General features: G+C 38.2%; 20 protein-coding genes, 2 long non-coding RNA genes and 2 other non-coding genes across 36 annotated transcripts in view; 13 read left to right on the plus strand and 11 right to left on the minus strand.

Moving 5' to 3' along the window:
- Positions 1–786, minus strand: part of sprt (sprite) — a 63371-nt gene extending 62585 nt beyond the window's left edge. Inside the window, exon 1 of the mRNA XM_053769766.1 lies at positions 560–786. The gene's annotated coding sequence lies outside the window, so the exon portion shown is untranslated. The remainder of the gene's footprint in view (positions 1–559) is intronic.
- Positions 787–3968: 3182 nt separating this feature from the next.
- Positions 3969–12014, minus strand: LOC128683721 (U11/U12 small nuclear ribonucleoprotein 48 kDa protein-like). 2 transcript variants are annotated; one of them, XM_064437075.1, is made up of 6 exons: positions 11961–12014; positions 11423–11588; positions 11157–11219; positions 10544–10685; positions 10277–10430; positions 3969–5146 (listed from the first exon to the last, which is right to left on the minus strand). In XM_064437075.1, exons 2-6 carry the CDS (start codon positions 11544–11546, stop codon positions 4403–4405), a joined length of 1227 nt encoding a protein of 408 aa, XP_064293145.1. In that variant the 5' UTR covers positions 11547–11588; positions 11961–12014; the 3' UTR covers positions 3969–4402. The 2 variants fall into 2 exon arrangements, with proteins under 2 accessions (XP_064293145.1, XP_053625607.1); XM_053769632.2 differs by lacking the exon at positions 11961–12014 and adding an exon at positions 11670–11897.
- Positions 12015–17862: 5848 nt separating this feature from the next.
- Positions 17863–42652, plus strand: LOC128683479 (stalled ribosome sensor GCN1). 2 transcript variants are annotated; one of them, XM_053769165.1, is made up of 41 exons: positions 17863–17947; positions 18023–18125; positions 18476–18671; positions 19053–19230; positions 19631–19780; positions 19860–20112; positions 20428–20606; positions 20875–21072; positions 21285–21446; positions 21833–21959; positions 22851–23183; positions 23434–23627; positions 24104–24282; positions 24487–24616; positions 25190–25270; positions 25501–25724; positions 26132–26337; positions 26655–26816; positions 27458–27588; positions 28337–28473; positions 28661–28877; positions 29227–29460; positions 29842–30036; positions 30300–30428; positions 30756–30879; positions 31205–31441; positions 34654–34833; positions 35265–35554; positions 35705–35900; positions 36155–36669; positions 36994–37131; positions 37430–37582; positions 37798–37986; positions 38477–38736; positions 38943–39098; positions 39468–39624; positions 39985–40215; positions 40737–40946; positions 41180–41629; positions 41748–41966; positions 42492–42652. In XM_053769165.1, exons 1-41 carry the CDS (start codon positions 17933–17935, stop codon positions 42612–42614), a joined length of 7941 nt encoding a protein of 2646 aa, XP_053625140.1. In that variant the 5' UTR covers positions 17863–17932; the 3' UTR covers positions 42615–42652. The 2 variants fall into 2 exon arrangements, with proteins under 2 accessions (XP_053625140.1, XP_053625141.1); XM_053769166.1 differs by lacking the exons at positions 17863–17947; positions 18023–18125; positions 18476–18671; ... (3 more) ...; positions 20428–20606; positions 20875–21072 and having other exon boundaries at positions 21305–21446; positions 22862–23183.
- LOC128683480 (uncharacterized) lies at positions 31546–33293 on the minus strand. The gene is made up of 2 exons (XM_053769168.2): positions 32776–33293; positions 31546–32686 (listed from the first exon to the last, which is right to left on the minus strand). The coding sequence occupies exons 1-2, from the start codon at positions 33175–33177 to the stop codon at positions 32084–32086; spliced, it is 1005 nt and encodes a 334-aa protein (XP_053625143.1). The 5' UTR covers positions 33178–33293; the 3' UTR covers positions 31546–32083.
- A 966-nt stretch (positions 42653–43618) lies between the features above and the next one.
- Positions 43619–44034, minus strand: LOC128683983 (selenoprotein M-like). The gene is made up of 2 exons (XM_053770119.1): positions 43948–44034; positions 43619–43861 (listed from the first exon to the last, which is right to left on the minus strand). The coding sequence occupies exons 1-2, from the start codon at positions 44032–44034 to the stop codon at positions 43619–43621; spliced, it is 330 nt and encodes a 109-aa protein (XP_053626094.1).
- Positions 44035–44908: 874 nt separating this feature from the next.
- Positions 44909–50374, plus strand: LOC128683715 (caspase-6-like). 2 transcript variants are annotated; one of them, XM_053769619.2, is made up of 8 exons: positions 44909–45375; positions 45655–45832; positions 45969–46055; positions 46482–46601; positions 47471–47655; positions 48014–48240; positions 48556–48839; positions 49098–50374. In XM_053769619.2, exons 1-8 carry the CDS (start codon positions 45244–45246, stop codon positions 49307–49309), a joined length of 1425 nt encoding a protein of 474 aa, XP_053625594.1. In that variant the 5' UTR covers positions 44909–45243; the 3' UTR covers positions 49310–50374. The 2 variants fall into 2 exon arrangements, with proteins under 2 accessions (XP_053625594.1, XP_053625595.1); XM_053769620.2 differs by lacking the exons at positions 44909–45375; positions 45655–45832; positions 45969–46055 and adding an exon at positions 46099–46117.
- A 75-nt stretch (positions 50375–50449) lies between these two features.
- On the minus strand, positions 50450–53752 carry LOC128683716 (protein CNPPD1). 4 transcript variants are annotated; one of them, XM_053769621.2, is made up of 5 exons: positions 53539–53752; positions 53004–53100; positions 52067–52272; positions 51698–51826; positions 50450–51303 (listed from the first exon to the last, which is right to left on the minus strand). In XM_053769621.2, the coding sequence occupies exons 1-5, from the start codon at positions 53587–53589 to the stop codon at positions 50626–50628; spliced, it is 1161 nt and encodes a 386-aa protein (XP_053625596.1). In that variant the 5' UTR covers positions 53590–53752; the 3' UTR covers positions 50450–50625. The 4 variants fall into 4 exon arrangements, with proteins under 4 accessions (XP_053625596.1, XP_053625597.1, XP_053625600.1 ...); XM_053769622.2 differs by lacking the exon at positions 53539–53752 and adding an exon at positions 53360–53469; XM_053769625.1 differs by lacking the exon at positions 53539–53752 and adding an exon at positions 53247–53268.
- Positions 53753–53903: 151 nt separating this feature from the next.
- Positions 53904–66036, plus strand: LOC128683717 (uncharacterized protein). 2 transcript variants are annotated; one of them, XM_053769627.1, is made up of 6 exons: positions 53904–54411; positions 54775–55008; positions 55303–55416; positions 58778–59099; positions 59344–59510; positions 59800–66036. In XM_053769627.1, the coding sequence occupies exons 1-6, from the start codon at positions 54271–54273 to the stop codon at positions 59872–59874; spliced, it is 1053 nt and encodes a 350-aa protein (XP_053625602.1). In that variant the 5' UTR covers positions 53904–54270; the 3' UTR covers positions 59875–66036. The 2 variants fall into 2 exon arrangements, with proteins under 2 accessions (XP_053625602.1, XP_053625601.1); XM_053769626.1 differs by having other exon boundaries at positions 53906–54411; positions 54757–55008.
- Positions 65978–70911, minus strand: LOC128683718 (ester hydrolase C11orf54 homolog). Its single transcript, XM_053769628.1, has 8 exons — positions 70777–70911; positions 70000–70079; positions 69657–69755; positions 68645–68820; positions 68156–68335; positions 67604–67700; positions 66821–66987; positions 65978–66497 (listed from the first exon to the last, which is right to left on the minus strand). Exons 2-8 carry the CDS (start codon positions 70076–70078, stop codon positions 66324–66326), a joined length of 972 nt encoding a protein of 323 aa, XP_053625603.1. The 5' UTR covers position 70079; positions 70777–70911; the 3' UTR covers positions 65978–66323.
- Positions 70912–71271: 360 nt separating this feature from the next.
- On the minus strand, positions 71272–114312 carry Vps13D (Vacuolar protein sorting 13D). 3 transcript variants are annotated; one of them, XM_053769617.1, is made up of 73 exons: positions 114205–114312; positions 113922–114062; positions 113462–113652; positions 112244–112420; positions 111683–111937; positions 111308–111475; positions 110759–110912; positions 109913–110094; positions 108931–109232; positions 108211–108370; positions 107973–108127; positions 107625–107793; positions 107155–107326; positions 106450–106582; positions 106111–106234; positions 105456–105598; positions 104861–105011; positions 104387–104571; positions 104024–104181; positions 103421–103603; positions 102730–102842; positions 101726–101867; positions 101065–101241; positions 100284–100455; positions 99760–99891; positions 99302–99464; positions 98880–99038; positions 98241–98378; positions 97922–98054; positions 97491–97618; positions 96873–97073; positions 96309–96503; positions 95810–95951; positions 95020–95218; positions 94565–94666; positions 94124–94292; positions 93644–93809; positions 93104–93268; positions 92790–92950; positions 92113–92274; positions 91717–91841; positions 91117–91254; positions 90576–90708; positions 89756–89926; positions 89464–89566; positions 88898–89055; positions 88310–88408; positions 87349–87533; positions 86783–86945; positions 86459–86586; positions 85687–85945; positions 84970–85114; positions 83815–84052; positions 83441–83636; positions 83119–83304; positions 82504–82713; positions 81893–82123; positions 81399–81610; positions 81080–81224; positions 80592–80896; positions 80179–80293; positions 79766–79946; positions 79190–79347; positions 78639–78869; positions 78172–78350; positions 77684–77846; positions 76424–76606; positions 75979–76153; positions 75409–75540; positions 74802–74973; positions 74356–74631; positions 74071–74280; positions 71272–73794 (listed from the first exon to the last, which is right to left on the minus strand). In XM_053769617.1, exons 2-73 carry the CDS (start codon positions 114016–114018, stop codon positions 73791–73793), a joined length of 12087 nt encoding a protein of 4028 aa, XP_053625592.1. In that variant the 5' UTR covers positions 114019–114062; positions 114205–114312; the 3' UTR covers positions 71272–73790. The 3 variants fall into 3 exon arrangements, with proteins under 3 accessions (XP_053625592.1, XP_053625593.1, XP_053625591.1); XM_053769618.1 differs by having other exon boundaries at positions 104861–104999; positions 107616–107793; XM_053769616.1 differs by having other exon boundaries at positions 107616–107793.
- Positions 114313–115329: 1017 nt separating this feature from the next.
- Positions 115330–119465, plus strand: LOC128683445 (uncharacterized). The gene is made up of 6 exons (XM_053769109.1): positions 115330–115781; positions 115906–116031; positions 116697–116738; positions 117182–117249; positions 117586–117789; positions 117935–119465. The coding sequence occupies exons 1-6, from the start codon at positions 115451–115453 to the stop codon at positions 118049–118051; spliced, it is 888 nt and encodes a 295-aa protein (XP_053625084.1). The 5' UTR covers positions 115330–115450; the 3' UTR covers positions 118052–119465.
- Positions 119466–119929: 464 nt separating this feature from the next.
- LOC128683444 (uncharacterized protein) lies at positions 119930–127912 on the minus strand. The gene is made up of 8 exons (XM_053769108.1): positions 127456–127912; positions 126156–126338; positions 125714–125806; positions 125326–125484; positions 124789–125028; positions 124423–124605; positions 124209–124344; positions 119930–124050 (listed from the first exon to the last, which is right to left on the minus strand). The coding sequence occupies exons 1-8, from the start codon at positions 127718–127720 to the stop codon at positions 124011–124013; spliced, it is 1299 nt and encodes a 432-aa protein (XP_053625083.1). The 5' UTR covers positions 127721–127912; the 3' UTR covers positions 119930–124010.
- Positions 127913–130232: 2320 nt separating this feature from the next.
- TRNAS-UGA (transfer RNA serine (anticodon UGA)) lies at positions 130233–130314 on the plus strand. The gene has a single exon. It is a non-coding gene; the product is annotated as a tRNA-Ser (tRNA).
- A 5362-nt stretch (positions 130315–135676) lies between these two features.
- LOC128683483 (uncharacterized) lies at positions 135677–139628 on the minus strand. Its single transcript, XR_008406298.1, has 4 exons — positions 139349–139628; positions 138911–138972; positions 137422–137571; positions 135677–136276 (listed from the first exon to the last, which is right to left on the minus strand). It is a non-coding gene; the product is annotated as an uncharacterized LOC128683483 (long non-coding RNA).
- Positions 139629–139634: 6 nt separating this feature from the next.
- Positions 139635–186883, plus strand: LOC128683482 (uncharacterized protein). Its single transcript, XM_053769170.1, has 6 exons — positions 139635–139803; positions 168431–168492; positions 181047–181103; positions 181306–181485; positions 181920–182111; positions 182724–186883. Exons 1-6 carry the CDS (start codon positions 139796–139798, stop codon positions 184940–184942), a joined length of 2718 nt encoding a protein of 905 aa, XP_053625145.1. The 5' UTR covers positions 139635–139795; the 3' UTR covers positions 184943–186883.
- Positions 158460–158541, plus strand: TRNAS-UGA (transfer RNA serine (anticodon UGA)). Its single transcript has one exon. It is a non-coding gene; the product is annotated as a tRNA-Ser (tRNA).
- A 6025-nt stretch (positions 186884–192908) lies between the features above and the next one.
- LOC128683481 (uncharacterized protein) lies at positions 192909–193862 on the plus strand. Its single transcript, XM_053769169.1, has 2 exons — positions 192909–193074; positions 193278–193862. The coding sequence occupies exons 1-2, from the start codon at positions 192931–192933 to the stop codon at positions 193419–193421; spliced, it is 288 nt and encodes a 95-aa protein (XP_053625144.1). The 5' UTR covers positions 192909–192930; the 3' UTR covers positions 193422–193862.
- Positions 193863–202879: 9017 nt separating this feature from the next.
- On the plus strand, positions 202880–215986 carry LOC128683447 (mucin-2-like). The gene is made up of 11 exons (XM_053769113.1): positions 202880–202989; positions 209042–209104; positions 209776–209991; positions 210313–210402; positions 210624–210848; positions 211333–211536; positions 211747–212551; positions 212663–213093; positions 213181–213297; positions 213791–213904; positions 214160–215986. The coding sequence occupies exons 1-11, from the start codon at positions 202953–202955 to the stop codon at positions 215170–215172; spliced, it is 3315 nt and encodes a 1104-aa protein (XP_053625088.1). The 5' UTR covers positions 202880–202952; the 3' UTR covers positions 215173–215986.
- Positions 215987–218149: 2163 nt separating this feature from the next.
- On the minus strand, positions 218150–232260 carry LOC128683455 (rhomboid-related protein 2-like). 2 transcript variants are annotated; one of them, XM_053769132.1, is made up of 6 exons: positions 232133–232260; positions 221543–221956; positions 221122–221277; positions 220615–220790; positions 220073–220269; positions 218150–219795 (listed from the first exon to the last, which is right to left on the minus strand). In XM_053769132.1, exons 2-6 carry the CDS (start codon positions 221882–221884, stop codon positions 219677–219679), a joined length of 990 nt encoding a protein of 329 aa, XP_053625107.1. In that variant the 5' UTR covers positions 221885–221956; positions 232133–232260; the 3' UTR covers positions 218150–219676. The 2 variants fall into 2 exon arrangements, with proteins under 2 accessions (XP_053625107.1, XP_053625106.1); XM_053769131.2 differs by lacking the exon at positions 232133–232260 and adding an exon at positions 228649–228867.
- A 3023-nt stretch (positions 232261–235283) lies between these two features.
- Positions 235284–236211, plus strand: LOC128683457 (3-oxoacyl-[acyl-carrier-protein] reductase FabG-like). Its single transcript, XM_053769134.2, has one exon. It carries the CDS (start codon positions 235368–235370, stop codon positions 236115–236117), a length of 750 nt encoding a protein of 249 aa, XP_053625109.1. The 5' UTR covers positions 235284–235367; the 3' UTR covers positions 236118–236211.
- Positions 236212–239005: 2794 nt separating this feature from the next.
- Positions 239006–239818, plus strand: LOC128683458 (3-oxoacyl-[acyl-carrier-protein] reductase FabG-like). The gene has a single exon (XM_053769135.2). The coding sequence runs from the start codon at positions 239064–239066 to the stop codon at positions 239811–239813; it is 750 nt and encodes a 249-aa protein (XP_053625110.1). The 5' UTR covers positions 239006–239063; the 3' UTR covers positions 239814–239818.
- Positions 239819–240425: 607 nt separating this feature from the next.
- Positions 240426–241438, plus strand: LOC128683456 (3-oxoacyl-[acyl-carrier-protein] reductase FabG-like). The gene has a single exon (XM_053769133.2). It carries the CDS (start codon positions 240426–240428, stop codon positions 241173–241175), a length of 750 nt encoding a protein of 249 aa, XP_053625108.1. The 3' UTR covers positions 241176–241438.
- A 13327-nt stretch (positions 241439–254765) lies between these two features.
- LOC128683449 (UDP-glucosyltransferase 2-like) lies at positions 254766–262065 on the minus strand. Of its 3 annotated transcripts, none has more exons than XM_053769116.1 (9): positions 261722–262065; positions 261167–261251; positions 260350–260524; positions 259593–259754; positions 258249–258471; positions 257739–257955; positions 257355–257574; positions 256866–257018; positions 254766–256515 (listed from the first exon to the last, which is right to left on the minus strand). In XM_053769116.1, the coding sequence occupies exons 1-9, from the start codon at positions 261869–261871 to the stop codon at positions 256389–256391; spliced, it is 1512 nt and encodes a 503-aa protein (XP_053625091.1). In that variant the 5' UTR covers positions 261872–262065; the 3' UTR covers positions 254766–256388. The 3 variants fall into 3 exon arrangements, with proteins under 3 accessions (XP_053625091.1, XP_053625092.1, XP_053625090.1); XM_053769115.1 differs by having other exon boundaries at positions 254769–256515; positions 259593–259793; XM_053769117.2 differs by lacking the exon at positions 261167–261251 and having other exon boundaries at positions 259593–259793; positions 261722–261806.
- Positions 262066–278003: 15938 nt separating this feature from the next.
- On the plus strand, positions 278004–282001 carry LOC128683460 (uncharacterized). The gene is made up of 3 exons (XR_008406295.2): positions 278004–278113; positions 278272–278320; positions 280730–282001. It is a non-coding gene; the product is annotated as an uncharacterized LOC128683460 (long non-coding RNA).
- The last annotated feature ends 6357 nt before the right edge of the window (positions 282002–288358 follow it).

Consider the following 288358-nt stretch of genomic DNA (forward strand, 5'->3'; position numbering starts at 1 on the left):
TAAAGCTGAGATTATATCTGTCTGTCCATCACTGGCTGGTTGGTAATTGGCTTCGTATCTGAATCTGAATTTCCCCCGTTGTCCGGCGGGCATTCAGTGCCAATAAGAATTTTCGCCGTGGGGAATCGAACCGGCTACAACCGAGCTATCGGCGATCTCGCTAAGTCACGGCGACCAAAACAACGAGCTGCTTTCCCACAAGGAGCGAGGCACGTCGTACGTTACTATGTGGTTACTATCGAACATGTTGGTTGAGAGAGCCATTTGGAACGATATTAATCAAGATAAATAAGGAAGGCCTTTTACAATTATCTTTAACACTCGTCAAATCTACGGTCAGCCTTTTGGTCAGAGCGGAATACGCGAGTACGCTGATTTTCATTTGAATCTTACAAATCTACCTCCACTTTTCATCACACATTAATTTTCCAAGCATAAGGTGATTTTGTTTGTTCACTCCGTTAAACATGAAGTTGCACCTAATATGTAGAATATTTTAAATAACTAAAATGGTGCAAAAATAGATTTACAAAAAAAAATTACAAAATGAAAAACTTACGTTAACCGAAAATTCAATCCAATTTTTCTCGTCTTCAATAAAAACATGAAACAAACACTCTTACTAAACACATGTTTTTTCACAATCACAACACAAATCAAGAATCCATAATCCAATAAAAGAAAAAAAAAAATCAAAAAAGGAATCCGCAAATTGTTTCGTTGGCGCGAACCGCGATTTAAAAAAGAAAAAGTTGCACAGGCTAGCGGCGCCCGTAGACTCCGCGAACGAACTACAAACAGAGACTTTGAGAAGAGCCCCGCGAGTCGGCAGCGGCGCCCCGCGAACGATATCTTTGTTGGGCCCTCCGCGTATAGGCCAAGAGACAGGGGACCGTGTAGAAAGTTTTGTCAATTATTTATTGCAAGTACTATATTACAGTTCACTCACATTACACCTCAACCACTAGGCCTTTATCTACAATCAATGAAATAAGTTCTTAAACCTGTTTTTAGTACAGGAGCATAAGTAGTCGGTTGTCTATAACATTTTCAAAATCAAATCTTTTCTTACAAAAAATCCCTTTAGAAGCAGAAAGTCGAATAGTCTATGGTAATGTGATTTCAGAAAATGTTGATATATTTACTTTCATAATAATTCCGCGCTGTGCCGCGCCTGTCCCCTGGACAACGAGCGTGACCCGTGACCGGAGCCGGTCTGCCTCTTTTTTTTTTTCAATCCAACCGCCTTCGGAGCTGGCGTATAGCGCCCTAAACTGTTACTTTTCACAGTTTGCACAGTTAAATGAAATATTTCTCTTTACAAGTTGATGATCTTTTTTCTCGGTTGTTAGTCTTTCTCTGTTTTATACAAATACCTAGGTACATCTTCATCCCTTACGGCAGAGATATTCTATGTATTAAACCTACCGATGAGACAAAGAAATGCTGGTCTAGTTTCTGAGTGTCCACCGTGACGCAGCAAAACACCAACACGAACTGCACACTATGAATCATTTGTACAGTAAATTGCCTGCCTATAGCTTATGTTGCAAAAAAAATATGGGAGCACAGGCCATGAAATTAGGAGTGACGAACCGCAGGCGGTGATTCACAATCACTGGTATTTTCATATACCAGTGATTGTGAATATCATTGTAAGTTAATTTCCATAAGGGTACCTAATAAATGTATGTACAAATATAGTATTATCATCTAAACCTAACTCACAATCTAATTTATTAGAGTACAGTTGGGTCATGTCTGCCTGTTTATCTGGACTGACTGTATCCGATTCCCGACTGTACCAAATGACAACTCATTGGGCACAGTCTGGAGCAATCATTATAGCACCCAAGAGAATGTACTAACTCTGGACATTCTGAAATCTATGATAACTCGAAAACGAAAATCAAGGTAGGTAACTCACAGTCGGACTTAACGCAAATAAAAAAGTAGGTACTTATGATTAATCTAACAAGATAATATTTTACATAGTTGAGGCAGAATCTATATCTAACAGTTCTAACTGCTTATAAATCAACACAGAATAAAATACTGAAATATTTCTACTCCACAAAAACGAAACGTACATTTAGCTGACCTCCTCCGTGCCAACTAGAGCCCAAACAGTTTTCGTGCGAGTATCCCCTGTATCCATGCCATCACATAATTACGACTAATTGCTACCGTTTATAATGAGCAAATCTCCATCATTAAGGAGAAACTAGCACGAACCGAGCCATGCGCTGCTACGCACCATAGAGGTGGATTACAGAGGAAAAGCTATTAATAATAAATTATTGCACAAGGTTCTGTAAATAATTACTAAACTATTGCACATTAGATTCTGTAATCATTATGGCCTTCACACTCGCCATATTGGCTAGTACCTACTTATGAGTTTGAATTTCACGCGCTGGCGACGCAAACCAGAAAATAATAATAAATAATGGGTTTTCATTGCAACATTATTTTTCAGTTTTTCAGGAGGATATAAAAAGCTTCCTGTTTCTCCCGTACGCGTATAGAGAATATAATTTCTTTTCTTTCGACCCGAAAATGTCTAAATAATAACAAAAACCTTAGACTATGTAATATTCGTCTACTCTGTAAACAGCACCGTGCCGTGCGCAAGCGCAGACCGTCACACTCTCATTGCAAGGCGAGGCTGCCTAGATTTCTACGGCAGCATCATTTTAATTACATTATATTTGTCTACCTCGTGTTTGCTTCTCGTTTTTTTAATATAATTATACATTACATGCTATTTACTTTCTAACAAATTGAAAAGTAAAAGATATCGTTGGTAGAAATTTGGCACCGCTTATCATTTTTGCATATATAAGTATATATGTACTTAAACATACTACATAGCATGTTGACTGTACCTACATTTTTAAATACTTTCTCTTAGTATTCTAATGAGCCGAGAAGTTTTTATCAGCGCATCTGTGGACGGGCCACTTGCATGTTTACTCACTCGCCTTCGCCTATCGTGACGATAATATACTCTATAAAAATTCTTTAATCTGCGACACTATAAAACAAAACGGCAAGGAATAAATCTTTTTTTTTAAGCCCGTTCAAAATGAAGTAATGTTTTTTTTCTTATCATTATACAAGAGTCGCACCAATCATCGCATCATTTACTGCCTAAATATTTAAATGAAAATTAAAATTTGCACCTATTGTTTCATGAACAGATATTCGAGAACATTAAGTACATACCTACATTTCTTTCTGTTGTTGATGTATGATTGAAAAATAAATACTTGAAACAGCAGAATGGTAATTGAAACATACTTTTCCGATACGAAGTTATCAATGTTAACTACAAAAATAGAGTTTTACTGCTAATTTGCATACGTACAAAGGTACATTATAAGGCTGGTTATAGTGATAAGCACAATTTGTGGGTATTATAATTGGAACGAATGGGACAGAGTTCGACAACCCCATGTAACGCTAATTCGAGTGGAGCCACATGCGATTTTTTCCTCCCTCGAGGGCAGACTATGAATGCCAAAAACTCTACGCTACGATCTTTCTTACAAATGGAAGCATACTTTTAGCTAATGTATGTTTTGTCACTAGCGCACATTATACTATTTGAAATGTACAGAAAGAGATAAATTATACTTTATCTTAAACTTTTTGTGTTAAAAAGTTTAACTACGAGTGTACGCACTGATTTTCAATCAACATCACTGAGCCCCAAAGACCACAAGCACGTAACGTGGTCGACATAATGTGTTGGATCTTCATGGTGCGCGCGCACCGTCGCGGCTTATGACTTTATAACGTTCAATTTGGTTGCCCGAGCATCATCTATACAAGATTATAATATTCTTTATGTACATACAGAAAAGTATATTTGAATTTTGATCTGATTATTACTTATTTACAGTTATGCTTACCGTTAGAAACTAGTTTGTTAGGTGACTTAGAAAAAAAACTAGATTAGACGTATCAACATTTTATTCATTTGGTATATTAAGTTATAGCACTCATTATGTCTTGAGTTTTTAACAACAGAATTTGAAAACATATAATTTTGGTATCTTCATAGTCGTATACCTCATGGCTGAAGGTCGTGGTCATTACGTGGAATGAAACACACACAACAACTTTCTTGGTATTATTAATGGAGTGGTTTGCCATCGCCTTCTCCATTTCACACACAAGTTAATAATAATCAACCAGTATGCAGGTTTTCTTACGATGTTTTCCTTCGTCAGAAGCAAGTGGTGGTCGATGTCTATACACAACTCAGATTGGTATGCAAACTCATGTGGCACGAGTAGGATTCGAACCTGGGACCTTACGATCCACAGGCGTAGTCTTAACCATTACACCAACACCACTTCCTGTTTAAATCTCGGTATTTTTGGTATACCGAGATTTAAATAGGTTCCTTTTTAATTTCATAATATCGTTTATATGGTGTATCATCTTTATGCCCATGTCGTCTGTGACAATCATCACGCTTTCTCTTTCGACTGCCGTATCTCTCTCTGGAACTCCTCTCGCGTTCTCTTCTATGAGAATCATTACATCTTGCTGTTCCATGGTCATCCGGCTCAAGTTTAATCTTTTCTATATCAAATTTATCTTCCTTATAAATATAAGGTTTTAATTTACTTTTACTATTTTTTTCAATGGATTCTTCATAACCACGAGTCTTTCTTCTATCTTTTACTTTATCACTAGAATACCTTAAGCCATTATTCTCTTCGACACTCCTAGTTCTATCGCTAAGTCTGTCATGGTGTCTTCTGTAACTGCTATGACCTTCATGTCTATCTGAATGTCCTCTTCCACTTTTAGATTCTTTGGTAGTCTTACCATCGTCTTTATAGCTCTCTTGTCTATGGCTTTCGTATCTCTTTCTGTCTGATCTACCACGATCTTCAAATCTTCTACTAGATACTCTTCCGATCTCTTCTCTGTATCTTCTTTCACCATATTGTCTCTTTTCATCGGGCCTTTCGTCGCTTCGATCTCTAGATTTGGCATCATTCATAGATTTGTTATTTTCAGAATTACTTCTGGATTTATTATTGTCATAATCTGAATTGTGACCTTGATTGCATTTTGTGTTTTCTTCAACTTTGGTTGAAGTTACTGCTTCAGTATATGTCTCCATCTGAAATTTTAAAAAAGGAATACATATTTTTAATAGTATCCTAAAAATTTATAAAATGAAAGAGGTGAAAAATGTCTGCCCATTTTATCCAACTCGTCCTCAGTGTAACTCTGTGGCCCACCAATATAAAGAAGCTAGCAATTTACGTAAAAGTATATGTTATAGCTCACCGAAACAATATACAACAAATAAAGTCCTGGTAACGAAAAGTCTCATACGAGAGATACGGCGCAATAGTCCCATATCATAACAGTGAGGCTGATGAGTTATTGATGGTTCGACATAAATTCTCGCGTTACTATTTTCGTGGCGCGGTTTGTTTTTTGCCAACATTTGTTTGCCCACTATTATGAGTCATATTAATTAAAGGTCAAGATGTGTGTAGCTTTCATTGATTTTGATCACTCACAGTATTTCAAACGAGTGTAGAGAACATTTACATAATATTGAAGTTACAGTATCATGTCACTAGCTTTTGCCCGCGGCTTCGCCCGCATGAATTTACCTGCGTAAGTGGAATAGACATGATTTTCATACAAACTTAGTCATTAGGGGGGTTGATTGAAAAAAAGTAGCCTATGTTTGACAGACAGATAGACTGTTATAAAACTTTTTAGTGTTGTATAGCTTTTGAATAATGAAAAAGAATACTAAGACACTTCAAAAATAAACTCTGTCATACAAACATTTTTAATTTCTTTTAATATCTTAATATTCGTTATCAGCACGAAGAGCTCTAGAATTTAAAGGAATTTAAGCAGATATATTTTTGTTGTCACTATCGCTGTGTATTTTGTAAAGATTTTGTGGTTTTCTTTCGAATAAACTCGGAGTTCGAGACTAAACAAAAAGGACTCGAAGATGTCATCTGGAGATCAGTCAAATGGATCAAGTCTACGTTCTCTCGCGGGGATCACTCCACTAAAAGGGCGAGATGGATATGCGATTTGGAAATTCCGAATGAGCATGTATTTAAAACATGAAAATCTGTGGAATTGTATAAGGGGTTATCCAGAAGGTGACAGTACTCCAATAAATGTGAAAGAAAGAGATGATGAGATCACTTTGGCCAAGATATGCTTGACTTTGGATGGCCCAGCCATCACAAACGTCAGAAAATGTAAGAGTGCTCAAGAAGCATGGAGTGCTTTAGCAGCGGCTTACGAGGATAAATCCTTGGGACGTAGGTTAGCATTGGAGCGGAAGTTGTACAGGTACAATTTAAGTGATTTTGATTGTATGGAAATGTACATAAATGCCGTGATGTCTACTTGTCAGGATTTAGCAGATATAGGCAAAGAGATTGAGGATACATCTTTAGCAGCGATACTACTAGGAGGTTTGACAGCCAGATATGACCCTCTAGTAATGGCACTCGAGAATACTACGATTCAGATTACGAGCGAATATGTCAGAGGGAAATTGTTAACAGAATTTTCAAGGACATCTGTAACTGAAATGATAGAACCTGATACTGCTATGAGTGTTCAATGTAAGAAGCGCAATAAGAAAAAGGAGATAATTTGCTTTAACTGCAAGAAGCCAGGTCATAAGAAACCAGACTGTCCAATTTTGAAAAAGAAACGGGAAGGAGAAGAAAAAGGCAGATCTTCGAATTTACTTTGTGCTTTGAATGGACATACAGTAGGGAAAATCAACAAAGATAAATGGTATGTAGATTCTGGAGCGAGTGCGCATATGTCCGGTCGGTCAGATTGGATGGAAAATATGAGAGATTTTCCAATAACTGAAATAACCATTGCAAATGGAGAGACTTTATTGAGTGCCGGAGTAGGTAATGTTCCTATTACCACTAATTCTAACTCAAGACGTGGTATTAAAGAAGTAAAGAACATTTCTAATGTAGTATTAGTTCCTAACTTAGCTACTAATTTAATTTCCGTTAAGAAAGCAGTCGAAAACGGATTTACTGTTCTTTTTAATCAAAAAGGTTGTACATTTTTTGATGCTCTTACTTTTTCTTACACAGGTGATGCTATGTTGCATGGGTCCTGTAATGGTGGATTGTACTCCTTAGATTGTACTGTAAGTCTTCCCAAACAGTTATCAGCGTTCGAAGTACAGTGTGATGTATCAAATTTTCGTTTATGGCACAAACGACTTGGTCACTTATGCCGAATAGGATTACATACATTAAAAGGTAGTAATGTTGGCGTAGAGTATAAAAACGTTGATAAAGAGCCCTGCATAGCGTGTATACAAGGTAAACAGGCTAGGAAACCTTTTAAACCCATAAAATACCGCAAAGCAACATCTAAGTTAGAATTAATTTTTTCCGACCTCATGGGACCTTTCCAGGTAGAGTCATTTCAGGGTAATAAATATACTCTAACTTTTATTGACGATTTTACACGTATGGTTTTTATTTATTTTATTTCTTCGAAAAGTGAGGTGAAAAATAAATTTTGCGCTTTTAAGGCCATGATAGAACGTGAGACAGGGATGAAAGTCAAAACTTTACGGACTGATAACGGTACTGAGTATGTTAATAAAGAGTTATCAGACTATTTAGAAAAGGAGGGAATTAGACACCAAACTACGGTTGTATTCAGCCCACAACAAAACGGTGTTTCTGAAAGAACAAATAGAAGTATAGTAGAAAAGGCACGTTGTATGCTTTCAGATAGTTCTTTGCCTAAAAGTTATTGGCAAGATGCTGTACAGGCTGCGGTTTATTTGAAAAATCGTTGTCCGCATGCAAAGCTGGACGGCAAAACGCCTTTTGAGGCTTGGTATGGTAATAGTCCTAATTTATCTCATTTGAAGATATTCGGTTGCCGAGCAATGGTGAAGGTTCCAGATTTTCATAGAAAGAAATTGGATCCTAAGGCGCAGGAATGCATTTTTGTTGGATATTCAGAAGATCCACGAAGTTATTATTTTCGGAAACCAAGTTGTCCTAGAAAGTTAATAAAAGCTAGAGACATCGTTTTCTTTGAAAATGTGTTCTCAGACTTGGAAGTTCAAGAGACAGAATCCCATCCTTCAACATCAGTTGATGTATTTTTTTTAGATACGCCGAGTAGTCACACAAGAAGTCGAATTTCATCAGAAGAAAATTCTGTGGGTGTTATACCTTCGCGACAGGAGCCTGAAGTGGATCTTCATCAAGTAAATGATCCAAATACTTCAGAATTTTTTACTGCTGATGATATTTCTGATGAAGATGATTCAGGAAATCAGACAGTAATTTCTCCTGAAGAACGATATCCACTCAGAAATCGTTTGGCTAGACGTGATGATGCTCATATTGTCAGCCATACAGGTGACATTGATGAACCCCAGAGTTTCAAGGAGGCTATAGAGTCTGGAGATAATTTTCAGTGGCGATCAGCAATGGAGACTGAGTACAACTCACTGATTAAAAACAAAACCTGGACATTAGTAGAAAGACCAAATAAAAGGGTTGTGCCTTGCAAGTGGGTGTTCAAGATCAAAAGAGATTCGGATGGAGCAATTGTCAAATATAAAGCAAGACTAGTTGCAAAAGGTTTCAGTCAAGTTTTTGGTATTGACTACAATGAAACTTTTTCGCCAGTAGTACGCAATTCATCTCTCCGTACGCTGATAGCATTGGCGGCAGAAATGGATTTGAAGATGCATCATTTAGATGTAGATACTGCATTTCTAAATGGTGATTTGGAAGAAGAAGTATACATGCAGCAGCCTGAGGGATTTTCTGAACAAGGGGCAGAAGGGAAAGTATGTCTGCTCAGAAAATCGATTTACGGATTGAAGCAGGCGGCTCGTGCTTGGAACATAAAATTGCATCAAACTTTATCTTCTGTAGGTTTTACACAAACTTCTTCGGAACCTTGTATTTATTTGAAAAAGGTTGGTAATGAAACCATAATTATTGCGGTCTACGTTGATGACATTATTATTTTTTATAAAGAAAATATATCATTAGACAAAGTCAAAAGTGACTTAATGAAGTATTTTTCATTGAAAGACTTAGGCCCTTTATCTTATTGTTTAGGTTTAAATATAAATAAATCCATTCAAGGGGAAATATATTTAAATCAGAAAACGTATATTGAAAATGTGTTGAGTCGATTTAACATGACGCAATGCAAAGCAGTTTCAACACCTTTGAATAACAACAAATTAGAGAAGAGTAAAGGTAATAGCGATTCTTCTTATCCTTACCAAAACTTAATTGGTTGTTTAATGTACCTCGCGGTTAATACTAGACCTGATATTGCGTATGCAATTAGTTATCTTAGCCAGTTCAACAACTGTTTTGATAAATCGCACTGGTTGGCAGCTAAAAGGGTTTTACAGTACTTGAGAGGTACATCGGATTTCTGTATTGTTTACAGAAAAACTGGCAAATATTTGGTAGGTTTAACGGATGCAGATTGGGCAAATTGCATAAGTGACCGGAAGTCATACACTGGATACTATTTTGTACTTGCAGGGGGTCCAATTAGTTGGGAATGCAAAAAACAACCAACGGTTGCTCTCTCTTCGACAGAGGCAGAGTACATGGCTTTATGTAGTGCTGCAAAGGAAGGCGTATTCTTACGCAGGTTAGTGTGTGACATAACTGGTAGGTTTGATACATTGACACTGTACAACGATAGTCAGAGCGCTCAAAAGATTGTGCACAATCCCGTCCATCATAGCAGGACAAAACATATCGATACAAAGTATCATTTTATCCGTGAAAAGATTTCTGAAGGAATAATAGATGTAAAATTTCTAGCTTCGGATAAAATGAGTGCCGACATTCTGACTAAGCCTTTGAGGCGAATAGCACATGTCAGGTGTATAAAGGATATGGGTTTGATAAATAGATTTTAATTTCTATTTATATTTCTTTATATTCTTTATATAGCTATATCGGTTATTTTGTATCATTTTTCAGATTTTTTCTGTACGTTTTGATTCTTTTTCATTAAAGGGGAAATATGTTATAAAACTTTTTAGTGTTGTATAGCTTTTGAATAATGAAAAAGAATACTAAGACACTTCAAAAATAAACTCTGTCATACAAACATTTTTAATTTCTTTTAATATCTTAATATAGACAGACTTCGCATTTATAATATTGGTATAGAAGTATGGATTAAACCTACAATTTACTAGATGTCAGCCCGCACTGACCTGAGTCTTGATGACATCACGCAGCACATCGGAGTAGTTCCTAGTCTTGGCCGCGACGCGATACTTGGCGCGCCGCCGCTTCATGTTCCGCAGCTCTGCCAGGATCTCCACGCGGGACTTCACTGTGCCACCTTTCTGCGCGTCAGCTGTTGAACTGTACATAAAACATAAACCATACTATATGCTAACATAGATACCAAATATATCTTTTAATATAACAAGTAAATAAGCAACTTTTCTGTTTGTAAATTTCTGAACATTAGATACCTTGCCAAAGCCAAGTCTCCAAGGTCATGGCATGAAGGCACCACAGCCACAACGGCATCATGCAGTGCTCGCCTCTCATCCGCCGTGTAGACCAATTGCAGCCGAGACAGTGACAGCGGCTGGTGGCTCACACTTCCTGCTCCTTTGGTTAAGGACATTTGAGATAACAATCAAGGTTAGTAAAAACCTCTTTTTGAAAAGATTGAAATGAAGTTTATTTACTTATACACACTGTTACACAGAGTAGTGGTGCTCTGTCACCCACTACTAAAACTTTAAAGTATACACGTAAGAGGATAATATCCCTTGCAAACTCCACACAGTGTGCTATAATATTATCTATCTACAGATATTACATGTTTGCAAATTGCTATTGCCTCCTATGCAGTTAAATTAAAATTGAGATTCAAAGTTTCCAAAATTAATATTGCATTATAAAGGATACACTCAGTCCAAGCCAATCATAAAGAATCGAGAACATTTCATTACTGCAAAACAAGAAAACAAATTAAATTTTATTACAAAATACAGAACATCTTTCACTGCTATAGAACCTTTGAGCCAGGAGATAATAAAATTAAATATACTGGGAGCTGATAATATACAAATATACCTTTTTTAAATAGAGGGTCCACTCTGGATGCATTATTTATTATTTGCTCTATTTCCACATTACCTAAAACAAATCAAAAACTATAAAGATTCTCTTAACAACAGAAATCTTAAGTGTAGTGTATGTATGCCACTAGATAGCAGTTTGCATTAAGTCTCACCAGATTCCTTCAAGGGACTTATAAAATCAGATGCCAGTGTTTAGTAATTACATACTACTGAATAAAAATAAGTGTACATTATTTGAGGCATGGCCTAGCGTCTTACCGAGTTTTACAAGAGTGTGAGCTTCATCATCTGGTGGGTCCGGGAGTAATTCCTCATTGTCTACATAGCCCAAACTTCGCAGAATACAGGAACTTTCATGTACTCTTAAATTATCTTCTGGCATTCTGTGATTGGCATCATATTGACATATTGCTGCTGACGATCCCTGAAATTCATGAATTTTTTGCATAACAGCCGTACTTTTGTAGAAGGTTAATTTGAATTTGTAGCGAAGTAGATAGGTAACCTCCAAAATTCGTTTTCGGTCCCATTGCAGGCTTTGGAGCAACATCGTTACTTCCGTCTCAATATTTTGTGTAAAAGCTCTTAAATTCACCAAGTCTTTTTTTCTCAAATCCATTACTATCTAACTATCGAAAATAAAAATAAATTCGAAATTTTTCTTCGAGATTGAACTTTATTTTCTTATCTGACAGTTTTATTTTTCACAAAAAAAAAATATAGGTGTGGACCTGTGGCTACATTATACAAATCTATCGATATAGAGTAGGGCCAACTAGTCCGGTTCTTGACGTACCTACCAAATCAACCAGCTATATATTTTACATGATTTGTAAAATATATAGCTGGTTGATTAAAATATATAGTCGTAGTACAAATTAGATTTAATTATTTTCCTATTATGTATGTACAGGTAAACCAGATTTAAACCAGATAACTTTTATTGTCTCTTGGAGCGTGGAGCGTGTAAACCATTCTACTAGACTGGACCATAAATAGAAAGTACTCTGTGACTGGACCGGACCGGACTAGTGTGAATAACCATGTGTCAATAAAATATTTATTCTAGCAACATTTGACATTGATAACTTTGACAAGTATTTTTTTGATTGGCGGGAAAACAGGGCGGATTTAAATTTTGATATCCTTTTCAAAAATTCATATCTCTATATTTCTGTGTAGATATTATAAATAATATATTGTAGTATAGTGTATATATCATTGCCGATAATTTGTAAGTAAGTTTTAAGCCTTTTTTATTACTTATGGATTTGGAGCCGGACCCGGATCCTCCGGATCCGAAAGATGATTCAGGAGATTTTGCTGATACTACCAATAGCATCTTCAGCAAACCTATGTTTTTTGTTGATGAATATGATCATTCAAATATTGCAGAGTTTGTTAACATCAAAAACAAAAAGAAAGAAAAGAAAAATAAATTATCTAATTCTTTCAAAACCAAACATACAGATAAGCAATTGTCAATGCGGCCACTGCAGCAGGCTCTGGTGTCAGAAAATTTGATTTTAAATAAGAAAACGCCAAATATCGCGGGTCCCCCCTTGCAGGTCGAATCTTCTCTCGAGCCTGCTTCAGTGACTCAAAGGGCACCTAAAGTAGCTGAATCTCCATATAGAACATTTTATATGCAAACTGACCCTGGTCCATATATGGTACAAGCAACTCTGATATCAGAACCCATGTCAGGTACCACACTGCATCCCCTGAAGTTTGGCAGCTTTTTGATGAAGAACGGATTAGGAAATATACTTCAGGACGGTATTAAACGAATAGGGAGGAACCGCATTTCAATTACTTTTAAAACATGTAGTGATGCCAACAATTTCTTAAATGTAATGTCCAAAAATTTAGATTATAAGGTTGCGATCCCAACATTCAATATTTGTAAGATGGGCTTGGTTAAGGGAATCCCAGTAGAATGGACCCATGAGGATATTAAAATGAATTTACAAATACCGGACGGGTATGGACCAATAGTTAAGTCCCGCAGATTGAGTAGGAGGACTGTAAACTCAGACTCAGTTTCATGGACTCCTACTCAGTCAGTGGTCCTAACCTTTGATGGACAGGCCTTGCCCTCCAGAGTTTATTCCTTCTTTTCGAGCATCCCCGTGGAACAATATATTTTTCCAACTATTCAGTGCTTCAATTGCTGCCGTTTTGGTCACACTAGAAATAACTGTAGGAGTAAACCGAGATGCAGCAAATGTAGTGGGGAACACAGTGGGCTCTCATGCCTGGTGACTGAATATGTCTGTGTCAATTGTTCTGAACCTCACATGGCAACAAATAAGCTGTGCCCTGAGTTCAATAGGCAAACAAATATCAAAAAACATATGTCTGAAAACTCAACTTCTTATCAGGAAGCAGCAAAGCTATTTCCCTTTAAGAATACCTATTCTCATGTAGCGACTTCCTTGCAATCCTCACATCCTCCCTCTTCAAATTCTGTTCTTGACAATAACAATATCCATTCTTATAAGAAAACTATTGTTAAGAAACCTAAACAAGCACCAAGTCATTCTCCAGGTTATGATAAGCAGGAACATAATTCCTTGATACGCTCCATCTCCTTTGAAGAAACTAGAACTACAGGTACAGCTCTCCCAGCAAATAAAGCACCTTTACCCTCATCAGAGGAACTTAATAAGTTGTTATCTACACTTGTTAACATTATTGCTAATTCTAACCTTCCAGAATCCGTTGCTGTTACAATAATAAACAATATTTCAATATCAATTTTTAATATATTTAAACATGGATCAAGTCCTCCAGTGGAACTGTAAAAGCATTACACCTAAAAAACATGATATAATCAATTTGATTAACTCATATAATTTATTTCTTTTAGCTATTTCTGAGACTTGGTTAAAACCCAAGTCCAATTTTCATATCCAAGGATTTAATATTCTTCGACATGATAGAACTGATGGATATGGTGGCACAGCTCTTTTAATTCGCAATAATCATACTTTCTTTTCACTGTCCATTCCTTCTTTTAATTCTAAAACTCTTCAAGCAGTTGCTGCTCGAGTGGGTGAAGTAACTTATCTTTCCATATATATTTCTGAAAAGGATTTATCTGCTCTTCCTATATTAGATAAAATCATTGATTCTCTGCCTAAGCCAATAGTAGTTTTAGGAGATTTTAATGCTCATCACTCCTTATGGGGTGCTCCTAATGATGATAACATGGGAAATGGCTTGATGGAAATTATACATGACAACAATTTATGTGTGTTAAATGATGGTTCTCCAACTCGTCGTCCAGTACTAGGACAAGCACCAAGCCATGTTGATATAACCCTTAGCTCTCCCGAGTTGTCCTCTTTACTAAGCTGGGAATGTTTATCACTTTCCGGTAGCAGTGATCACTACCCAATACTTATTTCTCTTCCTTCTGGTAAAACAGGTTCCTTTTCTCCATTACCTTCTCTTTTTAAGTATAGATTAAATAATTGTGATTGGGAGTCATTTAGCCGTACAGTAGACGATTATATCGAGCCACTTCCCGCATTATGTGCTACAAATTTGGAAAACATAAATAAAGCATATGATAACCTTATCACAGCATACTTGACAGCTGCAGACAAACACATCCCAAAAAAGAAAGTTGCCAGTAATAAAATACCCTCTCCCCCGTGGTGGGATAAAGAATGTACAGAGGCTATTAATAAAAGAAATGAAACAGAACAGTCAATTAAAAATAATTTAAACTTGAATAGCTATCTGTTATTTAAAAATACTGAAGCAGCCACCAAAAGACTTCTGCGTAAAAAGAAAAGAGATGGATGGAAACGCTTTTGTTTAAATCTTTCTCCCGATGTACCGTCGTCTGTAATTTGGAAGAAAATAAGAATGTTTAGAGCATCTACAGTAGCTCAGGCTAAGAATTCAAATTCTGTAGATTGGGTTGAACCGTTTTTAAATAATCTTGCTCCCAGCACTGTTCCAAATTTTAATCAATTACCCTATATGTACTGTTTATCTGAAAATGTTAGTAATATTTTATCTTCTCCCTTTTCTTTAGTTGAGTTTCAGTTGGTTTTAAACAGACTATCAGATTCAACTCCAGGTTGTGACGGCATTCCTTACTCTTTTGTAATTCATTCCAGACCTCTTACTCTTACATATTTACTAAACTTAATCAATGCGTTTGTAGACTCAGGCTCGATCCCTCCTTCGTGGAAACATCAAATTATTATACCTATATTAAAACCCCACAAAGATTCTAACGATCCTACATCGTTTAGGCCTGTTGCTCTTTCATCCGTCTTGGCGAAATTGGCAGAATATTTAATTAAACAGAGATTAGAATGGTACATAGAACATAATAATCTATTTCCCCCTTCACAGTTTGGGTTTAGAAAAGGTAAAAGTGTTGCTGATAGTCATGCTTTATTTACCACAGATATACTAACGTCCTTTACAAAATCAGAATCAGTTGTTGCTGCATTTTTAGATATTCATGCTGCGTATGATAATGTTGACTTAATTAAATTAAGCGAGAAGATGCAAAAGTTGGGAGTGCCATTGAAGTATGTCAATTTTATCTTTAATTTATATTCAGAAAGAACTATATCGGTGTACGTTCCTGGATTTGAAAATGAAAAACGAACTATTTGGAAAGGCGTTCCACAGGGGTCTGTACTTAGTCCCCTGTTATATAATATTTATACTTATGACTTACATTCGAATATAGATCTGGCATCATGTTGTGTGTTACAGTATGCAGACGATGTTTTAATTTATTCATCTCACTCTGATATTCAAAAGGCAGCAGGAAACCTAAGTAGTACATTACATAAATTGTCAATATGGCTCTCGGAGCATAATCTTTCGTTATCCAAATCCAAAAGCACAGTAGTTGTATTTACTCGTAAAAGAAAAATTCCATTGATAAATGTTTCAGTTGATAATGAAATGATTCCGGTGTCTGATAAAGCTAAATTTCTTGGACGCTTATTTGACACTGCTATGAACGGTAACGCTCATATTAACAATGTGATCACAAAATGTGAAAAGAATATAAATATAATTAGAGCTGTTAGTGGAGTTTGGTGGGGATCACATCCTAGTATACTTAAATTAATGTATAATGCTTTAATAAGAAGCCTATTAGATTTTGGCTCTATAACATTTTGTCTTGAAAATAAAACTGCAGTTCATAAATTAGATTTATTACAATATAAATGTCTTAGGATAATAACTGGTGCAATGAAGAGTACACCAACAAATGCACTACAAGTCGAATGTTCCGAGCCTCCCTTGGCGTTACGTAGACAATATCTTTCCGATAGGTTTATTTTTAAAAATCAACAATATACCAATCATCCGTTAAATTCAAAATTACGTACTCTCAGTGACACCATTAATGATCGGAATGTATTTTGGCGTAAAAATAGCATACCACATTTGATATCTAGCTACAGGAGATTTGAAGGCCTTCAGTGCTCAACTCACAAATACTATTGTCATCCTGTGTTTTCATACGATTACGATACTTTAATTTTTGAACCAAAAGTAAATTTGTCCCTAGGCATTGTTAAAGGAACAAGATTAGCAAACTCTAAATTTATCTCGTATCTTAAAGATTTGGATTCTAAACCTGAAGTATTCTATACAGATGCTTCTAAATGCTTAGACCCTAGTAATAATAGTGTAGGAGCTGCCTTTTTAAGACATTCATCAGGCTATTTTCAACTTTTTAAATATCCAAATTTATTCTCTAACTTCATAGGAGAAGGCATGGCTATTCTTGAGTGTATTAGATATATTATTTTGAACAAAATTAAAAACTCTTATGTTTGTTCAGACTCGCTTAGTTTTCTTCAAGCAATTTTATCAAATCCCTTCAAAAAACAATCTTCTTGTCCTCTAGCCCTTGAGGTCAAATGCCATTTAAAACATTGTCATAATTTAAATTTACATGTCACTCTAGCTTGGATACCTGGTCATTCGGGTATTCAAGGTAATGAATTAGTCGATGGCCTGGCAACCTTAGCAGCATCACAGGGAAATGCTGAAAATGACTTTGTCTACTGTCAAGACCTCCTGGCAGTTCCACGAGAGTATCTTTTGAAAGAATGGAACTCTACATGGGAGAGGTCTAGTCAGTCAAAGGGAGGACATTATCGACGCCTTAATGCAGAAATTTGTCTAAAACCTTGGTTTTCAAAACTGATTTTTGATAGAAGAGTTTCTTCTACCATATGTAGACTTAGATTTGGTCATTGTTGTATTGCTACTCATTTACAAAGAATCGGTGTTCTTAGTGAAGATATATGTGACTGCGCTTTAGTTGAAGAAGGTGATATTGATCATCTTCTGTTCAGATGTTCAAAATATGACTCAAAGCCTCTTTACCAGTTCCTTATAGAACTCCGTGCTCCTCTTCCTTGTGATTCCTTTACTATCCTTTCCTTTACAGATTTTAAATATATTAAAGCTCTTGCTTCTTTCCTTTCTTACCATAATATTTATGTTTAAAACTATTTATTTACCCTTACATTACATATGATAATATATGTATTTATTGCCCTCATTCTTCAACACCGCCTAAGTCCTATCCTATCGTCCAATAACAATGTAACTCGACATTGGCAAAAATAAGCTCTATTGAAGAAGTTTGATTGCCACAAAGAAGAAAAAAAAAAAAAAAAAAAAAAAAAAAGTATTTTTTTTTATCTGCTAAATCGTGCTGCGGGACGTGTGCTTTTGGAGAAATTTCTTTTGAATGTTCCGAAAATGGCAGATTCTGAGGTAAATTTGGTATTTTTTTGATTTATAATAAAAGCATTTTGTGGGCTATTTTATAACCGATCTATACACCAACAGGTTTTGAAGAAATTGAAAGATATATCATTCAAAATCCAGACCGCAAGTTTGAAGGGAAGACGTGAAGTCGTAGAAGAAATTCAGGATGTTCTATCTTCTCCAGGTTAGTTGGAATTAATTCGTAATACTATCACTCAGATGGCGAAAGGAAATTAGTTTCCTATATGTAATACATCAAAGTATTTTCAGGTGTCAATTGAGTGTGTTGACCTAGCTGTATTGATCCATTGCCCAGCCAATTTTCTGTTCATCAAGTTGCGTTTACTTATGAAATATTTGTTTTTGTATGAACTTTATTTATTTTGTTTTTCGATTTTATTTCTTGGATATTATGTGTCTACTTAAGCTACATAATACTTTTAAATAAGGCTTTAGTTAATATAAATAATTCAAAAACATGAAAGAAATAAGTTTATAATTTGTTAGTCTCTAGAATTTGTATATGTTTCACAGGTATCACAGAGCCAGCAGTGCGGTTTGTGTGCAGACTGGTGGGTATGACACTGCACCGCTATCGAGACACCACATCTCAGTCATATGTCAAAGGCTTGCTGACTTATTTGGTTGCCAACCACAGGGAGTGGACTTTAAAGAACTTGTTACCTGTCCTATTGGATTTATCAGAACAGCTGCGTAGTACTGCCACATCGTAAGTTGGAATTATAATAAGAAGATTTAAATAAGATTCTAATAGGTTCAATTGACAATTATGTAGCCTGCACCTCACTACCCTTGAAAAACTCATTTGAATTTGCCTTCTTGGTGATCTTACTGGATCTTGACTGGATACAATATTACCTCAATATTCAACAGAAATCAGAATAAAAATTCCAAATCCCAACTGATACAATAGCTCAGTAGTTAAGAACACTGTCCCAGTTAGGGAAGGGTGTGGGTTGATTTCTGCTAGTCATGAATTTTTTGAATGTACAGTTTTATTTTACTCACAACTTTGTCTTTTTATTTTGTTTTATATTATTTGGGAACATACAAGTAAAAATAACAATAATATATTTGTTTTTAATTGCAGAAAGAGTACAAGCCAGAGTGGTCTATATGCTCTGCGATGGTCCACCATATTGGTGCAAGGCTCCCTGAAGGCAGAGGAAGACAGCCTTGACAACTCATTAGTTCTGGCTCAGGCCAATCTGCTGGCTGTGGTTGTTGCCTATGGAGACAAGAGGAAAAATGACAAGGCTTTTTCTATGGTAAGTTCTGCTTTACTTGATGCTGTTAATGTTAACATCTCAACACTATTGATTACAGTATGTTAAAGGAAAAGGACAAAAAGTGAAGTGAAGCACTAGTGTAGACTTACAAATGTTAACATCTTCCTTATGAACCAGTGAAAACATGCTGGTCAAACAATGATTCTGCATGATTTTATTAATGAAGAGTTTGCTATTAGCTTAGAGATAATTTATTTGTTTATCTAGTAATTTATATTATACTACACCAAACAACAACCAAATAACAATTACATATATTGCCTGTTGATGGGTTGGCAATCAACAGACAATATACTATTAAGTTATAATATTCATGAATTGGAAAGTGATTTTGTTTATTGCGTGAAAGAGATATTTAGAATAATTTTTGAATGTTCAGCTGCACTCGATGTGGAGAGCGGTCGGTGCGGCGCGCACACTGCGCTGGCTGCAGACGCTGGTGTCGCAGCCGGACGCTGCTCCGCACGTGTGCGTCGCGCTCGTGGCGCTCTGGCCGCATCTGGACGACACGGTGCGAGACAACCACAAGGTTTGTTATCATGTTTGTTTATCACTTTTTGCTTGGAATAATAAACTTTAATAGATAAATAATAAACATATATCTACAGGATAAAATGTTAGAATGCTTCACAAAAAGCCTGATCAGTGTGAAGACGCGTCCCAACGCGAACTACATCAAAGGCTGCTCAGCGTTCCTGCAGCTGCTGAGCAAGGCCGAGGTGGACGGCAGCCTGTTGCCTGCGTTACAGAAGGCCATGCTCAGGAGCCCCGAGACCATCATAGAGGCAGTCGGGGAGGTCGTGGAGAATCTTAATGTGGATCTGGATGGTGTTGCGGTGGATATTGGCAAGAGTTTGATAGGTAAATAAGATTGTTTGTTATCAAATAATTGTCATGTAAAAAGTGCAGTTTACTTTTTGAACAAATTTCATATTACATAGTAATCAAAAAGTAACAAACTACTGGCATTTTAGAATGACCACTGCTGAGAAGAAATGCCGAAAACTCGTTTAAACAATGTAGGGTAAGTTCCTATCATACCAGAAGGGCTCACCATTATTCTTTCTTACATACATACACACTTATAGTGTTTTCGATTCCCTGACTACATGTACAAATTTTATTATATTTATTTGTTAAAAGTTGTGGTAATACAAATGAATGTCCCGTGCGCAGTGAACGTGCACAGTAAGGACGCGTGGGTGCGCGGCGAGGCGCTGCGTGCGCTGTCGCGTCTCGCGCGCCGCGTGACGTCACAGCACGCGGCGCACGCGCTGCTTGCGCACGCCTTCGCGGAGTACAACGGCGCGGGCGGGAAGCTCATCTCCAGCGAGGACAAGATCCTTGTTCTGCAGGTTTGTGATGATGACACGACATTTTACGATTCATTTTAGCTTTAAACTGATTTAAAGATATTTTTATAGTGTAATTTATTTTAGACACCCAATATTAAAATTTAATAATTATTAAATGCGAATATATAAGTTTATTTGTTCTATACTAGTGTTACTATACTAGAAATATACATTTCGTAAACTTTCTCATTTTGATCATAGTCAACTACAAAGTTGGGAAAAAGTTTATTTTAGAAAAGGCCTTTAGACATAGTTCGTAAATTTTCAGGGTGTAGGAGCTCTAAGCGAGTTGGGCGTAGACGACACATCGCGTCTGAAGCTATTCGACGAGATGGTGAAGCATATGTCCCGGGTTCTAGAAAGCGAGTCTCACGAGCGGACGCTGTGCGGAGCGCTGCAAGCGCTGCAGCGGTGGCTGTTGACGCTTAAAGCGGAGATGCCCAACAGTATCATTGATATATATAAGGTAATTTTCTTAACGATTTTGAGATCTTTAACTTTTTATATATTTGTATCCCTCTGGTTCAGCCGAGTCAAGATTAATGACTCACGGCCGCCAATACTACGAAACGCAAGTGTGCATGGTCACGCGCCCTTCCTTTGAATTTTTATCTTTACTTAAATTCTCGTTTATTTTTTTGGCGGTTTGTGGTCTTTGAATTTTAATTTGTATTTCAGAAAAATCTATCAGCCAAGAGTAGTACCCAGCCGGTCCGCATCGCGTACACGTCGCTAGTGTCGCGCACGCTGGCTGCGCGCGCGCACAGCGCCGCGCAGGCCGACGCTCTGCGGCCGCTGGCGCGCGCTGCTGTGGACAGGGCGCTGCAACAACCGCTGCAGGTCAGTGGATCACCTACCTGCCACTACGGCGCTACCCAGCCTTCACAGCTGTTAGGCAACGACAATATCCCCAAACAGGGTTAAGCAGGCAGGCAATCATAAAATCACAGTTTAATTCTAAAAATGCGCGCTCTAGACTTCGATATGTCAGATATTAATGAAACACATGACCTAGCATTGCCACCTTGAAATGCTCAAAAAGCATTAAAAAGAAATATTGTTATTTTAATGCCATTAAATATTATTATATTTTTCATATTCGTCATTTAAATACGTTTTATTTTTATAATACGATCGTTCTAAATAATTTTTTTTTATTGAAGATACGATTTTATTAAACACACTTTTTGACGTCAAAAATGAAGTTAAATCGTGTACTTGGTCAGCACCTGGTGGTGTGCGAGGGTATAGCGGCGATGGCGGCGCTGGTGGCGCTGGAGCCGGGCCATGAGCCGCCGGGCGCGCTGCCGCCGCTGCTGCACCGCCGCGTGCTGCTGGCCGCGCCCGACGACGGTATGTACTGCTGCTGCCACTCGCGCGCTCGTCGAATGGGGAGCTTCGTTTTGATACCTAGAGACTGTCTGTTTGAAATAACTATATAAAATAAAACAAAAATACTTAAGAAATAGAAAAAAAGCACTAGGAACATCGGACTATCCCATGGAGGGATTCCTTCCAGTCAACCGATAGGAAAATACATGTTTTACCACTTACTGATAATGTATCTGATAGGCCTAATGTAGCATATCGAACAAATAGCGTTAAAAATAGTTTTTCACAAGTGTTAGGGCAAATTGGCCAATACATCTGGCAGATTTATTTAGGAGTTAATTTATCAGATTACAGTATGATATTTTATCAGAGAGTGGTGAAACAACATTAAACCATTTTTAAATACAGTAAAAAAAAACAGAAACATTTTCACCCCAAATAGTAGCCGGCTCATAACTACTACACACATTCCTTACCTAGATAACTTATATGTATAATTACTATTATTTGCTTGAATTAAAAAAAATATCAAAATGAATCTCTTTTTACTGTTCCACTCGGTGCTTATATAGGTAGTAGATCTTGCACTGCTATATAATCTGCTTACACACATTTCCTTGTCGGAGATTTTAGATGTTTTCCAATTTAAAACATACTTGGTTGTGACAAAGTCTTAATTCTTTTGTTGCCAATTATTGTTTTAATGTTTAAGAAAAGTGCTCTTGTCTTAACTACATCGACAGACACCTGTTGCCGGCCACTACAGCAATCCATTAAAAATCCTCGACAACCAAATACGCTATTCTATTCTTCACAGCTTGCATTCCCCTCGCTATGACGCCCCCCCATAAATTGATGTTTTAACTTAGCTCAAAATTTCCGAGTAGCACTATAACATTTACCCCTTTATAGTCCTAATACAGGTGGTGATATTATGCAGATCAGTCTTGGAAAACTACCAAAGTGTTGCCAGTGATCAAAACTCGCCTATATACAGGGCGTTTGTGCTAGTCTTACTGTCCACTGTCAAATCTGTGAGGAGTTTCGCCATAGAGGAGGTTAAAGGGTTACTTGCCAAGGAAGACAGAGCTCTATTAGCGAGGTATTTAATGCTGAAGTTGAATGAAGTGTTGGAAGAAGGGAAGATCTTCAGTGGGAAAGAGAAGACGCCGCCTGATGAGAAAGGGAGTGATGTGACGGGGAAGATGGTACTGGATTGTGTTCAAGCCTTGTGTTCAAATAGAGGTGAGTTATTCTTAATTTAGCATTATTGTTTTATTGGACCATAACTCCTTGTACACACGTACTTAAAAGAAACTCGCGATGTTGTCTTTTAACGCTTTCGATTTAAGTGATATTGGACATTCAACCTACCGTCCAACGCATAGCGCACAAAGTCCGGTAATATGAAATAAAATTTAAAGAAAAATTGACTACATATTTTTCCAGTTTAATCAATGTGTATTGGAATGTTAAACATTTGTATTTCTGCCAGATTATCCTGTAGAAGATGCTCAGAGCCTAGCAATCGACGCGCTCCCGGCGTGCCACCACCCTCTAGCGACCGCCGTCAACAAGCGGGCGTGGATCAAAGTCGTCTGCCACCTGAGGCTAGAGCCTAAAAAACTGGTCGCCATGCATGCTAATAACCTCAAGAATACGTATATAAACGGATACAAACCGAATGAGGTAAGGATCATTTAATGCCGGCTCCTACTACACTATTACTATATTATTATCATCTATCATTGTGGCAAATAAAAGCTCTTATAAAATTACGCAATGTTCATGCTTTTATGTCGGCATCTGTCTGAGTGCTGCGATAGTGTGTAGCCGGCATAAGATACTAATTGACGGTCTAGTGCGAGTTAACTCGCGCACAGAAGTTTTTTTTTATGTACATTTTATGGCTTCCTGATTTTTTTCTTTACTATTCTCATTTTATTCAGTCACATTTCATTATTCGAAAGCTAAAATCATATTTGACGTAGTAAAACTAACTTTTCGCACAATCTGGTGTCTTTTTGTAGTTCATAATTTCTCCTATAAGAGTTCGTAACAATTTTTATTTTATTAATTAACTAGAGGCGCGCCCCGGCCTCGCTCGGGTAAAACCATAACTGAAGGTTTGATCTATCCATGTGGCAATTTCGTTTCTATGCCAGACGTGGTCCAACGTAGTGTCGACGCTGGTGGGTGTGAACGCGGACGCAGTCGCGGGCGACGCGATCCAGAGCGTGCTGGCGGCGCTGCTGGACCCGGAGCTGCTGCGGGTCTCCCGGGACGAGTACTTCACCTACCTCGTCCGGGAGGGCGAGCTCTATGACAAGTCCGCCGTGCCGGGGTAAATCATATATATTTGACTAAATTTTGTAACGACCCGTATTGGGAGGAAATATGAAAATCACACCATTTATGGTGTTAAGAGACGTTTTTAAATTACCTTACTTAAGTATTCAAGTAGGGAGGAATCGACCCGAATCTCACTTACTTAATCTTTTTTTTGGGGTCTTATTTCTCAAGTCAATATAAAATCCTTATTACACAGCAATGAAGACAGCAAGGAGATGAACCTGAAACGAGAAAGCAAGGCGTACAGTTACAAGGACCAGCTGGAGGAGTTGCAGCTGCGACGCGAACTAGAGGAGAAACGGAAGAGGGAAGGGAAAGTCAAGGAGGTGAGAAATATATTGTAATTGATGATGTTTCTTGTCTCTAAGGGGCGAGAAACAGTTATCTGTAGTGAGAAATCTATGACGACTGATGGGTATTTCTGACAACCAGGTCCTAGTTTCAATACCCAACCCGGGCAAATATTTGTGTACATTGATATTTGTTTGCGGTTCGATTATGCTGTGTTTGTGTCTATCGGACCCACGATGCTTAATATGGGCCTTAAGTTATAAATTTATCTATATAAATGAGAACTCGTTCAGGTGAGAAACTGATGAAATATATGAGAAATTTTGATTATGAATATGTGTGAAGAGGATTATCGAGTTTCATAAAAGACAGTCAGTACAGACATACGTGCACTGGATATGTGTAGTACACATTGTGTACAAATGCATTAAATATCATGTCGCTTTGGAATAAGGACCGTACAAATCTTAATGCACGTTATTGTACAATGTTGACTGCGATTTGGATTATGTAGTGATTTTTTGTTGTCAGTAACATATGTCGATAGCAGCCAATGTATTAACTGAATTCGCCCAATGGACCAGCCGTGAAAACTATAACATTTCCAGGTCCCGCTGTCAGCAAAACAAAAGGAAGCCATAAAGGCACAACTGGCAAAAGAAAGCGCCATCAGACAGAGGCTAACTGCTGTAAGTATAAGTTATTTATTTACTAATATTTTATTCACTTTGCATACTCTATAAAGACAAAGCCAAATTATTTCACGTGAAATTCTTTGTTTGTTTGGAAGGTTGAATTTGAAAAAAAAATAGCCTATGTTTCAATATCAGTCCAGAGGTTTTGCCGTGAAAGCAGAACAGACAGATTTTCGCATATATGTGTGTGGACCACTGTTGACAGGCTGTATTTGTATATTCAGCTGAACAGCCGCGTGGAAGTGGCGGTGCGGCTGCTGGAGGCGGTGCAGCGGGGGTCGGCGCAGACACTGCGGCTGCGCGCGCGCGCGGTGACCGCCGGAGCGCTGGCGGCGCTGCGCAGCCCGCTGGCGGCGCCGCAGCTCGTGCACGCGCACGGAGCCCTGCGCGCGGCCTTGTTGCCGCACCACGCCGCGCTCGGGGACACCGTCGCCAGGGTCACGCTCAGGTATTACGCCCGTGCTGTGCTATTCATATATCGATGCTATTTGTTGCGTTACGAATTTTAAATGAATTTTGTGCGATAATTTTTAAAATAAACGTTATTATATTATTATAGGCTTAAATCGTAGACCAATGTCAGTTTCTAAAATGGTACATATTGTTATGTATTTCAGTATTATTCGCATAATAACTAAATTCACAAAGTAGAAAATTTTAATAATAAATGAAAAAAAAAATCTTAATTTATTTTCAGCTCCACAAAGTTTGCATAAAATTATTATAGTTCAGTTTTTTTGTATGAAAAATAAATGTATTTACGAATCAGTAATAATGCAATTAAACTATCTAGAAATCTAAAGGCATGAGTTATATCAAAATAAGCTACAACTCACACCGACGTTCCACCCCCAGACTCCACAAACCCCAATGCGACCTGGACCCCGCATGGGAAGAAGAAGACCTGGACAAGGCGACCATCCGCACCATCAACCTGGTGCACGCGGCCACGGCTGAACCAAAGAACCCTTCGGAAGACGAACTAGACCCGACCACACAGCAGAAGACAAACCATTTCAACGCGCCTGGATTCTGTTATGTGTTCCCCTTGCTCAAGCAAGGTTTGTGATTTGCTTATCTCATCGTGTTTTCATCATATGTTCATCGTGTGTTCTTGCAGTATGTTTATGAAAAATTATGACAAAATCTTGCAAATTTACAGCCCTATTTCGTGTAATGAATAAATTATATTGCAAAAGATTAAGGCCCCCTTAAATGTAAAATCGGGTAAAATCTAACCAAAGGGTTGTCAATGGCAAAAAATATCCTTTTACGCGACACAATCGGGATTGGAATGTTTGTTAATGTGCTCAAGTCTTGGTCCTGTATTTCAGAAAAGTTCCTATTGGAAAGTAAATCAATACATTAATTTGACCAGGTCTGACGGCCCCGGCAACCCGGGCGGACGAGACGACAATGCTCAACGGTCTGTCGGTGATCGCACGACACGCGTCCGTCGCCGCGCTCAGCTCCCGGGAGCTGCTCAACCCCAAGCTGTTCCCCATCGAGCACATGTTCCAGCTGCTCATCGAACTCATCAGTCAGTATACCCCCGCCCGCACACCTATATTATATGAAGATAAATAGAGGAAAATCTAAAAAATGCTGATTTATCGTTGTGTATAAGCAATGTCAATGGTTTGTTTTAAAGATGGCGATGTGAAGAAAAGTAGGAAACTTGGACCTTGGGCTCCAACGCATAATAGCTGAGGAACATAAAAGGGAAATACGCTCAGATGAGAAAGAGTTTGTCCAATAACTTTAATGTTTTTAACAGTTATCTGCTTGAAATTACAACGTACTGCTACTCGTGCCTCATGAGTTCGTATACCAATCTAACTCATGTAATGATTGTCGTTGAAGCAAGTGGTGGTCGATGAAAACTACTAGTATACTAGTAGTTTTCATCGACCGCCACTTGCTTCCGGTGAAGGAAAACATCGTGAGGAAACCTGCACACTGATTGATTCTTATTAACTTGTGAGTGAAATGGAGAAGGCAATGGCAAACCACTCCATTAATAATGCCAAGAAAGTTGTTGTGTTTCATTCCATGTAATGACCACGACCCTCAGCCATGAGGAATACGACTGTGAAGAAAATAAAGAATTGTATATCACTCGAATGAAAATACATAGTAGTCGACACGCGTGTATAATACACACACACACACACAATATAGGCAGTACGTCGGGGCGCGTGCAGACGGCCAGCACGGCGGCGTTGCTGGAGACGGCGCAGTGCGGCGCGCGCGGCGGCGTCAGCGCCGGCGACGTCGGCTGTCTGCTGGCCGGCCTGCAGAGCCCCTTGGAGGTCACTATCGGGAATTTTTTATCTAAGTATTTCTGTAATACCAGCGAGAACCTATTCTTTTAACCCATTGATATTTATCTAGTTTTAAGAATGCAAGCTATTCTCTCATATGCTAAAATAGTAAAATAAAAGTATATATAGTACTAGTACTAGCTGCGCCTCGGGACTTAGCTCCCGTGTGAATTTCGGGATAAACAATACCCTATGTGTTATTCCAGTTTATATTCTACCCGTGTACCAGATTTCATTAAAATCCGTCCAGTATATTTTGCGTGAAAGAGTAACAAATATACACACGTACATCCTCACAAATTTTTAGTAGGATTGAAACTTTTTATGCTGTGTTTATACACAAACTTTTTATGCTGTGTTTAGCTAAATAGTCTTGCTATTTCCATGTTTTACTCTATTTTATGCAATTATAGAATTTAATTGAAAAAGTAAGTAATGTAGTAGTATCTAGTACAACGATTTTGGAAGGAGCACATTCGCATTGTGCTCCTTCCAAAATTTTCCATGAAAATAGAAAAATTATAGTTGCAGTCTGAATTCCCCCAGTAACAAATTGTCTATTACACACAACATCTACTTTATATGACAAAAGCCGATAATCTTAAGTCTTCACTTCCCCATAGGTGTTGGCATTTGACTGGGGGATATTCATCCTTAAACCTTAATATCGATAAATCCATTTAATTTGATTGTTTTATTCCACCAGTCTCTATGTTTACTCTGACGGACCTTCCAGGTGGTCCGTGACGCAGCGCTCCGCGCGTTGCTCTGTATATCAGATCGTCTTCCGCCGCTCTTGGAGAATCCTGATCACGCGCTCGACCTTACCAAAAGATTACTCATTGCCACCTTCGATGTCTCAGAGGATAACAAGTAAGTTTGTGAGTCATTCGAGGAATTTCCATATATATTTTTTATTTAATTTCATAAGCTTATTTAAGTATTATAAATACGCAGATTCCTAGCATCGATCGTGCATACGCCGCACAAAAATTAATAATGTTTATAACTCAAACGTGATATATGTATCCCCGCGGTACGTGTCGTGTCGTGTCTGCAGGAAGCTGGCCGAAGAGCTGTGGTCGCGGCTGCCGACGGCGCAGCAGCGCGCGCAGTGGACGACGCTGCAGCCGCAGATGCTGGCGGAGGTGCGGCACCCCAGCGAGCCCGTGCAGCGCGCGAGCGCGCGCGCGCTGGCGAGCCTCGTGCGCGACGCGCGCGCGCCGCGTGCGGACGTGCACCGCCACCTGCAGCTGGAGTACCGCCGGACGCTGCCGGTACATCGCTCTATTTATATTACTAGCTGCGCCCCGGCCTTCGCTCCCGTGGGAATTTTGGGATTAAAGTACCCTGTCTGTTATTTCACGTTATGTTCTACCCGTGTACCGAATTGTATAAAAATCCGTCCAGTATATTTTCTAATCTAATCTGACAGATGTGATTGGCCAATAAAATACATTTTTTAACGATATGTTACATAATAGGCTGTCAGATACTACCACAGCAAGCCGTGAAACAGTCCCTTATTCTATTTTTCTCATCTTCACGTGTTGCCGGCCTTAACAGTCTAAACGAATTACTCAAAAATCTATGGAACACTATGTAACAGTACACATTACTTCACAGCTAATCCCCGCGAAGCTTGACCAGTTCGGTCACGTGGTGGAGGGCGCCGTAGACGAGTGGGGCTCGCGCCGGGGCGTAGCTCTCGCTCTCAAGGCGCTAGCTCCTCTACTAAGCGCAGACGAAGTCGCAGACGCCATGAGATTCTTCGTGGAGGAGGCTCTGGCTGACCGGCACGAAGTGGTCAGAGGAGACATGTTGGATGCTGCAATGGCCATCGTCGATCTGCATGGGAAGGTATGAATGCCCAATCCTATGCTTTCATGACCCTAGCTCCTCTGCTAACTTTTAAACTCTTCCTGCTAACTGTTTCCTCTGTTAACGTCGAGAAGAAGTTAAAAGTGGCACGTGATATGCGTTTATTTATAATTATTAGACTTAGATATTACTAGGTGTATTTTTTTTTTAATGAAAAAGACCACGGACGTGTGGTGTGACGAACTGAGGTCATTCGAAGAGACCTGGCCACAGATTGCTCTTTAAAATGGGACGATTGGGGAGAACTTTGTCCAGCACAACAGTGATTTACATTTACAACGGTGCTGCTATCAAATCTGTATTCGAAACTGAAATAAATAATGTTCTTATCCGAGTTTTCAATATAATTTTTGTCCACAGGAAACAATAAGCAGCCTCCTCCCCGTATTCGAGAATTTTCTGGACAGGGCTCCGAAATCCGGCGGCTACGATGCGGTGAGACAGAGCGTGGTGCTGCTGGTGGGGTCGCTGGCGCGCCACCTCGCGCCCGGCGACGCCCGCGTGAGGCCCATCACTCTGCGGCTGGTGGCCGCCTTGTCTACTCCCAGCCAACAGGTAATATCCACTAGTTCTTGTTCCCAGTTAGATTAGGGCCGGTGACGTCGCGAACACGTAGTGTACGACGTGTGTGTAAAAGAAATCTTAAAATGTTGAATATTCCTTTACAATACTAGAAGAGATAAGAGGTATATAACTAGCAATGGATAAATGGAGGCTGAAAATGATGATGATGAAGTAAATGTAATAACTATCACATTTATAACAGAAATCATTCCCCGAAGGGAATAAATACGTGATGTGTATCGTATTTCCCACAGGTCCAAGAGGCGGTGAGCAACTGTCTGCCTCACCTGGTGACGTCGCCCGCCTTGGAGGAAGAGATACCGGTGATCATGAACAAGCTAATGAAACAGCTGCTTACCGCTGAGAAATACGGCGACCGGAAGGTAAAAAACCAGTTAAAATTCAGCAATGTTACTATAAAAATCGCATCAAAATTCACTGAGTACCTAATTATTAGACACGAATTAAATTATCAAATATCGAAATGCGTTATTGCGTGAAATAGTATGTAAATAATTCCAACTTTCACTTTTACAACATTACTAGCTGCGCCCTGTGCTTTCGTTCCAGTCGGAATTTTGATATGAAAGTATCATATGAGTAAACCCTTTTTTGGATGCTCTTGTTGATCATCAGCGGCCAAGGTTCGCTTCCCACATCCATGGGCAGTTCTATACCGCACGATATTTACTATCATTGTAATATTGTAGGGCGCCGCATACGGTATCGCGGGCATCATCAAGGGCCTCGGCATCCTCTCCCTGAAGCAGCTGGACGTGATGGGCAAACTCACCGAGGCTATACAGGAGAAGAAAAACTACAAGTATCGTGAAGGTATGCTGTTATATCTATAGAAACTATGTATAATATATAAAACTTTGTATAGTGATAATTTCAATAAAAAATCTGCCAATCGTGTGGCATTTCTCAACGAAATCATAAAATACTTGATGTTGCTCGAGACTTCGCTCCCGTGGTAATTTTGAGATTAAATATAGCCTATAGCAATCTTGGATAAATGGTGAAAGAATTTTTGGAATCGGTTCAGTAGTTTCGAAGATTACCCGCCTCAAACATACAAGGTCACAAACGCTTACCTCTTTATAATAATAGTATAGATATGAAATGAATAAATAAATGATGAATCCTTTCTCCACAGGCGCACTGTTCGGCTTCGAGATGCTCTGCCACAAGCTCGGGCGCTTGTTCGAGCCCTACATCGTGCACGTGCTGCCGCACCTGCTGCTGTGCTTCGGCGACAGCTCGCAGTATGTGCGCGCCGCCGCCGACGACACCGCCAAGCTCATCATGAGCAAGCTCAGCGCGCACGGCGTCAAGCTGGTGCTGCCGTCGCTGCTGCAGGCGCTGCAGGACGACAACTGGCGCACTAAGGCTGGTCAGTGCTATTTCATAAGCTCTCATTTAGTTTGCACCATAGGCCCGGCCCGGCTTCGCTCTTTATGTTGTAAATGTATATAGTAGCTATGTTCTATTTTTATAGTTTCATTTATGTCTGTATGGACCTCCGTTCTCAAAAACTATTAGTATTAGAATAATTTGTAATTTGGTATGGATATACCCATTAATCACGCCGACTAAATGGTCAAATAATATATTGAAAAATCCAAAATTTTGAAGGTACCTCCCCTGCTGAAGTGGGAATGATTTTTTGTCATCTTTCATATAGCGTGGAGTGTAGTTGGATTGTTCGAAAATATTAGAGGTGTGGGAAGGGAAGACCGTTTTTGGATTTAGTAAACCATTTTAAAGTGGCAAGTTTGGTTAGAGTCAAACCAGCAATGTATACTGAATCCGCCAAAGTTTGGCAAACTGTTCAACAACAGAGGATATTGAAATTTGAACAATAAGCTAAAAGTTAATGTTTATATTTGATACATCTTTGCAATTCTTAAATATTATTCTCACATTTTCACTTGGAATAGATAATGTTTTGGTTTCATTAATATTCTCAGTGATTGTGAACTCAATATCTTCTTTTTGAAGATGAGGCGTTTCTGTGGATTTCCCTGGAGAGGGATCACGTTTTTCCCCTGCTTTCCATGTGTCTGACACGAATGACTGAGGCGATGAATAATTCCAAATCAATAGTAAATTCTTCTTTGATACTATCAATGTTCAAAATATCAACATTTTCATTAGAAGCCTCAGGTTCCGTCGGCGTATCTATATACACTTCCCTTAATTCAGCTCTTTCTGGCCTTGGGCCTCCTTCACAACGCATTAGGTTGAAACTACGTCTTAGGTCTGATGGCATCATGAATGCGGTCCTCCGAAAACAATGACCAGTGTATAATTTAGGATCCGGCAGATGCAAATATTCGGCAATCTGCGCCGGCATTACAGCAATTGTATTTTTACCAATGACTTGTCTGACACATCTGCCATTATGATACCGTAATAGCAAGCGTTTCATTGGTGTATTAGCAGGTCTAAGCGCCAAGTATTTTTCTAAAATCTCTTTGTCCACTCCCCGGAGAACAAAGGACCTGTTCATGTTGGTTTTGGAAGCTACCAATTTGACTAGCAGCAACGCATCGGAGGGCCTCTCTATATGCTCCACGGTTATGTTCATAAGTTCCGACGCACGACAAGCTCCATTTACACCTAAGATAAGAACTACCTATAACAAAAATATAATGGTTTTGAGCAACCCATTAAAAACTATAAAAATGTCTTTGTGTTTTTGTGTTTACATAACTAAATACCAACCTTTAGGCATAGATAGATTTTATCCGGTGCTTCTCTCAAAAAATTATCCACATCATCTATGGTAAAAACTTTGGTCTTTTTCGATTGAAATCCTTTAGAAGTTTGCCTTAGATACATGGTCAATTTCTTGTAATTCTCGATATTTATATCATTGTTGATATTCACTGTTGCTTTGAGCATGGAGTATATGTTATAAAGAGTTGACGGTTGCTTCGTTTTAGCCAAATTTTGAAAATAAGTAAGAAAAACATATTCGTCAAAATTATTAATTCTTTGTTCATTTTTCCAAGAAATAAAAGTATCATAGGCCCTATTATACAATTCCCGGGATAACGCGGGTAATGTTACTCGCGGCACGGAGGTCGCATCAGATTTAAAACTTTCGCTACTCGATGAACTCATAATACTTAATTTGCGGAACAAAATAACGTTCAATAATATTACAACTTTGCATTCTTCACTGCCCTCTCTCTATGTCGTGGTAAAGGCATATCTGTTTGTTTTAATAAACTGGTTTGTTTAGCGCCCGAAATTTAAATTCTTTAGGAGCATAGACATTGAATTACTCTATAATAATACTTACAATACATACAATATTGTTTTAAAAAATAGATCAACAAAAAGAACAAAATACGTGACACTACATTGTGTGTTCTCGGAAATAGTACAGTCAACACCACATTGAGTTACCCTGCATGAACCTATATGGCGCGGTAATAGCGACTAGTTTGCAATTATTACACTGTACTTAATTCATGGTGCTCGAAATTTTATCCCTTAGAAGCTTCTTGAACATTTCTGAGAATTCTCACAGCGAATGTTCTCCCCGGAGATAGAAACTATATCTTTATTTTCGCTCACACAAGAAAGAGAAAGGCGTATTAGAAAAACACGAGATGAAAGAGCGTTATATTTTGTCCTACATCGTGTTCCCGCCAGCTGGTTGGCTCATCACGGGTACATTATGGCTCATTTTTAAATAAATAAAACAAAAACGTGCTAACAAGTTTTCATTTCGAAATAAAAAAAATCATAAATATAATGTACTAATCATAAATAGGTACGAAGCAAAACTATAATCATAATTGTTTACTGTTGTTTTGACATACATTCTGACGTCAGACCGGTCACTGAGCTGCGCGCGCAGCCGGCCATATGTATTTAGCAACGCGCAAAGTACAAACTCTGTGGATGTGACTAATTTACATCTACATGGATTACCGAAAAAGAGATGTTACCGGAGAGCTAGACGAAACGGTGTCCCGCAGTTCAGGGGGCCCTCGAACTATTGATTTACAAACTATAAATTTAACTAGTGAAAATTTCCTAGTGTTTAAATATTGCTATTTACATTTTGAGTAAAAGGTTGCTACATTTATCAAAAAAAATATTTTCCAGTATTGTTGTAAATTGTTTGAAATATTTATTTATTAAATAATATTTGTGGTTCAGCCATGTATGCATTTGTATTTTTATATAAATTGTAATAATATACATAATATATTAAAGTCTGTCTGTCAAATTTGGAATATATATATAGTTTGGAATATATACCCGAGGTCAAAAATAAACATACTGTGGACAGAGCTACGGACAACCGCTAGCCGGCCGAAGTAATGATATATGTTAACCTGACACCCTCCTGCCAATGTGCCTCTATCACATGCCAAATATTGTCCTGATCTGCATGCCCAGCGGGGCATTATCTGTGTTATATATACAGCATAGTCTGTGTTATCTTACACCTGAATCTGATATTATTTTGTAATAAAGTTATGTGGAACAAGCAAGGAAGAAGACAAAAAAAGTATATTTAGCCGAAACCGTAATAAAAAAAGGAGTTCAGTAGAGAAATTTGAATGTGTCGCATGTTATCAGGTTCAATCGAGCTGCTGGGCGCCATGGCGTATTGCGCTCCGAAGCAGCTGTCGTCGTGCCTGCCGTCCATCGTGCCCAAGCTGATCGAGGTGCTGAGCGACTCCCACATGCGGGTGCAGGAGGCGGGCGCAGAGGCTCTCAAAGTCATCGGCTCCGTCATCCGCAACCCTGAGATTCAAGGTACACCGCCAGCAGACTTAGCTATTAATAGTTTTTTGACGGCATTAATAAAGAGTTTCGTTTCATACTTCGATTTTCAGACAGGAAGAAATAGGTTTTCACATGCGAAATGTTATAGTATTGTTATTACTGTTCAAATACTATTCTATTATTACAGATTCGCATCCAATGCAAATATAATAGGCACCTTAAATGCAATATAAACGATTCAGATCTCCAGTGAAACCTTTATGAATTTACTCAGAGAACTCTCAAACATGTTCTCTACTACATACCTCTATCCTAGTATCTCAGAAATTTAGTACATTCAAGTTGATTGATGTACACTCAAGTTGATCGATAGTTAAGTTTCTTAAGCCAGTGTCCTACTGTCTGCCACAAGTTTGACTAACATTGATTATCACCAACAATCCATCGTGACAATCTTCCAGCAATCGTGCCTGTGCTGCTTCAAGCGCTGCAAGACCCGTCGAACAAGACGTCGGCGTGTCTGCAGACGCTGTTGGACACGAAGTTCGTGCACTTCATCGACGCCCCGTCGCTGGCCCTCATCATGCCCGTGGTGCAGAGGGCCTTCCTCGACCGCAGCACGGAGACGCGCAAGATGGCCGCCCAGATCATAGGCAATATGTACTCGTTGACCGACCAGAAGGATCTGCAGCCGTACCTTCCCAATATTATACCGGGGTTGAAGAGTTCGCTACTAGATCCTGTGCCAGATGTAAGTTAATGAATTAATAGTTGAATGCTGTTAACATGGTACAGAGACATCACAATGAGGAAATTGTTATGGAAATACATGTTTAGTCCATTTGTATTGAAATGAGTAATTTCGATGTTCGCCATGTTGACCATAATAAATTTCATCCAGGTGCGGTCAGTGTCGGCGCGAGCGCTGGGCGCGATGGTGAAGGGCATGGGCGAGAGCAGCTTCGAGGAGCTGCTGCCGTGGCTGATGCAGACGCTGACGTCGGAGACCAGCAGCGTGGACCGCTCGGGCGCCGCGCAGGGGCTGAGCGAGGTGGTCGCCGGCCTCGGCGTGCACAAGCTGCACAAGATCATGCCTGGTCTGTATTGGCTGCCGAAATTCTTGCAGATAGTGATCTGACCACGATGACATTTAGCGAAAGTGACATATAGCGTTTTAAATGTTACCGATTAGCGATTACCGAGCTAGTAAAGTTTTATTTTTTTGAAGATCTTACTCCTTCTGATACTTATCCCTGTCTACGCCTATCTATCTAACCCAATCTACCTTCTTCTACCTTCATACCGACGCAAGGCACCACACTCCACACTAATAAAGAATGATTGCCCCCAGACATCATAGCAACAGCAGAGCGCACGGACATCGCTCCCCACGTAAAGGACGGCTACATAATGATGTTCATCTACATGCCCGGCGCCTTCACCGACGAGTTCACCCCCTACATCGGACAGATCATCAACCCCATCCTCAAAGCACTCGCCGACGAAAACGAATACGTCAGGGAAACCGCCCTCAAAGCTGGCCAGAGGATTGTGACGCTATACGCGGAATCAGCCATAACTTTGCTGCTACCGGAGCTAGAAAAGGGACTATTCGACGATAATTGGCGTATAAGATACAGCTCCGTGCAATTATTGGGAGATTTATTGTACAGAATTTCAGGAGTGTCGGGCAAGATGAGCACGGAAACGGCGTCGGAAGACGATAACTTCGGCACGGAACACTCGCACAAGGCGATCATGACCGCGCTGGGCACTGAGAGGAGGAATCGCGTGTTGGCTGGTCTGTACATGGGGAGGAGTGACGTGGCGCTCATGGTGAGGCAGGCTGCGTTGCACGTATGGAAGGTCAGTCGTTTGTTACTTTTCAAAATTCTAAAACAAAATAACGTTTCCTGCAGGGGTGGCTACAGGCTGCTGTCGACAGAGATTTGTGAAAAAAGGAAGGAGGGAGGCCTTTGCCCAGCAGTGGGAAACTAATATATTTTTTTGCGTATTCTGAAAATTACAATAGTTTAAAAATTTGTAATATTTGATTTTTTTCATACAAATTTAGTTTTTCGTTATCGTATGTCATTACAATACAAAGAACAAAAACACTAGGTATGTCATTCCGTTACCTAATAGAAAAATAATAAATAATCACATTTCCAATTAAATTGTGTTTGTCAGGTGGTGGTGACGAACACCCCGAAGACGCTGCGCGAGATCCTGCCCACGCTGTTCAGCCTGCTGCTGGGCTGCCTGGCCTCCACCAGCTACGACAAGCGGCAGGTGGCCGCCAGGACGCTCGGGGACTTAGTGCGGAAGGTGGAGCTTTGTGTCTTTTTTACCCCAGTTTTATTTCAAAGAATGGTCATTTTGATCCTTTTTATTATTTTATGAGTCCTTCATTAATGCGTACTCGAGTGTCGATATAGTATGTGTTGTGTACGGAATTAAGATGTCGCTAATACTATTCGTATCTATGAATGTGGGGCCTTCATTAAATATTGAATGAACAATTCTCCTTTCAAATTTCGAGATAGTTCTTATTATGCGTCTGTCTTAAATTGAATAGTATTCAAACAAAAGTGACTGGTATTTTCATGTTTTATTCGTATATCAGCTGGGAGAGCGGGTGCTCCCGGAGATAGTGCCGATCCTGGAGCGGGGGCTGCGGTCGGAGCGCCCGGACCAGCGTCAGGGCGTCTGCATCGGCCTCGGGGAGATCCTCGCCTCCACCTCCCGGGACGCCGTGCTCAGCTTCGCGGATGGCCTGGTGAGTCCTGTCACAACCACGCAACGTCTGTATGACCACTATAATCTACTGTGTATAATAAACTAGAATACTTTGTACTGAATTTCATTATGTAAAATATTTTATTAATTTTCGCTAAGAAATAAAATCAATTAATAAAAATGCAACGTGGCGCTAGTGTTGCAGTTAAAATAAATAAAAAGTGTGAAGTTGGCATAAAAGTATTGGTTGGTCAGGTGCCGACGGTCCGCACGGCACTGTGCGACCCGCTGGCGGAGGTCCGAGTGGCGGCCGCGCGGACCTTCGACTCGCTGCACGCCACCATCGGCAACAAGGCGCTGGACGACATCCTGCCGCACATGCTCAACACGCTCAACGACCCCGACCGCGACCTGGCCGACGCCACGCTGGATGGACTCAAACAGGTACACCTAACTGTTACTACTATGTTATTTTTCATCGAATATATATTTTTTTGGGAGAAAAAGTTTCAAATTACAATATTTGTCTTCGGAATTTGTTATATTTTATTTATGGAAAAATAACTGGTGTTCAATTTTAATATAATGCAATTATGCTAATTCATGTTTCGATTACCTACTATTTGATTATTTCTGTGGTGCTCATTTAAAATAGTTGTAGCCAAAAAAGAAATGCTTATGGTTGAATTTTTTTTTTGTTTAAAGGTTCTGATTAACGTTGACTTCCATTGAAAAGTGAGCTTTAAAGCGTCTTCTGTAGACATATTTTACATTGACATTACGAGCTGATAGCAAATAGTCCGCCAATTTCTTGTCAATGTCTCTAAAGTTTATAGTGGACGTTTTATATTATACCTTTCAAATTATACTTTTCAATGAACGTCATGTCAAGATAAAAGTGTACTTGTTTTCTAAAGTGGTATCCGTCCCACAGATAATGGCAATAAAGTCCCGCGCAGTGTTGCCATACCTCGTGCCCGTGCTGACAGCCAGCGGAGGCGGCGCCGTCGACACCCGCGCGCTGTCGGCGCTGGCGGCGGCCGCGGGCGGAGCCCTGGGGCGCCATCTGCCGCGGGTGCTGCCGGCGTTGCTGGCGGCGCTCGCGGCCGCCAAGGGCACGCCCGGGGAAGCTAAGGAACTGGACCACTGTCGAGACGCGTTGCTGCCTGTGACGGACCCTCCCGCTGTCAGAGTGTAAGTTACAAATAAGCTAATCGATATGTGGCGGCAGTGCCCTTGCCAAGTCGAGTAATTGTAAATTACCTATTGTGTGCCGTTACATAAAGTTCCTTTCCATGCAGAGCAAGATTGCGGCATTTATATATGTCGCGTTCTTGACATACGGTTGTCTGTACATGAATTTTGTCATATTTATAGTATCGTGAACGATGATGTTTCAGTATAATCGACACCCTGCTGGAAGCGATCCGCAGCTCGGGGTCGGCGGAGGCGGCGGCGCTGCTGTGCGCGTTCGTGACGCACACGCGCGCCGACCTCGCGCCGCACGTGCCGCAGCTGCTGCGCGGGCTGCTGCTGCTGTTCGCCGACACCGACCGGTAACTATACTGGACTCCAACTCGGTGTTGCAGCTCTCAAACTCTCAACTACAACGCGCCGACGTACGTCATATGTAAAGGACCACGTGACGACGCCGCGTCGGCGACGTAACGGACCGCGGTGGGGTCGAGGCCTTATTTGAATCCCTTGTTTAAACTTATTTCGCCGTCATGAAGAAATTTAATATTGAAGTAAACTTTCAGAATGTCTGAAGCTGTAGAACATAAAAAGCTAAGTAAATAAGTTTTATTTACAATGACTACTTAATGACGACTTAAATTTAACGAAGAGCCCAGAACACTGCCTTGAAACACGCCACACATTATTCCGACCGAATTCCAATTTAGATCTTCACTTTTGTCCGCCAGCGACGTCCTGCAGATGGCGTGGGAAGCGCTGACGGCGTTGACGAAGACGCTGGACGCCGAGCAGCAGATCGCTCACGTGTCCGACGTCCGCCAAGCTGTGCGATACGCTGCCGCCGATCTCAAGCAGGAGTTATTGCCTGGATTCTGTCTGCCTAAAGTATGTATACTGATTAACTAATCCGTTTATTCGTGAACAGCTTAACTTTGGACGTACGAGACTTAAATATAATGTTAATAGTCTCCCTATAAACAAATTTAAACCGTTTCTAAACATATTATTCTTCCGCAGCGCCGTTTGTCGGTACCGCCTTTTTGCTGCGGACCGCCGTAGTAGTCGTCAAGCCAATCTCATATTATGATATTGTTATTAGTTTTATTTGTTTCGCATTATGGCATTTTTGTAGTAAGACGAAAGTTTTAGTCAACGTTCAGCTAAATTCAGCGTGTATATTGTTGTCATTGAATCTATAATTTTAGAAAATAATATTCCAGGTATAAATAAAATAAATGTTTCCAGGGAATAGCACCAATCCTGCCGCTCTTCCGCGAGTCGATCCTCAACGGTCTGCCCGAGGACAAGGAGAACGCGGCGCTCATGCTGGGAGAGGTCATCAAGCTGACTTCAGCGGCCGCCATACAGCCCTCCGTTGTGCACATCACTGGGCCCCTGATCAGGATCCTGGGAGACAGGTTCAACTCCAGTGTGAAGGCGGCCGTGCTCGAGACTCTGGCTGAACTCTTGTCCAAGGTGAATTAGTAAGGACGTGATGATAGAAGGGAGATCAAGTTAACATCAGCAGTCACCGCACAGCCTTACATGGTGCACATAATAATATCGAATTCAGAATAGTAATTTCATAAGCTTTTTGATGCATTTGTTTCTACAATTGTGTTGTATAAAGCTACAAACTGTAATATTAGTATATTTAATTATTCTTTATTAACATATAACATGACGACGGTGGTAAAGTGCTTGCCTCTGAACCGAGAGGTCCCGGGTTCGATCCCCGGTCGGGTCATGATGGAAATGATCTTTTTCTGATTGGCCCCCGGGCCATCTTGGATGTTTATCTATGTATTTATTTGTTATAAAATATAGTATCGTTGAGTTAGTATCCCATAACACAAGTCTCGAACTTACTTTGGGGCTTGCTCAATCTGTGTGATGTGTCATAATATATTTATTTATTTATAGGATAAGTGTATTAACATACCTATATAAGTCTTGATTACTTGAATAAATAATTTAGAATGGATGATTATCTGTAGGTGGGCGTGATGCTGAAGCAGTTCCTGCCGCAGCTGCAGACCACGTTCCTGAAGGCGCTGCACGACGCGGCGCGGCCGGTGCGCGTGCGCGCGGGGCTGGCGCTGGCGCAGCTGGTGCTCATCCACACGCGCGCCGACCCGCTCTTCGTGGAGATGCACTCCAGCATCAAGAGCACTGACGACCCCGCCATCAGGGAGACTATGCTGCAGGTACGTTTGTTCTTATAGTGCGGGGCTGAGACAGACGCGGTTCTATTTTTGAATAAAAAACGAAATAAGTCCCGCCTCTTTGCGTCTTTGTACCTGTTTTGCCTTCGCAAGTTAATATGCCGGGTCCTTTGTGTGTTTTAATGTAGACACGTGTAACTAAAATTAAACAATTTCACGCCTTCCCATTTATCGGTATGACTATTTAAATTGGGCACTAATAACGATAATTTCAGGCGCTGCGCAGCGTGATCACAGTGGGCGGCGACAAGATGTCGGAGCAGCTGGCGCTGAGCGTGCTGGGCACGCTGAGCGGGCCGGCGCTGCTGGCGCACGCGGACGACCCACCGCGCGCTGCGGCCGGCGGCTGCCTGGGCGCGCTGCTGCACAGTCTGCCGCCGCCGCACCGCGACGCCGCGCTGCTGCACCACGTGCTGGCGCCCGCCGACGACTGGCTGCTCGTGCACGGCCGCTCCGCCGCGCTCTTCGTCGCCCTCAAGGAGACCCCCGACTGCGTCTACCGCGACCACTTCGAGGAGAAGATAGACAAGGCTCTGTTGAATTATCTGGCTAGCGACAAAGTCCCGATCGCGTGCAATGGAATCCGAGGTATCGGATACCTCATGAAGTACCTCCTACAAAATAATAGGCCGATCCCGCCTAATATTCTATCACAGTTTGTCAGGGTGAGTGTATATTTCTTTTATCATTTAATTGAAAACTAGATTTTGTCTATATTTACATACATATTTCGCAAGATTCAATATTATCTTTCTTTTATCGTAACACGTATGTAACTTTCAGAGCATGAACCACCCCAGTAACGAGGTGAAGCAGCTGATGGCGTCCGCGTCCGCGCTGGTGGGTCGGGTGACCACAGTGGAAGGCGGCGCGGAGCTGCTGCGCGCTCTGCTGCCGGCGCTGGTCAACGGCACCAAGGAAAAGAACACCTGCGTGCGCGCCGGCTCAGAGATCGCACTGCGTGCCGTGCTGAGGCTCACCACTGATGATAACTACCACCAGGTCCGTCTACTTTGAAAGTTTAAAGGAATTTGTAAAGTATGGCATTTCAGTTATTTTTCCATGGAAAACGGTCAGATGGGGGTTTATTTTTTCACTCTGGATTTTATTTCCAATACTTGAATGACTCTTTAGTGTTGGTGTTTTATTTTTGTTATAATATATAAAAACTAATATACCCAGATATGGGACCAAGCTTGATTTTATACTCCCAGAACATATATTTCAAATGTTTATGAAATCGATAAAACAAGTACAATTATATACATTTCCCATCCCAACTAATATTATACAAGTAAATTTGTTTGTTACCTCTTCACACATTACGTACTGGACTGATTTCTATAAAATTTGGTACACGGGTAGAACATAACCTGGAATGGCGGGTACTTTTTGTCCCGAAATTCTCACGGGAGCGAACACCGGGGCGCAGCTTGTAGGTATATAAATACACACACGCACGCACATTTAATTAATAGCATAGGATAGATTTGTAAGCATTGTTCTTTATAAATAATGTCTCCCCAGCAATGCCTGTCGCTGCTGGAGGCGGGCGCGCGCGAGGCGCTGAGCGACGTGGTGGCGCGCGTGCTGCGGCGCGCGCACTCTGAGCCTCGGCACGACGACCTCGACTGCACGCTGCTGCTCTGACTGACCATCTCTATACAATATATATCGCATTACACTTACCACGACTTTTATTTCCGACCACCACAACAAAAATCTAGATTGCAGTATTGAAGTAAAACCATTCTATTATTGAATTAGGAGGACGACCCCCTAATTCAATTTAAATTTGACTCTTCTCTATGACAAAAACAACTTACATTTTCAAGGTTATTAAAAGTAGGTAGGTATACACAGGCATACTAATTAACTATAACTGGATAATTAAGGATAGTGTGACACAGTTATAAGTCATGAAGAAACTTGTAAACACAATTGTTTTACAGCCTGTTTAGAGTAACCTGATAAGATAACCAGACAATATAGCTGGCTATTATCAAAGTGGATTGACACTCAATTTGATGATAGGTTTCAGATCTTGGTTTATAATCTTTATAGCTAAATTAAAAAAATACTGTATAATAAAAAAAATACACCATGTGAGACACAGCTTTATTTCATTTATGAGATTTTTTTTACATATCAAGATAAATGCTTCAGTTGTTCATAGAATGTACATTTAGTCTTATACTAGATAGATATGAGAAATAATAATTGGATAGATTAAGAAATGAGCATAGGTATAATCAGTAACCACTTCTAGGAATAACAGGCCAGTAGAGTCTCATTTACAGTTATACCAGTAAAATAAATAAATAAATAAATATATTAGGACAAATCACACAGATTGAGCTAGCCCCAAAGTAAGTTCGAGACTTGTGTTATGGGATACTAACTCAACGATACTATATTTTATAACAAATACATATTATAGATAAACATCCAAGATCCGGGCCAATCAGAAAAAGATCATTTTCCATCATGACCCGACCGGGGATCGAACCCGGGACCTCTCGGTTCAGTGGCAAGAACCTTACCACTGCACCACCGAGGTCGTCAAAAATAAAAATAATAGAATACAATACAAACTACCTACATCAATATGTACTTTTTAATTGGGAGAATGCTAAAATAATAAAAAATTGCACTTATAACTCAGATTGCTTCGGTTTCTGAATGAAGCCCCTGTCTTTCAGTAGGTCATTGCACTCTTCCCTCTTTAGGTGAGACAGCGGGATACGATCCAGCTCCTGATCTGCTTCTCCCAGCATCACTAGTTCTGGATTAGCGCCCGTTATGAATTTTACTTCAACTCGGTCGTATTTAGGGGCGTCATTCATCACAAAATCCTTGACTTCCGGAAGACGGTTTAGTGAACATCCTCTGCACGTCTGTAATTATAATGATTAGATTAATTTATGATTATTATTGATGTAGGTATCAATGAGACCAATTGTATTAATAATGAATATCTCACCTCGATTCGTGCAGATTTTATATCTGAATTTTCATATGAATATGCTGTGGACAAAACTACACAAAATACAATCGCTATCAACTTCATTTTAGGAATATTTCCCACTGTACTTGTACCTATAGTGTTTAATAAACTGATAAAAAGAGTGCCAGCAATGCAATTAAAAAGCGAAATACAAGTAGTATTTCGATAACACAGTAAAACAAAGAATAAAATAAAATCGCTAGCAGAACAGTATCGGCATTCGAATAAATCCAACAAATCAATCAAAAACATTCTGAATTTCTGACATCTGTCATTATTCTTTTTTTTTTTGGTTATTTCTGATCAACGTAGCACGGCCGTATAGATTTGGTTTCCGTTGGGACTTGGTTTCGGAATCAGTCCTGTCTGATGTTTTCATATCCGGAATTCATGATAAGCTTACTGACGCACAAAGCCGGTTTTTTGGATTCGGAATCCCAACCGATTAGTGGCCACTTTAGCGACAAATCTAATTATAATCTGAAACTACAAAAAAATCATTAGCTGACGGTGCGGCGGCGGAGTGTTCATCGGATTAGGTTTAAGTTAGGGAAAGCCGTTATATTGTAATCATTGTTGTTCGTAAAAAGATAAAGCGTAGTTTTTGCTAAAGTATGTTTTGTCACTATCATAGAATTAGTAGGTACTACGTAGTACTTACTACAAGTTATTGACAGAACGTGACAAAGTATATTTAACTACTTTTATAAATAACAATATGTTATGGTCATTGATGATTTATGCATGGAATTAGCAGGTACTCCGTACTAAGTACCTACTAATTCCGTGGATTAATGTTATGTATTGGTGATTAATGTCATGTCATGTCCATTTGCCTTACTAATTCCATGGCCTTTCCATTAGTTTCCATAAGCATACCTCAGGACTAAACAAAAAAAAAAATACTCATGTCATGTTCATGTCACGCTCAAATTAAATTATCCAATCAAATCACAGCAACTAGAAAAATAGGTCTTTGGTTGTGATTTTATTGGATGGTTTTGATTTGTAACACAACCATTTTTCTCCGTAGGTTAGGTTCCTCAATGGTTGTTGTTCAATCACCTTTAGACTTGCTTTATACCTACCTAGTGTGTACCTACTTGCTTTGTCTGTGGAGTGAATGAACACAATACAAAAAACTGAAGTTGTTGTCATTTGGTTGGTTGTTATTTGTTATACCTATATGGGGATATCAATCTGTTTTTTAAAGCGAATTATAGTGCATAATTATATATTGGAACAAACACTACATAAACCAACTCAAATAAAATGGATCCTAGACATAAAGCCGCTATTCAGAACCATTATCCATCTCTAGTAGCGCAGACCGATCTAAATGTGATGCTTTCATCTCTTTACGAAAAAGGCGTGTTTGCTGAGCACATGATAGAACAATACAAGGTAAGTACGATACGATAGAGTAGTAGTTATCAAACGCCTAGTGCAGACTATGTCGTACATTTCCTATACCTGGACTGCTCTTCAAGCATACCAAATGAAGGTACCTTCAATAATTGACGTGTATGTATAGTAGTTTAAATAGACCACTACTTGCTTCCAGTGAAGGAAGACAGTGAGGAAACATAAATAGATTTAGAAGTCGTTGTGTTACATTCCACTTTTGTTTGTTTACCAAGATCCATGAGGAATGAAACTCTATATCATCATGTTTGATTTCAGAATCCACATACTAGTGATACAAACCACAAGCGAAATTTATATTTGCATTTGATGCGCAGAGGGCCTAATGCTTTTAGACATCTAATTGACACACTTTGGGAGAATGGTTTATGGGGCTTAGCCAGAGAGTTGGACCCTGAAGGGGAGTTCCATGGACGTCCCCGAACCACAGTTGAAAGTAAGTTATTGAAGATGTAGTGTTTTTTAAGTTTAAGTATGAACTTTTTCTTCCTGGAAGATCACATTCATCATAAAAATAAAATTCTATCTGTTTGTGTATGCTTTTCAGAATAACTGTAATATCATTGTTCTAGGATCATCTAATAATGACGAGAGCAGTTTCATCAGTATAAGCTCTAAAAAAAAGGAGAAGGCGAAATCTGAAGCTAAGACAAAAAACGGTACATAAGTCTATCAGTTGTGACACGCGAACACTCCTTTTTAGTTACAAGTTTTTCTATAAGTATGTATGTGTGTTCAAAATTTTAACTGCAGATAATAATTTTAAGATATGTTAATACATTATTTGGTAAATGATAATTAGCCTAGACTTGCATGGTTAAGTCTATTTGTACTTATTTTTAACATTTACATTAACCTTTTTGTGCAATCGTTGTTATACATATTATGTGTGCTCCAGCTCCAGCTCAAGACAACTTTCACCTGTTAGCCCAGAATTTGATTCCCAATGCACATGATTTTTTCATTGACAATACACATAACTGAGTAGTATCCACAGAATCGAGACAGAATAGATAAACAATTGTTTGACTGGCACATTTGCACTGTAACATAGATATTAATGTTAAATTGTTTTCAAATTCCAGTGACAGCATCCCCCCCTCCCCCGCCGCCAGTGCCGCCGCCCCCGCCTGCGATGCCTGAATCGAGTGAACCACCCTTTGTTGTGAAGAAATGTACAGAGCCAATTGTAGACGAAGGAAATGGTAAAGTATAAAAAAACCAGGCTTACTCTCCTTTTTGGGATAAAAGGTACTATAATATGTGCTATTCCTGCAAATATATATATATTAGATGTGTACCAAATTTTATCAAAATCTGTCCAGTAAATGTGATCGGGTAACAAACTAGATGTCTGTATATTACAATAAGTTTAAATATTTGTTTTAAGTAATCACCATAAAGCTATGTGCCCGCTGGCTTCCGGTACATTTGGTTAAATTGGATAGTTTAAAGTAGCTGGTGTTTTTCTTGACTTGAGCTCTGCTACACTATAATTTATTATTATGTTGTATGGTATTAAAAGCTCAATTTCTATGGGATAAAAGATACTGCAAACTATATAATAAACTAATTAAGTCATATCTTCCTACATATTATGTGCCATCATGTTTTTCGCAATGTGTCCCGTCCCGTTTCCCACTACGTGTCTTCTTCCCATTTCCCGCTCCAACTCCCACTTCCGCTTTCTGTAACACGTGCCGTCCCATTTTTTTATTAACCACAAACATAAATTATAATTTTTTTTTGTATTTACAATTACTGTTATTTACTACTTATTTTTATTTATTATAATTAATTTTCATTATGTGCCTAATAATTATTTGCAATTTTAATTCCGTATTTGACATATTTTTTTTACTGACTATGACTTCGTTAACAATTCTATTTTTATTAAGTACATTTTTCATTTTTGATTATGGGTATAGGTTATATTTTATTTACTTTTGAAAGTCGAATTGTAAATTAATTTTATGTGATTTTTAGTTTTAATGATATGTACCCAATTCAATAGAAATGTATTTGTTATGAATAAATGAAATGAAATGGAAAAAATAGCCACGAATGATGGCAGACATCAAGATATACCCGGTGGGCCGCGCGCGCCGGCAGCGCGTGATGCTGCTGTACACGTACATGCACTTCGAGCACGACATCGAGCACACGCGGCGCGGCGCTGACCGCGACTCCGACAACCTCAAGCTGCTCTTCCACGAGCTCGGCTTCACCTGCGCGTCCTTCTTCGATCATAAAAAAGAGGTGTGTATTTGTTATCATTATTTTCTTGTTGGGGTCGCCAGCGCAGGCACCAGACGGTCTATCTCACTCATCTATATAGACAAGTTTTGTTTGTTTTCAATCGCGGTTCATGCGTCGCACATTTATTTTTGTATGTTTGTATATTTTATGATTGTATGTATTAAAGATGTACATATTATTATATTACAATTATTAAAAATACGTATAACTAGCTTGGACAACGGATAGACAACAATAGCATTCCCAAGGAGGATTGTCTTCAAGTTGAAATTTTACATTTTTACGCTGACCTCGGGTTTCACGGCCTACGGAATACACGAAGATTAGAGAGAGGAGATAAATTAAAATCAATACCCAGGAGACGATGGCGAGCCTGCGCGAGCTGAGGAGCACGCTGGCGGGCGCCACATGCGTGTTCGTGGTGGTGTCGTCGCACGGCTACGACCGCCTCGGCTCCTCCGACAACTACTTCCGCTGCCGCGACGGCCAGCTCATCTCGCTCTATGAGTTCATCGAGCACTTCAGCAACAAGGCGCTGCCCAAGCTCCGCGGCGTGCCCAAGGTCTTCATCTTCCAGACTTGCAGGTACCTGACTACCATCCCATCGGCACTACTTCCAGACTACCATCACATCGGCACTAATGTGCGACCAGATATCACTGTTTTCGAGAGTATTTCTTTTGAGCAATATTATTTAGAAAAACAAAGCACAGTGCTAGGGCTCGAGGCCGTTCCGAAGCGGTTGCAGGCATCAGTATTTGGAATGTATATCCTCAATGCCGTGTCCCTTTGAACGTTTATTGTAGCTGTTTGAAAAAAAAAATGTCTCTGTTTGATAGCGACATTTTCCATTATTATAAATTTTATTGTTGTTTATGCCACTGTGAAACGTTATTCCAGAGGCAACAAGGACCAAGACGACCCGTTCGCGCCGGCGCTGGTGCGCGACGGCCGCGCGCTCGACAACCGCCGCGGCGGACAAGACCTCAACAGCAACAGCCGCGGAGGCAGCACGCTCGACGACCACGCGAGCGCCAAACTTGACAACGACTGTAGCCAAGGAGATGCCGTCAGCTATGATGGCCACAGACGTGTCCAAGCCCAGCCTGACGGCTCCTCGGACGGGTCGCAACAAAGTTCTAGGATATTCTCGGATATACTCATCGCGCATTCCACTGTGCCAGGTGAGTTTGGTTGCTAAACTTTAATTGTTTTATTGAAACGTAATTTTTTTTTAATATGTAATAAATAAACAATTTAGCACAAGGTTTTACTTGAATTAAGGTATAGAAGTATTAAAAATATATGTATATGTAAAACAAGAATTTCATTACACAATGGAAGTATAATACAAGCTCTTTCTAGTAGCCTATTTCACTCTCCATCTTTTTAACGTAAATTTAGAAAAGTCTGATAAATTATTCAATTTGTTTAAATTCCAGGTTACGTATCGAACCGCAACCCGGAGGAGGGCTCGTGGTACATCCAGACGCTGTGCCGCGTGTTCGCTGCGCACGCGCACCACCGCCACGTGGAGGAGCTGCTGACGCTGGTGGACCAGCAGATGGAGACCCGCTACCACCGCCAGACCTCCTCCGTCGACAAGTGGGGCTTCAACTGCCGGCTCTACCTCATGCCCGGGCTCCAGGAATGAAGCTACCACTAGTATATACAATACTGACGTAAGTTGACAGACTGTAAGGGCGGTGTTCACTTATCTAATTGCTTGTGTCACAAAAACAAAGTTTGATTGTTGTCCTTTATATCTGTGTTCTTAGAGTTGTCGATAGCGATGCAATTCATATTCCCTATATGATTTTCGAGATCATACTATCGATACAGTCGAATTTCGAACGCCTTCTCGCACTGTGATAAAACTATCTATTTTTCCAAAAAACACTAGACAGATACAAAAAAGATTTCTATTTATTCAGAAAGAGATACTTTGTGGAAAATCGCCCTTGTTATGTTGTTGTGACGACCGAACAAAATGAGGATGTTTGATCGACAACTGTGGAAGGAATAAAACTGTGATGGTAGCCAACTTTATAATATATTTATTTAGTTACATATTTTTTTTGTTATCAAGCTGGCAGTTCTGGACTGTTGCCAACCAAACTGATTTTGTCACTTTTTTGTGCATATCCCAATGTAAAATGTAGTATATTTATATTCTAAGGATCTCTTTTACCGACATCTCTACAGGTTATACTAAGTTGATGTTATTTAGAAAAATACTTTTGACTGCTTGTGACTAAGCTTTTTAGCAATTATTAGTTTAAAATTAATATTACAACGACGTTAAGATGTCGTCATGTAGAGTATTTACTGCCAATCGCATTTTACTTTGTTTACAATAAAATCATGTTTGTCTTTATATGCAAATTGATATCAATTTTTCTCATGCATTTTAAGTACATACTTGAATAAAAATGTTTAGTGATAAACTGGTTAACACTTAGGTGTAAGTGTAGTGACTAAGTATAACTTTTATATAAATAGATCAATATTTTTAAATATACAAAAATCCTAGGAAGCAATAAGGTTGTCAAGAATGTACTAGTTGCTCAAATGTGCTATATTAGATACTCTAGTAATAGTATTTTATTTTTATTATAATTGTATGTTTTTTTTTGTTTGTTAGATTATGTTTTTTGAAGCATGAGGCTTTGAGGAGCATTGAGGATTTATTTTTATTAAATTTATATTTTTTAGAGCAGCAGATTCTTTCATTTTGATATTATGGAGCAGATGCATTTATCTTTGAATACTTTTTGGGAAATAATAAAATCAATGTTAGCTGTTTTTTTATTATTATTTTTTTAGTTGAGCTTGTTGCAGCAGTTTCATAAAAACATAAATATTTGTGGGCTTTAAATAAGGAAACATTTTATTGCTTACAATGAGCTTTCAACATTGGTTTGTTAAAATTTAGAAAATAGTTAAATACATAGAACCCTGTGGTTCTCATCACCGATCTGACACAGAAGAGACCAACACACTCAGTTTGCTGAGATTCAGCCACTGTCGCACGCAACGCTGAGGCACACGCTTCACATACTCGTCACAACACTCTATATTCGAGGACTCCACGGACACAAGTTCACGCTTCACCATATCAGCATAGTCGGTCATCTTTACCAACCAGCGCTGCATCGGATCGATGAGCGAGCTCTGGTACAGCCACTCGAGCACGGAAGTCGACCACCACGGCTCCGAAGTCTTCCAGTCGTCGGCGATAACGCCGTCGTACCAATTCCGTTTCGTCACTATAGTTTCTTCCTGGTATCGCGTCCACTTCGAGCAGCACTTCGGCCCGGTCTGCGACTCCATTTCGAGAAGGACGTCGACGGTGGCGGAGTCCAGGGTCGCGTTGTTGTAGGTCAGCGGGGCGAGGACGTCGGTGTGAGAGAAGGCGGTGGCGAGCGAGTGCCGCAGCAGCAGCGAGGAGGCGAGACAGGCGGCCAACGCGGCCACGCAGCCCGCCAGCAGCAGCCCCGCGCGCCGCAGCCCCGCGCCGCCGGCCGCCGCTAGCAGCTCGCCGTATGTGAAGAAGCCCCGAGCGCGGCCCTGCCGCAGCGCCACCTGTTTCTCTAGCCACTGTAGTCCCGACTCGAATGATTTTTCATTCACAAAAACATTCCAATCCTGAAAACAAGCATTTATTGAACATAAACATTTGGATTAAAAATATAAAATAATCTAGAAGATTCCAACAGAGAGGGCGACTCATCAAAACCTATAAAATATTAACAGGATATTAAGATGTATGTACCTATTCTACAATATCCTTTAAACTCGAGGAAACTGAAGAAAAAAATTATATCAAATTGTATAGTATGAGACTGAACAAACTCAATGAGAATGTCGTTACTGCACCTTTAGTCATTAGATGAAATTTCCGAACTTGCACAAGATGCACGCGTGCAGCAACGTATTGGCTGTTAGTGTATATTATATCCATATATAAATAGAAGGAAAAGAAGAGAAATTTAAATACTACTAAGATGTTTAAATGTAATAGTTAATCTATTTTACTCACTATAGCATTCAGGAATTCCACTTCCAACTTTTTGAGCTGGTTGAGTTCCAGGCCTCCTGAAGCCGCCCATTCTGAACATATCACTTCTTCATCTTCACCGTCGTCTTGCAAGAATTTATTGCCTACCATCTGAAATTTTTTTTATTAATTACATAATTTTCTTCATGGTAATTTTATAACCGGTCTCTGATACCTTTAGCATACATTTGAACATATTTTCAGGATATTCTAATTATGGCTCATCACATAGAAATCAGACATTCACATATTAGAGAGAAGATAGAGTAACACTTATACACATACAATGTTTAGTTTAATTGTATATTCAAGTCTATTTTATAAACATTGGCCGAGCTATGCTGCACTGACCAAGGAAACAAGGAAGAGATCGGCAGGCGCGGTGGAGGCGAGGTAGTCGGGGTTGCAGGAGTTGAGGCGCTCGAGGTAGAGGATGGCCAGCACCAGCGCGCACGGCGACACGCAGGCCTGGCGCGCGATTGCGGCCGCCGCGTCCACGTGCAGTCGCCGCAGCGACCGCCCACGCTGCGACACCGACCACAGCTCGCATGACACCTCTGCAACAATTTATGGACGTATATAGTAAAGAGACGTAAAGACATATTGGATGTAAAGAGTTGAATTAAACCCTCACAGGTTTAATTCCTGTTTGGTAATTTTTTTTTAATAATGCCAATCAATCCAGTTTCAATCTATGTTTAGCTCTAATGTCACCTTTATTGACCAATTTTATTTATAGTAAAATTGTAGTATTTTTTGTCATGAAGTATAATTTTTGAAACACTTTTTGACTCCAATATTGATGGCGTCATATCATTCAATATCATTGTGCCCACTGTCATACTTTCATTATAAGCCCCAGATATTTTTGTTATTGATAAAGAAAAAAGTTTTTGTTTGACTTGTTGCAACTACCCTATTCTTTAAAGAAAGTTTTTTGTGGAAGAAATTTAACTTTGCTTAAAATGATAATATTCAATTCAATAACTGTAAATGGTAAATAATAGTGAAAGTTAAGAGTGAATGTGAAAGTAGTCTTCATTATTATGGACTTAATGGTGGCTGAGTTTGTAATTCCACATAAATCATTAAATAAGTTAAAACTGATGTAGGTTTGCTATATGCCTGGGATCTGAGGGACTAAATACTTATTTTTTTGTCCTTTGATTACTAGCTACTAAACATGGTATTATATAAAGTCATGCTTGCCTTTAGGCAACTTAAATAAAATCTGACACCAGTGCTAGAAATTAACATACACAAAAAGAAGAAAAATAAACTGATGTACCAGTAACAGGCAAGCTCAGACAGGGCAATGTGGGAAGCTGTCCGTAATAAAGAGTTTTAGTGATGCGCTTCAAGAACTCTTTGTGGTCCCCCATACTCTGCAAAGAAACCATATTGTAATTCATTGTATTTAACCAAGTAGACAAGTGGACTATTTTGAGAGGAAAAGATATAACTAAAGAAGTTAGAAAACGAAAAAATAGATTAAAGTATACCCACACTAGAGAGTAGAGTAGGTACCTACACAATAGACAAATCATAAAATGAATTCTGAAAACCTAAGTACATATCAGTTTTTCCACATTACACTACAAAGATAACCTCATGCCATGGGCAGATAGAGCAAAATTCACATACTGTTAGCTACTAAATTATTTTATTGTATTCTGTTTTCTACCAGACTATGTATTTGTCGTTATTAACTAATTATCATACCAGCATTAAGCCAAATGATGGTACGATTTATCAACGTAGGTAGCGGGTATGTTGGCATCATCACATCACTCACATATAAATGTGACCTCAATGTTATTTACCTTAATCTTCGACCTGGAACCTTCCCGTCTTCTCTTCGATACATTTGACATTTTTACGTATTAATGCGTAATCCCCAAAATCTATAAACACATAAAAATGTGAATAAATGTTGTGGAAAGTTATAAAACACTGCTTTCGATTTTAGTTTTGGAGAAAAGCAAAAGAGATAAAAAAGAAGCGATGACAATTTGTCATTGTCATTCGGAACTTAACAGTGTGTTTTTGAGTTTGCGTGCGGGCTGCGGTGGTGTGATGTGCGGTACCACGGACGACGGTGCGTACGGCCAACAAAGCAGACTACCATGAATGGGGCCCTTTATTTGGCTCTCTGGCCAGTTCAAAAAATAGAAGAAAATGTCAAAATGAAATGTCAGTAATGACAACTGTCATACGAACGAAAGAAAATTTTGAAGAAAATTAAAATCGATGTTTTTTCGATGGGAACGATATCCTCTGATATTTTATTTAAATATTTGCAAATATTAACTCCAGATTTTATATTCAATTAAAAAGTATTAATTTCTTTTAAAGACACCTTTTAAGTATATGTTTGTTTGTACAATGTGAAGATAATAGTGCTCAAAGAGGGAGTGCTGTCAACTATATTGATTTCCTTTATTTCTGGAAGAACTCCTTGAAATGATGTCCAGAGAGCCGGCGGCCCGTCTGTAAAGACCACCACATTTGCACAAAAAGCATAGTTTGTCCAGCGTGTGTTATAATGCTCCTTCATGATGAAAACTAAAAGTTTTCTTCTGTTTTCGACGTCTGTGTTTGCTATCAGTATATTTCTGATAGTATTCCACTCCCAGCCACCGCAGTCCATACAGACAATAGTTATACAGACCCATCAGCATTTCAAGGATTTCCAGGTAATTTCAGTGTTTTATTAGATCTATTTGCTATTCTCTCTAACCAGTAGCAATGTCTGAGGCGCCTGGTAAAAGTCAATCACATCTATTATATTATTATTTGTTTATATTTTATTATATGAAGCTTCTATTTCATTGCATATTGCATGTGTCAAATGAAGTTATAGTTTTGAGTTTACTGAATTGCGTAAAAGTTTTCCTTCTCTTTTTATTTATTTATTACACAGGTAAATTGGTTAATTAAAATTTAATAATTAATTTAATTGAATGAGAAATTGTTTTGTTATGTTTTTTCATTTTATTTCTGTGCTTTTTAACTTGAACAAATGTGTCACACCAAAACAGGTATCTATATCACCACAGGAGAACCTCCGGGATGTGGAGGAGAACCACCTGGTGCAGGAGAAGCGCTACTTCAAGCTGCTGGGCTTGGATGGGCAGGTGGAGCTGTGGCACAACACCACTGTGCCCGTGCTAGTCTCGTACGCCCGTGGCGACGACCATGCTCTTGCGGTTAGCTTTGTGCGGGCTGCACAACAGCTACCTTTCACTGTACTGCTGTACAATTTAGGATTAAAACCTTATTCCTTGGGTGTGGTAAGTGAAAGTCTAATAGGATATTATTCATCTCAGTTCTTGTATATTTAAAAATATAGGTGTAAGGGAATTGGCCTATCCTTTGCCCTATGTTTTAGAGACTTTTGTGTTTGTAAATATGTATTATGAATATAAAAAAATAATTGAAATGTAGTTAAGAAACTAATACTGAGAGAGATGAGCTGACTTATTTTGTTAAAAATATATATATATATATGTTTTGTTCTGAAATTCCAAAGGAGGCAAAGCTTTGGTTGGCTGTATTGGCTATTGGAAAGTGTGTCTGGGTTTCAGGTATCAAACTACTGCAACTCGTCAAAGTGTGCCATCATTGACTTCGATCTGGGGGCTTTTCCTTCTCATGTCAGCGACGAGAGCATCCACGCCTTCAGACCACTCATCATACAGGTGAGACAGGTTTTACTAATTTTTTAGGGTTCCGTAGTCCTACAGACAAGGAACCCTTATACTTTCGCCATGTCTGTCTGTCCGTTCGTGGTTTAGCTCAAAAATTATTAGTACTAGAATGATGTAATTTGATATGTGTGCATATTAATCACGCAGACAGAGTCAAATGAAATCTTGAAAAAAAAAAACAAATTCTTAGAGTACACACGTGACAGAAATGATTTTTTTTTTCATCTTATCCTGTTGTTGCGGAATTTTGGTAAATCTTGTACTAGTTCTCCCATACACTCGCCATGAAACCGCTAAATACCATATTTCAACTTTATAAACTCAGTAATTACGGCTGTGCGTTTTCTGTCAGCCCTCTAATTTAAACACAGATTCTGTTGTCAACCTTCATTGCCGCTCAGAAGAAGCATATTTTTTTAACATATAGATATATGACACAGTTGTTAAATACTGTTAATTAGGCGTAGGGAACTTAGTTACTAAGTTACAGCTTCCGTGACCTTAATAGAGCTTGAGCAGAGACAAGATTGTGTAATAACGACATAGCAGGTTGTTGTTTAATTGGCATGTTTCACGGTGGACATGTCTGTCTGATTCGATGAATTAAGTTTGAATCTCATAGAAAATTAAGTAAAATACATTTATTGAAAGTAGATTATATTGATTGCACAAACCACGCCAGAGGTCATGCGGTTTAGAAACAAATATTGATTATGTCGATTGTATATATAAGTAAATGCTTTGACTCTGACATCATTGAGATACGATTATGATGAGACGATGACTTGTCGTTAGCAGAATCTACACCTGTTTTGTCAGTTCACTACGAAACATTTGCTTGTCCTCACGGCCGTGGAATACGGCCAGGCTCACCGACAGTGCGATGTTTGCCTAGTATCTTATCTCAAGCACACAGCGCCGCGGTATACGATATTTACTCCCGATTACAGCTTTACATACATAATTACATGCATTACCAAGGCCTCACAGACAATTTCTCGTTTATTTTGCGATTATTTTCTATACTTGAGCGAAATTTCATCGAAATTTATCTAGTAGATTTTAAGTGAAGCTCCGCCCGCTTGCAAACATTAGCGTAGATGTCACTTTTCAGCTCTCCATCTATTTCTACATTTTTTTTATTGTGCTAATTGTTTATTGTTCTGGCTTAAGGGATTTGATTGATCTTTTTATTATATTAGTTACTTATACTAGTTGTTCGCCGCGAACTTAAACCGCGCGAACAATATTTTTTTTACAAAATTGTGAATATTTCAATAACGACTAAACCACACGCCACACGAACTTAAAAATTCTATTGACAGACCCTACATATTTTTTAAATTGCATCAAAATCAGACCAACGGTTCGAAAGTTGTCGCGTTACAATACATATATACAAAAATATATTTTTGTCCCCAAGTTCATTTGTGGACCTCGCTCGCTTCGCTCGCTCAGTCAGTCAATTAGGTACGTCGAAGACTGATGACAAAAATATAAACAAACTTAATTATTTAAAACTGAAAGAGAAGGCGGCGTCGTGTTGTATCGAGACCTTAAATTTAAAGCCGAGGACAGAGAAGTGCGGCAAATACTCCACCGACAAGAGCATAGCTCTTAAGTAAGAAGAAGAGGCTAGTTCCGGAGCTTGGTTTCCGTAAGAATTTCGATATAAATTGTATTCTGCGTTCTAATCTAGTGTTTATACTATCCGTATGCCAAATATCGTCTAATTCCGCGCAGTAGTTTGCTTGAAAGTTACATTCTACCTATGAAGATACATAAGATGGCACTCCGTAGGTATTTCATTCTAACGAAATTAAAACGGATCGTGACGTGCAAATGACGTATGCACTTCGCTTTATGAACATCTGTCGAAAAAGTTATTAGTGAACTAGGTATATGTACTAGACAATCTAGCTGGTCTAGAAAAGTCGGCGGAGCGCGCCCGCACGTGCCAAGACTCCGGCCTTGCATGCCCGACGCCTGGCGACCACACTGGCCGCATTGTGATTGCCCATTGATTAGTTTTAGTTTCAGCCCGATAGATTTTAATAATCCCCATTCATCGTGGTTTTATACGGCCCTGGCCTTTTTGTAAAACCAAATCCTTTCGTTGTTTGATTATTACATACGCCAGGAGCCCCCGCTCTTTCGTAGCTCTAAACGTACATTATATCTATTTATTTATATTATTTATATTATTATATGCAACCATATATAACTTGTAAGGTCGTATTTGCATCAAATTGTTGTCGGTTTCCCTAAAGTAAAAATATTGATATGCCGTTGTTCTTCTCTGGAGGACTAAATAGATAGACAGTTCACATAATGCGTTTTTCCATATACATTTCTCACTCCACTTACAAATCATCCTCTACAGGTCGTTTGTTGTTGCCCTTTACCTGATAAGTGACCCATAATTTATACGAGAAATCACTTAGAGCGAAATGATTAGGTACTTTGATCTAAAGTACTGATATACCAGATAACTATCATTGCGGTTTCTTCTATTGATAGCTCGTCTAGTTCGGACACCACAATTACGCACACGACTATTGATTTGAACTTATTTTATCAGCGTTAACTTTAAGTAGCCTGTTCGTTGGCCCGCCGCAACCTAAATAGAATGAAACGTTTTTACGAATAAAAATCGAATATATTTATATACATCATACAGACGCACCTGTGCTTTCGCCTGTTTTGTATGGAATTGTAACGCATGCGTGCATATACGTGTGTACACGCTCGTTAAAACGTCAGACAGACGGTCGGGACTTCGCGGCGCTACAGCCGTATATGCAACCGGAACACGCGATGAAAGAGGAACAACTAGATTCGCAGTGTTGTTTGAGGCCCTATAGTGTTGGAGATCGTATCTCATTGTTATTGTTAATCATCTATTGTATGTTTGCATAACACATGCAAATAAGGAAACGATATTCGTGACCGTATCCCCGCTTGCGCTTTGAAACTTGTCATTTTAGATACTCATGCGTTTTATATACTAATGAGTCAGAGAGAGGATAACATACTTATATGACTGGGTGAAGGAGTTGCTGTTATTGAATAAATTGATGATTGCAAAATTTAATACCTTATCATTCTAAAGTCAGAATTCCGATATCCCTATTTAAAACCGCTTCGAGCTCTCTTTAGTAATAGTAGAATTTGTAATCTTGCGGTCCATCTCGGCTTCGCTCGGGTAAAACCATATTAAATTATACACATAAACCTTCCTCGGGAATCACACCATCATTTGATGAAAACCGCATGAAAATCCGTGCAGTAGTTTTTGAGTTTATCGTGAACAAAGAGACGCAATCTGTTTCATTATAACAATGTATTCCAGCATGCTCTAAGCCGTGTGGGCGGCGTGGTGTTCTGCGAGAGCACGCAGCGCTGGCGCAGCAGCGGCCGCGAGCTGGCGGCGCTGTGGTCTCGCGTGACCGCGCGCGGCGCACTCGGCGTGCTGGCCTGGCCGCTGCGGCCCGCCGTCACCTCGCTCACGCACCCGCGCATGTTCCACTACTTCCACGCCAACATCGACGACTTCCTCTTCATGCAGATGGTGGACGTGACGCGGCTCATCATCGCCAACAAGCCCGCCACGGCCGACATCATGCGGCCCTGGATACAGTGCGCGCTCACGCTCGACTGCATCATGCCCATAGGTCAGTTAGGCTCCCTATTTCATATCTGTGTATTTGAATTGTGGTTCCGAAGGCATATACCAGTTATAACAGTTACCATCTCTTTGCATCGTATTGTTGACGGTCGTGATCCCTGTGACATGTTATTAAAAATTCTGGAAAAATAAATTCTAAACCTTAGCCATCAGGAATATAACTTTAAATATTTCTGTGGGAAGAAAGCAAGAAAGAGAAAATATTGTTGAATTTGATAATGTATCTGCAGGCGCGCAGTCGGGCGGCTGCCGGTTCGACAAGAAGCCGCAGTACCGGTACTCGGGCTGCCACGAACAGGACGCCAGCGCGCTGAGCGTGGCGCTCGGGCTCCGCTCCGGCTTCGAGGAGGCGCGCTACGTCGCCCGCGGCCGCGACTGGCGCCGTCTCAGCCAACAGGTCTACATATGTCTGCATGAGATAACTAACATTCGGAGAGTTGGAAAAGTTATTTAAAATCAGAGTTCGATAAATTAGCGATTAGTATAAAATCTGACACCAACACTTACTAAAATAGAACGACTCAATCAACGCAAAAGGTAAAATATGTAAGGATAATTACACTTACACATTTTACCTCACGTTTACAGGTGACGACTAGACAGCGCCATCACATTTTTATCAATAATTCGTTGACGCTAGTGTTATATACAAATATATTGATGGAGTGAATGTGTCACCTTGGCAGGAGGCGCTGGTGGAGCTGGCGGGGCTGCGGCGCAACAGCTCGGAGGCGGACGAGCCCAGCGCTGGCGGACGATAACTTATTTCGCCCTCATGAGACCCACTAACATTGGAAGTGAGTGATCAGAGAGTACTCCCGATTTGGAGTACTATTTTCAGCATCCTTTCCACGTCCGATGACGGTACGCATGAAGACAGTGGAGTAAACTACGAGCTTCACGTTTATGGGTTTGTGACGTTGTCACCGTAATAGATATGTCACTTTCGTAGAATGTGTGTGGAAAGATTTGGCTGAGCATATTTTGTTTCAGTATGTATTCGATCTCATTTAATTTATAGTAATAAATAATCTGTGATTGTGATTCAAAGGAGACGACATTTTGCGAAAGTGACCAAATAGTACCACGAACGTGGCGTTATATGCGTCACAGTAATTCGTGTCACGTTATTAGTGATAGAGTACCCGTTACGTAGTCGCGTCGCGTTGCAGGTATCATCATTGTAGTGACACGAATGTTATGATATGCGGTAGTGTACTACAGTGTAGTCGTTTCTGAATCTAAAACACTATTGTGAAATATATTTGAGACGCGTTGCGGAGTTCCGGAAGGGATATGAAGAGCATCCGAGATAAAACAATCTTAAGCGAATCTATATTGGTTGATGAAATGGATTAACCTGTCAACCACCGCCATCGGTGCAGTTGTATATTTATGACAAAATCTGTTAATTGCATTCAAGCAGCCAATTATTATTATTAATTCAGTAATATATATATGACACAGCATGCGGCAAATATTAGGTTCATGTATAAATAGGGGAGACGGTACACTTTCTCCTGTTTGTGGTTGAACTTAGTATGTGGCCAGTCGTTGCCGGTTGAAAGGTTAATCTTCATAGTCACTCAAATAACTATTGTCGGTGATCGTTCCAGAGTTGGGAAGGAGAGCCTCCTCATTATTTATTAACTGTAGTTAATATAAAGTTATATAATATAGTTGTACTCGAGCACGGCTATGTGTGGCGCCACTAGTGTGCTGAATTTATTGAATTTATTAAAGATGTTTCAACTTATATGAATCTCAGTCAAGCTTTCAGTGAACTGTTGCTAATTGTGTAGCATTCAAATGTATGAGCAGAAAAGCAATATTTGTACTTTAATTTTATTGTAGAACAATTAAATTAAAGATTACGTAATTTCATACAAAATTAAAGTCATTTTACAAAGTGCATTTTGATGTTGAAGCATATGTTAGAATATTTTTTTTTTCATTTTTAAAACTTTATTGCACAATTAGTACAAAGTGATGGTTCTAGTCAACCATTCGACGAAACAATCTAGATTTTTTATGATTGATTGATTATTATCTTATGAAATATTTAATCAATCTAGATTTTTAGTATATATTATCTTATGAAATATTTAATACGTATAATATCTGCTCATATGTTGTAATGCTGACGACTGATGTGACTTCTCATGTACATTACGCAGAAAGTTGAAACGTCCATAGGAGTTTGAATGTAACTTGTTAGTTCCTTAGTCGAACGTACCTGGACTATGTCAATTCTCGCGAATTTTGTTGACGGTGCTCTGTGCCCGGTGATTATTATTATTAATTGTATTATTCGTAACTGCTTTTTATTTGTATATTTCGATTTTAGCCCAGTGCTTAGTCCGAGTGAAGATTTTATTTTTTTATCGTTTTATTGTTGTTTTAACGTACTCGCTGCGGAACGCTCAGGCGCTATCGTTTGTACAGATATATTTCTACACCTTATACACGTTTTGTAGTTTCCGTTTTGAAAAAATGTTGCCACAAAATGCTTTTTGATATTTCTTATTGCGGAAAAAATAAACCGCTGGATCGCTGCGTCTATTTTAAACCTTTTTAAGGCCATACACAAAAAATAAGTTGAACTGTATCACCGAGATCAAGGTCAATTTGTTCCATTATATTCGACACCGCCACAGTCACTTAACAATCTTCTCTAAAAAGGATCTCATACATATGATAAACGTACAATATTACCTCACGCACACTCAGCAGCGATGAGCGGCTCCGGTTGTGAAGCTAGTTGGGCGTCTACTTTCAGTTGGAGTACAATGTGATAAACTTAGTATTTACGCTGTATTTAGAATAAAAAACGCGCGCAATTACCTCTTTAATTTTGCCGGGTGTTATTATATCACAATAATGGGGGTTTTCATGGCTCCCCCACCAGATCGCGTTAGTGGAATGTGAGGTCCAGTCGTCAGGTATGACAACAACTCATTTGAGTTTGACAACTGTCATCTACATAGCGTGTCTTTTGAAAACCCTCATTATCATGTCTGTATGTGTGTCCACTACATGTTTATGTTTGTCTATAAAATAGTACCTAGTGATGAGGGAGGGAGGTACACAGAGAGTCCGTAAGGATCCTAGGATTCCATCACCCGCGTGTAACTGTTATCATAAATTTTGCCTACTTATATAGATCACAACCTCAAAGACAGTATTTCCCAGCTTTCGCGAAGCATCGCTGTTTAAATGTTTGCGCTTATTACGAGGGAATAGAAGACATTATAAATAATTACATTGAAATTAACAATTATGTATCCATACATTCTTGGCTGTTGCGTTGCCAGCTATACTATCATCGTGTCCAAGAATTTATTTTTCGCGACCTAATTAGTAATTTATTGCCAACATTATATAATCTTTATATGTATTTTTCTAATTGCTTACATAAAAACACAAAACACTTTAATTTTGTTATTTTTTGTTAAAGTATTTTATTTTTTATTTTTGTATACGCTTATTCTAAACACCCCGTAGGACTTTTTTATGCCTGTATGCATAAATTAAAAATAAAATGACCATATGTCAATATCAAATGACGGGTGTCATAGAATGCGGTGTTGCCTTTACAAAAGACCAAATACCTTCTAATTCTTTATTCCTTCTACTAATGTACAGTGAATATATACTAACTACAACAGTTAAATAGTCTGTTTATCTATAATATTTAGGTACTGTGTATTCCAATATCGATGTTGAAACATGTAGTGGCGACAAGTGCGGACATTGCCGTAATGTCTTGTATATAATATGTTCGGCTGTAATCCTGTTTTAATTGCGAATAATTTATATACTTGATCGTTTGGTTCTGATGACTACAAACTAGCAATAATTTAATATTAAATAATTTATGTAAACATGCTTATCAATACATTTAGTCGATAGAAAATTTAATAGTTTTGAAGGGTTTGTTATATGGGAATGTTGGGTCTCCGAAGGTCTCCAAATTTTGAGCGCAAAATACATTTTTACATGTATTTACAAGATTATACATATTAATCTCGTCCGCTGCGTAACGCATGTTCAGTCTGTCTCATTCTGTCATTGTGAATGGCTTGGTTCTGTCACACTGACATAACGCAGGGGACACTGTTATGCGTTGTGACAAGCAACGTGATACGTGACAAATGATCTGGTTTATGATTAACTACTAGCATCAATATGCAGTCTAGATGAAATGGCATTCGGTCGCGTGCTGTGACATGAGAGCAAGTTCGCGCCGATTTGCATTATTGCATATTTGAAGACCAAAGGGGTACGAAAGTGATGTTGAAAACACTGTATTGAAATGTAAGGATCTCATTTAACGCTATTGTAAATAAACCTAGCTATCACAGTAACTGAATGTTTCTAAGACGTTGCAAGAAGGGTAAATTATGTATCTAGTATAGCAAATTGTTATGTTCACAGTACAAGATCCTCGCGACAGAGTGGGGAGGTTACGATAATCATATGTACAAATTAGGTCAATATTTATTTCATCGTATATTATGTGGTAAACGAATTTACGTATATCATTGGGTCGCTTCATTCAGAGTGATGAATCTGGGTTGATATAGCGAAGTTGAAATGACGCGCCTTGCTAATGTATTCAACATACGTAAATGTCGGTACTGGGATGCGGTATCTCAACGAGTTATATGTGAGAGACATGCTCCTCTATGCTGCTACGCCCACTTGGCCGACATCGTTGCAAATCGATGTACTTTGCTGATTTTTATGCGAGTTTTTTTATCAACGCGACGAAAACCCAGCAGTGTACTCGGAATCGTCACGACCATGGCATACGTGCGATAGAGGCTCTAAACAATGAAGCGATTTAATATAGTGTATGGATCACATACTCGTTCAAAAGTAACTTGCCATATTAAAGAAAAAATAGATTTAATTTTTGGTACTTTATGTATTGAGTTGTGATAAATATACAAAGTTGATTTTCTCCGTCGGGCATTTGTATTAAGTGCGGACCAATCGTAGTGGTTTGATTTATAAAGATTTTTAAAATATTATACATATAAATACTAGTGCCGCGGTGGTCCCGTGGGAATTTCGGGAATTAAAGTGTGTCATTCCGGATTTATTAATTTTTGCTTGAAAGGGTAACAAGCCATCTTCAAAAAATTTCGCACTTGTAATATTTATTAGTGTTATCTATTGTTCACATCTATATGCAGGGCTGTTCCAGTGGTACGGGATTCTGTGTTACAAACACACAATTTGGAATAATATGAAAGTGTCACTGTTATCTTTTCTTCAAACTTACTGGTGCTCACTAAAAATATGTTCACAGTGCCACGATTGAATGTCTGCTAGGCCTGTGCTTATGACAGACGCCGACATCTTATTCCAAATTCTGTGAATGGACTGAATATGCTAGTGTACTCGCGGCCGCGACCGATCAATTTAGATGTAACGACTTTAGGCTAAATTGGATAATTGTAGTTCTGCTTCTACTGAAGGCTCGATGGCTTCTACATACGGGTACCTGCCGTTGTGTATACCAACGGCATGCATGGCCAACCGCACGTGTCGACAGCACACAACTGCAGGACGGCAACAGGTATATAATACTATCTGCTGTCACTGACATTTATGTATAACGGCAGGAAATCGAATGGTGCAAATCACTTTGCCGTTTCACCGACTGTACGATATTGTCAAACTGCCCATCAGAAATATAAGAGTGTTTTTGTGTGTTTTGGCCAAAGAGTTCGGGCTGCAGCGTTTGTTTCTAAAATAAAGCTTCGAAATTGAAAAAAAATACGAAGGAGAACACTACGATGGGGTTTGCATGAGATTTTGCGATGTAATCGTATTGACAGCGTCATGTTAGAAACATTCGTTCTTTTCACGTACAGTAGAGGCGCTGTTCATTTTACTCATATTATTTGACGATGGCGATACGAGCAAAAACTCATGCTTTGTACTTACTGCTACCCTTATTAAAAAAAAAGTTAAAGCATATTTGAACCTAAAGTTTGTTTACACCATTAGACTACAATATTTGATATTGTCAACACGAGACAAAACAGGAAAGTATGCTTTAGCTTTATAATGAATAACCGTCTCTAAATTTGTTCTTACTTTTTTCGAATCCCGTGTCTTTTGCCACATTTCTCTATAGTATTAATGTTACAGTCTGTCTATAATGAGTAGAAAACTTATTTTTAACGAAGTACCTACATTTTTTGCCATTGCAATACCAAATAGAAGAATGGTTAAGATTGGTCGATAAGTTCCCAGCCAAGAGGAGACAGCGCCCTCAGTTGTTTTTTATTTTTTATAGACATATTGTATGTCCGCTCTTCACGTCATGATATACAAATATGGATAATCCGACTAACGTGAAGAGGGTATCACGATGTGACGTCACTCCACCGCTACGTGAGATTAGTTCTGCGCCTTAGACGGGCTACTCACCATTTCTGCCGCAGGGCAATCTAGGATCTAAAGTAGATGCATGTATTTAATAGAAAAGGAAGGTCACCTTGTTTTCTTTTGTATACCTGCACCTCTTTCCTTAAATCGGAGCGTGTGTAGCCGGTCCCGGGAAGCGACAGTGAGTGCCGCACATCGCGACTGTATATAGCCAAAGTACGCTCAAAGAACAACTTTGTTTGCCACACCAAATTGGACGTTATGTTTTATTGTTACCGTTCAATTTAGATTGGTATACATTTTATTATGTTGTTACGCTTTATGTATTACGTAAGGTGCATTTTGGATTGATGTCTTTGCCATAATATGATGTTCTTTTGAGAGTACGGTCTAGGTGCAGGATACAGGACCTAGAATGTATGAAATCCGTTTTAATATATAATTTTGAAACAAGGCAGCTTTTACATACGCATATCTTTAATGCAAATAAATTATTAATAAACGATTATAATGAAGAATATTGTCTTTTCTTTCCATCCTATTTGAGCGAGAAGTACGATATCCCATGCCGAATGAAACATTTATGCCAGTCACTCGTATATGGAAATTCCTTTACGAAAGTTACCTATTACAATTCCAATCCGCAAGGAATAAATTAACAAAAGTCTATGAAACATATTAATTAAATACATATTTACACAATTATTTCATATAAATAAAATAGTAAGAAGTTTATTCCGAACTAGTATCCATATAGATACGAGTTTAAAATCATTTTACCCCGTGAAAATAAAATGTGTCTAGCTTAGTCCCTGCCGAGGGTGTGAGTGACGGGGGGCGGGTCTATCCTGTAGACGCTGTCGGCGAGGGTGAAGTACCCCTCGTAGTGCGCGGCGAGGGGGGAGGTGTCGTAGTGGTAGTGGCCGCCGTCGCCGTGCGCGCTGCGCCCGTGGAAGTGCTGCACGCGCAGGTCCAGCTCCTGGGGATAATCACATCTTTTTGGACCGCAAAATGAACAAACGTGTGAATTTTGTTGTGCTTTCACACATAGCATCGGTAGGTGATAGGCAACAATAACATTGTCTAAGAGGGTTGACATCAGGCCGGTCGTAAAAATTAGTGGAATTATCAAAATTGTAAGGTTGAGCTAGATACTTTGTCCCTTCACCTCCGTCGTCCTTACGCTACTTGATCTTTTATTTTCTACCATGACCTTCAACCTCAAATGAAACATGACCGATGAGAGAGAACTAATAAAGTCAGGCAGTCAAAAGGATAACACAAATGGAGGAGGAATCTCACGAGGTCGCCGGTGACCAGCGTGCCGAGGTGCACGATGGGCGCGCGCATGTCGAAGTAGTGCAGCCAGCCGTCCACGTCCGCGTCGCTGCACAGCGCCGAGCTGGAGAAGTCCGGCATCACGTGGTGCTTCACCGTGCCCGTCCGCAGCAGGAACGCGCCGCCCAGACCTGCGCCGCAAACATTACAAACTAGGGTATTTTACTGGTTTTCGGAAAGTACTTCGAATTATTTATTAACTTATCTTTTCGAACTTATCTATTTTTTGTAAAAATTTCATCAGTCTACATTGATTGCCCCTAAAATGCTAAGATTACGTCGCCAAGAAGTGACGATATATACCTTAGACGATACTACTACTACTGCTAGATACCGCTATTATTGACTGATCCGCTATTATTGACCCATTTTAATCTATATATATATATCCATGGGTAGAAGATGGTCAGATGACACGAAGATTGCAAGATAACACCAAGAATAGGAATGCGTGGAGGGAGTGAGGGGAGGTTTTTGCGTAGCAGTCGGACTTAAAGCGCGAAAATGTTTGTATTTTTATTTTATCAACTATATTTTATAATTTTTCTTCCATTTAGCAAACATTTTCATATAATACTCTATACTATATTCCAAACTCAATGCATTTTGTTATATGTAGTGAAAACTTTTAAAATTATCTGCACCGATTAGCTATACTAGATTTAAAAATATCAGAAAGTATTATTCTTTATTCGACACAGTTGTCACATTTTACCGAACCGAAAACTAGTTTGAAACAAAACTCACCAACAACTTTGTCGCCGTAGTGGTTTTTGAGAGTCTCCCGGATGGCGGTGATGAAGTTGGCCGAGCCGATGCGCTTCTTGGCGACCACCTTTATGACCTGAGATGAAGGTTGATCAGGGTGTAAGTAAATAAGTCGGGTTCTGTGACTAAAAATAAACGGTGGAATCTTGCAACTCAATTTTGAAGCAGATATCTATCTATATCTATATTTGGTTTTAGTGTCGATGGCAATTCATTATATTGTGATAAGCAAAAGTTGATGGTGGGCCAAAATCGGCACGTGGATCTCTTCAATGGTTAACTGCACAGACAATAATTATCTTATGCACATACACAGCGGATATTTAAATTTGAAAGCTGTAAGCAGCAACTTATTCGTCCATAAATGGCTTTGTTTGGTGAAACGCCTCCACCACTGTGCTGTGATGATAAAATAAAAGATTAAAATATAGGCGAAATGCAGTTTTCCTTTAAAGTAAGTAACTTACTAAGTGTACTTCGCCGAGTAGACGTGCTAAGAAGTGTGAATATTAATAAACATCTTTGTGTTACCTTCCCTGGGCTGCCGTCGCTGAGCAAGTAGTTCCCGAGCAGCGCAGTCCTCGTCTCCGAGGCCGGCAGCCGCCGCTGCAGGTACCCGCTGGCACCCTTCTTGGCACCCACGGGCTCCACAGACACGATGTGCGTGCCCTGGGTCACGCTGCCGTTGCGGACCGTCAGGTCGATGATGCCCTGAAAATAGCCATGATGTTGTGTACATACTGAAAGGTAATAGATTTGAGCTAGTTTTAGTTTTCACAGACATTAAATTAAAACAGAAACCTAGTCTGCATGCTTGGTTCCTATAGTCGTATTTCGAACGCCCCCGACAAGCTGATATGCGAAGTTAGGACGGGCCGTTTCCAATGCTCCTTGAGAGCTTTTGGAAAATAAAACTAATTAATACAGATAAATAGATGCATGGTCAATGCTGGCGGCGGATTCGCCTTTAGCTAAGACGTCGAACCACTGTAAGTCGCATGAACTGTGATAGAAGTGCACCTCGCAGTTGACGCCGATGTGCGGCCAGGGCCCGGCGCCGGCGCCCAGCAGGCTGGCAGGGTCGCGCTGCAGGTGCCTCGCGAGCGCAGCCAGGTCGTAAATCTTGTCTCGCTGCACCAGAGGCACCAGGTACGGCGGTCCGCCTAACTCTATCAGCTTGGCATTACCGCTCAGGCCTTTAAAACAAGAAATATATGTTATTCACTCATGAAAAGGATATTAAAATTGAGAAGTAGCTGTCTGACTGCTCATATATATATTCTCTTTAATATATTCACTTTATAACGTAAACTATAGGTAAAATAGACTTTACGGCCTTGGATTGTGTGGTTAATACGTCTAGTTTCTCTATAAACTCAATCAATCCAATGTCAACTTTGACGTTCAGCGTCAAATTTGATGGTGCAACTCACCCTATTTCACTACAAGTCATAGTACTTTCTACATGTCAACAATTACTACTAATTATATTTATATAGAACTTGTGTGAGTGACGTCAGTATTGTAATGTCGTGAAACACTCTTTGTTATAAACGACTGGCTTGACATAAAATTTAGTAAAATAAAAGTAATAATTTTTAATGTTAAAATTAATTATTATTTTCATTTAGAACGTGACCAGTTATCAATATAATGGTACATGCTACCATATGAAATAGTTGTGAAATCAAAGTCTCAGAGTTAAATAATTATATATAAATAATTAAATGTAAAAACTTATCTAATCATTATTGTTTAGTTTACACTTGTGTAATCGCTTACATAAACAAGTCCAAGTGTGAACGATAAAAGTATTCCATGAACTATATTGATTCATAGATTACAGCCACCATTAAAACATCTTCATATTATTTTTTACTCCTTCCTGCTTATTTTGATTGTGGTTTTACATCATCATTCGCGTCATGTCTCTCAGTCGTCTCTTACGACGTCCCCTTACGATACTATTACAGGGCGGAACCACACGCCGACTCTCTTATAACCCCCACAGAGCTCAGCCATGATCCGTTACCTGGAGTGGTGAGGTTGAAGGGCTCCTGCGTGAGGTCGGGGCAGTCCACCGCCGCCACGCTCACCGACTCGAAATTCGCCTTCAGGCCTCGGGACAACACTGCGCACGGATGAGAACATCGTAATTTATCTAACTTTGTTTACATAATACTTTTGTAAAATTTCATCTACACACGAATCCTAGGAATGTATTTTAATGCAAATTATTTTGATATGAATCTAAATGTCACTTTGGTATAAATGAGAAAAATTTAAAACTACCCACATTTCTCATTATTTTTGCTTGTCTACTTACGTCACTATTTTTTTTTTAAATAAAAGATACCATAGGTAAAGATACTCACCATCGACCACTTCGCTAAGTTCCGGTTTGTAAAAAGCCTTTTCCTTGATCGGCACTTGCGAATAATCCACGCTCGCCATGCTGGAAAAATATATATTCGGCTAAATATTGGCCTAAATACTCTCGTTACTGAAATCTTTATTGGTTTCAATTGGCCATAAATGAGAATTAAGCGTAATAAAATATCATTTGGAAACCAAAATTTAGCAGTCAATGAATCTTCTAAAATCGCTTCTGTAATTGTAAATTTAACAAAAATATGCTAAAGCTTTGCAGATAAACTTCAGCAGACGTGCCACATCATCGGCTACCGTATCGAACCCAATAAGTAGGTTACATTGACCTCACCTGGCGGCTGTTAAAATCAAGGTCGCGGCCACAATGCCATAACACAAACACTTCACGCTCATTTTCATTGCTTGGATCAGCTGTTTACTAACAATAACAAGCATCGGCGGAGGTTATGGTTTCAAAAAACTAGTTTTCGAAACGGGTTTATTTAAGAATGGACGTATTATTGGAGAGTATGCGTATTGTTTGTATGCATGCTAAATAATAATCCCTAATCCTTGAAACTATATCACTATTCCCTAAAGATACGTCAAAATAAACTATTATTTATAACACCTGTATGAATAGTAGATTCCACTTCTTAGTTATTTGACCAATTTTGCTAAAATCTACAACTGGAATTGACTACAATTTCGCAATAAATTTACACCTACAATTCTTACAGTTAACCAAAATAACTTTTATAAAATAAATGAAAGTTACTTACGTTCAATAACAAAGGTCGGAGAGGACCGCAACGACCCACAAACCTCTGTGGAGTGGCGAGGTGTCGCATGCGCACTCTCCGTGTTATCTAGCGCAGATTGCGCGGTTATCACTCTAGCGGCATTGTTCACACGAGATGTTATTGTTATTACAATCACTGCAACTTATAACATTTTAGATGGCGGGATTATGACTTATGTTTTTACTTGAATTTAACAATTTGAATTTAAAGCGAATCACTTTTATATAACCAAATAAAATTTATTTTGTCTTATTAATCTATGATTATAATTGTCCATCCTATTGATTTAAAATTGTCCATTAATCCAACCTTTCTACCTTCGCCGTGAAGTGACGGAAGAAGAAGGTGGTACAAATAATAGTGGGATTCTGTACAGATGTATCTGATGACGACAGATATCGTTACAAACAGACAGATACCGAGGTCAAAAAACTAAAGATATCCGAAGACGTTACTATAAAATGAAACATGTAGAACATTGTATTATGTTTATTGTTTTGTTAATGTAGTTAACATAAATAAGAAATGAAAAACTTAACGATTATGCTTAGAATAAATAAATAAATAAGCTCCTAGTTTCGCATGGACTGCTCAGTATAAAACAATTAAAACTTTGGCAATGACAAGGTGAAGCCTTCGACCCTCACGGCCCACGTCACGATAAAAAAACTGTTGTTTGTAAGAAGCGTGACCGTGCTAATGTTACGTATGTATAAACAAATAAAATAACCTAAATACTATTTCAGCTCTGCTCAACCCCTTATTGGCACTGGAGATGTTAGCGCGTTGTCTTTACGTTTTCGACATACGGTGACATTCGACATTCAACGACCTACCGTCCAATGCACAGCGTATAAAATGCGATAAAAGCGTCGCCGTGTGAACATGGACATTCCAAACGTTTATTAACGCGCTTTGAAAGGGCCATCGTGCGAGCGAGGTTTAATAATAATATTACAAAAATTCTTAGTAAACAATAATCATAAACATTGTGAGGATAAATAAAACGCGATCGAGCTTATTCAAGCTCACCACAACCATACAACACACCACAACCGGTTGTTACAAGCTGTCAAACTTATTATGTAAGTATAATAAATGAAAAGTTACCATTAAATACGAGAACACATTTTTATGTCCGTAACTAATAGCGAGGTACAGCATCGACATTGAAATGACGTGCGCCACAGCATCAGTACCTATGTATACTTAAAAGAGTTTGTGGGTAACTTATGATAGCGCCATTTCAAACTAAAAATGAAAAAAAAAGCAACAATAAAAAATCAAAGTAAATAAATAAATTGATAAGACAACAATATTTCCGCCTAATCTTGACTCACAGCCTCGGCTCCGCCATTCGGCTTCATATACAAAATATATTTTACTCGTATGTCTCACACACTACAATCAAAATACATAATCTGTGGTATATACACGACATAGTCTACATACAGTCAACATTATAAAGAACTCGAGCCTAGAAAGAAGTCGCAGACTACAGCAACTAACACCAACAACGTGGCCGATTTGTTATTGATAGTTCTACATATTGCTGCAGAACTTCTCTCGTGGCATGGTTAGAGTCGTTTCATTAAATGACATCTTAAACCTTAACAGATTAACTGGCGTAGTACCACGTGTCGTCGCGTGATATACGAGTGCCTAATTATCGTTTTTAATGTGTTTTTATCTAAACAACTTGCGAAATAAACGTAATGTGATATAAAATAAATTGTTTACATTTTTTCATACTCCTACATATACATCCTAGATACCAGATAATTGAACACGACAAAACGAAACGAATGGCTTTTAACATATAAAAATCAAGATCTGTAAAACATAACAGTTTTTATAAGCATAATATATAAACAAGTTTGAAGAAAATAATATTTGGAACTGTAAAATCTGTTAACATTTACTCCGACAAGTCTTATACAAGTGAGTGTTTGCAAATTCACCACCACCTCTACCCACGCACCATAATATAAAATTCAACCAACAAACAAACAAACCATAAACTACGAATTATCACTACATTATTACAGGATATCACAACAATCCCAGGCCAACCCGGGTAGATTAACAATTGTAATTTTAAGAGTATAATCACGTCGAAATCGCACACTATCATCAAATATATAAATACATTTGCAATATTAACTCATGTACAATTTGTAAATTACTAAGTCAAGATTGAACAGACATCAAATACTTTAGTTAAGTAGTCTGTTGCATCGAGCGTGCGCACGCGGCGGATACTACCCTTTCAGTAAAAAATCTTACGAAAGAGATGTAACGAGACTTTAGCCGCTAAAGACTAGTTTCATCTCTTTCATCGTTAAAATTTAACGGGACGACTGTTTCTATTACACGCAAGATGTTTGAACGAGATGGGTAGAACCCACTCGACGAACCCCCGCTCGACGCATCGGACGCCATGTAATAACTGTTAAATATAGGCTGTATATTATTTCGTGTGAGAGATATGAAAACACATTTTATCTCTTGAGAAAAATAAAGCTAAAGTTTGTTCACACCTAATTATAAATAGACTTTATATCGGAAATAGTTTACATATCGAAATGTCTTTAAATTGTTCAGTCTTCTAATACTTTAGGTACTACTTGGAATACTAATCTATAAACGAGATAAATATACACGTCGATATGGAAGCGTTAACAGTGACTCAATAGTGATGTAGTAAGAACTTATATATAATACAACATTTGGGATAAGCCATTGAATATACGGTTTTGAACAGTTTTATGGCTTAATTATGATGGTATGATTGATCAAAAAAAATGACATCATTTTATGATTGCAGACATATTAAAATAAAAGCAAGCAAGTAAGCTACGAAAGTAATGTCTAACAAACGGTGGCACCTCGGATAGTCCGCAATCATTCTGATCAAGTTTGTCGTCTTTTTGGGAAATCGTTAATACTTATTGAAGGTTTCCACGTGGTGTTCGGACTCTGAGCTAGTGCGATTACCTGAAAATGAATTAAAATTTATTTTACGAAAATAGTTTAAAATTCATTTGAATCTTTAGAACATTCTCGAAATTGCAACTTTCGAGAATTTCAATTGTAATCTCTATATAAGTTGGAAGTCGTTATTATTAAGTAGGACACTTTCATTTTACACGCAAGGCGTGTCCCACTACCTAGATACCTACTTTTCATACGAAGGTAGTTTCTAATGAAGCTATTGAAGTGGCCCTATACTGGCAAGAATAGACACGCAAAGAAGATAGTGTGAGTACTGACAGACAGTCGGGCAGATGGTCGTGCAGCGTGTGCGCAGCCTCGTGGTAGAGCTGGCGCGCGCAGGCGGCGGTGGCGGCCAGCCAGCACGCCAGCGCCGCAGTGTCCGCCTGCACTCGCGGCCGCCGCACGCCCTCGCCCGCGCCTCCGCGCACGCCCAGCTCCACGAAGTGCGCGTCTTCCGCGCTCACCGCCCGGCACCACACCAGGTTGCTGACAATGTTCACGTTTACAAGATCAATCGTACGGGACGTGGATTAAAACAGTAACATTAATATATATTAATACCTAAGATGTGTTTCCATGACGATCTGCGGATGCGAGGTGTGTGCGTGTTTGCATGTGATGATCCTGAGATGGTCGGCGGAGATCAGGGCGCGGATGTCGTGCGGCGTGTCGCGGATGGTGCGGTAGGCCAGGAAGCGCTCGGAGTAGTCGCTGTTGTTGAGCGCGTACAGCAGCGCCGCGCCCTCGGCCGCGCCGGCGTCGTAGCGCTGCAGCAGCCCGCCCGCGCCCAGCGCGCAGCGGGGGCCTCGGCTGCGCGACGGGACCCATTTGTCTGACCTAGTTTTAAACAATTTTTTCACGTCAATAAGTTTATATCCTAAGTTGAATATATAATTTAATTTTTATATTTTCTAAAGATTTTGAACAAATATAAACCCAACATACAACCCGATGTTAAATCAATATGTGAGAGTGTGAAAAAGAGGACAGCGTTTAAAAAATTAAACCTCCTGCTGGTGTCCCGGAGCGCGGAGGCCGTCTCGGTTGCGAGGTCGAGCACCCCGATGACGGGCTTGGTGACCGTGCCCACCAGCCCCTTGCCCACCCCCGCCAGGAACCCCGGCAGCCCCTCCTGCGTCGCGCCCTCGTAGCTGTGCTTCACCAGAGACGTCATGCCACCTGAATATAATACACACACATGGCTATATAAATTGCTATGGCAGTATAAATTCATACTCATTTTTTTTACTGAATAAATCCAACAGCCGTTCACACGGGGGTAAATGATTTAATTTGAAATTGAGTTGGTAATTAAAAGAATAAAACCGATGAAGAATATGAGAATGCAATTTAACTGTACGAAAAGAACTGTTCATTTAAAAGTTTGTAGGACAACTCTTTGTTAGATTAAAATAAAATCCTAATCCCGAATATGTTTTTATATAAGTAAGTTTGCTCACTGCCTTTTAACGATTTATCTTCTTTAATTTTAGTACGGAAAAGGACACAGGGTACTTTTCGTCCTGGAAAAAAAGCTGCGCACCTGGAAAATTCACACAGGCAGAGCCACGGGCAAAAGGTAATAAAAATAAAATCGTGTGCAGCACGCCATACCGAGTATCCCGAGCCCGAGCCCCCGCAGCCCCGCGGCGAGGTGCGCCCCGCGCGCGGCGCTGCGGATCCGCCGCCGCGTCTCCTCGTGCGCCTCGTCGCTCACCACGCGCTCCAGCCCGTCGCCCAGCGACTCTGAACAATCAAGCGATATACGTTATTGGCTATTGCTTGAGTTATACAGTGACTTAACAATAAAATCACTTTTGTTTTTAAACTTTTTCAATATGTTAGGTGCATTAAAGTTATTTCAAACAAAATAAAATAAGTGTGCACATTGCTATTAGTGTCAGTGTGCTTTTTCAGGATATGTGAATGTTGGAAAGGACGGAGCAGCGTACCCCACCTGTCTGCCCTTCACCTCGCGTACCGACACAACACCTGTTACAGAAAAGGCAATATGGCGTTCCTCTTCATTTTTGCTTCGTAGATAAAAAACAGAAATTCACTTAGTCCAGGGACCGTGGATCCCACCTAGTCGTACCTTCTTCTTTACGTCGCGATGGCATTCGTTTGAAGACAAGAATAGTTCAAAGAAAGTCTTCCAAAAAATGAGAACAATGGTATTGGTACCTGTGACCTTGGCTGCGGAGTTGGAGATACCGTGCGTGACGTTCTGCAGCAGCGCGCCCACGTTACCCTCCAGCAGCAGCCCGGACACGCCCTCCGACACGTCCGCCACGAACCCCAGCGGGTTGCCCAGGAAGTCCACCGACCCCAGGATCTTGGCCGCTTGCCATTTCAGCTCCTACCAGTTGTATAAGTATTTAGAATATGAAAGAAAGGGGCATGTGGTTCTGATCTAGATTAGGACCACTCCATATCTTCCGAAGGATTGTCGTACGTGGCGATTAAAGGACTCATAGCCTAGGCAGCTCATAGACAATATTCCCTCTCCCGAGGAGGGTTGACGTCAGACAGGCGGCCGGTTACAAAATCACAGCCGAATCTACAAATCGTATAAACACTAGCAAAGTAAAAAAAATTAGAGCGAGAATATGAAAGACGCGGTACTGACATCCTTGAAGTGTATGAGCAGCTGCCGCGCGAGGTAGCCGGCGGTGTCGAACACGTGCGCGCGCACGAACGGCTCGAGCTCCACGGCCGCGTCCTCGAACTTGATGAGCGTCAGTCCCAGGCGGCGCTTCAGCGCGCTCAGCGACCCCTCCAGCTTGTTGGCCGTGCACATCGACAGCCGGATCTGTCGACGGTCGACAGTTATGTTAATTTGACGTGAGAAAGTGCTCGTTAAACGCCCGGTTCGCATTTTGATTAGTGTTAAGTGTGAGTATTAAGTTTTGGAGTATACAATTTGGACAGGCACTGATTAGTTGGAGTCCCTGCATTTCTATTTAATACTTAACACATGTATTTTAACACTAACGCATACACTAATTTGTAAAAACAAACACTTTAGCTAACGGTTGTGTAGAAAAATGGATGTTTACCTACTAATATGTTACTGACATTGATAAAAGTCCGAAGTATGACGACGTACTACATATACATACGTAAAATGATAGATGTGTGCTATAACAATAGAATGTTTCACAACGTTTTTGACATTTATCAGATCGGACTCATAGTGAAATAGCCTTTTCGTTTCTTTTCAAATATAATTATGTCAGAACAGAAGACAATGACGTCACACAACATTCTGTAGCCGTAGATAGACACAGAACACTACTGATCTGAGGACACTAGCACAGAGCAAGCAAATGAGCCAGGGGAGTCTAACATGTTGTACCTTCTTACGCTTCAGACTCTGGTTGCAGTAAAAAAGTAAATAACAGAGTGAGATCATATTACACGGGTTTATCAGTAATATTGATTGTATTCTTCATATGCACCTACTCGGCAGACTATCTGAACTGGACGTATCTAGTAAAAGAGGGCGCTGAATAATTGAAATAGCCAGAACAGAGCTAGATTCATGTCGCAATTCGGGTAGAATTCTAACTCTATTCTAATTTGCGAAATGAATCTTAATCTGTTCTAAAAAGCGAAGCCCTAACTAGTTGAAAGTAGTCTAAAGTTTAGTGTTAATATGTCTTGTCGTTTATCTATAATACGTTTGAGACAAATCATCCATATAGTTCCTATTTTTTGTAAATTTTATGCAATACTTAGATATTTTTCTTCTTCGTCGAGTCGACCTTCTTAATTGAAACACAAAGTTAATTTATTTGGAAAAGTTATTCACTGCCAGCACATCACTACGAGTCCTTCATAAGGTATCCCAAGGTGCAGGGATCTGGGCAATAAATGAGACAGTTACTTGGCTGGGCACGATCTGTATGAGCTGGAAGTAGTATCTGGTGGCGTGCAGCGCAGTGAGGTCGTCCAGCATGCGCCGCGTCTCGTAGTCCGCCTCGTCCGGCTGTTCGCGCGCGCTCTCCTCCTCCGGGTCCCACGCCCACGCCCACAGCTTCAGGATCAGTCTGCGGGACAGACATCATTGTCGTACCACAGTTTAAGGCAATTAGTATTGTGTGTTTTATTATATTTGTTGTCGACGGCTTCGCTAAAGGCGAAACAATCGTTATCGTTGACAATGCAGTCAGGGTCGTCACGTATGTATTTGTATTAATTAGTTTTATTTTCTTGACTTAGCTCTCGTCGCGACATATAGAGAACAGTACAAGTCTTTAACTATATACATATATCAAATTTTAACGCTTTCGATAGATATTCGCGTTTTGTATTAATAAAATATACATGAGTACTAAACGAATAATATGAGAACAGGTGGAAAAGAAGCCTCACCTCTCCTCCAAGCGCACGGCGAGCGGACGCAGCGCCAGCACCAGCCTCCGGAAGTAGAAGGCGTTGTACCTGCGCACGGGCGCGCGCTGCACCTCCAGCGCCGCGTGCAGCGCCGGCGCGCTGCCGCCCGCGCGCTCCGGCAGGCAGTACAGCAGCACGGGGCTGGGCGTGCCCAGTAGCTGCCAGTTACAAACTTATATATAGCTCCGCTCGTGATAAACAATTGTCTGTTATGTTCCAGCTTTTTAGTAATTATCTCTAGATCTAAAATTACCGAAATTCTATGGTTTTAAAGATCCACTTTCACACTTTTTCGTCTCCACTTCGCGCGGTCGTCGGCATCGCTACTCAGTTGTCTAACATGCATCCCTTACGACATCGAGCCAGCATTTTTTCGGTTTGTCCCTTCTGGCAGTGGCAGACGGGAACGACGTGGCCGGACTAGTGGCCTACATAATGTGTCTCACCTGGTTGTCCCACTGCATATGCTTGACGGCCAGCGACAGCGCCAGCTGGTCGGACAACGCGCACTCGAGCAGCACGCCCGCGAACACCGCGTGCACCAGCTCGCCGGCCGGCGCGCGCGCCACCAGCGACACGCCCAGCGCGCCCAGCGACACGCGCCACGCCCACTCCCGCCCGCCTCCGCCGCCCGCCGGCTGCTGCGGCTCCTCGCCGCCTTCGATCCAACCGGACTCCTGTTCGACCAACATTTCTTAACTGTTTACCGCCAGCACCACAACAAGCTAACCTAATTAATTGAAAACTCGGGATGTAAGCGGCGTAACATAACATGTACTCGATCGTTATTAACTATGTACATTATAAAAAGCAATTTACAACGTGACATTTGAAAATGGAAAAAAAAAATTTTGACATCCTTCAATCTATTTCTTGTAAGACGGATAGATCGGGCATGATGGCATATAGGTAGATTGTCAAACAAATGAAATTTAATTATACAAAGAATGAAACCAAAAAATATGATATAAATCATAAATATTTTGATAAAACCAACCGGCGCCTTGTGATCCTGTATGGTGATGAGCCTGGTGGGTCCGTCTGCGCTGAGCGTGACGTGCAGCCGGCCCGAGCCCGGCCGCAGCGTGTGCCACGACACGCACTGCTCGCGCGGGGCCACGCCGCCGCCGCACAGGCCCAGCACCACGCGGCTGCCTGGGGGAACAATATATCATAGATCTGTTTGCACTTAACGATCGATGAGTACTATGATGTCATCAAGATATAATAAAAACAATTTTATTAAAAGGCTAATAATAAGAATGGTGAAGATTGATAATGTTTGAATCCATAATAACAAAATACTCCTGATTGACAATTTGGAACATACTGAGAAGTTTATCTTATGTAATTGAATTCAAATATATTTGCCAAAATGCACATACAAAATCGAGAGTAGTATTTTTCTACCTGAAAAGGTTTTAAACAGAACGATTGAGACAACCGTTCTAGGGATGCAGAGACCGTGCGAAGTGGAGACAAACACTGGGTGGTTTGTCTTCCTACATTTTCGTCTCCACTTCTCGATGCTCTATGGCTGAGGAAAGAACAGACGCTCAGTTCAGATCATTACCTGGGGTGAGCCCCATGAGGCCGGCGGCGGGCTGCAGACACAGGTTGGCGTGCACGCAGGCCATGCGGCCGTCGGCCGTCAGCCGCCATCTCTGCGTGCAGCCGCGCCGGGCGTCCGCTCGCCGCAGCACCAGAGCGCTGGCCTGGAGAGGCCGCGGCGCCGGTTCTTCTATATCTAGCACCTACGATTGACAAGTCATCGCCATTTTCAGCACACATTAACCGAGTACAGAAAGTCTACCGCGAAACATACGAACACGTAGCAAGTTACTAACACATGCTGTGTCTTTTTCCCATATAAAAAGAGAGAACACATGGAAGCAAAGACACAAGGTCACAAGACTTTACTTACAATTGACAACATACGAAAATATTTTTGAGTGATCATCAAAATTGTCCGTGACGCAGTCTTACCATAGCGTGTGGAGATAAAGCCTGGTCGTCACTGAGTAGAGCGTCTGTGGGTTGCGGGGGCGAGCTGCCCTCGTGGATCAGCTGGTCGTTAGGTCCTCGCCGCCAGAGTTGGGACCTAGACAAACATACTACGTGTAGATGATGATGGTCTGAACTATGTTTATCCAAAAGCGTGTCCAGCACACAGCGATACTCGATTATGAAGTTTGTATAAGTAAAGCAGAATTTACCTAGACGAAACATAATTCAAATCCAGGTCGATTCTAACAAAAGCAGAGTCCTGAGGCGAATTCAGCTTGTAATATTACAAACAAGAGCTATAAGAACCCTAAAATACCACTGAATAAAGATTTCGTAGTAAACTAGTAAAAACAGTAACTGGTAAAACTAAGTGTCGTAGTTTTCATCCTTACCTATCTCCATATCGCTTCCTGCCGAGTACAACTCTAGTAGAACCTAGAGGCACTTCCAATACCAGCACATTTTCGTCCGGCGCCGACCCGGGGGGCGGCGGGGGCGGGGGCGGAGCGCTCGAAAACACCACGTATATGAAGTTCTGATAGAGTAAATGATGAGTAGCTCCTAAGACATCTAATTGCAGGGTAGTGCGGGGACCGCCGGGGGCGCGGAGGGATATCGCGCATGCGCCGTCGGGCTCTGGCAGCGCCCAACGCGCCGAGGCGTGCGCGCCGACCACGCTCTCCTCTGTGCACCCAACCTGAGGGTAATATGACAGATATTAAAAAAATCATCATGATCATAGTTTAGACGATAGTTTCAATGTTCCCACTGAGGGAGGGCCTTTCTTGGATGGGTGGACCATAACAGAAAAAAAATGTAGTTAATCTGACTAGTTTAAAGTATTGAGCAACGCAAACAGCTGTCATGAGTAAGAACGGACCTGGTGGAACATGATGGAGACGGGGCAGTAGTTGTCGATGCGCAGCGGCGGCGGCGCGCTGTCCGCGTCCGTCAGCACCACGAACATGCTGGCGGCCTGGCACACCACCTCCACGCGCACCAACTGGTAGCCGCCGCCGCTCTCCCTGGTTAGAATGGCGGTTGGATATTATTTGTAACAGATTCGAGACATATTTATTTATATTATTTATTTAATGGAAGTTTGGTCAAATAAATAATTCAAACTGGTATTGTAATGACGAAATATGTAATTTGTTTACAATCTTTCTTTTTATTACGTAGTCAGCAGTAGCATATACCTGCAGGCGAGATGCAGAGAGCGGGCCGCGTCCAGCCGGAAGCCCGCGGACCAGCCGGTGAGCGGGGGCGGCACACTGCCACTGCTGCCCGGCGCGGGCGCCGCCAGTATCCGCACGCACAGCAAGCGCTCCCGGTCTGCCCGCGCCCAATGCCAGGGCAGGTAGCAGCCGGCGACTGCGCACACGTGCGTCGCCATCGCGCCCGGGTCCGACTGCAAATGCATCGTCATCATCATTGTTTGAGCCGTAAGATGTCTGCTGAACGTAGGCTTCTTCAAGTTTTCCAAATTGACAAAATTGGAAGCGGTCGACGTTGACCAAATTCAATCACAATTCTTCATTAAACTAAGGAAGATATACATCACTTATGACGTCAATTTACTTAAAACTATGTCTACTGCCGACTTCCAAAGCGCAGATGAAGCAGAAGCGGCAAACTTCACCGCAGCAATTTCTCGAAAAAAAAAAGGGTCTTATAAATGAAAAGAACTGACCAGCGTGGTGGCGGTACACTTCTGCGCGAACTGCAAATGGTGCGAAGTGTTATTGTGCAGCTGGTATCTGGGCGTGAAGGTGACGATGTTGGTGTGCCGGTAGCGGCCGCGGCCCGCGCGCACGCTCACGCCCAGCGCGAACTCGCGCTCCTCCGCGCCGCCGCCCGCCTCGCAGCGCCCCACCAGGCGCTTCACGAAGGTCCCGGGGCCCAGTCCGAACGGGGAACACCACTGGAATAGATACGACTATTGAATACTTTCTATGGCGAAGTAATTTAAACCACGGAGACCGGTAAACAAAGAAGGAATACTTTATTTTAATTACACTAACTTATATACTAAAAACACGTCACGATTTTGAAGTTAAAACGCATTCTAACAAAAATATAGTAAATCATATGACTGATAAAACTGATCAATTAATTGTCGATTTACATACCTGCTATTTTGTTTTGCACCAGTCGAGTAGCGAAATTAAAACCTTAGACAGATAAATTTCGCTACAGTAAGAAAATAGTATAGCACAAAAGTCAAAACAGTCATTTTCACATCTCGTCAAGGACAAAGTCTATAAAATAGCCAGACAAAGGGTTGCAGGGCCCTGGACGTACCTGCGGCGTGGGGGCCCGGGCGCGGCCCAGACGGGCGGCGATGGTGGGCCCGCCGTCGGCGGAGGCGAAGGAGAACATGAGCGGCGCCACCATGCGCGCCACCTCGTGCTCCTCGAACTGCCCCGCCGCGTCGCTGGCGGCGCCCTCCGCGCGGAACACCAGCGGCAGCCCCGTGCGGTTCACCAGCCAGTACGCCGCCGACACCGACACCTGCAACCCACACATCACCACTATACTTCCAGGGAAAGTAGAATAACCTAAAGATGTGTGAAGTATAATGTCCATGATATGACAAAAAAGTAATTTTAAAGGTAATCGCATAAAATCTTGTAAAATTGAGTAGCACACCATAAAACTAGAAATCAAAAGGCGATGCAGAGAGCTCATAGAGCACCATAAGGAAATAATATGGCGAGTCCGATGGACAGACATGTAGAAACACCCAACACAGCAGACAAATATCTAATTATAAGTACAAATATTCACCCGCGTTAGGAATTGAACTCCCTAGATGAGAGACGGGCATGGTGACCACTACGCTATCAAATATATACATATCACCAACGCAACGGCGAAGGCCAATCACAATGGTAAATATTTGCATGAGTGTGTAACCTTGATTCCATCAGTCTTCTTATGCGTCACCCTCGCGTTGAGGTACAGTCGTCTGCCGCGGGTGTCCCGCAGCTTGAGCCTGGCGCTGAAGGAGCCGGCGCCGGAGCTGGCCGACACCACCAGCGGGGAGGACCAGCCGAAACCTTCCAGCTTCACGCTCAGCTCCACGCCTTCCTCCACGTTCACCTGGGGATGGAATACAAGAATAACTTTTAAAGACTGATGAAACACAATATCGATAATATTCTTGTGTCCTTCAAAAATAAAATTGATTTAACGATAGAGTGATAAAAGACACAGTTTAGTTGAATGATTCAAGTACCTCGTGGAATGGCCTAGTGTCCCCAGGCCCCAATTGCTGCGCCTGCGTAATATTATCTGGCTGGCAACACCGGTATTGTAGCTCTAGGGGCAGTAAGTTTTCCAACTGCAGGGCTGGTAGAAGGGTCAGGGTGTGGCCAGCTACTGGAGAACCCTTTTCAGGGGGGAATCGCTCGCGGACTATGGAGCAACAAAACCTGAAGGAAAATTGATAAGATAAATGTATTGCATAGATAAATTGAGTGCACCGAGTTTTTTGGTAGCTTTTAGCTTTGATAGCTTCATCTATTCCGACAGCTCACTGTAATTACCGGTACCTTCTTCAGCCGTAAGCTTCGAATGCCAGATATGATTGGTCCCAGCTTATCACGTTACCTGTAGACCGGGCCGCACTGCATGCGGCACTCGTAGTGCAGCAGCTGCTGGCCGGTGTTGGCGGAGCGCCAGTCGATGGCGGCGGGGGCGGGGGGCTCGGGTCGCAGGTCGCGGCTCATCAGGCTGAGCGCGGGCCGCGTCCACAGCGCGCCGGGGGTCGCGGACAGGGGCGCCGGCCACGTCGCGCCCGCCGCCACCTGCGCGGACCGCCATGTGCTGCTCACGCTGCTCCATTCACCTGAGATCAATGCGTATTTAAATGGGATCACAGTGATCGTACACTTGACTCACAAAAATGGATTTACAAAATCGATATATCTGTAAAAAGTTGAATGAGTCTATTATTACGATGATGGTGATGACAAATAGCTAATTTATACCTATATTTTAACTATCTCGTATCTTTTTACAATCAAGTTAAAGGTAAAGGAACGTGCAGTGGATAGGATAGGATAGGATAGGAGTTACCGCAGTAGAGCTGGAGAGGTCGGAAGGAGTGTAACAGCGCGACGCGACGCGACGCAGACAGCAGCGGCAGCGTCAGGCTGCGCGCGCGCACGAGCGCGCTCGAGCACCACGCGCCGCCCCACGACGAGCTCTCTGCATCGCCATTGCGTCTCAGTACGGAATGGTGGAAAGGTATACGATCAAACTAAGGAGTGATGAATTAGGACAGGTCACTATTCAAGTTGTGGACTATCGGCCCGTAAGTAAAGTTTACTTTTCATGGTTCACCTTACATGTGAAGAAGGAAAATATCGTGAAGAAACTCTGTATCTGATCTAAGTTCTCGTCTGGTTAACACGCGGAACCATTATTTAAATACTATTATAGAAATAAAAATTTAAATGCGGTAACTCCTAAACAATAAAGCAGGATCTTGATCACATTTATGAATTACCCTTTTCAAATTCCGTTCAGCTATGGCAAAATAAACGTAAAACGTGGATATGTAAACCGAATTTGGATAAATTAACAAGATGAAGAAATATAACTTTTCTCAGCTAAATGAAAGGCTGTAACTTTTGGTAAAATCAATATAGATACAGTATGACATCTTTCATATTTTGTGACAACCCTGACTGCATTGTCAACGCTAGTGCTTTAGCAAGGTCGTCGAAGTGAATGAGCCTCCTGGAGCAATGTCCGACTGACCCTTGTTCTCCAGCAGCGCGACGCGCACGTCGACGGCGTGCGGCAGCCGGTTGACGAGCTGCAGCGCCGAGCGCACGGACACCAGCTTGCGCGCCGAGCCCTCCAGCGACACCTCCAACACTATGCGCGCGGTTGCTCCTGTTTTCTGGAGCACCATTCACCATTTCAACATAAAAATAACATATTTTAATTTCATATAGTTAGGTGAAGATGTGGTAAGATTGGACTAAACTAGGTTTTGTCACTTTAGCGAAAGTAAAATTACATATCTATCCCAGATGTGGACCTCGTATTCATACATTTAATTTAACTTTAACTAATCAGTGTTATATATTTACGCACGTGTAGCGTTGCCATAAATCTTAGACGACCTCGGTGGCGCAGTGGTAAAGTTCTTGCCACTGAACCGAGAGGTCCCGGGTTCGATCCCCGGTCGGGTCATGATGGAAAATGATCTTTTTCTGATTGACCCGGGTCTTGGATGTTTATCTATTTATGTATTTGTTATAAAATATAGTATCGTTGAGTTAGTATCCCATAACACAAGTCTCAAACTTACTTTGGGGCTAGCTCAATCTGTGTGATTTGTCCTAATATATTTATTTATATATTTATTATTTATCTTCTTAAGAATAAAACATGAGAAACACCTCATCAACACCAATATGATAAGACATGCAACCCCCACCCCCGGTTCAGTGTTGTGAAATCACTCACCAGATGCGAGAGGTTCCTGAAGAACACGCCCACTCTGTCGACGCAGACGGGGTCGGGCGGCGCCCAGCCGTCGAGACGCAGCGCCAGCTGATGCAGCGCCGCACACGGCGCAGGCGGGGCCGGGCTGGCGGGGACCCGGGCCCGCGCGCGGCCCCGCCGGGCCCCGAACGAGAACGGCTCCGTGTCCCCGGCCCGCACCGACACCCACGAGTCGTCCGGACCGGCTTCCGTTATTGCTGGGCTGCCGGGCTCTGATAGTCTGGGAAGTCAACTGTATTTATAAAACAGTCGCATTACGTTGCCACAAGACATCTGTCACTTGTGCGTGTCGTGAAGATCTTAATGAAGCCAATGTCAAGCAATTGCTGCGGCTTCTTACAGTTCTAAATTACTATTTGCGTGCAATTTCCACTCGAAAAATAAAAGAAGATAATTAAAAGCAATGAATTAGGCATAATGTACTAGGATCTATTGGACGACCTCGGTGGCGCAGTGGTAAAGTGCTTGCCTCTGAACCGAGAGGTCCCGGGTTCGATCCCCGGTCGGGTCATGATGGAAAATGATATTTTTCTGATTGGCCCGGGTCTTGGATGTTTATCTATATGTATATGTATTTGTTATAAAATATAGTATCGTTGAGTTAGTATTCCATAACACAAGTCTCGAACTCACTTTGGGACTAGCTCAATCTGTGTGATTTGTCCTAATATATTTATATTTATCTAGGTTAGACAACTATATACTAGTATGACTATCGTGTGGCAGCACTGACTGTGAACTGGTGAGGGTGGTGAACCAGAGCCGCTGGCCGGTGAGGTTCCGCAGGGCGTAGGGCACGAAGGGCGAGCGACGGCGGTGGCCCGCGGGGCTGCCCTTCGGAGACGCTTCCACAGATGACGACTGGGAAATAAACACCCAAGTCAATAATTAATTTGCGTACGATCCAGTCTACAATGTTCAAAATGAATCCTTCCGTCGCCGCATACATAAGTGGACAAATATGATAAAAAGAGACTTGAAAACAATTTCGCAAACTTCAAACCCCAAAAAATGTTCTCTTCGGAAGTCAACATCAGTATATATTAGACGCCATTACCCTCTGCGCGTAGTAATCCGCGCTCCAGTTTTCGCGCACGTGCGTGCTGAGCTCGATGAGCGATGACGTCACGTTGGTGTTCAGCGTCTCGCTCGAGCTCACCGAGATCTCCACGCGCGGCGCCAGAGTGCTCGTCACGCGCCACTCCCACATCGTCTCGAATCTGTACCGATATAACTGGCCGTTATTTTTTTTTTACTTTTATTCCAACATAGAATGAAGGCGTTGAAATTTGCGTGATATCCGTGGTTCCAATTTCAAATGTTTTCTTTATACTTCAACCGATATAGAACACTAGTTTTCCGCCGTGGTTCAGATTTTACGACAATCCTGCATTTAATTACGTACTGTATAACGCCATGTCGAGAATTTGACTGCATGATATCGAAAAAGATTTCCATAGAGCTGGACTACTAAGACTTTGACCGTACTCCCAAAAACTTTTTTACACAAAGTACATGTTTTGCTAAACCTTTTATCTATGGCTTAAACAACTCTCAAACATAATTTTCTGTCCTTTCGCTCTTACGTAATGTAATTCTTAAGCAATCCGCCACTGATCCTACCTCCAAGGCTCGACGAATGGCTCCCATCCAGAAAGGGGTCTGTTGTAGTAATCCGCGCTCAGCACGGCGGAGAGGCGGCCCAGCCCCGCGCCGGGGGGCGGAGGCGCGGGCCCCGGCGGGTGGGGGCCGACGGGCGTGCACACCAGCAGCGGGTCTTCTAGACCTTCTTCCACTTTGCGGAGGTCCTGGTGGTTGCAGTCGACAATGTTACCAAATCTAAAATATGTTTATTTATATCATAGGCAAACACTTTGATAGGATCGTATAAGCCCATCAATGGATATTAAATTACTTTTATATTTTCAAGGACACCCAACAGCATACCATTCCAAAACTAGACAAAAACTAGAAATTACAAAAACCCAATCATAGGTTCCCTTCTTTATAATTGGCATAAGGCATAATTGACCTTTCTTTTTCGACTTCACAAGATTTTAAATATGTACTATCAGTATTGTGTTCAATATAAAAAAGGAAGATTTTTTTTCTAAACTACGAAGGACTACATGTGTGACGTCAAGGCTATTTTTGAAAATAATAATATGATGAAAAAATTCAGAAGTTAAAAAGCATGTGTGACATGTATAACAAATCAATTTAAATAGATGAGCGAATATTTTCCAAAAATATAATTTCTTGCTTGTAACAGTGGGGTATGTTGATTAGTTAAGGGTACCTACTACACTAATGAAAATACTGTACGTCGGCGTAAGACGAAAGAGATGAATTAATTCAGCCGAACTGGCATGGTCTCGATAGCTCAGTGGTCAAGAGCACTGTCTCGGATAGACAGGGGCGCGGGTTCAAATTCCCGCACCCCTGTTTATCCCGGACAGTGCTCTTGTACCTGTTGCACCCGCTTGATTCCAGATTTATTTAATCTCATTATTATTTTCAAAAATAAGTTAAAATGCATGTGTGACACGTATAACAAATGGTATAACAAGGCCATTTTACTTACCTGTTCAACTTTGAGTTCGCTGAGCGACACCTCCAGTAGCGGCACGTCGGAGTCCAAGCAGTCGTCTATCACGCACAGCGTGATACAATCAGCTGTCACCTGAACACAACACAACACAACACTGCATAACATAACAAGCATTATCTAAATGTGCTCTTGTCAATATGATATTCTTTTAAATCCTGCCACGCGTGTTTTACAACATTCACCGTATGGCATTACACTAGTTACATATGTACCTAATTTCTAAATAACTTCTTGTTGAGATTTCGATTAAATACAGATTTACACCTAATATTACTAATGTAACTAATTCGAATAAAAATTTCCAATTACTTATACATCAATGTAAGGACCGATAAAATCATCGACGTATACAAGTGTGTATACAAGTGTATATACAACGCTCATATAATCTGTTGTTTTCATAGACCACCACTTGCTTTCGATAAAGGGAAACATCATGAGGAAAAATACACACAGATTAAGTTCACCAATGTGCATTCGTAAAAAAGGTTACGTCATTTAACTAAATGAAACCAAAACAACGAGAGGAATCGAGAACCTTCTCTCTATTGAAGTGTATACCTGTACAGCTTTGAGCGGCCAGATAGCGCTGGGCGCGGGCTCGGAGACGGCGGGCGGCGGCGCCGGCGGCCAGCGCCGGCCGCCGGCCGCCGCGCGCCGCTGCATGTGCACGCTGTTCGCGGGCGCGTCTTCTGTGCGCTCGTCTGAGAGGAGTTTGCCTGCATCGTGTAGAAACTTTATGTTTATTTGAGGCCCGTCCGAGTTTCGCAAGGGTAAAAATAAATTATACACCCTAAACCTTCACGACTGAAATTATCTATTGATTGAAACCGTACAAAATTTGCTCGGTGGTTTTTAAATTTACGCCTTCATAGACGGATAGACGAAAATTTTATAAGGATAGCAAAATACAAATGAAAGATGAGGTGACGAATGCAGATAGAGACAAACTTCTTCCGAACATAGCCAGCTGAACTCTGCTCCAATGAGGCTTCTCCAGAGCTGCTGAGTCGTTATAAGTATTTCTTATTATCTTTTCACGTAATTTTTGACGCTCAGGCGAAGTATATAGTATATCAGTTCACGACTTCACGAGATAGAGAAAAATAAATAAAACCCATTCTCACCAGCTAACGCAGCGCGCGCTTGCGCAGGCAGAGACTGTAACATAGATGTAAACATTCGCATGTCGTGGTATGACAGGCGGAGGTTCAGGTTCCCCATCGCGACCTGCAAACCGGAAAAGACAATAAGTACTAGTAACAATTGGGATATGGCGTGTTTATGATTCGCCTGCGCAGTAGATTTATATACCATTTACCAACGTCAAGTTGTCATCTTACAAAATAAATATATCATTGGAGGCAATCAGGCAATCAGGAGCTGTGGATCCCACAGCAGTGTATAGAGTGTACGTACGTGCAGCTGCGTATGCGGCCCCAGCGTGACGTGCACGGCCGCGGGCTCCACGATGGACAGCGCAGTCTCCTCCTCCAGCCCCAGCACGCACGAGAACAGCTCCAGCTCCGTCAGTGAGCACGACACCGGCTTGCCGGCGTCGGCGGGCCGGTACGTCAGCACGCAGGTGCTCTGGAGAAACCAAATCTCATTTTAAGGCAACAAAACACTAAGGTAAAAAATATAACATTTGTATTTCACTTTGAGATGATAAAATTACTTATTGACGTCAATTGCTTACAAGTACAGTAACGGTTTTAGTGCCACTAACATTTTGAATATGAACATTTTTGACCTTATTTTTTGACGCATTTACCTCTAAATTCTTGTGGATGCTACGTTCCGAGGAATTCCCCGTGTACATATCGGCGATTGATGTTATCAATTAATTGATGAACAGTGAATGGATTCAACGTCCTTACTCTGTATACTCGATCACAAAACAAATTATCTCATTACATATAGAAGTTTAAAATAAATCTCCTCGACGACCTCGGTGGCGCAGTGGTAAAGTTCTTGCCATTGAACCAAGAGGTCCCGTGTTCGATTCCCAGCCGGGTCATGATGGAAAATGATCTTTTTCTGATTGGCCCGGGTCTTGGGTGTTTATCTATACATATATGTATTTGTTATAAAATATGGTATCCTTGAGTCATCCAATAACACAAGTCTCGAACTTACTTTGGGGCTAGCTCAATCTGTGTGATTTGTCCCAATATATTTATTTATTATTTATATAATATTAAAAGAAAATGTGAAAGTGTCAGTGACCCATACTGACCCTCAGTATGACAGCGTTGGTGTCCCACACGGAGGCGTCCTCCACCAGCACGAGCTGTGAGTCCGTGACGTTGAGCTTGAGCTCAGCGCGCGGCGCCGCGTGGCCGCCGCGCGGCGTCGCCAGCGCCTCCTCTCTGCGCAACCGGAATTACTGACATTTCATTTTATATATCTACGTCAGTATTTGTTTTTTTCTATTGAAAGTGGAAATGGTATCGTCCAATAAGAATAGATTAATTACTATAGAAATTAAAATGCTAATTGTATTGATTAATTTATATTTGGTATATAGCTATAGGAGTTTAGGGGCATTTCTCCCGGATACGGTAGAAATCTCTGGAAAAATCTGGGATACTTTTACATGCGTACGAAGTCGTGAGATTATATTTACTGCGAGTTTTCTATTACATATTAAGCGAGCTATTAGAGACACACACATTTTGAGTAGTTTTACTCATTGCAATAAGTGTTATGTTTATCTGTTTTACTATAAATGCTTATTCTATCATATTCAAAAGTTAGTCAAAGACAATAAAAGTTACAAATGCATCTGGTCGAGGTCGGCGGGCGGCGGGGGCGGCTGCATGATGAACTGGTTGGCCGCCTCCCACCAGTCCAGGATGGCCATCAACCGCATGTTGTTCACCAGGATCGTATATGCCGACGTGTCCAGACGTTTCCTGTACATATAGATGTATTGTGTCTAATTAATCGATTAACTTCCTTACTGCTGAGGCATTAACTTTCTTTTTGGATGGATAAGCGACATGGGTTTATGACTCATTACGTAGGATTGATGTACACTGGTGACTGCAAAATACAGACGGGACCAACTGTCGAAAGTGCTTCCCAAAACACGAACGAAGCTTTAAAGATAATATACTTTTGGTTACCCACCAAATCTCTCTCTCATCAATGGTTGTGTCAAGGAAGCCCAAAAGTCAGCGTAAAAAATAAGACTAAACATTTTGAAAATTAGGCTGTGATTATACAACCGACTGCCTGCATGACGTCAACCCTCTTTGGGAATGCTATCTTGTCTTTCAGGTGCCAAGCCTCTGCCTGTTAGTCGCTTCGTACGACACCCACGGGATAGAGTGATCTGGTTCCATGACAGACAGGCACGGTGACCCATCCGTTACCTGGCGTGGACTTCGAGCTGCACGCTGTGCCTGTGCTCGGCCATGGGCTGCACGATGTGGCTGAACACGTTCCCGCGCCGGTTGGCCGGCTCCGACGTGAACCGAGTGTCCGACACCAGGATTTCCTGTACAAAAAAAAATTACATTTATTTCATTCATTACACACTTTTTTATTATTATTATTAAATATGGAAAAAAATAGATAGCATCGTGATTGTAACTTCTGTCATTCTCGATTCGTCCTTTCTGTCATATTTTGAATAGCTCAGGGAAGGTTATTTATACATTCTAAGTTGTTTATGTTATCGCTAACAATACATGGACCCATTCTGTCAGAAATAAAAACGCTTTTATTTATAGGATTTTCGATTTAAGAGCACGTTGAGTCCCGAGTACCTGCGAGACGAGGTCGATGTCCTGCGAGAGGTCGCAGTAGGTCTCGACAAGCAGCCGCGACTTGATGAAGTTGATGCACGCCAGCGACGACGCCCCGTGCTCCGACTGCAGCTGCACGCGCACGTCCTGCAGCTCCAGCTTCAGGGACGTTGTGGTCCACACCTGTAAATATATGCGGGGCATCAGCCCTGATGCGAGGGTGGTTCTCACCCTAAATCAGGACCATTCACGTGGATGTTAGAAAAGGCTACGGAACAAGCTAAAAGGCAACAATAGGATTTTGCAAAGACATTTGACGTCAGGTGGCAGTGTAATCACAAATTGAATCTTATGCTTCGGGACGTAACGGCCGACATGGAAACACGTGAGTTTGATCATGAATCGTTTAATATATCATCACTTCTGGAGCACTTTCCTGCATAGGTAAGGAAGATTGGACATGCTATTTAACTACGTTTATATTAGCTGTTAAAATAAGAACCATAGCGGTGAACAGAAGACTATGTCGTTTCCGAGGCCAAGATCCACTTTGGGACCACTGAGCCAGAGGAGTGCACACAGCATAAGTTTTTCTACATGTGTATATTTGCGTGTGTGTGTCCACAATAAAGATAATTCCATTCTAAGGAGAATCTTAATAGATGTAACCCAAAAAGAGACAGCTAGCAGGGAGTCACCTGTGTGTTGTTGTGGTCGGGCAGCGGCGGCGCGGCCGGCAGCACGTCGTCCACGTCCTCGCCCAGGTTGTGCGCCAGCACGCCGCGCAGCAGCCGGTACTGCGCCGGGTCCAGCGCCACCTGCAGCGTCGTCAACGTGCCCTGGATCGTCAAGTCTGCCACTGGGGGGAGGGAGGAGACCATTATTAGTCCATATCCTTTTCGCATATTTCCAACAATAAAAGTCGAGCAATAAAAATAGTAAGACACAAAAAGTGTTTAATTTGAATGAATGGTGAACATGTACACACACAATAATCATCAGCTAGACTGACCATCGTGCGTGTCGGACATGTTGGATTCGCAGCGCAGCGTGAGGTGCGCGGGCGCGTGCAGCAGCGGCGGCCCGTGCCTGCGCACGGCGCCGCGCGCGTAGCGCGCGCACCACAGCGACACGCCCTCCAGCCGCGCGCAACGCACGTCCAGCAGCGGCCGCATCGCTGGAATCATACAAATTATACTATGACAATGTGTTGCGTGTTGTGTTAATGAGACCAAGTTTTCGGTTTCACACACTAGGTGTCCTCCGTTATAATTTAAGCGCGTCTAAATGTCAAAACACTGTAGTTCATATATCAATGCGGATGATGTCTGATACTTTTGTCAAAATTAATCGATTTATCATGAAATAGTTTCATAAGCCGATAATAACAACAGCAGGTTTCAAAAACAATATGAAAGAATGGGAATATCCACAGTAATCGCTCCACTAAAATGATCTTGACACTGACGACTAAAAATAATGAACGCAAAATTATAGTGGTAACACGTATGTTCATCAGTTTTTTCAAATGAATTAAAAATTGAAGACAAACCCGGGTCCCGGTCGGGCTGCGGCTCGGAGCGCAGCGTGAGCCGCGCCAGCTCCGCGGCGAGCGCGTGCTGCGCGCGCGCGCTCACCGGCAGCACGATCACCGGCGTCGTCGCCGACAGCTGCAGCCGCGTGCGCCGCAGCCGCCCGTGCAGCGACGACACTGACACCTGCATTGGGCGATAGCAACACTCGTATTCATCGCGATGCTAGTGCAGCTCTTCACGTAGAATCTACGTCAAGCGCCGCTTATAAGATCATTTCAGATGCTTAATAATAATGTAATTTGTTGGACATATTTATTATAGCTTGAAATTTTTTTGCAATGACTAAAGGGCTATAAAGCTTCGAGACTTTTTCAAAAAAGCTAAACCATAAAAATTTTATTGGACAAGGGCAATTTTATCATTCTTCCTTCAAACATGACTACATATAATCATATTTTTGGCTAAAAGGCCCGGGCCTTTCACGTACGGCTACCGACCTTCTTCCTGGCCTGCAGTATGACGCGGCGCAGCAAGCTGAACTCCCTGGCGAAGGCCTGCAGCTCCAGCACGAAGCGCTTGGTGTGCACGTACGTGGCCGGCCCGATCTCTATGCTCAGACTCGTGTCGTAGCCCGCCGCCGCCGCCGCCGCCTCCGCGCTACACAGTCTGCGTAACGGAAAAAGTAAAATTAAATTAACTTTGGTAACTTTTGGATGGCAACCTGCTACCCGCATACTATACCCGCACACTAGCGCCATCGTCACATTGAAATACGCAATTTCGCATCTTGTGTCCCGCGCGGGATTCGCGTCAGTTTGAACAGTTGTTAATTGTTTGGGGATCAAAAATAAAATGGCGTAAAGATTACCATCATCAACAATTTTAATGTCTCCACCGCAAGCACACTGATATACACGAGATAGAGTTAGTGAGCTCACCTAGTGTAGTGGAAGGTGAGCGCGTGGTGCGCGTGCGTGCGGAAGCGGTCGCGCCACAGCAGCGCGTGCGGCGACAGGTCCGTCAGCTGCAGCGCGCCCAGTCTGAGTACAGAGACACATGTTTATTATATTCAACATTGTTACATCGTAAGATGATGTCACATGTATAGAGTAAAAGACAGTTTTTTAAAATAGATTTGAGGGCGTCAGACTTTTAGCCTGATGGGAAGACAATAACAAAGTCCGCAAAGAGAAGGTTAGATAGGATGTCATGAGAGGGACTAGTGATAAAAATCCTTGACAAGTATTAGGCAACAACATAATTTCTAAACAGGGTCTACGTCAGGCAGCAGGCGATCGGTTGTCATCACAGCCGAACCTTCCTATTTTAAAGTATGCAAATAGATTTAGCACAGTTGAGAATGCGAGGATAGCAGAGTGACACGAGGTCGTACCTGCCCTGTATGTGTCGCGCATGCGCGGTTAAGTCGTCGTTGACGGTGAGGCGCACGCGCGACACGAGCGCGCGGCACGCCTCGCCCGCCGCGCCGCGCACCAGCACCACCGACAGCGAGCGGATCGACATCTCCGTGCGTCGCGTGCCCGCGTCCGCAGCTGCAGCAGCGCCGGCAGCGCCCGGGCTGCCGGACTCGTCTGGAACAACATCCCGTCTCGATCTCCGACTAATTTCGTATGTGATGTATGTATTGTTACTCTTTCACACAAAATCTACTACACGAATTGTTATGAAAATGGGTAGAATATAACCTGGAATAACACATAAGGTACTTTTTGTCACGAAATTCCCATGAAAACGAAGCCCCGAAGCACAGCTAGTACATTATACATAATATCAAATGGAAATAACGTACATTTTCCGATTTAAAGCCGTTTCACGGCATGTCACGTAGCTTTACAGTCTAATAACACAGGTCGGATACTTCGATACGGATCTTCGGTACGCGATTTTTGATCTGTGCAATCGGTGATCACAAATACAAATTGTACGGGTAAACATCTATCATTTCTTAACATCATCTTAACTAATTTCAAGGTGTACAGTCCCGGCTGTACACAAATCTTTGGCGGGTGAAAATTGAATCCAGATTTTGCGTATACAATAATATTTGCATGAAATCATTATAACGCGAAGAGAAATATCTTATTGCATTGTACTTGTGCATACACTGTGAGCAACAAATAATACAGGACAGACATAGTGACAATCACACTAAATGCACCGACCTGTGGGCGCCCGGTGCGGCTGTTGGCGGTCGTCGGGCGCGTCGTCGCCGGCGATGCCGAAGAAGTCCAGCACCGTGACCCAGCTGTCGATGCTCACCACCAGCTTCAGGCAGTTGAACTCCACCTTTGTGACTTTCACTATCTGCAGTGAACGAATACTAGCGTTTCATAACCCCCGGTTGCTTCCTCAACGACGGGGGAAGCAACCAAGAATATGAGAGAGATACTTCCTGTCGCTAGTAGAGTCGTGGGCAACAGTTAGTGAACAAATAAGGCTTATAATAATACTAGCTTTTGTCCGCATATTCGCCCGCGTGATTTCCCATGGGAGCAGTTATTTTTCCGGGATGAAAAGTGTCCTTCTCCATACTTCAAACAGATCGGTTGAGTAGATAGAGCGTGAAGAGGTAACAAACAATGTTGTTTTCGCTTTATAATATCAGTTATTAGGATATCATTATATAAATTGGGCTTTGATACATAAATCCTTTGCACGCACATTGTCTCCTCCCTCCTCCAAGGCGTCAGGGCGCCACTGCACGGAGACCCAGACCAGGTTGTCGTCGGCCCTCAGCATGTCGCCGTCCGCGTCGTCCTCGCTGTCGGGAGCCGCCGCCTGCGGCTCCGCGGGCGAGCACGGAGGCGTGACGCCACACTTGCTGTCTCTGTCTCGCTTGCTGCGCCGGCCCGCCCACTGGTAACAAGGTAGCTGTAGCGTACTTGTCTGCTCAATATTCTCTCTCTCCTCAATATTATCCTTACATATTATAAAAAGAAGACCCCCAGTCGCGGCTATGCATACATAATGCATGCACGACCACGGTGGCGCAGTGGTGAAATGCTTGCTTCTGAACCGAGAGGTCCCGGGTTCGATCTTCAGTCGGGTCATGATGTAAAATGATCTTTTTCTGATTGGCCCGGGTCTTGGATGTTTATCTATATATGTATTTGTTATAAAATATAGTATCGTTGAGTTAGTATTCCATAACACAAGTCTCGAACTTACTTTGGGGCTGGCTCAATCTGTGTGATTTGTCCTAATATAATATATATAAATACAGACCTCCCTGTCCAGCACGTGGAGCTTGTCCGGCAGCGAGGCGGCGCGCGCGCACGCGGCGCTGCGCACGCGCAGCTCCGGGCACGACGCAGACACGAACACGGCCTTGGCCGGCTTCTGCGCCGTGTGCGACACCATCATCATGCGGTGCTTCGACTCCGGCTCTTTGCTCAGGTCCTCCATCGTTATGGAGTGCAGTGACACCTGACGATAAACATATATTTTAATAGGGTTATTAAGAGTGACTACTTGAAAATACTATGCCTCGTCAAAAATACTGTTTAAACTGAAGTAATTAATGCATTTGTTTGCGCGCGATAATGGCATTTGTTTGAACAGTCCTTAAGACAAAATAGAGTGGACTGGTCTTCGGAAACAGATTGTGAATCTTGGTGCGGTGTAAGTTATTATGTCTATTCATACGAAATCTCTTATATTTTTACACCCGTATCGAGGACAATTTGAGGGTTATGCTTAATATAAAAATAATACAATCATAAATCACACAATAAAAAGAATCGCAATACAAACTACACGTATAGCGCGCAGCTCCGCGCGCGATGGCCTATGTTTGACCTCAGGTTTATTCCTTATTTCAAATACCATCAAAAAACATGTGACCTGCAAGGAGTGCGGCCGCGCGCGGTGCAGCAACGAGAAGTCGCGGAAGGCGAGCTGCACGAGGCTGCGCTCGCGGCCGCCGCGCTCCGCGCGCAGCTCCACCTTCAGCGACGACACCTCCAGCCGGACTGCGGCACACGACATCGGTTCATCCACATTATTTATAAGAAAAAGACTCACTTTAAGGCTAATTTGATAAGGAATGAAGAAAAAAAGCTAAAGACATTAATGCATGGAAGAATTAATCTGCAGCTCTCCGTGACCCACTGCTAGGTAAAGGCCTCCTTCTGTCTATGCCGACTGACTCCTCTGCACTGGGCTAGTTGCTACAAATTTATATCTCCTTTAAATCTGACACCAGTGTTATATGTAGCAATATAACACACACTCGATAAAAAAGAATTTGAAATTATGAATAATGAATGACAGACCTGTAGTGTCAGTGTTGGAGTTGCGCTGCGTGGTGTCGGCGGCGGGCGGCGGCGGCGCCAGCAGCAGCTGCTGCGCGCGCAGCGCCGGGTCCAGCCGCAGCGTCGGCACTGCGGGCTCCGACAGCGCCGCGCTCTAGAACGGTGGGGAGTAGAATAACATTTTGGCTATTGCTTACAGTCATAATGGAAATAAAGTAGAAAAATTGTTGAAACTTACAGTCAAGATGAAAAATTGACCAGATGGTAGCTTGTTTTTCAACCTCATTAACACATTTTAAAGTATAAATATGGAATTAAATAAAGCTCATTGTTAGTATACCTCGTCAGTATGATCCCTGTCGGGCTGTCTCTCGTCGGGCGCCACGCTGATCCAGCGGATGGTTTCCAGCATTTGCTCATACTGCTCGCGGCGCGCGGAGATCTGCAAGGAACCCACTATCTTGCCGCGAATCTCACACTAAAACAAAACGATAAAATTTTTTAATGTGTTCAATCGAATAATCATAAATGTATCTTTTTCCGTATTGAGAGTGTTGTTTCGTTCTTTATTGCTAATTAGTGTAATAATTTATTCAAGTCGCTTAAAGGGATCCGACATGACATGTATACCGCCACTACATCAATATGAAATTCAATATGAAATGACTGGAGATTGAATCCGTATCATTTTTCTTTTAACATTTAAGAACTTCGTTCTAGTCGGTGAATTTCTTTCTATCTCTCTCTATCTTCAGCCATCGTTTTGGTCCATATAAGCCCTTCTTGGCTTGCCTTTTCCTCCGTCTTCTTTTAGAAGGTGGCGAACATTGTTCCACGCCTCAACTCTCTTATCTTATAATAACAGTGTTTTTTAAACTTTCGCGCTTTGAACACAAATATAAAAATATATTAACGGGACTTAGCACGAACCTTTTTTATTAAAACAATGAGATTTAATAATAAAGAAATAAATGAGTACCTGATTGATAACAGCGCCATCTAGCTCAGTGTCGGCGTAGCTGATGGACAGCTGCAAGGCAGTGTTGTGCAGCACGGGCTTGCCGCGCGACACGTCGTAGATCTGAGACATGTTCTCGCCGCTCAGTTGATGAGTCTTTAGTTGTTCGGCCACGTCCAACTGTAAGTTATAATATTTTAAAAAATCCTCTCAGCTTAGTTCTTTATTTTATGTACATGTGACAACACATTATGAACAATGAATAAATTAACTATGCCGTTGGGCAGACATAAGAGCACTTCAGAATACACCGCTTTAAGAAACTGAGAAAAATATCTATGTACACATTTAATAATATAAATGTAAAAGTCTATTTGTATGCGTCAAAATGATTTTAGTGTGGAATAGTTGGAAGGGTAGATGTGACATAGGCTACGTCGCACCGAGGCCAGTGAGATGTCGCGCACGCGGATGCGGTAGAGGCAGCGGTGCGGCGGGCCGGGCTTGTTGCCCAGGCTCATGCGGCCCAGGTGTGCCACGAACACCTCGCTGCTGTGCGCCGCGCGCGGCAGCACCACCACCGGCGACTCCAGCTCGATGCTCACGCTGGAATCACAAAAACTAAGTCATACTCGACAATCCGATCACTCGTCTCTATCCTTACATGGCGCGCATACCAGTCGGCGCTGAGATGCGATGATTTTATCACAGCCGAGCGGTTTATTTATTTACTGTCGAATTTCGAACGCAACTACGCAAGGCAGTCATGAGTGAAAATGAGGACCGCTTGTTATGATCGGCCACCTTAATGTCAACCCTGTCTGGGAATGCAGTTTCGTCTATCGCATATATAGTCGCCTTGCACGTCATCCAAATCGGAATCACACGAGTTAGAGCGTACCTGAGCACAATGTTGTCTGCGCTGAGATCGGGCGGGTCGTCGACTGAGCAGCCCATGCTGGCGGTGCGGCGCCGCGGCGACACGCCGTCCGTCGACATCGACAGCTTCGAGTTCGAGTACAGGGACTCGCTCCTGCGGACACACGACAATCACTCCAATGGACTCAAATTTGGACAAAACTTAATAATAATATTAGGACAAATCATACAGATTAAGCTAGCCCCAAAGTAAGTTCGAGACTTGTGTTATGGGATGACTCAAGGATAGCATATTTTATAACAAATACATATATGTATAGATAAACACCCAAGACTCCGGCCAATCAGAAAAAGATCATTTTCCATCATGACCCGACCGGGGATCGAACCTGGGACCTCTCGGTTCAGTGGCAAGCACTTTACCACTGCGCCATCGAGGTCATCATAACAGGGCAAAGTGAGTAAATAATAAGTGCTCAAGAGTTATATGGCGTTTCTATCCCAATGAAGAATCCGTAGTTCGCAACAATAGGAGAGACCACTGACCTGGGGTGCACGAGGCCGCGGGCCATGTCGTGGGCGGCGGCGCGGATGGAGCGCGCGAGGTTGGCGAGGTACTGCTTGAACTCGGTGAGGCACGAGCGCAGCTCGCGCAGCAGCGGCCGCGAGTGCGTGTACCACACCGACGCCACGTGCACGGACACGCTCGCCTGCACCACTGCAACAGGTGCACACTGTTACAACACATATTCGTCGCGAATCGGAATCTTTTTCGGAAATTCATCGGATTTTTTTTTTTCACGAAATTCACTCCTTAAGGTACACGTTCACGAGTGAATTTCGTGAAAAAAATTCCCGTGCAAACTTCAAACATCCTCATGAAATCAATGCTTGACATGAAACTTGACGTCTTGATGTAATTACTGCGTTAGTACTGCGTGAAATTTTTGACGAATTTAATTATTTTCACACCAACATTATCGTAATGAAACTTTTCATTTAAATATGCTTTAAATATGTAATTTTTCTCGGAACGAATCCCTGCTCTGTATATTGTTTTCTTTTTCATAAAACTGGCAGTTTAAAACAAACCCACACAAACAAACAAACATACAAACAAACAAACAAACAAACAAACAAACAAACAAACAAACAAACAAACAAACAAACAAACAAACAAACAAACAGTCACGTTGTAATCTTGTAAATAAGAACACAAAAATATACACTTCCATTAAAAGTTGAATTATAACAACTCAATTTGGAATTTATTTCTAGTTAGTCTCTAGCAGTCAGCGCTGTGCCCCGCTCTGTGTCTAGCGCTCACCCGGGGCATCATCGCTGGTCTCCAGCTTCCTGGTGACGGTGAACAGCAGCGCCCGGGAGTCAGGCTGGTGCCGGTCGGTGCCCGCAGCCAGCACTCGAGTGTGGACCCCGGCCCCCTCGCACAGGGACACCACTTGCACTCCCCCCAGAGACCCGTCCACTGAGATGTGGCAGGAGTCTGGAAACAACAGTACACTAATGTGGAACAAGTATAAGTCTTTATAAATTAATCAAGAATAAAAAAACATTCTGGGCTACGGTGTCCACTTGTATTAAGAAGTCAAACTATGAAAGAGTGGGTAAATTAAATGATTCTATTTCACTTTCTAAGACTACCCTTCGTCGCCGTCTACAAAATTTAATTAAACTTAGGTTGTTTATTATTAATTTACATCACTTATTGACGTCAAAAATTTACTTAAAACAAAGTCTACCGCTTCGTTTTAAGTGAATTTGCGAAGCACAGGTGAAGAAGAAGCGGCGCAACGCCGGCTTCACCGCAGCATTTTTGTATTTTAATATCATGGAGAGAGAAAGGCTATCATCATCTTCTTCATCCTCCTTGTCATTCCCAACATTAGGAATCAGCGCAATATGAAATGGCTTTAGAAGAAAATAAACAAGAGAAACATGTGTTGTGTATGGTGAGCGCGGCGCCTCACCCAGCGTGGCCTGTATCCTGGCCTCGCTGACGGTGGCGGTGGCTATCTTGCGGGCCACCACGTTGCCCTCGTGCACGGCCGCGCGCAGCAGCAGCACTCCCAGCCGGTGGAAGTCGAATGTTATCTCCGTGCGGACCTCTTTCTGTTCACCAATTAATATTAAATGTTACTAACGTTGACATACTTTAATTCCAGGCTTGTTGTAAATTTACGAATTGAAAAAAAAAATTTTTGCTTTTTATGCTGATTCTGGACTTCGCGACGTCATAGCTCCGAATATAATAACAAATCCTAGATGTAGTTCTTTCAAAGGAAAACCTGTCACTTTTTGACACAATATAATATAGATAGATAGATAAAACATTTCTTTCTTTAGAAATATGTTATATAGCGATGTTTTAACATCAACATAATACACAACCAGATTAAAAACACAAAATAAAACACAGTATTCACAAAGCACAATTGAAGAGCAAGTGTTGCAGCAGCAATACAAAAAGGCCCATCTCAGAAAGTACACATATCACCCAGAGGGGCGATACACTGATTCTCAGATGAGACCTGAGTCAGTGTGCGAAAGGTGTGTGTGTATATTAACAGTGAGGAAGGAGAGATATAACTACACGTACCCAACATAATAAATAAAGAAAATAAAATGCTACATAGGTGAATTAGGAGCAGTGAAGGATGCAACACAAACACGGTGGTAGTGTAAATATAAACCATAAAACCATAAAAAGTTCCTGTCGTTTAACCACTGATAACTCTTATTCTCAGTAGTTCACTCAGAATAACTTGGCTACGATTATTCGCAATTTTTTTTATTATCTTCAAAAATCCTTTATTTAGTGTGTCATAATTTGTGGTATTGTTTAGTATTCATACAATAATTAACAAATATAAATAGTATCGATAAGTCTTAACAACTGCCTCATCCCGCACCGAAACGACTATTTTTCATTCTCCAATTTAGTTTTCAGTGAAAGAAATAGAAACATAAAGACCTTGAAGTCGTCGGGCGGCGGCGCGGCGGCGCGGCGCATGCGCGGCGCAGCGTCCGCCGGCCGCCACACGCGCTGCGCGAACCCGATCAGCTCCACTATCGTCTCCTGGTTGGCTGCGGGACAACAGTGCTACATTGACCACGGGACCACTTCGCGTCAATACAGTTCTCAGGGAGGGTGATGTCAAGCAGGCGACCGGTTGGAAAATCAAAGGTGAATTTCAACATTTTAAGGTTTCTCATTTACGTTAACGCTGGCTTTGCGGCGTCACAACCCTGATGCAATGGGAGCCCCCATGCGAAGATGAGATACATTAATAAATTTGATGTAAATAAATGACTCCGCTCTCTTTCGTCTTTAATTGCAACCCTCTACACACATTTTAATAAGAACACTGATAATAATTTTGATAAATGTTTTTACACAATCAAAGACTTTTTTGCATTGCAATGACATTAATTAACATACATGTAGATTGTAAGTGACATTTTATCTTAATCTGATGTCATTTTATAGTTTTTTTTAATATGCCGTTATTAACATTTGCATGGTGTTGACAGGCTAAATAGGCTTGTTCTAAACCATTATGTGGATATTGTATCACCTACCCTATTTAAGCAAATAAAAATGATTTGATTTGATATTTCATTTGTATGTAGAAATTTCAGTGCAACAAATAACGCTATCTCACCTATGATGTCCAAATTGTTGAACAGTATGTTAGCGATCCTCAAGTCCTCCGAGTCCCCCTCGCCCTTGACGATACACAGCTCCACAGCTATGAGCGCCTCGGAGTCCACGAGCCCAGGGGGCGCCCAGCCCGCCTGCCCGGGGCACTGCTCCCACCTGCTACGCCCACCCTCTGCTCGCAGACCTGGGAAATAGCAGTTTGTTAAATCATTTGCACTGAAACTTATGATGATCTTAGAGGTGCCTTTTATAAGATGATCGTTTCCAACAAGCCCCATGATTCGCTGTTGTGTGAATGAATTAATGAATAATTCCCATTAAAAAAGCTGACGTCAAGCAGGCGGTCGGCCAAACCGGTAGAACATTATTGGTGGGACTACGAGTAAAATATACATGAATCAGAGCCAAACGTCTTAATTTTTAGGCACAAAAATGAAAGAAGTTTTTTCACTTACAGTGGTGTTGCTCTTTTTAATTTAGATTTCGATGTATATAATTAGAATGAAGCCGGAAATAATATACAGTGTAGTTTTTATTATCGAATTCCCGCCAAAGAGACTTCTAAATTTAAAAGGATTTTAATTGGTCCAAAAGTAATAGTTACCGGCGCCGGCGGAGTACCGCAGAGAGTGCAGCGCGTGATGCAGCGCCTGCGGGTGCGCGAGGGCGGGGGCGCCGCGGGGCGCGGGGCACTCCGGCGACGTCGGCGATGTGGGGGACGTCGGCTCCGAGCCGCGGATGCTGCCTGAAGCTGTGTCCATGCTGTTCACACGATCAGATTATATTTTTTTAAGAAAGAGATAAGATAAAGAAATCAAAATACTATTATCATAGTATCAGTATCACGTCGATCAAAATGTAATAGTAATAATATATTTTTCTCAATAAATGATAATAATTATTTATCGCATCAGTTATTTCCAAGACGTTTCTCACTGTAAAAATGATAGAAGTCAGTCAAACTCACCCTACATGTTTGTGACTGGCGACCAGTAGCTCGAAGTCAGTGCCGTACGTCTGCAGAGCGTCCACCAGCAACAAGGAGTGAACAGAGAGAGACAGCGACAGTTCTGAAGGTCTGGCGCTGAGCGCCGCCGCCGCTCGGACGCCGCACACTTGGACTTCGGCGATGCTTCGTCCGCGGGATTGCACCTGAATTTATTTTATTGCATTAGGAATAAGCATTAGATAAGGGGTGCATGCATGAATGTGGGGCTTAATTTCCTCTTAATATAAAGGTTTATTGAGAAGAAACCCCGAGACGACTTAATATGAGTATAATTCTTACTCAACTTCGCCTCAGTCATGACTAAATTTAGTATATAAGGTACATTTCCCCGTCATTCCAGTCTTCATACAGTTGAACGCGGCCTTCGAGTATCGAAACATAAGCTTGGCCGCACCTACCCCATATAAACGTGACTCAGTATCTGTACCCCACCTCGAGCGACAGCTGGTCGATGGAGAACTGCAGCACGAACAGCTTGGCGCTGTGCGACGCCGCGTGCTCCGAGCTGGCCTCCTCCGCCCGCGCGCTGCTGTCCTCCTCCTCCTCCTCCGCCCCCGCGCCCGTCGGGGAGCTGCTCAAGTTCCTGACAACATTCTTATTAAGTTTGCGACAATCACACAGACAACATATAAAATTAATTACATTCGCTAAAACTTAAATGAGAACCATTTTTTAAAATAACTCTCCGTTTAGTCTATCATTTTTTTATATTCGCCTCTGATTTTATGACTACCTGACGTTAAACCACTTCGGGAACGTTGTTGTTTCCTATCAGCTGTTAAGACTTTTTATGACTTAATCGCATAGGTGTTTTCCTCTTAAATGACCGATCCGCCGAATAAGATTCAGAGTATTGATTGATTGATTGATTGATTGATTGATTGATTGATTGATTGATTGATTGATTGATTGATTGATTGATTGATTGATTGATTGATTGATTGATTGATTGATTGATTGATTGATTGATTGATTGATTGATTGATTGATTGATTGATTGATTGATTGCGCAGATTGATAGTCAGACCTGAGCAGCGGCGAGTGGAGGAGCACAGCGCGCGCGGCAGCCAGCTTGTGTTCGCTGAGGTGCACCACCAGCGCCGGCAGCGACCCGCGCAGCGTCGCCGTCGGGAACTGCGGGTCCGCCGTCGCCACCACGCGCCGCTCCGCCTGCCGACCGACATTACATTGCGGTCATTGTCAGCGGTGCTTCAAAACACAAAACCTCTATTCCACTAGTCACGTTGACTTGTCGCACAATGGGAAACAGACACGGTTCCCTGCATACAGTTTTAGACATATTTTTATCATCAATATTTGAACAAATCAAATAGATTGAGTTAATTTTGTGTCGGTTAGAAGCATTAAGTACTGCTGAAATGTAGAGCTCTGAACGGATAATAAATCGTGCGTACTTGGATTGTTAGCTAGACTAAGTCGACTGCGCGAGTGAATGAGTCACGTGTTTCAGTTTTCTGCCGTAAAAAGATCGGACCTTAAATTTTCAAAAATATGGTGTTACATTACATCACATTTGAGTGAATTCTTATTATATTGTTAATATTTTACAACATTTACCAAACTTGCTTTGAACGCTTTCACTTTCTTAATCACACAACTACGCGATTATGTTATACATTTAGTCGGGAGTGACCGACCTTTAGTGTACATGTACATCTGACCTGCAAGGAAATGCTGAACCGGTCCAGCAGATGCAGCGACGAGCTGGAGCGAGTGTGCGCATATTTCCAGTTGTCCCGCGCGCGCCCCACTAGGATCTGCAGGTCGCTCAGTTCTATATTGTATCTGGAAGCCAAAATTTTGCCAACTTTTACAAGAAAATTACAAAAATATAGACAAGAAATGTGATGCAAAAGGCGACCTTATCGCAATGAGCAAACAACTTTAAACACAGGAATCCTAAACACTAGAACCTCAGACCATTGGTCAGCGTTTGTATTATTGGATACGATAAGTTTGAATGTTCAATTGCACTTTGTTGTGGATGGAGGTGTGCACACCTGTCATAGAGGCGCATGTGCAGCGTCGCGGCGTCGAGGTCGGGCGGAGGCGCGGCGAGGGGCGCGGGCTCCGGCGGGGAGGAGGGGGACAGCAGGCTGCCCGGCGGCGTCGAGCACGGGGTCATGAACATCTCTGAGAACGTTGGAGAGGGGATCATGAGAATTGACTTTAATTTATGAAAAAACTAAAACATTTAAAGAAAACACTTTTTAAACCACCTGTATTTATTTGGGTGCGGCCAACATTTAGATTGAAACACTAGTTAAGGAAAATGTGTGTGTCTTTCTTTACATATGTATTTTTCTGCCGTCTGCAGCGTAATGATCTAACGAAAGACGACCTCGGTGGCGCAGTGGCAAAGTGCTTGCCTCTGAACCGATAGGTCCCGGGTTCGATCCCCGGTCGGATCATGATGAAAAATGATCTTTTTTTGATTGGCCGGAGTCTGGATATTTATCTATGTATGTATTTGTTATAAAAACTAGTATCGTTGAGTTAGTATCCCATAACACAAGTCTCGAACTTATTTTGGGGCTAGCTTAATCTGTGTGATTTGTCCGAAAACCGTGCGAAATGGCAATAAAAAGTAGAAAAGCGATCCCTGAGCTCCGACGATTTATATTTATAACTAAGAAAACGACCGGCAAAATACTCAAATGAGAGACGAGAAGAAATCGCATAAAAATTCCAGTTGAAACATTCACCTTCGTCGTCGGTGGGCGTGGCCGGGGCGTCGTCGTTCGGGACGGCGTTCGCGAGCCGAAGCCTGCCGAAGTCGACGACCAATACCGAAGCGTCGCGGTTGCAGAGGTCCTCCACGAACAGGATCTGCGGCGCTGAGATGTCCAGCTCCACTTGCCACGAGCGACGGTCGCCCTGTTATTGCAATATGCAGTCATAAGACGAGTGAAGTTAAAACTAAACACGTCATTCACTCAGAATTAAAAGAAATTGTCATTGAAGTACGAGACGGTAGAAAATTGTAGGTTAATGTTTAATATAAATAGTTATTATGTAGTAAGATTATTAATTTAGCAATAAGCAATACCTAGGTTACATAATAAATTATCATATTCTACGAAAAGTGTAGAAATCGGTTGAAGTAACAAGATGAAACCCTGATATGAGAGAGAGAGAGAGAGAGAGAGAGAGAGAGAAGACAAACCGGACGCGCCTGCATCATGTGCTCCCAGTGCTCCACGAGGCGGGCGCGCGTGTGGTCGCGCACGCTGGCGTACTGCTGGGACGCGCGTGCGCCCCACGGCGCCCACAGCAGCGCGCGCGCCCAGCGTGCCGCCGCCCAGCAGTACACCACCTCCAGCGACGCCGACTTCACCCACAGTCTGCACAACAAATGTTAACATAAATAAACTAAATTGTCAAGTTTTGCGATGAAATAGAATCATTTATTCAGAAATTAACTTTTTCACGTCATATTCTAAGAGAAATAGAAGGCATAAAATCAAACACGGTGGAGGAGACCGATATGCTATAGTGTGTGAAGGTAGATTAAAATTCTCACTTGTAATCACAGTTGAGTCCGAAGGGCTTCTTCTCGTAGCTGAGCTGGAAGAGCGGCTCCTGGTTCACCTCGCGCTGCTGCGTCACCTGCGCGCGGCACCACGACGTGGTGGTAGCTCGGGTGTTCATCGCTGACAGACCTTCGCGGATCATGCCCTGGTCACAATACCACAACATATACATTGACATATCGATAAAAAAGCGAGATACACAAGAGACAGAAAGCGAGTAGGACGCACCTGCGGCGCGATGAGCACGGGGAAGAGGGAGCCGGGCGTGATGCGCGACAGCAGACACACGGCGCCCAGCGACACGTGCAGCGCGTGTGCGCCTGCGCGCGGCCGCGACTCCACGCGCACGCGCACGCGCGAGAACTGCAGCTCCACGCCCGTCGCCGCGCTGCAGGTCATACACGGACCTTACATTATCTCAATCATTTGTGGTTTTTTTAAACTTTCGCGCTTCGAGCAGCGCATTGTCATGAAAATACTAAATATAAAATGGTAAAGCGAAGCATTTTAGACGAAGCGTAACTATGACGTGGATAGTTACGTCGAGGGTGAAATGTCGCTTTACTGTCGAAGTCGGATTTTCACTTCGATTGCGAGAAACTTAATAACAATATTACAAATATGTATTTTAGTATTCGTTGATATAGGTACGCGCATATTTCTTATTATCCTAAGATTTTACTTTATTAGAACTTAAAAGGCGAGTTCAGGCGGCCTGCTTCCGTCATAAATTCAGATTTTACGAGCATGAGAAATGAAAATACAAATTATACGTGCAAAAAGCTTGTAGTGAAAAGAATATACAACTCAATTTCTAAATTTCAAGTTACAGCTGAAATATGAAATGCAGCAATGAACCATGAAAATAAGACAATGTACGAAAGATTCCGTCCCCGCCACAGAGTCTATCTTATCTATAAAAACCATTGTAAAAAGCACAGAACTCACTTGTCATCTCCATCCTCCGCGCTTTCCACCAGATTCAAGCTGCCTTTGTTCAAAATAAACTCGAACTTCCCAAAAACCGTGTCTCTCTTCAATAGCGTGTTATTCTCAATGGAATCCGCAATGACATCCAAGATCTCCTCCTCCAGGTCGGGCACGGGGGCTGCGGCGGTGTCGGGGGGCGGGGAGGAGCCGTACCAGCCCCACCACTGCGGGAACCAGTGCACCAGCATGCTGCGGCCGGAGCTGCTGGCCGTGTCCGGTGTGGACACTGGACTGGCTTTTGGCACTTTCCGCATTGCAATCTGTAAGTAACATGTATTAGAATGATTATTTTTTTAACAAAGTAGCGGGTTGTTGTCAGTTCTCTATAATATACCAATGGTTATGCCAGTAATGTAATTTACAGAATATATTGAATAACAAATTATTTTTACGGCTTACTACAGGGGTCATTTATGAATTTTGTTTTGTGAATGCTCACATTCATTCATAATATAATAATATACGTCGGCGCAAGACGTAAAGAGATGAATTAATTCAGCCGAACCGGCATGGTCTCAGTGGTCCCGGATAGACAGGGGCGCGGGTTCAGTTCCCGCTCGATTCCAGAATTTTTTCATCTCATTATTATTTTCAAAAATAAGTTCAAAAGCATGCGACATGTATAACAAATCCATTTAAACATTCATGATTTTAGATATTTTCGAAGACCCCCGGTGCCCCGGGAAAAATTCTTCACCATTTGTAGCTCCCAACTTGATAACTTGAAGTAGCGCTTTAATTCTTCCTAACATGATGAATGAGTCTGTGTCAAAATCAAAAGTGTTTACGACAATTAGTAACGTGATTATCACTGTCATAGTTGCAAACTACTAGCATTTCGGAACGACCACTGATGAGAAGAAATGCCGCGAGATTATTGGCTGTTTAACTGTGTTTATTCCTAACATGCTATAGAAGTATTTATTTTTGTATAGTGTACCTCCCGCAGAGGCTTGAGGATGTGCAGCGGCGTGCGCCACTCGAACTCGTCCTTGAAGAGCTTCCGCTCGGGCGGCAGCGCCGCGGCTGGGTTGCTCAGGATCCCCAAGCAGATCTCCACGTATTGTCTCGTCTTCCGCGCTTGATCCAAACACGATTCCCATGTAGGCTTCGGCTCTGTCCCTGTAAGTTTTTGGGAAATAAGGGATGGAAAAAATAAGTTGCGCCTTATTCCCATTACAAAACTAGTGGCACGTAATATTTTCATGGCTATTGAGCTCTACTACTACTGTATTACTACCGCCATTTAGTGCACAAGTACGCACTAGTGTGTAGGATTTTCCACTATGATTTCGTTTACCTGCAAGTGAAGAATGAGTAAGATTGGTATAAAGACTTTACATTGATAAGAGTTGACAGTAAGCTGTCCGCTATTCGTGACGTTCCCTCTATTATGGTTGAGCTACGCGATGGCTGACCCATGCGTCAACTCGTGAACGGGTTCTTCCAGAGGGAACTGTTCATCTCGTTTCTCATATATTTTTATGTATGTTATGTTTCATATATAGTTAATTGTGTTAACATATATATTATAATCAGCACTCGGATTGTGTTTCTTCTCAGCAGTGGTCGTTCCGAAATGCCAGTAGTTTGTAGCTTGTGAGAAATAACTATAAATATAAAAATTAGACTAGAAAAAGTGCCTGTGAAGATCTAATTTCTAAATAAATTATTTGAATTTGATTTGAACTTGTATTTCTTCTTATGCATTCGAAAATTGTGACGATATCTAAGGGTTTTCTCTGTGTACGACTTCACAATGAAGCACTAGTAATAGTAGACTCACAGTGATGACTGCGCACGTGCGTGTCGAGCGCGTAGAGCCACCAGAGGCGCGCGTGGCCGAGTACAGGGGCCGCGGGGCGCCGCAGCCGCAGCTCCCGCAGTCGTCCGATGCGCTCCAGGCCCAGCGAACACCCCACCGCTTCGTTATATTGTCTCTGTACGAAAAAGGAATAACTTTTAAAAGGTTATTATATTAAGTCACAAGGTGTTTGTAGATGGCGCTAGTGTTTTTATTGATTTATTTTAAAATTGATTGCATGGAATTACAATAAATGATGTACAAATGGTGTAATTGGATAGTATGATGGGCTTTTATTATACTAGCGCCATCTAGCTGCGTTAAGCCTTTCAGATTGTCTGCCAATGAAAAAAACTTAGCCCATTTATTTACAACGACCGTCTTATGTGCAAAAATCAAACCGATAAAAGAGCTAGAATATTATACAGACAATATAAAGATCACATTATTAACTTCACATTCAAAAAGCACAATATGAAAAGCCATACCCCGATTATACTATAATATCAATTGAAATCTCGCATTAGTTACCGAGGTCAGGTTGAGAAGCACGGAGTCGAGCGTGAGATGCGCGGAGATGCGCGGACGCGTGCGCGAGCGCAGCGGCTGCTCCGAGCGCTCGCGGCGCACGCGCGCGGCCGCCGACGCCGGCGACACCAGGTACTGGTGCTGGCACTTCCACGTCTGCGACATGCGGACCTGGGACGTCACCACGTGCCATTATATGTCTGGTATACACTTGCTCGATCAATTAGCCCGTAAAAAAACATTTGACATGAAAATCTATAATAAAGTAATGCCTCGAATTATGAAATAATTTTCAATTTTTATCCGGTCAAAATGATGTATAATAATTCTCTACAAACAACTGACACTAACAATTCTGTATGAGACTGTGACACTTACGGTGAGCTCCTGCAACGTGCAGTTAGCGAAGATCCCCTGCGGCACGGGCATGGGATCCCAGTAGACGGCCAGCTGCTGCAGCTCCAGCAGCTTGAAGGAGCAGCCGTCGGCGTCCGCCAGCAGCGTGAAGCCGCGCCGCCAGTCGCTGTCGCAGGACTCCGCCGCCAGCGACTCCACCGTGAGCCCGCACGCGAACGCGCTCGGGTGGCATGTGATCGTGTCCTCGTAGCGGATGTGCACGTCGTTCAGCTTGAGCTACGAACCAGACCATCAAATATAATGTCCAAGATAGAACCACAATCAAGCAAGCAGTTAAGAATTATGCCATTGTTATGGCTGGAGCAGCATGTTTCTCGCCTGCTTTTAAAGTCTACATACATGTTAAAAGATGGAATTATAAGAAAAATTGCATTATTTTTATATAGTGCACACGTTTCTCACTGCAGTGGATTTTCAGTAACAAATCTTACGTGCGACAGAGATGGAACCTACAACCTATATCTGTCACACGATTAGAGAGTAGAGAAGAATGTAGAACGTGCTCATCAACATGGTAGTGACCTGTAGATTCTCCACAATGTTGGCGAGCAGGCCCGTGCCGTAGCTGAGCCAGGAGGAGTAGGAGGTGGCGTAGTAGCCGTCGCTGGCCTCGTGCGACGCGCGCCACTGCGCCTCCAGCGCGTCCAGCAGCGCCATCTTGCGGTCGTGCGCGATGTTGGCCTCCACTGTGCTGTCCCACTGCAATACATATTTGAACTCATGTTACAGTCATCATTTTTAGTCACCCTTTTTACACCTGGCTATGGTCCTGTGCCAGTGTCATCCATCATCAGTCTAATTTGTTTGAACTTATATAAATTTTGTGTAATTTAAGTTACTTTTAAAAAACAAATAGCTCATATATTGGAGAAATAGTAAAAACATTATTATGTCATTTAATCTCTCATCCATACTTCTATACTAATTATTACAAAGAGAATGAAATCTATACAATAGTTATTATTTGTATTGATTTATGAGGTTCCTTTTGTTATTTTGTATATGTAGCCTTCTGTTGGAGTTTCATTATGCAAATCAGGCACCTAGTTAGGTGTTTTACACAGAACACATCAAAGTTTAAACAGTAGTGTTTACATTCAAGGTCAAACAAATTTCATGACTAACATTTAGTATCTATCATAAAGATATAAGCGTAATCTAGCTATCTGTCAAAGTCTGCGTTATCTTATCCTGACCACGACAAAGGTCTAATCAACATACACTTATTTGGCCTATTTTTGTACACATTCCATTACGATTCAGAGGTCAAGGTACAGTGATAAAGACATTCAATTGAATGTGTCATCATGAGAATCAAAGACTTGCAATTATTCAAAGTCACTGTTTGATATTATGTTGTATAAACTTCTAGATTACCTCATCTATCTTATTGAGAAATAAATAAGATAGAGTAGGTCATTGAGTCAAATACAATCCAATCCACATTCAGAGGGTCAATTTTCTATCCTTCCCAGAGACCAGAAATGGTACCGCGCTTGATACAATTTTCCATGGGTCAAGCTGGGGGCAACAGCTAATCATACTGATAAATAAAAAATGTGAAAAATTATAATTATGTGTGAGGATGTTTATTATATTCAATCACACACAATCAGTTTTAGACGACAATTGGTACACATATTGAAACTGGAATAGCATATAGTATCCTTTATCCTGTAATTGGCACAGGAGCTCTGGGCCCTAGGGCACAAGTAGTAATATATTAACATCTAAACTTACTTCATCCAGATTGACAGGAGCAGCTACAAGGTACAGCTTCTCTATGGCTATGAGCCAGGGAGCCGAGCGGATCTGCCGCACTGGCACCTGCAACTGCACTTTTCCAATAAATCCGGCTCTGACCTCCACGGGCAGGCCCAGGTGGCGCAGTGCATCTTTTTTTAGGGGCAAGTTCTCCAACTCTACCTTGCCTATAAATCAACAAATGGGTTAATATATTATATTGCTATGTTTGTCACATACTGGTTTAGAGAGTACTTAAGAAAAAAATATTGCATTTTAAATAGTTGGATTTTACATAGGAACAGAATATTCATTAAGTTTGTTTAATACCAAAAATAAATGGAGCTTTCAGACTTCTTGTGTATTATGAGTGACATTATTAGAAAATATTATTATTATTTTAGAATAGCAAGATCTGAAATAAATTGTATGTTTGAAATGTCATTCATGTACTAACCAGAGAGAAGAGCTACGCTCAGCTGATCTGTGTTCAAGTTTTCTACATATTTTCCGAGGTAGTTGTTCAAAACCCAAGCCACCAGGCCCTCCAACATCGTGCATTGTGTTCTAGCTTTCACTTATCCTGTCGGCAATACACCTGTATGTAATAGAAAGGATCTCGTTAGGTCGTAATGTAACTAATGTTATTATACGCATTACTTCATCTGTGCCAATCACAGGTGAGTATGATAAGTTAAACAGTTCTTAATTTTTTTAGTTTTATGTGGATTTTTACTTACTCATTTATTACAAATTACTTCCCAAAATTATTTAAATATTATGAGAAAAATAAATTTGCAAAGGAAATAAAAATGATCCACAATTTCTTATGAGACAGTGACAGCTACAATTTGACAATGACAAATTTAACTTTTTTATGCCAGTGGTGTCTATCTTAGCGATGACCCTTCTCTAAATTTTCGAGAATGCATGAAAACGGTTAAGATATATTTTCGGAAATACGTGAGAATTTTCTTCAGATTACTGCACATTTATCCCACCAGAGTACAGCACTAACATACAGGTACACAAAAGTTTTGCCGCCTTTTGCTATGTCGATTAAAACGTTTATTTTGGAGTACTTTATTGATCCTTTCATTATGTAAGCATTCGTTTGTAAAAATATACAACAATGTAGCATATTCGGGTAAAAATCGTTTTCCATAAGATAAAAAAAAGCAAAAAATTTTCGAGCCAGTAAACGGTCCAAAAGAAGCTCGGAACACTTTACACGTGAAGATTTATTAAAATATGGACTTCATACCGGTAAGATCTTCAGTCAAAATCAAGTTTATATCAGTTTATGACCACAGTTGACCAAATAATTACATAACATAAATACTTCCATTTTCCTTTAAACTCGCACCACGATTGCGTAGAAGATATTTTTGGTCGTAAATCTGCAACAATATTGAACATTGGTGCTTTTTGCCTACATTAGCAATGTTTGTGTACCTTAGTTGTACCAGTAGCGCCATCTGCGCTGAGCTTTACGTAATATGCCCTTTTGTCTTGGAAATGTGCAGAAATTTTCAAGGGAGGAAATTCTCTGTACAGAGACAGAACTTCTCATTTCGAAGGCCCAAAAAAGGCCCCAAAATGATGTAGGCTACATCATTTTGGGGCCTTTTTTGGACAAAATTTGGACTTTTTGGGTCACAATGTCGAATTTTGGGACCGAATCTTGGACTATTTGGTCGAATTCTGAATTATAAGGAGACATTAATTTTTATATAAGGGAATTTTTTCGAAAAAAATCCGAGGAAGAATTTTTCGGCACCGGAGAATTTTCGGGTGGCATATCACTAGTGATAACAGTTCCTTAGATACCTACATGCGTAACATATGCAACAACTCATTGACAATGTCTGACGTATTATGATTACTAAACGTAAAACGTAACGTAATTCGTGGATGAGTAATGTCGAATGTTGCACATATTTAAAGTTTTTGTGTTATTAAATCGTGTTTGTAACACTACCAAATATGAAATCAGTGCATATATTGAAAAGAGTGTACACTAAACCTATAATCAATGTAAATATGTGCTGTCGACCTACTGGGGCGAAGTTACAAGTGCGACAAAGTACTTCTTTGGAATTGTACAAATCAAAGTTATACAAACCAGTTGAGAATGTGCGGCACTTGGGATTAGGGCCTACTACAAAAGATTTCGATGAGCCGACACAACTAACAGGGCCTCTTACAAAAGCACACGCTACTGAACTAGTGCTGCATCTTACTAACGATGAAAGAAAAATGTTACTCAATGCTCTGCAAGAATACGAATCGAACAGGATTAAAGAAGAGTTCGAAGGTATGGAGATGATCAAAGAAACAACATGCTGATATGTTCCTTAATACTTGGTTTTGCTTGTTTGTTCGTAATATTGAATGAAAATAAAATATTTGTTTTTATGTGATGATTCTTAACTTTTCAGACAAATTGGCAGGACAGCGTTGGAGAAGTAAGCTAGGACGACCCAGCAAAGTGCCCACGCTAGGTGATGTTGACCCTACGGGCACCTACTGTCCTGTACCTGAGGATTGGCTTAAGAAGAAGTATGGTGTGTAACAAAGTGAAGTAATTTGTTGAGATAATTCTTACAAACTCATCCTTGTTTTAACTAGTGATGCTTATGTTACTCTAGAATATTTAGGCTATCTTTGTCCCAAAATTTATCTTAGTCATTCTCGAGTTGTGTCATTTTGGAATTGTATCCGATCCTCCATTAATTAAATTCTGCACACACTGGCCCAGTGTCTGGATTATCCCATTCAGAAATACTGGCTCTCTGTACACCGTGACAGCAACAGGAAATAACCCTGTCATAACTTTTGTTTGTAGGTAATAATGTATTAGGCCATATTTTTAATTTTATATATATGTTGTTATGTATATACCTATGGGTTATTGACCTGAAATAAATACCTTATTATTATTAGTAATTCTGATGAGAATTACTAATAACAATAAGGTATTTATTTTGAGTTATAGGTATTACCTGGTCTGGCTTTTCTAGATTCTTTGTTACATGCATAACTATAGTACGAAAATAGAATGATTACCTTCTTATTATATAAGTATAAAGTAGTAATAGTGTAGATATATAATATTTCACTATACTGTACATTCACACAGTACATACAAACATACAACTACAACATTCACACAGTGAGTTAATGTTGGTAGTTTGGACCCTAAAATTTAATGAATTATATACTTTTCCAGCTGCTACAGTCCCGAAACCCACAACCAAAGAACTGTTCCACTGTAAGTATTGTCTTTAAAATCATAAAAAAATATAAAGTTTATTTTTATATTGTCAATAGTCAGACATTTCATATTATCTAGGCTAGTATCATAAAACATGATGATGATTTATAGAGCAAACATATTTTATCTTTGAGACATCAGGTTTTACAATATAAAATCTCCATTCTGATAAGCAATTTCTCCATTTTCTATACCCAGATCACGTTGTATTATACATATTGTTCAATGTAAAAGATATGGGTTGATAAAATTAATCTTTACAACATCCAAACTTTATATAAGTTGATAATAAAAATATTTTGTAATTGTAATGAAAGAAATTCAATCATTTTTGAGTAAACAGATAGTCATCATGATATGAGTAAGTGTTAGGGCAAGATTAGCAGGTCATTGTTGTAAATGTTATGTTATAAATCATGTCTTCAATCTTTTTTTTTTAGTATCTTTTACAAATGCAGTGCCGTTTATTGGATTTGGATTTCTGGACAACTTCATTATGATTGTTGCTGTAAGTATAACTATTAAAACAGAGGCTTTATAATTACATTGTAATATTTTATAATTAGTTATAGGGACAGACGGTCAGCGGGAAGCAAATTTGTTTTATACTATGTAATGATAACAATCTTCGTGTGATGTTAGGACTTGCTAAATGTCTCTTATTATGAATGCTACATTCTTGTTCTTCATTAATCACATATCATCAAAATGAACTTTCCTATAAAGTTTTATCGCTAAGCAACCCATAAGTATAAATTCATGCTAAAGCATGATGTAGTATTCTACCTCTATTATATAATTGCATGTTATTAACAATGCTCATACCTTTGGGTGTCTATTGCAGGGTGACAGCATCGAGAGCTCGATGAGCGTGTACATCACGATATCGACGATGGCGGCGGCGGCGCTGGGCAACACGTTCAGCGACGTGATCGGCATCGGGTCCTCGTACTACGTGGAGCGCGGCGCGGCGCTGCTGGGGCTGGCGCCGCCGCGACTCGCGCCCGTGCAGCTGGACATGCCCGTCAGCAGGCGCTTCGCTAACATGGTACTCTAACATGGGCTCTAACTCCCCAGACAGAAAACTATATTATTTAGTATAATAGACTTGAATGTACATTTAAATTTTTAAAGATACGGTATAGACTTTATCAAACTTTGGGAATGCTATTGTTCAGTGACTTAACTTCCAGGGCCGAGTGCTGGGCATCACGCTGGGTTGTTTCCTCGGCATGACGCCACTGCTGTTTAAGGACGACAAGGACGAGAAAAAGGACGACACCACCGACTCCGGAGCTAAGCCTGCGTAGACCTGAAATAACAAGTACCGTCCGCACGGGTAAAAATACTCCCACGCATTTTTATCGCTTTCGACATATGTGACATTCGATATTCAACCTACAGTCCAACACACAGCGTTTAAATTACGTTGCCGTGTGAACGGATATACGGATAGGTACTCATATTCTATTCCAAAACATTTATATTGCGCGTCGAAATCACGCCCATGCGAACGATGGGGGCTAACCTAAGCTGAGAAACTTTATCGAATCGATTTTTTGTAAATAGTTTACGAATTTGATGTGTACATGGCCTATTGTACGTAGTTAAAGCGATCGACTATACTGTGGTACTTAGACTCATTAATTAATGTCTATTTATACTAATTAAGTATAAATCAATCATAGGATATAAGCAAAATGCACCTCTAAGACTTTCTATTTATAAACTGTATACAATACAGATATTTTTACAAATGATTTTAGAGAATAGAAACTGTAGCTTCAGCCAATGCCTACAAAAATGAGGTAAAAATTAAAAATAATGCATTGAGTTCAGTGAAAGTAAAAACCAAAAGAGCAAAGTTACTTCTTTTTATCTGTTTGTTGTAAAATAATACAATTTTAATAATTATGGTTCTTTTAAATTATTATTCAGATTAGTATTTAAAATTGTGAGCACAAGAAAAATTTATTATATTATAAATATGCATTTCATAATTGTCTATATTTTTCAATGTATCGAATCACATTTTTACTAGTTTCAGTTTCAAATATTTAATCATAAAGTTTACTCAGACACAAGTTATTAAAAGTTAAATATTAGTGATTGGAATCTCTTCGCACGGCAGCTAGAAGTGCCAATCAATTAGAATAATAGAACAATTTATTGAATTCGGGTAAATGATAACGATCTCGAATGCGAGTTAGGTAATGTAATATTTAGATAAGCACAAAACGTAACGTCTAGTCATTGCACAGTGGTGCGAGCCTCGCATGTAATGGTTAGTACAAACTAGTGCTCTAACACGTACACTGTGTATCTTGCAACTTTTTCGCCTTAATTTAGTTATACTTTTTATATACTTTATATTTTACATCTCAACTTATGAATTACTCCGTCGGACGTATACACATATACAGGGGGACCATGGGTTCCGACGCATTACAGCTGAGGAAAAATCGAGAAAATGCTAACATGTTGTTATAAAAAAGTGATTGTCGTATTCATAAAAAGTTGTGGCAGAAAAAGACATCATGCGTCGACCCCATTTGAAATGTAGTTGTATACTAAAGTTTTGTGATGATTAAATATAGTAAAATCAGCTCTTCCTAGTTGGAGACGTCATGTCTGTATCAAGATGTCTATTTATAATTGTTGCATGAGTTTTTTTTTATAATTGACTTTGTGATTATAATATAGTTAATAAATTAATTCTGTTAAGGCATTTTATTTATTTATACCTAAATGAATCCATCTGTGCAGGCTGTGTGTGCAGGACTTATCAGCTAGCGCGACAGCGCTAAGAACACGAACAAATATTATTATCGTTGGCAAACACGGTTTGCTAAAATTCATTAAAAGTTATACAACAAGAACATTATACATTTTAACGAATTACTCGATGAAGCATCTTGGAAACAAATCGCAAATGTTTATTGTAAAGAGATTACTTTTCCATTCAAAATTCCGTGGGCAAATAGAAAGCCTGGCGTCAGATGTCAATTTCTAACTTGTACCTATTTCCCGCCGGAATTGTTTCATTTGATAATCAATCTTATTTTGGAAACCTGAAGTGCTCAGTCCAGTAAATCCTCAGAATATATTTAACTATAAGCAAAAAGACGGATACCGTAACAATAGTAACGTTCTTTCTGCTCGGGGTAGAACGGGACACAAATCCAGTATCGCTCGTGATATTTCCGATTTATTCATAAATCGTGTTACAATTTCAATGGAATAAATACATTTATTCGTAATTTTAAAAATACGGCTTCTATGTACATGTGTTCTAGTATAAAAGTTACAATAAGTCGTCGCGACAAATATTATTGTTTAATTTTTTTATCGAAATTACAACTTTTTAAAAGCTTTAAAAATATCTCTATAAAATGATAAGGTTTAATGATAAAATAGTATAATTGGACCTTAAAATAAACAGTCATACAAACGAATACTGGAACGAGGCATACAAAGCGCACATACTAATTTGACTATAATGTATGTACATAAATTACAAATTAAAATTACATTATAAAATAATAATGGAAGGCGTACAAACGATAATTATACAGCCAAGGCGGTCTGAATGCAGCTAAAGATTTACTAAATAAATAATTAAGAAGAAATACGGTGTCAGTGGGGATATGTGAAATAGGAGAGTACATTGAATGTATTGCACGCGAGTAAGCGCCCAATCCTATCTTCCATACCCCGGAGAATCCTGCTAATGTCTTTAGCTTATTTTAAAAAAATATGTTTGTTTATAAAGACTAGAAACGGATATGGAACAAATTACATTTGATTTTGCCTAGCATAGCAATGTCTAATAGAATGGTCAAGATTGGTTGACAACACCCGGAGTTGCCAGCCCAGAGGAGATAAGCCTCAAACTCTTTATAGACATACAAACTATATATGAAATATGTTACCATCGTATGAGATTGAGAGAATGCCCTTCAGACTGCCTTTTAACAGACAACACAGAATTTGTAATAACAGTCAAATAGAAGTGGCATAGACGTGTTCGTCGCATGAAACTGAAGTTTTATTTATACTGTTTTGTGAGTGTCAAAAGGTACAGACTTTTTATATATATTAAGAGTACATAGCACCTCGTTTTGTCCGATTTTTCCAAATTCTGTGCAGTTCACCTTATAGGCTAAGCAATGTATACTAATTCTATCGTTCTACAAAAATATGTTGAAGAGAGTCCCGTTTGGCGACGCTCCAATTAACACAGCCGCAATGTCGCTAGCATTCTACTAAGTAACAAAATTTGTTCCAAAATGTTATATATTTACACCAACTTCTTATTGTACCCCAATTGTGATTGAACAGAAGAGAGACTAAATGTAAAACTGTTGCAGACTTGTATGAAAGGTCCATTTCATATACCTAAATTGATTTTCATAAAATATTAACATAGAAAAATAATTCCCCTTCTGAAAAAAGAATGTGTGTGATAAAATGAATATTGAAATGTTATACAGAGTGGCGTTGCCATCTACAACTACAACTAATTAAAGATTGCGTTTTTCATTTTTTGTGGCTTACGTAATTTTTGCAATTTTTATAACAATTTAACAATGATAGCTTCTCGAATCAGACTTCAGTTATCCGTCTAATCATCAACACAAGCCCAGCATCCAAGGCAAGTCCACTGTCGTTTGTATGCTATGGAAACTTAAAAATGTAGTCTAATTTCCATTACGTTATTGGTGGTATCGAAACAAAATCCGAGACGTTGATTTATTCGAAATTTTCACGTGTAAACGTGAAATGCACTGACAATAAACACGTGAAATTATTGACTAAATTAATGTCGCGAAACTATTGTCATGCCACTGGTTTCCTAATGAAAATTATAGGGTTATAGTTCAATTGACAACACGACGATATTTGCTCGAACATACTTCCATCGCTATGCAATTAATTTAATATGACAAATGATTAATTTCCTTTACGACAAAGATGCTGTTTATTATTTTATTTACTTTGTCGATAGCAATACGATTACGATCTTGCAAACAATATAGCTCTGTTCCGAACTGAAGAAAGGAAAACCATCCTATTGATTTATCTTCTATATCTTCGAATCCCATCCATGAACCGCTACAAAATAAAATTACCCGTGCATTTTTTTCCCTTCTAAAATCATTATACCTCTACAACACATTATGATTGAACAGCACAGCGATTATGCACCAGGCATCGCTTGCGTTACGCCTAGTTGCAAAAAGCATATAAAATTAAATGTCGTGTTGGGGTGTTTGCCCGCGATGCTTATACCCGGATCCGGCAACCGCGAGAAAAAAGGACAGGACAAGTGGTATAAAGTGGGGTCCACGCAGTCCGTTAAAAGTTGGTTGCGTGGACACACGTTCACAGTAACCACTTCTTCGGTCCGATTTTTTCGCGGACGACGGATCCAACATGCAATCTATTTGAAGTGCGCGCAGTGCACCTTGTTCTGTCATATTAAATAAGATCGTGGTGTAACCTCAAAAATTCGCGGCTCGACTCGACTAGTTTAATTTTACATTACGACCGCGGTCCAGCGCGCACAAAGTGTTCTAGCGATCCTTGAGATATCAAAAACAATTAAACAACAAAAGATCGCATTCGATCGGGCCGCGCGGGAACTGAAAGCAAAAGCTACAAAACAATGAAACTAATACCTAAACTAAGTTTGCTAAGGCAAAATTTAATTCCAAAATATTATAATTTTATGCTGCAATTAGGATGGTTGATGCGAAGAAGAAAATTTAGCAAAATGTTATGCTTTTGTGCAACTAGGCAAAATTAAATTACACTGTGACCGAAACTAATGATGTTAACCTACCATTTTTATATCTCCTTTATCTACGACTATATATAGGAATATGAGATCCTCTGTGGGTTAAAATCGTTATATTATTTGAGCCTAGTGACGTCCTCATCAGAAATATGACGTTTTGTCGCAAAAACAAGAGGACATAATTTAGTTCATAATAATGTTTACAGAATATTTTTCCTATAAGAATTGACAACTGCAAAATTGATTAAATAATGTATTACAAATGGGGGCGCCACTGGACTTGTATTTCGATAACAATTTGATCTCGTACAAAAATAGTAAAAATATATAACGATATTTACATAATATTTATGTACTCAGCATGTAGTTCGGCTTCAAACAAATACACACAAACATCGTGGCGAGTGTTTCTAACATTAGCATATAAAGTTCCGTCAAGTCGAATTTTTGTCGTACAGATTCACACAGCAAAATGTCATTGCTTGTGTGCCATATAACGATCTTTAAGTATTTGTAGTGCTTTCTGAATTTAATGATAAAATTGCGGGTTCGTAAAATGTGCAAATATTTTAAAATGAATTAAAATTCAACTTTTCGATCTACATAAACTATGCTTTGACACAAACGCTGTGGAGAGGGATTTCGGCTGTGATACTGCTGTCTCTAGCGTTGCGTCGATTAGACGTCGACTGTCCAATTATTTTTTCTCATGGCATAATTTTGTATATAATTAAAATGAACCGTCTACCGATTATGGCTCTAACTTAGATATAGCTGGTTCAATAGCTCAAAAAAACAAATCTGTTTTATAATAAATAAATAAATTAATTAGGACAAATCACACAGATTGAGCTAGCCCCAAAGTAAGTTCGAGACTTGTGTTATGGGATACTAACTCAACGATACTATATTTTATAACAAATACATATATAGATAAACAACCAAGAACCGGGCCAATCAGAAAAAGATCATTTTCCATCATGACCCGACCGGGGATACCCAGGACCTCTCGGTTCAGTGGCAAGAACTTTACTACTGCGCCACCGAGGTCGTCAAATAGTGGAAACCTATAATTGGCTTTCCGATTTATATTTTAAGTGACAGTTTTGTAAACACAGTTTTTGGTTCTCATAAAAATAAATTAATTACATCATATAAAGATAAAACACAGTTTTCGAAATACTAAACAAAATTTGCGAAAATACGCGAAGCGAACGATCGAGTATGCTGAATTCAGTGAATAATTTAGAAATAATTCAAATGTAACTCATAGTATACGCTAGAATCCAAATACATTTGTAATGATCTTTTCGTGTGACCTTTTACAAATGGTGAAATAGAATTGATTCATCAAAATATTTGCACATCAGAACGAGAACATGCGTGGAGCATTAAACATCAGATGTAAGCAGCTAGTACACACGAGTGATGGAGCGACATGTCTGTGTGGTTCCCGCCCCCGGCGCGTCTCACGAGCGGAACACTCGCACCGCGCGCACCACGTACTGTCTGGAAAGTTAAGTCATTACTTTAAGATGGCGGAGGTAGCAACACGCAAATCGCTTTTGTAACTTAAATCTAGGACATTTTTTTATCTTACTATCTGCTGGCTGGCGAACGTCACCCCTTCATGGGATACATTGTATCGCCTACAGCAAGTTAGTTACCTGCAGATGGGGCACTCGGCCAACTGCTTGGAGCAGGCGGTGCACGCGGCCATGTGACCACACTCCAGCAGCACGCATTCCAGCGGCGCCGCCATGCAGATCTTACAGCACTCCTCCAGCGGCAGGCTGTCCAGATCTGGGAAAAAAATATGGCGTATATGATCCAGATACAGAACACAATGCTACAAAATGAAGCTGTCTCGGACGCACTGACCGTCCCTGTAGCGCCGGTGGTGGCTGTACAGCGTGCGCGCGCGCGACAGCAGCTCCGCGCGCTCCACGCAGCCGCGGAACTCCACTCGGTTGCGGGTCAGCAGCTCCTTCAGCTGCTTCACGCTCAGCTGCTCCAACTGCTCCGTGGAAGTCAGCGAGTCCAGAGTTATCACTTTTGGAAGACCTGGGAATTATTTTGTTGAAATTTACATATCTTAAATATAAAATAATATTTCATTTCGGATTTCAGATAATATTATGTCTCGATCGTTGTATTATCGTTTTTTTTTCGTATCTTCGTTCATTGTGAATAATTCTTATGATCATATTGTTATTTCTAATAATAATAAATATTTTATGATTTTACTAATGCTATGTCCCATGATAGGCTCGTCCTGCAGACTGCTGGTGTCGGCGGCGTCTTCCACAGCATCGCCCCTGTGCAGCTCCAGCTCGCTGGCGGCCCTCTGCGGCGTCCCGTGTGCCGCCGGCGTGCGCGGGGCAGAGGGAGGGGGAGGGGACGCGGGAGGGGGGGACGCCCGCCCTAGCGCGCCCGACACTGAGATCGTGATGTCCACGTCGTTCTCCGCTATTAGGATGTCTGAGTCTGGATTTGAAATTTAAATTGTATCAACAGCAATTCGATAATTGTTTGATAATTGTGGCCAGTAGTTTCAAAATCTGTATTTTAATGCCAAAAGTGAGGAAAAATGTGCAACCGGCATGCATATAGTTATGAGTCAAAACAAGGACATTTATGTCGGGAAAAAGTATATTTCCTATGGAAAATTCACGCAGGCAAAGCCGCGGGTCTTTATGGTATATTTCCATGCAGTTTCATAAAAATAATTTAATTAATTTAAAAACTGCGCCAAGTTATACTCGGTAACAATATAGTAGTGACCATTGGGCAGCGGGTCGGCGGGCCTGGTGACGAACTCCCAGCCGGCGTCGTCGAGGTCCTCCACCTCGAAGCAGTCGTCCGTGTCGCGCAGCTGCGAGCGCCCGCTGTCGCCCGCCGGCGCGCTCGGCGGCACCGGCACTGATATGTCGGCCTCGCCTCCTGTATTACCGTCACCCATCATATGTTACGGTCCACGCGAAGGTTAATTGTGGACAATGTTTCACTTGTGGTTACGTGGCTACTCAAAAACGATTCTGATCAAAAATAAAAACAGATACAACACTGTGGATAAGGTACCTTTACACGTCAATGAATACCTATGGAGGATTAAGTTTACCACATTGTATGTTTTGCAAATAACTTATCTCTATCATAGATTCGGCAGTACCTGGCCTGGTGGTGAAGCGCTCCCTGGCGGCCGGCGGCGGACTGTGGACATTGTTGGGCGGCGGGTGCGAGTGCGACGAGTTGTAGCAGTTGCCTGTGACATGTAACATCATCTTACTAGCTGCAACCCAAGGCATTGCTGCTGTGACAATTTAGGGATGTACCTTATTGTTTATTGTCCAGTTTCTATCTATGTAGTAAAGAAAGAAAGAAAAATCAACAAGTAACTGCAACCCAAGGCTTTGTGTAGCTTTTCGATCTCTCTCTTATCTGCATATTCTTGGTTGTATTTGTGGCTGTCTGTGTAGCCCGGATTATCAACTGCCTAGCCTATGTACCCCTCAGCTTAACCTACGTAAGGATATGGAGTGGTACTATTCTAGGTAAAATCCACACGCCATGCATGCAAACTTGTTGATGTCTAGCAGCTGCAGCAAGCACACCTGAGGGGGGAGGCGGGGCGGGCGTGCTGGTGCGCAGGTCGAAGGCGTTATTGATGAGCACGTTGATGTTGTTGGTGAAGCCCTTGAGCGAGCTGAACGGCGACGCGCCGGAGCGGGACCCGCGTCGCCGGTACGCAGCGCTGTTCACGTGCGCCACACACAGGCTTACCAGCTCCTCTTTCTCTGTACAATTGCAAATTAATATTATTCATTATATATTGCACCAAAGAATATTAAAAAAAGAAATTTCAAACACAATAAAAATAAAAGGCACAAAAGTGAAGTTATTTTTATTATCTATTACTATCTATATACACTATAGGAATAAGGAATTGTTCCAGAGTCATTTATAATTGAAATATAACTTTCCTTTATGATTATTAAATAGTTGACCAAATATGTATAACATTTAAAAGTTTCAATATGTATAATGTAATGTAATTTTAATACTTGACATTCCTATGCCAACTGTGGCTAAATATGTTGTACTTTTGATTGTTGTCATCTATTTATATCACCATATTCTTTGGAATAAATGATTTCTATTCTATTCTATCACATACTATCTATATATTTTTATAATTAGTTGACTAAAAAACTATGGGATTCTGATTTGCCTTCATCCTATTCCGAATAGAAAATGAAACAAGCCCATCTTAATGTCTGCGCACATTTCATAGTAGTTGTGCACAAGTAGAAACACCCAGTCATTCTCCATATTTGGTTATCATGATTTAATAAACAAGTGTTGAAATATCTCTCTTTGTATCAAATTTTCATTAATAATGAAGATAAGGATTCAAAATTTACTGGGCTATGAGTTGGTATATGAGTTTATTATAATAGAATATGACTTGCTAAATATAAATTTATTTAAAACAAAGGGAGAATTACCCCTACAAGATTAAAATTTAAACTCGTAGGGGTTGCCAACTTTATTTAATAGCAACAAATGTCTGGCAACTGATGTTACCTGTTTATTTGTGGTTTGGTTAGCTGTCTATGAAATGTTTTATTCTTGAAAAATATTGATTTTTTCTCATTTAAAATATGCGACAATAACATTTACCATTGACCTCTGACATTGTATTTTTTTCTGAAAACATTGTTCAGTTTTCATGGTGGTGGGGGATTTGTATATTTCACATGTAATACTATCAAATATATAAAAATATGCAATGTAATGCAATTAGATTACATCGAAACTACTTAAGTGAGGTGTCTAGTTGATATAAAGTGTTCTAGAAGATTACATCTTATCAGGTGTATGGCAGGATGTACGATGAAATGTAATACATACCGACGCAGCCCCGTGTGGAGACGTTCTGGCGATGTAGGAAGCACTGCAAGTCGCGGACTTTGAGATGGGCTATAGTCTGGCGCGACAGGGGCCGAGTGGACAGCACCCGGCACGGCGCGCACATGGCGCCGCCGCCGCGCCGCAGGCAGCCGCTGCAGTAGTACCTCTCACACTCGCAACAAGCCCGCTTCCGTCGAAACACACTAAACTGGACGGCACAGCTCTCACAAGGCATTTTACTGAGGTCGCCTCTTCGTATTACCATCTAACATATTCGACACGGCACCTCGCGCCAAAATCGCGCGTCACGATTGCATAGTCAGTCTACAATGTGTTTATCACGAGATTTGCTATCATTACTTTTACTTCTATTGCGACATTAATATTTTTATACTAAAATTATTTACGCAAAAAAATCAAAACACCTATTTTATTTGACACTCCGACTGACATTTACATTGAAATGAATGAATGAATGAAAGTCAACCATAGATGGCTGTCAAATTTAACGTCAACAAATCATAGACAAGCCGTTTCTTTTTAGAGTAGCCGAATGGCAAAAACAGAACTCTCAAAAAAGAAAAAGCCCCTTAGATTCTAACACCATCTTTTACTATAATAAAGTTAACCCATGGAATTAGTAGAATTAAAGAACGTCAAAGAGGAGCCAAAACTGCGGCTTTGTTGACCTCAACAAAGCCGCAGTTTTGGCTCCTCGGACATAATCCGCACTGAACGATGACGTAATGTTAGCTTATTTTAAATAAGGGAAAAAATAATATTTGAATACTTACTGGTTCGCTTCAGTTGTCGATCAAAATGATGAGCCACGAGCGATGCTATCGGCTATTGCGCGTCTGTCTTTGAACGTTCGTTACGTCGATGTATCGCCGGCATATAAATGTTTTCGTCATATCTGTCTGTGCGTATAGAGATTATTGAGATACCTCCAAACCGTTAAATTTAAATTAAAAATATGTGTACATTTATTTAACATTTAAAGCAATAAAAAAAAAATTGCTGCAGATCTCAACAAAAACTTTCAACTAAAATTGCCTACGAAATACAATACAATCACTAGTTTTTGAGATATATACTAGCTATTTATCCGCGGCTTCGCCCCAATAAATGCCCTCAGGAAACCTTATTTCTTCGTATTATAATAGGTTTGGAATCATCATTATCATCATTTAAGAACGTCGTTCTTGTCGATGGAGTTCCTTCCATCTCTTTCTATCCTCGAATTTGGGATAGTTGGAATAAAATGACCATTGTGCAAATACACACAGCGCAAAGTTTGAAGTGCGTCGCTAAATGTGCATTTAGCGCCACCTATAAAACAATAGTTTTTTCCGGGATTAAAAGGTGCTCAATGTCTTTCTCCATTCTATCAATTAATAGAAATTTTAAGATGATTATTTGAGTAGATTTGGAGGTAACAAACTTACTACCTATCGCATTTATAATCTTAGTTGGGATTGGGATTTTCCAAAGTTGCGAGGCATGACTGTCTTGTATAAAAACACTGTCAAATCAAAATATTTTTTCAGAAAAAGTAATTTTCTTGTAAAAAATGCATTGGTATTGAGATCTTCAAAATCTCCAGTGTCGTGCATTAGCGAGGGGAGGAGTCCCTTTGTTCGTGTTGCACTTACACGGTCGCCAACTGCAAATGTTTTGCTTGAGTGCCAGCACATGCATGCCATATTTATCTATTCTTAACGTAGCGGCGCTAGTATCGATATGAAATGTACAAAAATGTTTGCAGAATTATTAGTTCTAATTTATACCACATGAATTGGTAGGTTTGTAGCACTGTACAGCCTCCCTTTACTAGGTTTCAGCTCGCGACCTGGTTTTCCGTCATTATGCTAAGCTTTTGACTAGGAACTACATTACTGTGTCACTTTATATTTCCATTGTTTACATTTAGTTCGGTGACCTACTATTGAATGTGGTAGGTACTTAGGTATATGTTTTTAAGAAAATTATATATCTACCTAAGTGGGTACTCTATAATAGTCCCATAACTAAAGCAGGTCTCACCTTTCGTTTCGCTTTATGTTTTCTACGCCCTGAAAGAATACGAGATAAACTAGACAGGTGGTGAGACACAGGTCGCGTATTTATAACAGTAATCAAATCTAAAGTCGTGTGAGTTACTATGATAATGACGTGAGAAAAATGTGGTATATAAAGTTTTCCCTAAAGCAAAAGGAACCTCCTCTAACGCCATTCCAAGAGCAGTACAAAGGGAGGTTGACATGTGGAGAAACTGTCACTTGGGGTCTCTTCCAGTTAACTATGTAGTGCACTCCATAGTAGGTATGGGTATGTATAATAGTTAAGAAAGTTCCATAGTAAATACATATTATTATATAGGGTGACTTAATTTAATTGGTATCCTTTTGTCTGCATGCTCAGTCCATGATACTGAACAACTTTTCGTATGGTCACATATACACATTTCGTATAATTGTCACAAGTTGATGTATGGGTCAGCCATCGTGCGAAAACTAAGTGTAGGTACCTACCAATGAACTATGAATATACCTAACAAGTTGTATTATTAACTCAATTTCACATTATTAACTACATATAAGTGAGGTTTGTGCAGTTGTTTAAACAACAACAATAAATTACTTAATGTATTTGTTGCGCGTGCGCATGACGTGCTGTATTGTTCGTACATATATTCAAAAATTGTTTTACGTCACAGTGACGTGCGTGGATGACGCGAGGAGATAGCAAACCGTTATTTCGCCGTCTCCTTCATCGCTGAGGTGTCCGAGTGGTTAAGGAGTTGGACTTGAAATCCAATGGGTTCTACCCGCGCAGGTTCGAATCCTGTCCTCAGCGGCATATACTTTATATTATTTTATTTTTATGCTATTGTGTATATTAATATTTTTTCAACGTTAAGGTTTAGCATATATTTTTTAAGTAAGTAGATAAGTAGCTTGTAACCCCGACTGACATGGATGCCTGTCGTGAAAAAAATGAAGAAATGAAAGGGGCGAGATTATTAATCAATAAAATATTACCTACTTACGATGACCCAACACCGATCGCTCTGGACCAGCCGTGGGTTTACGCCTAGTATTTTCCCAAAAAGTTCAACTCAAACCGAACTAGATCGACACCCCAATCGATGGGTTTGCGATGGACTTTTTGGAGCAAACCCTGTTGCTGCTCGGTCTGGAGACGCACATATTATTTTAGTATAGCAATCTAATTATGTACACATTGTTTTAATTTCACCTTTATTTCATCATAAAATTTGACAAAATCGAGGATGTTTTATAGCCTACCTACATAACGGATTTACATCATTATCATCATTGATTACTACATAAAATGATTTACTATTAGAAAAGCCAAATATTTCTGCGCATATCTGACAACGCACTTCTCAGAAAAACGGCGGCAGCCGGGTGGTGACACCCCAAGTGTCAATTGGCCTCTAAATTAATTTGGACTTCTTTGTAACTGAGAAATCAGAGACCTAATGTTTCGTCCAAGTGTCAATTGGCCTAAATTAGTTTGGATTTCCTTGTAACTGAGAAGTCAGAGACTTAATGTTTTCTGAACAAAAAAATCGAAATTTTGGACGCATGTAGATAAACTTTCAAAGAAAGCAGTGCACGATTCATAGCGGTACATTATCTAATAAAATCTGAAACACCACAGAAGAAAAGGCATACCTACTATGTAGAAAGAAAATAGGCCGGTCCTATACTCGGGAGTATAGGACCCTACGAAATGGGACTGAAAATAATTATATTATTTTGGAACACTGGATCCAAGTGGGTTAACGCTGAAGATGAACCAATAAATCTTGTCATGAGGACGTGACGAGGGAGACGCGGGTGCGATGCTCCGGACGGGGCCGGGCGGCGTGTCACTTCTGACAAATTGTCCTGGCCTTGTTCCGGAATGAGTCCGGTCGATGACCTGGTATTACTAGCAGTTATCGGCTTTCTATCGGGTTCTTCAATTTCATAAACGTTAACTGCTAAAAATCAAGCATAGATTTTTACAAAAAATTCGTAAAGAGCGCGGCATGAGACTGCCAAAAGTGTCCTGAAACTGGCGATGGCGTTTCACCGTTGATCAGGCGCGCGTGCCGCAGTCCGCCCAGTGGCTGGAGACTCGAGATTACATTTATTAGTCGGATTAATTCGCAGTCATCAGCATACTCTGCTTGAAAAACTCCAAGCATTTTGTTTCAGGATATTTCAGTTTGAAATGAGCTTTGTTTGAGGTCGCGCAAGGTCGAAGGTCGATGTACAAGGTGTAGGCCAAGCCAACGGGTGAAAACTTCCCGAGAGTAGGGTCACCAAGTTTTATCACAACAGTAGATATTTTATGTTGTTTTTTTAAAATTCTAGAAAAATATGCGCAGTTATTTATGCTCTATACTCACAGCGATATAGGTATTTCAATTCATTTCATACACTAAATATTTGTATGAAATTTTATCAAACGCTCAGAGGTGATTGTTACGCGTGCACGCACAATTGACTAACAATGATTGTCACTTAGTTACTTGATTATCCGAAAATACGAACGAAGCACCTTATCCAACAGTTTGAGAATCTATAGTTCTCTCTATTTATATTACAGTGTGGTGACCCTACTGAGGGGGGAGGAGGCGCGACAGCCGGAAGGAACTTTACTTTCTGCAAGCTGATAAATTAGGAATCCGCTGGCTTTGATTTGAAAATCATTGCCGTGTTTTACGTCGCTAAGTTTCCGACAATCGGAAAGGTTTTCTGGGAAGAAAGGGAGAGAAAATGGCGGATATTTCATATTTTATGTACTATCTATGTATAACTGATTACAAGAAGTGTAGTTATTTTTGAAAATAATTGGATTTGTGCCGGACTATCGCACATATGATCTTATTCATATTCATATTCTTCTTACGCGCATGATTGTAAATTATAAACAATTAATTAAAGGTTTTATATAAGAGATCACATCGATTACAAATATTATTACACCTAACAAAAAAGTAATGAAACGGGACTAGCACGAACCATTTTTAATGTTGCTGACGTTAATATATATTATGTACGTAAACACAAAGCATGAAAGTTTAAAAAATACTAAAGAAATGAATTAAAATGTAAAAATAAGTGATTGTTGCAGGTATCTACGGAACCTGTACAGGATAGGACGCACCATAGGCACACATTATTTTACAAAGATACTAAACGATGACATAATATTTTTATTTATTTTATTTGTATAATAATTCTTCTTCTTCTTATCATTATTTAAGTGCTATGCTCTTGTCGGAAGAAATACGCCACACCTCTATCCTCGGCGTGGTGTCCACAGTTCACAGAATCACTTCGACGGTAGTCCGTTACGTCGAAATTTTATTTGGTTTCTCAAAATCCAGATAAGCTTGAATTAAAATAATCAATAAATTCAGTTCTGTTTAGCATAATTAGGTTAGGTAAGAACATGATAATATAGTTTAAGTAACTTTCGTTGAAGATTGATTCTGTGAACTGTGGACGGCTCCTCCGGCTCCGGCTCCCCATCCGCGGCTTAGCTTTTACCTAAGGTCTATAAAATAAGGACATAATAATAAACAGCGAAATTACTTTACTTTAGTAAAGATATTGAAAACATTTTAAATATAATTCATATCAGTAAAAGTAAAAATATACAAAAGTATATTTTTACTTTTACTGATATGAAAAAAGTACATATTTATCAAAATTCATGAGAGAGTCCGTGATGAAAAAATATGAATTAAAATACAAGAACAATTTCTAAATACATTTCACCGCAGATCTCTAGTGACAGCCCTAATTCCATGAAGCCATAACTGAAATATTAGATCACTCAGCTGAGAGTCTCATACTTTGGCTACTCTTGTATTGAATTACTTCTGTCTGCGAGGCCTCACTCATGTACAGTCGACTATACATTAACCTACTACTCATTGCAAATTCAATGCTGTTACCGCAACATAAGCTGGTATGGAATAAATGTCGTGGTGATGACTGTACGAGTACTATCATAAATGCGATTTGATCCAAGAGTCAATTCGATTTTAGTCACTTCGCAATAAGCCGCCGGGTGAAGGCTTTCACTATCCTAACGTAAAGGTCTGATGTTTTTATGCTGGGATTTGTTTAACGTTAATTTAGTGTATAGCAAGATTACCTACATTTCCATAACAGATTGTAGACAGTACTTCAGTAGTTCGGATACATCGACGATTAAATAACTTCCGAGAATATTTCGATCAGAATTTTGAATATTTTAAATAAAATTTTATAAAAAGGAAATCCTTACTCCCATACTAATATCATAAAGAGTAAAGATTTGTATTTTAGATTTTTGTATTAATGTACTCAAAAACTACTAGACTGAAATTTTGCACAGAGATATAATACGAAACCTTCAGGTAACATTTACTTTTTTATTATGGAGATTTATCGAGTACAAAATCGAGCGAAGTCAGGGCGGGCTGCTAGTTTGAGATAAAGACGTGATATTCATAAGAAATCGATAAAGCAGACATGGTAGCAAGTTATGTGATTAGTCACAAACATTACATAATACCGAACATTCCTACCCATTCGGACCAGTCAGCGTTGCCTAGTTTTGGAGATACCTACCTATAAACAAGTTGTTTCGATATAACTTGATTGTTAGGTGAATAACAGTTTGCAGGAGCAGCGTTATCAAATATATTGAATTCATAAGTAGATAACTATAAAAGTAGCTTAGTTTGTATCTTGCATTTTTGCAAGAACTGGAGTACTTACTCGTATACGTACATATATATAAAGTATTTACATAATTAACATTTATCTACCTATTTAAACAGTTAGTGTGTATTGAAATGAATTTATCAATATTAAAATCATTAAAATTTAATTGTTCTGTAAATTATAAATTACTTAGATACTTAATTAATGCGCAATGTGCAAAGAGATGATGAGAGATGTTGATCTTTAAATTCCAATAAATTATATCAAGACTGCTTACAAGGCTATATACTTAATAGATATAACAAGTGTACCTACCATACTTATATATAATAGTATGGTTATTGCAAGCATTGTATAATCTGTAGTATGGTGTTAATTTTGGTTCAAGTACCTAGGGAGATTACTTACGCCAGATCATCAGAATTATAAAACTTGGTAGTTAGATCATTATGTGGTTGTGGTTGTTGTGGTTAGATCATGGGACCTTTTTATTCCAAAAATCCAAGCGGAAGCGAAACCTCGAGGCGCAGCGAGTAAAAGTTTTTAGTAAAACTATCGAAGAAAATATAGTGTGCTTCGTCAATTTAATTCATGCTTATTCAACAAACAATTTGACACACGCCATGCCTCACCTGACCGTATGAAATTTGAGAACTAGAATAGTTGGCGACAGCGTCAATTAAATACCGAAGCATTTAATTTATGTCCTAGATTCGAAAGACCTAGAAAAAATGGTTTATTCTGAGTTAAGTAACACGCCTCCGATCGAAAGTCCCAGGTTCGAATCCTACTCTTAACATATGAAGTGTATACCATAATCCTAGAAAAAAAACACCAGGTCAATCTGTGGCTTTAAGTCAATCTGTTGTCATGTGCGAACCGTCCCTCCTCCTACGTCATAGAAGACCTTATGAAGCTAATATGACAGGAGATTGCTGTGCTATTTATTGCTCTAGATTAATATAATTTGTCTGCTGATTCGAAAAGTAGAAGAATAGACCACCACTTGCTTCCAGTGAAGTAGGTAGAAGTTTCAAATATGCTCTTCTTTCTCATGTTAATAAGCTTACATCAAGTCCTCGGGATTCATTTACCAGCTCCAAAGGCAAACTCTTCTGCCGCGTCTGTCTGTTCGATATAAACTCAAAAAACTACTGCACGGATTTGCATGAAGTTTTCAACAATATATAGTGTGAATTCTGAACAAGGTTTAGGTAAATAATAATTTATACCTAACATTTTAACCGCTAATCTTCTACTAAATCATCAGCAGAGATAATAATGTCTTTTATGATTGTATAAACACAAACACAAATTAATTGCTATTGTAGTTGCGTAAAATTCTACAATAAACTTCCTGAAGATATAAAAAAACTAGAACTAAAACCGTTTAAAACTAGACTCTATACTTTGTTAAATGATAAATGTTTCTACAGTGTTCAGGAATTTTTGAATTGGAAATTGACATAGGTAGATAATATTTTACAATGGAATGAAATTATTTAAATAATAAGTTTTAAAAATATAATTGCGATATGATTACTTAATATACTTTTATATTTGTATGCCAAATAGGTTGAATGTATGGAAAACACAAAACAACAATTTTGTACTCATTCAATGCAAATAAATACTTTCATTCCTTTCTTTCTAAAAAAATGTACTGAAAGTCACAAAGTAGACCAAATCAACATTCAAAATAGACCAAACGGGAAAGCAGACTAATCGTTCTGGAGGGGTAGGTATATCTATGTATACAAAGATCGTAGCTACTTAGACGGTATTAAATAATTACAAGCATGGTAGGAGGTAAAGAAATGTGGATAACAAAGGTCAGTGTAATGTTTGCCGCATCAGTGGTGATGCGTGAGAGAGCAGCGGAGCGTCGCTCGCCGCGCCGCCGCACGCCACGCTCCGCCGGAGCCGGCGGCGAAAATAACCCTCCTTTTTTATTGATCGGGTTTGCGTAGGCAATATCTCGCGTATTTTATCTTTCTTTCTTCTCGACTGGTTATTGGTGTCAGATTTTATTCAAGTCGATCAGAGTACCATCTTTCATGATAAAAACTAGTTATTCTATTCTGTAAAAAAAATAAAAATTGATTATACCTTATAGAACTACTTTTACTTTGAATTGAACGAAGAAGAGAAGATCTGCGACCGTTGGATCTGCAGCAAGTGAAGTTAACAAACCATTTGTTGGTAGATAGAATCCAAAAATATAAAGTTCCAGGTAACTGTGTTTCCTTACCGAAGGAAGTGCACACTGGCCTTAAGATGTACAAAAACAGGTTGAATAGAAACAATAGTCTAATCGGAGAATTGACATTGAATGCAAAACAAATGCACGGATAGGCGTGAAAGCGGTTTTGGCGTGAAGGATGCGCTTGCGCATTGGTATGGCGCTATCTATAGTATAGTATAGTACTAACTAGCTGCGCCCCGGATCTTCGCTCCCGTGGGAATTTCGGAAAAAGTACCGAATGTTATTCGTTGTTCCAGGTTATATTCTATTCGTGAACCAAATTTCATAACAATCCGTCCAGTAAATATTGCGTGAAAGAGTAACAAATATACACATATACATTAATCCTCAAAAACATTGCATTTATAATATATAGGATATACTAGTAGCATCCCGGGCTCCGCTGGCAATGAAAAAGGGAAGAAAATTCTCGTATTTTGTACTGGACGTCTGCTGACAGTGACGGGCAAACCTGTCAGTCGTCCTAGCCGAGCGACTGCACGCTGTACGATGCGACGTTGTGCGTGTGTGTGGAGTCATTGTAGCGATAACATACATAGGCCACACGTAATACTCTAATTCTTGCCCGCGGCTACGCGCGCGTATTTCTTCACACTGTGTCTATGTAGGCACTATAGTGCGAGCGACGCGCGACGACGCCGACGCCTTGTCGTGTTTGTCGCTCATCTAAGACAACGAAGCGTGACGTTGGTCACGCGATGTGACTCGTGTATTTATGATGGAGTTATCAATTATCATTATTGTATCTAAACGGTTGGTATTGTGTGGATTTGAGCGATATATCGTGTGTAAATATGTTGCTACCATATTCAATGCAAATGAACACTAATTATTATTATGCCTTTATCATCTTGTAAATAAAACGCCTCTCAAATGAGAGTGTATATGGTTTACACCTTCGCGTGGGTAGTTTTAGAGTAGTAGTAGTAGTAATTCCAGAGTCTGTCAAAGAAACATTACCTTGACGGCCTACTGCTCACCATTCACTACGATAGCCATAAGTTTCGATTTCTTCCACCTCAAAACTTGTACTTGTTTTCACAAATATTATGTCTGCGGTTCTGGGTGTGCTACGCACGTTACTCCCTGACCTGTTTTCATCCATCGGACCTTCTACACAACACAAGGTTACTATAAGCCATTTGGTGACGGCGATCAAAGCCTCATTTCATCCTGATGGTACACCAATGTGAATACACCTTAAGACAAAAGATATTGTTAATATTGTTATATTAACTAGTGTAGACCGAACCATCCCGTAGCTCAGTATTCGCCTTTCTACTATTCTCCTCTCCTCTCTCTCTTCATCATCATGGCATGTTTAATTGTCAGACCATTGGCACGCACACTCTCCTTGATGGACCCGAAAGGGATAACTCACAAAGTGCTGGCTTGTGTTACACATTTGTTCCCTAAGGAATATGCAGATACAGTTTCAGTACAGATTATATCAGTTTCCTCATTTTTCTTGCGGTTATCACGATCTTATTGTACCAGTAGAAGAATGACTGCAGTGCATGTGCAGTGCGCCTCGTAAGCTATTGTTGTTTGCGGACATAGATCATCCGAGAATGTCACGATGAAGACACCGGTGTTTTAATTCTTCCAAAGTGTAAACATCTGGCGGATTGTGTCATGTGAGATCATAGAAACAACTGGGAAATTGTAGACAGATCGTTATTGCACCACCGAAGTGAAGAGTGATCCGAATAAATTACGTACAGTCGACCGCATGTCATGCTACCATTGATAGACATTTATGCCGCGGTAATAGGTGTGATTTTGCAATGAATTTGTTTAGGTTGACATTTTGCCGAGTGTAGTACGAATTATTGTTTTTTAAACATCTATAAAAGTAAACTGTTGGTTTTAATGGGATTTTTTCTGGTATTAGACTTAATTGAAATATTTTGAAATTACTCTTCCTGCATAATAGCCATTGATGAGGAAGGCTTTAGGCTGAGTCTTCGATTTCCTCATATCATCGCAATCCCAACTTCCTCTGTGTAAGTACTTAGACAAATTCTCATGAGGAAGGCTATAATGGCCGATTAGTTATCGTATTTAACTGTTGCTATTTCCTTATCAAACATTTGTTTGTTTGCCTACCTGTTGGGACAGAACGAACCATTCTCAGCAATACAATTAACCAAAATTATTCTTCGAATTAGCCTTTGTGGTCTGAATCTATGGATATCGAAAAAGGATGACATAGGTTGATGATATGCGGTGCCATGATATGCGGTGCCAATGGTCTGACAGTCAGGGATGAAGACGACCATGCAAAGTGGAGACGAAAATGTTGGAAAGCGGACCCTGGGCTCCGACGCTCAACGGTTGAGGAAGAAATAGGGAAAACGCTCACATGAGAGAGAGGTCGTAAAATTTCTAGGTTTGTTCTAATTTAGCCGGAATATTTTAAAATAAAGGAACGAAACTCTCTACTTACCATTTACTAAGATTATTTTGCTAAATTTCCTTTGGTTATGCTGTAAATACCCGCTACACAAACTGTTGAATTAAAATAGTATTTTCAATATTGTTATTCATTTCTATTTTCACGCTAATTAAAATTATTTTTAGTCTAAATTGTAATAACAATCAAAACTTTATGTTGAAATATATTCCAGTATCCTTTCTAAATAGGATAGAATTTAGAGGCAAGAAAATACTCAACTTAAAGCTAAAACGCGAGACAAGAAGGAATTCATGACCGACATGACTCTTTTTCGTATAAAAAGAGAAAGCAGCAAAAAATATAAGAACTGATAAGAATAAAATTACAAGAACGGCGATGGTGATGGTGATCCTTATTCTCTTGTAGGTCTATGTAGTGATTGAACTGATTTTCATACACTATCACACTTGTAAAGTATTAGAAACTTACACCAGCCGATGCCTTATCCCAGGCGAAACCAAAGAGGCACGGAGTATATGTGTATTTTATGAAAACATTCACAGAGAAACTGCCAGCTCTGGTAGAGTTGTTCCATAGAATTTGTCTTGGATCCAAAATGCAGCTACATTTAAATATTGTTTTTTGTTTCAAAATAACATCCACCAACAAAAGGTCCAGCAATAGGCAAATGAAGAGCCATAAAAAAACCTAATGTAGCCTACATTCGATCTCCACCATGATCAGGCTGCACCTACTGCAGTGCGCAGGCCGCCAGCGGAGCCCCGCCGGCCGGCACTCCCGTGCCGACAGCCGACGCGCGCGGACATGGCGTTCCCTCGCTGACGAGTCAGCCCGCGAACGTGCCAGTGCGATTTGAGTGATAATAACACACGGTTCATTACACCCTTTGCTGCCAACGCGGATCAAAACTGCAACATGTATCGGTAAGTCGTATTTATTGTTGTATGTGCTGTGTTTTATGCCAGGATCTCCTTGAGTTGGGTGGTAGCCATGGCTACAGTTGAGGGCTGAAGTCCTCCGGTGTCCGTTGTTCGTATTATTATTTTGTGCGATTTCCTTTTGTTTTGGTTACTTCAATTTAAACGGCAATAATTATCAATAACAATAACATAATAATTAACGATGAACGTTGTCACATCGCAGACGATAGTGATCAATTTATCAAAATACACTTGGAGGTACTTCTCCAAGTGTTTACAATAATATAACATTATTTTGAAATGTGCATAATATTCGTATATCGGCATGAGGTCGATTTGACGTACAGTGATTCATACAGGGTTTTTTTTCAAAACTGTGTTCTCAATGATACTGAATAGGAAAAAAACTCAATGAGTTTGGTTTGCGGTCTTCCATCAAATATATTTTATAGATGAACTAAAGTGTATATATATTCTTTGGAGCATAATGTTCAAATATGTGCGATGTTTCCGTTAAATGTAATAACCAAATGCCACAACATTAAAATTTGTGAGGTGTAATTGAAGATATGAAACCAATGATGCAAATGGTCGAACACTTGGGAATTACCGTTCGAATATGAGTAGACTTAGTAAGACTTGCGAAGTAAGAGCCATGACGAGTTATCTTAATTTAACGGTCGATTTGCATCGACCAGATCTATCTGTTATAGCAATCTCAGAGACAGACTCTGTGTCGTATTCAGATTTGAGTACAAGAAAATTTCAATTAGTAATGAAACTGTTATATTTTTAATTTGTACTATTAAAGTTAATATAATCTAGAATATGCCGTTATGTGTTCGTAACATATTAAAGTTTGTCTATCTGAGTTAGAACATTATTTTAAAAAGATTTTTTTTGCAATGTTTGGCACACATTATTAAGTAAAAAATCTAAAATAATTTATTTCTGAATTTCAAGAGTGCTTGCATTTGTATGTAAACTCTTATTTAACTTACATTTATAATAATGTAAGGTTCAATTTTGAAACAGATTTCTTTGGAGATAGAGAATAATATTTGCCTATGATGAATGTAATTGATATAGACTGGTGTTATACGACTGGAGCAGTCGGTGAAGCCGCGGCGGTCAGCCGAAGGCTGTGCTTCACTCGCGCAAAGAATTTTAATTGCTGCCGCAGTGACCTCAACTCGATCAATGCAAAAGCCTGTTGTATCATCTTTGCAGCGAAGACTACTACATTGATCCGTATGTCTCGTCTCCAGATACTGACTTCCAATATTTTGCTGAAAAAACGAAGTAAAACTCCTTTGTTTAACAGCCTGGGACAGTTCACGGGTAGAACATGAAAAATAGTGATAAAACAGTCTTTAGTTTTATTATTGTATTGTATTCTGGCCAATGGAGCTGGTATCTTTTGTGCTCATAATATTCGATGATTCGCCTTCAGCCGTGTGCTTTTCCCACGGGAACTGTTTTATACTAAATTCGATAAAATTGATTGAGTAAGATAATACAAGGTGTACAAACTCATATGCGCATTAATAATTTAGATAGGATTATACTTGTTGGTGTGTAAGTGTACGCATTATATTTTTATTTGCGTTGCTGAGGTGGTAAGATGGAGAATTATGATTACTAATGAACAGAAAGTATTAGCGAAAGTAAATATTTCTAAACACGTGAAAATACTATGAGTCATATGAATGGAAAATTATTTAGTCGACTTCGAATCTACTTCTCATAGAGCGCAATTTTACATGAAGCATCAAGTCAGAGTTAATATTCAATCAAAATCTTGTCTTCAATTATGATCTTTATTAAGAGATTTCATATGAACCAAAACGTGTCTAACAATTATAGTTTGGTATGCTAAATCTAGTAAGACTAGCAAAAACAGCAAAACTCATGCGTAAGGTTGTATGTAATAACAATTAAATATCTCAGTGATATAGGAAATCTGAAACGTAAAGCTTTCTTTTACGTTTTAAAATGATTTGAATTATGCACGTGCGAATATAGATCTGAAGTCAATCTGTCAGCGAGTGCGTAGGCGCAGAGTGATTGCCGTTGCTTAACTGACTCAGGGCCGCGCCGGCGCATACGATGCGCTAGCATTGTATGCAGATCTGCAACGACACATTGGAAATAATTACCTTTTAATGCATACATATAAGTAACTTGAAAACGTATTAACCTTTAAGAGCAAATATAATCGTGCAAAAATCGTTTAAGGAAATGTAATATTTTTTGGTTATAAACTTCAATTTACACAACATTGATAATATTCAGCTGTGTGAAACTATTATGACACTGTTTTTAAAAGAAATGGAGAAGGGATCTAAAGGAAATTCAAAGGAAGATAATGTTGGCGATGAAACATGAGGCAATTATAGGAAAAGTGGTCATCATGGTATCTCAAATACTACTCCAGTCCTTAAATTGAATAATAACATTTTTGCTTCTATTTTCTTAGAGTACAATTTGCCACGTAGCGAAACTGCGTTATACAATTAAAACATCGAAATAAACGGCGCGCGCCGAATACCGAGTCAGAAACGCGGATACTTGCGCAATTCACAGTAATTACGCGTGTGCCGGCCGAATCGCGATTAGTGCTCGTATGTTATCCTAAACGGGAAGTAAAAGAGTGAGTAAAGAAGGACAGATGAAAAGGTTAAAGGACAGACCAATTTTGTATAAGTTATAGAGTAAGAAGATATAAAATATATATGTATCGACAGTGTAGGACCCTAGCCTCTTCCAGAAACATGCGTTAATGTAGATCACTAGATGAAGCATTTGAAGGAGAAACTATAAGTAATTCTACCGATTCTGGCGGCGAGATACTATCTGTAGAAAACTCTTCTTAGTCTAATGCAAAAGCGCATATAGGCCAGCCATTTACTCTGTGACAATTCTGCACTCTTCTGTGTAAATTGCGTATTCTTTTTCTTGTATTCACGCTTATGTATGTTGATGGAACGATCCGCGGTGTCGTAAGCGTGTGGCGGCTCCGTGGCCTGCATGACGATGTCTCGGTGTCGATACTGCTAAAATCTAGTCTTGATAGTAATTCTTATTACGGGTAAATAAGAACTACTATTGAAAACCATTGACATATGATTTTGACTTGACGTTAGCAGAATGGCCACTAGCAACAATGCACCGGACAAACGCGAGCTTAGCTCAGTGCGTCATAATGTAATGTGATTCTTCGTGGCATCGATAAAGGCGCGATTATTGTGCGTAATCATGTGTGGAAGCGAAAGGTCAGTAACTTCTTTTTCTTCATTCACTCGTTTATATTAAGAACGCCGATGCCTTCAAAACGGTTTTGAATTTTCTCTACTTATATTCTGATCTTATAGATATTGAGTCTCTATCTATTATATATCGTCTGCTGTGTGATTACTAGAACCTATCACAAACATGCATCATGATAACTACAGCAAAGACCTCAGGCAGCCTTGCTGAAGGCTAGCTAACAACTGGATTCGGTTAGGTAATACTCGGAGCCAGCCGTCCGAATTGAGGACATCGTTCCACTCGGATGTCACGGTGTGTTGCCGAGTAATTACACACTGACAGACAACGACGCTGCAGATAAAGAATTACTACTCGAGGCTGTGCTCGAGAAACAAGAGTTTTAGCGAAAGGACACGTTTCTGCACCAAGGATTCACAACATAGCTAATGCAATGTTGTGTATCTTTGGTGCAGACCCGTGACAACGTTGTCAAAAATCGAAATAACCGATAATTCAAACTGAGGCAAAGCAGTTGAAAGTAGTATACGATGTCGTTGTTTGCGTTAAAAAATCCGTCGATACTATTGATTTTTTTTTAAATTTCGCTTAGGCATTAACAACCACAAGGTTCTACAAACAAACAATTATTCTCCACTCGATGCCACCTACTAGTGATTTCGATAGGGGCTAGAACCAACGTAAACAAAGTAGATGTTTTAAGTATTATTGTATTGATAAATATACCATGCCCAGGAATGCACCCTGCGTATAATTGAATGGTCCTGTCCCGAGCCACGCCACAGTATAGTCTGTTTGCAGTACAGCGGGCTGTGGATTTACCTGTCCGAGCCGTGTCAACTATGGAATGCGCTTGCAATTATGTTATCAATCGCCCGTTAGCTCAAGCGTAGAATATTGAGAGACTAGAAGTGCATTTTTCAATTTCAGCATGAAAAATAATATTCTTCTGGAAAATAACAAAATATATGGCAATCGTTTCGTCTTCATTTGTGCGCTTTCTCGGGTGCGTCCGTTTTCCTAATTGTTCTCCGCTTCGACGGTTTTCGAAATAAAGTAAATCAAGTTATCCTTAATAGACTTCTATATCCACATATTGACAATTAATAATATTGTAAGCTATTGGCCGATATAGATCTACAAATTGTATGCATAAATTCCATGCTTTCTTCATTTTGTGTATTCACGATTTCGGTTAGAGACGGTTCGCAAGAGTTCGTCTTTGTCTTCCGTCTATTGTTCGGTTTTTGGATTGAAAATATTAGTAACTATTACAAAATCGGGTTAAGTTTGAGCTATCGAGATTGATTGCGTTATTGAAATTTAGGCTAGCTGGAATAGACCACATTTTGTATGATATATTTCATCGATATTGATAGAACTGATTACCCCTTCTACTTTTCAATATTCAATTAAAACCAATCGATCAAAAATTTGTTATTTCTCCACAAATGAGATTAAATAATTAGACTTACATTCACTTTAATATGCGCGCGTCCCGTGAGGTTCGCCGCGTAAGCAAATATATGAACATAAGATTATAAAGTTCGCATTTATATACAAAACGAATGTGAGAGATTGGTACCGGAACTGAAAAGCTGTATCTCAGTGCACCAGCCTCTCCCCGCTTCGGCTAATAATTAAAAAAATGTAGAAAATTAAGTTCACTTGATGGAATACATTTTAGTTTTTAAATTTAGTGCGAATGTTTGTGAATTTTGTGTGAAAATTGAATTGAAATTTCTAACTTGTTTCTACAGACAAGTTTCCCGGTCGTTTGTTTTGTTTTCTCATCTTTGACTATAAATGTAAAGAGAAATAGATCAGTGTTTCCATCTACTACATCACTACTACAGCATTCGGAACCATACTACGTACGTGTATGTACTATAAACTATATTGTACTATCCAATCTAACTAAAATTATTTTCATATATTTCTTACATTATGAATGAATTAACTCTTCAATGTATAGTACACCATAATAATTAAGAAACAGAAAATACAACTACCTAAGAACAAACCTATTGTTTTGTAAAACTTTCTTATTACCCTGTACACATTTGATAATTCATAACTAGGTCTGTGTGATATACACGTGATCTTCAAGAGACGAAACTATTGTTTTTTGTAAGTCAACATTTCAGAAACAAAGTCTTTGCACAAAAACGGTGGCAAATACTCGGAATGAGGTCAAGTTCTTTCCGCAAACGTCTCGTGGCGTGAGTCGCAGAGGTACAGGCGGCCTGCAATGATATTTATCATTTCAAGAAAACTGTCTGTCGCTTTATTGTGAAGCCCGCAACGCATTAGTGATTGTGGTATTGGTTTCTGCGTTTTAGCATCTGGTAAAACTGCAACCCACTTCTCTTTCTTTTGTATACCTTCATTACTTTCTGTTGTGAGACAGATTGCAACGTGAGGAGACTATTTTTCAGGTAACCGCCAATTGACCCTCGTCATATTGAGCCTTCCGCCTGGGTTAATGTGGGTAAATAAATTAGTTTGCTTTTTCTTCATTATTCAATTTTGAATGTAAAGGTATAGATCATGCCATAATAAGAGATGTAAACATAATTATTTCTAAGAAAATTAATGCCGTGGTTTTTCCGTTGCCTTCTCCATTTCACACGCGTGAAACGATTGAAAATACGAGTACAGTGCAGGTTTACTTTAAATATTGTTTTACAAGCGAATGCTCTACGGTATGTACCGTATGAGTCCGATTATGAGTCAGATCTTGTAAGACACGTGTATAACCTGGAATGCTAGATAAATAATGCGACTGCCTCTTCTTTGGACGACATACAAAATAGTAGTTATAAATCGGAACTTTCAAAGTATGTTTATATGAGTTTCATTAAAGTTTAATTTTCTTTCACGGTTATTAAGGTTTATGGAGTGAGCTCTCGGATATTCCCTAAATACTCCGCATGATGTTCTAAGGGTCAGTTCTCTTAGAAATATTGAGTTTTCACAGAAGAATACAAGATTTATGGTAACAATGGGCCTCATAGTAAGAAGGTAAAAATATAATATATTTTGGTAGTTGTACAGTTGCTTTTGCTGCCGACCGTACAAGCGAATAATTTGTGCTTTATCTTGAGCACTGCCCGCGGCTCGGAGTAGAGGATGTTTGACCTGCATTTGCGTGTTCGACTCCAACAAATATCTTAGTTATTATATTTGTTTTTGTTAGAAAATGCTAAAAGCGACAATAACAAGCATTTACAATATGTAACAATTTGATTGATTACATACAGTAAATGCATTTGCTTGAAAATAATTTGACAAAAGAATAAAAATCAGTACAATTACTTTTCTTGAATGAATAAAACATTCAATTGCTCCATATTAAAATAAATATTATATACTAGCTTTTGCCCGCGGCTTCGCCCGCGTGAATTTCATAGCAAAATCTCAGTAATTTTTTATCGCGTATTTACCGGGATATAATGTATCTAATTTTCCTACAGGACCCAGTATGCGCGTTCAGACAGACAGACAAAAATTTCCAAAACTATATTTTCATCACCTATATCAGTAACTAAGTATATTCCATGAAGAATTAAAATCCATTGTACAAATTTGGCCTTTCTTCAATTTTATTATATGTATTGATTGATATATATTATAACAATTATTATAATGGGAAATAATCATTTCCATCCGACCGGAATGAAACTCAAGTGAAAAATGTATTATGTGCTATCGAGGACTGTGAAATATTGGATTTTCCATGCAATGCAATGTAACACGCGCTGCCGGAGCTGGGGAGAAACAAAAATATGAACAACCAATAGAAAAAAAACAACAGTAAGTGTATACGAGCATGTCAATGTCGGCTTGGGTTTTATCTTTGTTTTGCTCTCATCTGATCCCGTTCCCAGTTTCATTCTGGACTAAGGCGTCGGTGAGTCCGGGGCCCGCATAAAATAAAGTTAAAATTATGAAAATTCGGTTTTCTAATTCAAGTTCCATTGTATATGGCGGTAATTTGCATTGTATAGACAGACTAATATGCTGGCTGTACGTAAATGTTCATTCTATTGCGCGTGCAGAGGCCGCATTGAGATTTAATTCTCGTTCCGTTAATTTATCAGCATTAGATTGATGAGTGAGTAACTTTGGCAATCCGGAATGATCCGGAATCTCCGGCAGTGTGACGAGGTCGTTAGGTTACCGCTAACCGTTGCACGTGACTCAGCGGCCGGGGCCCGAGTCTGATACGACCAACCATTGTTTAAGTGTGGGTGTAAATATACATATACTATGCATATGTAGAGAAACAGTCTTATTTCAACCCTGATTTGGAAATAATCAAAAATTTATATACATTCTAATAGTGATTCAATATTTATTATCTTTCTGACATGCTTTATATTTCTTTCTCAATTTCAGAATATTTCTACAATTTACCTATAATATACAATGAAGGACAACAAAGTAAGGGATTTCTGTTTAAATTCTGAATTACTGCGCATAGGTTTATTCATATATATATAATACGCAATTCCAATTTCCAAGTATTATACTCGAGTTTTTTTTTATTTGTATGCGGCAATTGCTAAGCAGACCTGGTCCGCAGACGCCGGCGCCGGTCACCGTTCGTGAATCACCGACACACTTTTACCTGTCACACTAACCGTGTATAGTGTACAATTTGTTTTGTACTTTTTCTCCTCGGCTCATTGTGCCCAGCTTCCGTTGGCTTCTGATTTTTATTTTATTTTTATACATCGGTATTTATTTCTGTGCCTACAAGATGTCACTAATTATATTATCGATGACGCCGGATAACGAATGAACAAACCAAGGACATTTAGATGAATTGCTTTTTTACACACAGATATCATGTAGGGATAGAGGTTCGAACAGGTAAATCTCCAATAGGCAATTTCATATAGGAACTTGCCCGTGTGAGGCAACAGAGGCAGGCCCCCAGTGGATATTGTAGTCCTCCAGAGATTATAAGGGATAAGAGGCCTTGAGAGCTGAAAGGCAATAATAACAACTCCGTGGTTTTGAAATTTCCGAGCTCTTGATTTTCATTTGTTCCACTATTCATAAAATAGACGAATTTTATTATTGTATTATTGCTTAGTGCCACTTCTTTAATATTAAAATGGTCTAAGTAATTATCAAGTTTGGTAGGAGACCGAGCACCGCTCATAAACCTTCAAATTTCCGCCACTTTACAGCCAATTTGATAAATTTCCTCCGCAGCAGGGGAAGGTTTAATCTCGGTATTACTTGTCGAACTACCTGGCTGACACAGTTTGCATAATAAATATGGTTTTACGACCAAGGCCTGGAAAATCAGTACAGGACAAACAGTATAGGACATTACGAGAATATGAAAAAATAAAGTGGTAAAGTGCTTGCCTCTGAACCGAGAGGTTCCGGGTTCGATCCCCGGTCGGGTCATGATGGAAAATGATATTTTTCTAATTGGCCCGGGTCTTGGATGTTTATCTCTATATGTATATGTTATAAAATATAGTATCGTTGAGTTAGTACCATAACACAAGTCTTGAACTTACTTTGGGGCTAGCTCAATCTGTATGATTTGTCCTAATATATTTATTTCTTTATCTCCCATGCCTCTCTCTGGTCTTGTAGTAAGTTGTATATTAATGGTATAAAAGTCTGATTGAAGAATGTGGAGCGCTCAGTGAGAGCACCTGTGACCCGACCCAGTTGCCGGCTTCTGCCGCACGAGTTGTTTCCTCTGATGATTTGATCAGTGCACGTATTGTATTCAGTTTCAACCATATAAATCTTCATATTAAATAATATTAAAATTAATATATTCTGTTGAAGAGTATAATACGATATAATGTTTACATGATTTACAAAATCACTTGACCAAATCCTATGAATTTTGACAGAATTTTGTAGAATAAATACACGGGGTTTATCTTAAAATTCCTATTCCTTTGCATTCCTAGTTGCTATTTCAGTATCATCATCAGCTGTGTACAAAAACACACTCTTTCCTAAATTATACTTTTACCTTTCTTATGTCCGTGTTCATGATTTTTTCTTTCACCGTTTGTGAAAATACATTTTTTGATAAATGTTTTATTTATTTATTTCGCGCGTGCGCTGGCCCTACTGTTGATTAATTATATCGGCGTATGTACTACAAAAATATAGGTTTTAATTAAATCCATAAAAAAGTCCGCGACACTATACATCTATCTTTTATAATTAAGTAACTACAAGGCATTTTATATGTAAAAAGATAATGTGAATTAAAAGATGAATTTTGACAATTATTACTACACAAGCATATCCTTATGTTATTACAAGTTATTTCATCATCAAGATAATTTAATGAAGATAAACTTTGTCCTTTACAGCACAACACATAAATTGGATTAATAGATTCGGAAATATCGTGGAATTAAAAAATACGCACGCCAAATTATTTTATGTAGGTAGGTAGGTACCTATTATTGTTGAACACGGCGCGCGCTGCCGCGTGAAGCCAAAAGACTGTAACTTTGAAAAAGGTGTTTTGAGATATTTCACATTATATCTTATAATGTAAAAAAAAAAATGTAAAAAAATTGTATTCGCGAGGTCTACGTTCGCGGCGAACGACTAGTTAAATCTTTATAGAATTTGATTTCATCGTCTATAGAATACTTATTTTTAAACATGAAGTAAACAAGAAATCACATGAATTTAAATAAAGGGCATACCCTTTATTTAAATGAGAAAGAAATTCATTTACTGTGTTCTTTTTAAATATTAATAAAAATACTGATAACAGAAAACAGATATAAAAAAATGCTAATCACAAATGACATACTTATAATATTATTATGAAACTAACATCAAAAAATATGTATTTATCAGTTATTTGCTATTCGCGGATGACGTCGTGTGCACTTGTCGAAGTTGGTGAACATGTGATTGTGTATGCAATATGCATTTGGCACAAGGTATCTTCTTCATAAATCTCAAATTTTGTGTATTTGTCAATCACGTTAAGACTGCTGAACTGCGAACAGTCAAGTAGGTGTTACCCTGCATTAATATTATATGGGAAGCTTTATGTCCTAATCTTATGATATTTATGATTTAGGTAATGCTTATTATTAGCTATTTTTGGGCGAACATATAAAATACCAAGTATAGAAAACCTTAAAATACGAGGATATCGAATATCATTATAAATTATATTAACTGTAAATATAGATTTTATACCTGTGAATCATGTGTCCCACAGCAAGCCTCGTGTTGCAATGCTGTTCATGAAAACAAGAGATAAATACCGAGCCTTGGTCTAGATTGCGGAGGATATTAAGAAATTGTATCATTTATAAAAATATTTTAAAATAAAGAATGTTGTCTTAGATTTTGATATCTCATTAACTTTTAATTTGCGTAACCGAGGTATCCGGTATTCCGCTTTTGCTCGTTTTCACAAAAGAGCGTGCGTGTTTGCGAGACTGAACTCGAGTTGAGTAAAGATTTAAACAAGTAAAGATTTTAATCTTGATAAGAAATTAGAATCATTAATATTTTTATGTACCTAATGTGGAGTCTCACTAGGTACAACTACTCGTATTGTTAAAATTTGCAGATATTACTTATTTCGGGGTTAATTAATAGGAAAGTAATTTTGTGTTAAATAGCATTTCAGAATCGAAATAGTTTATCGTTTTTTATCCATTATGTTAATGAATACGCGTTCAATTATTGTCGAAAAAAGCAATAAAATTAATTAATTTATTGCTAAATAAATTATTCATAAAGAAACTTTCGCATTTACAAATAGATTTATGTGCTGTAAAATAGACAAATCTCATTAAACTATAATAATTATTCCTTGGAATAATGTGTTCTAAACATAGTATACTCATAAAGTAATAGTAAAGCCAATCACAGGTGACATTACCCTGTCTATGGTTGACGGACGCGGGCGGTGAAAGTGGGGACTTTCCCGACTCTCGTCCGAGCGACCGCAGACAGCTTTACGTTATACCAGTCATCTCATCACGTTGTTTACTATTGCATATTGCATGTGTTTAAAAATACTAATTTACGTTTCATTCGAAATTTCCCATAAATTTGAAATTATAGATTAAAAACAAAGAAAACTAAAGTTAACAAGGGAATAAAAACTGACAAAGTATAGTAGACTATAGTGTCAGGTTACTTTGTGGGATCTTTATGCCGCAGAAATAGGGACGATAATGCCATGAATTGTAGGTTAGTGTGCTGTTTACTGTATATATATTTTTATGCTATGGAAATAAATTCATAATGAAACACATTGATGTGTTCCCGGCGACGGGGTGCTACGGGCGCGCTACGAGAGTGCTACGAACATTACGCTGTGCTATGTTATGAAGTAGTAAAAGTCCTACTCATTATGTTTTTCAAAAAATGTAAATATTATTATTTTATTATTTTAAATAACGTACATGGGATAATTGTACACAATACTTTATTATATAAAAAAGTAGAATGCATTATTATTTAAGATAAAAGACCGGTTTATGACTTTATTCACCTCATATATTTTGTGCTGGAAGGTACCATGGATTTTAATTTTCACTTCCTTCTAGAATATTACGTAAACGTCAATAGCTAGCATTAATTCGATACAAAGCAAGCGATGTGTGATCCTTATTTATAATCGCGGGTGACAGTTGGAAAGTAAAATTGGAGTAGCCTTCACTTTCTTACGTTTGCGCACGCGCACGTCCGTGCACTGACAGCTCAAAGGCTTCATTATTTGCATACTTACATTTTGCTCTGTTACAGAAATTATAATAAAACTATTATCTAATTTTAACTCGGTATATGAAGGACAAAAATTGCGTCTACATATTTAGGTGTTTTGTGCTCAAAATGTTAAAATTGTATAGTGAACCTAAACCCGTCATTACGCATGTGTAGGTGTTGGCTTGTATTAGTAATTAGGATTCATAATGACAATCTTATTAACGTTCCCAATTATTCATATGGAGGAATGGGTATTCTGTGCTAATTATAGATTCGTAGATTAGCACGCTTGTAGTGGCGTAAGGAACGATAGAAATTCAGGGATGACGCTGATCACATCTGGACGTGGCAAGTGTAAAATGCTCTTGAGCAAATAGTAAAAACTTCGTCTAGTCAGCTTATAAGTGGTCAGTAACTTGGTCGGCCAAGATAAACAGGCGCTTACATCTTGCTTATTTATTATATTATTGTTAATTTCCTCGCAATCGAATTACAAAGATCATAACTCGATATTTCACATTAGTATGGATTTGGTATTGTTTCTATTCGCGGAGGTTTCATTTTTTCTGCATAAATCTATTCTATGCCGCGTAATAACCTCATTCGTTTCAACATGTACCTGCAACATCTCCTTACTCACCTCCGCAGCCTCAAGACATGATGTGTGTCACGTCTGCGGAAGCTCTAGCGCTCCGCCAGGGTTTTCCTGTCTCTAGTATGTCCTCTCCACAGCTGTGATGGGAATACATCATTACCTAATTCAATTGTGTAAACGGTTTTCCATGTTTTCCTGTTTGTTTAAATTAGGTGATTCAAAACTAAATTATTGTAATAAGTATTGTGAATGTTTCAATTCAGGCCATGTCCCTTTTGAAAAAGACCAGAGTTTCGAACAATCAATCAATATATTTTTTATTATTCTACCAAGTAGGAAAACAGGCACCCGTAAGTGGTCACCGCAGCCTATCAATGCCTGCAACACAGGGGACACACGGGCGTTGCCTGCTATGCATAAAACGTGGCTACAGAAAGGTGTTCATCACATTATTTCCGTAAAATTTTACGTTCTGCATTTGGTTGCTTTTGCAAAATATGAAATAGGCATATAAAAGTTTGAAAAGAAGCTAATAAGAAGATATATTAAATGTATATATTGAAGATATATCGAATTAACTAATGAATAAAACACCCTCCCACGTAGTTATCTGATAACATTAATCGTATTAAATTCAATTTCAGAGCAGTTGCCTCAGAAAAGAAAATTGAATGGAAATTTTTGTTACTAATACTTAAATTAGGCAATAGAAATTAATGTAAGAAAGTGAAGGTCCCAATTACATAGAGTTTTGTATAATCTGATGGAATCACGGCTCCGCGTCGCCATTACATCATACGAGTTGTAATAGCGTGTTTGATGTTATTTAATTTATTTATGTTCTGGAGAGGGTATATACCTTCTCCATTAAGCAAAGTCATTTTCTTCATAAGAAATCAAAACTTGACCCAATAATGAAAAGAGCTACATTCTGTTTTTCTCTATTCTTACATCGCTTTCCGGTATTTTTCTTCACATACATTTTAGTCAAATAAATTGTTCTGACAATATATTTTGAGTCTCATTTTGGCCACAACTGTCCTCAAGCATAAATAAATAGCCTTATACAAAAATCATCTTCGATTGCCAGGCCGAGGTTGGGCTGCGAAAGGAAAACGGACGGTTGTTTAAAATTCTACGCGCGCGCAGCTGAGGTCGCCCAATGGTCGCCCTCGTTGGGTATTCCCTTAAGTTTACCTTTACACTAATTAGGAAAAAACTTGTAAAAATATCATCGTTTCGATTTTTGTACGGCTTTCACCAAACGATAGTGTGATTCCTGAAGAAGGTTTAGGTGTATCATTTCTGATGGTTTTACCCCAGCAAAGCCGGGTCGGGCTGCTTGTATATTATTATATTTACATGTTCCTCTCGCTCCGCTCTCCGCTACCCGCCATCAACGGTTTTAACCAAATACAATGCAATTTTTATTGCTATGATAGCCGCTTACAGGACCATGAGGGATGACATGACTTACAGGTGACTGTCCGTGTGATATTTATTATCATTGTCCGCCTGTAACATAACTTCTCATCGCGAGCTTCCTCTTCCGCGCAGCACCAAAACGATAATGATGCAATATTTATTGTGCGCTCTCTGAGACTGAATCCGTGCGTCATTCTCATAAGAAATGTTACATGATGTCTTTTTTGTTCGCTGAGAGACATTGTACAGTCAGTAGCACACAAATCTGTGAAAACAGATTGCAAACTGCCTACCCACGGCATCACGGTCCTCTATAGGTATCGGCGGTTGACGGTACATAAAAAATTGGGGCTCCGGAAATTTTGAATTGGTTCAAGAAAAAACTGTTTTGGAAAATAGACTAAGTTTTGAGTTTTTGTATTGATCTTTGACATCAGTGTAGTTAAAGTGAAAATATTTTAAACTTAACATAAAATTAGCCAAACTTTGGCGCGCCTTCCAACTTTATAACCTGCGCCATCATCATGCCACATCCATCGAGATACTATTTAATAATTTAGATAATGTCAGTGAATAACTTTTAATGGCTCAAGTAGGACAAGTTTATTGAATGAGTAAGTTTTAGTAATTTTATTTAATAACGAAAATTATTGTTACTATATATTATATAATTTAAAATGATTGACGTAAGATATATTTAAAATATATTTGGAGATATAACATTTCAGAATAATTGCAATAATACGTATTATCAACGTTGGAGCTTCTTCTAGGTGTGCCCTTTACTTACAGTTAGGTCTCGTATGACATAATGCGGTATCAATTACAGTACAATATAATTGCGCAGTCTGTGGTCAATGGGCGAGTTACGAGCGTGTAGGGTTACTAGCTCGCGACCGCGGCATCGCTTGTGGTGGGATGCAACCTTCTTCCGCGAGCGAGAGAAATAACATGTTTATGTCATACGAGTACACTCCAAGGATCTTATCGCACTTGGATTATATAAACGCAGCGTTTATGTTAAGTTATAGTTGAATAAAACCCGGAAAAAAAAACTGAAAAGCAAGCAACGTATTCGCTATCATCGTGGCTGATAATGAGTCAGTAGATTAGAAGCATGTCATTAAACAAATGTAGTTGATCTTTCTCTAAATGCGAATGCGAAGTCAATTCTAAGTCAACTAAATGTTTTTCCAGCTACTTCCACCATCTCCCCACATTTTCTCCACCCGCATGGAAATCCTCTATAGATAGGTTCATACCTAAGAAGAACAACATTCAGTACTTTCGTATTTGTAAAATTTGGTACCACAAATTTTTTACAATATGTATGATAAATCACGTCTTTTTATTACGAACAGAAAAAGGAGACATCTCTCCGCCACAGCCAAATCTTAATTTCCGTTCCTTTGCAAACACAGACAGTACAGTCAACATTTCATCAGAATAACGTAATTCATTGCAAATCCGACGCTATTACCACCGAGTGAGGGTCATTATGTAAATATACTTGAAGTGCAGTGGACAGCGATTTTGAAGGAGGCATACTGCATAATATAATAAAATCCTTTCGATTTAGCTCTGAGCACAGAAATTGAATAATGAGGAAAACAGAAGTGCTACCGCTGCTGAGCTGCTTTTATATGAAAATGTCTATCTCTCCATGTGTACTACACATATATATATATATATATATATATATATGTGTGTACTACACATATGTATAACAGCTCAGCAGCGGTATGTTACTATATAACGCACCAACGTACTTAAAGAGCAAACATGTTTATTCGATCCCTACCTCCATGGGAAACAGGAGTGATAATATGTGTATGTATGTTAAATTCAAATTCGAACACAATTTCGATTCAATTGATCGTATAAGTATTATGCAGCTAATGACCTTCAGAGATTGCGCGTCTTTTATGAGACGACGACAGGAAGCCAAAAAGGTACTTCTATACGATATATTGTTCCCAATTCCGTGTTTCCGAGATAGGGAGCTGTTACGTATACACAAGCGATATCATCTCGCCGCAATCCAGCCTGCAGTGTTTGCAATCCGAGTGAAGCCGTTCGCATTATCTTCTAAATCTCATTCCGCTAAAACATCTGAGACTTTGACTAACAAGTTCGATGATCGAGCATTCGATGATCTTTCTATGTTTGCAAGTAAATGCACAATTTTGAAATGGTCTTAAATCTAGAGATTGTGGAATGGTATTCAATCTTTTTTGTATACGAATAGAAATGAATGCTTAACCTGTTAATAAAAATCAAGATAAAAAATGTTTGACCAATAATTGTTGTAATATTTGTTGAAGTTGGAAGAAGATTATACTGGATTGACGACTAGTGAAGTTAAGCAGGCGCATTACCTACATGAATTTTGTTATTTGCGGAATCAATTTTGATATTTTATTTATTTAATTTACTAAAATGGTATTAATGTGTATAAGAATTTTTGGCAGTTTCAATCGTCGTCAGCTGGTGGTTGCGATTAGTGTATCATCCACATAATTTACTAATTATATTTAAAAAGTTAGACGTTCGAAACACACCCAGACCGTTCTAAAATCTTCAATATTCTCGCCATCCTACTAAAGCGATACTTACATAAAACTTGACCATAAACCCGAATACCTCCATGTTTTACTGGCTACGTGACTTCATTACCAACACTGCAAAGACTAGGCGAGCTCAGTCCGGCCCTGGCCATTATCTCCCGTGTAATTTGTTCCAGTACTTCCTAACTTATGTTATATATCAAGACTATTCCAGATGTACCGAGTCCGGCCCTGAGTGAGCCAGGAGGAATTACTTGTGAAAATATTCATGATATTTCGAGCATAGAGCATTGACTGTACAGAGAGAATAGTATAATACTTTATTTCTAGAGTGTATATGTATAGCTTCAATAAAATCTAAAATAAATTCATAATTAATTCTTTTTCAATGATAATGAAAAACACTTTTTTGTATTTGTTTCAAAATTAAATAAATGGGGCAGTTGAAACTTATCAAATTACAAATTTCCTCTTTATATATAATTATATTATTATATATTATTATATATAATTATATTATTATATATAATTATATTATTATATATAATTATATTATTATATATAATTATATTATTATATATAATTATATTATATATAATATAAAGAGGAAATTATATATTATAATATAACTACTAATCACTTCTTCTGTTTGTTTGATAAAATTAACTGATTATTTTATAGCATATAGATTTAACCTCTTAACTATTTCCATGTGTCCACTAATGGAGCAATATTCTTCCTTATGGATGAACGTGATAGATCATGGTTTTCTACGAGGGCCCAATGTGGATTGATGGGTGAACTCAATGTCACGTCCTCATAGTCACACCAGGCATCAATTTGAAACTAGTAGTAGTGAAGTGTATTAGCCGATGAGATAACAATCTTATAAATTCAAATACAAAATTCTTTATTCAATTTAGGATGATATACATCACTTATTGACGTCAAAAAATTACTTAAACTAAGTCTATCCAAAGCGCAGGTAAAGAACAAGCGGCGCACCAAACTTCACCGCAGCCTTTTCTCCAAAGACGTCAATTAACAAAAATATAGATCTTATACATATATTAAAAATAAGGAGGACGAATTTACATCATTATTAAAAAAAAAATAGGGCCAGGAACCCTAGCATCAAAGACGTTATGTATAATAATGTGTATTAACCGATGTTTATATCCACTCATAACAAAGGGTTGCCACACGTGACACTTTGTTAATGATAAACATCCATAATAGTAATCTTTTGTACGAGTATAATATATAATATAGTCATCTAATTATATTAAATCAATTAAATATTTCCCCAGATTTCTGCCCCAAACTGTATCTCTACAAATTCATGTGTGCCGAACTTCTTGCTGGTTGAATCGATAAACGGAATTTGCATTAGTTACCAAGTGACCTGTTGGGGAAATCATTAATCAAAAAGTAAATTATCGGAACAATTCAACTCGTGGGTTCAGGGCCAGCCCTGAGAAGAACTAGTTCGACTTGAAATGAAGAAAAAAGTGGCAAAAGAAGCGCATGCGATCATCCGGCGTGCCTCGGTGCTGACTCAACATTGTTTGGTTTGCCAGCCTTGGAGCCGCCATTATGGGACGATAGAGCACGTGTAGTATAGATAGACTAGGCTGTATGTTACAGTTCGTAGACTTTATTCAAACCATTTTTATGTCCTGGGGCGTCTGGCTTCTTTATGTTACTGAAGGGAAGAGATGTTGCAAAACTGAAGGGATATTTCAAAGAATAGCCAGCTAACAATGATGCTGGGCATCGAGTCGTATTCCATGGTGTACTGGAATGACGAATACTTACTTTATTTACGATTAATTTAAGGGTGATTTTTTAATTCAAACTGGCGGAGATTAAACCGCTCAAGCGTCTTCGGCTATATTTACATACATATATTAAAATTATATAGGTAGGTAGTTATTTTATTCAAATTGAATTGTATTTGGTTATTCAGAAAAAACTGTAGCGCGACGAAACAACTGTGTAAATGGAAATAAGTACAAATTTACGACTTGGCCGTTTTATTCACCGACACTCGCACAGCTGAGGTGTCCGAGTGGTTAAGGAGTTGGACTTGAAATCCAATGGGTTCTGCCCGCGCAGGTTCGAATCCTGTCCTCAGCGGTGGCTGTTAATTTATTTTTATTTACGCATAACACCAATTATTTTACTGGATGCCGAAGACCGTTATTTAGAAAAGAAACAGTAGAAAAGTGGACCCTGAACTCTGACGCTTTGTGCGTTCACATCAGAAATAGACTAATTCTTATTAGGATATAATTAGGACAATGATTTGGTAGTATTGATTGTACTTATCTTTATTATTTCCGTGTGCTCATGAAACTACAAAAGTAACACCCGCGTAATCCTATGTATTGTCATTGTTTTGAACCGCATTTGAATATTTTATGTGTAACATATTTTTGACTTTAAATCCTTTATAACCACAATAATAGGTGTAATTTTTAAAAATAGGAAAAAATTGTGAATATGTCTTTAACAATCTAAGTTAAATGTATCTGGATCTTTACTCCCTCTGACAAATGCAAAGAAATTGCAGTTAAATATTTCATACATTATGTATGTACGTACATGCACGCTTATATTAGTAGTATCTCGAAGTAAAAAGCCAGCCATACGATCTCATAATCCTCGCATCATTATTTTGCCTTTTTGCTCGTCTCCATTACGTGTCATTACAGGATAATGAGAATGCCTCGACAGACAAGCTCGTTACGGCCCGCATCATTACCATACACCGCTAAAAAACAGAGTAGTTTGTCTTATCAAGCGGTTACATTTAACTTTTTTTTAATAGTCTTACTCCAGACTTTGATGCCTTCTATGAAGGGAGCTGGCAAGAAGTGGCACAAAATAGAAATTTTCTTTGGATCGTTGAGCCAGTGAAGTAAGAACTAGCCTCACTCCTCAATGTGCCATAGAGAACCGGGCATATGGGTCGACGATGATAAGAAAAGCTATGACAGCAAACTAGATTTCGTTGAGCTGCGGTGGAAATTCGGTTAAATTAAAATCATTAATGACTTAAAAATCTATTAACAGATCCTACATACCTTTTAAATTTCATCTAAATCAGATCAACGGTTCAAAAGTAATCAATCGCATTACAAATACAAACATTACAAATACATACAAAAAAAAATATTTTTGTCCCAAGTTGATTTGTAGACCGCGCTGGCTTCGCTCGCTTGGTCAGTTATTTAGATTTCAGCAGTATTACATGATGTATATTAGACGTATCATCGCAAATTCTTGTCACTACAGTATTCGGCACGCAAGTGATGTGACGTCGAGAATGTTGTGAATACTTGAGTGAGTCACACAGGGCTTAGCGTAACTTGCTATAACGTGATACGGGGCGCATCATTCGAATTCTCTCCGGACATGCTTTCCGACAAGACAGGAATTGTTGTGGAGATTAGGATGCCTAAAATTGTAGCAAGTATAATACATGTGTAATAGTTTTGTACATAACATACATAAGATATTTTCTTAGTCAGGCCTCTTTCTCTGTTCTAACGCAATCGCAATCGACCTAAACTCTGTGCAAGTCTTCACCTCTGCTTTAAAAATACTTCGCTCTTATATCTTTCATCTAACTCCTCAATTTGTTTAAATTTGATAGTTATATCCTCTTTCATTCATTTCCTTACAGGCAGCAGCTATATTTAATTAAATAAAAGTTGGGCCAGTTAACTTCGTCTTTAACCTGCCCACTGTCGTTTAGACAAAATACTTTGTGTTTTTCTGCATCGTCAAAATTGAGTGGTGCAAAGATTGATGAACAAACTAGTTCTGTATTGAGAGTATATATGTTTGGTAGATCCCAGTCCTGATCCTTTAGTGTTTCGTTGAGTCTAATTTGGATAACATTGAAGGCTCATATGATTGTCTGCAAGAATGATAATTGGCTTTGTTCTATTCACGTGTTTTGAAGTCAAGTTTGCCATCTAGTTGTTGTATAAACTGTGTCAGTATGCGTAGTTTGGTATCAAACTCGTAGATAAGGGACAAGTACCACCTAATACATAAAACTAGTTTTTACTTGCTTCGACCGCGTGAATTTCCAACGGGAAAAATTCCTTGTATTCTTGAGACATTTCAAGTTGAGTAGATATAGCGCGAAAGCCAATAAATAAACTTACTTTCGCATATAATATAAAGTTGGGATGTGTCAAATAATGTCTGGCACACAGACATTATATTGTATGGTACATTACATGGTTTATAAAGTTTATATATCACAGGAATATTAGTGAAATTGCTTTGAACTTGGTAAGTACGTTCTTGTTAGTATTCAGCTCTGTGGAGTTCCCAGGGGGGAAATAAGATACGTTGCCGAATACATAGCTGTTGAAATTCGCTGGGAATATATTATTATGTACTAACTCCTAATTTTCGGATAGAAATATATAGTTATTGATTGCAGTTTGTCGTAACAGATAATAGCTCACATAGTTAAAAAATCTTGTGTCATTTAACATTATCAAAAAGCTCACGTTTTTTGTAAATAAAAACTTTCAGTTTTTTCCCCTACCCTCTTTTGTATGTTATGTATGTGTATTATTTTGAATAAACATATTTATTTTCTGTTCCCGCGCTATTTTTAACTCAGTCTCTTTACGCGACATCCTCCCTTAGAATACAAGGAAAAAATATATTGCTAATTAATTCAACTAGACTTGACATATCGACAACAAAACGAATAAACAGGTATACTCACGTTCGACGCACCTGTTTTTTGTCCACCGCGACTGAACAATGAGTGACGTCATGTTATTATATATTCGATTTATTTTCGTTTCAATTAAACCCTGTTTTGACAAGATAATGCAGGCTCACGTGTGACAGTGTGACGTCATGCTGATAATCTATTAATATCTGTTGTTATTGCTGCTGTAATGTATTTACTATTGGCCCCGACGCGCGTGGGAATTTAGAATAAAAAGTACCTTATCACTTTGACAAATCTGAACAAAAATATCAAAATCTGTTTATTCGTTTCTCCTTCACGTGGAATCAATAATAATCAGTTTTTAATTATTTTATAACTTGTAGTTGGTTGGAGTTTTACGTGGAACTCAGTCCATCGCTAAATCAATTTGTCGGAAACTCAATGATAAATGTCGAAGATAGGAGTCTTTTCCCTCTACGTCGAAAGATGGATTGGTTTGCTCCGAACAATTTATTGCTTCATCTGTTTGTCTATATACAACAAAAAGGCCGATAAGATATATATATATACATATATATATATAAAATTTTAACAAAACAGTTATGTATCTGATTATTGATATTCTATCAGATGAAACGCATAAATAACTCTTTATTGTATTCGCCGCAGTCGGCTAAAACAGACTGCTTTATAATTTATAGTTTGCGTACTCGATCCAATTACTATGTCCTGAAAGTGTTAATTTATAACCCTATCATTATCATTTCAATCTTGTAGTGTCTACGAACAACTGTGTAACGCAATTAATTATTATTTGTACGCAGAGGCGCCCGGCGTTTCTGATTTACTCGTATGTAAATATAATTAAGTAAATTCATAAGCAGCTCGGGGCTACATTTTGTATTGGCTTACGTCTTAATTGGGTGATTGTTCCGCCAACTATTATAATGAAGGGTTTTGATTTTGAAAGGTGACAACAAAAATATTATTTATTTCATGAACAGAAGATGGCAGTCGTGTTTATTTTTGTAAAAAATATGTTGATCTATTGATGAAAACCGTACAAAAGTCCGTCCGGTAGATGAGTTTGCGATAAACTCACATACAGACAGATAGAAGCAACAAGCGGACTTTATTTTATAATATGTATATAAGGAAAGGATAAGGATAAGCAATGTCTAGCTATGACGGTTGCAAATTTTACAATTTTAGGTCACGTGTCTTTGTGTTTGATCGACACATTCATTCCGGCGGGCTTCAAAAGCCGTGAGACTCGCAAATCAATATTTGTACCACTGTGTGTTTTCATACATAGAATGTCATAGTATAGTTTCCGATGTTTGAACATTTGCTGCAAACATGGGATGTTTGCAGGTCTAGATATTTTGTGTTTTCCGTAACCTCTTGTGATCTGGGAATATCGGATGTTAATCGTTCCATATGAGTATTCCTTTCAATCTGACTCATGATAGTAGTTTTCAGAAACCTTGTGTATGCGTCTATTGACAATAGATTACGGTATTCGTAAGTCATGTCAGATGCCTTCGTGCGACGAATAAGATCTGATAACAGTGTTAGTTGTTAACACTCGATGTCAAATAAATATGGGATACAATATATTGTATTATAATTGTAGATTATAATCTATCTGATGAGACGAGTTATGACCAAACGGGGAAGTGCTGAATGAAAGCCGCTTTCAACCGGTCCTTTTAGATCTTGGGCTCTCGGGAGCCGAAATAATATTGTTGACAATTACCTTAGGTGTTTCTTCAGTTATATTATTTTGAAGATCTACTAATATTCATAATAGATTCCCCACAGCCATACGTTGAGTGTAAGAAGTAATATATGACGCAGAAAATACAATCGAAATAATTGCATATACCAGTATGAATGTTTATGCGACGCAATGGGAAGGCAGATGCGTATACGGACAACAGTACCATCGATCGTTACAATTATTTTCCAGGTCCTTGCCCCGGGCGGATTACTTAGCGATTGATATTTGTTTTCGCCTTGGGTGAACAAACTGGTAGTTCTTGCGTCGTCGGCTCGAGCAAAAACCAGCAATTCTAATGCGATCGTGGAATCGTAAAAAAGTGATTGGGTCCGCATTCCTGCCCCGTCCCGGCTGGCGCTCCGCTGACGGCTCGGAGACGCCACCGCTGCGTAAGGTTGCCAGTCTCATGGAATTTTATGATTATGCTCGGAATGTGACGAAGAATTCGAACAAAATGTTTAAATTGCTTTTTAAAGCAAATTGAGAATTGTGGGACACGTTGGTGAAATGTTCAACTGAATGTCTTGAACTAAAATTAGTAGATTATCTTCGTCATTTTGATTAAATAAAGAATAAATAAATTAAGAATATTTTTAATTGAGTTTATTTATTACCGTATTTAAGCAAAAACAATTAACAATCATATAAATGTAGCGTATTAATCTGTGGCTTTTTCATCCGTTTAGTCAGAATAAAGTATAATCTGAATTATTTTCACATATTTGGCAACCCTGAACTGATAATAAACAATTAAGTGCACGGTCAACGCCGCGCTCTCAGACTGGCAACCCGGTGATTTGGCCAACTGCACCGTTGTCACTGGTCTTTCACGGCTCACAGCCAATGATGGGGAAGCCCTGTATTTTCCCAGTTAATTCTCAAAAAGTTCGACGCAAGACGCACAGCCTAGGCAGCTGATTGGCAAAAATAGCATTCCCAAAAAAGGTGGGCGGCCGGTTGTTACCAAACATTAGCAGGTCAATTGTAAAATCTAAATCGAATCTTCAAACTTTTGAGGGGTTTTTTTAACCCGAGCTTCACAGCCCCGAATACAACCGGGATATGCAGAGATGAGATTCTCAAAATTCTTTTAAGTACGGTTTAGGCCGGATTATTTGGGGAGATTGTGACTCACATTGAGGTTTCCTCATTTTGGGACCCATATAATTATGACAAGGTGTTGTAAACCCGAAAATTAACTGTAAATCTTTGAATAGACGTTTAGGAGGCGGGGGTTTCTTAAAAATTTAATGTAATATGTCTATAAGATACTAATTCTAAAAAAATAAATTATACGATAAAGTCGGGTCAGATCGCCAGTCTGGCTAGTCGACGGCAGACAATAGGTAAGCTGAACTGAATGTGAGTGAAAGGCAATATTTCTCGGAAGCCGGCCAGAGTCACATGTCTATGTTTGCACATGCCATCCATCATACAGGTACCGTACAGCCGACATTGGCACAAGGTCTGGCCAGTCGATTTTTCATATTGTATTTTAGTATGTTCCAGGGCTGGCATATCTGTTTAGATAAAAGCCGTTAAAAAAAATAGATTTAAAAAATATACATTCTATTTTAATTTAATTTCTTTAAATGTATTCCATCAGTGGTCTTTACAATATTCAAGTTTGTAGTCCTACTGCAAAATATATGTATACATTCAGAAAATCAGGTCACTTTTTACCACCACGTGGTGGTAAAAAGTGGCCTAACTTTCTGAATATGTTCAAGTTAACTTAACTTAACTAAAGTTTGATAATTAAGAACGATTCCATTGTTGGATTTATTCAGTGGGTTAGAGTGAATGATAAGAACAGTTACACAGGCTTTTATTGACGGTGAAAGTTTGTGTAAAGCTTGAGTCAAGATGAGCTCATCTTTCTAGGCTCCATTATCAACAAAATGATTAGGTACGTTGTTATACAACTCGCAGCCAATTTAGAAGTGGACCTGCAAAATTCAATTAAAAGCAGGTTACAACGGTATATTTGAAACTAAAATAAAGACAAATTGTTTTCGCTAACAAATATCGGCAACACTGACAGGTGAAAATTGTTTTAGTTATCCGCCGACGGCGCCACTGTCGTCAGCAACACAAACATCCCCCCATTGTTTGAGGCTTTGTTTTCATAAACTAGTAAACAGGCGCTCTATCAAATCAGGCAGACGGTAGGTTGTAAAATTATTGCCCAATGTTCAACATTTTAAAGTTTATTTTTAAAATAGAGAAATAAATTACTCCCACGAAATGTCAATTTATGCCATTAATAGTTTCTCGAGCGAGCTGAATATAGAGTTGTTCATCAAACCCCACAAATGCGGGGTTAGTTTTAGGAAACTAGGTTAGTTAGCAAGTTGATTAACAAATTTTGATATATCGTTATAATTTGATATAAAGTTTCCATGTTTTGTATAAGATTTGCATGTTTTGTTTTAATAAAATGGATTGTTAATTTGGGAAAACATATACATGTTTATTACGTACCTACCTAATTGATTGGAAATAAACATGTATTAATTTATTGAGGCTAAATTATTGAGGCGTGCTGTTCCTGACAATAGAATCATTACATATAAATATAAATAAATAAATATATTAGGACAATTCACACAGATTGAGCTAGCCCCAAAGTAAATTCAAGGCTTGTGTTATGGGATACTAACTCAACGATACTATATTTTATAACAAATACATCAGAAAAAGATCATGTTTCCATTATGACCCGACCGGGGATCGAACCCGGGACCTCTCGGCTCAGAGGCAAACACTTTACCACTGCGCCACCGAGGTCGTCTATAATATCTTTTTATGAATCTCATATAAATAATAAGAAGCTTTGAGAGCTGAAAATCAGCAATTACATTCCGAAAGAAGGTTGACGGTACCTAGGCAAGCGGCGGGTTGTTAAGCCACAGCCGAATTTAAATTTAAGGTATATTTTTTAAGAGGAAACCTGGTTCAAATTTACCATAAAATAAAAATAAAGCCATGAAGCTTTAATTTCAAATGAAAATTCATTAATTATCAAAGGAACGAGGTAACTTGCCACTTGTCCATCACAACTAGGGTTGCCACCTTTTTTCAGATTTCGTGAAAACAATCACTTTAGTGGCGTTGTTGGCTGACAACCTGTCTATTCGGCAACACATTTTGTATTATAAAAAAAATGCTTATGACCAACCTTACTTGATACCGGAAAATGAAAAGTATTTTTGCATCATTAATTTTCCTCATAAAGTGTAGAGTACTTACCCAAGTTGACGTACAATACTTTGACTTCCAAGTACAGGTGGCAACCCTAATCATAACTTGTAACTAGTTAGTCACTGGGGACAAGTAGTGTAAATAGCTCAAACTAATTTGTAACGATCAAACTGACCGGTGTAATTCTCTTGGGAACGTTTACTTATGTCATGGAATGCAGATAGTATGGAAGACAAGCGTTTGCTCCTTGTACAATTAGGTTGTGGCTTTACGACCGGCCACCTGCTTTACGTTAACCCTTTTGGGACTGTTTTTGCTGCCTTTCAGATTTTAAGGTATAACAGCCTTAGATACTTTTTTGATACGATATTTTGCATAGAGGAAAAAAATTGTATAATGATTGAGTTATTTGTGGCTATAAAATTGTTATTATTGTACATAACATAAAAAACAAATGAAAATCGCTTCTTTCACTTATATTTCAGTCATACATTTCAAAAATGGAACTTTGGAAATTGAATTTCTGTCCCCTCGCGCCGTGTCAACGTTCACTGGACGGATGTCTCACCATCACTCACGATGCCGATTGGCGAAGCGAAGAGTGTGTATTATTACTATCAGCTTTCACACGGAACCCACGATGGCCGATGGGCGCCGATTATTCTATTCGGGTCGATTGGAAAATGAGCGGTCGCGCGCGTATTGGGCAAACACCCGCCTGTGACTGGACGGGGTTACAAAATGCCCAATTTTAGTCCAATGGATACCATGGAACTGAAGAAAGATTTACCGTTCAAACGAGATTTTTGACGCCATCTTGATGTTCCTGTTATTAAACAAAATGCAAAAATTTAGAATACAAAAATATATTTTATTTATAAAACTTTATTGTTCCAAGTAAAAACATACTTATAAACAAATGGCGAACTTAATGCTATAAGCATTCTCTCCCAGCTAACCATTAGGAGAAACAGAGAAAAGTTGTGCGGCGCAAAAAATAACTTAAATACAAATAAGTACTACCACATACTAAAATACAATAATAACTACATATATAAAATATAAATAGCAAAGCATATATACATAACACTACATATATATAAATATATACACATAAAAGCTAAACAGAAAAGAGAAAATCAGGAGGAAAAGGAGTTCAAAAGATGAGCATGAACATCATCAACAATCTGCTGTTTAAGACGGTAATGTCAGCGGCCAAAGCATTCCAGAGTCGTGAAGATTGGAGAGCGAAGGAATTGGCCATGAAACAGGTCCGGAAAAGGGGGATATAAAGGAGGCGCGAGTTGGAAGAACGAAGCTGCCGTTCATGGGAGTCAGAAATATATTTGAACCAGCATTTAAGACAATTAGGAGCTTGAGGGTTCAAAAGAACTGAGAATAGAGTGCAGAGCAGCCGAAGCTGTCTACGTTGTGGGATAGGAAGCCATTTAAGCTTCGATAGATACGCAGAAATATGATCATATTTACGAAGACAAAAAATAAAACCAATATAATTATTCATGAGACGATCTAATTTGTTGAGAAAGTCCTGATTGAGATCCGGATAACACACATCAGCATAATCAAGTATCGGAAACACTAAAGTTTGAATTAACATTATTTTGGTTTTTTAAGCGAGGAAGTTTCTTATGTGGCTGAGTTGTTGATGAGTGATATTAAGTAAAAATTAGTGATTTGCCGATACACGAGTCTGCGCAAAAATATATATTTCATCTGGTCTTCTAGATTACGATCGTAAGGCATTTCTTTTGCCTCGTCATGTCATTCATGCATGTAGTAAATGTCCAGTTATTGCCCTTACTGGCCACTTGGTCCACCACTGGCAGCCCTGCGAATCATGATGAATTGCTGACACGGTCCTTATTGAAAAGGATGGGTTTCCGACGGGCACGGACTCCGATCCGATATGTGGAAATGACAGAAAATTATTTGCGCGATTTACTTGTCGATCGAGATAATGGAACACGTATCAAACTCAAATGTATTGACGCGATTATAAATAACAATTATTACAAATAGCGTGGCTAGTTGAAGATTTAAATGTTGTTTTTCATCACCGTTGATCTATAATATAGGTATTTAACCAAACTATACAGGAGTAAGGTATAGGTACAAATGTACAAACACAAGAGCTATGGCTTTTTCTTCTTTTTCTTCATCTTCCTAAATTCCATTATATTAATGCTCTCTTAAATAATAATATTCCTTTAATAAAATGAGAATAGCGAGTAGGATTTTAATGTGGGACCTTTCAGTCCACTCGACCACCGCTCCTCAATAGTTACTTTAAGTGTGTTTGTTTGTTGCAGGCGAAGTGGCGTGGCGGCCTGTTTCCTCGCACTGAGCGGACTCTTTGCTGCCGCAATAGCTGGTAAGTTTATATATAGTGGTAAGGATATATATATATATATATATATTTACGACGTTAATATATATATAATATATAGTGACGCATATTTTTCTTTAAATGTATATTTCTCTAGAAATCGACAAATCTATAGAGATAAAAATATCTTAAATGAATCGACCTCTTTAGAAGATCATTCAGATCAAGAGCCTCATCGACATCGACACGCGCCGTTGTAAAATATCTAGTCAATCAAATGAAATGTTTTCTTGACAGAATTCCAGCCACGTTAAAACTTGACCATCATAGCATGAATTTATTCTTTCTATACATTAATCCAACATCAGTATGACAGTATAATATTCAGTAAACAATGATTCACCAAATCTAACCTATTAAATTCGAAAGGTGGGCAATGACGTCACGGTCGGCTGCTCAGCGGGTTTTCCGGAGCTGAATCAGGCATCATTTATACTATAATATGGACTTTGGATGTTATAATCATTGGCGCTAACGGAAAGCCCGGTAGAAACTGTTTAGAAGCGTTGTGGTCAGCCAATATTTATAATATTATGATGACTGTATCAATAGTCACGATAAATTATGCCATTTTCGGCATACTAAGAGAGTAGTAGCGTACCAAATTTAAGGTGAGTTGTACCCACAGACCATGACGTCGATTGAACCCACTCTCAGTCATGTAATTTGATTGTAAGAACAATTTTAGCATTGTTTCTATTTCGAAAATAAATTAAAAAAACTTTTAATAATAATCACCGCTAGACGGAATACTTTTATGTCCCAATTTCAGCTTGGCTATGTGTACGGCAGTGACACGTGACGTGACGTGACTAAATAGAGGAGGCTCCCGCAGCCGTAAACTGAAGGAGAGGACTGTGCACACAAGAGCTAGTCAAACAAATGATATTTTTACGATCTTTTGGAATATTTTCCATATTCTATTGCTATATTTTGCAATTTGCGCAGGAATGACTCATGTGGAATTATTCTCAAAAACGTGTCTTTAATTTTAAACTCGTCTGATGCGTTTTTTACTGCGTCGTTTCGTTGTTGATTGCAATAATATTATTCTTATTCGCAGATATTACGATTCTATTCCTTTTAGGTACACAAATATGTATTCCAAACATGTAAATATGTTTCAGAGACATCAAACTATACGTAGTTTGTATATTTTTTGGGATTATGATGTAAATTTCGGAGCAGAGCACTAACATTTGGCATTAGTCAAGTAGTACAAAGGAAAATAAAATATTCACGAAGACAAACGACCAATTTAAAAATAATTAAATCATAAACGAAAGCAAAATGCCGAATTTTACTTTCATCAACAGCGTCCCAAATTCGCAAATTGCTTGGCATAGTTTAAAAGTAGCTTAGTGGGCTTCACTAGATGTAATGAATAGATTGGCAGCGGATCACGCATTCCGTAGACTAGACGAGCTCGCGAACTGCTTTAGGTGGCCGGTTGATAAGGCATTCCTCGGGAGATAGCGAGATTCCTCATGGTCACCATCGAACGCACATGGTAGGTTACTGGCACGTGCCTTTAATATATTTTTTATTACATTTATTATATTACCCCACAGTTGGGAAAATATCTATTAACATCCACTTATCCCATTCGAAATCAACAATCGACAATCTCAAAACTATTATACTAATTTGGAATACCTAATATTTGTGAACTTATTCTTATTCAATCAAGCATTATCGAGAATGAGTGGGATAAGTGAGATTGCACCTGTATATTTATTAAATTCTGTCATGTCTCGAAACTTTTTATAATATTTCCTGTGAAATGAGAGCACAGAGTTAAAGCCGATGTGTTTACACCCTGAGAACAACTTAATTGCAAGGTTCTAATTAATGCCTCGCCCTCCGGCTGTTGCCTGTAATTGGCAGACCGTGCCAAATTGGTAACGCGAGTCTTGGTCCTTTGATTTTAAACATTTACTTACGGTTTCTAATTATATTTCTGAAGATAATGATTACCTTTCATACCGAGAACATTTGCATTTTTTTTTTCAAAAATGTCATTTATGAATTAAGCTTGCCATAGTCGTTAGAAAGATCTTTTTGTATTAAATGTGTGAAAAAAATCATGACCGCGCATCATAGATAAAAATTAAATACGGCATAATAAACCTTAGGAGTTTCCTCCTTGGTGGCCGATCCTGGGAGTATACTACGTCATGCTTATCATAATAATACCTTATAATGGAAACTGAAGCGACATGGAAAAAATAAACACTCTATGATAAGCCAAAGGAGATGAAAACTAACTTACAAGATTTGATTACAGAAAGACGAGACAGAAAAATAAAAGCTAAATAAAAGCTTGTAAAAGTCAAATTCTTCTGCCGAGTACGCAATGGCTTGATTTTTGCTAAGCTTTCCTGCAAATATTTTAGAACAGATGTGTGTGTTTGCAATGTGTGTATAAATGTATATTATATGATATGGACTAGATTAACATGATAAAAATAATCCTTTCATCAATTTTATCTCGAGTCTGAAAGCTTCAAGTTGCTGCCGATAAGTATTATGAATAGTTTAAGTTTATTATGAACAGTTTTCTAACTACAGACATCGTCGAATCGTTAGCCTATCTTTTTTATATATTCTTTTTCTATTTGGTTCATAATAATAGTTTATATTCTTTCCCCTGGTCATCTGATGTCCACTGACAGCTAGCTACCACACGACTGCCGCTGACTCACGCGCGGAATGCCGTCCGACAAGCGATCCCCCCGCCCCTCCTCCCCGGCATACCTCACCCCCGGGCCCGCCTCGCTGTACACATGGGAATTGCATGGACGTGTCTATCCGAACTATGTGCCATTTCTGAGAGAGCCTCTTCAATTTATCTATATTAGGCTGATCACTAAGTGGAGAATGGGATGGCAAATTATTCACTGTCGAAAATGATGTACGTAGTTCTTTATGGTTAGTAAATGATTGGTAAGATTAAGTATTTAGTGGTTCACATTACCGTTGTTCTAATAGTACCAACCTACATATCTTTTGCCCACGTATAGATCTACCTGGAAATTTAGTTTCCTATGATTTAGTACAGTAAGTTTGGGCATTAGGATTCGATCCATAAAAATGGGTAATCAAGTGACGCAGACTAATTTTCAAAATGCTAATTCTCAAACTGAGTCTGCGTCACTTGAAATATTTGTACATTAGGTACATAGTATTCTAAATTCTGTGTTCAAGGCAAATTACGTCGGACTTTTGACACTTTATGAGGCGAAGCGAACTTTACGATTTATTGATCTTACAAATACCTACTTATCTGATAGATAAGGCTATGTATCCCAAACATTTTATTGTTCCTTTTAATCTAAGTCAGACTTATGTCACGCGAGTATGTCGGGTCGGACTCTTGAAATAACGTCCGGTGTGATGGCCATCTTGGATTTTTGCACAAATAACAGATTTTACGGCCATTTGTTTTATCCCAAAGTTAAGATTCTTTTACGACTGTTGTCTCAGTTTATGACTGTGTTAGAATTGATGACTGTGATTAAGTATTGTTTATAACGTGCTCTTAAAAGCACGAGTATAAAATGTACAGTAAGTCAGTTTTATATATGTGTTATTTTCCCTTGAATATGAAATACATTATAAGCAATTAAATAACTTTCAACAAAATGCATTTTACTTGTATCGATAATATTTAGTTGCCCAGGGACTGCATTTTGTGCAATAAATACCCTCAACGATTTAGACTTGAGGTATTATCATCAAATAGTATGTATGGAAAGGTTCAGTAATCTAGATTATGAATGTGGTAAAATTAATAATTTAATTTAGAAGTAGTTCTAGTTACCGCGATTTACCAATAATTCTTGCACTACAGTTTCCAAGAAATGAGATATCCATTACATGGATGGATTACATGGAGCGAGATTACCTGTAATTACGAGTGATTACCGTTTAGGCAAGTGTCGCGTGCGCAGCCGGCAAGCACTGCCGCGGCCGCTGTGGACAATCAACGACCCATGTCTTAGACATATACTTTAAAATATAAAGCGTCTTGAATTATCATTATCATTATTCATTATTATCATTCATAACAATCATCATTTAGAATAATCATTGTTGGCATGAGCTAGGAAAAGTAGGACGTCATAACCTGTAACCGTTTGGTTTTGATAGGAATGAAGCACGGAGAAAATCTTGGAGATTCATCCACTAGTGACAGAGCGATGACTTAACTTCTAGTGCACATTATTGGATGCGAATTATGTACAGATATTTGACTGGAACTTGTCTTAAACCTGAAATCACGCTAGCACGATGATCAATACTCTTATCTGTGGGGTTTTTAAAATTATTTTTTTCGATTGCAGTTTCACATCTTGATACGACACAAAAACGCGACGCATATTTTATCTATATTATTGAATTTGTCCTCATGTCCTCGTTACACACGCAATTTATTTCTTTACCTTATCTTATTAATATTTTTTTAAAATATCGCGACGATGCGTCGTATCGAATCAAGAGGTACTGTGAACGCCAACATCCTGGAAAACTAATGAACATTCGAGGAAAAGGGCAGAGGCTATGTATAAAGGTTTCCGCCGACCGGTTAAGATCATTTGTGAGGAAAACACGCTCGTTCTTGTGTAATGAGATTTTCACCAGTTGCGATGCTAGGAAGCTGTTAGTAGTCTGTACTGGGAGTAATTAAAGAAGTAAGAAACTATGTGTAATTAAAACATGTGTAGACATTTATGCTACGTGGGAATAACATTTTTTAAATACGTTTCTATGTTAAAGTTTATACGTGTTAATTTTATAACGCAATGACATCATAAGCACTTGTATTTTCAATTACTTTTACTCGTGTCGTTATTAGCGTAAAATAACTTTTCTTAAAGTATGTTAAATGTCGATTAAAAATAAGATCCAACTTACAAGAAAATCTTTTTTCTTGTAAGTTGGATCTTATTTTTTAGATTTTTTGTAGTGTTATTTCTTTGTTTTAATTAGTTTATAATTGAATTAATATTATTGTGATCAATTATTTTAAAAATGTAAAGTATTACATACAGGTATTGCTATTACTGCTTAATAAAACAAAACGTCTGTGCTCATTATAGAATTCTCAGAATAGTGCCAGCTCCTGACTCACCATTTAAATAGTCAATGGTTTACGAGAACTGCACTTCTGACAGTAGACACAACTGATGACTGCATGTTAATTTTCCTTATTGGTTTTTAATCTCACCTAATGAAGGGATGCGCCAGCGTACATACCTCACCACAACCTCCCCGACCTCTAAGACGTTCTACCTTGAGCCATGGCCCAACCTGAGCGTTTTCCTATCGATGGTTTTCTCGGTTTTTCCTCAGCCAGCGCCGGAACCTAGGTACGCTTTCCTCCTTTTTCTTCTCCATTTCACACGATATTCAGAATCTTTTGTTGTGAGACCATGACACCATCCATTCCCTAGGTAGGAATTTGTTGGTTTAGCACACAGCAGGCACGTAGGTGACACTCTTCTAGTTTATCTGCTATGGCACGAATATCTTGACTTGAGGAGACGGTTGACTGGAAGAGAGCCCTTAGTGAGGTGAGGCCGCCATTGCTAGGGATTTGGCTGATTCATATGTCTTTGTTTTTTCTTATACAACAAAAATATTTCAAACACACAAATTTTATCTAATAGTGGAAGAGTACATTAAGAATTCAGGTTTATACGCTATAGTCTTTTAAAAATGTTCTTAGACCATCCCAAAATTGGATATTGTAACTAACTAGACTTAGGTAGTTTCACTTGCTTTTAGATTTATTTATTTCTAACATTGAACATCCTTCTAGTTCCGACAAAATTGGCAAACGCGAAGGTATACCTACTGGCGCAGTGGAAAAGTGTTTTCTTCCAAACTAAGTCAACAGCAGTTCCATTCGTCTGGCTTACCAGATAAGACATGGGCACACAGTATCGCGTCGTACCCGGCTGAAGTAGGGCTTCCAGATTCAAGGATTATGTGGAGACTGTGGTGGAGACAGATTGCCTCAAAACTTAACTGATTATTGATTTTATTGAATAGGTTTTCAATAGAATAATAAATAATTGGAACTTGGAAACTTAGAATTGGAATAGGACTTTTGGAATTAATCAATACTTATTATTTAATAAATATTGGTTAATACCAAATTTGATTTACTCCCTCTGCTTAACCTCAATCCTAGCAACAAGCCGACAAGTGGCCTTCGAGTTCGCAACTTATTTGTTCAACTTATCTGTATTTACTAAATTGGCATAAAGGGTGGTTAATGTCAAAGTTAATGTTAAATCCAGAATGACGGGAAACTGCATTGAATCGCGAGTTGTAGCAGCAGAAAAGGGAGGCCTTTGTCCAGCAGTGTGACACAAAATAGGCTTACATAATAAATGCCAAAGCAATTCAATCAATCTTGGGGATAAGCTCAAAGATAATGAACCAATAATGAACTAGAAAATCTAGTTCACATGGACACCCTAACGGGTCACGCGACCGTACTCATATATAAGCACGCCCGAGTCCCAGAAAGAAGATAAACATTGTTACTTTTACCCAATTCAATTTCGCCGGCTCGAAGTGTCTACCGCTGTTCAAGTGTTATGTCTTGTGATAAACAAACCTTTTACACTCTTTATTAGGCACTGAAACTAAAAACTTTTTCTTAAGTTACCTTCTGCGAGCATGCGGTCTATTCTTTATTTTTGATTTCTCTAGCTACAAATATTGTTGAAACTGGTGTTTGTTTACATAGTAAGTTCATAACTGTATGTTTGTCAGTTGTATCGGTACGTGTGTTTCTCAGTTCCTTAGCTATCGGCGCAACAGAACAATACCTCTATTTTCTGGCGTGAGTCATTCGATAGAATTACCGTTGTTTAGATAAACACGACTACTTCGCAGCATTAGCGCGAAGATGTCACTGTTTACATGGCGTTAAATTATGTATAGGCATGTGAAATGGTCGGCTAGTACTACGTAAGACGATACGATATTCTGAAGATACATGATACATTCATATTATATATGACGTTAGTTGAAATCAAATTGACATCGAAAATAGAGCTCTTAAATGGAAAGATGTAGGTAGTAGATGGGTAGGCGGAAGGAATACAAAAACGATTGAAAGCGAAATAAAAAAAACATTGTCTAGATTGTTTACAACGTTCATGATCTTTGTACCTCATCTCCCATGTTACGACGAGAGGAAAGGCAAAGCTTCGCAGATAAAGTCGTAACAAGGGCGTGGGCATATCGATCGGCCGTGACAGCCTGTGCCTAGCCCGACCACAGCGCCGCGCCGTCTGCAGACACTCGCTCCATCGCCGCTTCCGCACCCAGCGAGGATTGTGTATAGTCAAGGTCGCTGCACGATGGACCGGGTTCATGGCTAACCAGTCGCCACTTTCAGACAGACTGCACGTATCATGGTACGGAAAAGGGTTAATAGAATTCGGCATCGAATTGTCTTTGTTTAATCCGAATCCCTAAAATTTGAATATAATTGAACAGCTTAGGATTTTTAGGTTCGCGATTATTTGGAGAGATCGGATATCTCAATTATCGATATCACGAGATTTGCGGTTAGACTTGATTTATACACTTGATTTTCTTAGTTAGTACTCAGTTAAAAGACTTAATTATTAGACATTTTTACTATAAATGCAAAAATGGATTAAATGGCGGGTGAAAACGTCTTTCACAAGAAACGAAACGTTGTCTTTTACAAGAATGGTCATCCCTGTGCTCTCTTATTCTGAAGGGAAAGAATGTCGACATATATATAAATTGAAAAGCGAAGAGCAAAGGCAGTTTTTTAAGTCAAAGATTCTTTTCATAGTATTTTAAAACTTGAAAGAAATATGTACACGGGTTATTAAGATAAAAAAGAAATATACCAACATAATAAACATCTGTTTAAAAACCACTAAAATTATTGTTTTCTTATTGTTAATCTATGACTCAAAATGTTAAGACGCCAGGACGGGAAGTGAGGTCGAGCTAGCGGTAGATGACATGACTCATCCGTCACTATCGTGTGTTTTCATTAAGGCTTAGTGACACGATTGCAGAAGTCGTGGACAAAGCACAGGAGATAGCGGCGAATGGGCACTTATCAGCATTAAGATACATTTACTCTGTGCATCTACTCTAGTAGGTGATTGACGAGATATTAGTCCAGTATATAAGACGCTCTTCTACCGGGTTTAGCGAAAACCAGCAAATTACATAAGAAATAAATGTCTGGTTGTGTCACTTCCACCTCTCCTGTTCCTTCTGGTAAAAGAGGTAAACTCAAGAAGTGTTAGTTTTATGTCATGGATGATTTTGCATGACTTTATGTCACCTAAGGATGCCGATGACCGTGCGAAGTTCAACCTTGAGTTTGTATTTGTATTTTTTTAAAGTTTGAATGAACTTATTAATGACAATATATCTAAACTTTCTTAGAAGAAGCGGCGCAACAAACTTCACCGCGGCCTTTTCCCCATCGTATATGGCTATGATCAGATAGCATCCGGGAAAACCTTAGACTAGAAAGAGAGACGTAAATATTAATTGTAATTTATTTATTTGCAGTCACAGTTATATTATTATTGGCGGACCTTGAGTTTTAACGCTTTATAGCTGCGGCAAGCAACCGGGAACGCGTATCTAGTATCGATAGATGCTATCGGTGAAGGAAACCCCCATAATATTTACCTGCACTATTATGCATTTCAAGATGCATGACTACTAAAACTGAGCTTATTGATTTCTTCATTTATCACATTGTTTAGATTGTTTATTTCCACTGTTAACAGTATCTCCAGCTATGTTTCATCAAAATATGCGTCAGAATTTTGTTATGACTTGGCTATTAAGTCATTGGCCCTGAAGTTTTGTTCAATTGCCAACTATTAACTTACTTATAGGGAACTAATTTTGCGTCGAATCTATTATAATAAATCTATACGGATTGTGTTTAATAGACTTGTAACTTATGCTAAAGGACCTACATCAAATGAAGGACGTGTCAGTGAGTAGAGATGTGTCAGTTATGTAAACTATAACAACTACTTATATTTACAATGATATTACTAGAGATATACCACGGTCAGAGTCAAGAAAAAACACAGAATTTTGTTTTACAGAGCCAAAAACTATCAAAATTAAATTTAAAACAAATAAACCAATAAAAATGATTTGATGGTCAATATCAAAGTCACCAATCCGACCCCGAATATTAACTTAGGACCTTTTTGCTAATGTTTTAGAGAAGTATTCTCCAAGGTCCTAGTGTCCTTTTGTAACACTTCACTTACATCATACAACGCAACGCTAGGACAATGACATTTTGTTTAAATACATTTAAATTACTTTATATTTAACACTTAAGGCAAGCCATTGTCATACTAATGGCTAAAAACATATTTACTTTTGTAATAAATTTGATCGTCGTATGTTTGCTGCCCTTGTTCTTATATGAAATAAAAACTTGACAGTTTATGTATTCGTTTATGACCGCCAAAGATGAACAAATTAAATAATTTTAATATTCACAGTAAATATCGGGATTTATACTCGCGATTTAAGTTTTTCCCGTACCCACAGGGATTTTAGGAAAATCTTTTCTTACACTCGACGACTCGACGACTCTTAGACGACCTCGGTGGCGCAGTGGTAAGATTCTTGCCACTGAACCGAGAGGTCTCGGGTTCGATCCCCAGTCGGGTCATGATGGAAAATGATCTTTTTCTGATTGGCCCGGGTCTTGGATGTTTATCTATATATGTATTATATTATATAAAATATAATATCGTTGAGTTTAGTATCCCATAATACAAGTCTCGAACTTACTTTGGGGCTAGCTCAATTTGTGTAATTTGTCCTAGTATATTTTATTTATTTATTTACTCTCCAAGAAACCTATGTACATAACAAATTTCAACGTTCTGTTTACTCTCAGAAGTTTAGACTGTGCATTGTCCGCTAGTCAGCCACGGAAGAATTTTATATATTGATTGATGATTGATTAACGCCTGACACTTCAATAACTTAAAGCAAAATCTATTTGACTAATTCAAAATTAATAAGTTTTTTTTTGTGCACGGCCGGAACCCCTTGTCGATACAGGTTAGACAGTTGCCTGTTCTGGGTAGTCAGGGTTAGTTAATGGATCACGAAGCAAAAACAAAGATACGCCATATTGTAATTTTTTTAGCAAAATCTGTGTGATACGCGGGGCTGAGGTAGTCGAATAGGAAAGTTCCACCATGGCTTCGTAATGATGAACGGAAAACGAAATAAGCCCCACCCACTTACATGCAGTTAACGATAATTTGAAAACTAGTACTAGTGCTATCCGTACCAGTACGTCCATTACGTTTATTTTTCGTGGAAAATCATTTATCCATCAGAAAATATTAGTGAGTCAGCGGCTAGTAGTGGTAGCTTCGCGTGACTGCATATACATTTGCACCTGTTCGTGTGGTTGTGATTTATATTCCAACAAAACCTGACCTCACACGTCAATGCGTCTATTGAGTCGTCGTTTATCACTGTTAGGTCTAGTTCTTTTTCAATTTAGAGTAATTTCTCGTCGAAATTCTAGACGTCTAAAATTAGAAAGTCTTATTTGTCGTTTCTATTTCATTTACATTTCCTTACATTGTGTAAAACAAAGTCCTCTGCCGCGTCTGCTTGTTTGTTCGCGATGAACTCGAAAACTAAAACTTGTAGAATATTTAACGGATTTTCATGCGGAACATCACCAATAGATAGTGTGATTCCTGAGGTAGGTTTAGGTGTATAATTTATTATATTTGTACTAGAGACGAGCCGCTACTCAGAATATACAGTATTACGTATAATAATGTATAACTAGTTAAATGCAAAATACTATTTTATAAAATTTTTGTTTAAAATAATCCATATCGTTGGATTTATACGTTTAATTAACTTAGTTATTAATCACCTTGGAATTAGAAATCAGAGTTTTACACTATTTTAGCATGCTCTACGCAGTATTTATAACGCAAACGCATAGTGAGTAATCGTACAGTCAGCACAATATCAAGTTACATTGCATGGACCTCTACTCTGCGGCCATAGACGCGAATTCCCAACGAATTTGGGTAAGCCGATGTTCTGTTGGCTGCGGTCATAGCTACCTTGGCAGTAATAGTTACACAAGGTTGTTATGTCACTGTATCGGCGCCTGCGCCATTTGCTATGCGACATCGCACGTCTGCGCATCGTGTGTGACACGCATGCGTCGGCGCACTTGATATGCGGCGCGCATGCGACGTTGCACGAGTCATTCGCTTGTTAATCGTTCGAGTACCTCGTTTATACCATTAGAAGCTATGCATTTACTGTATATATTTATACATTGAGTTGATAGCAAAAGTTCCTACGCAGCAGTTTGTAATTTGTTTGCATGACGATGTTGCAATATTTCTTTGAATTTTATGTTTCCGTGAATATTTCGCGTGACACGCTCCATTTCTTTGCTCAGTTGACATCTGTTTGATATTAATAGAAATTGATTCATGCTGTTCTAGCTGAATCGATTGAACTACCTTTGAATCTCGCGACTCATGCATAATCTACCGGAAATGAAAACGTAATAATGTATCTGTGATCACTATGTGAATCGTAAACAATAACACCCTACAGATTTTGAAAATTCAATTGAAAAATGACGATAACATCCCTTATCTCATCCCTCATCGGGAAAAATGATAGAAAACGGGAACATAAAACACAAATTTGCGAGCGCTTGAGTGTTCAGCGAGGTTCAGACTATAAATCACAGCGAGGAGGACCGGAGAGCATAATGGCGGGTGGACGAGACGAAACAGCCTGTCGTTATTTATTCCTGTACCGTGTGAGGGGAGTCTGATTGTTTAGGGCTTGCAAATGTTTAAAATATCGTGAAAACCCCGATCATTTTTCTTGTTTGGTAAAATATTAATGAGCTCCCAAATGGTGATTGATAAATCTAAATTTCTATAGTTACAATTACAAAAAGAAGATACATATTTGCAGTACTTTTAATAGGTTTATATAAACTAATATCACTAGTCTTTGCCTGCGGCTTCGACCACGTTTATTACGCTGTTACTTGCACGCTCAACTTATAAGTAATTGTTGAAAAAAATGAAATAAAAATGTTTTACCTTGTATTAGTCCCATATATATTTTTCATTAATATCTCTTATGTATACACTTAACCCACTTACACTTTTATTACATGTATAGATAATACAGTAAGTGATCCAGAAGATCCTTTTTAGGGTGGTTTTGCACCAGTATAGCTGGTCGCTTGGTAAGGTCATTGATTTCTTCTTATTGCTACCTATTATTTTTTTTTTTGTACGAGCGATCAACCCGTCGTGGCCGTAGGAACTGCATCTGTCAACGAGTTTTATTGACCATGCACAACCGCGCAATAACGATCCAATCTGATGTAACTGCTGAGCTACGTTTTGAGCGAATTGCATGATATGATGATATGAAATTATAATTTTTTTTTTAATTTTCAGGTCCTCTGGGCCCTCTACCCACTAATGTGACGAGTACAGAGCTGGGAATCAAAGAAGGTAAGTCAATTTAAATTTGCTCATTATCGATGCTTAGCCAAATTAAAAAATAAAAGAAATGTATTTTCTTCTCTAATCTTATTTATTTGTATCACGAAAACGCTTAATTTTAGCACCATATTCTAACAGAACAAGAATTGAGATGTCTTTCAGTATAGTCAAGTAAACCTATTTTATTGTAATTTCAATTTCCTGATTCCAGGTAGCTGCGCAGTAGGCGACGTGGTCTACATGCCTGGCGATGAGTTCCCGGGGTCGTCGCCCTGTGAGAAGTGCGCGTGTGAGAGTGGCGGCGTGCAGTGCACGAAGCAGCGGTGCGAGCCCAGGCCTGGCTGCAAGGCGCTGCACAGGCCAGACCACTGCTGTCCTACGTATCAATGCGGTGAGTGCTATATTTCTATCCATATCTTACTGAAACCCTAGAAAGGTCCATAGAATCAGGTCATGATTGATGCCTGTTATGGAAGCATTCATCGTACAGCATCTTCCATTCATGAAACCATTGCCTTGGTAAAGATTACTTGTAAGTGAGATAATGATATTGAGACTGAAAAAGAAGAGAAATCAGGGAAAATCACAGATATAGACACACTAGGCCTCCATTAGTCTTATACAATTTATCACGAGCTTCGCCTCGTTACGAAAGGTTCGCTGAAATGGTGAACCGTTGATACCAATGATCATTACAATGATAATAGCTATTTAAACTTTATTATACAAGATTTGCTGTGTAACCATTTCAGAAAGAAGATACAAGATATCGGAAAACTAGGGATGGGACTAAAATATACTAATAACATATTCCAAATGTTTCAGAGTGCGAGCAAGAAGGCCGAGTGTACGGCAACGGAGAGAAGCTGGTGGACCCTGCAGACCCGTGTCGCGTGTGCTACTGCCAAGGAGGAGAGGTGGTATGTCGCAGGATCGCCTGCTTCGTGAGGGACGACTGCAGGCCACGATTGGTGCCCGGAAGGTGCTGCCCAGAGTATGACAACTGTCCTCTCAGAGGTAAATAAATAAATCAGACGTATTTGCCTCCTTTTTATAAAGATTCTTGGGGCATAAATTAGGGTTACGTTCGTGAGAAGCTGGCACAGTCGACCCGTATCACGTGTGCCTATTATGGCGAAAAGATGGTCTTGGCTCGTTAAACAACTGCATTTTCGTAAGAAACGATTATACATCAAGGCTAGTGCCTGCTCATTGCCGCCTGGAGAATAACCGTGCTCTATTTTTCTTTTCTCCTTAAAAGCAAAATGTCTATGAATGTCGAATTTTTCAATTTACGAGCTCAACTAAGAAACCAAATAATAAAAAATGTTAGACTGAGTCATGATTACCGTGACTGATATGCTTTTACGACGGTGAAATATAATTTCACAGGTGACTACGATTTAGATAAAGAGATCTGAAAGAATCTGAGATTATGAGGCGCGACTTAATGATTAGTGATGTATCTATTTTTTATTTATTGGGTGAATAATACTCATGTTTTGGCAGTTTATTTTTTAAACAGAACATCTAAATACCTAACCCAATTTCATGTGAAATTAATCTAAGTTGAATTAATGTAATTTTAGTAAACAATTCCTCTTATTAAATCCTTAAAACTCATTTCAGGTGTAACATCTATCCCCGGGATGGTTCCAGCAATATCAAGCACGCCTGAAATAAGTGAGGTACCTATTGCGCCGAAAGAAAATATTGAACAAAAAATAACGATCAAAGAAATTACGCCTGTCTCAGAAATACCTGTAATAACAGAAGTAAAAATTAAAGAAATCTTACCTTCACCAAGCATAGAAGTGGCTGAGTATTCCTCATCTAAATCTCCTTTGATACCGAGAGAAGCAACAACGGAAAAAATTGTGACCATTAAATTAGAATCGACAGAAACTCCTGCATTAATTGAAATTGTTAAACCATCGGCCCCTGTTGTGATTTCGTCTCTCGCACCTGAAACTACTTCAGCGAGCGAAAGCTCATCTATCAGCAAAACGGATGATTCAACTCCTTCCAAAATAAGCTTCTCTACTCAAGATTCTATAAATAGTGAGATTTATCCATCGAACTTACCAAGTGTAGCGACGATAATATCTTCTTCATCTTCTGTAGCATCAGAGACGCAGGCTCCTACGTTTACAAAATCACCCATCATACTAGAAGAGGAAGAAGCTCCCATTGATCATAATCCAGCATTCCCTCCATTACCAGACGATTTATCTGTTCCCGCTAATCATGAAGATGAAATCGTATCGGAACAGAATATATATAATGATCATGTATCCAGCATCCAAGAAGTGGTAAACGTTGCTATCACGTCAACGTCTAGTCCAGCTCCAACTGTTAAGGAAATACAAACAACTAGCCAACGTCAAGAAATGTATACTTCGACAGAAAAAACATCTGTAGTTACTCACCTCACCTCTATTCGACCTAACTTGAACTTAACAAGTACTGAACCGCCGATCGTCAAGGAAAATTCTATGCTTAATCTTAGATCTGCTATTCCAACAGAAATATTGAATACCGCGTCATTTGTGCCTGAAGACATAACAGGTGAATTAGACGAAATAGAAACAACAACCGCTTCTCCAATGAAATCCGTTGCTACCACAATAGAGAACAGTGACATTGAACTTATAAAAACGACAGAAAAGTCTGAAGGATCGCAAGAAATAAAAAAATCTACTGATTCTACTACATCTATTGGCACAACAACTGTTACAACTACGATATCTACAATACCTCCAACTACTTCTGCTCCTACGAAATTAGTAGATACAACATTTTTAACAGAAAGTCCCAGGATTATGGAGGAACAAACGACGAGTTCGATTGCTAGATCCAATATCGCTACTGAAGTAACATCTAACACTGAAATAAGTTCTTTGCCAGTTGAAACAAGTGATCAAAATCCTCATGAAGCACCAGATAGTAGTATCAAGGATAAAACTGATACTTCGACAATTGGGACATCAATTGACGATATAGCGCCTACCAAAATTTTCAATGTGGAGCCGGAAGGAGTTACCGATTCTAAGGCTGTCCCTTCAACTACAGACAATTTGTCAACCGAAATTATAGAGACTACAGAGTTTGTTTTAATCCCTTTAGGTTCATCTGAGAGTGCTACTGATACTGTGGAATTGATTAAAATATCACCGGATACAGAAAAAAATGCAGCTATTATTGAATCTGTAGTAGAAACAAAGAAAAATAACATATTAGCAGATCTTATTAATTTGGTAGGTGATGTTGCTTCCATCAGTGACCATACTGATGGCCCTGTTGAAGATGTAGTAGCTACAACTGCTCCCACAGCTAAAATTTCTGATTCAGAAGAACTTATTCCTGTTAATGCTGGTTACAAAAGCAAAAACAGTAACTGGAACCTGAATTCAATTACTGAAATTCCACTGAAAAGTAAAAACCAACCTGGGATTGTCAAACAAAAAGTAATTGAGATCGAGGATGACGAGGAATCAGAAGGTATTACAGATCACGCTCCTCCAAATGATAGAGTTGAGCCCACGACGCGAAGACCGATCATCGACAATGTCTCAGATGATATGGCAGCGAATAAGACCAACAAAACTGACATTGAAATTATTAAGCAAACATATGTGCCAACAGCTGGAAGCCGCCCAACTAAAGTGATCCTTGAAGACGACAAGACCTCACAGGAAATATCAAAGCTACAGAATCCTGTAACGACATCTGAGACTGAGACTGCAACTGGTCAGAATATTTCTGTATCAAATGCTGTGACGTCAATCTCTTCTTCCGAAGCCGGCGAGAGAGTAGTGTCATTCACGAGTACTGCAAGTACGCAGTGAAAGCCTGAAATACTTCAATGTCGATGGAACCTCAGCTAATTAGCATTTGTAGTGAATAAGTTTCGTTCTTGAAACTGTAAGTTAACGTAGAGACTATTAGTTTTATGAGTTCTTATACGCTAACCTTATCGTGAGACGGTTAAATGTATTCCTCGTCAATTCCTGCCCTGATATGGAAACTATTTCCTGGGGTTTAATTATTACTCGTAAGTAGACGGCTGGTAATAACCGGTCTTATCCAATGTATTAGCTGGACAAATTTGTTTGTAATATGTTAAGGGCGCGAGATTATAGGTCGGGCGCGACACGCGTCGATCGCATGTGTCAAAGTGTAGATTAGTCGATAGTTCTGTGTTTAGGACGTAAGTTATTTATTTGTTTAGTGAGAGAATCGTGAATGATCGATATGTAAGCAACTAAGCTAGTCACACGGGGCGCCGGCGCCGCTGGCGTCCCTCGCCGTGTTGCCATTAAACTAGCTACGTATAAGACACAACATGACAGACGTTGCCCTCGGCATCCCATAGTTTTAATTCATGAGGTGGACAGAACAAACCGCCCGGTTCGCTTCGCGGACCCTAACAAAATTTGGTACAAATCGAATTTGATATATCAACCTTATGAATATACATTTAGGGGTAGTTTTAGAGTAATGAATGTGATCGCACATATGTCTATTTATTGCACTTGATGGCGGTGTATTGACCGTGGTCCCATTTGGACTTGTGGCAGGGTACGTGTATTTAAGGAGAGTATCAGGTACAGATAAATTTATTGTTAATCACGTAGCATTACGCAGATATTAATCAATGGTAAATACCTGATTGAAAAGTTTAACCTTTTCCAGGTTACATTCATACATTACATTGTCTATTCAATTCATGTACCTCGGCTCAAGCGTGACCTGATCGGGCCGCGATCCTATTGCTGTTCAATTGTATTTCTTGTATTCGCAAACGACGGATTTACATTAGCTTCTTAGCTATCCAATTTATATGTACCGGATACCAAGGACGATATGCACACGTACATGAAGGCTCAATGTAGTGTAAGGTTTATTATTGTAGTGTGCCGTACTGTAGCTTTACATGTTTATAAATGGGTACACATTCAGTATAATGTATTTAATTGATAGTTCTCTCTCTCGGAACATTGACAAGACTACACATAAAATCAGCCTGAACCACAATCATTGTCATCATTTTTAACTCTCCGCAACTAATTTTTTCGGCCCAATTCATTTATCTTCCATCGTAACAATGTCATCATCATTAACAAGCACATTTGTAAACAGATTACTAATTGTCCCTTCATCAAATCTTTTATATATATCATTTCTATATACTCTTCGCACATTATTTTCATTTATCTCATGTACTAGAGTACATTTATTTATTTAAAGTACATTTATGTATTTTTAAAATTATTTTTTTTATCAGGAGCGTGTTATTCCACTGCTAGTCAAGCTTGCTGGCTGCTCCGCTGCTACCAGTTTGATTTATACTGAAAATAAAACTACAGATACCCATATATAAACATCTACAGCTACATTATAACAGCTTGTCTAGATTGAAATGACACGCGCTACTATCGCAATTAACATACAAAATATAATATGAGTTATGGCGCCATTCATTTCAACTTACCAGGCATCCTAGCTGGGTGGTGAGTTGCTGCATGCGTAGCGTCGAGTGACGCTTATGACTGATTATAGCGACAACTTAAGCCTCTAGTAAACACATACCTGCATCGTCGCGCTACTTCACCGTATATGTCGCTCAGCTAGGACGCCAAACTAGACGAGCCGCACTGCGTACGCTTGGTCCGACTCGCTGCGGCTTCTTGCTCCGGAAGACTGATCTTTTCCCGAGCAATAAGCGCATGTGCTCACTGTCTTATTTAACTTTGTTTTTTTTTTACAAATTAAAAAACTAGACTGAATTTTGTAACTTTTTTTTATCCCAACTGTCGAACCTCAACCACTGAACTCTTTTATCTATCCTCTAATATTTTAGACGTGGAGTTCTTAAGCACGGATGTATTTCCATGAAATTCACGTAGGACGAAACAAAGGATCCTCGGATAGCAATAAATAAAATAATGTACCTAAACCTTCCTCGGGAATCACACACTAAATATTGGCGAAAACCGTATAAAAATCCGAGTTCATCCCGTTCATACACACAGACAGACGCGGCAGCGGGAGTTCTTGCTATAATGTAAGGATAGAGCAGAAATAGTAGACCCACGAAACAAAACAAGTAAAGTAAAAACACTATATCGCAGGTAAGTTTTAATTTTTTTTTGGTGCCATTAAGAGCATTATATTGTATGTTGTTTGGAAAAAAATTTCAAAATAAGTCTGTGATTTCTTTTATTATAGTCTGCTATTTCTAGAAATAATCTGGAGAAAATACTTTGCATATCTCAGCTATTTCGGAACCAGAAATCGGTTATCACTCTCTATGAGGTTTTTTGGCTCTACAGCAAGTAACAGGGTATTCTTTAAATATTAGTTCTGAATATGGCGTGGGTAATATAGAGTGGATTTGAATACATCCATCTATTGGGTATAGGCATTGAATTTCCTTATAAATGGATACGTTTTACAAAAGTAAATGACGAAGAAGTTCAGCGAATTGGTTAGTCAGCCTGCTGAGAGATGCGCCGGCGCAGCGTGTCGCAAACGTCCATGGTGCGTTGCGACAGTGCAAGGCGTGTGCTGCGACCCCTGACCCGACACATCTCTCTTGTCTAGTGGATCGCAAGGCCTGTGTATAATACGGTAGTAGCAGTTTCCTGAGATCCCTTGCGCCGTGCATACTTGCACAGTGGATAAGACGTTTCTTCCCAGTTATTTCTATTAACTAAAGTAAAAATGTGAATGTGCTTAAGGTACATTTTGTGTGACTTGGCTATTGACTTATATCTATCAACACTTAAATGTTCAACCGTCGCTCACATCAAATAGAACTATAGTAATAAATAAATTACAATAAGGAACTTAGGCTTTGTATCTTGATATTTTTATTACTTTTTATAGAAAAAACCGAACAGCTTCACCGAGACTAGGCTATATTTTCTACAGAATATTTTTAGTGGGATGCAAAATTTCATCTAAATTCAAAGTAACAGGGTGGGCTGACGCTGTTAACTACTGTTATTTTTTATGGTTTTACTAATAACCATAAAAATTACGAACTATTTATGTATTATGTTTATTTAGTTTTAATAGCAATATACTTTGCTCATACTATCAAATTAAATTTTGAAACGAGTTGAACAGTTTGAGTTAAATGGACCATAATTTTCCGACTATTTCAACCAACGGACAATCATTACTAGGTCTGTAACAAATAGCCATACAGACGGCTGTTTCTCTCACGATTTGTATAATGCCGGTCATTTTCACGCAATTTTGTTTAATCTCATAATGTTATTGCAACGGACAGGATGTGTTACAAAGGAAGCTGACATGTTATGACTTCCAATCTTGGATCATAGTCACAGAATTTGAAAGTTTGTTTGTTTTACGTCAAAACCGAGGATTTAATTAAGCAGTTTTTTTGGAGATAGTCGGAAAGACGAAGAGCGCGCGCGAAGCGAAAAAGAGAAATGCTGAAAACGCTGGAATTCATCCCAATCCCAAACAATATTACAAATATGAAAATAAGTTTGTTTGTTACCTCTTAACGCTTTATCTACTTAGCCAATCTTCTTGAAATTTTGCATACGTGTAGTTTGAAGTACGGAGAAGGACATAGGGTACATTTTCATCTCGAAAAAATACCACTCCTGTGGGAAATACACGCGGGCGGAGCCGCGGGCGAAAACTAGTCTGTTGATATTTAACAATCGTATCTACTTATAGCGGGATATCAACATGCATTTTGACATACCTACTTATACATTTTCCACAATCAAGGCGGTTGACCAATCTCGTCGAGATTTATAGCAATTCGGCCTCTGACCAAATGTGAGATTTAAAGAATGTGAAAGCAAATAAAACCAATTATCATGTTTGAAGCCTTTTGCTTGTATTTTTTTAGATTCAACTCACGCGTGAATATGCATCCGTAACATTCGGACTTACATGTTGAGATAACATCAAAGGAAATAGAAAGTGGTATCTGTCTGTCTGTGCCGTCACAATCAAAAAGTCGATGCTAATTATTGTTTCAGTGCTTACATTAGAAACTGGATGATTGATTGACGGAATTACGGCACAAAAATGCTTGGTACTTACTACAAGTTTTAATAAATCATGGCTGTATAAAAATGAGACTAACTACGCGTGTTTTCAATAAGTATGTACCTCTACCCATTTGTAGTAATCCAAGCGATACCTATTATCATAGGTAATGAAAGAATAAAAATGTTTTCAAAAATAAAATTAACCGAAATGTCTTATAATATATATCTATACTATCGTAATTATGTAAACATGATATTATTTTAATCATTATTTCAGACAAAAAAGTCATAATCACTCTATTATGTAGGATAAATAAACGACGAAATTTTTAGACCCCACATGTTTAGGAGCGTTGTGTTCCTAAAATTGAGTTTCATATAAATTATTCTATAAATTTCCTTCCTGTCACGTCACGGTGTGTTATGGTGTGTACGGAAGCGGAATCATATTGCGGTGTTTCCAGACTGATGACATCGCTAATTATGTCATTCATTACGCAATTAAGTGCACTTCCAGCGTGGTATCATGTGCACCACACGTAGGATGCACAGTTTGATTGGTCATGTGATTGGAAGATAAACATCGGATTTGTACGATTCTTTTAAATATGTACGAAGATTTTTTTTACGTTTTTTTCATATTTCCCACGGATTGTAGCACTGTGAACCAATTTTCATTATTATATCATATGACGAGATGGTCGAATAATTTGAATAAATATATAAATATATTAGGACAAATCACACTAGGCTAGCCCCAAAGTAAGTTCGAGACTTGTGTTATGGGATACTAACTCAACGATACTATATTTTATAACAAAATACATATAGATAAACATCCAAGACCCGGGCCAATCAGAAAAAGATCATTTTCCATCATGACCCGACCGGGGGTCGAACCCGGGACCTCTCGGTTTAGAGGCAAGCACTTTACCACTGCGCCACCGACGTCGTCAAAATGCGACAGATAAAACAGATGAGATTTGTAGCAGGGACGCCGAACTAAACAAAAGAGAAGGCCTTTGTCCAGTAATAGGAAACTGATAAAAACATGCATTAGTGGTACTCCTGGATGGGCCTAGTGGTCCTTTAACATTAGAGCAGACGGCTTTTATACTAATGCAGTGATAGATGAGGAGCGCAGACCCCTCAGCCAGAGTGGTCTGTGACGGGGAGCCACGAGGATTGTAGCCTAAAGAATTACAGGTCGTAGTATTTTTCCAAGGAAAGGAATTGATACTTCTTTTAGTGTTAGCTCAATTCGTATGTTTTATTTGTGACTATAAATTTATTTATTTATACGTAGTGTAGCTCTAAAGATAGGTATCTACGACCCGCAGCACCGAAAGTGACGCGCCCTCGACCGCGTTGCCAGCGCCTTATAGGGGCGAACTGGTTGGACCATGCCGACTGTATTGTAATGTCAGTTATAATTAGGCAACTATCCGACTAATTTAGCGTTCGATGTCACGACCAACTATTTTTGTTAGGGGCACACATGTCTACGTAAATCGAAGCTCGAAGATTGCTCGCGTTAATATATTTTTTTCCCAATATGAATTAAGTACAAGGAAGTTAATAATCGACGGTTTCTCATTTTCTATTATTTATACATATGAACCTAGAAAAAGGCATAAAGATATCTATTTTTTACTAGAATAGATCTAGTTGAGATAATTTTCAGGATGGAACACTTTCTTTGCCATTAATATAAGAAATTATTGGTACATTACAAATTTAATGCAAAAATTGACGAAACGACTTGTGATTGCCGAGTGTGAGTGATGTGACTTTCGAATTTTACAGAATCGCAAAGCAGTACCTAGCTTAGATGCAGATTTTCTTTAGCAATATGCTAAAATGACCTTTGCCCGAGCAGGGGTCAAGGCCGCTCATCTTGTTTTTATTTACATTTTACATACACTTTGCAACAATCTCCTCGGTGGTCTTGACAACATTGCAAAATAATACAGTCAAATGACTGTATTATTTTGCTGTATTATTTATTAACTTTGTTGCATGTGGTTCCGCCCTAGAATAGGACCACTCCATGTATGTAATTATATAATATGTATTACGAAATTAAAAGTAATCTTTTAGATATTTCTGAGCTTAAAATGAATGTTATTTTATTCGACAGAGCTTATCGTGCTAGCTAATTCGAACCATTTCCAGGTTCCGCTAACATGTTGACGGGATAAATATAGCCTTAGAGTTGTTAATGTCAAACAATATGAATTTTGAGTGCCGCCAGCGCTATTCGATGGATGAGCAGTCTACGATTTCCAATATTCGATGATCAAAATTGGTGAAAAAACTCACAAAAGTCATAATAGTAATTTTATTTAACAGTAGCGACGCTCACACAGTACCTGATAAGTTTGTACTTGTAACTCATGTAGGCATTAGGGGTAAGGAGTTAAAATTACTACCTACGTCAAAGGAGACAACAATAATGGTTATATGACTAATGGTCAAATTATATTTTTTCATTGGTAGTCCAAATACAACGGTCTAGTGTACAAATGGATTTTGACTTCGGCCATTTAGGAAATTTGTTTGATGGCTCCCATCAGTGAGGGGCCACGAAATCGGCGGCCCGACGAAAATTATAACTGTGAGAAGGAAATAATTTAATCATTTTGTTGCAGTTTTTTATCATTATCCTAAGTCTTTCTTCCTTAGCTATATATGTATGTATAGAATTAATTTTTGTTTTGACCCTATACATGTGAAATTACAAAATCCCATATTTTTATTTCATTTGAAATATTTTAAGACGTTGTGTTAAATTCTTAAACCTTCAAATCAGTCGGTTACATAGTGCCAGAAATTAAGCTGTTTGCCTTATCGACTTAAAAATATAAGCTAGGTACCAGTGATAGGATAGGTAGGATAATAAGTTGTACTGCTGTATTTACGAGGTACCTGTACTACTGTAAAACTTGCCTAAGCCAGGAAGCACATAAAACGTTACGTACCACAAGACGAATATGTTTTATTCCAACAGCAATCACTCAGGTCACCCTTACATAACCGGGTCGCACGAAGACAATTTAAAATTTGAATTGTTACAAAGCGTTTCTCATAGCCCCATAAAGATCATCAGGATTGCGCAGGCTGCGGTGAAAGTGGTGCGGAGGGGAGCCGCTATATGAGGCGGGTCATGCGCGCGCGCCGCACTCCACGTCCTAACAGGTGAGGTATTTTGTCCATCACACCCTAACTCCTAAATTTGAGTGAAATGTGATATAGTGCTCTGTGTTTTACGGTAGTGAGTGAGATAGAGTTACGTAATATTTTTGTTTAGATCCGTGTTTCGAGAAAGCTCTTGTCGTTGGCTTGTTATCATTCAGTTCATAAACAAACAGTGTGTACAGTTTAGTAAATAAAAATTGTAGATTTGATGTTATAACACCTTTTAAATATTTTAACAGTTGTAATATCAAAAACCCTGGTCGTATTATAACATTTTGTAACTTGTGATCTTGAGACACGTTTTGACTCTGGCTAAAGACAACGAAGAAACGAAATATTTTTACATTTTATCCTACAATCCATATCATCAAAACGATTCTTAAGATAGGCTTAATATACCTAAAAATATAGTATCAATAACAATCATAATTAGGTATTATTTTCATGTGAGTTAATATCAGATTTCATATACTTTAAACGTGAAAAAATATATTTCCCTGCATAATCTCACAGACTTAACCCCTATACTCTTTTATTTTCTTCTTTGACGAAACTGACACCATGTTTCCCCTAGAGTAGTGACTTGAAGCCCAGCCATGCAGTCGTCCGTGCTATGCCTGTTGGTGGTGGTGGCGGCGGTGGCGGCGGCACCACAGCGGGAAGGAGCCGCCTTCACGAAGGAAGCCATCAAGCAGGCACAAAACACCTTCCTCATCCCTAAGGATGCTGAGATCCAGAAAGTAAGTTAACTTTAAGATCCCAAGTCGCCATTTTTATTTTTCGTTTCAGTTCGCTAGTGGTTTACTACCTACCTATGTATAAATAGAATTTCCAATAGTAGCATTTATTCTACACGTCAATTCCATTTTCTATGATTCAATCTTAAATTTATCAAATACTAGTAATAAATGAGATGAACATTTAGTAAATTTTTCTTTATCAGGTTCAAGAAGGCATCGAGCTGGCCGCTTACGAGTCCATCCCCGGTAACCAGAGGATCAACCTCTTCGAGATCCTGGGCGATCAGCTGCCGTCCGAAGTCATCAACAACCTTCAAGGCCAGATCGACCAGGTTGGCAAACAATAGACCAAGTTAACAACCAGTAACGGAATCTGAGACCTACTGTGTAGGTTAAGGTTTAAATATAAGAAAGATATATAACAACATAGAAAAGGCGAGTCTTTAGAAAAGTGTCATTTCGAAAGAAGAAAGTGAAACATTTGGCTTCTCAGCTAAAATTAATAATACAAACGATGTTACCTAAGGTGTCAACAAAATACAATTGAGAAATGATATTTCTGAAGATGTTTAAGACTTGGAGTCAAATCAAGCTAATTTAAATAATGCAAATGATATTTGTGGTATCATCGTAGACCCGTTACTGGCCGGCGATGGTGCAGAGGCCTTCGCTGTTAGTATTAATTTATTGGTTGTGCAATGTGCAGTACAAGGCAGTGAATGTGATATTGTGTAACATCTTTTACTTTTATATGTTTGTACATTAATTTAATAAAATGTCTAACAGTATTAACGTTTTTTTGTGGTTTTCCTTTTGTGATATTATTACTGGGTAATATCAAAATTTCACAGAAATCCAATAAACTTATGACTAGATTTCAACGTTGAAGTCTAGAAAAGTTAAAGTCGTATTTATGGTCTGTCGAAAGCAATAAGTACAGAAAATATTTACAAGAATGTTCCTCACGTCGATAATTTTTAGTTCAGTCCTTAGAATAGACTTGTATTTTACAATATACGAAAAGAATCTCACGAACAGTAGTTTTGAGTTCATGAATGACTCAGCCTATTGTTCGTGAAATAGTTTTACCAGATTAACCGTAACAGTTTCACACAATACTTTTTTAGGTTTTACTATGTCTGGTGATAACAAATATACAATTTTATTTATTCATCAAAAGCAGTTGGATAGTCCCAAACTGGTCTAAAAAAGATCAGTGAAAAAAACAGTCGGAGATGGGTGATATAACTGGCTTATCGGGATACATATTCATGATATGTCGAAAGCCATAATGTAAGTTGATCCGAGCAAATCCGGGTGTTATGGTAGTTACGTCACCGCTTGCCTCAGAGCAAACAATGAGGCATCCCGCTGTCCAACTTGAAAAACTAGATTTCACGCCTCGGAAAGCGCAAGATAATTTAAAATGTTTTAAATGTTAATGTGGCTGTTTTAAATTAGACGCGACGAAGTGTAAAATATGAGCGACTAAGTATGACATTAATTTCTATTAATGTCATAGGTACTTGTCATTAAATTTATGAAATGATATAACACGCAAAATGATTTTGCATTTTGCCTAAGTAAAGTTTTCATTTTAAAATTATGAAATATATGTCAAACAGATAAATGTATTTATTATACTAAAGAACGAATGAACTTTTGTTTGTTCTACAAAAAGTGGTGGGGATCCGGTGGTTGAGACGCCACGTCTATAAACAAAAAGGTCCCAGGTTCGATTCCTACTCATGTCACATGTTTCATCGATACATCCATGAACAACGGTAGTTGATTATGAAATTAATTATGATATGGACCAGGTGATTAATTATAACATTATTATTAATACACGGGCACGTACTTTATTACTTATATTGTTATATTGTTACCGATAAAAAATTATACATAAATTTATATTTATGTTTAATATTTATGTTTTATATTTATGCCCTTCTGGCATAATAGGGACAAACACTGTTTGAATGAGTTTCTTTCGGCATTTCTTCTCAGCAGTGTCGTTCCGAAATGCTAGTAGTTTGTAGCTTTGGTAAACATCATTTAATATAGAATATGACGTGAAAAAGACGTGCCTGTGAAGGCCTAATTTCTGAATAAATGATTTGATTTTGATTTTTAATTAGGCACTTTGATATGGACTAGCCATTTCAGGCGAAATAACTAGAACCATCGATTATCACATTGCCTCGACATTATGAATATTGTCATGTGGCTGTTGGGCATTCACTTGAGATATTTGTTACAATAAAAATTACTTACGTTAATTAGACTTTTAGGGGTTTGTTTTGATAACGAAAACATTTAATAGTGCTAAAACCTGTTTTATAATTGTTCTGTTCCATAGTCTGCCCAATAGACGACGAGCATAATAATAATATGCCTATGCCTAGTCAATTTGATCATATTAGCACAATGCCCTCTCATTTTGGGAATTATTCAAGTTGCAAGGGCATTTTTGATAACGTCTAATTCATCACTGGATCCATAACATATCCGCTCGGTGTGAAATGACGAAGATAATGACAAACCATTTCATAAATATTGCTAAGAAAGTAATCGTGTACATGTATTGCAGAACTTAATAACCACGATCCTAAATCAAGAGGATATTGATAAAGATTACTCCAATAAATGAAACTGGAACGGTTCTACCATAGTCATCATCAGTCATTAAGTCACTTACAATACAAGTGATGCACAAGAGTCATATAAACGTTACGTGACCATTACGACATTGCCACCATCGCGAATCTAAATCGTTTGGTACATTTTGGAGAAAGCACACATTCTGTATGTACATAAGCACCTGTTCTTTAGTCCGTATTATTTCATTTATCATACGACTTTGAGCTATGTATCGAGTGTAGGAAAATTTTTATTTTGATGACTATTCGCATGTCATTATATTATTAGACAACTCCAGTGAAAAAAATACAATGTTTTCAAAGATATGACACAAATAAAATCACACATTTTAGGATACGTCCAAACGCTAAATTATACTCTAACTTGACGTCACGGTTGAGTAAGATATTAGCGAAAAAGCTATGTTTGTTCGACAGCCAACTTAATTGTTGCTTTTATGGTGATGACTTCTTAATAAAAGTCGATTTGTTGTGACGACGACGCGCAGTGGCTGGCAAGTGCCTTGATTTAAATAACTAAAAGGTACCTATTTGTAAATTCTGGGATAGCAAGTGATATTATTGGACATTGGATTTCCCGCCCTGACAACCCTAACTGACAGAAGTTAGTATGTCGAAGTTTCGCCAGGAAACAATTAGACAACAAGACCTGTGTCTTGTGTCTCAACAGGTTGTGTAATATACAAGAAAACGGTAGACGTGAACGTGACTATGTTTCATAAGGGCTTGGAGACTATTTTTGAAAATGACTCGGAACATTGAGCGATTTTCATAAGACATAACATAGGTAACCCGTAGGGGTAGGACAAATAAGAATTTACGTCATAACGAATCACACATTAAATACCGTACTTGGATGTAAGTACCTAATACGTATGTCCTATTTACTGTCTCTCTTTCTTGAATCTCTGTGTACATAATGTGTTAAATAAGTAAAAAAAAAAAGATAAATATTAATAATGTGAAAGTTAGTGAGGAATAAGTTTTTACAAAAATTACTTTTTTGGAACAAGCGAGCAAAAAGTGAAGCAGAATGACGTGCTGAATCCTCATCCATGGGTTCAGGGTAAGGGTAGGCCAATGATGATTAAAACTTGAACTACTAAACGCCTTCAACTTTTGTGTGATCAAAAACGCTGGATTGAATGATTGTGGAAAAATAAACATAACATGTTTGTAATTTTTTGGACATCAATTCAAATTATGAATAACGAGATTACCGACTCAGATTTATCATCCGTAGATATGCTCACAAAATTTGTGCAGTGTATAAATAATACTGGAATACAAAATACCTACAACCAATTAGTTCAATCAACACAAAGACTATAGAAAAATAAATAATGTAACTTTACGTTACTTTACCTGGTAAATCATCTTCCTTGCTTTCACGCCCCTGAGGCGCCTTCGGGGTCCCACCATGGGAGAATCCACAGGCACTACTTAGTTTGTGTTTTTTACCGGTTGGCCAGAAACGACACCCAAGGATTTTTGTGAGCGCAATTACAGTTTTCAACAATTTTGAGGGGCGCGTTATATTACGCGCCCAAAGATCGCGTGCCGCTTTGACAATTGGCTATTTTCCAACTAGTCAAATCAGATACTTTTTACTAATGTCAAAAACAATAGCTTGTATGACAGTGGTATTGTGACGTCACAGATTATGGAGTCAAAAAGCATTTCTATTATACTTTTATGAGACCGAAAAAAATAATAAATTTCGTAATCTTAATAAAACTGATCAATTAACGTGACATTTAATTATCGATTTGATTATTTAAATACTTTCATACATTTTATTGTTTACCCAGTCGAATAGCCGCTCGTACAGAATTTAACAACAGGTTTAGGTACGAAGAAGCCGGAGAACAAATCACTGTTTATTTATATATTTACCTCAATTTGTGTTGAGTGAATAATATGTAAATATTCTTATGGAAAATTAAATAGTTACGCTTTTCTACTTTTTCTTCTCCACTTCGCACGGTCGTCGTCGGCATGCTTCAGTCAGACCATTGGCACGCATATCCTACGTGACAAAGTCAATCTAGCACCTTTTTTGTTTCAAAAATGGAAATTCAATATCAGGAATCATAACTATTTTTTATCTGTGCCAAGACGTGATCACTTTGAGATTGAGACCGCACTTTAACTTTTCTCGGACAACTATCTAATTAGATTAGTGAATGTGGGACAGACAGCCATACACACCGGCGGAAACAGTTAATTAATTAAGTGAAACTAATCAAAGTACAGAGCTTAGGAGGCGACAGTTTGTGTGAGCGACGATGAGTGAGTAACCTGGCAGAGTGCAACTTGTGATTTGCCTCAACTTGCCAATCAAAGCGACGACTTCCTTGCTACAGAAATAGGCTCGCGTGTGATTTATGGGTCTCTCATATTATAAGTAATTTAAAACATAAACTTTTTTTGAGTAAATACTACACTCTTTCTATTTTCGTAACGTGATGCGTGTCAAAGCAGTAGTTGATATTTTTGATTAATAGAATGATACGAATACTCAGTGCCATGAATGAATTCCCGCAGACAGTAGGGACAGCACCACAGGGGCTGACAGCAGCAACGAGGCCAATCTATTTAATGATAGATCTACATATTGTCGCGGGACTTCTTTCGTACTTCTAGAAATAGACGACAGAGTGACAAGAACGAACCCAATTTCCTATGAGATACTGATGATTAATGATTCTGTTAGCTTCCTATCCCTTACACCCAATAGAAAACATGATATTTTATTCCATCCGAGCATCACATCATCGAGTCATTACTGACTGCATGTCAATGGTCTCAAAGACCTTGTGAAGTCGAGAAGAAAAAGTAGGATAGCGTACTCGGGGTGTTATAATATTTCTCTCAAAGCTACAAACTACTAACATTACCATACCACTGATGAGAAGAAAACCCAAAAGCAACTCATTGAAGTAGTATTGTATATATCAAGCTAGGCTACCTTACTTATACTCAGTGTGTATATTAGCTCAGTAAAGTCATACCGGGAACTAACGGCGGCGCGTCTGTGCCTTGTGTAATTACTTTTTAATTAAAACAAAAAGTATTGTTGTAACAGAGCCGCCGGGAACAGGGCTAAGTGTCGCCGCTGCATTTCTACGGCTCGGATTGTCACTCTATTGCAAATAGTGTGCTTTCACGGCGGGATTGTGGCCATTCTGTTAGGCTGTTGCGGTCAGTTAGGTGACTTTTTCTACATGAGCAAGTGTGAAACCCGGTGGCGTGGGCTTGGACAGGGAGGTCTGTGGACTCCTTAACAGCTGAAACTCTTCGTGGTTAAAAAGCTTGCGATCAATAGGCTAGTTGCCAAATGTTTGTTTTGATGACTATTCGAAGGCTCTTATATCATTAGAAACACCAGTGAAACAAATACTGTGATAATGACAATACTTTCAAATTTTTACATATAGTCAAAAATTAAATCACACATTTTTGGATTCGCTCCATACTAAATGTCACAATGTGCGAAAATGTTCGCGAAGAAAGATATGTTTATTCGACAGCTACATTACATATTACGTTTATGGTGATGATTTCTTAATAAAAGTTGTTACAAAATGTTTATGATGGTTAAATTTATTTTTATAATTTCATACTTTTCGAAAATAAACAAATAAATAAATATTAGGGCAAATCACACAGATTGAGCTAAAATGGACTTTCCAACCAAGTTGAAATCTTCGTATTTAGATCCTTCGTATTTAGAGCTGCATTGTTACAGTCTGTGAATTATCATAATGATCCTAAATATATCTATTTTATCTAGATTATACATATTTTTTACAATTCTCCGTCCTTGGCAACTACCCTATTTTGACATAGTGACGAAGGATGACGCTTTGTAGATTGTTCGTAAAAATTTGTTGGAACAAAATCTTTTATCGAGTTTCATTCGGCATAACCGGTGGTCGAATACTCCATTCCAACTCGCTAAGGGTTGGAATGGAGTACCTGAGTTCAAAAATAATAAAATGAACTATCTTATAAATTATTATACTATATTCTTAATTAACAAAAAACTTATATACATGCAGGCAGATGCATGTCAGATCAATTCGCTTATTTCCCATGAAGATAGAACAATTCTCTTGTTTACTGCGTATTTTAACATAAAAACATCATACACGTTAAAACACAATTTTTAAATAGCTCGCAGTAAATAGTTTGAACCCGCATTGAACATCGTCGAGCGCGATGTGAAAATATGATTTAATGACGACCACACTCATTACAACTGTTGAAGAACTATAGGAAGTGATGGCTGTGGGCTTCATTACTTCTTTGCTCATTGTGTAATCTTGTAGTTATTCTTAATTGAGTATTACTTATTAATAACTTTTTTACTATGTAACTCACATCATACAAACTGCTGCTGCTACTTATTTTGTGTAAAAAAATTACAGATACATACAATTTAATCAAAAAATCAAATGAATGAATCCAACGATGAATCCTATTCTTAAAACATAACACTCCCTTATCGGGCAATCATAAAGAATATCCATTATCGCAAGCAATGCCGGGCGACAGCACTAGTCCAGCGCAAGGTAAACAGTAACCGCAGGCTGCAGGCTCGCAGTTTTTGCTGCAGCTTCTCTGGAAATAAGATAATTATCATCACATACTTAATTATAGCGATGCCGCTGTGTTGCCGACAGCCTCCGGGGCTGCCGCACGGGAGATAATGGGAGTTCTGTAGAGTATGTTACGTGTGGTCACGCCCTAGAATAGTACCACTCCATATTATTCCCTAAGTCGTACAAAGTGACTAAGGGACACATCCCTTGGCCCGCATTACAGCTGATAGGCATCTTTAGCATTCACAAGGAGGGTTGACGAAGCTGTAGCTTTCCTTTCTTGGTCTCGACTCTTGGTTGTGCTACTCCGTAAGAGATGAAGCCATGACATCTGTGGAAGCAGTAGACCATGCAGGTCAAGAGGCAGCCCTACGGAAGGGAATTACCGTCCGGGCGGCGGCGGCGTGAGTCCGCACATAGCGCGACTGCCGAACGGTTTTTGTCATTCAGTTTAGAGTACCTCCTGAACTGTTATCAACGACGTCTGCTATACCTTGTGTTTATTTGTAAGGACTGTAGTAGGTACATTATATATATATTATTATTCTGTACTAGCTTTGAACGGGGTTATTAATTTTTAACGTATAATCATTAGCAAATAAATTTTCTAAATAAAAGTGAAACTGACGGAACGGATTTTAATGGTGTGTGGTTTAAAAGAAGAAAGCTTAGAAAGAGACAGACGTGAGGAGCTTCGTTTTGTAGGTACCTACCTACTGTGTAGCGATTCTGAGAGTATGTCTTTTCAATGTAAATTATTTTATTTACCTATACTTTATATATTTCTCAAATCTAGCACTTCAGAACGACCGGTACTGAAAAGAAATACTTACGTGAGAAATACCGAGTAGTATAAATATACTTTTAATAATCAAACGGTAAACTTAATGCCAAAATAATACCTAATAACTTCATTACCTTTTATTCATTTATCTAAACTTTAAAATTAGCAATAGTAACATGAAGTGTCACCATCACCGTCCTTGACGATATCAAATTAATGCTTCGTGGTTGTCTCCCTTCTGTCAGGAGAGGACAAGTCCTAAGGGGCAGCGAGACATTTGATGCAGGGGATTTAGTTTTTACCACCATTTTTTAAATATAAATTTAAATTTATATAAAAATGGTGAGCCCTTCTGGCATAATAGGGACCAACACTGTTTGAATGAGTTTCTTTCGGCATTTCTTTTCAGCAGTGGTCGTTCCGAAATGCTAGTAGTTTGTAGCTTTGGTAAACATCATTTAATTTAGAATATGACGTGAAAAACTAATTTCTGAATAAATGATTTGATTTTGATTTTTGATTTTGCGTGATTTGCCGGTTAATTAACGTTAATCTTCTTAATCTTAGTAATTATGTATTTGTCAGCAAGGTGGTATCTCCCGAACAGCTGAAGAGATTAATGACCGCTCCACCTTGGAGATCGTGCCCACATTTGCAATAATTATTACATCACGTTAATTACTTATTTAAAGTTACATTTTGAACCTAACAAAATTAGCGTCATTTTTCTTTAATTTGGTTTGATTCTTTGTTTTTAATATGTGAATAAATATGCTGATATGTACAGTCAATAGCACATCAAGTTACCCAGCATGAACTTCTATGGCGCAGTAAAAGCGGCGAGTTTGCAATGAATATGGGTAGGTTGATGTGCTGTTGACTGTACGGCAAATATGTTGTAATAAAAGCCCATTTGGCATAATTTGTATAAATTATGTTGCTCTTTTGAATATTGAAAACATATAATGGGGGTGGGAAATTTTTGCTTTCGAGGCATTTTCTTGGAAAAATTTGTTGCAGTTTCAAATTGACCTTTATTCGCATTTAATGTCAGATTCTCAAAATATCAGATTCTTGCAATATAGCCAAAGTACAATGAAGAAAAAAAATACAAGAAATTATTTTTTTTTATCAAAATTGTTTATATCGACGTTTAATTGTGTGATACTCCGACGCGGTACCACAGAATGCAGATAAGTGTTAAGGCTATGTGTCCCTTGGTCGCCATGTAAACATTCATGGGAGGATATGGAGTGGACCTATTCTAGGGCGGGACCACACGTCATGACGTCACACCGACTTCCAGTTATATTATAATCTGACAAGTATTATTTCTACTATTATCAGACTATTTATTGGGGATTTAAAATTAATGTTGAGCACAAGGTAACTTTCCCATCTTGTGCTCAAGTTTAATTTAAAATTGCCTTATATAATAATGTTTTATTATCGTTATCCAGCTTTTACTATCGAATGAGGTTTATAAACATTAAAAGTATTGTTTAATCTAAATTCATTAAGGTCGTAAGTGTTACAGCTGAAGACTACACGATTGTCATTTGTTTTACGAGCGAGCGAACAAATTAAAGACTAGAAAAACGCTGAAAAAGGAAGTGTTCATAGAGTTTAATGAACAGAGTTTACAATATAGTTGAAAATCGTCACTCAATATAGAAATTTAAAGGCAATGTCAGCTTTAAGCTTGGTTGTTCACTGTAGCCCCATATCACATGGCATCAAGGCTCCATCAGTTCAGTACAGCGCGGAACGCCACCGGCGTCGCCCGCTTCGCCCGTCGTCCGCCGCCGCTTGTGGTCCGCAGCCATGCTGCTCGTCCTGGCGCTCGCCGCCGCCTGCGCAGGTCCGTGCGATGCAAATCCCGGTCACCGACCCCAGTGATATATGCGAAGGATACGCGCTATATGACCAGTCCACTTTATTGCCTCCAACTCATTTTTGAGTCCAATTTATGGGTTTGTCTGCGTCGTTTTGGGATCGCAGGTACTGTATTTTGTAGTCATTGGTCCGCAGTCGCATCTTTGGAGGACGATCGTTTTCGTTTTGTTACGAACTTTATGTTACATTTTTAAAAGTTAACATTAAAAGTCTTAACCATTCGGACTTTTTCCTATTATCATTAGTTTTACTTTATAATAATTAGTTACGAAACCCAAGTATGGGCTTGAATAGTAGAAGACGTCAAAGATAAAACAGTGAAGTTTACTCCCACTTCTGTATTTTCAGAAAAAATATTAGAAACATGTCACCTTTTTGACTAAACTGAATCTGCGGTGAATTAAATTTTAATTTAGGAGCACTTAGGGGAGATGGGGGTAGTTGCCAAAGTGAGCAGTCTCCGAAGAAATTGATATTTTCTAAATCAAAATGCATTTAAATTGCAACCCTATAAATTACCATACGGTTTGCAATTTAATTCGTTCTATTACTACTTTTTGTTTTTTGCGTAAGTTTTTTTTTATTTGTCAAATATTATATTATATTCAGTGGTATTTTTACTTATCTATAGACATTCAGTTTCGGTTAATTAAAAAAAGATTTATCATTAATTTGATATTACCGACTGTCGTAGAGCCGTGCGGAGCTACCAAAACTGTTCAACGTGCGACAGGGAGCGAGTTTTTGCTAAACCATTCGTAAAGATAAACTACAAAAGTACGTAAACCTTAATTGAATAAATTTATATGGTAAATTACTTTGAACATGAACAATTGAACATGTGGCATTGGCTACACGTGCTGAAGAAAAATAAGTAAGATATCTTAATTTCCACCGATATTCCTATTTAAACTTTATTACACGATATCGATAAATAAAGGCTGTCTTTACAACCTTATGTATATTCAGAGTTGGAAAAAACAGTAAATTACAAAAACGTTGATGCGATAAAAAATATTATTACTTACTGCAAAACCAATAGACAATATGCTAGAAACAATACTAACGTATCAACTAAAGATAAACTTGCTTATCAAGGAATATTTTTACTCACTAATTATTGAATCGGAAATGAAATATGTCATCGTGTGATCTTTCTCCTGTTTCTAGTCAGGAATAGCAGCTGAACCGTATGACATAAAGACCGCCAGCGTTCAGCAAATGCCGAGCAAAGGACACTTTCCGCGACAAACAAAAGATTGACCTACTCCCATAAATCTTGCTGCATCACATTCGCAACTATGTGAGTCACAGTGCCTAAGAAATGGATGCTACAAATTCTAACTTCTTGCCTCCAAAATGGGGGAGATTGTTAGGACTAACACTTTTATATATCACATTTAATTTTGAAGGAAAATCTCAGCATTGATTAATTGTATTTGTAACATGAAGATTACAAAATTATAGATTAATCAACATTATTCGGCCTAAATTCCCCTATTTATATACCTTTCCTGTCATTTTTAAAGTAAGAAAATTCTCTTCTCCCTTCTCTCACTCTCGCTTGAAAAATATATCTTCGTCATGGATTTAGTAAGTACTTCGTTGTACGGAGTACGGACTAATACCATGATGTTCGTATAATACTAGAACTATTGTCTAATCTGTGGTACAACCCACAACTAGGGCCAAGACGAACAGTTATCCGCAGCCAATGAGCGAATTTGTTATCCGCAGCCAATGAGCGAATTTGTTATCCGCAGCCAATGAGCGAATTTGTTATCCGCAGCCAATGAGCGAATTTAAAATAAGTTTTTTTTTATTTATTTCGTTTGTTTATTTGCTTTTAAATATTACTTATGTGGTCAATAAATATAAAATTAGGTCATATTAAGGTTATATGTTGTTATAATATTTCAAATTAATTAAAAATAAAAGCTTGTAAAAATCGATTTCGCATAATCTGTATCGATTTTTTTACATACTTTTTAATGCGTTCATATTAAAAAAATACTTAAAATTGCGGCGGGAAATTCTTACCTTTTCTTGGTTTAATAATGCAATTACGTAAAATAAAACTACAATACTAGTATATAGTGGTTAAAATAGGAGAAAAAATTATACAACAAAAATATTCAGAAATTGTAAAAAGCAAGTACATATTTTAGTTTAATTTCAAAGCAGAGAGAGAAAAGCAGAGTATACACCTCGATCGTAAATTATCTCACCCTCAGCGTAACTATCCACCCTTGCTTGGGCGCAAAATGGTCATCAAAAAGCAGTTGTTTTTAGGCTTCGTTTATCAGCATTTCTTCTTGACCGATATAGATTACAAACAAAAACTTCGTACCTACTTACCTCATTTTAATTTGTGCCTGTAATTCCATCCAACCATTTCTTTTTGCAAACCAGTAATATAAGCACTTATATAGAATTTTGACTTTGAATATGTAACATCGGTTTGAATTTTACTTTTTGCTTATTCATGATAGTTTATATTCTACCCAATAGACAACACTAAGAGGAATTAATTAAATGAGTTTACGATTGCAGTAATAAAACGTTAATTGCAGAGCAAGCAATATTTATTTATGTGGGAACCACGCGCCCTCCGGAACATTACATTACAATAGTGTGATGGGAGGTTGACCACCTTTTAAAACTAAAGCAAATAGCACTTAACACGTCTTCTGTCCGCAACGCATCAGTGACTTTTGTCGGGTTGCTGGTGTCCATGAACTGCTGTGTTTGCTTACCATCAGGCAGGCAAACCGCATCGCATGCTCGTCAGCCTACTATTACTGATGGCTAAAGTAAAAACGCAGGATACAAAGAAATTACCTACCTACATGCAACTATTGTTATAATTAGTCTACTGTATTTTATGTAGACTTGTTGATTAACTTTAGTATTGAAATAAAATTATTTTTAAAAGTATAAATGTTTGTCTAGCGTTCGAAGTAAGTAAATTAGAATTTGAAATTTTCTCAGAAAGGTTGTCAGACACAAATGAGGCTCACAAAACGAGAAATGGCACGAAGACCAAATTCATTCATAAAGCGGAATTCCGTACGTTTGTGTGTACGTCGATAATGTATGTTAATGCCAGGGCCCGCTATCCGCCACCTGCCCTGTGTGACATATGTTTTGCCAAGCTAATTCGAACTCTGTCCAATCATGATAAAGCAGGTTTTGAGGCTGGATGAGATGTAGATTTGCTTAACTAAAGCTAGAGACAAGTGCCGTTTGTTGTCAAGTTAAGTTTGATTCAAATTCTTGCTAAAATTGTGTTCGCTTTGTCGTGTATTTCATTGCAAGATTCTATTAGCCCTCGGTCTGCCTGTAACTCGTCTTGCAAGTCATGTTCAGCATAGTTCTCCATTTTAATGAAACTGCATATATTAAAGTAATCTAATTGTATTGTGACGTGACATTTTTTGTGCGATTGTATCAAAGACAGAAATCAATGTTGTTATCAATCGACGAAGTTTCTTCAGATTTGGGTTCCAAATCAATAGGTTATCCAAATTACATACTTTAGTAAAAAAATTCACCGAAATCGAAGAATTTACGTAAACTGCTTTCCGTTTAAACATATGGTTTAACTATCAGATAACTCCAACAATCAATCATTGTCTTATGAATTTCAATATCGGTATAAGACAGCCGATACCTTAACTTTTCCTACCTTATTTGTTCTATCTGAGGTTACCTGTTTGCCGACTTTTCTAGCGATCACATCTCGATGTCAGCAGTTATTGCTTATTGCGCAATTCGTATTCGCTTTATGGGAATCGATACTAGTTCCTAATGTTTGTAGTAGTCGGTGACCGCCCAGTCGCGGCTTTATTTACTTCTGCGTATTTTCAGTATTCATAGCTGTTTTATTTCGTGGAAATCGGGATGAATACAGTGATTGGTTTATAACGCTTTGGTCTTTATTAAACGTAATAAAAATCTTTTTATTTCGAACGACTGAAAAGGTCAGCTGTTATTTCATTGTGAAAACTTTCTTTTTGATTTTTCATGAACTACTTTTTTTGCCATGGCAATACCAAACAGAATGGTCATGATTGGTTGATAAATACCCAATGATGCAGCCAACAGGAGAGAGCGCCTCATTTATTTTCTTCACTTTATTGACAGACTGTACCTGAGGTTGGTACCTACTTATTAAAATATTATTTTTTGAAATACAAACATAAATATTAAACCATATGTGAAAATGTCGCATATTTATCCGACATATGCAAAAAGATACTTACCTTATTACTACTATTAATTGAATCATATTTACTTAAAAATAGATTTTTGTAATTTTCGATCTATTAAATTCACACATTGTAATATATTTCCCAAAAGCCACCGTTATTGGGTGAGAACGTTGTAATATGACAATGGAGAGGTCACTGCTTGGACTCCAAGTGGAGCGGAAGTCTCCTGGCCCTGGGAACCATTGTGCGGGTACTGTTAGCCTGGACAGCGCGGGGCGGGGCGGGGCCGTCGGGAAGGGGGCGCGTGGGACTGCTGCTTTTTGTTGCTATTTCTGTATTGAGGAAAATGCTGTTGAATACCTATATATACATATTTTATAGCTAACCACAAATGTTATCCAGATTAGCATATTAACTACTTAGTCGCATTTTTCTTTTCGTCGCACTCATTCAACAAAGTTATACCTAATTAGAAAACGGAAAAAATCTCTGGCAAAAACAATAATTTCGACAAATAGGAAGTAATAGGAAGCTACACCTCACGCATCTCTACCCCTGTGCCTCACGGTACAACAAGCAAAAATATAGGTACCTAATTATTTCATAGAGCTAAACAAAAATGGTATCGGTATTATGATTTAATGGTTGCTATCAGGCAATTTCAAGGAAGATATTGTAAACCAAATCTACCTTGAAATTGCCTTATAGCACATACCATTTAGCCTTCTTATAGCTTAGAAATCCTTTGCAATAGAACTTATTCCTTGTCTTTTCTACCGACCACCCACGGTCGTCGCCCCCTCTCTCCACCCGCACATAAGTTTACGATCAATCCCATAAAACGCTGACATAAGCTTAGTACTTAGGTAATTATCATTTGATACGGCAAAATATGGCCTAGCCCTTGACTGCTGTTAAATATAATGAAACGCATTTAATTTATTATCCTCGCCGACTAATATTTATAACCGTGAAAGTTTGTGAGACTGAGAATTTTTTAAAGTATTTTGTCGAAAACAAAATTTGATACAAATAAATATAAAATTTTTATTTCATAATTCATTCAGTTCGATTTAAGTTGAAGCCAAAAATACGTAATAAAAAAATATAAAATAACGTCTAAGTAATAACATTCATACGAGCAACATCAAAATATGACTTCGTCTACAGTAGGTAAAGTACTTTGCGGATAACACTGAATGTGGGCCCTCTATGCGAAGATAATTGCGGCGAACTTGCAATAAAATCGAAATAGGTAGATGTGCTGCAGACGATACTAAGTGGTCGTTTGTCCTTGTCGTCATTCGGGACCGGAGCCACAACTGGTCCTGGTTGTTGCGGTGTGCACGTCACGTGACCACAGGGGTAACCAGATTACGGTTCTCACGCCATCCTTGTACCTACTCCTGCACAAATGGCTGAGATTTAGTTCAAGATGGTTCGCAGCAAGGTTGAACCTGATTGAACCCGCGACGCAGGGTTTTATAAGTTTGACGTGTCTCGGTGTCACGACGTAGTCAATGCGTCTGTCTGAATGTGGGTTATTTTCGTGTTTTTAGTGGCTATAATCAACTTCTTTGATTGGAAATAGGTAACCGAAATTATGTGTATATGAGATATCTAATGCATAACCGCCTCTACCCAATGACTACAAAATTAAAAATGGTACTGCAACTGGAAACCTAATCTCTTATCCTACATCAATGTGCGTAAATCCTAAGCATTTTCCTGGCATTTCGACCGATAATTTGTTTCATTTATACAAGTACAGTCAATGTACTAATTTTGTAAATATTGTTATAGAAGTGTATGGAGACAGTTCCGCGAGGCCTCATAGTCAGAAAGACAGAAGTATTCGTGCAATAGGTAAGTAAAATATTTCTCCATTTACGTAATTTCCAACGTCAATGGTTTCAGAATTCAGGTGAAATTATTGAAATTGCTCACTTTGATTGACACCTTGATTATTTGCAATGATAGGAATGTGTGTGAACTCATTTCAAAGTATGACTTCGCCTGACTTTCTATTGAGAAACAAACTTATGAATACCGGTGAGGGCGTCGCTGCTGTTCAAATTTGATAAGAAAATTACTTTTCAAAATTGTTACAATTTGCCCTAACAATGGTATATACCTAGTTAATGGAATCGAGAGTCTTTTAACTTTTGTGCTCTCTGTCAAATTGAAGTGAGTAGTCATGTTGAGTGGAATTCATAAGTAGACATAATCCCAATTTGATACATCAAAAAATTGTTTTATGATTTTGGCCAATTGATTATTAACACGTCATTAGATGTAAGCATTCCTTCTTCTTCGTTATATTTCTTGGAGCCAAAACGATAATTGTTATAATTTTCATCTGTCGCTTACCATTTTCCATCTTTGATACACGTCATCTACTTTTCGTTTTTACTTGCATTTATAGAGTGCAGATGCTGGGTAAATTTTATACGTTTTTTGGGGTTCCTATCTCTCTGTGAAGATAAGAAATTAACTTGATTAAAAATAAGTATATTTAATTAATCATATGCTTCCAGCCACGCCTTCGCTTCCCCACGGCTGCCTGTACGAGGGCCGGTGGTTCACGGAGTCGGCGGAGGTCACGACGCAAGAGGCGTGCCTCCGCTGCGTGTGCGCTAGAGGCGCGCTGGCGTGTCGCAGACGCGCATGCGCGGTGCTGCCTGACCCGCCGCCGAAGAGGTGCCATGTGCTGCACAGAAAGGGCGCTTGTTGTCCCGAATTGCATTGTCCTAGTAAGTTTTCGTTAAAAACTTAATGTGCTTGAACGTTAATAAAATTGTCATTTGTGGTAACTGAAACTATGCCATTGGGTCTTCGTAACTTAAACAAAACAACTGTCACGCTCTACTGTTCATGATAATATAATGTGAATACTTTATTGTGTAATGGAGATTATACGTATAAAATACAAATTGATTATGATAACTTGCTGAATACGGCTTTTTCACAGACGAGTATTATGTGAGGATAGTGGAGTAGTAGTGGAAGTGGCCATTTTTGTCCTATAAGCCTTTACTCTTCTTGTGTTTAAATTTGAAATGTGTTATTTATAGATAGTGTGACGCTAATGGAACATGGCGCTTCAGCGAGATTTGAAAACGACGATTTCTCCGACATTGTCACTCCAGCTTCCATAGTCCATGGTAGGTTATCCCTGTATTAAAAGGTGCATTTATAATGACAACAGCGGGGCATACCCGGTGCTATATCCTACTCGTGTTCCAAATTTCATAACAATCCATCCAATATATTTTGCGCGAAAGAGTAGTACAAACATATTACACACATACATCCATACATAGTTATTAGTAGGATAATAAAAATGAATAATAATCGTAACCGATAACCACTCGAGTGTTTCCAGCGTGCGTGGAAGGAGGGACGGTGTACTCGGGCGGGTCGGCCATGGCGTCGAGCACGGCCTGCGAGCAGTGCTTCTGCCTGCGCGGCGCGCGGCGCTGCGTGCGCCCGCGCTGCCTGCGCGCGCCGCCCGCCTGCCGCGCGCGCCCCGCGCCCGGCGCCTGCTGCCCGCTGCGCTACTACTGCGACCACGTCACCACCACGCCGCCCGACCTGCACCGTTTGCATGGTAAACATGTTTATTTGTCAGTCTCGGAAAGCAGTGTACCTGTGTTAGAGTCTGTGTCGAGTTTCACATTTTACGAAAAAGATAACACAATTTAAAAAAAGAAAATGCCTGCGGTTTTGTAAATTTCTAAACAATCTGTGTGAATTTGGAAAAAGAATAAATGTCCTGCACAGTCTGCACCATAGAAATTAGCTACTCACTTACTCCACACATACTGGCAACTACGTATAGGTAATAAAATTCCTTTTTCGCTTTCATTTTTTCCTCTACTCTAATGCAATTAGGAAAATTTTTTCCTTCTTCTCATGTTCTTATTTTTATCATCTTTAGCTTTAGTATTCCAGGAGTACATTCATATGCTATTCATTTTATTGACTGAATTGACTAAATTACTACCTAATATATCTTTCACGATAAGATAGATGAAACTTCTATAGATTTTCCGCAGCTGATGTAGGATTAAATTGTTAAAAACCAATTTTAGACTGTGAGGTAAAAGGCACCTGGGTGCCTGAAGGCGAACGTGTAGTGGCTAAGGAGAGCAGCAACTGCACCCGCTGTTTCTGCTTACGAGGCTCTGTGCTGTGTCAGCCGCTGGCGTGCGCACCGCCTCTGCTGGGCTGCAAGCCTCTTCTGAGACCTGGGCAGTGTTGTCCGCATCAGTACCACTGCGATCACAATCAGCAAGGTTAGATTTTCGTGTGGTTTCTATTCACATCTACCTACGCAAATTCATGTGTGTGTCAGCCATTATAGCTGTTATGTTTGACTTGATTTAAAACCGCTGCAGGGCCGTTTGATGTTTAGTTAATGACCCGACGTCGAACATAGGCAGCCGCGTGTAGAGCTGCCGGTGTTAGCTATATATTTATATTAATTATTCTAATTAATTTTTCAGGTGTAGATACACCTCATTTGCACATTGTATCTGACAACGTTTTGATATCCACTAGAAGTAATGACCGCTCGTTCCATCCCTCCAAACTGAACGAAGTTGAAACTTCTACGAAAGCTGTCACCATAAGTGCTAATACTACGAAAAGCTCCCCAACTACTCTACAACATGTTACAAAAACAAGTACCATATCGACAACAAAGGTAAAGAGAAAAACGAATGATCCGCCACCGGCCACTTCTAATAATAAGCCAGTGAAAAATAGTACTACAACCACCAAAGTCTTAAAATTGACAACGCAAAAGCCCAAATCTACCATAGCAATTACCACTCGTGTGGAAGAAGTTACAACAGAAGAACCAGCAGAAAGAACTTCAACGGAGCAACCAGAAGGAACAATGAAAATAATGATAAATGGGACAATTAATTGCACAGCTGAGCTGTCATCGACATCTATACCTATGAATATTTCAGCTAATGACACAGAAAAAATTATGATGGAGTCCATGCCCCGGATACCAGATGTTGACAGAATGGACGTTGAAACTCAGACTTCATACCCCAACGATATAATAACGGATAGAAATGTTAACGGTGGATTTGACGAAAATGAATCATTTGTTATAAACGTCACCAGTTCACTGCGAACGAACACAAGTTTGACCACTTCGCCACCAGCTTTATCTACATTTTCCAAAGTCTCTATTTCCGAAGTATTATCGGAGACTAATAATTCAAAGAAAACGAAAGGCGACTATGATTACGATTACACCGAGCCAACGTTACCGCCATCTCTCCCAAATCTCAAGTAAGTATATGAAAATTATTTCTTTCTATTACAATATTGATACAAGTTACGAGACACTACGATTTATAAAATCAGACACGATTTGTAAAATCTTTATTTTTCAAATTACAGAATTATTCCATTTGTAGCAGCGGACGCAGTTGTTGATGATGACGTATCATCCAAGGAGTCAATGTCATATCCAATTTTGGAAAGAGAAGACAAGTTTCCAGTGTATTATCCTGCAGTCGAGTCTAAAGAGTCACCTTACGCGACACGAAGAGAAGACAAATATCCACCTACACAGTATCCCGTGTTTGTATCTGAGAAGATGGATTTATATCCGACCGCATCTTTGGATATAGATTTACCAAATTCTGCTTACCCTACTGGTCAGAATGATTTATTGACTTCGCTTCAAGAGTACGCAGTTGCGGCTTCTTTAGGAAACCACAATTTGGAATTGAAAAATCGTAAAGTGACGACCAAACCAAGCACAAGTTCAACATTTGCGATCAAAACCCCTGCTGTGAATCTGTTCTCGCCACCGGTGGAGACTGAAGGTGATTGATGAGGAAATTCCTACCTAGACATAATATTGATATTTGTAGCCAGTAAACAAATTACTACATATTATTTTTATTTTTCAGGTGGGTTTGTACCAAAAGGTCCAGGAATAATTGATGAGTACTATGCTGTATATCCCAGTACAAAGACTCCTTCTGTACCTCATCTTACTACATCCATGCAGCTGGACATATCAAAAGGTAAAAATTGACTTATTTAGCTCGATTAATACAGCAGTCTCCTTTTTACTGCTTTCTTGGTATTCTTTGCCCAATAAAGAGTTTACACCCAATTAGCTGACACTGCTGGCCATATGTCGCTCATAATTCATTAACGACACAGATTAATGATTTGGAAATTTAGCCTCTTCTAGCTCAGTGACCCCAAATTTTATATTGGCCTCTGAAACGAAAAGTCACGAGTCTTTTGTTCTGTGTTTTCTTTTGTTCGCCAATTGACAGCTTTCAATTCACGGAGATCAGCCTCCACAAAGACGCTCTAGAATTATCTCAGGACTGTTTCACTACTTTCTGAAAAAATATCATATTGTAATTCGACAGATAAATCTGTTGTTTGATTGGCCAGTTTGTCCAATCCAATACTCGTACAATATATGGTATCGGATACATAACACCAAGCGGTGAAACCTATATTCATGCAATAATATCCATCTCAATTTGTATTTGTTTTCAGAACCGGAGTGCGCGGCGAACGACGCGCGCTCGCGCGCGGCGTGCGCGCGGTGCGCGTGCACGTGGGCCGCGCACTGCGACCTCCTCTGCTGCGAGGAACTCATTTGTGACATGGGTACGACTACAAACTTTTATATTTACATTTTTTTTTTTATTACAATCGAGACACAATAAATAAACAGTTGTTTGACTGCACCGGTTTTGTAAGGTAGACGTCAGAAGAATTAAACCATCGGTATTTTGAGATTGACAAATATTTTCTTCATTAGTGAATTAGTAATTGTTAGTATATGCACCAGTCAATCATCAATGTTTTGACATCTTATAGATTAAAATCATTTTACTAATGTGGTTTTTATTCTCATTTCAGATAAAAATACGAATCTTCTAAATTTATCATCTACAGAGGAAGCATTTAATACCACTAAAAAGCCTGAAGATAAAACTAATATCAAAACAACTACTGCATCAATAAATAAAACAGAAATTATCAACAAAACTACAATAAATACTGGCCTTAAGATAGTGGTCAATGAAACTGAAAATAATATAACTTTTGCAAACAACAACGATACAAAAGTCGAACACTCTTCAATGATTCCAAACGTTACTGAAAACATATTCATTGTCTCCACAACAGCAAACACAATAGTAACTACGACAAAACACTCGTCGACAGAAGCGTATGAAACAAAACACGGTTCTCAAGAATATGAAGAAGAGGATGAAGACGACGATGGATACTTTTTCGGAAATGTCTTAAAATACATACTGAGTGACAATTATGACACAACAGTAACACCATTTAAGAAAAAGACCTCCCCACCAGTTACCAAAGCATCTGATATCATAAAGCCATCGATGAAACCTCAGACAACAACGACGACAACAATAAAACCAACGCCTCAGCCAACAATAGCTCCATTTGTGCCCATGCCTCATCATCATCACGTCCCCTACGCTCCGCCAAAGAAAACGTTCCAACAGAATACTGTCAATAGAATTGACCACTTGGTTCTCGGAGAACCAACAGCAATCAAGAGTAGTACCCCCCGACCCGTAACAACATCTTTCAAACCGAAGATTAGCTCTTATAAACCTCACTCTACGAGCAGAATAACAACACAGCGACCTGTCGCCACTACTAGATTTACAGAAATTCCGAAGAAAACAGAGCCTACAGTTCAGTATACACCGGCCGAAATATTCAGACAGCCTCCTAGCGGGGTGCCTGGTTTAGGACCAGGACTATTAAAGCTAGCAGGATGCAATATATACGGAAGAATGTATAGAGTAGGCAGGATTATAGCCGAGCTGTCAACTCCGTGCCAGGAGTGCTGGTGCACCGAGATTGGTGTGCAATGTAAGCAGCTTGCGTGTTGAGAATAAAGACTTGAACATAGTGCTCACTACAATATCACGCTGAAACTAACCTGATTTTTATGTCAACAGAGTCCATTACCATTAATTACATTGTTACATAATTTTGTATATTATAATTCTTAAAGATTTCGAAGCTCTTGAATACGAAAGTTAATTTCTAACAATATGAAACGATCATCGTGTCATCTGCACTATTTCTTGATAAACGAATACTGGTCATTTGCATTTATTGTACAGGGCGTGATGTGTGTGTGATGTGGGCGTGATGTATGTGTGATGTGGGTGCAAGTGACAAAACTGTTTATAAAGACAAACACAGCGTTGATCTCATTTTCACTCAATCATTTGAATCCAGAATTTTCACTTGTAGCTGGAAATAGGCATTAACATTTGTCCAGCGATCAAACCAAACTTCTATATCCGTACTTAATATTATTTATACGCGAAAGGCTGGACCACTGCGCTGGGTCGATTTTGAATTTGGGATAGATATAGGTAATGAACAGAGGTCAAACATAGGCTACCGCAGGCGGAGCTGTGGGTAACAGCTAGTAATGCAATGTTATTACCTACTTGCCTCAGTAATTAATACAATAATTAGATTTTAATGCATATGCTTTGAATATTCTACTCGATTTGTAATTTAGGTAACTAGTTGACGACATAGTTTACCATTTCAGAAGTGTCCTTATAGATGGTTGTAAAAATTCTTCTTTCGGGTAGTCTGTTTAAGCTATACTGCTAATTTGATGAGAAATAAGTATTGTAGTTTTTATAGTTCTTGTGTAGGAAATAAATTATTTTTACATATATATTTGTTTTGTTGTTTTTTTATTATTTAGTTTTACAGTAAGTAGGTGGATCACGAATTCAACAAAATCGTCAATACAAATTATTATTTTTGGTTAATAAAAGTTATATAAGTAACCTTTTTGTAGACTATAACTATTTTTCGAATTCATCCTGCACATAGTTCATGGATGATCCTCAGGTAGATTTAGCCAAGCCTCTGCAACCTACCCTCTTTTTAGCTGAATATTGTCGACGTGAGTGATTCCAGTCAGCCCGTGACTCGCGACATGAGCGCATGCGTTGAGAGTTTGTTCGTGATCGCCGACGACGCGCGCGCTATGCTTCTTCCGTGAAAAGTTCCCGCGTGTCTCCAGGGACGTTCCTTGGCTTCTTACGCCAGATCCGTGATCTGTCCAACTTCTCAGTCCGTGTTCGTGGCAGCTGCAGCTCATTCAACACCACGATAAGGTAAGATTCTTACAACTCCCGTACCTGTAGGGTTTAGAACTCGAAAACCCAACCTGAAAAAAAAAATGATCAAAAAGAGAAGACGTGTCGTCGTCGTTAGGATAGTTTTGCAGTGACCTTATGCAATAAAAAATCTTTTCTGCGTTACAAATTCTATGCAATTACTTTTTTCAGTCCGGGTTTCCGTGTTCATGAGCCCCACATAGATTTTATTAGACGATCCGTGGTCGCATGATCCGTGCCTATTCAAAATTTCGTAAATATATTGTACTAGAGACTAAGTAGGTAGGTTTCATTTTACTAGGCACATAAAAAATCTAGATTTAACCTAAAAATAAAACTAAAATATTTGAATGTCGTTAATTCGTTCCACATTCCATATTCAAAATAGCTACCGAGTTGTGCTAAACTTACATGCAATTTTCAAATCAATTGACCCTCTATTTATCAATAAGTTAGGTAAGGCATACGAAAATATTCTGTCACTATCCCACTTAACAATATGTGACAAGACGACGACACGAGACAAAACATATCGGAAATAAGACCGTGAGTATTTTGTCATGTTGCATTATGAACACGATTCCAATACAAGAAAATTTAAAAAATAATTATTGTTCTTATTAGAAATGCTTTTGACTCCAAAATACTGACGTCAGATGTGGCGTGATCCGCCTTAATTAGGTCCTCAGATTGGGTCTGACCCACCGACTGAAAGGGATGGAGTTATACAAAAGAAAGCGGAGCGGATTACCTTTTTTGAAAATAATAATCAGAAAAAAATTCTGAAATCGAGCGATTTCCTTTTCTGTTAAATAGTTACGTGCCTCTCTGTTAGTGGATAGGTTACGGATATGGGTTGGATCCATTGCACCCAACCAAGTCGGAGCGTATGTTAGAAAGAACATTTTAATTCCATATTCAAATTTTCAGAACAAATTTGCTGCGAATGTTACAAATAGAACATTGATTTGACCAGACTGAGCCTTATTGATACAAATCAAATCCTTATTGATTCTGGTGTTATGTCAATAAAACTTTAATATTTAATTTTTTTAATAAGTATATTTTTTATAATTTTTAGAAATGTTTAATTAAGTACTATTTATTTTTTGTTGATCTATAAATACGGAACCCACGCAATATCGCCTTGCGTAGGTTTATTACAGTCAGAGCGACGCGACGTCTCGCGCGCATTCCTGATTTACATATTATAATCATGTGATTATGAACAGCTCGGTTGTGTTAAACCTAGTAAATATATAATTCCACGCTCCCTCAATCATATCTATGGTTATATAGATGTGCCTGGTGAAATAATGAAAGATATGATGGTGCTCTCTCGTTTCGGAGGCCAAGATCCACTTTGGGCTCACTGGCTACGGTGAAGTTTGTTGCGCCGCTTCTTCTTCACTTGCGCTTTGGAAGCCGGCAGTAGACTTAGTTTAAGTAATTTTTTTGACATCAATAAGTGATGTATATCATCCTAAATTGAATAAAGAATTTTGAATTTGAATTTGAATTTAGCAGAGGTAAAGTCCCTCAAACAGGACACCGACTCGTATTGCGTTTGCGGTTATGGGTTTGCGGTCACATAACGGGATAACAATGATCATTATCGGGATATCATTAATTCTAGTATAAAATTTCATCACGACTTTTTTTTTTAATATTTTTATTTTCATGTTTATGAAAAATGCTTCTCAGCGGATCTAAGCAAGTTTTATATACAGGTTTCGATTGATTCCATCTAAATTTGATATGTCCATTCAAACTATTAATTAAATATAGCTTTAAAAGTTACAGTAACTTACAGAAGGAAAGTGATGGATAATGTACCTACAATCTCACATTAACTTTAGGTAAGATAATGCTTCAAAATACAATGTTCCAATGTAATGAATGTAAGCTCATCGTCTTTGTAAAATTGGAGAGTGGAATATTTTTTCAAATGTTGTGATTCTCATCACTATATTAATTATATTAACGTAGCTTATAACTAAGTACTTTAAAACAACGCTTTCAGTAGGGTCTTACTCCTGTAGGTATTAGCACCCAAATTGTTGTGGTTTACAATTTTAACATGTTTTCATGGTAATTTTAAATTGTTACGAAACTAGTGGGAAAAAGGATGAGAGGCCCCCGAGAACATTACCAAGAACACTCAAAACATTATTCTATATAGGTAGTTGTTCACAACACAAACTTAATCTATTATGACACAAACGTTACATATCCTTACAAATCACTAGCCATAATATAACATTGTTTTGATACAAAACAACTTGATGATTTCATAGAAATCATGATTATTGAGACTATAATGTGATCTTCTTCTTGAGACTTATTACTAACACTGTACGTTGCCGCAGTAAACCAAGAACATCTTTATATTTTAATGACACAAGTAAAGGTGTAATTTTAGTTAATTATCATGAACATAATAAGTATATATATTTACTCTATATTACATCCAAAGCGAACAGGCAAAACAAGATGTGATTTTAAAGCACCCATCACAATATAAAACCAATTCCTAAAGTTTTAAAATTGATACAATATATAATATTATCATTGTAGACTTATTAATTAATAAAATAATGCTCTACACTACACTTTTCAGTTACGCGATAATAGTCGTAACATTTTGACAAGATTCGCGCAAAAACTACTGCAGAATATTGCCACATCTTGGTATTATCAAACGTGATGATAACGACAGGAGAGTTAGCTCTTAAATCATCTTCAACAGCATTTAAGTAGATAGCAAGAATCTAGTCCGAACAGCTGTGAACTGTATCTGCTGTATATGTGAAATTCCGTATCCAATGGAAGACATGGTATCTCTAGATAAAATTCGTCCGTTTTCCATTTAAGCTCTTTTTCATATTTTGAAGTTGAGAAACATTGTCGTCTCGTTGACGAGGAAATAGTAAAACTCCTCAAATACTCAGAAAGCCTAGTGGACGGTATTTCGAAGAACACTTCGTTGAACACATCATCATTGTCAGCAATTAATGTTCACTTGGGATACTGACCTTCCTCGTGGATGGATAAGGATGGGCCATGAACACAGTTAGCACGACTTTCAAAAACTTATTTTTTGGACTTGTCGCTGGTAAATGTTCCTGAACAATGTTAGCGTGGCCAGCAATCAGCTTCTTTATACATTCTTAGGCCATTTATCGTTTCTTGTTTCCTATGTTTTAAATTTTTTAAGCTTTTTGTCTCTAAACTTTGTAACCTATATGGAATATAAAGTCGCGTAGTAAAGACCCACAAAAACAACGCCCGCTGTCAATATGGTTGCTGAGAACGCCCGACATAAACGAATGTACGTCTTATCGTCGTTTTCTTTATCAGCTGCAACAAAGAGAACACTTGCATTATGAGAATTATAATTAACCAGCCCGCTGCTTCGCCCACGTGAATTTCTCTGCGAAAGCGGAGCAGACACGATCTTCGTTTCATTCCCCGCTATAGTCATTTCTAAAGAACTAAACGTTGCGTAGCATGTGCGCGGGATTTTTTAAATGTCAGCCACTAGGATCTCATTCTAACTGTGGCGCCTAGTAGTGAACAAAAAAATGGTTATCTTTCGCGTACTCATAGTCGTCGATACAAATACAGTAATTCTTACCTTTGAAAATGATAAAGGCTAGTGGGATCCCAACAGCAGCTCCCAGGGCGTGGGCAGACCACGCAACATTGTCCTGTTGCGAGTGTGGTGATCCCGGGGTCATCATGGGGCCTCGCACCAGTGCCCAGCAGGTCTCAGAGGCCCCTAGCACTATCACGCTCAACGGCCGAAACCACCAAAGCGGTACGTAGCCGAACCTGTTAGAAGAATTACAAATTAAGTCATTTATATCCTATCAATTGAAGGGCTAAAAACTATTACTTTTCATATAGAATAGATACAATATTTTTTTATTCAGGTGAAGTTTTAAGAGTATGGGTATGAAATTTTACCTAAAGTAATGATGATTTGTACCATGATATACTAGAATACTAGATATTACAGTTTTTTTTTGGTAGATGCCTCTGAAGACAAGGATTTTGAACGGGCATTACAAAATCCATCTTCGATCGCTGCGCTGTCATAGCATAGCTACTTCTAGTAGTCATAGTAAAATTCGATATCACTGAACTAACCACTCTACCAAAGAGTAAAACACTTACTTAAGGCAAACATTAGGTAAATGCGCAGTGAGGAGCGCATACACAGCTCCTGAAGCCCCGACGACCCTGACTTCCGGCTGCAGTAGCCCAGCGCCGAGTCCGCCGGCGACCACACCTCCCACCCACACGCCCATGACTCGCCACCACGACTGCTCGAACTCCAGCCGCCAGCCAACCTTGTGATGAAGAAACATATTATAGTGGTAGTTTATCTAGAGTTTCTGCGGTCTTCAGAAGGACCGTTAAATCTTCATCGCTTCTTCACGCTGGTAAATACAATGGTATTTGCCAGCAGCGTATCCTACCATGAATATTGTAAGAGACAATCAAGGGAAAAGTGCCATAAACTGGAGATATTATATATAATATTCTCATAGGCGATAGGCTATGCCAGCCAGTCAGCCATACAGCAAAACATGCCCTTCAAATTCTGCAACCAATAGCTGTGTCGACCACCCCGTAAGGGATAAAGGCGTGATAATGAAAATGACTAAGAAAATAACTTACAGCGAGAGCGACAACTGCATTCAGAGCCAGGTGGACAGCATTAGCGTGGACAATGCCATAGGAGACCAGACGCCAGGGTTGGTGCCACCACTCGGGCAGCGGCGTCCATTCTAGCCAATCGCGCCATTCTTCAGGGACGAATACGTGGACACTCACCTGGAATAATGAAATATTGAAACATAAATGGAAAGGAACTTGGATCGTACAGGAGCACTCTTAGATCGTAGCGCGCCGTATAACATGCATTTTCACACATTTGCTATTCAAAACGAAAAGGCGTAGAATTTAAAACAACTTTTGAGACTAAGCATTTACAAGAGACATTGCCAATATTTAATATCCAATGTAAATTCTTAGTAGTTTTTTACACTAGTAACTCGTTATTTTAAAATAATAATTAAAAGGCAAATTCATATCTTACCATAAGTATAATCATGGAGATAGTAAAACACGGCGGCTTGACAGCGTTTATTATTCTATCCTTCGTCCTTTCAAACTTGGACTTTGTCTTTGGTACATATTTCACTTGTTTCTCGTTACTAATGGTCAAAGCCACTTCATAAGGCTTCGTTTTAAGAGGCGTGAAGTTCGCAGGGTTCAGAAGCTTTTCTTCTGCCTGGCTTGTGTGTGTGGTAGGGTTGTACTCCTGATCTAGCCAAGCCGGGGCCGGTGAGGGCTCGTGTGGTAAGACCCTCCGGCACTGATGGACGGGCACTGCCTCTGCGCTCAGCCGCTGGGACTCGCACTCCACATTCGGAGTCATGGCGCGCGATTCTCCTCCTCATCATATTCCGAACTCACAGAAGAGACACGCGCAACATCCCGAGTACTACTCCTGTAGTGAACAAATTTACCTGGTCATGCTCAACTATATAGTGTGTTAGCAGGAAAATTTAAGTAATATTCTGAATTTATAATGGTATTCCCGAAGCTAAACAGGAAATAATACTTATGTTTATGTGATTTGAGACACTTTTAAATGGAAATCACTAATTTTAGTGTTTTATTGGTGGATAGATTTAGTAGATATAATAAATAAATTAAGAGTATGAGTATTTGAAATAATAAGTAATAAATTTAAAATTAATAATTTAAGTACAAAATGCAAAATTATGTGAAATTAATTATAGGAATTTTTGGTTGACACTAAAAAATTGAAAGCATTTCTCTCTAAGTACCTTAGTAGGCATATCATGTTATTTTAATTCGTATTTACAATATGTTCTAGTAGGTTCCAAGTAAGAGTCATTTCTTGTTATCTACATTATCGTATTATTAGCAAGAAATATATGATTCATTGAAGTACATAGGTACCTATAGGAGCTACCATCATTACGTTATCTTGAGAAAGTTCCCCAGTAGGTATTTCTGTGCTCTAAAGTATAATTTATTTATTTTGATGCGATAATTACGATTAAATTAAAAGGACCATAAAATACTTGAGCGATAAATACAATTTTCAAATACAAAATCTTGTTAAATATTTTAGTATTTTTGCAGTGGATTTCCATTATTTTCGCGGAGTAGGTACCTACGCAATTGCGTAACATAGGTATTTGTAATTTATTTTAGTTATTATAATTATAATAACTAAAATAAATTACAAATATGTTACATAATATATCTCTATGTAATATATTATCATGAAGGAAAACATAGTATGGGCGTGGAAATAAAGCCTGTGTGCCCGGAAACTGGCATTATATAATATTGTCTATTTTAAATCGCATAAATACTATTTATAAATAACTAGCGGCCCGTCCCGGCTTCGCTCGGGTATTAACAAATAATTTATACACCTAAACCTTCCTCAGGAATCACACTATCTATTGGTGAAAACCGCATGAAAATCCGTGCAGTGGTTTTTTGTTTTTATCGCGAACAGACAGACAGACGCGGCAGAGGACTTTGTTTTATATATGCATATTGTAGGTAACATAACAATTGCATATTTTTGTAGATAGTGATAGGCCTTACACTACTGATGATCGAGCTACACCCGCACCTTATTATAAATTAAATAAATTTATTTAATCTACCTCTTAAATAAATTTATTTAATTTATAATATTTTTTAAGTTTTACCATTTAGTAAAGCATTTGAATTTCAGTTCGGTAGGTGCATACGCGACACTTATAAAACAAATTTTATTGAAAATGTAATGTACCCCCATTGTACATTGATGAGTACATAAGCTTTGTGATAACTTATTGGTCAATAAAGATTTAAATTACTAAATCACTGATAATACTAGTAATAGTGAATATTCATAAGTGAAGCGTAAGGCTAATGTGATGCTTCGCACGAGCACCAATTTACCTGCAATCTGTTCGGATTAGGTAGATGGAGAAAACTTATAGAAATCAACATCGGCTCCACTTGCGTGGTTTAAACAATCCTTTACTTGAACTTTGGTTATAATAATTGTAAATAAATAATATAAATGTGAAAGTTTGGAGCTGGACTGTGGTCTGGGTGTGAGGATGAGATTGAAGACGTTTGGGTCATAATCTAGTTGTTAGTTTGGACTTCGATGAAAGATACCCTACCCACCCGTGTCTAGAACATTCCAAAATTTAACTAGTGTATAAATATGAATGACAAAGAAACGTACAAATGGGAATGCCATGCCATTGCCGCTCAGTGCACACTCATAGAAGTTTTACCATAATAACAAGTAATTTATTGAGTATTATAAGACAAAAGGAAGGTTAAAAAAGGTTCTACTTATCATTATCATGTGATGTTAGTATCTTATTGACAAGTTAGTAGATGCCTACTACGAATTCGTTGCGACGAATGAACCAAAAACTTGCAACATAAATCGTTGACCGGCATTGTTATCATTTCGCAGTCAATATTATTTATTACGCACATTGTTACTCACAACTTGTACAACCGATACGTTATTTATACATTTTCTAAGTAGTAATTGCTTTTACGAGAATAAATCGACGAGAACTAGAGCTCTTCTCCATTCTCCTTCTTCCTTCTAAAAATAAAGCCATAATTCGTTCGTCAGTACCTAGTCCGCACACGGAGATAATTATCCTTTCATTTTTGACAACATAGTGATTGATGTTCTCTTTGTTATTAACATATTTGTCATCTAAATAAAGAATTTTCTCTATAGAGTCTTTATTAAATAAAAGGTAGCAAGATATGCGAAGTTTAAGTCAATAAATACTTCTGCAATGGGAGCTCATCAGAATGTCATCAGGTTTTAAGAACTCTTTAATATTAGCATTTTTACAGAAGAATATAAAATAATTGCCATTGCAAATTACACAGAAGATGAAGAATGATGAAGCCTAGGTACTCATCCGTGTAAAGTAGGTACATAGGTATGCCAGCAGAGTGTTAGTATGCAGAACGAGACACCACGTGTCGCTAGATTGTCTGGCAAGTGACAGCTGATATGATATGATGATGGTCAGGGACTACTGATGCTATCTGACCGAAGGTCGCCGTCTCTGGCAGGTAGTCAATTCATTGTTTTACGTTAGGATATGTGAGTCAACCTCAATAGCTAACTAAACTGTTGTTGTATGGAACGCGCGCGTGCCCGGGCTATATGGCACAGAACTTAAATCAGGCTCATAGTAATTGTTTTATTAAAATATTTACATTATATGAATACTTACTGATTAAGAAATTAATAAATCGAGAGATTCAAGATTGATCATAGTTAAAGTAATTTTTTAAATTGATTACTTAGGTCATAGATTTTTAATAGCACATCCAAATAGGATTGGCTCGAGCATGACAAGGAGAATATCCGAGCTTATTAGTAGAAATATTAATGTATTAATAGATACCTTTTACTTATTTGTTAATTATGTCTACGTGAGTACATTGACTCACCTTAAATGTCTTAATAGTAATCACTGAATAAACTCAGACGACGAGGCTATCAGGAAAACGGTCCAGTTCTATATTATGATGTAAGTTATTTTAGTAACTATATAGTAATCACAACACAATACTATAAATAAACTAACCAGTAATGTCTACTTTCACTAATCTGATATAACGATTTTAGCACAACCAAATTCCAAATTACGAGTATACTATGCGTGTGCGCAGAGATAAATAAACAAACAATGACTACATACTTGACTGCCATAAACATTTTTTTATTCCACCAAGAGTTTAGCTACCTGCTGGTTTATTAGACCCTAACAAGTTGGTACTGCATTTCACAATCTGGGATACCATAAGTCCAGTTTCTATCAATGAGAGATAGTAATGAGCGAATAAATAACACGTGCCCATAGAAAAACTGATAAGGGATAACTACTATGGATGATTGTCAGAAATATGACTTTAGACACGCCCAAGTATTAAACTTTATCGAATCCTATCATTTCATAGTTTATATACATTACTTTGTTGATATACTTTTTTGCACTGCATTTTTGTGGGTGTAATGGTTGGCTGGGAGGGAATGCTTTCAGCATTAAGTTCGCCATTTGTTTTAGAAGTAAGTAGGGAGATCTATAACATCTGATGTGGAGTTTTAAGAGTCCAGATAAGTAATATATGGGTTGAGGTTTGAAATAAATATTTTCCTGCTTCGAATAAAAATAAATAAGATTGGAAACATTAACCTCTTCGTGTCCGTAAACATCTGGCGTTACAGACAAACAAACAGTGTGTAATAAACTTTTAAGAGATTGATTTTTTGTACATGTGTACTTTCATCAATATACCTGTACTTCGTGTGGAATTTATATTTCTTTATACAATTACCTATATCGTTATTATGAATGCTGCTTGTTAAACCTTCACAATCATCTATTCTGGTATTGTTAGTATAATAAAATATTATGGTAAATTAATCCTAATCCTATCTAATATTATACATGCGAAAGTAAGTTTGTTTGTTACCTCGTCACGCTCTATCCACTCAACCAATCTTCTCGAAATTTTACACACATGTAGTTTGAAGTATGAAGAAGGACATAGGGTAACCGTTAGTCCCGCTTGTATTTACAGTCGTTAAAACCCGCCAATCCGCAATGGGCCCGCGTGATGGGTTATGGCCCAAACTCCTTATCCATCCATCAGTGAGGTCTGTGCTCCAGTAGTGGGGACGTTGAAATGCATGCAAAATTTCTAGAAGATTCGGTTGAGAGATAGATCTTGAATAGGTAACAAGCAAACAAATTTTTGCATTTACAATACTAGCATTTGCTGCGTTTTGTAGATTCCAACGATTGATACAATGTTTCTTCCAATGTTTTAATAAAGTGCGATGCTAATTGTTCAAACCCTGGCAAATAATGCGCTATAGTTTTGTTTATTTTGACATGAAAAGAAGAAGATCCACGCGGAAAGTGTGTGCACCGGTGGTTTGATGGAACGCTGTAAACGTTATTAGTCATCATGAAAAAATGATGTCCAGTTTATCGGACCGTGCAAGTGCATTCAGACTGAATTCCCAAAGATTTTTCCTCCTATACTGCACACATGTGTCGGATCATAAAGTCCCAATTAATTACAAAACTGATAACAGGATATAGGTAATTAGACTATAAATGTATAATTGTTGTCCGCTAAATGCAAATACAATTTATTTATATTTGTTTATTTACTGGCTAATTACTTATAGTTGGGATTCCTAATTTTACAATTGCTTGCGGAAAATACGGTTTATCAATTCTGAGTAAATATGAACAAAAACCAAAACAATTCGGAAAACTATATTTTACTAGCTGCGCCTTTCGGGATAAAAAGTACCCTATGCGTTATTCCATGTTATTTTCTACCCGTCTACCAAATTTTATAATAATCTGTCCAGTAGATAATTCGTGAAGAGGTAACAAACAAACTTACTTTCGTATTTATAATATTAGTTGGGATTCGTTATTTCTTTGATAGCGACATTCATTTACATACATGAGCTGCGCGGTCTGCTACATTAAGAAATATTGTTACCATTCAACACTCTTCTACTCTACTCAGATAAGGTTTATAACAAAAAGTTTCATGATTTTGTATACGGGTTTGTTTTGTACCCATATTTAGGAAAAGTGTTTGACGTCACTCTTCAAAACCCGACCGTGGTGGTCGGTGGTGCGAGTCGTTGAACTATCGATTGTAGTTGAGCTGCGGAAGCGGGTTCGACTACCGGTCGGTGACAAAACTTAAAAAAAGGGAATGTAACATGCTTACTTTTACTAGGGGTTGTTAACATTTTTTTGCTTTCAAGCAATATATCAATAATCAAATTTTGCAAAAGATATTCCATGTTGCTTCAGTTTCCATGACGCGTACATTCAACGCGTGACAAAAAACAACATTCCCTGACGACATTACAAGTTTGTGTCAAAAATTAAACTATTTTTTAATACGAGTATACATACTTATCTACCTTCATATAATAATATAGGCGAAGAGATTGTTAAATTATTGACAAATTACAAATTGATTGTTATTGATAGGTGTGAAATGTGTGCTAGCATTTAGATAAAATATTACTAATTTAAGGTATGTTTTGTGTTGGTCATCAAGTCCGATATAATCTCATATACTTTTATCTACCCAATATAATATCCTTAAATCTTAGGTTTCTATTAGTTCACGATATACACTAATATATATTAAAAAATTAATACTTATTAGTAAATGGATTAGAGTTACAAATATCAGACGTATAATAATCCCTACAAATCAATTAACAAAAGTACCTAAGTCGTAAAAGTGCCAAGTCAGAATCAACAGGTTCTTCCCCACCAATGTTTGTCTATATCTTTAATCGCATTTCCTCGGCCCGAATTTAATATGTTTGTAGGATGATAATAGTTTTACTACGCCAGTTTATATTCACGTCATCCATCATTTAAATTAATCAAGATTTTCGGACAATTAAGTTCTTTTTTTAACTGCCTGTGTTCGATTTCTATCAAGCAGATCCTTATTTTCCGTTTGATTTACCACATTATGTATCTCATAATTTGTAAATAACTGTATACTTATGTTACGTAAAACAGTCTCTAATCGAAAGGTCAAAATAATACCCTTGCCGATAAACTTTCCTAGACCAGTTACACAGTTCATTTGCATATTTACATACCTACCTACTGAAATCACTGTCACAGCGGTGAGCGCAAAGTGCTAACAATGCATTTACCATTGCGTCTACGATTTGCCTGTTATGGAGAGTGTACCTACTCGTAACACTAGTGTAGAATTATATTCTGGACGTCCAAGGCATCTATATCACTTTTAATAAGACTACTTGCGTCATCTAGTGGGAAAAGTTGGAGAACAATGTGCATGTTTCCTCGCCTTGTGTTCCTTCACCGGAAGCGAGAAAATAACAATGTCATAGAACTTATGAGCCATGGAAATTTCGGGATGAGAAGTTCTTTCTGTCCTGTTTCAGGTAATATTCTACCCGTGAAACATATTCCATCGAAATCCGCCATATAGATTTTGCGAGATTGTAACAAATATTGTTCTGATTATGGTGGATGCTTCAGTGTTGCTAAAAATGTAATGTTAATTAATAAAGCTACTCACCGATGAAATTCAAACTATAGAATGCCACGTTAGCCACATCACTGCGCAAAATATTTACAAAACAACGCACGTCCACTCCTTTCCGAAGACGTAATTAAAAGCAATCACACAATGGAGTGCTAGTGATAATTATCGGATATTATCAGAGTCATATCGGATAATATCCGGCGGTTTAGGAGATGCGACGCGCGCGATAACAAACAGCTGACTGACTGACAGAGGCGGCGGATGAGCCCGGGTTATCATCTACGTAAGTTGTGTTATCTCGCTTTTTAGTTCCATTTAGCTGGACAAAGAATAACGTACACATATCTACTTTTTTAATTAGTTTTAACTAGATAATTATATATAATTTTATATCAATAATTTTTTTTGGTTTTTTGTTTGGGCCTTTCGGGTTAATTGAGAACCTGCCGTATTGGGTGGTCTGTCAACGTTTTGTTTTCGTCAATATAAAAACATGTTTTTATTATTTCGGCTTCGGTTTTATTCACGTGATTGTAATAATACTTTTTTCGTATACTTTTTTTAAGTCAATTTCTTTTTATGAAAATACAATAGGTTTTCAGTCCAATAAAAGAAAAATATTATTTTTTCTTTTTTTTTCGAGCAAATAACTATATTCATTTTTAACAATCCTTCACTCGTATTTTCTTTTGTATATTTTCTTTGTTTATGCGGGCAATGAAGTGGAAACAATTAGAGTTAACAGCGGGCGACGATAACCCTGCGGCAGATATATATTTGTTGCGGGTTTCGAGACATTTAAAGATCAATAAATTTAATTAGAATTTTATCTTTATTGACTTTTGACATATAAATATTTTATGTTATAAATATCTTGTGTCATAAATCATCTGTGTTTTTACTAGCAATGCAGCACGGCTCCATTCTTGTGAGGATTTGTACATTGAATAAATTTTCTACGTAATTTAAAATTAATGTTGAAAAAGAAAAATAATATTTATGTACTAAGACTGTTAAAATCTCGTTTAGTTTTAAAAACAACTCTCCATTTTGGCTTTCTTCTCAGCAGTGGTCGTTCTTTAGGCTAGAAGCGTGGATAGAAGTCAAAGCTTTGAGAATTGCATAAAATGTTTTATTATACCTATTTATAACGACAGGTTTAAAGAGTTCAAAAATCTCTCTCATAAAAATCTTGTCTATTTAGTTATTCTATTTCTATCCACAATTAATAAAGCTATTCCTAGTGCTCAAAGCAAGAATTTTGTGCTCTACACGTAAATGGTCGGTTTCATATGTACCTAGTTCAGGTACATATGAAACCGACCATTTCCTATCGATACAGCGATATAACACCACTCTAACTAGCATAGAATTTGCATTAAAAAAGCAAATGGAAGTAACGTCTACGATTTTGGAAATATCTTTCACATTGACTTTTAACACCAAAAATTTTTTACTAAATTCCTTTTGTTGTCTCTGATACTTCCGATCTACCCTAATCGAATCCTAGTCTTCATTTTTGTGTGATATGACTCGTATCTTAAGTGAGACTTATCACATCTATAAAGCATAAATAAAGGGACAAATATTTCCTTTCGTTTCCCTCTCTCATATAAGGCGTTCCGTCCCCAATGTTAGAGCGCAGGTACTTCCACTTCGCTAGGTCTTCAGCATCAGTTTTCGTCAGATCATTCACATCTTCCTTCACGACATGATCACTTCTATCTCATTATTTAAAATTCAGCAACAAGCAAAGTAATGGATTTGGCTATTAACCCGAGTGGCGCATCGTTTACGCAGCGCGCGATGACGCACGAAGTCGCACGAACCGTCGAGATTGACCAGATCGTAATAAATCCTCTGATACTAAAACTAACCGGAAACCATTTTACAGTTGATTTATAAATACTTGCGATATCTTACTTTGGGATCATCTTACGTTAGTCTGGACTGCGCTTTTTATTTTACAGGATTTTCATCTTTATTCACTTTATAGGAGATAATCATAGATTTAAGATGGCTTCAGAGATAGAGTGAGGATTGAGTAGAGTAGGCAAATATTTATTTCGAGCACACCTCTTTATTCAAACAATTGCCGACTTGATAAAATGAGTAGAGTCGCAAAAGACAGCGTCTGTTCAGCAGTGTATAATTTCTTTCTTAAGTAGCGACTTGGCCCGGTTTCGCACGGGGTCATTTATGTGTATATAAATATTCGGAAATAAATTTTGACTAAGAAATATACTCGTAAATAAGGGGAGAATATTCCAACAGAAAAGTTTTCTATTGTGTAAGAAACAAAGGAGTCACTGTAAACAAGTGTAACTAATTGGCAGTCGTCGAACCCTGCTGCAGTCACGATGTACCAGAACCAAATCATATAATTCAGCTGGAGTGCAATATCCAGCGTACTCAGCGCTTTGTCTTGTGAGTGACCTCGTTCTAATTGGATAAAGGTACAGACGAAGTAATAAAGTTTTTTACATAATAGTCTTATACATCATATTATATTGTTTGAATACAGTCAGTCATGTGCTCACCACAACATGCAACACGTTTCACTAGACATGGAAGGGTGACTTCACAAAATTTAATTAAGAGTTTTCTTCTGATGCTTATAGTAACATTACGAGAAAATCATTAATTTAACAGATTTTTTTATTGCAAAGAAAAGTGATAGGAGCAACCTATGAACGTCTAGAAAACAGGAATTAACGTGATTAAATGTCGACGCATCGTAAATTTGCTGTCATCAAGCCACTTATAGTCAGCCAATCTTCTTGTTATTTACTTTCAGGGTAAATAATGAAATAAGTAAATGAGTATAATTTTCCTGAGCTAAGGATCTGTACGTTATCACTTATATAACATTCGGTAGGAAAAGCTTTCTAAAGAATAGGTTTTATGAAGTTAATTTATTAGGTGGAACACGGTGTACCTTGTGAAATCTGGTGCCAGTTTTAACAATAAAAAAAGACAGCTATGTTGGCAGTCTGTTCTTTAGTAATTCAGCATTTGTATCACGTGACTAATGCTGGTTCCGTGGTTCATGGCCTTGCCTTTTTCATTTACATAATTTATACTAACTGATCACGAAACGCAGGATATTCAAAGTTTTAATGTAGGTTAGGAATAAATTTCTGATAATTTTTAATAGGATCACTAAGGGTTTGCGATGGATATAGAAGCTTGAAGGGACTCTGAAGTGGAGAAGAAGTAGGAAAGTGGACCCTGGGCTCAGACGCTTAACAGCCGAATATTTAGTCTTTTGTCTTAATGTCTGATAAATCCTTAAGTTAATAATATGTGCAGCTTTATGCAGCCTTTTTATTTCAGTGTCATGATTTTTTAAGATCAAAAATAATGTTCTTGAAAACTGCTAACAGGACTCTCACAATCGTAAAAAATGAAAATCAAAATACGAGCAGACGAAACCTCATTACAGTCTGCCTAGTACCTGCATAGTTTGCATAATGAATGCAACGCACCGTATGCGACAAAACCTCATTGAATTTACCTTATCTCCCTTCCACTTCTCACTTCCATATCACTTTCACAGCACTTCACTCCTACCCCATGGTCGTCACACTTGTCACTAGTTTCAGTATTCACTGCTATAACTGTTTACAAATAGTGTAGGGAGGCTAGGGCGGGCGGCAGCGCAGGGCGGCGACTGCGGGGTCGACGAACGACTGCGCGTTGCTAGGCGACGCTGCACCTGTCATAGATTAATATTATACAGAAGACATGTTTAAGATAAATACTATTTTATTTAAAAGAGTGACAATTCGGGAAGTTGTAAACTATTTTGAGTAGGCGAGGTACAGTTACTTAGTTTTAGAATAGACGATGAGAATCTCAGCTAGTCAATTACGGACTCTATACACAAACTTATATTATGTGAAATTGTGTTTTTTTTGTCCTTCTGTCACGTCAAAATAGAGCAATTACATTAATACGATTTTTAGGAAGTAGTTGGAAGGGTGGAAATTCAAATAAGCTACTTTTGGACAACAGCTAGTGAAAACTGAGAATTGTTTGTTATAACAGAAATATATTATACCCTGAAATTCAAGATTTTTTTTTGATAGTTTATTCGCTAAATTTTTGATATTATTCAGACTTCAAAAAAGATGAGTAATATTCGACACAACTATAGAGCCTCCAAGAAGCCAGCATCTTACGGGTACTCCCCTCGCGCTACAGCGAGCTGAGCAACACTCTCGCTGTCGCAGTCGGTCAAGGCTGTGACCGCGCCTTCGCGATCACACGTCGTTCACACCTTGACTCGCTGACTCATTTCTATGAGGAAAGGGCTGTTGCAAAAGCAATTAAGAATGCATTGATATTACAAGCTTTTATTAAGTTTCTCCTGTCCCGATGTTTGTCTGTCTGTCTGCAAGTAAAATTTCACTTGTACTAAAGAGTTGAAATTTTTACAATGCATACAATTACTTATTATTTTTGACTATGTATTATTATGATAGGCGTAACCTGATGATGCACCCAGGATCGATTCCCAGCGAAGGAACTTTTCAATGATTTTTTCATTACGCGTTGATTAGGTACACCAAGATCTCTTTGACGACAATAAAAACTTATGGCAAAATTGAATTCAAATATTTGATCAAAACAAACCAAAGAGAAAAATTAAATGAAAGGAACGACTTCCTGCAGGCCTACCATCAAGTTTTACAGAACGATTCCAATGCAACTCAGTTCAATTTAGGAACCTAAAATGAATCGCATTCATACTAAAGAGTAAGTTGATGGTGAATTTTCGATGCAGTTCAGTTTAGGTCGTAAAGTGATGGTAGCCCCCCTGGGGGCTTACCATCATCTCTTAATACGATTCAGTTCAGGACCTAAACTGATCTGCATCGCTAATTCGTACCATCAAGATGATATAACGATCCATTATAGGTAGTGACCAAAACAATACGCAAATTCGATTTTATTCACTCATTTTGCATACAATTCCGTATCATGATGCGATTCAAAAAAAATTACTATTTCATATAGGTTTCCACGAAAGAAGTCCCGCAGACGTGGCGCTACTGTCGCTGAAAACAACGATGTAGTCTATCTGTTATTTATAGTTCCTAATTTTGCCACGGAAACTCTTTCGTGGTACGGTTTTTATGTTCCGAACTTTGTGTTTAGATGTTATGACCGACAATTTTTTTATCTGCATAATATTGCATTTATTTTAATTTAAATATTTTATTTTATTGTGTTTTGTATTTACTATGGTCATGTAACAGCAAGATAATAATATACATTTTAATTTTAAGTAACAAAAAAGTGCGTATTGTTGGCCCAAATGGTAAGAATTTGATATCGGAACGCAACTCTTGAAACGAGATAAAATATATCGATATCGTATAGCCTTATCTCTTTCTTACATTTGTCTATTGTCACTAGGGTTTACGATTCAGAGACAATTTTTATTTTTTTAATTGATTTCATTCACTCCTTACGATTCGAATGCGACTTTGTTAAGATTAGTTGGTGGTACCAAATAACGCGATTCATTTTAATTTCCTAAACTGAACTGCCCTACAATTGAATCGTTTTGTAATAGTTGATGGTAGGCCCCTGGTTGCTTCCACAGAAAGAAGACTGACCCAGAATATACATGTACGTCCATGTCGCTCAGTATTCAGCAGTATTTTTAATGCAACGAATAGCGCCATCTATTTTTATAAAAAAATAAAGCTCACAAGATAGTTGTAGTTCTTGAAATTTCCGTAGAGGGCGCCATTTTGATAAAGAGACGAATATTTAGCCGGCTACACACTGTCTTGTTGGATGACGGCTCCACACTGACGCCAAAGAGTTCGCCGTGACTTCGCCGAACTTTGGCGGATTCGGTATGCATTGCTGATCTTTCATTAATAAAAATACTCATACATAATACGCAACGAAGGCGCATTCGCGTCGGCATCTGTCCTTGCTCAGTTGCGCTTTTGTAGAAAATCGAAGGTGGAAATTCAAAGTTATGTGAAATATTCCAGATTATATCCAACTAATATTGTATTAAAAATGTTGACGAACGGAGATACAAAAGAAATAATTTTTATATGGAAGTCTTTGCTTGTTGTTCAAATTAATAAGAATCGCGTAATACCCTGAAGTACTTATAGAATAATTGCTAACTTGGCATTGAACAGAAGTGGCACTCATCTCTATTTACCTATGCACTTAGATAAGTATAATTAGACAGCATAATTCTGCAGGTCATTACGTACAGTCAGTACAAATAAATGTTAACAAAATTATTTCTCACGATTTAAGAATCGTGAGAAATAATATAATAGTCCCCATATAAGATGGGGATATTCTTTGCTTACTAGTTTCTTGTTATCTAATGAATAGCTAATACTGGTGCCTTTCTTTCTGGTGTGTACGGGAATCGGTACTTATACTCTTTATTAAAATGTGTTTTCGGTAACTATTAACTGTTAACTAGTTAACGATACTAAATAAAAAAATACCTTTTTTTATACGTTATTTGGTTTAATATGTTGTCTCATGTTTTATATAATGAAATATTTTTTCGTGTTTTAACAACTTATATAATGTCAATCTGTTAATGGCAGTTAGTGTTTACAACACAACACAAATACGCATGCTGTAGTGTACCCATCAAGTATAAATACTGACATAACACATGATGCCATGAGAGTTATTATAGTTGGTCAAAACACATACTCGCATTGTGCTCAAACTGTCCTGTCGATCGCAGTAAAATGAGCTTCAAGAACAAAGTAGTGTTAGTAACTGGTGCGAGCTCAGGAATTGGTGCCGCCACTGCCGTCCTCTTTGCCAAGGAAGGGGCTGACGTGGTCATTGTGGCCCGAAATGAAACCAAATTGAAGAATGTTGCACAGGAATGCGCAAAAGTTGGAAAATATCCACTTGTTATCAAGGCTGACGTGTCAGATGATGACGATGATCGAAGAATAATTAATGATACAATTGCAAAATTCAACAAATTAGACGTCTTAGTTAACAATGCAGGCATCTTAAGATTTGGACCGATTCTAGATGGGCAAATAACAGAACAGTACGACGAAATCATGAAGACTAATGTACGCTCTGTAGTGCGACTTACAAGCTTAGCTGCGCCATATTTGGTTAAAACTAAGGGCAATATTGTTAATGTCTCCAGCGTTGCTGGATATTCAATCTCTGATAAAGCTGCAGCATATTGTACATCGAAAGCGGCTTTGTCTCACTTCTCTCGGGCTTCAGCGTTGGAACTGGCGTGTCATGGAGTACGAGTGAATGCTGTCAGCCCAGGTCCCGTCAATACAGATATATTTGCTAATTCTGATACAATAAAAACATTTGAGGACTTTGGTGTTAAAACAGCCTTAAATAGAGTATCTGGCCCTGAGGAGATAGCAGATCTAATTTTGTTTTTAGCCAGTGACAAGGCTAAAGGTATAACTGGATCTGATTATGTGAGCGATAATGGATATTTGCTATTAAAGTGAAGACCGCGTCTTGAGGAAGTTCCATAATGTTTTTGATTAATTTGTTAATCGCACTTAGCTTATTTGATTAAATGTAATTTTATGAACATTAAAATATTTTTTTTTCCGCCAAATCCGCAAAATCTCGGTGAAAATGTTTCGCTATATGGGTCGCCATCTGGCTGAATTCGGCGATAGTGTGCAGCCAGCATGAAGTACAAACAGCGCCATCTGTTAAAAGAATAATAAATAAGAATAATCATTATTTTGTTACACCATTAACCGTTGTGGTTTTTCCATTGTAGTTCTTGCATTTTCCGCAGAGGGCACCACTTAGAAATATCGGCAAAACATCAAGTCATAATGTGGTCAAGTACTATTTTTTATTAAAAATACTTTGAAATAAAATAAAAGAACTATGCGAGACAAAAGGGAAGGTCTTTGTTGAAATCGAAAGTACTCTACATTATGTAGGTACCTGCAGTAAGATTTTGATGGTAGACAAAGAGGAGAGACAGATGATATATATATATTCTGATTTAAATATTATTTTTTTATTTTTTTTAATATATTAGGACAAATCACACAGATTGAGCTAGCCCCAAAGTAAATTCGAGACTTGTGTTATGGGATGCTGACTCAACGATACTATATTTTATAATAAATACATATATAGATAAACATCCAAGACCCGGGCCAATCAGAAAAAGATCATTTTCCATCATGACCCGACCGGGGATCGAACCCGGGACCTTCTCGGTTCAGTGGCAAGAACCTTACCACTGCGCCACCGAGGTCGTCGAAATATTAGCACTCTTATATATTATATTAACATGTTTATGGTGCAAAACAGAGTTATTGTTATTATTTACTGAATGAGTACATGTGGCGTGTGATTCCGCCCTCCCGCCGCCCGCCGGAATCACACGCCACATGTACTCATTCAGTAAATAATAACAATAACTCTGTTTTGCACCATAAACACGTTAATATAATATATAACAGTGCTGAGGGTAGGATATGGAGTGGTCCTATTGGACCACTCCATATCCTACTGTGGATGTCGTACGAGGCGACAAACGGACACACAGCCTAGGCAGCTGATAGGCAACAATAGCATTCCCCAGCTGGCAGGCGGCCGGTTGTAAAATCACAGCCGAATTTTCAAAATTTTAAGGATTTTTTTACGCTGGCCCCGGGCTTCACGAATTCACTACCGCGAACGCAACTGGGGGGAACATGCAGAGATGAGAGACATGACGTGTGATGTACATAACGTCCCGTCAGGGCTCACAAATGTACTTTTATTTGAAGCCTGGTTGACGCAATAGTCAAAATGCAAATGCTGACTTCGCGATTACGCCGTACAGGACCGAGATTGTTTTTGTTATCGACTAAAATTGTATTATCAACAAACAATCAGTTGAAGGCCATATTATCTTGCTCATCATTCTTATAGTCATTATGAACAGTCATTTTTTACGTACAGTCGTCAGAATATAAAACAAACGACATTATTTTGTTCTAACTTTTTCCCAAAGCTCAACATTTTTTCATTTTTCATTAGCCTAGTATTTCATTATTTGGAGCATAATATACAACTAAAAACAATTCAGCTTCATATTTTCTTCTCATGTAGATGTCAATAGTCGAGACTATTCTGAACTTTAGCCCTGATAGGCCAAAATCTCTTATGTTGGCGCAAGCCAATCTCGACCACTTCGCTATTCATAAACCATAGATATTAGAATATATATCTCTGTGTCTGAAACCCTTCAGTCTCGCTGTACCTGCACCCCGCACCCCGCACCCCGCACCTGTTTCATTGTTTCACGTCCAACTGCTTTCAATGTCAAACCTTTCGTCTATGGCCATACGCCTATGCTCTTCCTGAAACGATAAACAGGGCGCTCAACAGATTCTCCTTCAAGTTACACAAACAGTTGAACGATAAGTGTACTTAATATAGTCATACATTATTATATAATTAAATACGCAGGCACTTAATTATGTCTGACACATGATCACGACGCTGGTTTTCAGGGAGACCTAATTTGGTTTAATGTAGGTAGTACTGATTGATAGTACTTATAACACTATGGACTTTTGTAAGAATCATAAAATAATACTGGCCGTGGCGCGACATCTGAGAACATCGCCATAAATGGTGAAACAAAGTCGCCTCCCGCTGTCTGTCTGTCCCTATGTATGTTTAGATCATTAAAACTACCCAACGATTTTGATGCGGGTTTTTTAAGTAGATAGAGTGATATATTTAAGGAAGGTTTAGGAGTATAAATTGTTATGGATTTACTCGAATAAAGTCGGGGCGGACCGCTAGTATACAATATAATCATTGAAGAAGGCAATTTAAATTTTAATCAGTCCGGTTGTAAAATTTAAACAGTGGCAAAAACAATAACTATTTAGCTTCGGCCCTACAAGGTACATTTAATGAATTATGTCTTAATGTTGTTGGTTGTTTAATGTTTCTGAGTGTACGTACATACCGGCCATTACCTCAAATACTATAGATAAGTGCTTTATCTACCTATATTCTCACATACAGGATGTGTTAAACGGTTACATTAAATTTTACGTAATTTAGAAAATGAGTATCATGTTTTAGTAACTAAAGTACCATTGTTTTAATGGTACTTAATTTCACTATAAAAATCAAAATTTATTATTTTGGATCTTTACCTGTTTACGTCCCTTTCTTGAGATTTTATTAGTAAGAACTAACAATCCTCCTCCTCTTTACAATATTAGTGCAGATATATAAAATATGTATAAAAGTATGTAGAATTCTCAAAGTAATTTTTAATATTAACAATTAAAAAACACATACTGTATAGTACAAGTGTATAAATACTAGTAGGTACAATGGTCAGGACTCATCATTGTTATTGTAGTTATCATAAACGTGTATCGTGTTCCGGCTGGACCTCAGTTATTTGTCACAACATGAGCTTCAAGGACAAAGTAGTGTTGGTGACTGGTGCGAGCTCAGGAATCGGCGCCGCCACTGCCATTCTGTTTGCCAAGGAAGGGGCTGATGTCGTCCTTGTAGGCAGAAACGAGACCAAACTGAAAAAAGTTACCCAGGACTGCGCAACATTTGGAAAGCATCCATTAGTTATCAAGGCTGACGTATCTGATGACGACGATAATCGAAGAATAATAAACGATACAATTGCTAAATTCAATAAACTGGACGTGTTAGTCAACAACGCGGGCATTTCAAGAATGGGACCGATCCTTGGTGGTCAAATAACAGAACAGTACGATGAAATTATGAAGACTAATGTACGCTCTGTTGTGCGACTCACAAGCTTAGCTGCGCCATATTTGATTAAAACTAAGGGGAACATTGTCAATGTCTCAAGCGTTGCTGGACGCGCAATCTTTGATCAATCGGCAGCATACTGTACCTCTAAAGCGGCATTAACTCATTTCTCACGAGCTTCGGCTTTAGAACTAGCGCGACATGGAGTACGAGTGAACGTGGTCAGCCCTGGACCTGTCTATACAGATATTCTTATTAATGCTGGTATTCCTATGACTTTTGACGACGTCAATATTAAAACAGCTTTAAACAGAATATCTAACCCTGAGGAGATAGGAGATATCATTTTGTTTTTAGCCAGTGATAAAGCTAAAGGTATAACTGGATCTGATTATGTGAGCGATAATGGATATTTAACATCAAAGTAAAAATTTACTTTTTATTAAAGTATAAATGTTCAAATTATTTAAATAAGAATTCAAAAATTAAAGTATAACAACATTAGAAGTTGGTTATCTTTGTACATGAAAACAAACTGAAAAATTGCAAAGGCAGATTTCAGATTGATCTAGCGTAGCGGAACCACGTATATATGAATAATTTTACTTTATTATTTGCCGGTTACCTTATGAGCCTGATTATGGTTGCCTATATCAAAAATGCATCAAGTATGTAAATCACACAAAAAACACGTGTAAGAGAATTATTAAAAAAAATTGTCTAAATTACTATCACCCTACAGTACTAACAAGGTAGACTCACATACAATGTGATAGTATTATATTGAACACAACGTTGCAAGACATATTTTAATTTATCATAAATAAAATAATACTCAGGGTCGCAGTTTCCATCTATGTAATAAATTATATAATATACATAGTAAATTTTAAATTAATAAGTATAATATGTGTAATGCTAGATACATTTTACATATTACTGCGTATAAATACCAGTACCACGAGTATCACGAGTGGTAGTGTAGTCAGAAAGACACCCACATACTGTGATCCGGTTGAACCTCAGTTCTTCTTGGCAAAATGAGCTTCAAGAACAAAGTAGTATTAGTAACTGGTGCGAGCTCAGGAATTGGTGCCGTCACTGCCATCCTGTTTGCTAAGGAAGGTGCTGATGTGGTTATTGTGGCCCGAAACGAAAATAAACTTAAAAAGGTTGCACAGGATTGCGCAAAATTTGGAAAATATCCACTTGTTATCAAGGCTGACGTATCAGATGATGACGATGATCGAAGAATAATTAATGATACAATTGAAAAATTCAATAAATTGGACGTTTTGATCAACAATGCCGGCATCGTAAGATTTGGTCCGATCCTTGATGGACAAATAACAGATCAGTACGATGAAATCATGAAGATTAATGTGCGCCCTGTCCTACGACTTACAAGCTTAGCTGCCCCGTATTTGATTAAAACAAAAGGAAACATTGTTAATGTTTCAAGTATTGCTGGACATACAGTAACTGATCAAATGGCAGCATACAGTGTATCAAAAGCGGCCGTGATTAATTTTTCGCGGTCTTCAGCGTTAGAGCTGGCACGTCATGGAATACGAGTCAACGTGGTTAGCCCTGGGCCTGTCAACACAAATATTTTTGTCAATGCCGGCCTCCCTCTTAAGGTTGAGGATTTTGGCATTGGGACAGCCTTTAATAGAGCATCTGCTCCAGAGGAGATAGCAGATGTGATTATGTATTTAGCCAGTGACAAGGCTACAAGTGTGACTGGAACCGATATAGTAGCTGATAATGGCTATTTACTGGTAAAGTAAAGGCTAATATGTTGTTTGCTTATCTAAGTCGCATCGAGCTCTCTTTGTAGATACGTTTGTGTTGTTTGATAAAAACTTTTATTTGTCCTTATTATATCGTTCCATTTTTACTAAAAAATGTATACGCTATATTTTTTTCAGTCATTTTTATCATGTTCATTGTTTATCATAATATTTTGTTTTTCTTATGGTTTTGTATAATAGGTACTTTACGGTGTTCATATTTAATTTGTACCATATACAATTACAATTCTCGATCTTAACTGCTTTTCTAATTCTGATATCATCCCATCCATAATAGATCGTATTGCTGTCTAAAGTAAATTGGTCAATCACTGGACTTCCATTCCTTATTCTAGATTGCCGTTTTCATTTGTGAATATTTTTTTAAAGTGCAAACTATAATACCTACTATCTACAAAATCCTTCATCTAGTCATGGATTATATAGTAGTACCAGTAATCTAGTCTTACATAACCACCTGTGTTTTTATATATAGTAGTCTTAAAGCGTTAAAGTAAGAAAATATATCTTTAAAACTATTATAAATTTGGTTGGAACTAAAACGCCTGTCAGATTCCACAAGCAATGCAGAAGTTCACACATTGCTATGTTGTTTGGTCAGGCTGCCTTCGCGCTACAAATAATTGCCTGCCTGCTAATTTTTACAAGATTGAATCCTTTTGTTAAATTCATCCCTGATCTTCCTCTCTTGTTTATTGGGTATTATTTATACGATTGTTTCAAATGTGATTTTCATACATTTTTATTGTAGGTACTTAACAGACATATAATTTTAAATTTGCGTGCCTTACTATAACGTTGAATATATTAATACGTTCCTCAATTAAAATTGTACGTACCATTCCATCTGTAGGTGTACACGATAGTGTGTCTTTGCAACAGGTTGCAAATAAAATATTAATTTGTAATTAATATTCATTACTTGGATATTGTAACAGGCTTCTCTGTTTATTCTAGGATTAATTAATAACAACAAAGGAAATTATAAAGACGGTAACATTTGATTCCCAGATCACGTTATGGGTTAGATAGAGTAGTTCTCCTTATTTGCGTGTCGACGCTCTCCAACGATATCTGAATTCGATTCTCGTGGACGAGTGTTGTGCCACGGCCACAGCCTTGTCGGTGGCCAACGTTAAGTTATCACAAGAACAGCAGCTAGGGCACAGGGGTCAAGATAGCAGATATATTAGAGCACTGGGAATAGCCGATGCTAATGCAGTTTTTAAGGTAATTTCTTGTCGAATGTATGTACCTACTCTAGTGTCAGATTTTATTCAAGTTGCCTAAAGGCATCTGACTGTCTACAACGAATACCGACATTTAGTGCACATGCATAAAATTTTACTACCAATTTTTGTCATTCATGCGTTGTAACCCAGGGATTCCCTATCATCGATACGTCAGATACGGCGGTACCTACGCCCCTGGTCTGTGGAATTATAATAATCACTCTGACCCGTACGGGTAGTTGACATAGAAATGTTTCAGTAGTCGGAGAGAAGGTATAATTGCATGAAATATTCCATTTCAACAAATGTCTGTCTATTTACCACTGTTTATGAAGCACATGTTAATTTATTTGTTTATTTAGTTGTCTTACAAGCAAATGTAATGGTAGCCAAATATTATGACAATGTTGTTGAAAATAGTAATTGAAGATCAATAAACATATTTACTAGAAAACTAGAATGTTTAGTAGGACCCATAACCTGTAATATACAGAATGGTGGTAGTGAGGTTTGTTAGGATCGTGGCCAGTGGAAATCCCTATTTTCTGTCTGCTCCCATGGAAAACAGGAATGATAACTTTATGAATTTAATACCTATGTACAAACCTCTCACGTACCCAAGTGTTTTTAAATTCGGCTGTTTGATTCCTAATTCTCATCTTTTGGTCACATTTTTCATCTGAACCTTTCTGGACTCTCGGCTGCGATGCTACGGAGCTCGGGTCCGTTTATAAAGTTCGACATTACTTCTTCAACAGTGATCGTTCCGAAATTTCAGTAGCTTGTAGCTTCTTGAGAAATACAGTGTATTTGAAAATTTACTGGGAAAAAGGCCCGGAATGGTTTATTTTCTGAGTCTGAGTCTGCCGGCTGGCTACACAAAATTTTTTCAAGATAAATAATTTTAACTTATCTAGCATATCTGATGCTAATAAATATTAAAATTTATCGATAACTTTGACCTTACTAATAAACTAACAAAAACAAGGATTGTTACAACAAAATTATGTATTAATTTATTCGTATCGGTGATCCACGCCATTGCACCCCGACGGACAATATTCTGGAAGGGTATACAATCATTTTCACGAAAATAACCGGTTCATTAATTCAGAAAATAATTGGTATGGAGTTATTGAATTCGAAAATGATATTTGATATTCCTAGCTCATTAGAAATACCAAGGTGGCGTGGAACATAAAAAATAAAGTGTGAGTTGGATTAGTGACGGAGGGTTCCGTAAAAATAGCTTTTAACATACTTATCAAATTTATTTGTATACATGTGCTTCTTGCTAAATTTGATGATTCTTTGTCAACGGGAACTAGATCGATACATGTACAGTACACTGTGCCATTGTTTAGGAATGTTTGTGACACAGGTACACACCTCCAACCTAGCAGCCCCATCGACTGTCGTCGTTTGAAATGGTTTTTATGAGGAAGATTAGCAAATAGACTAGGGAAGAAATATTATTAAATATGAATTCATAATTTTGCGAGCTTTATTGAATTATACAGTATATTTTGTAATAGGTATGTTCAATGTTTCGATTCTGTAAGAGACTTTACGCAAAGCAATTCCCGCTCGAATTCAGAATTTTTCATATGATTAAAAAAAAATAGTTGTATCAATAAGTTCTTGGTTTTCGGGAGATGCTAGGTAAAGTGATAAAATAAAGGTGACAACCTATGACACAAGCGTGTTATGGTGATCATGTACACACGTGACCCGCCCCGCACCGCCATTGATTTTCCATTGAAAAGTTTTGTGCACTTTTCTTTTCTTATACGAACTGCAGCTTCAATTGAAGCTATAGAATCTAATTCAACTGAAAAAGGGCTACTAGATACTAACTTTAAAAGGAAAATTCACTCTACTTACTTGATTTCCTTATTTAACTTTGGATCCCTTTGAAGCAGAATAATTACCTTATTAAAATACAGGCGTATCCCCCTGTATTTAATAAATTAATTTAATAATAAAATGTAATTTTTGTATTTGAACGAACCTGACCTTTTCCCTTTTTTTATCTAACCCATATTATTATTCTCGATTGAGCTGTAAACTATTTTCATACATTTATTTAACTGTGTAGTAACAAAATATTAGGGAACTAAGGGTCCATCCCGGCATCGCTCGGGTAAAACCACTATAATTCTGCATCGAAAAGTTCTGCTTTTGAACATTTTTAATATCACATGGAATATAGATCAACAAAAGATAAGGAGCCCGAATACTTGTGGATTTCCAGCGAAGGGACAGACAAGTGGAAACACCAACAAAAATCGTAAACTCAAACCAAAGAACCCTTTTTATTGAGAACCAGTACCATTTTTTTCAATTTTGTTTTACTTACCGTCCATGATTATTGGAGGTTTTCTAACCAGAATGAAACCTAAGAATTCACTGCAAGAGATATGCACTGTAATATTATAAATTCAAACAAATATAGAAATGGTTTATTTGTTACTTCTTCTTGATTTATATATTCTTCTTGATGCTGCATAATATTAGAAAAGAAATACACATCCCGTGGGAATTTTCATTGGTGGTCTATGCCCAGAAAGACCGAAAATCATGTGCATTACTTGGAAACCTCTTTTTTCAAATGCTAAGTAACTATAAGTTATTTTATATTACAACCTTCTTCTAGTGGTTCACTCTTAGCAGATATTTTTTGGTCTTGGTATTTGCTGCCTTGGCTGGTGTTCTTGCGATGGCTCACCATTTGTTCCTGATGGCTTTTCTTTAATATCCTTTTGCCGGACATTATGTAGCAGTTTTATAAGATCGAGCCATCTGGTCGGTGATCGACCATCGTCTTTACGGGTGACGTGTTAGAAGAATTTTCGTAATTGTACAATTAAATTGAAGCAGTGGTGGTGTAACGGTTAAGAAGCCCGCCTATGAATATGTGCAGCCCTCTCGAATTCTACTATATTCCATAGCGTCGATTTTTCTCCTCTCGTGTAGTCTCAGCGTCCACATTTCAGTGCCCCCATACTGGAAAATTGGAAAAACTGAGTAGTGTTTTTTGTTATTCTGCGAATGATGTGCATACCCATCATATACCTATTTAGTTTTATAAACAACCGTCTAAAATATAACGGATCGATTGAAGGCAATCAAATGTAAACAGTGATTTCTGCAAAAATGTTAATGGTAAAACTAAATCGGATATTTATTTAACCTACCCACGATATCTAAACTGGATTCCAATACGAAAATATTTATGTTAAATTGAAACATTAAAAAATATACCAATGTTTACTGCGTGAGCGAGGCCACGCAACTCCGTTGCGCTCCTTCTGCCTGCGTCAACGTACGCCAATGTACGTAAACCTATCTAAAACGACGGTGCGGCAACAATCTGCGTCGACGCAACGGAAAAATGAGGCTGCTTGCTTTGATTAACCTACAGTTTGTTTTAATCGACATCCATATTATATTATTCGGTCAAGAAAAGTGCCGTGAGCATACTGCACACATTAGTGTGTAATATTACGACTGCAGGCAGAATTGGGTTGTCAAGCATTATTGAAATAATGCTCACTAGATGGCGGTATGTAGTCGTAAAAGACATGTTAGATGCCTTTAGGCGACTCGAATTAATTCTGACACCAGTGTTAGCGATATAACACATTCGATATGATGATGATTTCGATGGTTGGACTATTTAGGAAGAATCTGGGCATAAGATTCTTCTTAAATAGTCCGGCGCAAACCCATCTGGTTGCTGTTCAATATTTTGTCATCATCTGCAGCCCTCCACTGCTGGGTATAGGCCTCCTTCTGTCTCCGCCAACCATATCTGTCCTGGGCCATCCCCATCCAGTTGTTGCCAGCAATTTCCTTTACATCGTCGACCTATCTAGCTGCCGGATGTCCTACGCTCCGTATTCCAGTTCTGGGGTACTCAGTTACAGCTTTACTCCATCTTCCATCATTCCTTCTAGCCAGGTGCCCAGCCCAATTCCATTTTAATGCCGCGACTCTGGAGACCATGTCTTGAACTTTCCATGGCTCTTTGCACAACTGTACATGGTTCCTTTTGTAAGAGTCCATGTCTCGGCACCAGAGGTGACAGTAGGGAGGACACACTGGCTGAAGAGGTGGGTTTTTAAGCTTTGTGGTACTTTTCTATTTTTTAAAACGTCTATCGTCTAAACGTCAATATAGTATATATTCTTAAATTTGTTTTTCTTCGACAGAATTTAAAATAAATATTTCTAAAATGTTCACACCTAACATACCAAACAAATGTCTAATTGATCCGATCTTTTAACAGTTAAATACAAATTCTCTACCTGGTTAGAGCCATGTGCAGTGTTTCTGCCAAAAATACCGGAATGTTTAAAAATATGTTTTGGTTAGAATCCGCGGAATCGGAAAAAACAAGTTGTGTTTTCAACGCGCCCATTTATTACACTTCCTGCCTTACAAATATAACGAGAGATATTAATAAAACTAAGAGCTTGAGATTTCATATGAAACAAAGGTTTTTGATAAACAAAAATGCGTCTTTTTTCACTACAGCAGGCTGGTGTTTTTTTGCCCGACTCACTACCAGAGTGACATATGTCGTATGTCGTGGTGTGTAGCGTGCAGCGCAACCACACGGAACCCTAAAATAGAACTAGCTTGGCAGCTGACAGATAACAATAGCATTCCCAAGTAGGGTTCACGTCGGGCCAGTAAAATCGCCGAACCTAAAAAATTGAAGGGAGAATGTCGATCATGAATAGTGTAATCAATCATTAAAACATTAAACGAATGAGACCTTCATGAAATACCCTCTACAAGCTTGTTTCCCGAACCCTTGCTGTGAGCTGCTGATTTCCCCTGTCTAGATATTCAATATTTGACGCGAGCACTCTCCAAGTCACTGAATTATTAACTGACGAGAACGTTACCATTAATTTCCTTCCTCTAGTCACGTACCTATTGGGCAAATACATATATCTCATTGAGGTGAACTATGAAGCCAAAGTGTTACAGTGAAATTACAAGTTAATTAAAGTGAAGAAGTAAAAGCCGAACCCCAGGGCTCACTCGTGGCTGGGCTGCGAATGTTGCATTGAATAAAAGAAAATGATTTGTTACTTGTTTCTAAACTAGTTAGTTGTTCGCCATGAACTTAGACCTCGTGAACACAACTTTGATGAGTTTTTACAAAATTGTGAATATTTCAAATCGACTTAACCGATTTTGATTCCCCACGAAATTAAAATTTCTATTGACATAACATACCGTCTAAATTTCATTAAAATCAGACTAACGGTTCAAAAGTTATCGGTTACAAACATAACATACAAACACACATTGATTTGTAGACTTCACTCGCTCTGTTAATAAGGTATAAAAGACACGAGAACAATTATAATTTAATACTTGAGTAGTATCAGAATAATGTCTCGGATTCCCATGAGAAATAATCTAATTTTGCTTCAAAAGTCTATCAAACTTGTGACTCCGAAATAATGGCACGTGCATGAGATAACGTACCTCTATTTCAGGCCGTGGTTTGTGACCGAGAGCCGGTGACTTGTTTAGTGTCACACGCACGCGGTAAAATAACAGAGACCAAGCTCTGTATGTATAGCACAAACTTTTTGTTCCATGTCCTTCCTTATAGTTGTCAATAAAGCTAATTCTAACGTTAACTGGAGAGATTTCTGTTTCTCAGTTAGTAATGCAATCCGATACCGCAGTGTTAGCAATAACACACTATCTGCAAAAGAAGTTCAGAATACCTGGGGTCTGTCCTGTCTGGAATGGTAGGCCACCATTATGGCAATCGTCAGAAGTAAAAGTAATTTCATTCATTTTTTCCTATTTTTCCTCATTTATCAGTAACTAATGATTAAATAATGTATATTAAATATGAGCTGATTTAGGTAAATAAAAACCACACATATTTTAGGTGTCATGGATACTTATCTTGATTTATGCACTTGAAACACATTTGAAACCTCTGAGGGATGACCTGGTGGCATCATTTTCAACATCATAATTGATGCTATAATGGCTCCCTGTTCACCTTCTCTGAGCTAAATCTATATAGGGACGGATGGAGTGCCGCTAACGGAATTAGCCTGCGATAACTGCCCACGATATCGACCTCGTCATTAGGTTTGCAGATAGCTTTTTGATTTTTGTTCGTGACCCTAAAACTAACTTTATGTGATAAAAAATACTGATCGAAAATATTAGTAAAAAAAATGTTGTTGCAATGAGAGCAAATAATGTAATAATGTTAGAATTGCAGAATGTCAGCGCTGCTGTGCGTCGACAGCCCATACATTTGCCCATACAGATTGGCAACAACTGCGACATACATTTATTGTGTATTTGTAATTTTTAAGTTATCTATGTGTTTATAGTATTGTATCGCAGTTTGTGTTAAAATTACCATCCATTTTAAATATGTAATTAAACTATATCAACCGGATAGTGTCCATAGTTTTCTAAGTCTCTCTAAACCTTATCATACAATTTTCGGATTACAAATACTTACATACGTAATATTTAAAATTTTTAAACAAAACATTGTGTAACCGCGCATGCCCCGATAATTGCCGCGAAATTGCCTTTGATATGCCATAGATATTGTAGTATTTGTAAGAACATATACTTCAATGTCTTGGCTTGGAATGGCTCGATAACTCTTTACGTAAATGTAACTAGTTCATAAACAATTCCTGGAATGTTTAGTGTGACGCCCGTGAGCGATATATTGAGAGTACAAATATAATAAGAGCACGAGATTTATAGCAATTTTCATATGTGATTTATTCACGTTTTGAACTGGATTTGTATTAGTAGCGAAAATAATTGGCTGCCTCTAGTTCCTCCGTTGCAAAATATATGTGGTTTAGGTAGATTTATATTATGTCAAAGTTGAAAATGACCTGTAAACTGTTATATTAAAAAAGATTTGAATATAAAATAACTTTTCATATTTACGATAGACATTATTATATTTTTTTGTATTATGGATTTGATGGAGTGAATCAAATTCCCTAAAAAGCTCGTTAAATTTTAGAAACATACACATAACATGGTGCAGGAGACCAGCTGCGGATCGAAACCTGTGTCTTCAGAACGCGAAATTGTAATTCAAAACCTTTGCGTGGTTTCAATTTCGTATTTATAATACATATATTTTGTGCAGAATTTGTTGACTGTATCCATCAAGCATCCCACAAGAGAACCGTTTAATTACCATAGTAACAACATTGCAATAAATACCCGAACCACTGCTAAACTCTTCCGCAAATAGCTTCGTAGAGACAATAAAAAGTCCGTAAGTGTAGTCTGTCTGTCTATCCCTAATTGCTTTAGTACAATTTCTTAACTGCTGTAATGAAGATCGATTGATCTGAATTAGTTTTTTAGTTGTTTACGCTAAAGGTCCGAATATACTTACACAAGAACTTTTATTAACTGTTGTTTTATCTTTTTCTGTTTCCGTGCCTAGTCTGTAAAAAACTACCAGCTCTCTCTCCTCCCGCACAGATTGTAAAAGTTGTTCAAAGACGAGCGTAATAAACTGTAGAATCTTATTTAATATAACTATTTCTCAATTCCACCGATAGAAATACATAACGGCTTAATTGAGTCCATATATTTTTACACATGGGCGGCAAACGCTACTTTTTATTTTTATGTCTCTGTACTTGTTTTTTTTTTTCATTTTGCCAATGTCAAAGTTGAGTAAAACCCTGTAATTTACCTCCGCATCATGCATCTATGTAATTTCAAATAGGATTTAAAAAGTAATTCCGTCCAAATAACAAATATCGTCTACCAAGACCAAAACCCGGAAGAAAGCGTTAATATATCTTTAATTAACATGTTTGATTGGCGCCGCCCGGATGCCGTAATACAATTTCCTTTACGAATCCGAGAAAAACGGAGTGCCAAGTCTTGTACAACTTGTTGAGTCGAAATGGGGTATTTAAACTAATTTGGGCTCGGAGGCGAATAATATTTAGCTCCCTCCAACCTAACGGCGGCGGGCGGTCAAGTAGGTGCAGTATGTGTATATAGTATTATAGTAAGTATAAATTGTATATATTTTGCTGTTCCAGATTTTATTACTTTTATCTACGTTTCATATTCATCTCACAAGCTTTGAAGGAACAGCAAGTTTGCATTTATTAATTGTGAACTAGACTTGAGCCCCAACTTGAAATTATCATATTTGGTGTGCCGCCATCCTATACATACTTACGTAATTATGTGTTTTTATTTTATTTTTATCTCCAAATTTATATTTTTGACTCTTCATTTTTATTATCCCTGTATTTCTTCGCTATACCTAATGTCTTAAAATGTTACAAGATAATATCATAAACATAAAGGTACTTATATATAGATTTAACCGTATTTTCGTATAAACTATAAATTAAAATGTGGGTCAAAGTCAATGGCAGCGAGCGGCATATTTATTTAAAATAATGCTGCATTCCTGAAGGGACCGCTTCGGAATGCAGTGCCGGGAGATACTACCACATTCCGTGCCAGTTGCTGGCGACAGCGCCAGCGACCGCGAGCAGTGAGGCGAGACGATCGTCGATCAAGAGGTCATTGATTGAAATCGTCTACAAAAGCAATCCGGTAGCTTTATATAAAATGAAATATAAGAAAATGTGATGGTAGTAGTGGTGGTCTATAAAATCACATTACTTACAGAAGAACATATGAGTCAAATTGGTATATCTATGAATTCGTCTGGCACGAGCACAAAAAGGATTCAAACCTGGGACAATTCTATCACAGGTTTAGCCGCCGGACCTCCACCGTATTTAAAAAAATACAAAGCCGTGATATTTGCTGTAATTTCTTTTACTATTGATTATATATTTCTCGCGTTTATATCATTGACGAAGCACCTACAGAGATTCAGCAAGTGTAGTCATTCATGACCAGTCTATAAATGTTTACTGACACTGAATGGTCCGGTTCCCACGGCGACAATGAGCGAGAGTGTAGCGCTAGCAACACTAACCGACTTCGCAGAGGAAGGGTTTCCTGTGTCCTCGACATGCTATCGAAAGCGGTTTGGTTTCCTAAAATTGCAAAGCGAGAATCCGGTCCGAGTCCAAATGATTTATTTGGCGCCCATTTATATAGCAAATCTGTAAACTTAGCACGGCTAATCCAAAGTCAAGTAATATAGATTTTACTCCTACTCGTGCCACATGAGTTTGTATACCAACTTTTGGTAATGTATCAATAGTAGTTACCATTGGCATCTCTTACTTTCGGTGAAGGAAAACATCGTGAGGAAACCGAGTAGATATTGGATGACAATTTAAATTCACTAGTGTGAATGCGACAATGCAACTACTATATATTAGATGCCTTTAGACGACTTGAATAAGATCTGCCACCGGTTTTAGCAATAACACCTTCGAAAAGAAAAAAGTTATTGAACTGAATACAATTCAGTGGATGTTAAGAATGTACGTGAATTTTAATGATCAGGTTAACTCCTAGACAGCCTTGAAGTTATTGATTCCCTTCACCGGTGGCCTTTCCATTTACACGCATACCTGTTTCGGTACACATCCAGGTTATAATTCTAGTACAGTCAACATCACATCAAGTCATTCCGCATAAACCTCTATATGTCGGTTACAGCGGCCAATCTGCAATGATTTTCTATAAGTTGGTCAAAGTCATGAGGCTGCAGCTCTGCAAGTTTCTATGAAATAAAATATTATTTTATTAGCCTATTTTAATGGTTTTACTTGACTATTTCCATCCATATAAATAAATATTTCACATACCTAACCAAAGAGCATGCACGGTCTCCACGCATACCACGTCTCGGATGCTATGCAATATTGCAATCGTTAATGCATGACATGGAATTGATCTGACATTAGATCCGGCGAATAAGAACTTTGTAATATAACCACACATGATATAAGAGTAAATTGTTCACTTAAACAATATTGGTCCCCATCAAGCTATAATTTTATGAAATCTGTTTAATTGAATAAAACCATCCAACACATTATTGCTTCGCTCAGTTTGAGTGTACAAACAAACAAAGCGATTGGGTTTACAGGATTCGCATTTACAGTAGTAGTTTGATTGAATCATTCTAAGAACTATTTGAAATATTGAGATCTCATAAGTTTGCAAAGACGGGCATTGACGTCAGGAATCAAGGGAAGGATCAAAGCTTTTTACCGAATACTATAAACGCATCAGATCAAGACATGTGTTTATCCCAAGATTAGCAATTCTTGGATCTCACTTCGATCTAGTAGCTAATTCAGAATCCGACTTATTGGATAGACCTAGAAATAGCAACTGAAAATTGCTTTTAGAATGCCGTAATCGGAATGCGTATTTCGTGTACCTCACATTAAACTTTACGGGGAGGTAATAGGAGCTAAAATATTTATTTGATGTTTACGTGAGTCGTCTCAAAGTATACGATGGGTTTTCAATACATTTTGCTCGGAATTTAAATTAAATATCTACGTAGACGGCCGTCAATTCAGACGAATATACGAGCAACAGAAATTTAATCCCATTTTGAAAAATAAAACAAAAAATACTAACATTTCTGTTGTATTAAATCGATATTAATTCCGAAAAAGTGTGCAACAATAAGGGAAAAAAAAATTTGTTTCGTCTTGAAATGACAAGAAAATGTTATACCTATTTCCTATATTACATTTTCGTAATTAGATAGATACTATTTTTATTTCTGGAAAAAGACGAGATGCCTCGCTTCCATGTCTCCTTGTGACTGGACTTGACAAGTAAATTGTAGCGCTGTTGCTTTTGTTTCGATGTCTCCAGCATGATAAGTTTGTTTCATTTCATTAGATTAAAAACATCGTCACTGATTGAATATAATAAGAAGAAAAATACTACGGCTATTTTGACCCATATTCAAACTTTTGACTTGGACGACTTACCCTAGATGTAGTTGGATAGATTGGAAACAACCCAAATATTCATAATAAGCAGTGTGAAACACAAAGCTGTTTACTATGAGCTATGTCGTAATGCATCCCGTACAGTAACGCAAAAGAGGCCATAAACAGAATCTATGTAATGTAGCTCAATTAAATCAATAAGTGCCCGTCCGAGGCTGAATAAAGAATTTAGAAATTTTGAATTACGAAACATAATAAGTTTTTTACAAAAATTAAATTTGGGACACTAGATATTATGTGTGATGGCGGGATTCGATTAACAACGCAAACTCGATTAATGTTAGTCAATTAATGCCTTCCTTTTTCTGTAGCTACTGCCCCCTACTGTGTCATTGATGGTTCTGCATATAAAAATAATGATATTGACTTATACAAATATAATGGTAATTACTTATGCCGATAACACAAGTTACAAATGATAGTTCATTTGTACTGTTTATTATTTACGAGAGAACTTCCGTACATTGATAAAATATAGGATGGATATTTATCTCTTCGTCATTTCTTTTGTTGTTGAGTCGAGCTATCAATGTATTTATTGTGACATGTATTTTATTCTACCTAAATTACAAATGTACTTGCAGCTTAACTTTTAAAATAATTATACGGTCGTCCCAATTTGGAGTCTCTCGCAAAAATATAATAATCTATCCATCTATTTCAATTTCAGTATTATTAAAAATAGGATCATCGTAAAAATAAGTCATTCAGCTCTCCAGTTGTTGGCCGCAAGCCGATACATCATCGATAAAAAGTTTACTTTGAGATCTCGAGATCGAAAAGTTACGACCGTCTCGCAATGTAGCTGGAATTGGAAAGGCAAGCTTTACGCAGATATAGAATCGAAAACGTAAATGGATTTATCGATGAACAATTTTGTTTTATCTATCATCAACATTAATACAAATTTTCAACACACTTGCTCGTAACAATACAGCACAGCGACATTTTACATGTAATGTCTAACACGTTAATATGCCAAACAGTAATAATATTTAGAGTATTTTATTGCATTATATTTGAGAAGAAGAAAAAATCCCATAATATTGATTCAAAAATAATTTTAAAAGTCCCGATTTCATTTACTTCAATTAAACGTACCAAAATAGTATTATGGTTTGAAATTTTCCTCTGAACTCATAAAGGGGTGGTTTATGTTTGTTTGTGTTGTGGTCAGAAAAAGTTCGTAACCCACTAAAACTAATACCTACTTATTTAATGGTAACTGCGTGTTTACATGCTAAAATTTATCGTGTATGGTGGATAATGTTAAATTGGAGCAGAGTGTAGTGTGGATGGCGAGAGGCAAACACGGAGTAGTTTGTATCAGCATTTATTTGCTAAAATAAAGCTACACAAATCCGAAGGAACTATAATAAACACTAATTAATATAAAAGGTCTTATAGCACGTCCGGCCATGACAGATTCAAAAGAAGAAGGAAGTGAACCGGATACGTCAAAAATACAAGTGTTGTCATACGTTTAAATGTTTAAAGGGATACCATATACTAAATGGGATTACCATATAAAACTTAACACGGCACGGAGATAAAATTTAATTTATCATATTTATCGTTCAGTCTGGAAGAGGTGTTGGTTAAAGACAGCGCTAATGAAGGGCAACCGTCCACTTTGTCTCCAGCGTGAACTCTTCGACATGTGTATTCTGCCCATTACCTACGGTGCACAAACCCTGTCGCTGACTGATGATCAAATGCTCAGAGTCAATGTTTGCCAATGCGCAATGGAGCGCAGCATACTAAGTGTTCGCAGATTTCATAGGCTCAGAAACACAAACAGACATACGTGCCAAAACCAGGATCATTGACGTGGGCGCCAAGAGTGCAAGGCTCAAGTGTAACTGGGCGCCAGAGGAATGGGCACAGATCACCAACAACTTTGGTTCCCGATGGGCGCAGGCGTCGAGGTAGACCACGTAAAAATGGCGGAACGATCTAGACAAGTTTCAGCGCGGTTGTAACAAACGGTTCAAGACAAAAAAGGAGTCCTTTGCCTAGCAGTGCGATACATAAAACAGGCCACAAAATATAGTCAAGCGAATTGATTTACCAAGGTAGTATTAGCTTTTTAAACTACAGCCGACCGAGTTTAAACGTCCCATAAATGTCGGCCTTCATTTAATTGAGGCAAGTTCAAGTTCGGTCTGGTTCGGCGGCAATGCTGACTCTATTTCTGTTTCTCTCACGATCTCATCGCCATTAAAGTATACAGATACTCATAGAGACCAAGCTTTTTCAAATAGATCTACTAGTTTGAGACGTGATCGTGTATATATACTAAAAACATATGTAGTTACATTTTATAATTAGGGAAAACTTGCTGTTCTTTTTACATAAGTCAGTAATCAATCACCTTGGATTTCAAAGTGTCGCTTACTGGCCGCTTCAAAAGAAACTTCCTTCTGTGTACTCTAAGGTTGTAAATGACAACATTGGAAAAGGTGTACTAAAGAACGGGTATTAAATGCGCACATAAAAGGTATGTGCGTGTTTAATACCTATTCTTTAGTATATAATTATGCAACGCGAAAGTTTAAAAGTAATTAAAAAAGGTAGGAATATCTATTCACGGTCGGCAACACACATGTATTGCAGGTACAGCATACCAGTTTGCCTGCTTAGTTGTATTTAAAATAATAAAAAATAGGCGCATTAATATGTTATAAGCCCAGACTCTGTATTGTATCTACTGTAGCGATCGAGGGCCGGATAACCCGCGGAAGACGGTCATATCGTTAATCAATCTATTGACCCGTGATAAACATCAAATTTGATCAATTTGGCTCTAATCCAATGGGAGGTGGACTTTTCAAAGGACTAAATAAGTCAAGGATAAGGTGTTAAGTCGTATGTAGTCGTTATGTAGAACTATTACTTAATTTATAGTGCATAATAAATATTTCTCACAAATAAAAGGACGGCACCCACTCCTTTTCGAAGATAAAATTAACACAAGCTAAATACTTTTATTGGTATTTCTTTCCATATCTGTCTGTGTGCTCATCCTCCCGGAGGTGTACCCGCACCACCTTGACGACTTTCGAGAGGAACCACAGCAGCATGGCGCAAGCAGCCAGGATATCCAGGTTATATCTGACAGACACAATATTACTTTACCATCTAATATTTAATCCATAACGAAACTAGATTTTTGGCCTAATTATTAATTAACCCGTCGATCGCGCAGAATCGAGACACCGTAGATAAACAATTGTTTGTTCAATGCAAAAAAGCATTGAATGGTAGGCCATTTACTACTTTAATCCAATAGCGTACTTTTTCAGAAGAATATTAAATAATAATATGAATGCCAAACCATTCTACAGGTAGTACAAGACGAATATGTAACTCTAATATATATATATATAAAGTAGGTAATAAAGAGTTCTCTTGAGTCTGAAGATTGATTACTAAATGTAACTAAACTCAGTCAGGCGCAGTACCTCTCAAAAAAAGAAAGTCCCAGCGCTGGAGAGCGAAGGTGTGTAGCACCTCGTGTGGAGACCACCAGCTGCACCCAGTGCTGCAGATCCATGTGGGCTGGAGGCATTCGGCGCCGGAAGATGGAAGACGATGTCTTCGCATTGCTTCGATAGCTAAGCAAATAAGTTGTTTATTGGTTAATAAATCAATTTTTATAGGCTTTATACCACCACAGCAAAGAACCTTCAGTTAATGCTAAAACATGAAAGATATTGCCTTAGACTGATTTCAAAGTCAAAGCACTTACTCAGAAATACCTTTGAGAAGGCACTTCTTCAAGTAGAATTTTATATCATATAGTGATATCAAAAAAGCTACAAATTAGATACTAACATTTTGGAACGACCACTGCTGAGAAGAAATGCACACGATGATACAACGATACGATAACAAAGCATACGACAGATTGACCAAAAAAAATGAATTTGAATCTGATTTTCTGTTCTTACCTGTAATTACCAACAATCTCATTGATAGCATCCTTCAGCTCCCTGACCAGGTATCTTGTGACATCCACTCTGATCGCGCAGGCTCTCTCCACTGCCAGATCTATGTTGGAGAACTGATCTCCATGGAGAGGTATTCCTATGACAGGTACACCCGTGTAGGTAGCTTCTATCATGGACACTATGTCGCCAACCGTGACAAGCACCAAAGTATTGGGATGATCTGCAAGTATAATTAACTTATTAGATACACTACTGCTATCTCTCTCTCTCATCCTCGCATATTCTATGTTAGTTACATTGTCTGTGTAAAATTCAATTGCTGAGGAATGAAAACTGCTATCTTTATCAAATAATATTTTGGTACATTGAAAAATGAAGACTTACTCAAAATGCTAATTTGTGACGAGTTCGTCAAATACAAATTCTTCGGTGTGAAGTCAAGCTTCTCTTCCATCTGCCAGACCACTGTCTGCTCGAGGTGCTCAAACGTCCTCACCAGGTCGCGCTTCAAGTCCTGTGGCAGCACCTTGCCGAGGAAATCTGGACCTAGGCTGAATAAGATCACTCCGGCTTTTGCTTTATCCATGACTGATTTTAATTCCTGAAAATCCATACTAATATTATAAGAGTGGAAGTGTGGACCTAGTACTGCCTTCATTGGTGCAGATATTTTCATCAAAGATGAAAAAAAAAACTATTTCTATATTTTCTTTTCTTTTCTTTCTTTTTATTATTATTATATTTTCTTTTCTTTTTGTCCAAGTAAAGGGTGTGGGTCCAACAACATCAGTGATGCGTTGTCTTGTATAACAGTCACTCAAGTGGTGTTTTGAGTATGAAGTATAACATGTCTTCAGTCAACTGCTGCGTACAGTCATTTTACATATAAGTTACCTGTTGTAATGACGGTAGAGGCAGCTCGATGTGGTGACCACCGACCAGCCTGACATTCCCTGGTACTGGTATCGTCTGCCCAAGCGGAGGGTGTGAGTTCACGAACATCAGTGACGCGTTATAGACTAAAGTATCATAGTCGGGGAGCATCCGGCCATTGATGGCTAAAGGCAGCTGGTAGATATCTTGATAGGCTGGGAGTTCCACACTGTTAGTGATGTAGCTGTAACATACGTATAATGTAACTTATCTACGCACCGCAACATCGATCTTGTAGAAATTAACTCATACTATACTAGAACTTATTTTGGAAAAAGACTTATTTTTAAGTGAAGCCAAAGTGATTCAATATACTTTTTTTGTAGAAGTCTGAAGTAAAAATTTTTTATACATAAAATATTGATGAGGTATTGTCTCCTTCCGTTGTTTGTCCTCCCTCCATTTTGATTGATCATCGATTACTTTCTCCGAAGTGCTACTGCTGATTAAGTTAGGACAACACCTAGGTAACTTACTTCTGTACATGTTATAATTTCCAATTAAGTACATAAACTAAGTAAAAATATCTTTAGAGAACGTCTACAAAATAATAACGATAGAATGATAATATTAAAGCCAAGGAAATAATAACTAAATTATAATAATTTGTGATCGACAATTAATCTTTTTGCAAACACAGTTATTGTATTTTATAAATAAAAAATAATAGTATAAACCCTTATAGGCGATCACAAATTGTACTTCGATAAAGGTTGGATCAATTCGTTTCATACTTTTTTCCAATATTCCAGAAAATCTGGATTGGCAAATCTTTGAATCTCTCTCTATAAGAACCAATCATATAAATACCTAAGAAATAGATCAATCGTAATTCTCAGAAAGTGTTCTTCCAGACTATTGTTATCATCACAGACAAAGCCTTTTACTTGGATACTATTGCGAATGGATTTCAGCTTATAATATAGGGACGAATTTCTCCGTTTTCAATAAGGCAAAGTGATAAACATGAAGAATTGTGCTTGTGTGCGTCTACATATCGTGGTCAAATTGAATACAGGTACTAAATTCGTATATTTTTAAACATAATGAAAGGTGACTACAATTAGGGTAAGATGCATCGTCTACTTCTTTCTAGACTAGACTACTTACTAGAATATCTGCAATATTTATGTAAAATTTCAAGCGTTTATAATGAGAGTCAAGCTTGTTGTAACTATATTCCAAGATGTTTTAATGGATCGCAATTAATAGCGCTCCTATTCCAGTTCACAAAAATACTGGCGATTGGCGACACTAAAAAGAAAAAGTAAATAAAAATGAAGTATGTAATTAATAATAACGCACTATCCCCATGCGCTCAAGTAGACTTGAAGCCACATCTGCTGCACGCGCTGCCAGAAGCTGTAGGGTCTCAATGACACATGATGAGAGGTCAGGTCTGCTGAATAGGCCGGGCTGCTGGGTTCGTGCATCAGCCGCAGCTGGTGCCAGGACAGCTCGGGAGCGCTGTACCAGATTAGTGGACAGGAGTACACGAACGCTAGGCTGAGAATGATGGAATGGTTCAAAAGCCTTAGTAGGATAACAATCTTTTCTTGGAATTTTTAGCTCTTCTTAGAAATAATCGTGCTAACGTAACTTGGGTTATACGACATAATGAATTATTGAATTTTGAGTTTGAGGTACTTTCATAAAACAATCGTTTGTCGACATATAATATTTACATAATAATAAATATTTATAGAATATTTACTCACCAAGATTATGTGAGAAAATCACCAAAAATGTTAAAAAAGAATTCTACTTCCAAAAAAACCACACTATCTTTCTCATGAATTTGCCCTCATTATTTATTCTAACCTAAATAAGGTTTATACAAAGGGCAGACGTAATTTTCTGCCATCCAATCTTCAAGGATACAGCAAATATTTTGAGTTCTAAGCCCACTCTGCATATTGCTCGTAATATATTACTTAGTGTCGTGAAATCAAAAAATAATACCGTGTTGCGTTAATACCAGACAAAACCTAGCAACATACGGTTTTTGACCACTTGTGTTGGTCCCTTGTTTAGAGCGTTCTTCGGAAATGTCCATACTAACGGAGCGAGCAGTCCGCTGAAGTACCACTCGGCTATGACGACGTCGAACTTCTCCCCAATCAGCAGCGCTTGCACCGCGTCGTGCTGCAACATCCTTCGTGCGAAGTCTGGTCCTTGCTGCATGCACTCATATTGCGATGCGGGGCTCTTCAGAAGCTCTGGCAGCTGAACTTGGTCTAATAAATAAGAGATATTTTAACTTATGTCTTTCAAACCTGAATGCTGAAATGTTATCTGCGATTATTAATCCATATTTGTTAGTCAAATTGCGGTCACAATAGGCGTGTATCAATAAATTAATATTTGAAGTTCATAGGTTAACACTCGGTTTGCGTCCAGATGATAATTTGTCGATCGATCGAATTGCAGTAGAACTTCGAGATCGGAAGACGTGGTCTCACTCGATCTCGAAGTTCTATTGAAAAAACTAATATTAGCTATCACTAAGTTTCTGACTTATACTGAAGAATAAAATTTTAAAGTTAAAGAATACTTTAACTATTTTTTAGTTTTTAGTAATTTGCTTCTTATAATAATAATAGCCAAAAAGTGATTAAAACAAGGTCTGTAATTACTCCGGCTACCCGGCTACACACTCTCGCTGAATCCAGAGAGAAGCCGACGCGAACGAATGAACGTTGCGTAGTTTATATTTCCCGCAAGGATTTCCAGCAATGTATACCGAATTCGCCAAAGTTCGGCGAACAGTTTCGCAATAATGTATAGTCGGCATAAGCCTAACATTAGAAACGTAGCCTTCTGTTTGAATTGATTAAATTCCACTAAGATACAAGACACATTTTTCTCGATTAACTTGCCGTAACCCCGCAAGGCGTCGCTGACGTCAACATACGTGAGCCTCTCTGCAGCCATCTCCCGCGGGAAGGGAGTCACGTACGTCACCTGTTTGAAAAGCAAAGCGTGTGTCTGTGTGTCTATCAATCTCGCCGAAAAGTAATTTGTCTACGCACTTTGAAGTTTCAGTATCGAACGCGTCGAAAGAGATTGCGTTTTTACGCCGATTTTGTGCGAGGAAACGAAATAAACAAGCCCATTTTTGAAGTAATATAATATAGTGGATATCAACTAGAATATATTGTAATTTTTAATATTCTACTTATATTATAAAAAATGCTAAGTTTGGGAAAGTTTTTAATTGACAACACTCAACGGACAACGTAGGTACATAGATTGAGGGAGCCCTAAAGTAAGATCGACATATTGATGTATACGAACTAAACTCTCTCTCTATCCAAGACGCAAGTCAACCTGAAAAAGATTTTCCAGGAGATCGATTCCCGTATCTGCGGTGCGGCGGCAGTCCGGCATGACTGTCGTTAAAGTTGTATTTAATCAAATATTATTTTGGTTACCTCATGACCGGTTTCCACAAGAGTTTTCACGACAGAGTTACCCAAGACAGCGTGGCTTCTCCACGGCACAGGGAACACCACTAACACTCGACTACAAAGACAAAACTCAAACGAGCTCACTACTAATAAACAAACAAATATACGTATCATTTTTATCAATTGTCGTTGTTGATTCAGGATTTATTGATACGGAACAACCATTTTTACGTTATTGGAATACATAAATATTGTTACATTTATATGTTTTATTATATATTATTATTGAAACATTAATTTAGTTCCAATCTATAAGCCACTCCCTTAAAATATTCACGATGTATCTGTAAAACTCGACCTAATTCTTAGGCGAGCTGATTATACTGATACAATCTCGTGTGGACTCTTTATCACCACGTCACATATTTGATAACGAGATAAGATTTTATCAGGAACATATACTGGCTATTGGTATCGGGTTACTGTATTCTACTTATAGAAAAAGCTGAGATTTATAATTTTATTACTTGAATTTTAAAATTTAAACTATAATTTTAATTTAAACACTTTTATTCAAACACCACAAGTTAGTAAAATTAATGCCGTTTAAAATCTAATAATATTTTCAGGAAAGATAATCTAGTCCTGTATTTCATTTAAGTTTTAAGTACATAACCTCTCTCTCATTCTCGTCTGTGATATTCCAAGAAGAAAATTTAACTAGGTACCAATTAATTGTGCGTAAAATAGTTTGTTTACGCGAAGATGTTGCAAATAGTTTCGGAGCAATCAGAGCGTGTCCAATCGTAATTAGTAGATTTAGTGAGACTTTCACTTTTACAGAGTACTTAATTAGGCCATTGATTATGAATTTTATATATTTTACGGCAAAATATGAATAACTTAATAAAATTAGTGTTACAGTTGTTCCTGGGCAACGGTGATCACTTTCATTAGGTTACCCACCTGCTTCTATAAAAATAGGAACTTCAAACTTCTTTTTATTTCCATCCAAATAAGAAATAAAAATGCCGTATAAGAATTGTAATTTTGGTCCAGATTAATGAAGCTTGGCCCCAGGAGTATCTAGTAGAAAAATCAAACACATTTTAATAATAATACGAATATATTCGAAAAGGTAACTGTGATATTTAATTGTACCTTACCTACTAGTAGTTTTTTGTTACAAAATTCGGTGGAATTTCAGTGTTCAGTCGGGCGAATGAATGAACAGCAGTGGATAGTATTAACATATATACATACTTAATTTATAACGTCGATTTGGATAACTCCCAAACCTAACCAACCCAGTAACTAAAATATGCTACAAGAAAAACAAAATAGCTCCCCAACCTGGCTTGCCCCGCGACTATCATATTGCTATCATCCCCTCGCAGCTGTTTACTGTTTGCTTCACGACACTGCCAGAACTTTGCTCTGAGCAAATGCCATCTTGTTTATTGGTGGCGGTGGTGTACAGTCAACTTATAAAACTTCCCAAATTTAATGCAGATACCGCTATTATCGCTATATAGAGGTCCATTCCGAGAGTTGCTTGATGTGCGGTGAACTGTACATTGGAAAAATACGACATGTGACGAATGCTGAAAATTAACTCACTGATATATGTCATGTATTTTTAGAAATATGTTAATTTGATAGCTCTGAAAGTCACGATTCTTATGCAACACAATATTTCCAACCACATACGTTTTATACAACCACTTAAGCCTAGTTTACGGACGTAATTTTCGACCTAAACTTTCCACTTTCTGCTCCTATCTTTTTCATATTTGTCCTGTGTTTTTAAGGGCTCATTTATCAAATTTATTTAATTTATTTCAACGCGGAGAAAAATCCAAGCCAAATAATATTAATTACTAACCGACCCGACTTCGAAGCCACGAAAACTATGTCCACATCGGTATTTAGCATTCGCTTTACATAAACCTACTTCAGGGAATATCTGTAATTTAAAGAAATGCGTGTCTCTCACGTATCTGTTCTTCCTTATAATCTCTACATCCTTTCATATCACTATGTCTAACAATCTACTATTTCGTCTCAATGCAGTAGAAAGTACACCCTAGATATTTTAAATCTGTTATTTTAATGATCAAAACTACGATGATCTCAGTAGTTTTTCCGTTATGTTCATGCGCACGGAGGCCAGTGCAGCCGGAGCCGCGAGCTGTGACAACCATTACGTGCCGTTAGGAGCCCTGGAGCGAGGAAACCAAAACCAGGAAAATTGCGAGTTGCTTGCTGGAGCGCGGCAACCCTAGCTACAGCTGCCTTCCGTCTTGATTCCGAAAATTACGTTTTATTAATATTCTAATTTACTGTTTATAAAATTAAATATGTGTTCTGATAAAGTTACTTAGAAAACATATTACAAAATGAGAAATCCAATTTCTACATACGGTAATATTTTTTGTTAAATGTTATAGACATGATGCTCGACCAATCACGGGGACAACTTCTACAAGTTTGTGCTCCCTGGTGAGCTCCCCTGATCACTATTTATAATTTAAACTAGAGTAGAAGTGGATTTAAGCTGTATATTTAAAAAATATCTTGCTTAAAAATAATACATATAAGACAATATCCTGGTTTTTAATGCTGTACAAAATACATTCAAATGAATCACCTTTATTGATCCTATTAATAAATCGGTGACAGTGAACTCTCGCCACGGCCATCGCGTTCGTTTACGATGGTAATGTCAAAACAAGAATCTTCCAAAAATGAAGTCATTAGGGTTGTCCCGAAGGCACACCGCTTGTGAACATCTGTGGAGCGTGAGGACCAATGCAAGGGGTTCCCTACACGACACATCTTCCATAAAATATTGCATTATTATTTTAGATATATATATATAATGTACACTTGCCAAGGATATATTCATAGAATTTCGAGAAGTGGCCGCCCTCAGACCACACGCACATCACTTTATTGCACTATTACAGAAGTAGCAAAAATTACATTATACTATTTCATTATTAAAAGGAAAATTACACAACTCGTGGCGCAATTGTAACCTTAATTTTAAAAAATGTAGTTAGTAATAATACCGCTATATTATTACAAACAAACATTACAAAAAGATAAAAAATTGAAAAACAATCCGAAAAGAAACTTCGGACAACCCTTATTCCTTTCGGATAATTTGGGATTCAGTGAGTAATGTATTTGTGATCGGAAGATCAAAGCTAAGGAAGCCGTTTAGCAAGCGCAGACCAATAACAAAACGCAGTATGTGTCCAAGAGAAATATTATTCTTACCTCAATTATATTAACAAGCTCGGCAGAAAGGTTTCTGAAATGAATTTTAATATCTGCACTACAAAATGTCCTACTAGGTCTGAAGCAAAAGGAAAACAGAATTCACCAGCTGCTTGTCTTCCCGCGCAGATGGTAAAAGTCAATCAAGGGTAAATTCCAAAATATAATCTACAAAATATAATCATCCAGTAATTACCACGTGGTATAATAACGTAAATATATACAAAGCATCGTAATCAATTAACATAATAACGTCTGCTTCGTCAATCCGCTTGATTAAGTTTAGATGCAATTAGATCTACTATCAGGGCGGGGGAGAGGCGCGGGGGTGGGGTGACTGACAAAGGCTCAGCTGCTCACAATTACGCTCATTGTTCGCGGAAACTCTGTTGTCACGTGGACAGAAGGGACAATCTGGCAGCAGGTAACTAGTTTGATCGAATGCCTCATTAGAATAACAATACCGTCCATAGTTGGTAATTCATGGTAATGTTATTATAACTTATAATACTTCCTTTTGAGAGGAAATGGGATAACATAATTTTTATAATAAACAATCTAGCTACTCCCTGGAAAAGAAATTTCGGCCATCAATTTTAGCCGTTGTTACATACTATCAGTTTTTAAGTAGTGTCTTGTATGAGAATCTATCTATGCCGCACGAGAGCCAGTATTCGCGGAAAATACATAATATAAGTACTTGATAAGTTATTTTTATGTCAAAAACTTTAATCATTGTTTCGAAGTAGGAACCTTCAAATGGACGCGTTTAATCAAAATCACCCGTTTGATAAACACATGTTTTAGAAGCGGCTAGCAAAATGGACTCATATTTTTTAAATATTTAGTTTATTGCACTCAAAAATAGATTATATGATACAATAGGCACCTACAACTTAATGCTAAAAATTGTCTGCCAGTTTATATTCTTTATATGTAAATTGTAATGAACTAATTTGTACAAATTAAACAGATTGAGTTAGCCCCAAGGTAATTTAGGATAGGTATAAGATAGGATACTAATTTAACGATAATAAATTTCTTACATTAGTATTTACGTAAACATGTAAGAATGAAGTCAAAGAGAAAAATATCATTTTCCATCTTCCTATCCTCACCTAACCAGGGAACGAAATCGAGTCCATCCGGTGTCCCACAACAACGACAATATAGATTGCAAAATGTATTAATGTAATCACATTTATTTCTCTATACTCTAGGAAGGAAAGTAACACAATTGGTTCTTTTCATGGTATATTTTTCTCATGCACGATTTTAGACCGGGTGTTTTACAAACAAGTGCTGTTCAAACGGGTGCCTGAACATATCGTGTTGTTAAAAACCCTCCACTAATGCAAACCCTGACGATGCAATTCTTCAAAATGATTGACGATTGGTGCATCGAATGTTATCTAATTTTCACCCCACGTTCAAAAACCTCATCAATCACAAACTAGACACAATTACTCATCAATTGTAATATCCCTTACTCTGATATGGGGCAGGAGTTTAGGATAAAAGGCACACGATTGTGCTTCATCGGAACCCGCCTAGTAGAACTATCTTGTTAAATAAATGTATTCACATCCAAACTTTCGCATTTATTGTTTCCCTCTCTCATGGCGAGCGTGTTCCCGGTTTTTTCCACAGCCGTTGAGCTTTTGAGCCCAGGGTCCGCTTTCCTACTTTTTCGTCTCAGTTTCGGCATACATTGCTGGTTAATATACTGTGTATGTAGTGTATTCTACATCTGTCGGCGACAGTATGTAGCCGGCATTAGGGGAAAGTGGAATTGGGACCGTTCAAATTTCCCATTATAAATATCTTAAACGTTACTCGTGCTTTGAAAATGTAATGTTACCGTTCCTATATATATATATACCTTTATATAATATATATCTTTATTCATCTCACGCAATTGTTACTAGAGGTATTATCCTTAAAACTAAAGAACAGTTTCCTTAATGCTAGAAATTGTGAGAGAATGGTGTCCGAGATAAGTTTCAAAGAAACTTGTAATACAGTTCACCAATAATCACACAAAGTTCGAGTAGAAAACTAAAATATGCTAGTTTGGATATTGATTGAAAATGTAATAATGAAGATAAAGAACTGCATTTATTCTTGTTTGTTACGTGTCAGATATAACATGTAGCCACGAGACCACGGCGTGAGACGACCTGTAAGGCCTCTCTAATTATGTTAATATCTGTTAATGAGCGTATGATTGTTCGTTCATATTAGTTGTAGGTGCGTGCAAATGATGTGAGGTGTTGATGATTGTGGGAGAAAGCTGAGAGTAAATAACACAGTTATCAGAGGTCTAATACAAAGTAATAAACATTAATTCCATTTTAGTATAAACTAAACTATGACTACTATAAAGTAGTCATAGTTTTTCGGTATAAATATAAATATATTAGGACAAATCACACATATTGAGCGAGCCCCAAAGTAAGTTCGAGACTTGTGTTATGGGATACTAACTCATCAATACTATATTTTATAACAAATACATATTAGATAAACATCCAAGACCGGTTTGAGATACAATCTTTTATATTTAAATAGGAGTTAGGTTTGTATATTTTATATGAATCTTTATTTACTCCATATTGAATGATAATTGCTTTTATACAATAAATAAACAATGTCACTTTCATTATACTACCTAGCAACACGATGTATACTTAGAAATTATTTGACGTCATAATTAGAAGAGCGGAGATCTTCCGTCATGTAATGTTATATTTATGGACCATAAAGCAACCGTTATTCACAGAGGTGTTAAATATAGTGGAGTGGTATATTACAGCCCACTACATCATTAGTTACTATCATCTCATCAGATTGCAGAGGAGATTGTAGACAGAGCCCACTATGGAGTCTTGACGTTCAAAGTAATCGAGAAGGGTGAAACATAAAATAAAGTTTCATCATCATCATTTACGAGTAATTTAAGAGCGAGATCATCATTTACGAGTAATTTAAGAGCGAGGCTTTGTCGGTGGAGTTTCTTCTATTGCGCTCTCTACACACTATAGGACGCCACTTAACGCTTTATTTGTTATATTCTACAAAACATAGTTAGGCATTGTCTTTATTATTATTTCATGGTTGTTTTTCTCATTTCATTGTGATGTCGTTTCTATGAAAAATTGAAAGAAATCGCGTTTACTCTGAATGTACCTCAACCGTCACGCCGGAGCCACGCCGCCGCGCCGCGTCCACGAGGCAATCTGTAACGTCCCACGAAAACCGCTCTTGTCGGCGCAATTATAAAAATGTTTCTTATTGTTAGCTTCCGAACAAACCGCTCGTATTAATGTTTGATCAAAAGGCGAAGTATTTTCATTTGTTGCTTTCTGACTCACCGCGGCAAAAATCGTTTTGCTATTGTTCAAAGATTGAGTTGGAAAAACATTGTGAAGGTTGTAACTATGATTGAAACGCATTTGAAATTTTCCATAGGGAATACGGCGCGGGTAAAAATATGATTGAATGTAATACAGGGCGGCGCCGCTGTCGGCTTTATGTCCGTCGTCGCTTTGCAACTAATAACATCGGAGTAAACATCACAATATATTTAGGATACGGTGATTGAAGTAACCGGCTTTTTTTAAAGATATTTTTGATTCACATATTGAACACTGGCTCACCCTAGAATGCTACATTTTTTTCATAATAAATTAAATCTATTGGGAAACTTACAGAAGCTTGAAGGAATTTTTAGTGCGTAACATACCTATATCAATTTTTTAATGGACTCCTAGAATAAAAGCTCATTTGTCCGCGTCCACGTGAATGCAGCATTTAACATACTGACTGGTTTACTGGTGGAGAATTATAGCCCTAAGATGGTAACAAATGTGAACGGTCTTAAGTTTGCTTTTTGAATTTTTTTATAATAAACTCAAAACGTGTGTCAAGGTGTTATAATATCATAAAGCCCATAACGATTTTTACAATATAATCTTACTTACTTGAACACCTAGTTGTAAACTATGTTTCTTCTATAAATGGAGTAAATCTGAATCTATCTATCTTTATACATCCTCATAATATGGGTTCGCTAAGTACCGTTGGCAAAAATTATCTGAACAAACACTCGGAGTCTCGGGCAAACCTCGCCCGGAGCACGCTCGGTTGTTTAGCTCCGGGCTCTGACGCAACAGCGCACTACGTAAGTCGGTGTTAATTGAAGGGAATAAAGGCGAAGGTTGCAGATCGTTAGGTCTCTCTGTGTATCGAGTAACAGAGATTTAATTTTTTGGAAGAAATATCTGTGAAATATTTTGTCCTTCCTCTTATTGTCATGTCAATGTGAATATCAGCATAACAAAGAGTGACTGTTAGACAATGGTTTAGCTTAAGTCCGCCTAAGTAATTATTCTAAATTGTATTGTGCAATAAAGTCTAAACAAACAAGTAAGTGGACGTCACCTGCCCTGTTATTACTTCACTCCAATAAAACTGTCAGCTAAAAACTGTCAGAGATTATGAAGAAGATACTTGACAAGACTCTCCCGCCTTAGCATAGATAAAAGAAATATCTCAGCAAAACATACAATTCATTGCTTATAATGATAATATTTTCCTGCCATAAACAAAAATGAAAGACGATTTTACCTGAAAATAACATGCGGGCCACATAGTTACGTTGCTAAAACTGAATCACAATGGGTAAATTTGGGTTGTACCTTTTATCCTATCCCTTTGCACTGTTTTCTAAGGTATTTCCAAAGTACCCGAAACCGGTCGGCGCCATTGCTGTCGATCGTAAAGTGTACCTATTTACGAGTCGCTCCCTGATGGATCAAATTCGATTAAAGCTTTCGGGAACACATGTAAAGCTGTTATTGAATATCCGAAAACCCTGAATGAATTTGGCATATGGGTAAATGGCTTAATTAACGGTTAGGTTAGGTTAATTATGCTCGAATCGTTATGCGTAAGAACGTTATGCTTAAAAATCATTATGACATAATACACTATGCTATATTACATATGGCTTAAATTTTTATGCTTATAAATAAAAACCCTGTTTAAAGACGTGATATTATAATGCATAATAAAATCATGGAATGTCCCCGATATATCAAAACTGAGACAGACAACGCGGAGCACGCAGGCCCCCGCCTGCTGCAGTTCACTAGTTCTGCACTCCTCAATGAGCGATGCGCTGAATTGATCACGCGATGGAGATTCCAATACGCGGAGTCATTTCATTTGACTCTTCATTACTCAAGACTAGTAACTGACAGAATTTATTTTCTACTAGGTTTATTTGTGACTTCAAAAATATATCTTTTACTGCTCCCATACACTTCACAAAGACCTACACGTTCAGTACACACTGCCAACACCACAATGTTAATACCACATCGATACTTATATATATTAATTGATTGTGAAGTATACACAAACTCTTGTTCGTGCATATGATTATGATGAAAGCTGCTCAAGCATTCTCGCAAGCTCCTCTAGAGACGCTCTTCACTGCCAGCGAGAAGTCCTGAATTGTTAATCAACTTGAAAGTTCTTATGAAGTTTAATTTCAGTAACCATTAGTTATTTCCTTATACTAATGGTAAGGGTTTACAGAATACTTATTTCACTAAAAAACAATCCCGTTTATTTTTCCATGAGCGATACATTCATTTTCTTAAAAACTTTATAAAATCTAGAGAGCCTATTATAAATGAAACATCGAAGATATGGATGTTTATAACTCAATCACACGTGCAAACATCAAGTAACGTTACAATAAGATGTTAAATCAAAATCAAATAATCATTTATTCAGAAATTAGGCCTTCACAGGCACTTTTTCACGTCATATTCTAAAAAGCTACAAACTACTAGCATTTCGGAAAGAAAGAAAGAGAAGATATGCCGAAAGAAACTCATTCAAACAGTGTTGGTCCCTATTATGCCAGAAGGGCTTACCATTTTTAAAATATAAATTTATGTATAATTTCTTATCAATACAATCTTCTTAACAATGCAAGTACACAATAAAGTACATGGTCAAAAGTAAAAAGGTATACTGAAACATATTATGATTGTGATCAAGTGCTATATATATATATTAACCAAACAAAAAAACTTAATAAAAGATCGAGCTGACCAGTTCCCCCCGACAGCACCCGTTCACGAGTTGACGGGTGAGTCAGCTCAACCACAATAGAGGGAACCTCCCTCCACGACGCCGCAAGTTACAAGGACGAGCGTAATTTTTACGTCGGAGGGCGGTGTAGTGATTAACATGATTTATTCACTCAAGAATTTTAAGCATAAATTCATAGAAACAAACCAACGAAATATTGTAACGCGACTTAAAATACTCTCGTCCAAACCACCCCTAAGACTTCAAATAAGTAAGTAAAAAGTATAATTAATAAAGTCCCGAGGGCAGCCAATACATGATGACATAAATACAAATTAGGAATTTTCTGAGTAATAAACGTTATGGACCATCACATTTAGAAGAAAATGAGGAAAGTTCGTACAGTCAACGGCATATCATATTGCAATTTCTTCGGTATTACCGCCGAACAGAGACCCGTGCGAGGCAACTTGCCATGCTGGTGGCTGTACATCCAGGAACCCAAGGAGACAGTCAATCCTCCCGTTCCGCTAAACATGAGTAAACAGGTCATTTTCTGGATAAGCCTACTTCGTTCGAAGGCTATTGCAATGTTCATGGGATTACTGTACAACTTGCATATTCTGACATGCGACGTCGAACATACTAGACTGAAAACTTTTACGTACCTGTCTACTCCTTTCTGCATATTTAATATAAGTAATATTCTGCGTAATTTTCTTTTGATTCTTATATATTTTAATTTGGTTTCTAATACGTTCTTTCTTGGATCGTATACTAATTGGGACAATTAACTACTTTAACAAACCCGATAGATTGAGTGACTAGTGGATAGATGTCACTTCTGATTTTTATTACACATAATCTTCAGAGCCTATTATTTTGTTTGGTAAAGATTCGCGAATAAAACGATTGTCATATTTGGAAAAATTGCGAATCTAATTCTGGAATAAGAGTCACCAGTGACTAGACTAACGTGTTTATTATATGAGGTCGGCGATCGTGATCGATTGACCGACATCGCGTTTATCCTCAAGGAAATCCCGAAGGATTTCTTGCGAGACTTAAGGTCTATTAACGCTCCCCATGCAAATTAGTTGAACAATTAGCTGTTTTTCATTTATTCCCCTTGTTTCTTCACCATCTGCGTCACTGAGCGTCATATAACAATAGAGATAGCTATCATTACTAGTGTATGGATGCTACCAGAACTTCGGGATGTTATCCCATTGAAACATCGTCAACCAGATTGAGACAACTTGGTAACAAAGCATTTGTATGATATTAAGTGTGGACGGTCCGCTACGGGAGTAGACTTGAGGGTTGACATGGAATATGCTATCTGGTCACGTTGTTCCTCATTTTCTCGCTTAAGTAGACTGATAAATCCAAAGAACTAGGCTAGGTCTCGTGATTTATAATAATAATATTTTTTTCTTTATTTCGGACATTATCCATAGCGAATGTTAGTAACAATGTTCTTATGATTTTAAGACAGCGATTAAATAGACGGTTGTACGCCTTAGATTCGTCTCAATCTCAAATAAGCTTTTCAGAAAATTGTAGCTAATATAATTTTCCTGTTATTCACAAATAGCGATATGCCGTTCTTATTAATGTCTAAAATGCACGAAAATATTCAGGAAACGTTTCAGTATTCAGTTTCTTCTGAAAATGGAGGAATTTCACCTCACCATACTATCTACAAGTAGTGAAGGCAGAGGTGCTGGAGCGGGCCCAACAGGAGTAACCAGACTGACTTGCAGCCTCGCCGTGCCAAGGACAGTTCGGTTATCACTTCGTTTCAATGTTTACACTTCGATGATTTAACGCGCACTTGAACTTGGGAATAAGGTTAGCCTGACTCTAATTAAACAGTTACTTGTTCATATTATTCAAAGAATTATATAAATCGATTTCGTGGTAAAAAGCTGAACGCAAACTAATTAAAAGTTCGAAACTGAACCAGTAGTATCTGTTTAAAATGCCCCCACGATTCATTTAAAGTTAATGTTTTCTCAAGTTGAACTTGAATCACTAAATTAGAGAAACAATGAAATTATTTCTTTGTTAATCCAGGTATTCGTAACTTCAAGAGTAAAATTCAGGTAAATTCTCATACAATTGCATGGTAATGTGACATAGCGAACCGCATGTAAAAGCTGTACAAGAGAAACTAGTTACATCGATTATGGATAAAAGTCGCTGGCAATACCTGCACGATTCGCTATAAGTCCGGCTCAAAGACGACGCAGGAATAATATCAACGTGCTGGGCTGGGAACTGACAAGGGATATAACTATGACTGTCAGTCAGTGCGCACTATTATCGTACTATTCACTGTTATCTACATATGTCTGGATCTGGACCTACAACATAGATTTAGTGAAGTATTTTTAGTGAAAATAATTATGGCTTTTTTCAAAACTACTTGCAATAACAAACCACCTCAATTGCATCAAAATAACATATCTTTGAAATTTGTTCAAAATCTGTTCAAAATTAATTCAGTAACAACAATATTGATTGTTTCCCTTTTATAATGTTTGTAAGAAAAACCTGTGGGTGATCAACATTCTGCCACTCAAGGTATAGTTCCTACCCTTCGGCTTTAACCTTCGATTGCCTGCCATTTCCAGTGTGGTGGAATGTGGACTATTTCTCCCGAGTTCTCCCGCTCGTACCAAAGCTCGCAATAAGCACGCAGGTTCAAGAGAACAAATTAAATATACAAACAGATATGAGTCTATATGTGGTGTTCCTAACATCATCAAAATGTATTGGGCCAGTAAACTAAAATAATTACATCACTCTCTAGAATAATGGGACAAAATTGAATAATAATCATAAACTATACATTTTATTTATTTGCAGTTTCTTGTGTTCATAGGATATGAGGTAGCTTCGATAAATTTATTATTTTTATCATAAGCGAGGTGTTTCAGCTTTCATATTCCGCTGCCATACTGAGAATATTACCGAAGACCCAACAGACGGAGGTGCAAAAATATTATGACCCAGTTATCACATCTTATATTCATGTAATTACTCTATCGTAAACTGGCGTTTTATTTACTGCCATGGCTATTGAAATATTTTACTGGTTCTATTTTTTTTACACAAACAGACTCGCTACCTATAAAAACAGATAACTTTTGTCGCTGACTTTTTTAAAAATATTTTATTTATCCATTTCATTGTTTGCATCGTAAGTAATATATATAATTGTTCAGTTACTTTTCTTTTCCAATCTATACTATTATTATATAATAGAGGTAAGCGTTTGTGGCTTTGTGAGTTTGTATATTTGAGCCGGGTAATCTCCGAAACTACCAAACCGATTCAAAAAATTCTGTCACCATTAGAAAGGTACATTCTTCAAGATTGTTATAGGCTATATTTTATCTCAAAATTCCCATGGGAGCGAAGCCCCGGGCAACATCTAGTTAAATATAACTTTATTTTGATTATACTTAATAATATCGACTTACATAAATAATGGAAAAAAATATTTTAATTGCGTTAGTCCTCAATCCAGCCCGATGGAAAGTAATATTATACAATTTTATCATTATTATGTAAAGAAATATAACAATATTAGCATTCAAACATATTAGCATGAACTATTTTGTATTTGTATATATTCATAATACGAAAATAAAAAAAACAAAATGTAGAATTATATCAGTTTCTAATAAACACAACCAGCACACACTGTTTCCATAATTAAAATATAACATATCTATTTACACGTCAAATACTCGAATTAACTTAAATGGGATTTCTGAATAATTGTCATGCATAAAACATGTTGCACGGCTATTCAGCAAATGCTGTGGCCGGCTGAATACTGATGTCCTGCGGCCACACCTCGCACCGGTAACGAGGGATTGCTCAACAGACAGACAGAGGTCACTTAGTAAAATCGTCACGCACTGTTTATAGTACTCTAGTTAACATAATTATATAACAGTAAATTTTCAAATTCGTGAAGTATATAAACGGGCAATTCTAACTCTTATTACAAAACGGGTACCTAACTTGATGTGATACTGTGTCTCTCGTATCATCATAATGTGGAGTAAACCTAAGGTCAAATTCAGTTATTGCTTTTCGAAAAAATTGTAACAATAACCATATTAATCTTCGTTGTTTTCCTTTTCCATGTTTAAGAATCCATTGTAATGTAAGAATTTAATTTAGGAAAATGTCTGTTGTCTAAAATAAGTGGTTATTGTATGTTATTTAGTAATGTTCTAAATAACATACAATAACAACTTTATTGCGATGTACAGCATGTAAATAAATATTGTATTGTTTACTTAGCTACGATGCCTAAAATAAAGGATTTATTATCAAGTTATTATTATTATTATTGTTATTATTTTATGCAAAAGAGTTTGCTTCAAGTTTCAGCAAATTTCTTCGTTCGAATCGTTGCCGCGGGCGAGCGGGGTGTCAAAACAGAATAGTAAATGTCGGCACTCAGATTGGTTCGAACCTTGGAAACTGAGGTAATTGATGCCGCGCCCATTAACATACCGGTCTGCTTCTTTAGACCTGCGCGCCGCTAACATTTAGACATAATAGCTTACTTTGCTTTTCTGCACAGGTAAAATTAACGTCAAAGTGGACTGTGCAACGGTGCAACGCGCCCTTAGAATATAATTTTATTTTACAGAATATTTTCTTTTAAATGTCTATATGCCTCACACGTAAAGTTTTGTCTAGTTTCTAATGTTGCACCGGTTAATTTCCAGAATAAATTAATCTAAATAAGTCATCGCATATTGCCGTTCCTACCCTAATTTTTTGTTATTACCCTTCCCTCTGTTCCGTCTGTCTACAAACGAGCTAATAACATTGTTCGGCAGTCTGTGGCTGAGGTATATTTATGAACCGCATATAAAATATTGTTTATTAGACATGTGTTATGTTGAACAAGTTCATGTTTGTTTGCATTAGTGCATTAGTAAATTTGAATGGGCAGTATTTCTTCATTTAAAGCGCTATTATTAGTCAGCCCAGAGGTGGGTTTGTAGCCGCACACTGGCGCCACCATCACAATTCTATCAATTTCCTTTATATTTTAGCAGAAAGTATTTTAATGTGGTCACAGTTGACTAAACAGATTTCGGTGGCAGTACTCGATTTAGTCAATTGTAACATTGTGTAATGAAAAACTGTGATTGACAATAATGTGTGGGTGGCGCTAGTGTGCTGCTACAGAAACCCCAGCTCACCTCTGGGCTGCCTGCTGGATCCTAGGCGATTTATTTCCGCACTCGTGCGTGAATAATTCTCTCATTTCCGTCGCCGCACGCCAGCGCCGGCGCTATTTTCGCACGGAACTAGTTTTCCAACTATAAATTATATTTATTTTTGTTTAGCACGACACCATGACGATTTATTACAATTATATTATTAACACGAAGCGTATATATTTATATACTTCATTCTTTGGACTACAAAGGCGAAGGCGACGGATTTTTAAAAATTCAATAACTAATAACTGTCTTTATACAGAAAAATTGTCGTTGACGGTTTTGCCCGTGGTAAAAAGTAGTACTATGTAATTCTCTAGCTCTGTCACTGTCTCCAAAACTGCAAACTAAAATTTTGGTCCAAAACTCAAAACCTCAATCCAATGCTCCGTTTCGACGTGAAAGAAGGACAAATAAACACACTTTCAAATTTGTAATATTAATATGGATAATTGGGTTGAAATTATCCATTCTGGATAAAAAAAGCTTTCTTACGCACACAAAATATATATTGATAAGCAGACGTATTTACATTTACGATTCCGGGAAAGTTTTGCAGTCAGAGTATTATCAGCGAGCCGTCTGTATTCCCGCAACTATCAGCTAAGTTGATCATAAGTTGCGGACTCTGCGTTGTGACGGCGCGAGAAACAGATAGAATGATCAAACGATAACGCTGACTAGTTTCCACTTTCAGCTGAATGAGTGTTTCTTCACTAACGACTAGCGACCGTCCTGGCTTAACGATAAATTTTTAAACGTGTGAAGTGTGAACATTACATGATAGGCCCATGTTGACAAAGCTGACATATTTTAGTATTGGCAACTGATTAAACGGGTTGGCTATGTGTGTTCGAAGCTTCATACTGCGATTTTTATTGTATCGAACACATTATACTCCAAAGAAAACATGTCGCATACTCGTATATTTCTCAAGTAACTTTTCTGACTATAGGCATACGACAGTTCAGCATCACTGAAAGAACAAAACAATAATATGACCAAATGAGTCCAGTTTATTAACTCAAGGTTCTTGCGACCTGTCCGGCCGGAGTCCCGTTAGTGTCCCACCCCCTCTCCTCCTGTCGCTACCCCTCAGACCTCAACCTGTCCTGACAGGTCCATTTATAGCCAGGCACCGTAACTGGATTAATATGCAAAGTTAACGGGAAACAAGACTGGCCATACACAAGGCCCTATCAAGTTTTATGTCTAAATTTAAACATCACTTGCTTTATTTATTTCACTTTATTACAAAAACATGTAAAGGGCGGACTTAAAGCCTGTGGCTTTTTCTACCAGTCAACCAGTAGGTGATGCAGAGAGAAGATAACATTTTCTTTAGCAGCTTACATTTAAAAATTACGTATTACACCAACAGGATTGGTGCACTATTGTTTATATTATCTTTAATGTCTAGTATTTTCAGTCTTCATCCGGATAACGTGGGCCATACGCGTCTAGATAGACGGGCTTCCCACGTTATGTATGGCATACATATAACACGTTATTATAGATATAAATACACAAAAGACTAGACTAGATAGGCTAGCTTTTATATCTATCTAGGGGCCAGTCCCGGCTTCGCTCGGGTAATCACTACATAGTATAAAACAAAGTCGCCATCCGCTGTCTGTCCATATGTATCCTTAGATCTTTAAATCTACGCAATGGATTTTGATGCAGATTTTTTAAATATATAGTATAAAGGTTTAGATGATGATTTATTATGGTCATACATAAAGAAAGATATTCAGCGGTGACTTTTTTTATACTGTGTAGTGATAACAGGTGTACGGCTTTTCTTTCTGACATATTAATTACTCTTTCATACTCTTCCCGTATCTTGCTTCCAACAGAATTCTCGGCAATACTCTGTTTCACTACTTCCTGTACAGATGTTTCTTTCTTTTCCAGGTAAGTGTCGACGATTGTTGCTCTGCGGACAGACTAGTTGGTCAGCAAGGTAAGCTTCCACTTTTTCTTCTTTTAGGGTATAGCATAGTTGCATCCTTCCTTTATTATTTTATTGAGTGTATTTATTCACAATTTTTGTTATTTCATTTTCATTCCCTTATTTACTGTATTTTTTCCTATGTATTTGTAGTCAGTTTCTGGCTTTACCAAAACCATACTATGTAAGAATCAAGGCAATAGGCATTAGGCAGGCTTGCGAGTTTCTCTATTGACGTAGACCGCAAGGTTTCTACATTTCAGGTTAGATTGGGGGGGTCAATCCAACGTAAAATTATGTTTTTTCTCAAAACTTTGAAGAGAGACCGGGTGCCCCTCTCTTACTTAAAATAAATAACACTGGCAACCAAATAGATTAAACTTCCCAAATTCTAAATTAAATTACTGGGTAAAATACTAGTTGAAATCAACTAAAAATGATTACAAAAGTTTATATCGTGTCCGATATTCGTATTCGTTTCGGTTTATCCTGCGCCACTTGCAAAATATCGCGTAGAATAACTTTGTGAGCTTTGTACATCTCTTGAATCGATTGACTGACACTGCCATGACAACTTTGTGCGGATAATTTTGTGGAAAGTGAAGTCACCTTCTGCTTGTGTAGGCGTAACCGACTCCGGACAGTGATGCATAACCAATGTCGAGGAAACCTCGCTCAGTTTCATTGCGTAGCTAATTGGAAACCCACACGGACGCTAAGTTTATGAAGAAAACAAAATATCACGTGACTACCACGCAAAGAAATTATCCGAAATATCAAAATCTGTTTAGGTAGGTACTTGTATTGAATGGAAACCTTCCCACTACTTACAGAGTAGGTGTCTTTATTTTATTTTATTTTATTTTATTTTATTTTATTTTATTTTATTTTATTTTATTTTATTTTATTTTATTTTATTTTATTTTATTTTATTTTATTTTATTTTATTTTATTTTATTTTATTTTATTTTATTTTATTTTATTTTATTTTATTTTATTTTATTTTATTTTATTTTATTTTATTTTATTTTATTTTATTTTATTTTATTTTATTTTATTTTATTTTATTTTATTTTATTTTATTTTATTTTATTTTATTTTATTTTATTTTATTTTATTTTATTTTATTTTATTTTATTTTATTTTATTTTATTTTATTTTATTTTATTTTATTTTATTTTATTTTATTTTATTTTATTTTATTTTATTTTATTTTATTTTATTTTATTTTATTTTATTTTATTTTATTTTATTTTATTTTATTTTATTTTATTTTATTTTATTTTATTTTATTTTATTTTATTTTATTTTATTTTATTTTATTTTATTTTATTTTATTTTATTTTATTTTATTTTATTTTATTTTATTTTATTTTATTTTATTTTATTTTATTTTATTTTATTTTATTTTATTTTATTTTATTTTATTTTATTTTATTTTATTTTATTTTATTTTATTTTATTTTATTTTATTTTATTTTATTTTATTTTATTTTATTTTATTTTATTTTATTTTATTTTATTTTATTTTATTTTATTTTATTTTATTTTATTTTATTTTATTTTATTTTATTTTATTTTATTTTATTTTATTTTATTTTATTTTATTTTATTTTATTTTATTTTATTTTATTTTATTTTATTTTATTTTATTTTATTTTATTTTATTTTATTTTATTTTATTTTATTTTATTTTATTTTATTTTATTTTATTTTATTTTATTTTATTTTATTTTATTTTATTTTATTTTATTTTATTTTATTTTATTTTATTTTATTTTATTTTATTTTATTTTATTTTATTTTATTTTATTTTATTTTATTTTATTTTATTTTATTTTATTTTATTTTATTTTATTTTATTTTATTTTATTTTATTTTATTTTATTTTATTTTATTTTATTTTATTTTATTTTATTTTATTTTATTTTATTTTATTTTATTTTATTTTATTTTATTTTATTTTATTTTATTTTATTTTATTTTATTTTATTTTATTTTATTTTATTTTATTTTATTTTATTTTATTTTATTTTATTTTATTTTATTTTATTTTATTTTATTTTATTTTATTTTATTTTATTTTATTTTATTTTATTTTATTTTATTTTATTTTATTTTATTTTATTTTATTTTATTTTATTTTATTTTATTTTATTTTATTTTATTTTATTTTATTTTATTTTATTTTATTTTATTTTATTTTATTTTATTTTATTTTATTTTATTTTATTTTATTTTATTTTATTTTATTTTATTTTATTTTATTTTATTTTATTTTATTTTATTTTATTTTATTTTATTTTATTTTATTTTATTTTATTTTATTTTATTTTATTTTATTTTATTTTATTTTATTTTATTTTATTTTATTTTATTTTATTTTATTTTATTTTATTTTTAATCTTTTCATGTAATGAGGACTGCTCACTTCAACCTTGACGCATTTCTACTTGGGCTCGACTCTCCTAATCCTGCAGCTCCAGAGCGATGGTCGTTCGTGTAATTTTCTTCACACTCACTGAAGGTTTAGAATCTTTGTACCACAAAAATATATATTATTGAAACTATTTGCAAAAAGCCGTCTCACGAGCGCCGCGATATATACTTTTACGTTTGGAAAAACAGCAAGCAAATGAATGATATGGGTATTATGATGAGTTGAGTACATTTTATACTCCTTTCTGAGCAATCGGGTACTGAGAATATACTAAAAATATTCTGTGACAATCTTACATCACTTCACTGAGAATCACATCAGACACAACTGTCAGACAATCAAGATTTTCAGTGTTTGCCTACCTTAAGACAGGCCTGCTGCCCATAACTGTCAGGATTTGACAGAAATCAAAAGAAGAAAGCTTAGAAACGGAGAAACGACATGGAGGGTGACTTTGTTTTATACTATATAGTGATGAATACATATATGTTTTTTTAATAATGAAAAAATCTTCTTTGGCTCTTCGATAGCCCTGTTCCAAGGCATGTAGTTCGATTCCCGATACCCATTTAATCCGGCATAGCTGATCAGGAATCCCAGTTCTTGCTTGACGTCGCTTCCCACTAACCAGCCAGCGCTGGTCATTATCGCCTTAATAGAACAAACACGTTTGCTGGGAACCAACCGACCGGGCCAGGTGACAGTGGAGTGGAGTTACCCGATCGCCACTTGTCGATTTCAAACATATTTTATTCGACGTCATTTAAGTCAAGTACCACGATACTGACTTGATTAGTTGTTTGGAGAATTTATTTACACTATCTGTATAATGTGATAACACACACTTAAGAAGTAAGCTAAGCAAGCGTTCAATTTTATAATATAACCCGTAAACATTTTCAATTCACAAGTACGCCAGCCGAATAACATTGTCAGGTTAAATAAACAGAATGTAATTCAGAATTCCAGAAATTTCGCAATCTTGATTTAAAAGGTTTTACCCGAGCGAAGCCGGGTTGGGTCGCTACTATAATATAATTCTGCATTTTTACTCCGCATTTTTATACAACATAACAACAACGAAGATAAAACTGTTTTTATAATGATCACTTCCTTATCGATACAACCGGGGAAGCGATGTACGTCTTGAGTAACAAAGCTAATATCTCAGATGGTACCTACAAAGGAAAACTTTTTAATAGTATAGATACGTTCGTCGTGGTTACGGAGCAGCTTTCAAATGCGTTTCATTTTATTTGGAACTCTAATACAAAAACAAAACACTATCATGTTTTAATAGTTTTTGTTGTTCTTTATGTTGACTGTACTGCACTTTTGAGAATGAAAGAATGAATAAAGCAAATAGTTTTACAACAAATATAAAATTACTTACATTCTACTTGGGGCAAAATATTTTTTTTATGTATGTATGTTTATATCCCGATAACTTTCGAACTGTTGGTCTGATTTTGATGAAATTAAAAAGGTACAATAAGAAGTAGTGTTGTTGACAAGCAACTATGTGCGTCCTGCTCTCTAACCTGCTCCAAAACGCCAGCCTCCTACGGTCGTCCTGTTTTCATCTATTTGCCTTCCCACGGGAGCTGCCCCAAATCATAGGGATATTAAACATAACCTTCAAATAACACACGTTCGACCGCACTTTCGATTTAGTTTGTGCTTTGGATTTAGTCTCAATTTTAACTACGTTAAAATTATATAATCCATAATTGTGTATGAGACACGAGCTTATAAAAGGTAAGCCAAACAGTGGTTTTAACTCCTGTGTGGCAACACTTGATTATTTACACAGTATTTTGTATTTCCATTTATAATTTAAATTCTTTGCGAATTCAAGTAACCCTACTTGAATTTACAAGCACGAGCCTGAGCCCGGGCTTCTAAGGGTGGTTGGAGATTCGTGTTAATGCGTATGTAGAATAGACCGTTATCAACAGATGGGATCTCTTTAAGGACCCTGCTTGGGCCAGCCTATTGAATTTCATAGCAATGTTGAATCCTCGACTCCCGCCTAGCGGTAGTCAAGTGTTCGACCAAATCTAAATATTACACATAAGTGCCCCAAAAGAAAAAGTAATTTCGAATATGAAATAAATAAATAAATATCTATTTGCAGTAACATATAAATTCGTTACAATAATATTTAAATGTTCAAATTAATTAGACTTCATGATTATTTTCCCCTTCGTACACTTTCGTAATTAGAATTTACATAATAATTAAGAAAATAGACTTTTAATGACTGTTTCGCAACTGATTACGAATAAACACTTTTTGTTCACAATGTCTAATTTTCAACCCGCGTCAACGTACTGCTTATAGGCCTCTATTTTTCACTTTATGTCTGTCTAATAGTCATGCTTTCCAGAAACAGGATGGAAATCAATATTTCGAGGAACGGTTTGCCTTTGGGTTATACCATAAGTTGAATATGCTGCTAACGTGAGGACGTGTGAAAAACAAAGGCTTGTTATAGCGCACCTTCCTCGGACATTGAGATTTACCGCCCGAACTTCTTTTGAATTATTTATCTAGCTGGGATTGAACCCGAGACCTGCGAAACTGAGTTACAGCTTCCGATTGGTCCTCAATAAATTCGTCGTGCCTAAATATGCAGCAGCCCAACGTACTCCACTCATATAATTTCATAATACAATAAAAAAAAAATAGAACGCAAATGTCGGTGAGATCAAAAGGACGGCTCAAGAAGTTCACATTGAAAAAATTCTACTGACGCAAACCGTTTTTATTAAATAAAAATTATATTTTTCTTTCTTATCAAGTTGATTGCTATGTAAATCGACTTATATGATGCACTCTAAATCTTGCACTCTACAAACACGGGGATCACCTCATCATCATCATCATCTGCAGCCCTCCGTGACCCACTGCTGGGCATAGGCCCCCTGTCTAAGGTCATTATATTTAAGGTTATTAAGGTCATTGTATTTCTCAAAAAGACCACAAATTTCATTTATTCACACATGACTGAGTTCGCATTAAAAAGATGCCAAATCCTTGATTTTATTTATATTGATGGTTATGTCACAATATTTCCCGGTCTCATATAAAAGCTACAAAAAGGTGCAATCAGTCTGTGACTATAAACATGTCCGCATTTTTCTGGCGGAGTTGGAATCCAAGTGATAGCGAAAGAAATTTATCTTTTAATTTCATGTGCCAGCTCAGTTAGCGGGTCAGTCACTCATTAAAATAATATCTCTACAGGTAGCTTTCCAGGTTTTTTCTGTATTTTAGTTCCCATATCCACCCACTGACAGACATAAAGAAAAAGTCTCCCACATTCTCTTAAATGTAAAAGGAGGAGCGTTAAAATAAAATCACATTATGAGTTTATACGCTCCCGTCAGAAGCCAATACAACACGAAATCGCAAACAAGTGGCTATTCATAAGAGTGCAGTTACATTTTATTGGGTTGTTTTGCTTGACGCATCGAGTGGATGTATCAGTGAGTGACGCGCAGCGCCGGCGCCGGCGCAGGCGCCGCTCGCCACGTCGTTTTAAGCTCAGATACCAATCAAGTTGGAGATATTTTAGATATAGCAGAGTTAGAAAGATACATATTTTGAGCGCAGAAACAAGTCAACTTAAACATTTCAAGCTTTTAATATTTTAAGTTTGGCTATTCCATATAGACCCCTAGTGAAAATTAATTATAAGATTATTATTGACCTATAAGAATTATTGGAATTATTGTATGTTGCTAACAACATTCGCGTTGTTCATGACATCGCCTCACGTCGCCTCTGCTATAGTGAAGTACGGGCCTTAGTGATAATTCTGGCTTGAAACACCACTAAACTACTGAAGATTTATCGGTTATAGGGCCAAGGGCATTGAACATCTGTACACCACACGAGCTGTGGCTTTGCGAAAGCCTGAGCTGAGTCAGGAAGACATGCAATCGGGTTACTATTGACACTTCATATATCATGTATCAAAGTGGACAGTCAGTCTTTTGTTTTTGAAGATATATGAAGACCATGTGGTAATAAAACCATTTGCATCGAAATGAGAAGGACTTCTTCTCATTTATTTATATTCATGGCGTTAAATCCTTAGACCTTTGAAAGGGTTCTTTTAATATTTCTGTGTATGTACAACTTAACATTAACCTTTTATGAATTGAACTTATGATAACACTTTTAACCTAATTAATATTTTTCTCGTCTTTTTTACAAGGTTCTTATTCACCGAATATTTTTGAATATGCCAAAAGTAATATTAAAAACAACTAGCTGATGCTCTCGTCGCTGCACGCCTGTTCCACTGTTCTTTTTGGGCAACAGGGCGATAAATAAAAAGCAGTTAATGAGCACATGTCCCACTTCCCCGAGTTGTGACTCGCGATCAATTCCACATGTGGCTCTGCATTTGGGGTAGGTCTGGGAGTCGTGATGACATCATCGAGATAAAGTTGCAACACTACCCACCAAGAAATACTCGATTTTATACCATACCATCTAACTGCGCCTTGTTGTTTCATTTCATCTGAATTTAAAAGCTCTATGTACTCTAGTATCATTCCAAGTTATACCATAGCCATTGTTAAGTATATTTCGCGATTTTTCTCTGTTATCACTCTTTCTCGCAATTATATTTTTTTGAAGAATTTTATTTGACTTTGAACTTTTAACTGACATTACAAACATGATAAAAAAAGGATGCTTTAACAAATTGAATGTCGCAGAACCGGTCTCAAAGATATGCTCTGAAAACTTTCCACTTTGCCCGGCTCCGAGTCTCGTAAGAACTTTATTGAAGGTGGAGGCACCTTCAATAAGTTCCCTTTAACACAGCAGAGTCCCGGACTCTCCAACTTTATGAATTCATGAAAAGTAACTTGTAAATATAAATACAACATTGAAAAGTTTTCTTTTTAATAACAAATTCTCGGAAGACATTGTTTCTGCCTGTCTTGCAAGTTATTACATTTTTCCTACTTACAATTGTCCTTAAGAGTTCAAATTTCCCACGTCGCTTCAGTTTCCATGACAATGTATTATTATGACAAGCATGACCTGATGGTGCAACCAGGATCGGCTCTTTATCGGAACTCTTTAACGGTTTACTACAGCACGGATATGGAATTTTTGTCGGGCAAACAATAAAAGCTTGTGGCCAAAAATAACTTTTTGTAAAAAAAACTTGGTTGGCTTATCTTTTCGAAGTCGAAATCACATCAAAATGCAATGACTAAATATCTATTGTACACTTTCACTTCAGTTAGTGCCAATGAAAATGTATCAAATCCCGAGAAGTCAAGATAAATTCAACAAAAAACCTCAGCCAAAAAACTTATAAGTAACAATACTAAATTATTTACATTGGCTTTAACTGGTTGATAAATAGCCGCAAACATAGCCGGAATTCATTAAGCCGGGCTCGGTAATTGTAAAGACATCCGGCCGATGAAAGCCGACGTAATCCGACATCCAATCGACTCCGGCGCAAATGGGAATCGGACGGACCAAAACTGAACATTGTCCAAAATACCGGCTACTATTTAATCCCATCACACTGATACTGGAAGTATTATTATAATCATAATATAATGTAGAAGTGCGCTAAACACGGAGATGTAGATCCATGAAGATGTCAACCAAGAGTCCAAGAGTTCGTCAGTTTTTTCTCTATTATAAATACTGACCCAACAAGAATTGAGAGAATTCCTTTTCTGAATATTAGATAAAGCAGCAGACGGATTTTAAAAAAATCCAGTTTTAGTCGGACCGCAGCTTATTGGCCGGCAAGAGACTGTACTGAGAAGAATGCTGCGGAAGTGAGGGATGCAACGTGCAATTAGTTCAATGCATCTAGTGCATTGAACACGACCGGGGGCAACGAACTTACAGCAAAAGACTTTACCATCGCGTTGTGGTTTTCAATGTAGGTGATTCATTATATAGAAAAAAAGACCCTCATTCATTCTCTTGATTGATTATTATCAGTACAAATAAACCAAAAAATGGCTGAAAAGAAGTGATTTCCAGGAGCAAGACTCACGAGTGCAATGCCTAATGTTTAACAAGGTTGAACAAGGATTTCGCCTGCAATGCCCTAACTAAACGGGAATATAAAGTAATCATGCTGCCCGAGAAATCGCTACGCCTCGGAATCGATACATTAGTTGATCGGATACTGTCCACCACTGCGCTATCGGTTGTTGACCCGCGTCGTCTTCCCAGATAATTGGACATGGGAAGATGCGCAGTTAGTCAAGTCATTAGTGTCGCGAAGCCGTCACTAGATGTCTCCCAACTTTACGTCATTAGGACTAATTATGTGGAACGAAGTTTCTAATGAGACCAAATATTCACTTTGATGTGAGCTCCTATTGCTTTGCGGCTTTGGGTGACTTTTGAACATTAGGCGAATGTTATTTTCTTAGTTATTAACCATTATTAACTTTATTTCTTCCTCCTCGAGGGTTAACGTCAGGCCTAAATATTCATTTAGAAGGAGAAAACTTTACCAACCGTATAAAGTTGTAGTGAAATCTAAAAAGGAAAAATGCATTGCATTCCACAGACATTCATTTCCTTTTCTCTCCGAAGCAATTTAAACTTCTACTCCTCGTACTAAACTCAATTTAAATTCTAAAAACAATGGCTTCACTTTGCTGGCCGGAATGGATGACTGTTTATGATAGACATGTGTGGATTGCGTATAATATACTATTATAGTTATGGATTTAAATGGTATACAATATTTCCTGAATAAATAACAATGTTTACTACCTTGAAATATGCTTTGTATATATATTTGTAAATTCTTGTAGAATTGCTATACCTGTAAATTCTTGCTATACCTATATAGTACCAGTGGAACAATATTTTTATGAGCGGCTAAAATCTAGGATTCGGAATCAAAACCAACCAACCCTCACAAAATTGTTTACACTGTTTTAATTCAGACTCAGCATCTCATGAAAGCTCCGCTCCATCTTTGACGATATTATGATTGTTTACGTTGGGTTGATACTTTAATGGGCAGATTAGTAAGGAATTTTGCTCTCAATCAAAGCAGGTCATATTTTAGTTCACAAATCAAGTTCACAAAGTTCTACTCATGTTATAAATACGAAAGCAAAGTTGTTTGTTACACGATATTACATCAACCGCTATTGTCGAAATTTGGTATACCTATTTGGTGAAATTCGGTGTTCGGTAACAGAACATTAGCTGGAATTACATAGTGTCATTAAGCTTTTTTATATTCTGAAATTTGTACATACCTACGTGACATTGTGACGCTGACGGACGTGTGGAAGATACCTTGTAAAATATTCAAGTAAAGGAAAAACTCATCAAATCGGAAGTAGAGTTATATATTTACAATAGCGACTCAAAGTCATTGTGCGATCAATTTGCGTTGAATTGACATCTGATTGACGTCGCGTCGCGAGGCGAATGTCGTGCGACAGAAATAGCGCGTCAAACATACGTCATGCACTGCCGCTTAGAATTACTAATGTACAGAGAAAAAGTCTCACTCATGGAATTAGTAGGTACTCCGTCTGTACGGAGTACCTACTAATTCCATGGTGTCACTCAACTTGTCAAAA

The sequence above is a fragment of the Plodia interpunctella genome, chromosome 3 (assembly GCF_027563975.2).
Source record: "Plodia interpunctella isolate USDA-ARS_2022_Savannah chromosome 3, ilPloInte3.2, whole genome shotgun sequence".
NCBI lineage: Eukaryota > Metazoa > Arthropoda > Insecta > Lepidoptera > Pyralidae > Plodia > Plodia interpunctella.

Excerpts from the sequence above, each read along its gene's own strand:
- LOC128683721 (XM_053769632.2), bottom strand. The coding sequence starts at position 11,783 with ATGGATTTGAGAAAAAAAGACTTGGTGAATTTAAGAGCTTTTACACAA. Across the intron at positions 10,686-11,156 it reads GGACCCTCTATTTAAAAAAG|GAGCAGGAAGTGTGAGCCAC; the intron begins GTATATTTGTAT and ends CCTTAACCAAAG. Across the intron at positions 5,147-10,276 it reads GTGATGTCATCAAGACTCAG|ATGGAGACATATACTGAAGC; the intron begins GTCAGTGCGGGC and ends TTAAAATTTCAG.
- LOC128683479 (XM_053769165.1), top strand. Across the intron at positions 26,817-27,457 it reads GCTGCTCATCGAACTCATCA|GCAGTACGTCGGGGCGCGTG; the intron begins GTCAGTATACCC and ends CACACAATATAG. Across the intron at positions 28,474-28,660 it reads GATGTCTCAGAGGATAACAA|GAAGCTGGCCGAAGAGCTGT; the intron begins GTAAGTTTGTGA and ends TCGTGTCTGCAG.
- LOC128683480 (XM_053769168.2), bottom strand. The coding sequence starts at position 33,177 with ATGAGTTCATCGAGTAGCGAAAGTTTTAAATCTGATGCGACCTCCGTG. Across the intron at positions 32,687-32,775 it reads AAATCTATCTATGCCTAAAG|GTAGTTCTTATCTTAGGTGT; the intron begins GTTGGTATTTAG and ends TTTTTGTTATAG.
- LOC128683983 (XM_053770119.1), bottom strand. The coding sequence starts at position 44,034 with ATGAAGTTGATAGCGATTGTATTTTGTGTAGTTTTGTCCACAGCATAT. Across the intron at positions 43,862-43,947 it reads TAAAATCTGCACGAATCGAG|ACGTGCAGAGGATGTTCACT; the intron begins GTGAGATATTCA and ends TTATAATTACAG.
- LOC128683715 (XM_053769619.2), top strand. The coding sequence starts at position 45,244 with ATGGATCCTAGACATAAAGCCGCTATTCAGAACCATTATCCATCTCTA. Across the intron at positions 45,833-45,968 it reads TCCCCGAACCACAGTTGAAA|GATCATCTAATAATGACGAG; the intron begins GTAAGTTATTGA and ends TCATTGTTCTAG. Across the intron at positions 48,241-48,555 it reads TTCATCTTCCAGACTTGCAG|AGGCAACAAGGACCAAGACG; the intron begins GTACCTGACTAC and ends ACGTTATTCCAG.
- LOC128683716 (XM_053769621.2), bottom strand. The coding sequence starts at position 53,589 with ATGTCAAATGTATCGAAGAGAAGACGGGAAGGTTCCAGGTCGAAGATT. Across the intron at positions 53,101-53,538 it reads GTTCCAGGTCGAAGATTAAG|AGTATGGGGGACCACAAAGA; the intron begins GTAAATAACATT and ends GTTTCTTTGCAG. Across the intron at positions 52,273-53,003 it reads TCTGAGCTTGCCTGTTACTG|AGGTGTCATGCGAGCTGTGG; the intron begins GTACATCAGTTT and ends AAATTGTTGCAG.
- LOC128683717 (XM_053769626.1), top strand. The coding sequence starts at position 54,271 with ATGATGAAAACTAAAAGTTTTCTTCTGTTTTCGACGTCTGTGTTTGCT. Across the intron at positions 54,412-54,756 it reads AGCATTTCAAGGATTTCCAG|GTATCTATATCACCACAGGA; the intron begins GTAATTTCAGTG and ends ACACCAAAACAG. Across the intron at positions 59,100-59,343 it reads CGACTGCATCATGCCCATAG|GCGCGCAGTCGGGCGGCTGC; the intron begins GTCAGTTAGGCT and ends ATGTATCTGCAG.
- LOC128683718 (XM_053769628.1), bottom strand. The coding sequence starts at position 70,078 with ATGGCGAGCGTGGATTATTCGCAAGTGCCGATCAAGGAAAAGGCTTTT. Across the intron at positions 68,336-68,644 it reads ACATCGGCGTCAACTGCGAG|GGCATCATCGACCTGACGGT; the intron begins GTGCACTTCTAT and ends GGCTATTTTCAG. Across the intron at positions 66,498-66,820 it reads CGCTGGTCACCGGCGACCTC|GAGCTGGACCTGCGCGTGCA; the intron begins GTGAGATTCCTC and ends GATTATCCCCAG.
- Vps13D (XM_053769616.1), bottom strand. The coding sequence starts at position 114,018 with ATGTTGGAGGGCCTGGTGGCTTGGGTTTTGAACAACTACCTCGGAAAA. Across the intron at positions 96,504-96,872 it reads TCCACGTGCTGGACAGGGAG|TGGGCGGGCCGGCGCAGCAA; the intron begins GTCTGTATTTAT and ends CCTTGTTACCAG. Across the intron at positions 78,351-78,638 it reads ATATGCAGTGGGACAACCAG|CTACTGGGCACGCCCAGCCC; the intron begins GTGAGACACATT and ends TGTAACTGGCAG.
- LOC128683445 (XM_053769109.1), top strand. The coding sequence starts at position 115,451 with ATGAAATCAGTGCATATATTGAAAAGAGTGTACACTAAACCTATAATC. Across the intron at positions 116,032-116,696 it reads TTGGCTTAAGAAGAAGTATG|CTGCTACAGTCCCGAAACCC; the intron begins GTGTGTAACAAA and ends ATACTTTTCCAG. Across the intron at positions 117,250-117,585 it reads ACTTCATTATGATTGTTGCT|GGTGACAGCATCGAGAGCTC; the intron begins GTAAGTATAACT and ends TGTCTATTGCAG.
- LOC128683444 (XM_053769108.1), bottom strand. The coding sequence starts at position 127,720 with ATGGTAATACGAAGAGGCGACCTCAGTAAAATGCCTTGTGAGAGCTGT. Across the intron at positions 126,339-127,455 it reads CTCCACACGGGGCTGCGTCG|AGAAAGAGGAGCTGGTAAGC; the intron begins GTATGTATTACA and ends GCAATTGTACAG. Across the intron at positions 125,485-125,713 it reads GCGCTTCACCACCAGGCCAG|GAGGCGAGGCCGACATATCA; the intron begins GTACTGCCGAAT and ends ACGGTAATACAG.
- LOC128683482 (XM_053769170.1), top strand. Across the intron at positions 168,493-181,046 it reads CTTTGCTGCCGCAATAGCTG|GTCCTCTGGGCCCTCTACCC; the intron begins GTAAGTTTATAT and ends TTTAATTTTCAG. Across the intron at positions 182,112-182,723 it reads TGACAACTGTCCTCTCAGAG|GTGTAACATCTATCCCCGGG; the intron begins GTAAATAAATAA and ends AACTCATTTCAG.
- LOC128683481 (XM_053769169.1), top strand. The coding sequence starts at position 192,931 with ATGCAGTCGTCCGTGCTATGCCTGTTGGTGGTGGTGGCGGCGGTGGCG. Across the intron at positions 193,075-193,277 it reads AGGATGCTGAGATCCAGAAA|GTTCAAGAAGGCATCGAGCT; the intron begins GTAAGTTAACTT and ends TTTCTTTATCAG.
- LOC128683447 (XM_053769113.1), top strand. The coding sequence starts at position 202,953 with ATGCTGCTCGTCCTGGCGCTCGCCGCCGCCTGCGCAG. Across the intron at positions 209,992-210,312 it reads TCCCGAATTGCATTGTCCTA|ATAGTGTGACGCTAATGGAA; the intron begins GTAAGTTTTCGT and ends TGTTATTTATAG. Across the intron at positions 210,403-210,623 it reads TCCAGCTTCCATAGTCCATG|CGTGCGTGGAAGGAGGGACG; the intron begins GTAGGTTATCCC and ends GAGTGTTTCCAG.
- LOC128683455 (XM_053769132.1), bottom strand. The coding sequence starts at position 221,884 with ATGACTCCGAATGTGGAGTGCGAGTCCCAGCGGCTGAGCGCAGAGGCA. Across the intron at positions 220,791-221,121 it reads ATGCAGTTGTCGCTCTCGCT|GTTGGCTGGCGGCTGGAGTT; the intron begins GTAAGTTATTTT and ends CTTCATCACAAG. Across the intron at positions 220,270-220,614 it reads TTACCTAATGTTTGCCTTAA|GTTCGGCTACGTACCGCTTT; the intron begins GTAAGTGTTTTA and ends TTCTTCTAACAG.
- LOC128683457 (XM_053769134.2), top strand. The coding sequence starts at position 235,368 with ATGAGCTTCAAGAACAAAGTAGTGTTAGTAACTGGTGCGAGCTCAGGA.
- LOC128683458 (XM_053769135.2), top strand. The coding sequence starts at position 239,064 with ATGAGCTTCAAGGACAAAGTAGTGTTGGTGACTGGTGCGAGCTCAGGA.
- LOC128683456 (XM_053769133.2), top strand. The coding sequence starts at position 240,426 with ATGAGCTTCAAGAACAAAGTAGTATTAGTAACTGGTGCGAGCTCAGGA.
- LOC128683449 (XM_053769115.1), bottom strand. The coding sequence starts at position 261,871 with ATGATACGTATATTTGTTTGTTTATTAGTAGTGAGCTCGTTTGAGTTT. Across the intron at positions 257,019-257,354 it reads GAGATTGTTGGTAATTACAG|CTATCGAAGCAATGCGAAGA; the intron begins GTAAGAACAGAA and ends TTATTTGCTTAG. Across the intron at positions 256,516-256,865 it reads GGACTTTCTTTTTTTGAGAG|ATATAACCTGGATATCCTGG; the intron begins GTACTGCGCCTG and ends TGTGTCTGTCAG.